The following is a 212,473-nucleotide window of genomic DNA, read 5'->3' on the forward strand; positions in this document are numbered from 1 at the left end:
TGTTGTTAATTGTACTCATTCTGACAGATATGAGGTGGTATCTCACTGTGGTTTTGATTTGTATTTCACTGATGATGAGTGATGTAGAGAATCTTGTTATATGTCTGTTAGCCATATGGATGTCTTCTCTAGAAAGATGTCTTCATGTCTTCTGTCCATTTCTTAACTGGATTATTTATTTTTGGGGTGTTGAGTGTGAAAAGTTCTTTGTAGATACTTTCATCCATTTTGGATTGACACTTTCATATGGTCTTAGACTGCAGTATGATGCTTTTCACACATGAAAAGATGACTTCAAGGTATTACATGGTGAGTTTTGACCGTTATTTGCTACCACTGAGGAGGAGGATGGAGCCTGGCCCACCATCGAGGTCCGCATTATGCTGTAGTTGTGAAGGAAACATTTATTTCCTTATCCTTGCTTCACATACTTTTCAGTCTTGCCAACCAAGTTTCAGATTTGGTGATGGTCTGCTCATAGAATACAGAAAGGTGTGGGGAGAGGTAGCCCACCCTCAGGATGAGAAGACCCCTGGATAGAGTGGTGGGCTGGCTGACACAGCAGCCGACTCCTACTTGAGCCAGCTTACCTGGGTTACCTTCGCCTCCCCAAACTCAAGGGTAGCCGTCCTTGTAAAAATCATGGTTAAGAATTTTATAATATATTTCATCAAACTGGAATGATGTCTGTCTTCAATATGCTTTCAGGACCATAGCACATGGAGGAGAGAGTACTCTGAAAAGGAAGTTGCTAGCTTATTGCCGTTTAAAAAATATCACAAAACAATACTTCTCATAATAAAAATACAGATAAAGGAAAATAATAACAATTAAAATCTTTTGTTCTACCTACTCAAGGATAAACATGGTTAATACTTTGCCATATGCCCTTCTAGAATACTGTCTGTGTGTATCCATACACACATACATAAAAACTTTTTTTGAGACATGAACTCATTTCATTTAGCAATATAACATTAACACCTTTTCAAATCAGTAAGTCTAGTGCATAATTTTAATGGTTCCTTTCCAATAGCTTTTATTTATTAAAAAAATGTTTAAGGTTTATTTATTGATTGTGAGAGAAAGAGAGAGCATGAGTGAGGGAGAGGCAGAGAGAGAAGGAGGGAGGGAATCCCAAGCAGGTTTCCTGCTGTCAGCGCAGAGCCTGACACAGGGCTCGATCTCACGAACTGTGAGATCATGACCTGAGCTGAAATCAAGAATGGGACAGTTAACCAACTGAGCTACCCAGGGGCCCCTCCAATAGCTTTGAAACATGCTCAAGATCCTTCTATCTTAAAAACCTTCTCTCATAATATACCACTAGGTATCATCCATGATGTTTAATAGCTACCAATTTTAACTATCTTCCCTTCAAAGAAAACTTGAAGAGATATCTACATTTCTTTCTTAGTTTTCAGTCTGTGGCAATCTTCAATCTGTGGCATAAGGTAGAGGTTGTCTACCCTCTATAGAAAATGTTTCCATGAAAGTCACCCTATTATCTCCTTACTGTCACATTCTATGAAAATACACTCTACTTACTTTCTGTCAGCATCTGCTACTGCTGTCCACTCTGCCCCTTTTGAAACTTTTTCTTTGGTTCTTGTGACTACTATTCTTTTGGGTTACCTTGTATCTCTGATCACTCCTGGTTGGTCTTTGGTGAGGGATCCTTATTGTTTGAATACTGCTTTTCTTCTGGGATCTGCCTAGGCAATTGTCTCACTCCTCATTCTCTCTGGAGAATTTCAAACATTCCCATGGCATCAGCTACATACATGTGGAAGATCCCCAAATATATCCTGGGGTGCAGACCTCTGTCCAGAGGAATGCATGCACACACACAACTGGCCTTTGGATGTACGACTAGCTGCAGATTTCACAAGCATTTCAACCATCTTTAAAATTTTTTTTAATGTTTATTTATTTTTGAGAGAGACACACACACAGAGTACAAGCAGGGGAGGGGCAGAGAGAGAGAGAGAGAGAGAGAGAGAGAGAGAGAGAGAGAGAGAGAGAATCCAAAGCAGGCTCCAGGCTCTGAGCTGTCAGCACAGAGTCTGACGCTGGGCTCAAACCCACAAACCGTGAGATCATGACCTGAGCTGAAGTTGGCCACTTAACTGACTGAGCTACTCAGGTCTCCCTCAAACTCATCTTTTAAAAGTAAACTACTGAAACCTGGAACCGCTGCAGCTTAAAAACCCCACCCCACCACACCTGGGGGCAACTTCCCTGACTCCTCTCTCTCTCTCCGAGTCACGGAACCTCGCCTGAGACCTTAGTTCCCAAATAAAGCCTTTGACTGCTAAAAAAATAAATAAATAAAGTAAACTACTGTCTCGTGTCCTGTCTGCCCGCAGTCTGCCCCTGCCCCTGTGGTCCCTATCTCAGTGAATGGTAGCATCATTTACCAGTCATCAAGTGGGAGCCTGGTTGGTTTGAAGCCATCCTGAGCTCCTCTTCATCTCCATTCAATTTTTTTAATGTTTGTTTTTGAGAGAGAAAGGGAGAGAGAGAGAGAGAGAGAGAGAGAGAGAGAGCCAGGGAGGGGCAGAGAGAGAGGAGACACAGAATCCAAAGCAGGCTCCAGGCTCTGAGCTGTCAGCACGGAGCCTGACATGGAGCTTGAACCCACAGACCGCGAGATCATGACCTGAACTGAAGTCGGACGCCTATTTTAGTCAAGACACTGTCATGTACTACTCTTATAGCTAATATGTATCTCCTAAACTGGAAACTTTTATACTTATAAAAGTAGTATCTGATGAACTTTCAAATAATGCAGGAGCATATAAAATGGAAAAATGGCAGTCCTCTGGAAAAGCCCAGGGTCAGAACTAGAACTTAATACAGTTCAGCAACACTGTCAGGACACTGGTTTACTCTGCTCTAGGGGGCAGACTTGAGCTGACATTTGGACAAGTAATGCTGGACATTGAGAAGCCTGTGTTTGATGGATGACAAAACCACTACCATTACTTTCAAATAGAAAGAAATGTAGCATTTATTATCAAAACTCTCAGAGGCTGGTTTAAACAAAATAAATAGTGGGTAATTTTCATGATTTATAATACATTTAAAGGTAAATGTACCTGAAGGAAGGTGACAAACTGGTTATATCCATGGGGCACAAAAGGAAAAAGAGGGCTTAAAATACTGTACAGATGATTTGCATTTGGTACAATGGTAAATTTTAAACTAGGGAAGAGGTGGACTATAAATTCAATTTTTCTCCATCTTTGGAATTTTAAACATCCTATTCTAACCTTGGATTATATATTTATGTTTTAGCCAAATTTCTGCTATAGTTTTGCACCCAGTTATCACATTAATTGGATGAGCACAGTTCTGCCCCATCTGCACATATGAGGAAAAAAACAATAGTGAATGGGAACCCTTGTGCATTATTGGTGGGAATGTAAATTGGTGTGGTCACTATGGAAAACAGTATGGAGATTACTCAAAAAATTAAAAATAAAACTACCATATGATCCAGCAGCTCTACTTCTGGGTATTTATCTAGAGGAAATAAAAACACTAACTGGAAAAGGTACCTGCACTCCTATGTTTATTGAAACATTCTTTATAATAGCCAAGATATAGAAGCAACTTGTGTCCATTAATGGATGAATGGATAAAAAAGATGTGGGGTATGTGTGTGTGTGTATTATATAATGGAGTATTATTTAGCCATAACAAGAAGGATATCTTGCCTTTGTGACAACATGAGTGGATCTTGAGGGGGTTATGCTACATGAAATAAATCAGAGAGAGAAAGACAAAAACAATATGATCTTATTTGTATATGGAATCTTAAAAAAATGAAAACAAAAAAATGTAAAGCCCCCAAACTAGTACATCAGAGACCAGGCTGGTGGTTGCCAGAGGTGTGGGATGGGGGGGGGGGTGGGCAAAATGGGTGAAGGTGGTCAAAAGGTACAAACTTCCAGTTACGGAATATGTAAATCATGGAGACATCATGCACAGCATGGTGACTATAGTCAGCAACATTGTATTGCATATTTGAAAGCGGCTAAAGAGTAGATCTTAAAAGTTCTCACCACAAGAAAAAAAATCGTAAGTATGGGTGGTGATGGATGTTAATTAAGAGGACTTACTATGGTGATCATTTACCAATATATACACATATTGAATAATTATGTCGCACACTTGAATCTAACATTGTGTTATATGTCAATCTTATCTCAGTAAACAACCAACCAAACAAAAAACAACAGTAACTGTGAAACCCCTCCATCTTACCTGTTCTCTTTCCCCCAGCCTACGCAGCCTTGTGTGCCCAGCAGCTGTTGAGTGGCTTAGACTCCAGAACATACTCACACCTTGCCTTGGCTCCTGATCGCTCAGTCTCTCATTTGCCTACTAATTGCTAGGATTTATTTGTTCATTAAACAAAAATATTTTGACTGCCTGAGCTGTTCTGGGGCTACACCATGAACAAAACAGATAAAACACCTGTCTTTCAGGCGCTCATATCCCAATGAAGAAGCCAGATAGTATACAAAAATCAACACATCACTTCCTCAGAGATAACTCTTAATAACACATGATTGTGTCAGTCTCTAGCTTCAAGACCTGCCCCTCATTATTAAATCAAAACCTTCTAGCATGGCATCAAACACTCCATCTAGCTGCTTTCGGGGTTTAATGAAGAAGACATTGTCTCAAACTCTTCTTACCTCCTTCCCTCTCACTTCTTCCCTCCTCAGTGTTCTGTGAGTTATACATCCTTCTTCACAGTACATGGTTTCATTGCCAGTATATAAATTGCCTTCAAATGTTTTGGTGGAGAGATAAGTGCAACTGATGAAACCTTTGTAATGACTATTGTGTCTTTTTGTTTGGATATTCTGTCTGGGATGGGCACTGGTTAGTCATTCATTAAGTGATAATAATAATGGTGTGCTGGTCATGAGCCATTTTAACATGATTTTGGAGCCAGCCAAGTACTTTCTCAGGAATTTCTCTTCTCATCTCTGAAATACATCCATCATCTGTGATTAGTTAATATGTGTTTAAAGGCTTCTCACTATGTTCTTATAAACAAGTGGCTTTATTTCTCACCCTTCAATTTGCAAACATAGTAAGATAATGACAAGTCACTATTCCCAGGGAAGTGTAGAAGCAAATAGAAAAAAAATAGAGGAGGAGGAATGAGAAAAACAAAATCAGATGACTTTTAAACATCATGTGATAAATAAGTTCTAGGGATGTAATTCACAACATGATGATTATAGTTACCACTGCTATGTGATATATATGAAAGCAGTTAAGGGAGTAAATCCTAATCTTGTATTGGGAAGAAAATTTTTCCCATTTCTTTTTATTGTATCTATATTCTATTTACTGAGATGATGGATGTTAGCTAAACTTATTGTGGTAATCATTTCACAACATGTGTTAAGTCAGATCTTTATGCTGAAACTTATCCAGTGATGTATGCTACTTACATATCAATAAAAGGGGGGAGGGGATAAAGATCATCTGATTCAAGACTGTCTCATCCAAATTCCTTCTTGAGTCAGGAACTCCCTTTGCAATGGGTCTGCCACATATGTTCCAGGCTTTTCTTAACGATTTCCAGGGCTGGGAAGGCAGCCTATTTCATTGTGTTAAGGCTCACAGTGTTGACACTGCTGTTATGGGTCACTCATCTTCTTACCACCAAAACAAAACAAAGCAAAACAAAATAAAACAAAACAAAACCAGATCCTTTCTCATCCTGACCCACAATCTCCCTTTGGTAAGAGCTCTGGCCACACAGAATCTGATCTTTTTCTTTCCCTCTAGTGCCCTATACCATAGGTCTAGTTCCTTCTCTGAAAGATAGCCCTACAGTTCCTAGAAGGGAGAGTTCAGGACTTTCTCTGCTTCCTTTGGGGCTTCCTCAGGCAAATATTCCTGTGCTATTCATCATCCCTCACAGAACCTGAGTTCCACAGCTCCCTCACCCTAAATGCCTTCCCTTGAGCCTCTCGAGTTTGTCAATTTTCTGTTTAAAATATGGCTTCCATAGTAATAAAAATGTAAATAAAAATAAGAAGCCATTTAAAATCATCAAATTTGCAAATGTTCTAAAAAATTAGTTCTCAGAGGGGTGCTTGGGTGGTTCAGTCAGTTAAGCGTCAGACTTGGGCTCAGGTCCTGATCTCACAGTTGACAGGTTTGAGCCCCGTGATGGGCTTTGTGCAGACAGCTCAGAGCCTGGAGCCTGCTTCAGATTCTGTGTCTCCTTCTCTCTGTCCCATCCCTCCTTGCATTCAGTCTCTCTCTCTCTCAAAAATAAACATTAAAAAAAAATAGTTCTCAGCTTGGGGAGGGTGAGATGTGATATTTAACAGTAACAATTTGTTCAACCTTTCTTGAAAGTAATTTGTGTCTCAAGAACATTAAAAATATCATTACTATTTGATCCAGTAAATTTACTTATAAAAATCTATTCTTTTTTGAAAATTTTTAAGTGTTTATTTATATTTGAGAGAGAGAGAGAGAGAGAGAGAGAGAGAGCAGGGAGGGACAGAGAGAGAGGGAGACACATAATCCGAAGCAGGCTCCAGGCTCTGAGCTGTCAGTGCAGAACCCAATGCAGGGCTTGACCTCACAATCTGTGAGATCATGACCTGAGCCTAAGTTGGACTTAACCAACTGAGCCACCCAGGTGTCCCTATAAGAATCTATTAAAAAATAATTGTGGGAGGTGAGTTCGAGGCCCGCGTGTTGGGCTCTGTGCTGTCAGTTCAGAGCAGGAAGCCTGCTTCGGATTCTGTGTCTCCCTCTCTCTCTGCCCCTCCCCCAATCACGCTCTGTCTCTCTCTATCAAAAAATGAATAAGTGTTAAAAAAAAAAAAAGAATCTGTGAATGGATTCTTTGGGAAAAAATTGTGGGATAAAATACTTCTGCCATAATGATATTTTGGATAGCATTATTTTATTTAAAAACATCATTTTAAAACAGCTTTATAAAGTTATAATGGGCATAAAATAAATACATATTTATATTTTACAATTTAATAATTGTTCTTTTTTATTATTAAATACACACAAAAGGTACCAATCTGATAAATATTGACACATGTATACACTTGTACCCTTTTGTAAATTCTCCTTTTCTCTTTCCCCTAACACTCCTACCCTGTCCTGGATCTATTTACTTTCTGCCACTAAAGATTAATTTGTGTTTTTTTAAAGAAATTTATATAAATGGAATCATACAGAAATTTTTGTCTGACTTATTTTACCCTGCCCAATTATTTTGAGATTCATCTACAGTGATTGTTGCTGAGTAGTATTGCATTATATGGAGGTACCACATCCAATTACTTATTGATGGACATTTGGGTTGTTTGTAAGTTTTGACTATTACAAATAAAGTAGTTATGCATCTATGTGCCAGTCTTTCTGTGGACCTAGGGTTTCATTTTTTTAGGGATGGGATTGCTGGGCCATAGGGTAAGTGTAGTTTAACTTTGGAAGAAACCGTCAAACTGTTCTCCACAGCAATTATGCTATTTTGTCCCCACTAGCTGTACATGGGAATTCTACTTGCTCCACAGCCTCACCACTTGGTGGGGCCAATCTTTTAATTCTAGCCATTCTAATGTTACCGGACAGAGGACTGGTTCTGAACTCAGGTTCTGCTGCTTGCTGCTTGAAAGTCAACATGGGAGAGACAAATATTGGTGGAAAAGGGAAGGTTGCTTTATTCAGGAAGCTAAAATAAGATGGTGGACTGATGTCCCAAAGACCAGCTTCCCAGTCTGGGTGTAGCAGGAAGCTTTTCAAGGGGGAAGCAGGGAAAATGGTCAGGGGGCACGTGTAGGCAAAGCTGGGGCTCAACCGTTGATCATTTGTCTTTGTAGGGCTTTCAGATTCCTCGCCTCTGCCAGACTCCCAGGTGTTTCAGTAGAAGCTGCACCTGTAGTCCATCAAGCCATGTCCTGGCAAGGCAGTACGGACTCCTGTCCCTGGACCCAGAATCTCTTACTGAGGACACCATGGTCAGTGGTGTCTGTTTTCGAGTGTGGTCAGGCCTTACCTTCCAGAAAATCTGGTCCTTTGTTCCTCAAGTCCAGCAGTTTGCAGTATGTCAAGCAGAACCTGCTACAAACTCTGGAGTTTTGGTCAGCAAGCAGAGTGCCTAAGCTGAAGCAGGTAAACCCTCAAGATCAGTCGGAGTGCTGTTACGCTAACAGGTATGTAATGGTATCTCACTGTGGTTCTAATTTTCCACTTCTCAAATGACTAATGAATGATATTGAACATCTTTGCAGGTGCTTATTTGCTATCAGTATTTTTTTTTATAAGATATGGTTACATATTTTGTCCATTTAAAAATACTGGGTAGTTTTTTTTTTAATTGCTTTGGTTTTTAAGGGTTTCTTATATGTTCTGGATACAAGTTCATATCAGGTATGATTTGCAAATATCTTCTTCCAATAGATAGCTTGTATTTTCATTCTTTTAATGGTGCTTTTCAAAGAGCAGAAGTTCTTAATTTTAATGAAGTTCAAATTCTCATTTCTTTTTTTTTTTAATGGATTGTGCTTTTGGTGTATTTTAGAAATCTTTACCTAACCCAAGGTTATAAAAGATTTTCTCCTATGTATTCTACAAGCTATATAGTTTTAATTTTACATTTAATCTATGATCAATTTTGAGCTAAATTTTGTATATGTTGCAGAGTATGGGCAGACATGGGTTTTGGAAAGATATTTTATTTATTTTTTGTACATGAATACCCAATTGTTTCAACAATTTGTTGAAAGCTCTATCCTTTCTCCATTGAATTTTTTTCACATCTTTGACAAATATCAATATACATGTGAATCGATTTGTGGACTTTTGTTCTGTTCCATTATTTTATTTTAAAAGTATAATGTACTATATGTTGAGTATTGAAAAAAGTGTAAAACAAACAAGTAGTAGATAAAAATGATTCAAAACCTAACTACCTAGACATCAGTGTGATTAATATTTTAGCAACATTTTCCAGTCCTTTCTAGACATATTTTTCATATTTATTTTTGGAAGAAGTTTTAAGTCTTTTATGAAGTTATATAATAAGTGGTCATATTTCTTTCCTACCTTCCTTCCTTCCTTCCTTCCTTCCTTCCCACATCCTTCCTCTCTCTCCTTCTCTTCCTTTCTTTCTTTCCTCCCTCCATGTCTTCCTTCTTTTCTTCCTTACTTTTTCTTCTCCTTCCATAAGGGGTAATTTAGTCAAAAGGCCACTTAGTAGTCTTTCTTCCTCCTCCTCTTCCCTTTCTCCTCCTTTTCTTTGTTCTTCTTCCTTTCTTCTTCTTTCTCCCTTCCTCAGGATTAAGGGTTAGACCTATAGTAGTTGGTTTATTTGCATGGTATGTTTATGTGTACTGGTTGGCATGTCTTAGGACTAAGGAATCTGCGGGTGAAGCTGGAAGGTTAGTTACATTCAGGGAGATTGAGTCTATAAGCAAATACATTGAGGTTCATGAAAGCCAACTATCTCACTGTCAGAGAAAGGAGGTTCAAATATGGAAAGTGCAAGAGTGTGTTGAATAAGCCCTATGGTATGGGTCTGAAACTGGGGTTTTAAATATATACAAATAGGTATGTATGTCTCTGTGTGTGTATATATATGTGAATACATATGGATAAATGCATATATGTGCATATATATACATAAATTTCTCTCTTTTATTGCAATTATTTTCTGAACCATTTGAGAGCAAGTGGCAGACATGAAACCTTATTTTTTAAAAATAAATGTTGAATTTTTTAATATTTTAGTTTGTTAATATACCCTATTACCTCTGGATAATTTAATGTGTACTTTTAAAAAATGATGAAATTCTCCTGCATGACATAGCATAATCATTAAGATCATGAAATTGACATTGATTAAATATTGCCCTAAGTATGATAATACAAAATATTACCATATATAATGATTATATTTTACACACACACACACACACACACACACACACACACACACTCCACTAAGAGGGCCTAGAAGCAATAACACAATAGCAGTGAGCACATCTAGCCCCTTTCTTGGTTTCTAAATACCATTGTCCACCCTAGGGAATCAGAGATACTTGGAGAAATAGTTGGCTCCAGGGTTGAGGCAGATAAAAAGACCAGTTGATCTGGGAACATCATATAGCAGAAAGTAAAGAAATAAACAAAGAATGCTGGCTATGTGTCAAAAGGATTCATGAGCTAAATTGAAGGGACTTCTACTTGCCAAGTCTGGGCCAATTTAAGACTCAAAATAAAAAATTTTACAACGTTACCCATTACAAAGTAGGAATCCATTAATCCATACAGATAAAATTTTTAAAAAAGCAAATAAATGGGGAAGAAGGAAAGGCTTATTTTACAGTAGAATGCCAACTAACAAATGTAGACACAGCTTCAAAGTATTTTCCCACAAAGTACTTCTTACTTATGTAAGAAGTACAATATGTATATAATTAACTTCATAGTAGAAAACCTGGCAGACATCATCTTACCAAAGGATAAAATTAATATCACCAGTAATAAGACAAATCAATATCATGTGCCTCCTGGTCTGATGGTATTGCTTCCAGAAATGCATAACTCATAAGGAGACATCTGGCAAATTCCAAATGAAGGAGGTCCTACAAAGTAACTGACCTGTACTCTTCAAAAGGAATCTAGGTCATGAAAGACAAGGAAACACTAAAAAACTGTTTAAGATTGAAGGAGAGTAGGGGCACCTGGGTGGCTCAGTTAAGCATCTGACCTGGCTCAGGTCATGATCTTGCGGTGCGGTTCATAGGTTTGAGGCTTGCATAGGGCTCTGTGCTGGCAGCTCAGAGCCTGGAGCCTGCTTTGGATTTTGTGTCTTTCTCTACCTCTGTCCCTCCCCCACTCACGCTCTGTCTCTCTCTCAAAAATAAATAAACAATCACATTTTTTAAAAAAGATTGAAGGAGAGCAAAGAAACGTGGCAAATGCACACATGGTCTTGTAACGGATCCTGACGTATAAAGTACATTATTGGAACAGTTGTTGAAACTTGACTTTTTGGATTAAATGCTAACATTGTATTTGTGTTCAATACAAATATTTATATGAGACAGAGACAGAGTGAACTCAAATTTGGTAGGAAAGTATTAATAATTGGAGAATCTGCATAAAGGAGGTACAGGAGTTCTTTGTACTGATCTTGATCTTTCTGTAATTTTGAAATTACTTAAAAATTAAAAGTTGAAAATATATAATGTAAGTATAGTCATTGAAATAAATCTACATTCTAGTATGTGCAGTAGAGAGTAAAAGTCATACCTAGTACCAATCTCCTGAGATAACATTTTTATACATTTATAAACAGACTTAAAATACCTGATATTCTACTTTAAAAAAAATATTTGGCAATATATTGTGAATATCTTTTCATATCATTATATATATATACATATATACATATACATATATACATATATACATATATATACATATACACATATACACATACATATACATATACACATACACATATACATATATATACATACATATATACATATACATATATATGTATATATATACATATATATACATGTATATATGTATGTATATATATATACATGTATATATATACACATATATATATGTATATATATATATACATGTATATATATATATATATATATATACATTGTTAAAATAAAAAGCAGAGACGAGCCTTGAAAATTCCCTGAGCAGAGAAAACCAGTTTAGTCGTATAAACAGAGCTTTATTTAGCTTACTTTGTAAGACTAACTTGACCTGATCCATTTCTTGTTTATGCCTCTGAAAGCCATAAGCAAAACTTAAAATGTTTCTCAGGGTTGATATGAAGTAACCCTTGAACAATTCCCTATCAGTTAAGAAAATTGCAATGCTGTAACCAATCACTCTGAAAAATAAACAGTCACTGCTTTCCCCTGATAGAAGCTGCTTTATAGCAATATGTCCCTGAACCTCATTCCGTGTTTTGGTTTGAGTCTCCTTTTTTTGCAAACTGGGTTGTTTTTCTTTTTCTTTTTTTTTTTTTTTTTTTTTGGTGTGTGCCCAATAAACTTTTACTAATTACTACTTCGGTGATTCATCACTTTTACTTTGGCTATATCTCAACTTTTGTCATTTATTTCATTTTTTAAAAAGTTTATTTATTTATTTTGAGGAGGGGGAGGGCAGAGACACAGAGGGAGAGAGAGAGAATTCAAAACAGGCTCCATACTACCAGTGCAGAGTCTGATATGGGCTTGAACTCGTGAACCGTGAGATCATGACCTGAGCTGAATGAAATTAAGAGCTGGACGCTCAACTGACTGAGCCATACAGTCACCCCTTCATTTCAAAATGTATGTATTTCTGACTTTATTATTTCCCTTTTTCTATTTTCTTTGGGTTTAATTTGTTCTTTTACCATATTCTTGATGCTTCAATCATTGGTTTTCTAGCCATTCTTGTATTTTCTTTTTTTTAATGTTTATTTATTTTTAGAGAGAGTGAGAGACAGAGTGTGAACAGGGGAGGGGCAGAGAGAGAGGGAGACACAGAATCAGAAGCAGGCTCTAGGCTCCAAACTGTAAACACAGAGCCTGACGTGGGGCTTAAATTCACAAGCGGCCAGATCATGCCCTGAGCTGAAGTCGGACGCTTAACCGACTGAGCCACCCAGGCACTCCCTGGTATTTTCTAATATGTATTTAATACTATCAAGTTTCAACTTTCCCTACATTCCAAAAGTTCTGATATGCTGTCAGTCAGCTGAGACATTTTCTTGTTCCCATTGTGATTGCATTGTGATTGCATTTTTGACCCATGGGTTATGTTGAAGTATATTTTTCCAAATTTCCAAATCATGGATATATTATATTTAGTTTCAGTTACTGATTTCTAGATTTATTTCATTGTAGTCAGAACACATATCTTGTATGACTTCAAAATCTTTGTAATTGTTGGTTTTTATTTCATGGACTAGTTTATAATCAACTTGTGTAAATGTTCGTGTGTGTTTGAAAAGAGTATGTATTATGCAGATGTTTGATATGGTTCTACGTACTCTATAAATGTCAAGTTGTTTGTTAATTGTGAGTTTAAAATTTTCTACACTTTTGGGGCGCCTGGGTGGCTCAGTCGGTTGGGCGTCCGACTTCAGCTCAGGTCATGATCTCACAGTCTGTGAGTTCGAGCCCCGCGTCGGGTTCTGTGCTGACAGCTCAGAGCCTGGAGCCTGCTTCATATTCTGTGTCTTCGCCTCTTTCTGCCCCTCCCCTGCTCATGCTCTGTCTCTCTCTGTCTCAAAAATAAATAAAAACATTAAAATTTTTTTTTAAATTTTCTACACTTTTAGAATTTTGTCTTGTCTATTTGTTTTATAAACCGCAGAGAGGGGTTATTAAAATATGCCATATTGGGGCTCCCGGGTGGCTCAGTTGGTTAAACATCAGACTTTGGTTCAGGTCATGATCTCATGGTTTGTGAGTTTGAGCCCCACATTGGGCTCTGTGCTGACAGCTTGGAGCCTGGAGCCTGATTGTGAATCTGTGTCTCCCTTTCTCTCTGTTTCTCCTCTGCTCATGCTCTCTCTCTCTCTCTCTCTCTCTTCTCTCTCTCTTCTCTCTCTCAAGAATATATAAACATTAACAAAATTAAAAAAAATATCCTGTATGATTGTGGATTTGTCCCTCTATTCTTGTAGTTCTGCCAGTTTTCGCTTTGTATAGTTTGCAGCTGTGTTACTGGGTGTATATAATAGAATGGTTATATCTTCCTGGTGCATTGAATCTTTTATCATTATGAAATATCTATTATTATTAATTTTTTGCAGTAAAGGCTATTCTGTTTGGTTATTAATATGATTTTTTTAGCTTTCTTTTGGTTAGTGTTCATATTTATAGATGCTTTTTTTTTGATAAATAGCATACAGCTCTGTGTGTGTGTGTGTGTGTGTGTGTGTGTGTGTGTGTGTGTTTGTCTACCCTGACAATACGTCTTTTGTTTGGTTTATTTATGTGTGATATAATTACTGATATATTGCTGCTTAAATCTACCATATTGCTAAGTGGTTTCTATTTGTCCCACCTGTTCTATGGTCCTCTTTTTTCTCCCTTATTGACTTTTAAAAAATTTAGTATTTTCTACTATTCCACTTCCCCCTTCTGTTTGCTTGGTAGATATAGCTGATGCCTCTGCTGCCTTATGTCACATCCCTTGACCCCACTTCAGATTTCTAATGCAGCTGTAGCAGATAATTCCCTGTGAGAAGTCTTACCTCAGGTGAACAGCATCTCACTTCAAACACTGAATGTGGATCTTTTCACTTTTGGCTTCAGACATCTAACCCTAACCCTAACCCTCAGATTGTTACTTTTCATGCCTTGGGATGAAGTATATATAAGTGGAAGAGGAAACACTAGACAATACCGCAGGGTCAGCACTTGAACTATATTAGAACAGATTTTATGAATTAGGGAGTTGTCAGGTTTTTGTTAATTGCTTCAAAAGCCTCAAAGAAGAGAATGACAGGCTCAATTCAGGCAACTATAAACTTGACCTAGGCTATGAAAGCAGAGAAGCCTCAAAGGCAGTGTTTAAAGAGAACTCCATCGCTGATAGGGATCAGCATATGGTGATGAAAATCAAGCCCAAGATTTAGTAGAAAACTTAGCAGACCTGCAAATAAAACTGAATAAGTAGCCTTGATATGTCTTCTATGCTACAACCAGAGCCCTGACCAAGCAGTGAGACTCTGACACCTGCAATAAAGATATTTGAATAGGTATTCTAGAATCTTGACCTCCTGATTTCCCTAAATCCTTGAGGTTGGCAAAAGCAGTTGCCTTTCTTTTGTTAGAGGACAGTGGTGTCACTTTGCCTGGTAGCCATGAAAGATCCCCTGAGGTGGCTGCTTCACAGGGCAGTGTTCCTTCTTCTTAGATTTGCCCCCTACACCTCACTGCCTCTAAACCAGTAGCCTAAGTGAAGAAATACACTTCTGTCACCAAGATGAAATACACTGCTTCCCCAAAGAATTGTGGGACCCAGCTATAATGAACTAGCAGGAACCAGTAAAAAAATACATGTGAACATTGGAGTACATAGGGTGAAATGTAAGACCAGATAGGAAGAAGTTTATAAACATGGTAACACTCTCCTGTGGTTGGCATTTGATGACCTGGCAAGGACACTTGCAGTCTGTCCTAGTAGCCTGCTGGAATGACTCAATGAAGCTTGGGCATGATAAAGATTTATAATAAAACAGTTGGAAATTCCAGAACTGCCTTGGCAGAGTACTGAAAAAGGGATCAGGGGGCTCAGGAATTGGGAATATTAGAGTGGATTTATTATATGAGACAAGAGGACCCACCCTTGATCATGTTTTCTAAGAGGGTCCAGGGGACATTCCATTCATAAGGTAATAAGGAATGCTCTAAAGACAAGGTGGGACACTTGGTGTCTTTGAGAAACTACCATGGGCTAGGGGTAATGATAGAAGATGCTATCATGGTGCTGGGCTTCATTGCTGAAGACAATGATGAGATTTCAGAATATGAGATTGCAGGTGAGACACCTAACCTCAGATACAAGGGTGGATTTAATGATTGAAGGCAAACAAGGTCAGGGTAACAACTATAGTGCCTTGACTGAGAGAGATCTGGGGTGATGGCTAATAGACCATGGTGCTTCTATCAAGGAATGTAAAGGTTATGAAGTTGTCCCCTCCATGTAAGCTAACATGTTAGTCTGTCACAGTGTCATGAATGATGAGAAAGGACATGAGATTTCTGGGTCAGAGTGGAAGGACAATTTACTATTCATAGTAATAACAGCAGCCACAGTGTCAGCATGTGGGCTGGTTCTCAGAACCTCAAATCCTATAGAATGAGAGACAGTTGATGCCTGAACATATAATGGGTTCCTGAGCTTAGAAAACCCTAATATTTTATAATGGGTTGCAAGCGAACCATTTCAACTCTGCCCTGGAAGGAGACATTTTCTTTATTATGCCCTCTGCTCTGGAAGGAGACGTTCTCTATTTTCCAGGGCTGATATATTGCTTAAACATTGCTTAAACATTGCTTAAACAAAATGCAAACATTCTTGAAAAGATAATCTGGAAGAAAGGCTGTCAGTACTTCTGCTTATAAGACAACCAGAAATGTTGTCTTATGGAAAATTGTCTTCAAACAATATGCATCTCTTGTTTCTTTATCATCATTACTTGGAGCATATTTTCCCACAAGTATGCCACTCCTTCAGCCAATCTGATTAATCTTTTGATTTACCTTGGATACCATTTAACTAAGGACAATAATTGGACAGCAGTATTTACCATTATTGCTAAATCATTTACCAGTATTGGATAACAATAATTACCATTATTGATGGTAATTTAATTACCATCAATAGGACTCCGAGCAGCGGGATTGACCTCAAACCTCCCTCCTTCTCTGCCCAAGGTTCTGGATTCACCAGCTAAACAGATCCCATAAACCATCAGGGTCAACCTTAGAAAACCAAATGTCTTTCTCTTTAAATTTCTGTTGATCTTTTCATTTGGCCCAAGGCATAACTCTAAATTCAGCAGGATATATTTATGATTGCACAAACTCTGCCTTGGCCCATAAGGAGACAGTCTATCATCCTTAATAATCCTGACCTGAATGCCTTTGAGGAACAAGATCAACTATAGTAAGAGGTAAATTTTGCACCATTTTTTTCTAATTAGATGACTCCCATTGTAGGGGGACATGAGAGTTCCACATGAGTAATGAGTCATTTATCCTTCTGGCAAGCATCTCCAAGTAACTAAGCATAGTCTTAGTTTTGAGAGATCTTCTCCTTGGTCTGAGAGGTACGTGATCTGCTGGTGGTATTTGTTTAAACACTTGTAGGTCTCTTGTGACAATTCTGAAGGTGCAATTCACTGTGTTTTGGGGAAGGAGGCAAGTTAGTGCCTGGCTTTCACTTCAAGAAGTACATTCTTAGGAATGCACATGGTGTCCCTTGAAAGACTAAGGTTGTTGACTATTGTTGGGAAGTCTCTGCTCAGGGGGGTCATTGGTGTGGGGAAGGGGGTATAGATTGACAGTGTCTCCGATGTAGCCCCCTGGTGAGTTGGTAAGCCTTAGGGTTCCTAGTTAAGTTAGAATAATTGAAGCTAGTCTGTGTTTTTTTTTTAATTTATTTTATTTTATTTTTTCAACGTTTATTTATTTTTGGGACAGAGAGAGACAGAGCATGAACGGGGGAGGGGCAGAGAGAGAGGGAGACACAGAATCGGAAACAGGCTCCAGGCTCTGAGCCATCAGCCCAGAGTATTTTATTTTTAAAGTTTATATTTTTTGAGAGAGAGAGAGAGACAGACAGACAGACAGACAGAGTGTGAGTGGGGGAGGGGCAGAGATAAAGACACACACAGAATCTGAAGCAGACTCCAGGCTCTGAGCTGTCAGCACAGAGCCTGACATGGGGCTTGAACTCATAGATCATGAGATCATGATATGAGCTGAAGTCAGACACTCAACTGACTGAGCCACCCAGGTGCCCCACTAGTCTCTGTTTTTAGAAAGACTACCCCAGGGTAGTCAGTCCAACCTGTCCTGTTTGTCTATGCTACTAACTCATAGGATGACTGTGAATGGGAGTGAAGAAACCATTCAGAGGTGTTGACAGGTATTGTGTCAGGGCATTACAGAAACTGGAGTCATCCCTTGTTTCCAGACTCTTTGGGAAGGTTAAATTGTGTTCTGGGATGTCTGAGGGCTGTCTGATAGGGTATGACATACCCGCAGTGTCATCTGAGATGCTTGCAACAGTTTGGGAGAAACTGGTATTTTCCTTGGGGAGAAAGCCCCTAGGGGCAGTTCTGAAACACAATTTATGATTAATGTTCCCATCCACTCCTCCCTGTGTTCCAGGGGTTATGGTGTCCCTCCTTAGGGCTGTTGCTCTCCCTGTGTCTCTACAAAATCAGTGTGTCCGTTCCAGTAACTATAACCTCACCTCTTTCCTAATCACACCCGCTTCACACCCACATCTTTTGTTCAGAGGGTCAGGTGCAAGAAAGACAAATGCAGTTTCAGGAAACTTACAGAGAGATCCTTTACGTCCTCCAGTTGTGCCTGCAGGGGTTTTTGTAGGAGGACTTAGCAGTGTACGCAATCAAGTGTTCGTTCTCCTTATGATCTAGGACCATGTCAATCCAACAAGAGGATGGAGGTGGCTGAGCCAGAATGAAATTTGAATCCTCTAGGCCCCCTTCTGGCCAGCCTGCACCTTATACCAACCTAGATGACCTAGTGTTGCCAGTAGGGGAAAGAATGAAACATCATGCCCAAGAATCGCCAAGGCAGAATTCTGAATTCTCAAAATACCTCTGTATAACCCTCCACCCCTTCCACCCAAACAGTACCCAGGAAGCGGCCAAGAGGACAGTGTCCCTTTCTGGAGATAACTGCATTTTTGCTCAGTGACCAAACTGTTTTACTAAGTTGACCAGGAGGAGGTGAGGGAGATAAAGTAAAAAATATTTTTTAAATTACACTTCTTATTTTGTGATAATTGCAGATGCACATACAGTTGTAAGAAATAACACAGAGACAGCTCATGCACCATTTAAGCAGTTTTCCTCAATGGTAACATTTTGCAAAATTATAGTACAATATCCCAACAACATGCCATGGATACAGTCAAGCTACAGAACATGCCCCTCACCACAGGATCCTTCAGGTTGCCCTTTCATAGCCACGCTCATTTCCCTCCTGCTCTCACCTGCTTAACTGTTGGCAATCATGAATCCAGTATCTGTTTCTATAATGTTGTCATTGTAAGGATGTTATATAAATATAGTCACAATGTATATATGAAAATGTATATATGTAAAAATGTATATATGAAATGTATATATGTATATATATGTATATATGTATATATATGTATATATGTATATATGAAAAAAACCCAGCCTTTTACATTAAGTGAATATTAACTGCAGTTTTTTTGTAGGACAAATTGTGACATTCCCCTCTATTCCTCTTCTAAGCATTTTTACAATACTGACACTTGTCAAATGTTTGTTATGCATCGATTGATGTTTGTGTGACTTTTTTTCTTTTGACTATTAATATCACAGATTACATTGATTGATTTTTGAATATTAAAAAAATGTAATGTTTTTATTCATTTTTTGGGAGACAGAGTATGAGCGGGGGAGGGGCAGAGAGAGAGAGGGAGACAGAGAATCTGAAGCAGGCTCCAGACTCTGAGCTGTCAGCACAGAGCCTGATGCAAGGTTCGAACTCACAAACTGCGAGATCATGACCTGGACAGAAATCGGGTGCTTAACCAACTGAGCTACCCAGGCGCCTCTGATTTTTGAATTTTAAGCAAGACTCCCATCCTTGGGGGAAAAAACCACTTGGTCATGGAGTATAATTATTTTTATATATTACTGAATTCTATTTGGTAATATTTTGTCAAGGATTTTTGAATTTATATTCATGAGGGAAAATGGTTTGTAGTTTTCTTTTTTGTGTTGTGTTTGTTTGGTTTTGTGTCACAGCAATACAGTCTTCACAACGTGACTGGAGAAAGGTTATCTCCTCTTTTATTTTATGGAAGAGATTGTATAGAATTGGTGTTAATTCTTCCTGAAACACTTGGTAGACTTCTTCAGTGAAACCATCTGGGCTTGGAGATTTCTTTTTTTGAAAATATTTGAACTATGAATTCAATTTCCTTAATAGTTTCAGGGCTATTCAAATGAGTTCATATTGGGTGAGTTGTGCTCATCTGTGTTTTTTAAGGAAACGGTCCATTATGTTTAAATCAAATTTGTATGTGTAGAGTTGTTTGTAGGATTCCTTTATCGTCTTTTTGATGCCTGTAAGGTCTGTAGTGAGATCCTCTGCTTTGTTTCTGACATTGGTAATTGTATCTTCTCTCATTTTTTTACTTTGTCCATCATGCTAGCAGTTTGTCCATTACATGGACCCTTTCAAAGAACTAGCCCTTTGTTTTCACCTTAGTATAACTTGGTAAGGGTAGAGGTCTAGGATTCTATTTGGCCTTTGCTGGTGGTATTTTGTTTTCTGTGGTATTTGGCTAGATTATAGCTGTTATTGTCCAAACATTTTTTTTCTGTTTTGTCTTTCTAGGCTTCCCCTTCCTGGTCCTTTGGCTAGAGAGAACAGGCTTTTGTTAGGCTCCAAGTCGGGGCCAGTGAGACAAAAAGAAAACCTGGGGAACTCACCATCATGGCATTCCTTGTGTCCCTAGATTATTAGCCTGTCTACCTTCTTCTTGCAACTTTTCAAAGTCTTTCTTTGTTTATTTATACAGACATACCTTGGAAATATTTCTGGTTTGGTTCCAGACCACTGCAATAAAGTGAATATTGCAATAAAGTGAGTCAAATGAATTTTTTTGGTTTTCCAGTGCATATAAAAGTTATAGTTACGCTACACTATAGTCTACTAAGTGTGCAATGGCATTATGTCTAAAAGATGATGTACATACCTTAATTAAAAAGTTCTTTGTTGCTAAAAACTGCTATCATCTGAGCTTTCAGCAAGTCATAATCACTGATCACCATAACAAATATAATAATAATGAAAAAGTTTGAAATATTGTAAGAATTATCAAAATGTGACACAGAGAAACAAAGTGAGTAAGTGCTGTTGGAAAATGGTGCCACTAGACTTGCTCAACAGAGGGTTGCCAAGACTTCAATTTGAAAAAAATTCAATTATCTGAGAAGCACAATAAAACAGGGTATGCCTGTGTATTAAGTCTGATTTCTAGTTGTACTAGCAGGGGAAATAGGGAAAATTATGTCTACTCCATCTTTTTGCAAGCAAAATTCCCCAGGAATGTTTGTTTGTTTATTTATTTATTTTATTTAAAACAAATGTTTATGTTTATTTATTTTTGAGAGAGACAGAGAGAGATACAGAGAGAGAGAGAGAGAGCGTGTGCAAGTTGGAGAGGGGCAGAGAGAGAGGGAGACACAGAATCTGAAGCAGGCTCCAAGCTCTGAGCTGTCAGCAGACAGCGTGACGTGAGGCTCAAACCCAAGAACTGTGAGATCATGACCTGAGCTGAAGTCGGACGCTTAACCGACTGAGCCACCCAGATGCCCCAGGCATCTTTTTTTTTTTAAGTAGTTTTTGAGGGAACTCTTCCAATGGTTAATAATATCAGCTGCCTGTCTGTGGTGATGAGTGTGGAAGATTGATCATGTATCTTGACTACACCATTGTGTAGCTTTTTTGATAAAAGGTGCCCCATTGTCAGATTATGAATGTTTCAGAAAGCCAAACTCATGATAACTTTCAATAGCCATCTTTTCTTTGTGGGTTTCCTTGACTGACAGAGGGATTGGATATTGTTAATCCACTCACATATTTTTTTACTTGGTGAACAAGGTCCTAAATTTTTGGAGCATTTGTGGAGGTGTGATCACATTATAATCAGGGCTACCTAGACTAAGGTGTCTGATTAGTCCACTGTGTCAGATTTTAAAGGCCCCCCATGATCTTCACCTCCTGGCTTTTAGGAACTGCAGAGACTAGGCACTAAGAAGTAAGGGCAGCTGCTAGCTGACATCCAGAAAGAAACTGGGAACTCAGCCCTATAGTTGCAAAGAAATGAATGCTACCAAGAACCTGAGGGAGTTCAGAAGCAGATTGTTTTCCGGTTGAGCCTACAGATGAGAATGCAGCCTGGCAGACACCTTGATTGCAGCCTTGAGAGACTTACGCAGGAAATCCAATTAAGCCATGCCTCAGCTTCTGACCCTTAGAAACTGTGCAATAATAAATGCGTGGTGTTCCAGGCTACTAAATCTGTGGTAATCCATTACATAGCAATAGATAGCAAATACAATAACCATGAGGACATCATCTGTGATGTAAAAGCTTTGGACATCAGAAGGTAGAGGCATGCACTCAACAAATTCTGACCTACCCACTCCCAGTAAATGGTAGGTAAGTCCATGATGGTAAGTATCCATGATGTAGTACCACAAACATAACCTGGAGACCTTGGTGCCATACTAGAACAGACTTCTCTGAATCTTGGTAGCTTCATCTGAAAATGGAGATAATTATAGCATCTACTTCACAAGATGGTTGTATGAATTATATATGATGTGGGTAAAGCTGTTTAGTACAAGGCCTGGAACCTTTCACGGTGGGTGGCCCAAATGAGTGTTGCTCTCGGCATCTTAATAGTTCAGTGAGGTCACATTTCTGTCATATCCTTACATTATAACAGCGATTGATTTGCAGACCACCCCTCCCCGCCCCAACTAATCAACGAACCAGTCAACGACCCTGCACAATTTCCCCAGGATCAAAGTATCATTTGGTACAGTTCCGGCTAAATTCTCACAGAATAAAGCAGTATTTCCCGTTTTTCTACGACTGCCACCACCCAACAAAAAACCCCACGGCAGCTAAGTCTTCCAAAGCACTCCCGTAAGTGGGCTTCTACGCAGAAACACTCACCTTTCTGGTTAATAAGGACTTCAATGAAGGATTCATTAACTCCACCCCCCCCCCCCCCCCCCCCCCCGACAGAAGGATACTATCGCCAAGGAACAAGCTCTTCAATTTTATCATTCGCTCCCTGGAGAAAGCGGGAGGAACGAAGTCCTCAGGCCTGGCCTGAACGCCCTTTAGGGGCGTGGGCATCCTGGGGCCCCAGTCCCTTCCACTCGGAAATGCAGGGGATTTAAGCCAACTTCGGCGCGCCTTAATTTCATCCCAAGAACAGACTGCAATCATTGTGTTTAAACAAACCAGCCTAAAGGCCTCAAAGCTTGAGCATAACGGAGGCCGGGGCCGGGGTAAGTCCTGGGTGCGCAGGACTCCCTAAGGACCCCAGCCCCTCCCGGGCCCCGCTGCCGCTGCTGAGTGCCACATCAGCGCCCGCGCTGCACTTCCAGGTTCCTCTCGAGGATGGAGCGAGCTAGCCCGGCGGGCGGGGGCGGGTCCAGGCCTGCGAGAGTGGCGGGCTGGTTGGCCAATAGGCAGCAAGCAGGGAGTCGCGGCCACCAATGAGCTGGAGCTTCGGGGTAGTTGGGCAGCCGAAGTTCGTGCCCCGGGCGGGGGGTGGCGGGGGGGTGGTGGCGGGGAGGGAGCCAGATGAGGCACATCTGGACAGCTGCGCCGAGGAGCTGTGCGGCCCCTTCGCGGGCCCGACGTCAGCTGAGCACGTCCCCCACGTCCTCTCCTGCTAGACACTTTTATTATTCATATTCCCAAAGAAGCAACCGAGGATCCAGGCTTAAAACTTTTTTTTTCCGCTAATTGAGACGGGGCCAGATCTCATCCCGCGCACAGTTTAATTTTCATGGGGCTCTGGGATCAAAAGAACAGAAACAGCAACAACAAAAGCCCAGCCGCTGTCTGATTTAAAACTGGCAAAGTGAGAAAAATAGTGTTGAGTAACCAGACCGAGTTGGGTAAGTTTTGGAGACGTGCTGGGTATCTGTTTCTCCCGCTGTGATCTCTCTCCTGCGTCTTTTTGCTGTTCTCATTATCTTCTCTTCGTCAGAGAGATGAAAATATCCCTCGCTGCCACAAACTGCACAGACCGTCGGCTTCCTTTTCTTCTGCTTTGCTAATAATTTAATTTTTGGTTACTTGTGTGTTATTTTAAAATTTCCCAGGGACAGAAATTTAACTGGTGTCCTGTTGTAAGCCTCTCCAGACCTCAAAGTTGAATCTGATAGATGTATTTTTCTATTTTCTTTCTGTGAGAACAAACTATACGTTTGTAAAGCCGAAATCTTTATCCACCCCTCATTCCCCTGACTGTTTTGACCGAAGATTGAGAAAGTTATCAGACTTACTCTGAATTCACAAAACCTTTGCTTCTGTTCATTGGATGTTTAATATTAAGTAACTTAAATTCTGAATTATGTGGGTAATTGCTGTTTCACTTACATGTGAATGTAGTTGTAACCCAAAAATATCTTTTCTGTGTTCATCCATCCATAGTGGGAGGTCCAAATTCCTTCAATACGTGACAGACAACTCTGTGCATCAGTAACTTTATAATTGTATGTTAATCCCATAATTCTATCAAAATAATATTTAGAGCGATTGCTAGATGTGTATGCTTGCAGACAGTTGTGGTACATATTTCAGGATTTAGCAATGTGAAATTATGGCAAATCTTGACCTAGGTGAATGACCTGAGGCCCATTCCATTCAAAACATCTATAATTTTGCTTAAGCAATGTTTTGGATTTGAGACTTTGTCATATGTTAGTTACTGTCATGGCAGATCTGACCAGAATTGATGTTTAATTTCTCGCTCAGAAAGCCTTTGGTGGGAATTTGGTGCCATAATTGCAAGTTGCAGAGTGTGTTTTTGAATCAGAGAGGCAGTGCATTCAGTGGGTGGAACAGTTGACGTGGTTTTCAGGGATGCAGAGTTAGAAGGGACAGTGTTACAGAGAAACAGTATAAAGAGCCCATTGGCCTAGTTCAATTTGCAACCCCACTGTTCGGACCTTGGACAAGTTACTCAGAGCATCTGTGCCTCAGTTTCCCCCTCTGTAATATGGAGATAGTGATAGGCCCTACCTCACGATATTGTCTCTAGGACTAAGTGAGTTAACACAGGTGAAACAATAGTTCTGAACATAGTAAGTCTTTGCTGTTGTGCTCACTCTTCATTTCCATCCTTCTTAGCTTCCTCTGCTGCATGTCATTTTCCCAGCTACCATTCTTACCTCCATATTAGTGGCTAGCATTTACTGAGTCCTGACCTCTTGTTAGTGATACACTAATATTAGGCTGTGAAGGAAAGAGAGTCTTGAGAGGAGAGGAGAATTTATCAGGTGCCAGAGAAAGAGCTAGGAGGTTCTGGGAGTGCAGAAGATGGAAAGAGGACTTCTTACTGTGGGATAGCTTCATAGAAGGGTTGGCTTTCTGGGAAGGGATTTTGCCCAACAATTTTGATGGAGAGGAAAAGGATCATGGAACAGCAGGTGGCAGGTATTGTAGGAGAAAAGAAAAGCAGGGGCAAAGCACTGAGGCTGGAAAATGTGTACCTATGCTTAGGGACAGTGGGTTGTGATGCAGGAAAATCTTTGGGAGGTTCGTGGGTGGAAAGGTTGGAAAGGTGGAAGAGGTAGGAGAGGACTGCACGGAGAGCCTGATGGGGAAGGGGAGGATTGGGATGTAGATGGGCGGGGGACAGCAAGCTGAAATGGCAGCAGTTATACGGTGAAGGTGTTTCTAGAACTATCTATCTCTGGGGTCCAGTCTCCACCTCCTGCCCAGCACACACTCCCCATCTACTCCACTGCTTCCGTGATGTCCCTTCAGGGCTTGCAGGCTGTGTGGTCAGGACTGAGCAGTGAGCCTTGGCCATATCTTTTTGACTGTTTGGTGTCTCTCTGGGAGCTCTGATGAAGTGGTCTGACATTCTGGGCTATTATCCCAGATACTTTGTAGAAACAGGCCTTGCCTTGAAGTCTGACATGGATGCAATTGTTCCACCTCTCCCCTACCCTTGTACATACACAGTGTCTGCAGAGTAGCTCTTTCTCCCCCTGCTAACACCTATTCAGGTGTTAATACTTGTAACATTGTAATTTCCAATTATGGAGTTAGATGGGACCTGCAATATATACCTAAGTGGAGAGCTAGTTTGGAGCTCTCCTCCTTTTTCTTCCTTGAGAGCATTGTGCTGTGGCAGAGCTCAGCTTCTCTCTGGTCCTGGCACTGCTGCTGACCAACTGTGTGACCTCAGGAAAGACATTGAGCCATTATGCGTTTCTTTGTGCCATCATCTGTAAAATTATTAAATTACCTCTGAGATTCTGAGATGATTTTTTTTTTCTTTTCTCTTCTTCGCTGGGACAGTCTGTTGCTTGCAGATGGCTCTTTGATATGTCTATGGCTGACATTTCGTGACTACTTAATACATGGTAAACATTATTCAGGGTGCTTAAACATGTCTTAGCTCATGTAGTCCTCTCACCAAACCTATGAGGGTTGGTACCTATTGACTGAGGAGACAGAGGCATAGGCATATTAAGAGACTTGCCCAAGGTCACACAGTGAACAAATGGCAGATGCCCATCTGGTCTAACTCTAGACCCCAAGCCTTAACCACAGGCTACACTGCCTTAGGCATGTAAAGCTGGGCTATTCTTCTTGTTTGCAGTTGTGTTGGTAATCAAGAAGTCCATGGGAGAAGGCTGATTGGAGGGGGAGAGCACATTTGAAGAACTGAGCTGGTAAAATTTCTTTGGAGGGGCTAGAATACCAACACGGGTCATGTCTATGGGATGTGTTGTGCCTGGAAACAGAAGACATTTTACATGTTTATAAGATGGGACTCATTGCAGGCAAGCACTCTGTCTTTTCATCCTGCTTGAACAAAACCCACGGAAGTACCTGGATATATAGTAGACATTTGATAAATGTCAGCTAGATGATTATCCTTTTTGAAAAAATGAAACTGTATAAGTCAGATGCAATGGTTTCCCCCTTTGTTTCCCTGCTTTCTTCTCAATCTGTTACTCTACCCAGAGAGAAGCTTTGTTACTGGTTTAGTCTAAAACCTTTCAGCCCTTCTGTAAGGATTCACTCACAGGTATAGATCTAAACAATTTGAAGATATGAATGGGACCACAATATTTTTTTAAATTGAAATATACTTCACATACAGTGTTATTGTAGTTTTAGGTGTACATTAATTAAACAATTCTATACATTACTCAGTGCTAATCACGTAAGTATACTCTTAATCTTCTTTCTCTATTTCATGCCTCCCCCTATCCACTTCCCCTCAGGCAACCGCCAATTTCTTCTCTATATGTAACAGTCTATTCTTTTGTTTGTCTCTTTTTATTTTGTTTGTTTTGTTGCTTAGATTCCATGTATGAGTGAAATTATATGGTATTTGTCTTTCTCAGTTTGACTTATTTCACTTAGCATTATATCCTTTATTTAGGTCCATCCATGTTGGTGCAAGTGGAAATATCTTTTTTTTCTTTTTCTTTTTTTTTTTTTACAGCTGAATAATATTCCATTGTGTATATATACCACATCTTTATTTATCTGTCGAAGAATACTTGGGTTGCTTCCATAATTTGGCTATTGTAAATAATGCTGCAATAACATAGGGGTGCATATATCTTTTCTAATTAGTATTTTCATTTTGCTTTGGGTAAATACCCAGTAGTAAAATTACTGGATCATGTGGTGATTCTATTTTAATTTTTTGAGGAGTCTCCATACTGTGTTCCCCAGTGGCTGCACTAATTTGCATTCCCATCAATAGTGCAGAGGGTTCCTTTTTCTCCACATCCTCACCAACACTCACCATTTTTTTTATTTTAGCCATTCTGACAAATGGAGGTGATATCTCATTGTGGTTTCAATTTACATTTCCCTGATGATTAGTGATGTTGAACATCTTCTTATGTGTCTGTTGGCCATCTGTACGTCTTCTTTGGAAAAATGTCTATTTGGGTCCTCTGCCCATTTTTTAATTGGATTATTTGGGGTTTTGGGGGTTCAGTTCTTTAAAATTCTTTATACATTTTGGATATTAAACCCTTATCAAACATGTCATTTGTAAACATCTTCTCCCATTCAGTAGGTTGCCTTTTCATTTTATTCATAGTTTCCTTTGCTGTGCAAAATCTATTTTGGTGTAGTCACAATAGTTTCATTTTGCTTTTGTTTCCCTTGCCTTAGGAGACAGATCCAGAAAAATGTTTCTATAGCCAATGTCAAAGAATTTACTCCCTGTGTTTTCTTCTAAGAGTTTTATGGTTTCAGGTCTCACATTTAGGTCTTTATTCTGTTTTTAGTTTAATATTGTGTATGGTATAAGAAAGTGGTCCAGTTTCATTCTTTTGCATGTAGCTGTCCAGTTTTGCCAGCATCATTTATTGAAGTCTGTCTTTTTCCCATTTAATAATCTTGCCTCCTTTATCATAGATTAATTGATCATACAAGTGTGGATTTATTTCTGGGGTCTCTATTCTGTTATTTTGATCTGTATATCTATTTTTGTGTCAGTACCATACTGTTTGATTACTACAGCTTAGTAGTATAGTTTTAAAACTGGAATTGTGATACCTCCAGCTTTGTTTTTTTCAAGATTTCTTTGGCTGTTCAAAATCTCATACAAATTTTAGGATTATTTGTTTTAGTTCTGTGAAAAATGCTGTTGGTATTTTGATAGAGATTGCATTAAATATGTAGATTACTTTGGGTAGAATGGATATTTTAACAATATTAATTCTTCCAATCCATGAACATGGAATATCTTTCCATTTGTTTGTGTCTTCTCCAACTTCTTTCACCAGTGTTTTATATTTTGGAATATAGATCTTTCACCTCTTTGGTTAAGTTTATGCCTAGGTATTTTATTATTTTTGGTGCAATGGTAAATAGGGTTGTTTTCTTAATTTCTCTTTCTGCTGCTTCATTATAGTATATAGAAATTCAACAGACTTCTGTATTTTATTTTGTATCCTGCAAATTTACTGAATTCATTTATGAGTTCTAGTAGTTTTTTGGTGGAGTTTTTAGGGTTTTCTATATAGAGTATCATGTCATCTGCAAATAGTGAAAGTTTTACTTCTTCCCTACCAATTTGGATGCCTTTTATTTCTTTTTCTTGTCTGACTGGTATGGCTGGAACTTCCAGTACTATTTTGAATAAAAGTAGCAAGGGTGGACAACCCTATCTTGTTCCTGAAAGTGGTGGAAAAGCTCTGTTTTTCATCATTGAAAATATTGTGGTTTGGAACAACAATATATTTATTTTTTTAAAAAATGGAGAAACTGAAATATTCCAAGTCTCGTGGAAAAATGAGGCAGGTGCCAGGTAAATATTCTACTTTTATTTCTTGGGCATCAAATTATATTGTTTTATTTCTGGTGATGCTATGGTTTTGGGATAAGAACGTCTCATGATGAAGCTTGATGTAGGATTATTTCAGGTGTCCCATTATTAATTATACCCAGTCTGGATTTTAAATCTTTTTGAGACTTCATTCTTTAAGTCTTTTATATATTGAATAAACTTTAAAATAATATTTGAAAAATATTTTAATTTGCTTTTTACTTCATTGGGTTAATGTAGTCACTCTTAAATATAGCACTCTGACTAAGCAAACAGACTTTGGAGTCAGACTGTGAGGGTTTCAATCCCAGGTCTGCTTCTTACTAGTGTACCCTGAGTAAGTTATTTTCTCTAGGAGGCTTTATTATATTGTATTTATTATTATAAAGTGGGGATATCAGTAGGCATCAAATGAGAAAATCCATGTGAAGAATTTAGCATAGTGTCTGGTTCATAGTAAAGCCTATACCTATAAGCAATTCATTTTTTATTATGGCAAATTAAACATAATAGAAAATTTGCCATTTTAACCATTTCTAAGTGTGTAGTTCAGTGACATTAGGTGCATTGACATTGTTGTGCAGAGATCACAGCTGTCCCTCTCCAGAGCCATTTCATCAAACTGAAACTCCATACTCATTCAACAATAACTCCCTGGCTCGCTGCTAGTAACCACATTCTACTGTCTCTATCAATTGGATTACTCTATGTACCTCATATAAATGGAATTATACAATCTTTTTCCTCTTATGACTGGCTTATTTCACTTAGCATAATATCTTCAAGGTCCATCGATACGATATCATGTGTAAGAATTTCATACTTTTTAAGGTTGAATAATATTCCATTGTATGTTTATACTGCATTTTGTTTATCCATTCATCTGTTGAGGAGCATTTAGGTTGTTTCCATCTGTGATGGCTAATTTTTTGTGTTAATTTTGCTAGACCACACTGACAAGATATTCAGTCAAAGCTTATTCTAGATGTTTCTGTGAAGGTATTTTTAACTTAACTTAATTTATTTAAAGTTTTTATTCATTTATTTTGAGGGGTGAGGAGGTGCAGAGAGAGAGACGGAGGGAGGAAGGGAGAGAAGAGAGAGAGAATTCTAAGCAGGCTTTGCACTGACAGATGTGGGGCTCAAACTCATAAACCTGAGATCATGACCTCAGCCAAAACCAAGAGCTAGACACTTAACCAACTGAGCCACCCAGACGCCCCTGAAAGTATTTTTTAGATGAGATTAACATTTAACTCAGTAGACTTGAGTAAAGCAGATAGCTCTCTGTTATTTGGATAGGCCTCATCTCATCAGTTGAAGACCTTTATAGAAAAATACCGACCAACAATGCAAAAGAGATCCTCTTTCTCTGCATCCTCCCCAACATCTGTTGTTGCCTGAGTTGTTAATGTTAGCCATTTTGACAGGTGTGAGGTGGTATCTCATTTTGGTTTTGATTTGTATTTCCCTGATAATGAGTGATGTTGAACATTTTTTCATGTGTCAGTTGGCCTTCTGGATGTCTTCTTTGGAGAAGTGTCTATTCATGTCTTTTGCCCATTTCTTCACTGGATTATTTGTTTTTTGGGTGTTGAGTTTGAGAAGTTCTTTATAGATTTTGGATAATAACTTTTTATCTGATATGTCATTTACAAATACCTTCTCCCGTTCTGCTGGTTGCCCTTTAGTTTTGCTGTTTCCTTCGTTGTGCAGAAGCTTTTTATTTTGATGAGGTCCCAATAGTTCATTTTTGATTTTGTTTCCCTTGTCTCCAGAGACGTTTTGAGTAAGAAATTGCTGCGGCCAAGATCAAAGAGGTTTTTGTGTGCTTTCTCCTTGAGGATTTTGATGGCTTGCTGTCTTACATTTAGGTCTTTCATCCATTTTGAGTTTATTTTTGTGTATGGTGTAAGAAAGTAGTCCAGGTTAATTCTTCTGCATGTCACTGTCCGGTTTTCCCAGCACCACTTGCTGAAGAGACTGTCTTTATTCCATTGGATATTCTTTCCTGCTTTGTCAAAGATTAGTTGGCCATATGTTTGTGGGTCCATTTCTGGGTTCTCTATTCTGTTCCATTGATCTGAATGTCTGTTCTTGTGCCAGTACCATACTGTCTTGATGGTTACAGCTTTGTAGTATAGCTTGAAGTCTGGGATTTTGATGCTTCCTGCTTTGGTTTTCTTTTTCAAGATTGCTTTGGCTATTTGGGGTCTTTTCTGGTCCCATACAAATTTTAGGATTATTTGTTGTAGCTCTGTGAAGAATGCTGGTGTTATTTTGATAGAGATTGCATTGAATATGTAGATTGCTTTGGGTAGTATCAACATTTTAACAATATTTGTTCTTCCTATCCAGGAGAATGGAATCTTTTTTTTTTTTCAATATATGAAATTTATTGTCAAATTGGTTTCCATACAACACCCAGTGCTCATCCCAAAAGATGCCCTCCTCAATACCCATCACCCACCCTCCATCAACCCTCAGTTTTTTCTCAGTTTTTAAGAGTTTCTTATGCTTTGGCTCTCTCCCACTCTAACCTCTTTTTTTTTTTTTCCTTCCCCTCCCCCATGGGAATGCAAGCTGGTGCAGCCACTCTGGAAAACAGTATGGAGCTTCCTCAAAAAACTAAAAATAGAACTACCCTATGACTCAGCAATTGCAGTACTAGGCATTTATCCACAGGATACAGGTGTACTGTTTCAAAGGGACACATGCACCCCCATGTTTATAGCAGCACTATCAACAATAGCCAAAGTATGGAAAGAGCCCAAATGTCCATCAATGGATGAATGGATAAAGAAGATATGGTATATATATATAATGGAGTATTACTCGGCAATCAAAAAGAATGAAATTTTGCCATCTGCAACTACGTGGATGGAACTGGAGGGTATTATACTAAGTGAAATTAGTCAGAGAAAGACAAAAATCATATGACTTCACTCATATGAGGACTTTAAGAGACAAAACAGGTGAACATAAGGGAAGGGAAACAAAAATAGTATAAAAACAGGGAGGGAGACAAAACAGAAGAGACTCATAAATATAGAGAACAAACTGAGGGTTACTGGAGGGGTTGTGGGAGGGGGGATGGGCTAGACTAAATGAGTAAGGGGCACTAAGGAATCTAGTCCTGAAATCATTGTTGCATTATATGCTAACTAATTTGGATGTAAATTAAAAAAAAAATTAAATTAAAAAATATAAAAATAAAAATAATAAAAAAGAAAAAAAAAAAGCAAAATACCGACCTCTCTGGAACAAGAGACAATTCTGCCAGCAAACTGCTTTTGGACTTAAACTGCAGTATCATCTCTCCCCTGAGTTTTGCCTGTTGGCTTACACTGAAGATTTTGGACATGCTAGCCTCCACAATCATGTTAGCCAATTCCTAAAATAAGTCTTTCTCTCTATATAATATATAGCTATAGATTTGGCTATGTATAGGTAGTAGATATAGACACGTAGATGTATAGATGTAGATAGATATAGATATACATATAGGTAGATATACTATTGGTTCTATTTCTTTGGAGAATCTTAACTAATATGCCATCCCTTAATTACTATGAATAATGCTGCTATGAACATTGGTGTACATTTATATGTTGGAGTTCCTGCTTTCAATTCTTTGGGGTAAATACCTAGAAGTGGAATTGTAGGATCAAAAAGTAATTCTTATTTTAAGTTTATTCATTTATTTTGAGAGAGACACAGCACGAATAAGGAAGGGCCGGAGAGAGAAGGAAAGAGAGGGAATTCCAAGCAGGCTGTACTCTGTCAGTGCAAAGCCCAACTTGGGGCTTTATTTTATGAACTGTGAGATCATGACCTGAGCTGAGATCAAGAGTGAGATTCTTAACTGACTGAGCCACCCAGGTGTTCCCAAAATAATTCTTATAGGAATAAAAAAATACCCAGTGCCCCAAAAGGTAAAATTCACAATGTCTGGCACTCAGAAATAGTGAAGCAGTTGTGTTGAAAATGGAAATAAATACACTAACCCTGACTGTCCTGGAGGTGTACTTACATGCACATTTTTGTACTATTAGTCAAATAGTTGAGGTCTTCACTATAATAACATTTTGTACATAACAAGACAGAGTCTGCCAAACCATGGTCTGTGTTGATTTTACTTTGGCTTCTGAGATAGAAGTTCTTCTTCAATGTATTACTGTTTTTTGAGATTCTTTTTCTGTGTTTGATAACCCCAACCTCCCATTGGACTATGGTGAGGTAAACTCGGCTAAGGGTTATACTGGCCAAATGCATCATGCCTCCGATGGATTGGAGCTAAGACTAGGGCATGATGGGTGGGAGATGGGGCGAGGCTAATGAGCGACTGAGCATCGAAGGCCTTATAGAGAGCAGCAAGGGCCAAAGCAGCGCTGCCAAGATCTGCTGACAGGCCCAAGAGGTCTGGCTAAGCCAGAGTCCAGAACCAGAAGCCTTTTAAACCCAACAGAGGCACGTGGGGAGTGAATTCAGCCAAGTCCAGTTGGGACTATGACTGAAGCTGAAGAAGCAGGGCTTGATTTCATTACCAGACGTAGGAGGCTGGGTCAGAGAGGGATGCCCTAGAGTCAGGCAAGGGCTTAAAGCTCGGGAGCCTCATACCAGGGTCCCAGACTTTGAGCCGGGACTGTCTGTTTTTCCTCTGAGAATCGGACAGTTTCTCTGTTTCTCTGCTCTGCTACTTCCCTGAAGTCCAGTCTGACCTGCTATCATCTAGACATCTCTACATAGATGCTTTGTTGCCAGAACAATCAAGTTTTCCTTTTTTTTTCCTTTTTCAATTTGAGTACAGTTGACATGCAGGGTCACATTAGTTTCAGGTGGACAAGTTAGTGATTTGACAAGTTTATAGAACAAATACGTTTTCTTCAGTTTGGGTGTTCTGAGCACCTTGGCATTCCTTTCCACTCTGCCTGTGCAGAAATACTGCTTTTTTTCCACACAACTAACACCTTTCTTGGATGCTGGAAAACTACTTCTTAAAATATTGTAGCCCAGATTAATTCTTGGGAAAGCTCCTACTTAAGATGACAACAAGATATTATTACTATCATTTGATAGAGGTTTTACTTTTTTTTTTTCTGAAATTTATTGACAAATTGGTTTCCATACAACACCCAGTGCTCATCCCAAAAGGTGCCCTCCTCAATACCCATCACCCACCCTCTCCTCCCTCCCACCCCCCATCAACCCTCAGTTTGTTCTCAGTTTTTTACAGTCTCTTATGCTTTGGCTCTCTCCCATTCTAACCTCTTCTTTTTTTTTTTTTTTCCTTCCCCTCCCCCATGGGTTCCTGTTAAGTTTCTCAGGATCCACATAAGAGTGAAACCATATGGTATCTGTCTTTCTCTGTATGGCTTATTTCACTTAGCATAACACTCTCCAGTTCCATCCACGTTGCTACAAAAGGCCATATTTCATTTTTTCTCATTGCCATGTAATATTCCATTGTGTATATAAACCACAATTTCTTTATCCATTCATCAGTTGATGGACATTTAGGCTCTTTCCATAATTTGGCTATTGTTGAGAGTGCTGCTATGAACATTGGTGTACAAGTGGCCCTATGCATCAGTGCTCCTGTATCCCTTGGATAAATTCCTAGCAGTGCTATTGCTGGGCCATAGGGTAGGTCTATTTTTAATTTTCTGAGGAACCTCCACACTGCTTTCCAGAGCGGCTGCACCAATTTGCATTCCCACCAACAGTGCAAGAGGGTTCCCGTTTCTCCACATCCTCTCCAGCATCTATAGTCTCCTGATTTGTTCATTTTGGCCACTCTGACTGGCGTGAGGTGATACCTGAGTGTGGTTTTGATTTGTATTTCCCTGATAAGGAGCGACGCTGAACATCTTTTCATGTGCCTGTTGGCCATACGGATGTCTTCTTTAGAGAAGTGTCTATTCATGTTTTCTGCCCATTTCTTCACTGGGTTATTTGTTTTTCGGGTGTGGAGTTTGGTGAGCTCTTGATAGATTTTGGATACTAGCCCTTTGTCCGATATGTCATTTGCGAATATCTTTTCCCATTCCGTTGGTTGCCTTTTAGTTTTGTTGGTTGTTTCCTTTGCTGTGCAGAAGCTTTTTATCTTCATAAGGTCCCAGTAATTCACTTTTGCTTTTAATTCCCTTGCCTTTGGGGATGTGTCGAGTAAGAGATTGCTACGGCTGAGGTCAGAGAGGTCTTTTCCTGCTTTCTCCTCTAAGGTTTTGATGGTTTCCTGTCTCACATTTAGGTCCTTTATCCATTTGAGTTTTTTTTTTGTGAATGGTGTGAGAAAGTGGTCTAGTTTCAACCTTCTGCATGTTGCTGTCCAGTTCTCCCAGCACCATCTGTTAAAGAGGCTGTCTTTTTTCCATTGGATGTTCTTTCCTGCTTTGTCAAAGATGAGTTGGCCATACGTTTGTGGGTCTAGTTCTGGGGTTTCTATTCTATTCCATTGGTCTATGTGTCTGTTTTGGTGCCAATACCATGCTGTCTTGATGATGACAGCTTTGTAGTAGAGGCTAAAGTCTGGGATTGTGATGCCTCCTGCTTTGGTCTTCTTGTTCAAAATTCCTTTGGCTATTCGGGGCCTTTTGTGGTTCCATATGAATTTTAGGATTGCTTGTTCTAGTTTCGAGAAGAATGCTGGTGCAATTTTGATTGGGATTGCATTGAATGTGTAGATAGCTTTGGGTAGTATTGACATTTTGACAATATTTATTTTTCCAATCCATGAGCAGGGAATGTCTTTCCATTTCTTTAAATCTTCTTCAATTTCCTTCATAAGCTTTCTATAGTTTTCAGCATACAGATCCTTTACATCTTTGGTTAGATTTATTCCTAGGTATTTTATGCTTCTTGGTGCAATTGTGAATGGGATCAGTTTCTTTATTTGTCTTTCTGTTGCTTCATTGTTAGTGTATCAGAATGCAACTGATTTCTGTACATTGATTTTGTATCCTGCAACTTTGCTGAATTCCTGTATCAGTTCTAGCAGACTTTTGGTGGAGTCTATCGGATTTTCCATGTATAATATCATGTCATCTGCAAAAAGCGAAAGCTTGACTTCATCTTTGCCAATTTTGATGCCTTTGATTTCCTTTTGTTGTCTGATTGCTGATGCTAGAACTTCCAGCACTATGTTAAACAGCAGCGGTGAGAGTGGGCATCCTTGTCGTGTTCCTGATCTCAGGGAAAAAGCTTTCAGTTTTTCCCCGTTGAGGATGATGTTAGCTGTGGGCTTTTCATAAATGGCTTTTATGATCTTTAAGTATGTTCCTTCTATCCCGACTTTCTCAAGGGTTTTTATTAAGAAAGGGTGCTGGGTTTTGTCGAAGGCCTTTTCTGCATCGATTGACAGGATCATATGGTTCTTCTCTCTTTTTTTGTTAATGTGATGTATCACGTTGATTGATTTGCGAATGTTGAACCAGCCCTGCATCCCAGGAATGAATCCCACTTGATCATGGTGAATACTTCTTTTTATATGCCGTTGAATTCGATTTGCTAGTATCTTATTGAGAATTTTTGCATCCATATTCATCAGGGATATTGGCCTGTAGTTCTCTTTTTTTACTGGGTCTCTGTCTGGTTTAGGAATCAAAGTAATACTGGCTTCATAGAATGAGTCTGGAAGTTTTCCTTCCCTTTCTATTTCTTGGAAGAGCTTGAGAAGGATAGGTATTATCTCTGCTTTAAACGTCTGGTAGAACTCCCCTGGGAAGCCATCTGGTCCTGGACTCTTATTAGTTGGGAGATTTTTGATAACCGATTCAATATCTTCGCTGGTTATGGGTCTGTTCAAGCTTTCTATTTCCTCCTGATTGAGTTTTGGAAGAGTGTGGGTGTTCAGGAATTTGTCCATTTCTTCCAGGTTGTCCAATTTGTTGGCATATAAGTTTTCATAGTATTCCCTGATAATTGTTTGTATCTCTGAGGGATTGGTTGTAATAATTCCATTTTCATTCATGATTTTATCTATTTGGGTCATCTCCCTTTTCTTTTTGAGAAGCCTGGCTAGAGGTTTGTCAATTTTGTTTATTTTTTCAAAAAACCAACTCTTGGTTTCGTTGATCTGCTCTACAGTTTTTTTAGTTTCTATATTGTTTATTTCTGCTCTGATCTTTATTATTTCTCTTCTTCTGCTGGGCTTAGGCTGCCTTTGCTGTTCTGCTTCTAGTTCCTTTAGGTGTGCTGTTAGATTTTGTATTTGGGATTTTTCTTGTTTCTTGAGATAGGCCTGGATTGCAATGTATTTTCCTCTCAGGACTGCCTTTGCTGCGTCCCAAAGCGTTTGGATTGTTGTATTTTCATTTTCGTTTGTTTCCATATATTTTTTAATTTCTTCTCTAATTGCCTGGTTGACCCACTCATTCGTTAGTAGGGTGTTCTTTAACCTCCATGCTTTTGGAGGTCTTCCAGACTTTTTTCTGTGGTTGATTTCAAGCTTCATGGCATTGTGGTCTGAAAGTAAGCATGGTATAATTTCAATTCTTGTAAACTGATGAAGGGCTGTTTTGTGACCCAGTATATGATCTATCTTGGAGAATGTTCCATGTGCACTCGAGAAGAAAGTATATTCTGTTGCTTTGGGATGCAGAGTTCTAAATATATCTGTCAAGTCCATCTGATCCAATGTCTCATTCAGGGCCCTTGTTTCTTTATTGACCGTGTGTCTAGATGATCTATCCATTTCTGTAAGTGGGGTGTTAAAGTCCCCTGCAATGACCACATTCTTATCAATAAGGTTGCTTATGTTTATGAGTAATTGTTTTATATATTTGGGGGCTCCGGTATTCGGCGCATAGACATTTATAATTGTTAGCTCTTCCTGATGGATAGACCCTGTAACTATTATATAATGTCCTTCTTCATCTCTTGTTACAGCCTTTAATTTAAAGTCTAGTTTGTCTGATATAAGTATGGCTACTCCAGCTTTCTTTTGGCTTCCAGTCGCATGATAAATAGTTCTCCATCCCCTCACTCTCAATCTAAAGGTGTCCTCAGGTCTAAAATGAGTCTCTTGTAGACAGCAAATAGATGGGTCTTGTTTTTTTATCCATTCTGATACCCTATGTCTTTTGGTTGGCGCATTTAATCCATTTACATTCAGTGTTATTATAGAAAGATACGGGTTTAGAGTCATTGTGATGTCTGTATGTTTTATGCTTATAGTGATGTCTCTGGGACTTTGTCTCACAGGGTCCCCCTTAGGATCTCTTGTAGGGCTGGTTTAGTGGTGACAAATTCCTTCAGTTTTTGTTTGTTTGGGAAGACCTTTATCTCTCCTTCTATTCTAAATGACAGACTTGCTGGATAAAGGATTCTTGGCTGCATATTTTTTCTGTCTAGCACCCTGAAAATCTCGTGCCAATTCTTTCTGGCCTGCCAAGTTTCAAAAGAGAGATCAGTCACGAGTCTTATAGGTCTCCCTTTATATGTGAGGGCACGTTTACCCCTTGCTGCTTTCAGAATTTTTTCTTTATCCTTGTATTTTGCCAGTTTCACTATGATATGTCGTGCAGAAGATCGATTCAAGTTACGTCTGAAGGGAGTTCTCTGTGCCTCTTGGATTTCAATGCCTTTTTCCTTCCCCAGTTCAGGGAAGTTCTCAGCTATGATTTCTTCAAGTACCCCTTCAGCACCTTTCCCTCTCTCTTCCTCCTCTGGGATACCAATTATGCGTATATTATTTCTTTTTAGTGTATCACTTAATTCTCTAATTTTCCCCTCATACTCCTGGATTTTTTTATCTCTCTTTTTCTCAGCTTCCTCTTTTTCCATAACTTTATCTTCTAGTTCACCTATTCTCTCCTCTGCCTCTTCAAGCCGAGCTGTGGTGGTTTCCATTTTGTTATGCATTTCGTTTAAAGCGTTTTTCAGCTCCTCGTGACTGTTCCTTAGTCCCTTGATCTCTGTAGCAAGAGATTCTCTGCTGTCCTGTATACTGTTTTCAAGCCCAGCGATTAATTTTATGACTATTATTCTAAATTCACTTTCTGTTATATTATTTAAATCCCTTTTGATCAGCTCATTAGCTGTTGTTATTTCCTGGAGATTCTTCTGAGGGGAGTTCTTCCGCTTGGTCATTTTGGATAGTCCCTGGCGTGGTGAGGACCTGCAGGGCACTTCCCCTGTGCTGTGGTGTATACCTGGAGTTGGTGGGCGGGGCCGCAGTCAGACCTGATGTCTGCCCCCAGCCCACCGCTGGGGCCACAGTCAGACTGGTGTGTGCCTTCTCTTCCCCTCTCCTAGGGGTGGGATTCACTGTGGGGTGGTGTGGCTCGTCTGGGCTACTTGCACCCTGCCAGGCTTGTGATGCTGGGGATCTGGCGTATTAGCTGGGGTGGGTAGGCAAGGTGCTCGGGGGCAGGAGGGGCAGGCTTAGATCGCTTCTCCTTAGGTGATCCACTTCAGGAGGGTCCCTGTGGCAGCGGGAGGGAGTCAGATCCGCTGCCGGAGGTTTGGCTCCGCAGAAGCGCAGAGTTGGGTGTTTGCGCGGAGCGAGCAAGTTCCCTGGCAGGAACCGGTTCCCTTTGGGATTTCGGCTGGGGGATGGGCGGGGGAGATGGCGCTGGCGAGCGCCTTTGTTCCCCACCAAACTGAGCTCTGTTGTCAGGGGGCTCAGCAGCTCTCCCTCCCTTTGTCCTCCAGCCTTCCCGCTTTCCGAGCAGAGCTGTTAACTTATGACCTCCCAGACGCTAAGTCGCGCTTGCTGTCGGAACACAGTCCGCCCGGCCCCTCCGCTTTTGCAAGCCAGACTCGGGGGCTCTGCTTGGCCGGCGAGCCGCCCCTCCGCCCCGGCTCCCTCCCGCCAGTCCGTGGAGCGCGCACCGCCTTGCCGCCCTTCCTACCCTCTTCCGTGGGCCTCTCGTCTGCGTTTGGCTCCGGCGACTCTGTTCTGCTAATCCTCTGGCGGTTTTCTGGGTTATTTAGGCAGGTGTAGATGGAATCTAAGTGATCAGCAGGACGTGCGGTGAGCCCAGCGTCCTCCTAAGCCGCCATCTTGCTGCAACCTCTAAAACTTAATTCGAGGTTTTACTTTTTTTGGTGGATAAGAAATAAATACTGAGTCTTTAGGAAAATTGGAAGTCGTTTTTTCTCTTAAAGGAGAGGTACTACAGTCACTTTTTCACCTGGAAAGAAAGCTTCTATCAGAAGTCTTGGAAAACTTTACTTTTATGCCAGTGATCTCCCTACTATGGGTTGGGATGTAGGAATGGATGCTGCTCAGTATTCTCATGTCACTATGACAGTTCTCATAACAGAAATGATTCATTTGCAGAATTTAGTAATAATAACAGAAGTAAGAACAGCCACACTAGATGATAGAGTAAATTTATCACTTTAATTTCCTCCAAATCAGCATTGTTTGAAGGAGGTTTTGTTCCTCTCTGGTGTTTTCCACTGAGAGAGAGATAGATGCAGGAAAGATTAAGAGAGCATGAGTGAGAGCCTTTTGCCTCTTTCTGATGAGCTCAGGACTCCCTTCTGTACTCCTGCATGTTTCAGGGGCCATCAGCCTATCCGAAAGGTGCAATTAAGGACAAAGATTATGGTTTCTGGAGAGAAATGTGCACAAAAAATTTAATAATACCTACTTGTTGCCTTAGTAATTGTGGTAAGAGTTGTTGGTTTTGCTTTGGAATTAGTTTTAGTTATTTGTGTTTCGTGGTGGTAATGAATAAGAGACAGTGGGGTGAATGGATGAAACTGGTTCTGCACCCTGATAGTGGTTACATTCTGATTGGTTCTAGGATCAGAATTGGTTTTTCCATAAGAGAATCAGATTGACTATGTGAAACCATTAAAAGGGACAGGAGCCTCTTATTTTGCCTCAGTCTCAGTCTCATTCCATTTCCCCACTTTCATCGCTGTCTTTTCCTCTCATTCCAGTTACCCCTAAACCCATGATTGCCCTGCTCTTAGCAACCATTTCCAGGACCTCTTTTACAGGGAAATTGCCAAGGATTCAGAAGAGGCTATGATGGGATGTTTCCCACCTCTTGTCTTTGGCTCTTATTTTTTTGGATCAGAAGTAGAATTTATATGCCACTCCAGTGATCTTTTTTTTCAATTTTCCTGAAATGAAGAAAACCCATTCTCCCCCCGCCCCCAATGTCTTGAAAGAAGAATTTTTGAAGATTTAGAAATAGGAAGAAGTCAACAGAGAGAATGTTTCGATTTTGATCTATCCTGACATTGGCATGAAATTAGTTCTTGTGAAAAAAGAGACTGAGGCTATCAAGAAAATGAATACAGGCACAAACAGAAAGCAGATTCAGAGCTGTAAATACAGAGAACAAACCATTGGTTGCCAAAGAAGAGAAGGTGGGAGGATGGGCAAAAGGGATGAAAGGGAGTGGGCAATACAGGGTTCCAGTTATGGAATGAGTAAGTCACAGGAATAAAAGGCATAGCATAGGGAATATGGTCAATGATATCGTAATTATGTTGCATGGTAACAGATTGTAGCTACACTTATATGGTGAGCCTAGCATAATGTATAAACTTGTCAAATAACTATGTTATACATCTGAAGCTAATGTAACTTTGTCAACTAAACTCAAATAAAAATATTTATTTATTTATTTATTTATTTATTTATTTATTTATTTATTCTCAAGTTAGCTAGCGTACTGTGTAATCTTGGCTTTATGAGTATATTCCCATGATTCATCACTTACATACAACACACAGTGCTCATCCCAACAAGTGCCCTCCTCAATGCCTATCGCCTATTTTCCCCATTCCTCCCAACCCCCACTCCCATCAAACCTCAGTTGAGGCTATCACTGAAAAAGCACCCACTCCTACCTTCAGATAGAACAGTGCTACATTTTAGGGAAGACAGCTTTGACTCTCACGCTGAGCCCCCTTAAGCTTCTGAATTTTCCTTCTGATACATTATCAATCACCAATTGTGCTGAATCGTAAAGCATATTGCCAGATCTGGAAATGGAGTATTGTTAATGAGGCACTTGGTACGGCCTGAAAAAGTAAACTTTAAGGAAAAGCTGTGGGCTCAAAGGGTATCTTCTTTCCTTCATTGTTTGGCACATCATCACTTGACTTTTCCAAGTTTCAGTTAACAAGTGATGTTTAAAAATGTCCTCTCTTCTGCTCTCTCCTTATCCTTTTATCTTTTTCATTTGGTTGTGATTTGAGAAGCAATTCATCAAGGGCAGTTCTGAGTTCATGTTGACTAAAAACACAGGACTGAAGGTGAACAGATATTTACTCTGGTGTTCGAAGTCCAGTTGAAGAAATGATGAGTAAGTTAGCTTACATTAGCTGAGTCTCTTATTCTTATCGAAAGGACCATTATTCTAGTGATTGGAGAAGGCAGTGGTTTACATGGCATCCTTTGAGGAAAGACTGTTTTAAATAAGCTTCTCCACTGGCCTCCTTGTGGGCTCACCTCCACCACCAGACCATCCGTCATCATTAACCACGTTTCTAAATTTAATTTATTAGAGGAACCATTTGGTTCACAGGATGAGTGGATTTTGATTGGGAGGTAGTGGTGGGTAGAAAGTGTAGGGCCTGCTGGTTATTTCACTGAAGCCCCAAATAGCATGAAGGAGGAAGGTCAGTTAAGAAACAGAAAGAGAAAAGAAGAAACAACTGAGCAAATCTTCTCAAAAATTTTGTTGGAAATTGGCTTGAAGTCTAATTTGCTCTCTTAGCCATAGAGTTGAGTCTTATATATTTTGTAATCAGTTCTTATAAAATTCAGCCATTACTAAGCTGATGACCAAAGAGCAGTCTTCCAACTTGACAGAATAGAGAAATGTCTTCTCCAGCCAAAATTATAGGAAATTTTCCGCCAGCAAGCATTCAGATTTCCTACTGGGTCCATTCCTGTAAGATTTATCTTTCCAGATAATCCAGTTGGTTAGGTTAATTGGGTCCAGTCAATCTTAAATAGATAAAAAATAATAAAAATACCAGTTACACAGTTAGAAAGCTTTTGAATCTTCCAGGGAACAGACATATTTATGACTTCTAGTTCAGGATTACGTCTTAAGGGAGAAATTACTCTTTTTCTCTCCAAGCAATACCAGCATGAAATGACCCTTCATGAGATCCTTGAGCTTCAAGGGCACTCTTCCCAGGATGAATGATGCCAGAGAGCATGTAATTCAGCCACAATTTCCCTCCAGGTCCCTTCAGTCACTTAGAGGACAAATTCTCTGTCTGCAGGGCCTGTTCTGTGGGTGTGCAACCTGTAGAGTTGCACAGGGCTCCAGTCTTAGAGGGGTCGTGTGCTTATTTTAATGCTCTGCTGTCACTGTTTTGAAATTCTCACAATTTATAAACAAGGGACTCCACATTTTCAGTTTGCTCTGGGCCCTGCCTCTATGCTTTCAGGGCTATTCAAATGTAACAAGAGTGAGAAAGTAAAATTAAGGGCCTGTTTTCATCACTTTCCTCCAACTTTAGGTGTCCAGATGAGCACCTAATGGAACTGCTACTCATTCGTTTGTCTTTATTGATCTCATGGTTAGTTTACCCTATTAACGGGTTTTCAGAGGATCTTGTCCCTTTTTAGAACAATTTCTCTACTAATTTAGAGCCTGTAGTTAAAAAGGTGAATCAGGTCTTGGCAACATATGGTACTTCTGTCTTTTGAAAAGAAGTGGCTTCTAAATCTCATTTGTTTACTTTGTGTTATGGCCTTGATGGCACAACCCCAATTTCATACGTGCACTCTACACACACTCCAGTAGGTCTCATTTTTATTTTTATTTATTTTTTTAAAAGTTTACTCATTTATTTTGACAGAGACAGAGAGAGTGCAAGGAGGGGTGTAGGGTGGAGAGAGAGGGAAAATCTCAAGCAGGTTCCACAGCAGTGCAGTCAATGCAGAGCCTGATGTGGGGCCCAAACTTAGGAAACTGTGAGACCATGATGTGAACCAAAATCAAGAGTCAGATGCTCAACTGAATGAACCACCCAGGTGCTCCAAGAGGTCTTATTTTTAAAGCAAGAACCAAGAAAGATTCTTATTGGCTGGTGGGTCCAAATGCTGAAGCCCACAGCAATGACTGTGAATATTCATTCCTGAGTTTTCTTAGTCTTCCTAGGGGCCCCTGGGTAGAAGTGGGTATGAGATAGTTGGCTTGGTAGGTTGGTTCAGGTAAGGGAAACAAAGTCAGGGGCGGGCCTGATCCGTGTGGGAGCCTTCTGCTTTAACTGTGCTTACACACTGAGCACCTGAGCTGGCTGGTTGAACAGTTTCATAGAAATGATTAATAAGGAGGCAAGCATGGTGAGAATGGGAATAAATGAGTATAAATACCTTGCAGGACTTGGAGAAACACTTGCTGACAGTGAATCAGTTAGTATTTCCCTGAGTGCAAAGGACAGTATTTTCTGGTATGTGTGAACATGCCCAGTAGTTTGACAATCAGACCTGCATGTCTGATGATATTAATTGCAGGGTGTTATGGGCCAGGTTTCTGTAAGTTGGGTGGAGGTGGAGGCCACTGGCATGATATACATTGCTTGGGAAGAAACATGAGTGGGAGGAAGAAAAGAGGTTTCTCTGGGGCTGTTGCAAGGCTGATGCTGGTGAAATATGTTTGTCTTTCTTGAGTGGTAAGCAGCATCTGCAAGGATTGTTAGCTGCTGAGCAGCACGTCTTCTGTACTTAAGACCCATGAGAGATTTGGGTGACGGTAGTAGTGAGGTAAGTTTTAATACTGTGTTTTTCTACTCCTTGTCTTTGGTGTGTACATGGGTGTGTGTATGTGTGTAAAACTGACGAAAAGGTGTCTGGTTGCAGCCTATTGATTTTTTTTTTTCATTCTGCTGGAAATCTTCAGCATTAATTAGGACACAAAAGCTCAGTTTCCACTTCTTTCTTACTCTTTTTGCCCAATTCGAAGATGTTTGTTATACTGAGGCTAAGTATGATGAAGGACTGACTAGGAAGGGAGAATTGATCTGAAACTGTTGAAAGTTAGTTCACCATTTCTAGAGTAACCTTGGTATGTAAAAAGGAAAAACTTTTTTTTTGATCAAAAAATGCTTATTTATTTTTGAGAGAGAGAGAGAGAGAGAGAGAGAGAGAGAGAGAGAGAGAGAGCACAGTGGTGGAGAGGCAGAGCCAGAGAAAGGGACAGAGGATCCTAAGCAAGTTCTGCACTGACAGCAGTGAGCCCCAGAGGGGCTTGACTTCATGAATCTTAAGATCATGACTTGAGCTGAAGTCGGACACTCAGCTGACTGAGCCACCCAAGTGCCCCATAAAGAGCAAGAACTTTTGATTCATATAGATCTAGTTTGAATCCTGACTCTTACTGTGTATTTGGGACATTGTGAAAATAACTTAACCTCTCTGAACTTCAGTTTCCTGATTTGTAAAATGGGGTAATAATACCAGCTTCTCAGTGTGGCAAGGATTTAATGAGGTAATGTTGGCCAAGAGCCTGGTGTCTTATCTGTTGTATGGTAGAAACTCCATAGAAAACTGGTACCTTTAGTTTATTAACTCTTTCTCTAGCCCCTTCCCAAGCATTGGAGTCATGGCCTGCCATTCTTGACTCTCGTAATCATCAGTGTTTCCCCAGCCAGTTTATTGTGAGCTATGGCTGATGGAGACAAAACTAAGACTAGCCTAATCCTAATGGATACTTCATTTCATTTTTATGTTATGATCTAACATTGCAGTTACATGGGCAGAGTGGCTGTGGGGAGATCTGTGTCTTAAATGCTGAATTCTCCTTGATTTGTGACATTTTCTCCCTCTGGGATCTTTAGGAATCTGGCAGCTGAAACACAAGTCCTGCCATCTACTCGTTTCATCCACCAATCCACCCATCCATTTATTCATCCATTTACACATCCATTCATCCACACAACCCTTATGTACTGAGCCACATACTATATGCCAGGAACAGTTCTGAGAGTCAGAAATTAAGCAGTAAAGAAAAATAGAAACAAGTCCTACATGAACATAGTTTTCACTCTAATTGCAATAAACAAAGTAAGTCAGTAAATTATGTAGTGTGTTAGAAGGGGATGTTTTATGGGGAATATAAAACAGGACAAGAGGATGGGGTCTTGATGCAGTTTGAAGTTTTAAATAGAGTGATCAGGGAAAGCCTTATTAGAAGGGTAATAAGGGAAAGCCTTATTAGAAGGTATTTGAGCAAAGGCTTAGAGGAGGTAAGGGGGAAGAGTATTTCAAGCAGGAGGAGCAGCAAGTACAAAGACCTGAAGGTGGAGCAGAGCCTGGTGTGTTTAACGAGAAGAAGGGAGGCCAGTGTGGCCAGTGAGGAGTAGACTGGAGAGGTGATGGGAACTAAATCATATGGAGCCATATAGGTCATTGTGAGGACCTCAGCCTAACTTACATTTCAACAGGATAATTCTGACTTCTGGGTTGAGAATAGTCTGAAAAGGGCAAAGGCAGAAGCAGAATCCAGTGAAGAAACCACTGTAATACCCTAGGCCTGTACCAGATAGTCTTAGGGGAGGTGGTGAGAAGAGGTCAGATCCTGGGCATACTTTGGAGATAGAGTCAACAGCATTCTCCAACAGATTGGATGTGGCAAGTGAGAGAAAGAGAGGCATCAAGGATGATTGTAAACTTTTTGGTGAAATTGGGAGGATGAAGTTGTCATTGAGTAGGGAAAACTGTAGGTAGGTGGATCTGGTCCAGGTATCAGGAGACCTGTTCTGGACAGTTTTGAATTTGAGATGTATATTGGACAGCTGGATGGGCAGTTGGATGTAAGGAGCTTAGGGTTCTGAGTAGAAGTATGGGCTATGGATAAAAATCTGGGAGTCATTGGCATGTGGCTTACTACTGAAGGCTGTGAAAAGAGGTTACTGAGAAGGTAGAAAAGAGTTCTAAAAACTGAGCCCTAGGACATTCTAAGTATTGTAATTAGGAGAAACTAGAACAGAAGGAAGGGCCAGTGAAGAAAAATAAGGGAAGAATATTTTCCAGGGAGCATGCTGTGATCAGCTGTGATCAGCATGCTGTGAAATTCTGCTAGTGGCTCAAGTAAGATGAAGACAGAATTGGCAGTTGAGTTTAGCAATGTGCAGTCTTTGGTGACCTTGACACGAAAGCTAGAATAATACAAGACTGGTAAAGAAGGGACAGAATGAGGTGGGAACAGTGACGTTAGAGCTCATTCATTTGTAGCCAATCCTTTTTCACTCCTAATCCACTGAATCGAAGCCCCTCAACTTCCCATGTTTCTCTTTCATCTTTATTTTATGTTGCCAATTTTTGTAAGCAACCTTAAATTATTTTAGAGTGGGCTAGCAAACAAGCACCATGGGATACTCCCCCGGATCCGTTCTCTTCAGCCTCTGTTGGGGAAAAGGGCCTGTTACTATTTCCCTTCACATCTGGTGGCAAAGATGGGGCTGCATGCTTGCTCCTGAGTGGGGGTTTCCCAGCATAGTTGTGCACGTTGCCTTTGCATGGAAACACAGGCCTTTATAGGAGGATGAATTTGGGGTATGATTGTGGGGAGCTGGTAAACCTTGTTTTTGTCTCCTCTTGGTAAGGCCCTCGCAGTTACTATGTTTCCACACTTGTTTTATTACAGGTGTAGAGCAGGTCAAATAGAACTTTTGAAATTGGGATAACCTAGAGGGATTTCAGAGGAGGGCAATAGATTGAGCAACACGATGGCAAAAGAGGAAAAAACTGAGGACAGGTGAAGAAGCTTCCCCAGCTGTGGCCATGGCCCCTTCAGGCTCTAATGATACTTAGAGGCCTGCAGAGGCTGACCTACATTTTGAAAGTGACTGTGGAGTTTGGCAGGTATTTCAGGGAGGCTTTTTCCTGGGCCAAGGCCAGAGGATGACTCAGCAGGTTGGGACATAGCTGGCTTCTGTTGAGGTACGGAGAGAGCTCCCCTGCAGTGTACTGGACACAATTTCCAGTCAGTAGGAATGCGTGCAGACTCCTCCACTCCCTCTTGTTGATCCACAGAGGCCTCACCAGCTTCAAGTCATGAAAACAAAAATTGTTTGGGAGGACAGAATGTGACTTTTGGCTTTTCCTTTGGGACTGGGTTAACATGCTGGTGGATGGTAGATGCTGGTAGATGACAGATACAGAATACATTTGTGGGTTCTCCCTTTTTGCTGCCCTTGCTGGTTTCTGGAAAGTGATGCTGTTTGCTCCATTGTTCATGTGACCTCATACATTGGGCATCTGCCTGCAGTGCCTGTTTTGAAAAACAGGTTTTTTTTTTAGAAGAGTTTTGCATTCACAGTAAAACTGAGCAGAACTTAGAGAGTTGCCATATAACCCTGACCTCGACCTCCACATGTGCACAGCCTTCGCCATCTGCATCTCTCAGCAGGGAGGTACATTCTGATGAACCTTCGTTGACACATTATTATCACTCAAAGTTCATAGTTTACATCATGGTTTACTTTTATTTATTTATTTATTCATTCATTCATTCATCCACTCGTTCATTCTAATGTCTATTTATTTTGAGATTGAGAGAGAGAGAGAGAGAGAGAGAGAGAGAGAGAGAGAAAGGAGGCAAAGGGCAGATAGAGAGAGAGAGAATCTCAAACAGGCTTCACGCTGTCAGTGCAGAGCCTGATCTGGGGCTCGATCTTACGAACTGTGAGATCATGACCTGAGCTGAAATCAAGAGGTGGAAGCCTAACCAACTGACCCACCCAGTGCCCCTGTGGTTTACTTTTAGTGTTGCACATTCTATGGGTTAACAAATGTATAATGACATGTATCTACCATTATAATAGCACATAGCGTAGTTTCATTGCCTTAAAAATCCTTGGTGCTTTGCCCATTCATCTCTCCCTTTTTCCTAACCTCTAGAAACCACTGATATTTGCCCTGTCTCCTTGGTTTTGACTTTTCTAGAATGTTATGTAATTGGAGTCATATAGTATTGTATCCTTTTCAGAGTGGCTTCTTTCACTTAGTAGTAAGCATTTAAGTTTCTTCCATGTCTACTGATTAATATTTCATTTTATGGATGTATTACATTTTATTTATCCATTCATCTACTGAAGGACATCTTGATTGCTACCAAGTTTTGGCAATTGTAAATAAAGTTGCTATGAACATCTGTATGCAGGTTTTTGTGTGCATATATGTTTTTAGCTTTGGGTAAATATCAAAGAATTTGATTGCTCAATCATATGGTAAGAATATGAGTAGTTTTGTGAGAAGCTGCCAAACTGTCTTCCAAAGTTGCTACACCATATTACAATCAGCAATGAATGAGAGTTCCTGTTGCTCCACATTGTCACAAGCATTTAGTTCTGTCAGTGTTCTGGATTTTTGCCATTCTATATGTGTGTAATAGTATCTCATTGTTTTAATTTACAACTCCCTAATGATAGCTGATACTTGGCATCTTTTCATATGCTTATTCGCAATATGTTTATCTTCTTTGGTGAGGTGTCTCTTCAGGCCTTTGGTCCACTTTTTAATTGGGCCAGTTGGTTGGTTGTTTTCTTTTCTACTGAGATATAATTGACATATATGTCATTTGACATTGTATTAATTTTAGGTATACAATATAATGATTTGTTATGTGTATATATCACATAATTATTACCACAGTAAGTCTAGTTAACATCCATCACTACATACAGTTACAATCTTTTGTGTGTGTGATGAGAATGTTGAAGAACTACTTTCTTAGCAATTTTTGAATATACAATACAGTATTACTAGTGATAGTTAACATGTTGAACATTACATCCTCAGGTCTTATTTATCTTATAACTGGAAGTTTGTACCTTTTGAACATTTGCTCCCATTTTATCCCTCCTCCTTCCCCCACCTCTGACAACCACTAGTCTGTTCTCTGTATCCATGAGTTTGGTTGTTGTTTTTTGTTTGTTTGTTTTTTAGATTCCACATATAAGTGAGATCATACACTACTTGTCTTTCTCTGTCTTATTTTGCTTAACATAATACCCTCAGGATCCATCCATATTGTTCCAAATGACAGAATTTCTTTCATACACACACACACACACACACACACACACACACACACACACTACATTTTCCTTATCCATTCATCTGTTGATAGACATTTAGGTTACTTCCATGTCTTGGCTTGTAAATAATGCTGCAATAAACATGAGGGTGCAGATATCTTTTTGAGATAGTGATTTTGTTTCCTTTAGAAAAATACCCAATAATGCAATTGTTGGATCATATGGTATGGTAATTCTATTTTCAATTTCTTGAGGAAACTTCATACTTTTTTCATAGTTTTCCATAGTGGCGGCACCAATTTCCATTCCCACCAACAATGTATGAGGGTTCACTTTTCTCTATATCCTTGGCAGTACTTGTTATTTCTTGTCTTTTTGTTAATAGCCATTTTAACAGGTATGAGGTGATATATCATTGTCGTTTTGACTTGCATTTCCCTGATGATTACTGATGTTGAAAATTTTTTATGTACCCATTGACTATTTGTATGTCTTTCTGGAAAAAATGTCTGTTCAATTTCTCTGCCCTTTTTAAAATTGGATTCTTAATTTTTTTGTTATTGAGTTGTATGAGTTATTTGTACATATTTTTTGGATGTTAACTCCTTATTAGATACATGATTTGCCAATATTTTCTCCGATTCTATAGGTTGCCTTTTCATTCTACTGATGGTTTCCTTTGTCTTATGGAAACAGTCCCACTTACTTTTGTACATTAATATTATATCTCAAAGTTTTGCTGCAATTGCTTATTAGTTCTAGTTTCTTGTCAGTTCTTTTGGATTTTCTGTATATATAGGTGAACAGGTCATCTGTGAACAAAGACAGTTTTATTTCTTCTTTCTTAATGTATACCTTTTATTTCACTTTCTTGTCTTATTGCATTTGCTAAAACTTCTAGTACAGTGGTGTCTATTCCTGATTTTAGAAGAAAGTTTCTGGTTTCTCACATTGAGTATGATATTAGCCGTAGATTTTTATAGATATTCTTTATTATTTCTTTTATAGATATTCTTTATTAAGTTGAGGAAGTTCCCCTTTACTCCTAGTTTGCTGAAAGGTTTTTAAAGAAATTAATTAAGTAATCATGAATGGGTGCTGCATTTTGCTTTTTCTGCACCTATTGGTATGATAATGTGATTTTTATTCTTTAGTCTATTGTTACAATAGATTAATTTACTTGATTTTTGAATGTTTAACCTTGCACACTGGGATAAGTCTCCTTGAATGTTTACTTGATTTTTGAATGTTTAACTTTGCACACTGGGATAAGTCTCCTTGCTTAAAATGTGTAATTATTTTTATGCATCATTGGATTTTATTTGCTAATGTTTTGCTGAGGAGTTTTGCTTGTATGTTGATGAGATATATTGGCCTATAGTTTTGTTTTCCTGTAATGTTTTTGTCTGGTTTCAGTGTTAGGGTAATACTGGCCTCTTAGAATAAGTTAAGAAGTATTCCCTTTGCTTCTGTCTTCTGGAAGAGATTATACAGAATTGAAATAACTTCTTCCTTAAATGTTTGGTAGAATTCACCAGTGAACCCATCTGAATCTGTTTCTTTATGATTTGGAAAGTCATTAATTACTTATTCAATTTCTTTAATAGATATAGGCCTATTCAGATTGTTTATATCTTTTCTTGTGTGTGTTTGGTAAATTATATCTTTCAAGGAATTGGTCCATTTCATCTATGTTATCCAATTTGTATAACTTTGTTTATAGTATATGAAGTTGTTTATAGTATTCTTTTATTATCCTTATTATGATCATGGGATCTGTAGTGATACCCCTTTTTCATTTCTGATGTTTGTAATTTGTGTCTCTCTCTCTTTTTTTTTAATCTTAGCCTGGCTAGAGGTTTATAAATTTTATTGATCTTTTCAAAGAACCAGCTTTTGATTTTGTTGATATTCTCCATTGATCTCATGTTTTCAATTTTATTAATTTCTGTCCTAATTGTTATTATTTTTTCCTTCTCTTATTTTGGTATTAATTTGCTCTTCTTCTAGTTTCCTAAGGTAGAAGCTTGGATTATTCATTTTAGATCTTTTCTGTTTCTTTTTTTAAAATTTATTTTAGAGAGGGAGACAACATGCATGTGAATGGGAGAGAGGGGCAGGGGAGACAGAAAGAGATTGAGAATCTGAAGCAGGGCCCATGATCAGCATGGAGCCCAATGTAGGGCTTGATCCCACAACCCTGGGATCATGGCCTGACCCAAAATCAAGAGTCAGACACTCAACTGACTGAGCCACCCAGGAGCCCCTCTTTTGTTCTTTTTTAATATATGCAATCAATATATTATAAACTTATTGAATTTAACATATGCATTCAATAAATTATAAATTTCCCACTAAATACTACTTTTGCTGCATCCCATAAATTTTGACAAGTTGTTTTTTTTTCATTTTTATTTAACTCAAAATATTTAAAAATTCCTCTTGAGATTTTTTTTCTTTTCTTGTGTGTTGTTTAATCTCCATGTATTTTGGGATTTCCTAGCTATCTTTCTGTTATTGATTTCTACTTAAATTTCAGTGTTGTCTAAGAGGATATATTGTATTGTTTCTATTATTTTAAATATGTTAAGGTGTGTTTTATGGCCCAGAAAGTGATCTACCTTAGTTACTATTTTTTTTCAGCTTGAGAAGAATGTGTATTCTGCTGTTGTTGGATCAAGTAGTTTATTGATGTCAATTGTATCCATTTGATTAATGGTGCTTTTGAGTTCAACTATGTCCTTACTGATTTTCTACCTGCTGTATATATCCATTTCTGATAGAGAGTGTTAAAGCCTCCAACTAGAATAATGGTTTATGTATTTCTCCTTGCCATTCTATCAGTTTTTGCCCCATATGTTTTGATGCTCTGCTGTTAGGCCCATACACATGAACAATTTTTACGTCTTCTTGGGGAATTGACCCCTTTATCATTATGCAATGCCCATCTTTATATTCCTAATAACTTTCCTTGCTCTGAAGTCTGCTCTGTCTGAAATTAATATATCTACTCTTGCTCTCTTTTGATTAGTGTTAGTATAATGTAAATTCTCCATTTCTTTACTTTTAATCTATATGTGCCTTGATATTTAAAGTGAGTTTCTTATAGACAACATACTGTTGGGTCTTTTTAAAAAATTATTTTAATGTTTATTTATTTTTGAGAGAGAGAGACAGAGACAGAGCATGAGTATGAGTGGGGGAGGGGCAGAGAGAGAAGGAGACACAGAATCTGAAACAGGCTCCGGGCTTTGAGACAGAGCACAGGGCTTGAACTCATGAACTGGGACATCATGACTTGAACCAAAGTTGGACGCTTAACTGACTGAGCCACCTAGGCGTCCCCCCACCATTTTTTCTTTTTGATCTACTCTGATAATCTTATCTTTTAATTGGTGCAGGTACACCATTTATGTTTAAAGTAATTATTAATTAGTTTAATATCCACTATATTGGTTACTGTTTTCTACTCGCTGTCCTTGTTCTCTGTTCCTATTTTTGTCTTCTGCTCTTTTTTGTTTTTGTGTGTGTACGTGGTTTTACCTGCAATGCCTTTTTAGGTAACTCTTTTCCCTCGCCCCGACCCTGCCCCCAAGACACACTCACTTACATGAACCTCCAACTCTGTGCAGCTTGATGTGAACCATGGTGGGGCTGGGCTTCTGGTTCCAGTATTCTTTTCTTGCATCTCATGGAGAAGCAAGCAGACAGAGTGTACCAACTTGGCTTCAACCCTTTGGATAACAACAGCCTCTGCCTTCATCATTTCCTGTCTCTAAGGGAGCAAGAGTATCTGATCACTAAGAAAGACATCTCATTTTTCCTGTCTTGGTCTAGGAAGTGGTAGAGTAAGAGGACGTAAAAAATTGAGATTATTATGGTGTCATTGCCAGGCTGGGACCTGGATGCTACTTTGAAGTGACAGAATGAGATTCACATCAAGGAGACTTCCTAATGCTTCTTTGGCCCATGGTGGATAAGTGAGTGAACATTTTATTAGCCTTCGAGAAGGAAGATGCTTGCTTTCTTGTCATTTCCAAATGTTGAATAACCCCTTTAGAAGCTGGAGCAAAATTCAGAGAGTGGAGCTCTGTAAAGGTCTTGGATGCCTTTTAATTTGGGATTTAGTAGAGACTAAATTCTTCTGGCATGTGCTCAGCTCCCCACTGGCAGTGTTGAACAGATGGAGTACAGGTGACATTTGCATTTCTGGTGGAGGTTGGTTGTGGTGGGGATTAATTTTAGTTTTCTCTCTTGGTGTCTGCCCCACCTTGGCAAGGCTTATTTAGATCTCAGATGTTAGCTTTTCCTTGGCTAGGGCTGTGAGGTGCCTCACTAGCTTCAGCACGTACACACATACCCTTGGGCTGTTTACTCCATATTACTTTGTGCCAGATGGGTCTGGTCTTCTCTAATCCACTCAGATCCACAGGTGGGTGATGTCAGTCAGAGCCATGCTGAGAGGTGGGTCTGGTGTGCCACCTGTTCAGAGTGAGAAGGGCCTCCTTGCCACATTCAGCTCTTGCCTTCCTCCTGTATCCTGGTCTTACTACAGCTCTAGGCCCATTTGCTGTGACTTGAAATATATTTCTGATCAGCTCAGTAGTGTGGTGAGAGTTCAGAAGAAGCCATGGTTTCCCAATACCTTTAATTGTCTTTTAGCTAGTATTGTGGTCCTCTGGTTATGTGACTGCCCAGCTGTATCCAACTCTGGGTTCAGATCTGTGCTTGAAAAGACAAGCAAACACTGGCAGGAGGCTAAATGTGGGGCATGGGGGTAATAAGCCCAGCTCCAATGACAATCACATCCTCTTCCCCCTCACTTTTCAGTTTGTCTATGAGGCTGTAATGATGGCATGAATGATAAATTACATGAGCATTTCTAATTTCTAAGGACTAATTTCTCCCTGGCTATACTCTGCCAGGAGGAGAGGTGGGGAGATGCCAGGCAGTGGTGGTAGGGCTGACTCTGGCCACTGTCCTTCTCCTCTCAATTAGGAAATATGGGCTACTGGGTGGGGGGGATGAAGTGTCACTCACCTTGATATGTTGGTTTTCTAGAGTGTGCCTTTATTGAGGACCTGGGCCTTATTCTTGTGGGTTATTGTTATTAGTTTACTTTCAGTGGTGCCATGAGCTAGTGTTCCAGCTTCCACCTGAATTCTCAGGAGCACCCGCTGGTTTTGGTCTGTACTTGCATTTGAGAGCTCACAATCCTGCAAGACTATTGGGCCAGATCCTGGCTACTGCATATCTAGTACACTCTACTCACTTGGCCCTGTCAAAATGAAATATTTTTAAAATTCCTAAGTCTCTGAAGCTTGCTCATTTACCTCCTATAGTCTAACTCTATACTTTCCAACATTTTTTCATGACAGAGTTTACATAGAACATGATACCATGCAGATGAGAGGGCTCATTCCTAGGCAATGGTCCAGCACTGGGGAGTAGGTTCTGGCTTCCATAAGCCTTGTTCCTACCTTACATTCACCTGGCTGTTCTGGGGACTGTGGGAATTTGTATTTTCCTCTGGCACAACTGTACCCCGTACACAAGTGTGCTGCATCAAAGTTTAGAAGCTCTGGCCCAACACCTACTACAGACCACAATCTCAGGTGCAGCCAAAAGTTCCATCTACAAACATCTTTCAAGGTATCCCCAGGGATAAAAATACTTGCCCAAGGTGTTGTGAGTTAGGAAGAACTAAGTTCCTACAGTTTGGCACTTTTCTCAGTGCAGTCTGCCACCATTTTCCCTTCTGAGGGATAGATGGATACCAACACTGCGTGTCCCCTGTCCCTCCAGGTTAGCATGCCTAGGCTCTTTGGCTCTCTGGCCACATTTTGATGCTTAGGATGCTTCTTCCTACCCACTACATCCCTAACTATTTCCCGACTTCCACATATCTCTAACCTCCCAGGAGCCAACAGTGGGGTAAGTCCCAATTTTGCTACATCTTCTGCATAGCTTAAAACATTGTTTCTTACGATATGGTTGAAGGCATCACTGGGTGCTCATCTGATGCCATCTGCTCTTGTTACTGTGACCCAGACCTTGATGACTGGCCGAGTGCAATGCAGGTATTGCAAGAGCACTCTAGTCCTCTTTAACTCTTTGGGCTGTGTGGTACCAGGTATTGCTTCTTGTACTTAAACAGGGCTATGAGCATGCTCATTGATCCATCCATTTCTTTATCTACTTGTTTAACGACCTATTCAACAAATGCTGGCCAATGGGGATATAAAGATCAAAGACATAGTTCTTGCTTTCTAGAAGTTCAGTCTAGTGAGGGAGACCTTAGAAGTATAATGATGGTTTGTATGAAAAATTCCACGTGAGTGCTTTGTGAACACAGAAACGGGGGACCTCACACTTGGAGAGTGGGCCATGGAGATTCCTTGCCTGAGATGAGATGACTGAAAAAATTGAGTCTTTTCCTTTTCTTCTTTCTTTTTTTCTTGAACTGAGTCATGTAGGATGCATGTTAACTGCGTAAAGGAGAAAGGTTCTAGGTAGCAGGAAACCTATGTAGAGCTAGGAAGCATGTTAGAGAGCTTGGCATATTTGGGGTACTGCAAATGCCACAATTTTGTTTGGTCATAGTGGTGTTCTAATGGAGAGCAGAAAATAGGATAAAGATTTCTCTAAAACATTTCTGGAGGAGAAAAAGGGAGACTGCCATGTTAGCCTGCCATGATCAGAGCACACTTTTGAAATGAGAGTGTCTGTAAGATTCAAAACAATATATAGGAGCGCTGGGATGTTTTATCTGGATGAAAGAGAGATTTAGATAACAGTCTGGGCTTGACTAAACTTGTTATGTACGACTTCTGTGAGTGCAGGCATCACAATTGGGAAAGGAAGATTGCATTCTGAATCTTGGTTCTTTCACTCAAAAGACAGCATAATCCTGGGCAAGTTACATGACATTTATAAACTGGTGTCACGTTAATAAAGATGGTTTTCATAATGTCTACCTCACCAGGGTTGATGTTAGAAATAAGTCATATAATTTATTGATGTATGAAAGAACCTAACGTAAAACACCTGACAAATGTTAGTTTCTCTGTCTTTTTTCCTCTCCCCATTTTTTTCCTTCTTTTTTCCCTTTCCACCTTCCCTTGCTCATGAATCTTACTTATTAAGTAAGTAATACAGGTCAAACACCTTGCAAGGATCTGTGTTATCCATTATGGTTGCGACTAGCTATACACGAATATGGAACACTTGATGTGTGTCTAGTCCCCATTGAGATGTGCTATGAGTGTAAAATACAGAAAGTAAAGACTTAGTACAAAGAAAAAAAAAAGGAATGTGAACTATCCCATCAATTTTTCAATAAATCACACATACTTAAATGATAACACTTTGGATATATTTGGTTAAGTAAAACATAGTCTTAAGATTAATTTCACCTGTTTCTTCTTACTGTAAAAGATGTGACTGCTGGAAATTTAAAATTACATATATGGCTTGCATTTTATCTCTATGGGACAGTGCTGTACTGGTTGTTGGGGACTCAGGGGTGAAAAGAAATGCTGATCTTGCAGAGCTTTTAGTGTAGTGGGGGAAGTTGGGAAACTACCACTGATGACAAAAACAACAAAAATAAATAAATGAAAAAACAACAAATATAAAATTCCACATTGTAATAAGTACCGTGAAGAAAGGTTTTCTATGGGCAGGAAAACTGGAGGACATAATTTTGGCTGACTGGTCATGGGAGCCTCTCTGAAGAAGAAACATTTTCGCTGGGCCTTCGGGAAGGCCTTCCTACATGAAGTTTCCAGGAAAAAGTGGAAACAGAGTTTCAGACAGAGGAAACAGACTGCCAGTTGATATTTGTTAAGTCTACCAAACACCTGGCCTGTGGTATGGAGCTGCCAGGAACAAGAAAGGTCCCTGTGTCTTCGGAGCTTGTGGTCTGGTGAGGAGACAGAAAAGGCAGGTTCCTGAGTGTGCAGGGCTGAGGCAACTACCAGCTGGTAGTGTTTCTCCTTCTCTCTTCACACTGCCTCAGACCATCACAGACCATAGCCTTGGCTGTGAAGCTCCTCTGGGCCAGTCAGTTCTTTCATCATGGGTAACACTTACATTTGTCCCTTTTCCTCTGTTCTCACTGCTCTGTTCCAACTCAGACTCGTCATCTCAGAAACAAGCGTCTGCAATAGCCTCTTAACCAGTTTCCTTGCCTCCAGCCTCTTGTTCCCTTTAATACCTTCTGTGCGTGGCTGTCAGATTAATCTTCCTGAAATACCATTTACACCACGTAACTTCTTTTCTTCAAAGCTTTTACTAGCTTCCTGATACTGGCAGGGGAGCCGTATGTCAGGTGCTCTGCACTTGTCTCAATTTTCACCCTTTCCTTTTCCTGTCGTGGATAATGACACTTCCCATCGAAGCTCAGTCTACAGCCGGAATGGCAGCTTCTTTGGCTGACATTGAGCAGCCTTTGAAGCCTCATCTCTAGCCATCTTCCCGTATTTCCACTTCGGCCCTACATTGCCTTCTGGGCCAGGCATGCTGGAGTCCTCATTGTCCTTGAAGCACACAGGGAGGGGCAAGGGCAGATTAGTAAGAGCATGGGTTCCAGAGTCACCCACACCAGCTTCAAATCCCAGCTCTGCCATTTACCTAGAACCCTTTCAGTAAGTTACTTATCTTTTCTAAGCCTTGGTTTCCTCCTTTGTTAATACCAGGAGGCTAGCAGTAATTTGTATCCTTTGAGAATAGGTGGGAGGATAAGGTAAGACACTGTAAGTAGAGTATTTTGCAGGTGCTTCCTCCATATTAAGCCCTAATCTATGCACACTGTTTAAGTAAATGGTAAACCATATATGTGCTGACTAACAATGCTGCCTCCAGAAATCTCTGGCCTTGCTTTCTTTTTTATTTTTTTTTGCAACCTCCTTATATCTGGTGATGGATTGTGATCTGACTTCTGTGTAGCTGCGATGCCAACCAGACACTGAATAGTGGTGTCAGGGAGCCAGATGGGGCCTCAAGAGACCATCCAGTGTAGGACCCTGAGGCCCCTCACTGTGTTCGAGTAGATTCTAAGGAGTTACTTGAAAAATCTTTTTAGCCCTTGTGGGGCTTATTATTTTTCTTGCACGGCAGTCTCTGGTTGGCTTTCCCTCCCCAAAGTCCTGTTATTGCTGGTTTATCACATGTTTTTGTCCGCTTTTAATTAGATGTCTTTTTTGACTTCTGTCAATGAGCAACAGTGAAAAAAAGGTTTGAAGCTGGGAATAGAGGAGACTGGCGGTTTAGTTACACCTCAGTTATGAATCTTCAGGTGAGTCGTCTTCTCCCCGCATTCCTGATCATACTTCATAACGTCCTTCATGGAATTAACCAGATCATGGGCTTGGACGTGTTAAAAGTCTCACACAGATTTAAGGTGCTGTCTTTCCTCACCTGTTTTGTTTTTGTTGGACTTGGTATAAGACTCATCGTTAAAAGGAGGAGGCAATGTGAGGTCTTCTCATAGGAAACATGTAGACAGTGCTATAGGTAGGCTTAAGGAAACTAGTCATAAGGAATTCTTGTTATTTTATTTTATTTTACTTTTGTTTTATTTTAAGGTTTATTTATTTTGAGAGAGAGAGAGCACATGTGAGGGAAAGTGGGGGAGGGGCATAGAGAGAGGGAGAGAGAATTCCAAGCAGGCTCTATGCTCAGTGCAGAGCCTGATGCAGCACTCGATCTCACCAACCGTGAGATCATGACTGGAGCCAATATCAAGAGTCAGATGCTTAGCCCACTGAGCGAACTAGGCAACTTGCATTTTAAATAAATAATGAAAAATATAATCACCAAAACAGTTCTAAATTTTTTTTCTCCCATCAGTTTTGGATTACAACAGGATAGGTTACAATTCAAACAAATTAAGTTACAAAGAACACATTGTGCTTCAGAGTCCTCTGAGTAATTAGGAGTCTTTTTTAAGGTAGGAAGCTCTAAGTGGAAGGAAATCTTTGGGTCAAGATTGACTTTTATATTTGCAGTCAAAGGCAGAAAGTGAGTAAATGTGGCTACAGTCATGTTTCTCAATTTTTTTTTAGACCAAGACATAAAAATCTCACATCATCTATTAGTATTTTAAAATAGGTATTTAAAATACATAAATATAATTTATGATATATATGATTTTGAGAGCATCATCTTCATCAGGAAACACTGAACAAGGGACTTCATCTTTCCTTGCATTTATCTCTTTGTAAAATGTAGTATGTAGTAGTTTGTCATCAAGAGCAGAATATAATACCTGGTTTAGGGTTAGTGCATCATAAATACTTTTGAAGTAAGGATAAGTGAAAATTAACAAAAAAGTAAATTTTGGGGGTGCCTGGGTGGCTCAGTCGGTTAAGCGTCCGACTTTGGCTCAAGTCATGATCTCGTGGTTTGTGAGTTCGAGCCTCGCATCGGGCTCTGTGCTGACAGCTCAGAGCCTGGAGCCTGTTTCAGATTCTGTGTCTCCCTCTCTCTCTGACCCTCCCCCCATTCATGCTCTGTCTCTCTCTCTCAAAAATAAATAAACATTAAAAAAAATTTAAAAATAAAGCAAATTTTTAACAACTCATTTATGGAGACCAAAATGTCTATAAATTACCCCATCTAAATTACTTTGGTATGTGACTATAGGAAAAGAAATAAAGTACCAACAGGAATTCAGAAGATATATTGTATTTGTTAAACCATTAAGGGAACAGCAAGATTAATATAGTGCCCATCATACTTGACCAACTTTATGTCCAGTCCTTCTTTTTTTTTCCTTCCAAATTTTTATTTAAATTCTATTTAGTTGACATATAGCGTAATATAGGTTTCAGGAGTAGAATTTACTGGTTCATTACTTAGATATAACATCCAATGCTCATCATAATAAGTACCCTCCTTAATACACATCACCCATTTAGCCCATCCCTCCTCCCACCTCTCCTCCATCAGCCCTCAGTTTGTTCTCTGTTGTTAAGAGTCTCTTATGGTTTGCTTCCCTCTCTCTCTCTCTCTTTTTCCCTTCCCATATGTTCATCTGTTTTGTTTCCTAAGTTCCACATATGAGTGAAATCATATGATATTAGTCTTTCTCTCACTGACTTATTTCACTTAGCATAATACATTCTAGTTCCATCCACACTGTCACAAATGGCAAAATTTAATTCTTTTTGATAGTTGAGTGATATTCCATTGTGTGTGTGTGTGTGTGTGTGTGTGTGTGTGTGTGTGAGTGTGTGTATGCCACATTTTCTTTATTTGTTCCTCTGTCAATGGACATTTGGCCTCTCTCCATAGTTTGGCTATTGTTGATAATGCTGCTATAAACATTGGGGTGCATGTACCTCTTCCAATCTGTATTTTTGTATAAATGAATAGTAATGCAATTTCTGGGTCATAGGGTAGTTCTATTTTTAACTTTTGGAGGAACCTTCACACTGTATTCCAAATGGCTGCATGGTTTGAATTCCTACCAACACTGTAACAGGGTTCCCCTTTTTTTGCATCATTACCAACGTCTGTTGTTTATGATCAGTCCTTCTAACTTTGAGCCCCACGACTCTTGTTCTACTTGTTCAGAACTGATTTTCAGAAGAACCAGCAAAGAACCAATTATTTGGTGGCTCTGATGCTAGGAATCATGAAGAGATTGGAAGAAACATTGAAAATCATCATTGATTAATACTTCCAACCTTAGCAAATAAGAGATTGACCCATTTTTTTGTATTAAATTTTTTTTAATGTTTATTTATTTTTGAGACAGGGAGAGACAGAGCATGAACAGGGGAGGGTCAGAGAGAGGGAGACACAGAATCCAAAACAGGCTCCAGGCTCTGAGCTGTCAGCACAGAGCCCGATGCAGGGCTCGAACTCACGGACTGCGAGATCATGACCTGGGCCAAAGTTGGCCGCTTAACTGACTGAGCCACCCAGGTGCCCCAAGATTGACCCATTTTTAATATCAGAGGACTTTTGGGATCCCTCCCTTCCCCATCCAACAATTGGGTTGTGGCTATACTTTTAGTATCTATTGACTGAGAAAAAAAAAAGACATATCAGTTCAGGTGGCCTCTTACAATGGCATCTTGATGCAGGGGTCTGTAGCTTACCTGATGATACCACTGTTTTAGATCAAATTCCTCATTTAACAAATGAAGCAATGGGACAGTTTTGATTAATAAATAGCCAGGATAGGGATGCCTGGGTGGCACAGTTGGTTGAGTGTCTGAGTCTTGATTTTGGCTCAGGGCATGATCCAAGGGTTCTGGGATTGAGCACTGTGTCAGGCTCCATGCTTAGTATGGATTCTCTCTCTTTCTCTCCTTCTACCCCTCTCCCTTACTCACTCTCTCTCTAAAAAGAAAAGAAAAATAAATAGCCAGGGTATAATTCAGAAAAGTACAGGATATTTATTTATTCATTTTTAATTTTTTTTTAATGTTTATTTTTTGAGAGAGAGATTGACATAGTGTGAGCATGGGAGGGGCAGAGAGAGAGAGAGGAAGACACAGAATCTGAAGCAGGCCCCAGGCTCTGAGCTGTCAGCACAGAGACCGACGTGGGGCTCGAACCCACAAACAGTGAGATCATGACCCTAGCTGAAGTTGGACACTTAACCGACTGAGCCACCCAGGCGCCCCCAGAAAAGTACAGGATGTTTAAATATAGATCTGGAAATATTCAAAAGTCATGGCCTGTGACTTTGTGGTGCAACGGTAGTATGTCTGACTCTAGAAGTCACAGCTAAATCAACTTGGGATCTCTTACTCAGAGAAACATGTCAGTCTCTTCTAATGAATTTCATGCTTGGAGAAACAGAAATATTATCTTTTCCCCCCAAGTTTATTTATTTATTTTGAGAGAGAAAGTGAGCACACAAACAGGGGAGGGGCAGAGAGAGGAGAGAAATATTTCTTTTTCAAGTTTATTTGAGAGAGAGAGAGAAAGAGAAAGGCAGAGAGAGAGGGTGAACAAGCAGGGGAGGGGCAGAAAGAAAGACAGAATCCCAAGGAGGCTCCACACCATCACCATCAGCACAGAGCCTGATGCAGGGCTGGAACCCGTGAACGGTGAGATCGTGACCTGAACTGAGATGGAGAATCAGATGCTTAACTGACTGAGCCACTCAGGCACCCTGAAACAGACATATTCTTGAATTCTTTCCTCTTATGTTCATGTGGCACTTCAGTGTCAAATTCTTCCCCAGCTTCATGGGTATGGCTTGAGAAATCTCTACCCTGAGCTGTTGCAATGTTCTTTACCCAATGGAAATCCTTTCATGGGATGCCAGATAAAACACAGGGCGCCCAGTGAAATTTGAATTTCAAATAACACATGAAACATATAGGACATATTTATGCTAAAAAAATTTGTTGCTTATCTAGAATTCAGATGTCACTGAGTATCCTATACTTTTGTTGTTGTTGTTGTTGCTGCTGCTGAATTTGGTTTACATCACATTGTCCAAAGTGGTACCAAGTGTTGAAGGGCAGGAACTGGAAATGTGGGTGACATTCTTGCATAGTTGTCAACACTGGTTATTGACATATTTTCTGGGGACCTTTAAGATCTCTGTCAAAGGCTATGAGGCTTGTGTATAGTTTTCTCACGAAGCCTTGCTGTTTTTCATGGACATGTAACTCAACTCAGACACTGGCAGCCCAGCCTAGAAAAATTTACTCTTTTTTCTTTATTCCCTATGTTCATTCTCATTTACCTTGAGGTTTGTCATGACCTTGTGCCCTGCCCTTCTGTAAGGTGGAGGCAGAAACAAAGGTGGATATTTCTTTAGGCTGAAGTAATGACTTTAAGGGTGAATCAAGGGACAGGGGATAGGGCAGGAGGGAAGGAGTCTTCAACTCACTCTGACCCCTCATTTTCTTGTATAGGAGTCAGAGCATTTTCCATGGAGTATAGCGAACTACAAAACTCTCCACTTTTTGTTGTCTGAATGTGAATTTAGAGGAGGCCAGAGTTTTTTTGTTTTTAATTTTTTTTAACATTGTATTTATTTTTGAGAGAGAGAGAGAAATAGAGAGAGACAGAGAATGAGCAGGGGAGGGTCAGAGAGAGAGTGAGACACAGAATCCTAAGCAGGTTCTGGGCTCCAGCTCTGAGCTATCAGTACAGAGCCCAAAGTGGGGCTTGAACCTCGAGATCATGACCTTAGTCAAAGTTGGCACTTAACTGACTGAGGCACCCAAGCGCCTCTAGAGGAGGCTAGAGTTAGATGCCTATCAGAGATGCCTATTTCTGTCTCTTCTTTTTTTTTTTTTCTTTTTTCTTTTCTTAGTTTCTCTCTCCTGTACACATTTGATTCAAAATAAAATCTGGCATTGGGCCAATTTTTTTTTCACTTATTTAATTTGTAAAATGGGATATTCTAGGATTTTCTTAACTCCAATTGTGAAATCAATGATTTTATTCCCAAACCATGCAGAATACAATGACAAAGCCAAAGAAAGAGCCCATTGGAATGAATATTCACATTGAAATTATGCCACCTCAGGGGCAAAGCTGGGTAAAAGAATGGCTCTCATAACAGATCCTACGAGTTAGAGAGCTTTTGCTTTTTAAGAAGTTGGAAAAAAAGCACTGCAAATTAGGCTACTTGTTGCATGGGATTTTGTTTCTTGCCCAGGAAATGGGGTTTTGAAGGTTAATTTTACAAAATTCTATGATGACGAATGCCAAAATTCACTCCCTTTGGTGGTGAGGGTGGACTATTTAGAACCAGAGCATGTGCAGAAATTACAAATAGAGCACTTAGTGGTAGGCTCTAACAATTAGAAGAAAATAAGAGCTAGAAAGCAGTAGCATGAGTTGGCTTAAGAGTAGGAATTGCTTAGGGGCGCTTGGGTGGCTCAGTTGGTTAAGCATCCTGATCTCATGGTTTGTGAATTTGGTTCCCACATCAGGCTCTGTGCTGACAGCTCAGAGCCTGGAGCCTGCTTCGGATTCTGCATCTCCCTCTTTCTCTGCTTCTCCGCCTCTCATGCTCTGTCTCTCTGTGTGTGTCTCTCTCTCAAAAATAAACTTAAAAAAAGTTTTTAAAAAAAGCATAGGCATTGCTTAGATTTATTGATCTAACATTTTTTAATGCAAGCTTGGTGCTTGAATGAGTAAGGAACTCCTGGTTAGTGAGAAGAGATTGAGAGTAAAAGTGCAAGAAAGTGCTGTGGTAAAGGGATGTGCAGGTACTGAGGGCCAGAGGAGGTGCAGTGTAAATTAGACTGGAAGTTCATGATCAAGAGAAGAGTCACCTCCAAGGCCAAGCCCTTCCAGCTTTCATTTCTCCTTTTTGAGTCTTGCAGTCACAGCCTTGGATTTAAATCAGGACAGCCTTGATTTCTAACATGCTGCTATGTTGTCAGGCTCAGTGACAGAAAAACTGGGTCTCTGCTTGACTTTTCCATTTATTTTCATCTTTCCCAAGTTTTCAAATGGAAAATTTCAAGAAGATCCTAAAGTAGAAGAAATAGTATAACATACTTGTTACCTAGTTTCAACAATCACTAACTCATAGCCAATTTTCTTTTATCTATTTCCTAATCCATATTTTTCCTCCCCCAAATCATTATTTTTGTGTTAGAATTCTCCAGAGAACAGAACCAGAAGGATGTATGTATATGTATATACAAATACATGGGGTTGGAGAAAGAGAGAGAGAGATTAGAGGAATTGACTCTTGCAATTATGGGGGCTGGCAAGTCTGAAATCTGAAGTCCTAAACCAGCAGGCTGGAGACCCAAGGAAGAGTTGATGTTGCAGTTTCTATTGGGAAAACAATCTGGAGGCCAGATTACTTCCTTTCTCTTAAAGCTTTCAAATGATTAGATGAACTCTCCACTGCCCCCCCTCCCCCCCCCCCCCCCCCCGGTGTGGAGGGTAATCTGCTTTATTCAATGTCTAAATATTGAATGTTGATTCTGTCTAAAAAATACCCTCACAGCAACATCTAGATGGTGTTTGACTAAAAATTGGGTATCATGAGCTTAGCAAGTTTAACACGAAATCAACCATTACAATTTTGAAACTAATTCAAGTCATATTGTTTGGTCCATAATATTTCAGTGTGTATCTCTAAAAAATAAAGATTCTTTAAAAAACTTAAACACAATGCTATTATTACCCCTGTGAAATTTAAAATCCTGAATTATTTTTATTTGAATTAAGACCTAAATATTGTCCATACATCACAATTGTAGATACCACTCAGAACTCTCTATTGGTATATGTGTTCTCCTTTTACCTCTGTTTTTCTTAAATTTATCTGTTGAAGAAACTAGTTTGTCCTGTATAATTTTGCATCATCTGGATTTTACTGTTGTATCCCTAAGATATCATTTGACATGCTTCTCTGCCCCTGAATGTCCTATCAATTGGTAATTATATAGAGAGGCTGAATCACACCGAAGCTATTTTTTTTTTTTTTTTTGCAAGAATACTTCAGGCACACCTTGTCAGGTTATCTCTCTGGGATGTCAACCATTTTTTTAAAAATTTAAATCCAAGTTAGTTAACATAGTGTAATAATGATTTCAGGAATAGAATTTAGTGATTCATCACTTATATACAACACCCAGTGCTCATCACATCAAGTGCCCTCCTTAATGCCCATCACCCATTTAACCCATGCCCTCACCCAACACCCCACCACAACCTCAGTTTGTTCTCTGTATTTAAGAGTCTGTAATGGTTTGTCTCCTTCTCTGTTTTTATTTTATTTTTCCTTCCCTTTCCCTATGTTCATCTGTTTTCTTTCTTAAATTCCACATGAGTGAAATCATATATTTGTCTTTCTCTGACTGACTTATTTTGCTTAACACAATACACTCTGGTTCCATCCACGTTGTTGCAAATGGCAAAATTTCATTCTTTTTGATCACCGAGTAATATTCCATTGTGTGTATATACCACATCTTCTTTATCCATTCATCAGTCGATGGACATTTGATCTCTTTCCATACTTTGGTTATTGTTCATAGTGTTGCTGTAAACATTGGGGTGCATGTGCCCTTCCGAATCAGCATTTTTGTATCCTTTGGATAAATACCTAATACTGCAATTTATGATTTATAGGGTAGTTCTATTTTTAATTTTTTGAGGAACCTCCATACTGTTTTCCAGAGTTGCTGCACCGGTTTGCATTCCCACCAGCAGTGCAAAAGGGTTCTTTCTCTGCGTCCTTGCCAATACTGTTGTTGCCTGAGTTGTTAATTGTAGCAATTCTGACAGGCGTGAGGTGGTATCTCATTGTGGTTTTGATTTGTATTTAGCCATCTTTGTTTATTAGTGGCTGAGTTTATTAATTCATTAGGGCTTGTGAATTCTAAATTCTATCACTTCTTCTGCATTTACTAGCTGAAATATTTATATAAAGAGGAATTTCCCCCCATTAACTATTGAGGTATAGTTCTTCCTAATTCTTTAAAAAATTTTTTTTGATGTTTATTTTTGAGAGAGAGAGAGAGAGAGAGCACACGGGGGAGAGGGGAAGAGAGAGAGAGAGGGAGACACAAAATCAGAAGCAGGTTCCAGGTTCCAGGCTGTCAGCACAGAGTCCAACACTAGGCTTGAACCCATGAACTGGGAGATCATGACCTGAGCCGAAGTCAGACTCTTAACCAACTGAGCCACCCAGGCACCCAGTTCTTCCTAATTCTTCATTCCAGCATTTTCCAAATTGGAGTTGATAATTCCTAGGCATCTGCCGACATGTTCTTGTGGGCAGAGAAAAAGGTCTATAAACTTTCTATTATAATAATCTAACTCTGCACTTTCATTTCAACAAGAACTGAGAAATATTATTAGCATCTCCTAGATCACCTGCATACACATCTTATATCGGAGTTCAACCAATGATATCTGTGCTGCAGCTTACATTTCTATTTAGGATTGTGACAGGCAAGAAGCACTGCTTTAATTATCAAGGGTTGATGCATAAAGAATATGGACTTAACATGCCAAACAGCCTTTCAGTGGAATTTAATTTGAATAGAAAATTGAGTCAACTGGGGGACAAAATAATATACATGTTCTGAACCAAAAAGAATATACCCTGGAGCTGTCACTGTGATAGTCATGCCATGAAAGTCCATTTATTTTAGCAGAAGTAATTATTATATTTTATTTGTTTATTTGGTTGTGTTGGTTTTATAGTTTTTCTTATATTTAATTTGTAAATTGGTTTATTTTTATAATTGTCCAAATATATATTTTTACTATGTAAGAAAGTTTATAATAAAAACAATTTAAGGCAACATAGTGGCTCTGGAAAGAAATTTTTTTTTTTTTTTTACTTTTAAAATGTTTGCATATTACGCGAGTTTGAGAAACACTGCTTTGTCCCATTGTGGCTTTCATAAGCTATTAGTGAATCTCACTTTCAGTGTAATTTGTCTTGTTAAGGAGTGACCCTTTTGCTGAGGGTATTTGGAATCCAACAGTGTGCATCTAGAGACCGACACCCTGGGAGACTCCAAGGAAAGACTTGTACTGGGGAAAGGGTGTTTTGGGGTCCTCTGCCCTTCCTGGCAGCATTGTAAACCACCAAATGCAGGCAGCTGCTTCCTTGTGTATTGTTCACTGGAGCCTTGTAAGGTCTGGTAAATGGAGAATCTTAGGCCGTGCCTACACATCACCAAAACACCTCTTTGGAAAGATAAAAAGCAGAATAAAAACCACCTAAAGCAGTCTTCTGCAACTTAAAAAAATTTTTTTAAGTGTTTATTTATTTTTGAGAGACAGAGCGTGAGTGGGGGAAAGGCAGAGAGAGAGGGAGACACAGAGTTCTAAGCAGACTCCAGGCTCTGAGCTGTCAGCACAGAGCCCGACCCGGCCCAAACCCACGAACTGTGAAGTCCTGAGCTGAGGTCAGATGTTTAAGGGACTGAGCCACCCAGTCATCCCAGTCTTCTCCAACTGTAATGCGATGATGAATTCCCCGGGGGATTTTTTTTTTAAATGCAGATTCTGACTCAGGTTGGGGGTGGGACCAGAGAAGCTGCATTTCTAACCCTCCCAAGTGGTGCTGCCCCTTACCCCGTATATTAACTATTTTGTTGATATGTCCCAGTCATCTTACTTGATTTTCCTTGGAGAATACATGTCAAGTTCTCAGTACAGTGTTTGAGACAGCCAGCATTCAGTGAACGATTCTTGTTATGGTTGTAACAATTAGCTTTTGAGGTGTGGAGGGCAGAAATGATGGAAGAGAGGGTGAGGATTAGAGGTGGACAGACTTGAGTCAAGATTCCGGTTTTTCCACTTACAAGCTTATGGACTTGGGAAGTGAGTTAACTTTTCAAGTCTCTGTCTGGTTAAATGATTCCTCTCATGGAATCGAGAGGACTTTATTTTGGCTCCTAGAGTGGTGGGTTCTCTAAAGGGTCATTTTTCTTCCATTGTCCCTTTTGGACATAGACTTGGGGTTGAGTCTTGGGTTCAGTCATGACACTATAATCACATTACAGTTCTTATGAAATGCACCTCTTTACTATTATCTCTAACACAGTGATAATAATTGTGGGATTAAATTCATTGGTGCGTGTCAGGTGTGTTGGCATAGAATAGGAATCCTGTCACCATGAGCCTTTCTCTCCACTTCACTTCACGTTGTGGTAGGTGAGGCTGACTAACCTTAGATGGCAGGTTTATGAGAAGGGCCCAGTGCTTTCAACTCTGGCTAACTAGAATCATCTGGAAAGCTTACAAAATGAAAAAGGAAAGAAAGAAAGAAAGAAAGAAAGAAAGAAAGAGGATTCCCAGGCCTCACCCTCAGACATTCTGATTTAATTGTTCTGCATGGGAACCAGAGGCTCTAAGTGTTTTTCTTGTTCTTGTTCTTTTTCTTGTTCTTTGTTCTTGTTCTTGTTCTTGTTCTTGGTTTTGCTGTGGTGGCTGTGTGGAGAACCACTGCTCTAGCAGACATTGAAACCCTGATCACCATCACCGGACCCTGAGCGTTCCTCCTAACTTGCATGGACCAATCACACCTCTTCCACCTCCACTCCAGCCTTTCTGGTTGTTTCTTCTTATTCACTTGTCTAATTTTTATGCATTCCTGCAACTCCACTCCTACTGCTGCCCCTCCCTTGGCACATTGGGGGAAGCACTTCCAGAGCCCATCACAGGAGGCTTGTGGTGCCTCCTGACCCCGCTCTTCACATCCTGGACATGCACAGAAATCACAGTGGGCACCAGCCTGAGGAGGAAGGATAGCCGTCTGGAGAGCTTTGAGACATTTATGCAGTACCTACTATGCGGCAGGAACTTTACTAGCATTAGGTCAGTTTATCCTCAGCTTTATAAAGTAGTTCTATTAATGGAATAATTCCCATTTTATAGAAGAAACTGAGGCAAAGTTAAATAATATGCTTCAGATCAAGCCTACAGAGGTGAATCTGGCCTTTGGATTCAAGTAGTCTGATTCCAGAATCTGAGTTATTAATCCCCTGGGGGGGGGGGGATTTTAAAATGCTGATGCCCAGGTTTACCCACACTAATTGAAGCAATTCTAGGAGTTGAGATCCAGGCATTGGTTGCTTTTTTTGTTAGGTCTTCAAGGGATTCTATGTATAGCCAGGATCAGAAGTAGACATCACTATGCTTTTGAGCCTCCCTCAGTGACATGGATCCTGTGAGTCTGTCGAAGCCTCCTTCTATTACTGTTCTCTTCTTCCCCTCTGTCAGTGATTTTTAAAAATGTTGTTTTTGTGATTGTCAGAAGCCCTTCTTGTGACTGGCATTCCTAAGGGGGTGTGGTCAGTTTTGGCCTCAAAGATGTTCATGCCCTAATCTCTAGAAACCCAGAAGATGTTACCTTACATGTATAAGGGTGGCAAAAGTTGACTTCTACCCGTGTTGGTTTTTTAGCTGGGACTCTTTAACAAAAAGACAGATAACAAGAAGAAAACAGTTTTTTAACCTGTGCAGTGCACATCACTCAGGAGAAACCTTAACAAAAAGTAACTCAAAGCAGCATCTTAGAATTCTGGCTTATGTACATCTTTAACAAAGAACAAGATAGAGAAAGGACAGGACAAAGTAAATCAGTTTTAAGCTTCCAAGGACAGAAAACCATGGGAAGATAAATATACGGGAGGGAACTAATGGAATAAGTTTTGTTTGCGGATTTCTCTGGTGCCATCTCTGGGCTGATAAGCATCTGTCTCCAGTGAAAGGGGAATTTATAACCTGTGTTTAGTCAGTAAAAGGGAGGATATAGAGAGTTTTCCCTGCATTCTTAATTGCCTTCAGCTCGAAATAATTTTTATGTCAAAGAGACATATTTTGGGGTGACACATTCTGGTTTCCTTCACATGGTAAAAGGTGTTTGGAAGATCTGATTAAATTAAGGATTTGGGGATGAGGAGATGACTATGGATTATTCAGGTTAAACCCAATGTAATCACAAGGGTTCTTATAACAGTAAGGCAGGAGAATCAGAATCAGGACAAGTGGCAACAGGAGAATGGGGTCAGCGTCAGTGAGAGAGAATGAGGTCTGAGTGAGACTCATTTCAGACTGTTGACCTCCAGAATTGTAAGATGTTGCAGTAATTTGTTAAAGCAACAACAGGAAACTAAAACAAGGTTATTATGGTGTTGCAGAAAGAAAACCGCCAATCTGTACCCCAGAGATTTGGGTTGCTTTTCTGCCTTGTACCACTTATTGGCTACAAACATTCAGGCAAGCTGCCAAATGTCTAAATGCCTCTTCTGCAAAATGGAACCAGTAAAAATGGATGTATTTGAGGGCAGGACTGGGCCAATGGTGTCATAAACTTTACATGTGTTCCCTACTGTAGCCTTGATCTTTGAGCTTAGCTCAGCCCAGCCTAGCTCAGAACTTCAGAAGTGGAACCACTGTCCCCACCGCCCCAAACTGAGCCTGAGCGCTCTTATTGCTTTGCGTTATTTTCTCAAGAGCTGAAATTACCCTGTTTCTTTCTTTACTTGTCAGAGGCACTTGCCAAAATCAGGAGTCATTATTTCCTATGTTGCGCCTATCTTTTTTGAGGGGGGGCTATTTTAAAAAAAATAGTAATTAAAATAAACAACGAGACATACATTTCCTGACACCAAGAGGCAAAGAAACAGAAGAGTTATTCTGCCGACATTTCCTCCCCTACATCAACAAAATTGTACAATGTTTAGGTGTCACCATACTGGTTTCAGCCTCTGCTTGTTTTATTCACTTATTTTTCCAATAGCTGGTTTTGAACATGACTTGTCCTCCCTCACCACCACTTCCATTATTTGAGGGTGGCATTATGCCCACATTATCCATCTTTTTCTTTTTTTTTTTTTTTATTGTAAATATTTCTTTATTCAGAGGTTTTCCTATGAAAAAATTCTCAATATATTTAGATGTACCTAATTTGTCTTCCTCTGTTTCTTTTTTTTTTTTTTCTAATGACCCATGGCTGTCTACCATAGGCCCTCCAAAGCCTAAAATAGAACTTGTTTGGAATTTTTCCAAAATGTGCAAATTTATATAAATATATAAAACTACCTGGTCACAACTAAGGGAAAAAAAAAAGAATCCAAAGGGTAAAAACGGTGAGAATAAGCATCCTCCTCAAACACTGCAGCCATGTGTTCCTATGCTTCCTCCTTTTTTTTTTTTTTTTTCTGAAATTTATTGACAAATTGGTTTCCATACAACACCCAGTGCTCATCCCAAAAGGTGCCCTCCTCAATACCCATCACCCACCCTCTCCTCCCTCCCACCCCCCATCAACCCTCAGTTTGTTCTCAGTTTTTTACAGTCTCTTATGCTTTGGCTCTCTCCCATTCTAACCTCTTTTTTTTTTTTTTTCCCTTCCCCTCCCCCATGGGTTCCTGCCAAGTTTCTCAGGATCCACATAAGAGTGAAACCATATGGTATCTGTCTTTCTCTGTATGGCTTATTTCACTTAGCATCACACTCTCCAGTTCCATCCACGTTGCTACAAAAGGCCATATTTCATTTTTTCTCATTGCCATGTAATATTCCATTGTGTATATAAACCACAATTTCTTTATCCATTCATCAGTTGATGGACATTTAGGCTCTTTCCATAATTTGGCTATTGTTGAGAGTGCTGCTATGAACATTGGTGTACAAGTGGCCCTATGCATCAGTGCTCCTGTATCCCTTGGATAAATTCCTAGCAGTGCTATTGCTGGGTCATAGGGTAGGTCTATTTTTAATTTTCTGAGGAACCTCCACACTGCTTTCCAGAGCGGCTGCACCAATTTGCATTCCCACCAACAGTGCAAGAGGGTTCCCGTTTCTCCACATCCTCTCCAGCATCTATAGTCTCCTGATTTGTTCATTTTGGCCACTCTGACTGGCGTGAGGTGATACCTGAGTGTGGTTTTGATTTGTATTTCCCTGATAAGGAGCGACGCTGAACATCTTTTCATGTGCCTGTTGGCCATCCGGATGTCTTCTTTAGAGAAGTGTCTATTCATGTTTTCTGCCCATTTCTTCACTGGGTTATTTGTTTTTCGGGTGTGGAGTTTGGTGAGCTCTTGATAGATTTTGGATACTAGCCCTTTGTCCGATATGTCATTTGCGAATATCTTTTCCCATTCCGTTGGTTGCCTTTTAGTTTTGTTGGTTGTTTCCTTTGCTGTGCAGAAGCTTTTTATCTTCATAAGGTCCCAGTAATTCACTTTTGCTTTTAATTCCCTTGCCTTTGGGGATGTGTCGAGTAAGAGATTGCTACGGCTGAGGTCAGAGAGGTCTTTTCCTGCTTTCTCCTCTAAGGTTTTGATGGTTTCCTGTCTCACATTTAGGTCCTTTATCCATTTGAGTTTTTTTTTGTGAATGGTGTGAGAAAGTGGTCTAGTTTCAACCTTCTGCATGTTGCTGTCCAGTTCTCCCAGCACCATTTGTTAAAGAGGCTGTCTTTTTTCCATTGGATGTTCTTTCCTGCTTTGTCAAAGATGAGTTGGCCATACGTTTGTGGGTCTAGTTCTGGGGTTTCTATTCTATTCCATTGGTCTATGTGTCTGTTTTGGTGCCAATACCATGCTGTCTTGATGATGACAGCTTTGTAGTAGAGGCTAAAGTCTGGGATTGTGATGCCTCCTGCTTTGGTCTTCTTGTTCAAAATTCCTTTGGCTATTCGGGGCCTTTTGTGGTTCCATATGAATTTTAGGATTGCTTGTTCTAGTTTCGAGAAGAATGCTGGTGCAATTTTGATTGGGATTGCATTGAATGTGTAGATAGCTTTGGGTAGTATTGACATTTTGACAATATTTATTTTTCCAATCCATGAGCAGGGAATGTCTTTCCATTTCTTTAAATCTTCTTCAATTTCCTTCATAAGCTTTCTATAGTTTTCAGCATACAGATCCTTTACATCTTTGGTTAGATTTATTCCTAGGTATTTTATGCTTCTTGGTGCAATTGTGAATGGGATCAGTTTCTTTATTTGTCTTTCTGTTGCTTCATTGTTAGTGTATAAGAATGCAACTGATTTCTGTACATTGATTTTGTATCCTGCAACTTTGCTGAATTCCTGTATCAGTTCTAGCAGACTTTTGGTGGAGTCTATCGGATTTTCCATGTATAATATCATGTCATCTGCAAAAAGCGAAAGCTTGACTTCATCTTTGCCAATTTTGATGCCTTTGATTTCCTTTTGTTGTCTGATTGCTGATGCTAGAACTTCCAGCACTATGTTAAACAGCAGCGGTGAGAGTGGGCATCCTTGTCGTGTTCCTGATCTCAGGGAAAAAGCTTTCAGTTTTTCCCCGTTGAGGATGATGTTAGCTGTGGGCTTTTCATAAATGGCTTTTATGATCTTTAAGTATGTTCCTTCTATCCCGACTTTCTCAAGGGTTTTTATTAAGAAAGGGTGCTGGATTTTGTCGAAGGCCTTTTCTGCATCGATTGACAGGATCATATGGTTCTTCTCTCTTTTTTTGTTAATGTGATGTATCACGTTGATTGATTTGCGAATGTTGAACCAGCCCTGCATCCCAGGAATGAATCCCACTTGATCATGGTGAATAATTCTTTTTATATGCCGTTGAATTCGATTTGCTAGTATCTTATTGAGAATTTTTGCATCCATATTCATCAGGGATATTGGCCTGTAGTTCTCTTTTTTTGACTGGGTCTCTGTCTGGTTTAGGAATCAAAGTAATACTGGCTTCATAGAATGAGTCTGGAAGTTTTCCTTCCCTTTCTATTTCTTGGAATAGCTTGAGAAGGATAGGTATTATCTCTGCTTTAAACGTCTGGTAGAACTCCCCTGGGAAGCCATCTGGTCCTGGACTCTTATTTGTTGGGAGATTTTTGATAACCGATTCAATTTCTTCGCTGGTTATGGGTCTGTTCAAGCTTTCTATTTCCTCCTGATTGAGTTTTGGAAGAGTGTGGGTGTTCAGGAATTTGTCCATTTCTTCCAGGTTGTCCAATTTGTTGGCATATAAGTTTTCATAGTATTCCCTGATAATTGTTTGTATCTCTGAGGGATTGGTTGTAATAATTCCATTTTCATTCATGATTTTATCTATTTGGGTCATCTCCCTTTTCTTTTTGAGAAGCCTGGCTAGAGGTTTGTCAATTTTGTTTATTTTTTCAAAAAACCAACTCTTGGTTTCGTTGATCTGCTCTACAGTTTTTTTAGTTTCTATATTGTTTATTTCTGCTCTGATCTTTATTATTTCTCTTCTTCTGCTGGGCTTAGGCTGCCTTTGCTGTTCTGCTTCTAGTTCCTTTAGGTGTGCTGTTAGATTTTGTATTTGGGATTTTTCTTGTTTCTTGAGATAGGCCTGGATTGCAATGTATTTTCCTCTCAGGACTGCCTTTGCTGCGTCCCAAAGCGTTTGGATTGTTGTATTTTCATTTTCGTTTGTTTCCATATATTTTTTAATTTCTTCTCTAATTGCCTGGTTGACCCACTCATTCGTTAGTAGGGTGTTCTTTAACCTCCATGCTTTTGGAGGTTTTCCAGACTTTTTTCTGTGGTTGATTTCAAGCTTCATGGCATTGTGGTCTGAAAGTAAGCATGGTATAATTTCAATTCTTGTAAACTTATGAAGGGCTGTTTTGTGACCCAGTATATGATCTATCTTGGAGAATGTTCCATGTGCACTCGAGAAGAAAGTATATTCTGTTGCTTTGGGATGCAGAGTTCTAAATATATCTGTCAAGTCCATCTGATCCAATGTCTCATTCAGGGCCCTTGTTTCTTTATTGACCGTGTGTCTAGATGATCTATCCATTTCTGTAAGTGGGGTGTTAAAGTCCCCTGCAATGACCACATTCTTATCAATAAGGTTGCTTATGTTTATGAGTAATTGTTTTATATATTTGGGGGCTCCGGTATTCGGCGCATAGACATTTATAATTGTTAGCTCTTCCTGATGGATAGACCCTGTAACTATTATATAATGTCCTTCTTCATCTCTTGTTACAGCCTTTAATTTAAAGTCTAGTTTGTCTGATATAAGTATGGCTACTCCAGCTTTCTTTTGGCTTCCAGTCGCATGATAAATAGTTCTCCATCCCCTCACTCTCAATCTAAAGGTGTCCTCAGGTCTAAAATGAGTCTCTTGTAGACAGCAAATAGATGGGTCTTGTTTTTTTATCCATTCTGATACCCTATGTCTTTTGGTTGGCGCATTTAATCCATTTACATTCAGTGTTATTATAGAAAGATACGGGTTTAGAGTCATTGTGATGTCTGTATGTTTTATGCTTATAGTGATGTCTCTGGGACTTTGTCTCACAGGGTCCCCCTTAGGATCTCTTGTAGGGCTGGTTTAGTGGTGACAAATTCCTTCAGTTTTTGTTTGTTTGGGAAGACCTTTATCTCTCCTTCTATTCTAAATGACAGACTTGCTGGATAAAGGATTCTTGGCTGCATATTTTTTCTGTCTAGCACCCTGAAAATCTCGTGCCAATTCTTTCTGGCCTGCCAAGTTTCAAAAGAGAGATCAGTCACGAGTCTTATAGGTCTCCCTTTATATGTGAGGGCACGTTTACCCCTTGCTGCTTTCAGAATTTTCTCTTTATCCTTGTATTTTGCCAGTTTCACTATGATATGTCGTGCAGAAGATCGATTCAAGTTACGTCTGAAGGGAGTTCTCTGTGCCTCTTGGATTTCAATGCCTTTTTCCTTCCCCAGTTCAGGGAAGTTCTCAGCTATGATTTCTTCAAGTACCCCTTCAGCACCTTTCCCTCTCTCTTCCTCCTCTGGGATACCAATTATGCGTATATTATTTCTTTTTAGTGTATCACTTAATTCTCTAATTTTCCCCTCATACTCCTGGATTTTTTTATCTCTCTTTTTCTCAGCTTCCTCTTTTTCCATAACTTTATCTTCTAGTTCACCTATTCTCTCCTCTGCCTCTTCAAGCCGAGCTGTGGTGGTTTCCATTTTGTTATGCATTTCGTTTAAAGCGTTTTTCAGCTCCTCGTGACTGTTCCTTAGTCCCTTGATCTCTGTAGCAAGAGATTCTCTGCTGTCCTGTATACTGTTTTCAAGCCCAGCGATTAATTTTATGACTATTATTCTAAATTCACTTTCTGTTATATTATTTAAATCCTTTTTGATCAGCTCATTAGCTGTTGTTATTTCCTGGAGATTCTTCTGAGGGGGTTCTTCCGCTTGGTCATTTTGGATAGTCCCTGGCGTGGTGAGGACCTGCAGGGCACTTCCCCTGTGCTGTGGTGTATACCTGGAGTTGGTGGGCGGGGCCGCAGTCAGACCTGATGTCTGCCCCCAGCCCACCGCTGGGGCCACAGTCAGACTGGTGTGTGCCTTCTCTTCCCCTCTCCTAGGGGCGGGATTCACTGTGGGGTGGTGTGGCTCGTCTGGGCTACTTGCACCCTGCCAGGCTTGTGATGCTGGGGATCTGGCGTATTAGCTGGGGTGGGTAGGCAAGGTGCTCGGGGGCAGGAGGGGCAGGCTTAGATCGCTTCTCCTTAGGTGATCCACTTCAGGAGGGGCCCTGTGGCAGCGGGAGGGAGTCAGATCCGCTGCCGGAGGTTTGGCTCCGCAGAAGCGCAGAGTTGGGTGTTTGCGCGGAGCGAGCAAGTTCCCTGGCAGGAACCAGTTCCCTTTGGGATTTCGGCTGGGGGATGGGCGGGGGAGATGGCGCTGGCGAGTGCCTTTGTTCCCCACCAAACTGAGCTCTGTTGTCAGGGGGCTCAGCAGCTCTCCCCCCCTTTGTCCTCCAGCCTTCCCGCTTTCTGAGCAGAGCTGTTAATTTATGACCTCCCAGACGCTAAGTCGCGCTTGCTGTCGGAACACAGTCCGCCCGGCCCCTCCGCTTTTGCAAGCCCGACTTGGGGGCTCTGCTTGGCCGGCGAGCCGCCCCTCCGCCCCGGCTCCCTCCCGCCAGTCCGTGGAGCGCGCACCGCCTCGCCGCCCTTCCTACCCTCTTCCGTGGGCCTCTCGTCTGCGTTTGGCTCCGGCGACTCTGTTCTGCTAATCCTCTGGCGGTTTTCTGGGTTATTTAGGCAGGTGTAGATGGAATCTAAGTGATCAGCAGGACGTGCGGTGAGCCCAGCGTCCTCCTAAGCCGCCATCTTGCCGCCGAATCTCTATCCATCTTTTTCAACATGGAAGGTGTTCTATATGGATCATAATTTGATTGCACCTGGTCCAAATATATAGTTGGCAGTGATGATATCCAATGCTAAGTCCTTGACCTCGTGTATGTCATATTTAATGTCAGGCCCTTCTTTTTCCTTAGTAGTAATATAGAAAACTTGGAAGATTTTTGCCTAAAAGGTCATGAGAATCTTGCAAACTGTATTTTTCCAAATGATGGTTGTTTTGTTTTATTAGTTGCAATAATGTGTACTTTATCTTTCTGAAAAAGGCACCCATAATCTTGGTTGGACTTATTTTGAGACAATATGTAACAGTTAAACTTGTTACATTTCTCTTTTTTTGCAATAGAAAAGAAAAAAAAATCATTTTCATGTTAAGGGGATTTGACCTAGGGTCTTCTAAACCAGTACTGCTTAATTGGGGAAAGGAATATGATTTTGCCCCTCAGGGGACTTTTATCAATGTCTGTAGATATTTTTGATGTCACAACGAGGGGAAAAATTCTGCCAGAATCTAGTAGGCAGAGGCCAGACATGTTGCTAAATAAATATCCTACACAGCAAAAGATGGCCCCACATAACAAAGAATTATCTGGCCTAGAATGTTAATAGTGCCACTGTTGAGAAATACTGCCTTAGACCAGTGTTTATCAAACTCTAATATGCATGTGAATCACCTGGGAATCTGACTAACATGAGGCCCTCAATGGATAGAGATGGACTGGGAACACTGTGGTTGTTTCATAAATATTAGTTGAAAGCATGGATCGATAGATGGAGAAATGAGGGAATGAATGGACAAGCAGGCAGCCAAGAGCACTAGTTATTATTTCCATACATATCTCTGAGCAACCTTAGAGGCACTCATTCCAAAGAAGAATGAATTTCTTTTCTACAAGGCCAGCAATTTGCCAAAAGCCTTTCCCAGGGTGCCACAGACTTCCTCAGATTAAAAACAGCTTCTTTTCTCTGATGTTTCACACTGTCCCTTCTGGCACAGGGTAAAGGTTCAATCGTTAGTTATTTGGGGTGGTTACTAAGGCTGGATGTGTATTGGATACAGTGGGAAAAAGCCAGGGGCCCAAACCCTTGCCCTGCACCTGAACCTGCCCCAGGGGAAAAAGATCCAGATGGAATCATATTCATGTGTGTGTAGGCAGCAGGGAGAAAGGAAGAAATGAATAACCAGAATAAGTTTTTAGAGGAAAATCTGGTTAGAATGAATTTCGTAGAATAGCCTGGTGGGGAAAGGACATCTACCAGTGGGCAACTTGTGGCAGAGACATGGAGAATGGCATGAGTGTGTACTGTGTAAGCCTGTGAACTTCAGGAACTCAGAGATCTGTTAACGCTAGTTGGCAAATCATTTCCTTTTTACATATTCGTGGCTTTCTGGGCTCCTATTGATTACCTTCTGTCTGCCACTCCTCCACACACACAAATACAAACAAAGCCAAAATTTGGAATCTGATCCAGAAGTGCCTCTCCTTCCCAAGATGGTTTCCATGCTGTTGACGGCTATTTGCTTGGAATCCGGACACATCACTGCTGGCCTCCTGAAAATTGGTTGTGGTAGGCAGACGGGAGAAAAGGAAGGGAAGAGCAGGATGTAGGAAGGTGGGTAAAGAAGAGGTGAGGCAGCCAAAGCCATGAGAATGTGGCCACAGGGTGTTCTCTGCAGGTAGGCCAAGGATTCATCCAGATGACCTTGTCAATAGAGCTCTTAACAATAGCAATTCTTCTGGTTTGATGCAAAGGAACATGTCAACATTGTTGATTCAGGTGTGGTCATTGCAGTTTGGTTATATATGCTTAATAGTGAGTCTAGGCCACCAGGTGCCTGTGCCTCTGCTCTGAACCACAGTGACAGAGCTTTCTTTTGTGGGTAGGGAGTGGATAGCAGAATACTGGGGTTGGAAGTCATGTCTTTGTTGAAGCAGTTCATCAAGATGGATGCATGTTCGTCATCCTCCTTGGGATTCCAAGAGATTCAAGTTTGCTATGATGCAGGTTTAGTAGGGAGTGCTATTTCTATTTCACCAGAAATGGTGGTGAAACTTTGAGTAGGATGATGAGTTTTGGTTTCTTGTATTTTAGGTTTTTTTGAGAGAGTCCGTGAGCAGGGGGTGGGGAGGGGCATAAAGAGAGGGAGAGAGAATACCAAGCAGGCTCTGCACTGTCAGCTCAAGGCCCAACACTGGCCTTGATCTCATAAACTGTGAGATCATGACCTGAGTCAAGATCAAAAGTTGGACACTTAACCAACTGAGCATGATGGGTTTTTAAATGCAACATCAAGTACACAATTTATGGAAGAAAATATGTATGTTAGATCACATGAAAATTAAAAACTCCGTTTCTGTGAAAGGCACTTTTAAGAAAAGGAAAAGACAAGTCATAGACTGAGAGAATATTTGCAAACCATACATCTGATGAAGAACTAATATATGAAATATACAAAGAACCCCTAAAGGTCAATAATGAGAAAACAATTAAAGAGTGAATGGAAGATCTGAACAGACACCTCAGAAAAGGAAATATCCAGATGGAAAATTATCATATGAAAAGCTCCTCAACATCATATATCATTAGGGAACTGCAAATTAAAACAACAATGAGATAGCACTACGTACCAATTAGAATGGCTAAAACCTAGAACACTGACAATAACAAATGCTAGAGACAATATGGAAAAATAAGAACTCTCTCATTTGTTGCTGGTAGAAATACAAAATGGTGTAGCCACTTTAGAAGACAACTTGCCAGTTTCTTACAAAGCTAAAAATAGTCTTACCGTATGATCCAGGATTGTGCTCCCAGGTATTTACTCAAATGAGTTGTGGCTACTCAACTTTCATCAGTTATATTTATTAAAAATATCTTCTATCTCTTTTATGTGTCTTTTAACTTTATTTATGGTACCATTGTGATAGAGGCATTATAGATCCAGGGCTAAGTATCAATGCCAGCTCCATATGTATCCCTTCCATGACCTTGGACATTTTAGTTCATTTCTAACTTTGCCTCAATTTCTTCATCTGTAAAATTTAGGGGTGAATTTTGCTGCATGTAAGTTATACTTCAGTGAAACTAATTGAAAGGAGAAACAGAGACTCCTTCTGCCCTTTCTTCTCTCCTGCAGCCTAGAACATGATTGTGATGGCTGGAGCTTTGGTAACTATCTTAGATTATGAGGATAAGGCCCATATTGAAGAGAAGGAGTAGGGAAACTGAAAGAGACTTTTATACATGATAGGATTTCATTTCCATATCACATAAAACAGTTATGAAAATAGAGTATTCAGGGATGGGATGGTGGATCTACAAAGTTGCCAGCAAAAAATATTTAAATCTATTTTATGTAACAAAAAATCTTAAAACTTGTAGATGTCAAAATAATAGCTAACATTTATTGATTGCTTTCTGTTTACCAATTACCCTTCAAGTAAGTACTTTGCATTTTAACTTATTTAATCTTCACAAGAAACCTCTGAAATACTTTTATCACTTTGATTTTATAGATGGAGAAATTTATTCAGAGATGTATCAGTTTGTTTGTGCATTCACTAGTTGGGCATTTAGGCTGTTTCTGGGTTTTGGTTATTATGAATAAAGCTACTGTGAGCATTCATGTACAAATCTTTGTGTGGGCATAATTTTAATTTCTCTGGGATAAATACCTAGGAGTGGAATTGCTGGGTCAAATGATAAGTGCACGTTTAACTTTATAAAAAGTGACAAACTGCTTTTGAATGAGGCTGTACAATTTTGCATTCCCACTGGCAGTGTATGAGAGATCCAGCTGGTCCACATCCTTCCTTGCCAGTGTCATTGTTATTGTCAGTCTTCTTAAATGTAGCCATTCTGGTGAATGAGGATTGGTATTTGTTATTTTAATTAGCATTTCCCAAATGATTAATGACGTTGGGCATCGTTTCCTGTGCTTCTTTGGCATTCATATATGCTTTTTGAAGAGGTCAAATGTATCAGCCCTCTCCTTCATTACTTTATGTATTTTGTTAAAAAAAAAAATCCTTTCTTATCCCAAGGCCATAAGGATATTTTCAAATGTTTTCTACTAAAAATTTTAACATTTTATTTTCACAATTAGGTCTTTAAACCACCTGGAATTTATTTTTGAATCTGGTGCAAGGTAGGGATCTAGTTTGATTTTTATTGATAACTAGAAGACTCAATTGTCAAAACACTATTAATTTTTTATTGTTGGTAATTTGTGTTGTCATTTTTGCCACTTACTAGCTTCCCATATGTGTAGGGGTTCCAGTTGTATTTTCTATTGTCTTCTACTCCCACGGTAAGAGTGACTTCACTATCGCCTGTAAGTTTCTGCCATTTCTTATGTCTAGAGTGCTCTTTCCTTTCAGCCCCACTTTCAAAATCCTACTCATTCTTCAAAGTTCAGCTCAAATGGTTCTTATAGTCTTACAGGATCTTGGCATAGGCCTGTCTCACTCCTGTAAATCAAATGAAAGGGCTCATCATACCCCTAGTGTTTTATTCCTTTACCCTAAATCTTGGCTCACCTCCTTGATATCACAGTCATGTGTGTTTTTTCTTCTTTGTTCTGCCAAACTGTAAACACGTATATGTTGCTGATGTAGACAGAATAATGTCCCCACCACATTCTGATTCATGGAACATGTGAATATATTACATGGCAAAAAGGATTTTGTGGAGGGGATAAAGTTAGTGACCTAGAGATGAGGAGATTATTCTGGCAGGCCCAGTCTAATCACCTGGGTTTTTAAAATTGGAGAACATTTGCCAGCTGAGTTGTAGCAGCCGTGAAAAATAGATATACTTGCTCACCATAGAGTCTCCTATAACCTGAAAAAGATTGTTAGATGTATGTGAAGTACTCAATCATTGTTCATTGACTTGAATTGTGAATAGAATGATTTCTTTAGGTTCTTACCACATCACTGATACTTATCTCTAGCATCTAGACCTTTGTCAAATGAAGTCATTGCAGACTACTCAGACCAGCTTTCCTTCTGGTTGGCATCCCTGTGCACTCTGACTCTGACTCCAATAGTGTTGAATATTCAGGCTATGTGCAAAGTTTCACTTCCTTTACATGTGCTGACAACTCAATGGTAGAAAGTCCCAGAAGGAGAAGCCCTTTCCTTATGGTGTTTAACCTAGTCACAGGTACTCAATGAGTACTGATGGGGTCATTTTGAAATCATTTCTAGTCTTTGCCTTTATGTAGGGGAACAGTATGAGATTTGGAATGAGATATATAAGGACCTTGGAATCCTGGCTCTGGCCTTTACTCCTTTATGACTTATAGTAGGTCAGTAAATCTCTTGGAATCTCAGTTTTCTCACACCTATGGTGGAAATAATAATACTTTCTTGAGTTGTCTCAAGGATAGAATAAACAGATGTGTGAGAAGATATTAGCACATAGTTGATGTTCTATGAATGCTAGCTTCCTTCCCATCTCAGGTGCACCACTACTAACAAAAATAGTCCAGGCTTCTATTTACTTGGAAGAGTTCATTACAGGCAGGTAATGCAACATGACATTTGTTCTTACTTTCTGTTTGTTGGTTTTATTTTTTAATGCATATGTATTTGGATTAGCTCACCCTAGGTCATTTTTTAAAATGTAGAGTTCTGTTTGACATTCTGGATTTTTGGTTAAGAATAGCCCATTTGACATGGGTGGGTTTGATATTTCAAGATTGACAGGGGTATGGGTGTAAAAGGCTGGGGTATAAAAGAGACCAAAATAAAATAAAATATCTTAATAATATATGATGACATAAAACAAAATAGAATGACAGCACCCTAGAATGGTTATTGTCTTCTCCTGGAGCCAGATTATCATTCTGGCCTTGGGAGCAGCTGTTGAGCCACCCACCTCTGTTCAATATGAAGCCTGATGTGAGCAAACACATTAGGGCTTATGACACTGATGGGAAACAAATGGCCCCTGGGGTATGGTTATAGGGAAGTCACATTTAAAATTTTTTTAATATTTATTTTTGAGATAGAGAGAGAGAAAGACAGAGCATGAGTGAGGGAGGGGCAGAGAGAGAGGAGACAGAGAATCTGAAGCAGGCTCCAGGCTCTGAGCTGTTAGCACAGAGCCTGATGTGGGACTCAAACTCATGAACTGCGAGATCATGACCTGAGCTGAAGTCGGATGCTTAACCAACAGAGCCACCTAGGCACTCTTGGGAAGTCACATTTAAATAGTGTCTTGGTGTTATTCTGCTTGTCTTCATGTACTCTAAGCCTTTGGTTCTCAAAACTCAAGAATACAAAAAGTTAACTGATGAGTGCTTATTAAAAATGGTCCACTCATGGTCCGCCCCCTGATGGTAGATTCAGTAAATCTGAAGTGGGTCCAAAGAATCTGCATTTAATTAACTACACTAGCTGTTTTTGATACTGGTTGCCACCCAGGTCAGTTTTTCAAGATGGTGGGGTTTCAAGCAGCAGCTCATCATTCATTGGCTATTTATTGAGTGCTAATTAGGTACAAAGCATTATAGAGGATATGGTCCTTGCTCACCATGGGTTTATCATTGAGAGAGTAAATGAGACTTGTATACAGGCAGGATAGCAGCTGCTGGCTCTTTAAAGTCAAACTGCTGCTTGCTTCTTCTTTGTTTCCATTTCACTTTATATAAGCCTCACATTGGCTTAGAATAATTTATACACTTGTCTCTCTACCAGTTTGTGTATTCCTTGAGGACAAGTGCACTGATGACCTATAGCAATTTTGTTCCATCATCTTTTCTTACTCTTTGATTATGACTCCAACCCTAGCTCATGTGACAATCTTTTGCTTGAGGCACTGCATGTTAAGAAATGGTTTATCTTCATAGGACTTATTGGACATGCTCTGTTATATTACTGCTACCATACCATTCTCCTTGTCTTCTGTCCATCCCGATGACCTGGAAGAGATAGCAAAGATCACACATGCTCCATTGGCTTTGGTTCTCACAGCAGGGGACACACATCTGAGGCTAGTGGTCATGTGGGTGTGTGGCAAGGTGAGTCTTATTGGGAACTACTCTATGACACAATGTTTGGACAGGAAGTAGGATTTCAAAGGGGTGTGGCCCCAAGATTTACATTTATGAAGGCATTGTGACATATTTTGAAGGTTTATCTGCTGCCTTCATGCTGGAAAACATAAACACATTGGTTTAGTGTCTAAGAAGGAAGAGTAATTAGGTTTAGACCAGTCAGTATCTGCTTTTCCTTCTTGAGGCTGGAACCACTATAAATTCTTGGGGGAAGAGAATTGAGCTGGACTTTACATTGAAGAAAGTGTAAAGGTAAGGATAATTTAACTAAGAAAACTCTTTTGAAATAGTTGAAATTTCATATGGAATTATAGAGAGTTTTAAAGCTACAAATGCTTGTATACACTTTGCTTTAAGTGTTAAAGCAAATGGTAAAGCAAAGTTAAGAAATAGTTTAAATTGGCTTAGTGTATTGGGATTTACAAATGTACCTTTAAATGAATCACTATTTAAGATTTAGGAATACTTTATTTTGCTGGTGGCTCAGGATGAAATTTTAGTTTTCCCCATGGTATTCATTTTATATTGAAGTTGGTATTTGGTTGAGATTCCTCTAAGAAAACTGTAGAATCTCATTCTGTGAGCTATTTTGAGTTCTGTGTGCAGGCTTGGTCTGTTTGGTTTATGGGGCTGTAACACAGGAATTAACATTGACAACAGAGTTAGATCTTGGGATTTGTCCAATATTATCTCTAAGTGCTAGAAATTAAAAATATTTCCCTTTAGGGTGGTAAGTGAGTGTGTAAGTTTGGGGCACAGTGAGAAAAAAAGAGGCCAAAAAGCATGTCAGGTGTCATTGCTTGTTATTAGCCCAGAGAATGATGTTTGGTTGTCATTAGGGACAGAGGGTTGCTTTTTGTTCTTTGTTTTTTTTTTTTTTTTTTGTTTTTTGTTTTTGTTTTTGTGTGTTTTTTTTTTTTTTGGATGGAGGAGAAGTATGGATTTTTAGGATGAATTGCAGCTGGGAACCAGTGATTGAATATTGCAGCCTACCATTTTAGGCCTGGGTGAACCACTTTCCCCATGGGATTATAAGTGGCAAGATCAGGCAGGGGGGATATTGAGGAAAGACCTTTTTGTTTCCTATTCTGGTGATTTCCCTGAGGTTTCTGCTGGTTGTCTGGTAAGTATGATTTGCTTTGCCAGTGAGAAAAGCCCTGTGTTTTCTTTTGAAGGGGGATGTGTCTGATCTTTGGATTTAAATTGAATCAAACTCTGGACTACTTGGGTTTCACAAGCAGTAAATTGCAACTTCAGGTAATAGTAGAGCAGGAAATAAAAGATAGATTTATGGATAATGGTGTTCTAGGAGATCACAGTGAAGTTATATTTGAGGATTTGAGCAGTTTTTTTCTCTCCACAATGGAAGTGAAGTAAAATGAGTACCATTGTCATTGACAGGAGCAACTTGGTCTGTTGGGTCCCTTAGCCAGGCAAATATAGCAAGCCTACTTTGACTTCTTTTTGTTTGAGGTTTTTTTTTAATGTTTATTTATTTAGAGAGAAAGAGTGTGAGTGGGGGAGGGGGAGAGATAGAGAGAGAGAAAGAGTGTGAGTGGGGGAGGGGGAGAGATAGAGAGAGAGAAAGAGAGAGAGGGGAAGGGAGAGAGAGAGAGAGAGAGAGAGAGAGAGAGAGAGAGAGAGAGAATCCTAAGCAGGCTTTGCATTGTCAGTGCAGATCGTGACATGGAGCTTGATGTGGGTCTTGATCTCATGAACTGTGAGATTATGACCTGAATCGAAATCTAGAATCAGACACTTAACTGAATGAGCTACCCAGGCACCCCTTGTTTGAATTTTTTTAAACAGAGAACCATTGAACCATCACATTGTTTCGAATTAAAAGGCTAAAGATACAGAAGTTCTATCACTGAGGAAGGAGCAATGCCTCATTTCTTTCCTAACCCTGACTACCTCATATCCCTCTTCAAAAACCTTCTACTCACCATTGCTGCCCTATCACATCCCAGTGACTGTGCTGAGTGAGATATATTGGTTTACTCAGCTTTGGGGGCAACAGGAACCTATTATAATGATGGTTATAAAGGTAAATCAGGAAGATTATTTGCCCAGAGCCACACATTGAGGAAGGTCCCCAAATTTAAAATTTCATGTGGCAATATATTTTGCATGTGTGTTGAAGATATTTATTAGGTAGCTCTAAACATTGAAAAGCAACCATGGTTTCTGTAACCCTGTTTTGGCATTTTCTTTCTTTCTTTCTTTCTTTCTTTCTTTTTTTAATTTTTTTTTCTTAGTGTTTATTTTCGAGACAGAGAGAGATAGAGCATGAGTGGCGGAGGGGCAGAGAGAGAGGGAGACACCGAATCCGAAGCAGGCTCCAGGCTGTGAGCTGTCAGCACAGAGCCTGACATGGGGCTTGAACTCACGAACTGTGAGATCATGACCTGAGCCGAAGATGGATGCTTAACCAACTGAGCCACCCAGGTGCCCCGTCATTTTCTTTCTTTTTAAATTTTTCAGGTTCAGAGCATCAAAAAATGGAAGGTAGCCCAAGCTCCTAACCTCTGAGAGGCCCCAGTTGCCTGCTAGACAGGCTCTCAATAGTGATGGACATAGAAGCTTATGAAGAGGACAGACTTTCCATAACTAATCACACAAAGAATTCATTTAAAATAAGAACTGGGTACCTTGAAAAGGTATAAGGGGACCCTCTCCTGTTTGGGCCATCAGGAGGTATTTCCCCAAGCAGATAAAATCAAAACAGCAAGAGGAGTCATCCAAATTTGGGGCAGGGGTCAGTTGATGCAAGACAGTAGAAGCAATAGGCCTTAATAACCTATTAGTTTTCAGAGACATAGGTGGGCTCTAGGATGGTTTTCATATTTTGAGTTTGGATAAGTGAGTGAATGGTGGTGGTATTAACAAAATAAGTGACTGATGGAAAATTATTTTCTGGTAGTGGGTGGATATATAAGGTGATTCGTTCAATTTGTGGGTATGTTGAGTATGAGGGAACTTTGAGAAATCAGAGTAGAGGTGTTTTATAAATATATGATCATATATTATAAAAAGGGCTTAGTTAGAACCTCATAGGGTATAAGATACTATCCAAATTTAGTGGGTGAGTAGAAAGAATATATTTTGGTACCTGCTTTCAAGAAGCTTATTCTTTAAATGCACTGAAGGAATTAAATAACCACAAAAGATTCCAGGAACCCTCTAAGACAGCAGCAGGAGAAATGTTATAAGCAGTACACAAATGATTTCCAAGAGAATTATATAGATGCTTTTTGCTTTGCAGCAGTTAGTTTCCAAGTAGAATTTCTCATTTGATTTTACTTTTGTTCTACTTTGGTAGTTTGAGCTAGGTTGAGGATTACATGATCTTGTTTAATACCACTGTGGATTATTTGTTTTGGAGTAACTCATTTTAATTTTAGGAGGTAGGTACTGTTATATTTGTCCCATTTTACAGAAGAGGAAACAGAGGTACTAAGAACTTAAATAACTTGCCCAAGTTACATAGCTAGTAAACAGTAAAGTTGGGATTCAGATATAGTCAGTCTGAATCCAAAGCCCCTTCTCTAGTTTTAAAAATGCTATTCTTTTCACTAAATATATCCCATATCACTTAAGTTATTTAAAAACTTTTAGTGGCTGCAAAAATTGTTTAATCATTCTCCTGATTTTAGACATATGTATGTTTTAAATGGTGCCTGTATCTTTAGGATAACTTCTTGAAATGGGTTTCCTGTACCAAGGAATATAAAACCTCTAAGGCGTCTTAAAACACAACAAATTCTTCTCCAGAGAAGTACAAGTAATTTACAGTCTGAATGTATTTTTCAAGCCCACATAAAATTATTTTTTTCAACCCTACATGACTGTATAAGCCAAGACAAACAGGAGAATTCAGTAATGCTGCTAAAGATGGTGTTTAGGATAATGAATCACAGAATGTTCAAGCAGAAAAGGAACTCCAGGTGTCATCTAGGACATCTCCTTCTTTTATTAAGAACCAAGGCTCAGAGAGGTTAAGAGACACTCACCAAACCACACCACTAATTAGAGTCAGAGTTAGGACAAGAACGGGCCATTAGCACTATGTGATATACAGTTGACGTTGAACAATGTGGGGGTTTGGGGTGCCACCCCCCTGTACGGTTGAAAATCCATTGACTCCCCCAAAACTGAACTACTAATAGCCTACTGTTGACCAGAAGCCTTACTGATAACATAAACAGTCAACTAACATATATTTTATGCCATATATATATATATATATATACACACTATATATATGTGTATATATATGCATATATATGTATATATATAAATACTATATATTATATTATTACAAAAGTCTAGAGGAAAGAAAGTGTTATTAGGAAAATCATAAGGGAGAGAAAATGCACTTAGACTACTGTACTGTAAAAAATCTGCATATAAATGGACCCAAGCTGTTCAACCCTGTGTGGTTCAAGAGTCAACTATATTGACTTAGAGTCTCTTAGATGGTTTGGCTGATTCAGGGGTGTGCAAAGTACCCATCTGGGGTCTTGACTGGAAATTTAAGAGACTCTTATTGTTTGAGTCAACTTCACAATTCCCCCTTGAAACTTCACAGTTGTGTCAGAAGGATGTGGAAGTAACCCAAAGTGTCCTCCCTGAACTGAGATGCCCAGTACCCACCCAAGGAGATAAAGCACTCTGTTGGGCCAAGGGAAACCTGAAATCTCCTTTTTTCAGTTCTCCTTCATCTGGCCTGCTGTCAGATTCATAAAGATGATTCTGAATTCTCTCTCTGTTATTCTGTTGTTGGTACAATGCGTTTGAAAAAAGGGCTACTTACATAATTCAAGACTGATTTTCTATAGCATTGACCAAAAACAGAGGATATTTCTTTTTATTATTTGCTGCATTATGTAACAATCATACAAAAAGAATTTACAATTTGATTTGGCTTAATATCCATCTGGATAGGCTGGGTTAAGCTATTAAATCTCAAAAGTTCAATAACTTAGCACAATTGGGGGTTGTATCTGGCAAAATCCGAAGCAGGCTTGTTGGCCATCCACTATGTTGCAGATAGGCCATACCAGGGTTGCCAAGGCAGGGGAAAGGAGACTTAAAGGCTCTTAACTCACTCAACCTGGAAATGACAAATGCCATAGTCCATTGACCAGAACTATAAGCATGGTTCTTTTTGTTTTTAATTAATTAATTTTATTTTTTTTTGGCAGATGCTGATTTTTATTTATTTTTTAAATTTTTATTTATTTATTTTTTGAATATAATTTATTGTCAATCAGCTTACATACATCACCCAGTGTTCATCCCAACAAGTGCCCTCCTCAATGCCCATCCCAAGGGATAGAAGCATGGTTTTGATTCAACTGGAGGAGAGGCTGGGAAAAGTATGTGGAGGAGCACATGGATATTTGATGAGCACTAATGGTCTCTTTCAAATACTTGGTGCTTGGTACTTTGAAATTATACACTTAAAAAAAATTATAGGCAATTTTATAAAATTTGAAGTTTTAAACATATAGGTAAAACATTCATATTACTTTCCTCTAAATATGCTTAAAGTGTAACTCTGTAGTGTAGCACATGTTTGTTTGTTTGGTTTAAGTTTATTTATTTATTTTGGGGGAGGGAGAGAAAGAGTCCCAAGCAGGCTCCGTGCTGTAAGCACAGAGCCCAATGTGGGGCTCAAACTCAGGAACTGTGATATCATGACCCGAGCCGAAATCAAGAGTTGAATGCTTTAACTGACTGAGCCATCCGGGCGCCCCACATGCTATCATTTTAAGAAATCCTTTTGAGTTTCCTATTAAAAACAGCAAAGCCCTTCCTTAATAGTTGTGGGATTTGGGCAAGTCACTTAACTCTGTAAATCTGTATCCCAGTTGAAAATGGGATAATAATCATCATTCGTGGTATGTTGTAAAAATTAGGGTAGAGATTGCATGCTAAACACTTGACACAGTGCCTAGCACAAAAGGTAAGTGCTCAGGGAGTATGAATTTTTCTTTTTACTCGCATTGTTGATATTGCAGTGAACCTACTACTGTTGACAGTAATGTTGAATTCTCTGACTCAGTGGTGTATCTATAATAATCTGAAAATCATGTATTTTATGAGAACAAGTGATGTTTTAGTCAAATTTTGGCAACAAAATGTCTTCATCTTCTATATGTTCTCATCTTGGTAGACATGGGGAGTTTCAGAGGTCATGCCCTCCCTGGAACCTTCTTCATTACCATGGGTATTTGGTGGACCATAAAGTGCACTCTGAAGTATGCCTGCAAAAAGCACAAACGGACTTCCTACCTTGGTTCCAAAGCATTATTCCATCGAATGGATATTGTGGAGGGAATTATAATAATTTGCATGGCTTTAACTGGTGAGTGGACCATTTCTGTGTTCTGTTTTTTTTTCCTTTTGGGTATTTGTACACACAAAGAGATAATTATCAAATCAAGAAATTGCTAAAATGAATTTTTTATTCAAAAATATCCCTGAATGCATATTCTGATTATAATTTGTATCTGATAAAATTTGTTAGAAGGGGACACTTCATGTTTATACAAAGGCCTATTCCTTAATGAGTTAGTCATAGTAATTAACTTGCCTGCCCACTCAAGGTGAGTTTCCCTTATAGAATTAGTTGGAACCTCTGAAATTATTTTATTTTATTTTATTTTATTTTATTTTATTTTATTTTATTTTATGAGAGAGAAAGAGAGAACAAGCAGGGGAAAGGGGCAGAGGGGGAGAGAGAGAGAGAGAGGGGGGGAGGGAGAGAATCTTACGCAGGCTCCACACTCAGCACAGAGCCTGATATAGGGCTCGATCCCACAACTCGGGTTATGACCTGAGCTGGAATCAAACCAGGTGCCCATGAAATGATTTTATATAATTTATTCTTATGCCTTAAAGAGTAATTTATCAGAAAATCAGAAACCATTTTTCAAAATGGCACCAAAATAATCAAGTGACTATGGGAAAGCTTCAATCATAAGTTGTTGCTGTTAGACTGTACAGAGATCAGGCTGAAGAAAACCTTGCTTCGTGCACTTTCATCCTTTTTTGTGTGGTTTCTAAATTGAAAAGGGAAGTTAGGCCAGATAAATTCTAAAGCCTTTCCGTTGACTGTAAGATTTTGTGAAAATTTTCTGTGTTTTTAGAATTCCACTGAAGCTTCTCCTTTGTGAAAGGCATAATGTTCTCATTTTCCTTTGTATTTCTTCATGCTTTATTCATGGCACTAGGTCTTTGCTATGGCCATCAAATTATAGAGCAACCATTTCCAACGGGAAGAATTGCCATGGCAAATTCCATAGGTTAATACACAACATAACATCTTTAAGAAAGTTTAACTATTTGTGTTACAGACTAGACCATGTGCTATAATCTGTCTGTGTTTTCTCAGTTATCCTTAATTGGGGAAAAGCTGAACTCTAGCATTTTTATTCTGAATCAAGCACAACTCCCCCCTTCATGGCAAGTCCCCAAGATGTAAGATGTATCAGAAGGAAGTAATAGGCCTTTGTAGGACTGAGCTCACAAATCCAAACCCCACATCGTTCAGGATTTATCTAGTCATTAGGTGACAATAGGAACTAAGACCATCAGTGGAACTGATCACAGAACTAAGTGGGAACTGAAATGATGGGCTTTGAAGATGTGAAATAAACAGCTGTTTGTCTAAATTGGTTATCTTTAACTACAAATTGATCATCCAAACCAGTATTTGAACCTCTAAAACCAGCCGTAGGCACCAGTGCTTAGCTGTTGGGAAAAAGCCAAGAAAGAAGAATCAGCATCATAAAAGGACACTCAACTTAACTAAGCTATGGGCTTAACCTCTCCTATCTTCCTGCTTTCTCTGTGAAGTTATGGAGAAGGTTGCTAAAACTGTGATATGTTCCTTTGCAGGCATGCTTGGAGAGCAGTTTGTTACTGAAGGGCCCCACTTGGCTTTATATAACTATAAAGAGGGCCAGTGGGTCCAACTCCTGAGCTGGCATCATTCCACCATGTATTTCTTCTTCGGGCTGGTGGGCGTGGCAAACATCTTAAGGTTTATCATCAATTCGTTTCCCATTTCCTTAATCAAATTGCTGTTGTCGAATGCCTTATTTGTTGAGGGTAAGTATAAGTGAGTACTTTCCTGTACCTTTCATTATCATTGGACACTTGTCTAGCCCTGTACAATAATATTCCTTTAGTGTCCTGGTGCCAGCTTGATCAACCAGGCCATCTGGGCCATGGTGAAATAGTCAGATGTCCTATGCAGGATGCCAAGGATTTTTCCTTCCTTACTGACTCATGTAGCACAATAGGACAAGCATGACCATTCAGTGTACTTTATTCACATTTTACATCATTCTTAAAGAACACCTACCATGGTTATTTATCTCTAGATTATCCTGGAGACTATCATTATTTCCATTTTTAACAAATGAAACTGAACTTAAGTAAAGCATGAATACCCTGAAGTGAGGGGACCACTCACAGCAACTTGCTAACCTACTAATTAGTGTTTTTCATATTGATATAGTAAAACTCCACCATTACATAATAAGTAGGGTCAAAAAATCAGTCACATGAAAATAAGGGGTCCTATTTTTGAGAAGTTAATGAAAAACATTTTTTGTTCAGTTGATGTCCCTGTTACTGTGTAGGGCAACAGCGAAAACAAGTGTTCAGTGATTTGTTTTCATTTGTTATATTTATAAGAAATAGATTGATTATAGGACTAAAAAAAATCCCCACATTATCGGGAAGCAATCATTTCCTAACTGTCCACCTTCCTTCCCACATCTGAAGATGAGGACTTTTGCTAACTCCTCTTTGAGAACAAAGGCTAATTAAAAGATGGGCATCAACAACCAACAGCATGATTCTCATTATCTCAGGGTGTTACCATATTTTGAGTGAACATCTCTTCCTCCTCATGAAGATAAAGCTGAAATCTGTTCATGGGATTAAAACATATAGGTAGTTACTGCTTCTTGGGAGTTTCCAGAGCATCTTGTCATACCCATCAAAATCCACTGTTATGATTTGTGTATTTATTTGTTTACTCCAATGGACTGAATTCCTTAAGGCAAGGATTTGTCTCATTCATCTGTGAATTCACCCTGACTCTTGCTCCCCTGCCCCCATCACACTTATTTTTCATCCTCCTGCATAGAAGATGCTTTGAAATATAGTTAGTTGAAAATGTCATGATATATTAGATGAGGAAATAAAGGTTAGTAAAGGGAAAAGGAGTGTTAGATTTCCATTCTTAAGAGTTAATTATGACTCCAAAAATGCTAGAGGGTTCCATTATTGTGGGAAACGGAGAGCACTTGTTATTTTGGACAGATTTGTGTGTGTGTGTGTGTGTGTGTGTGTGTGTGTGTGTGTACGCATGTACATGTGAGTGTGTAAAATTCTGTGTGTGGGGTCACTGAGAGAGAGAGAGACAGAGAGAGAGAGAGAGAAAGAGAAATGGTGGTGTCCCTTGGTTTCATTGAAAAAGGCAAACTGTTTTTTCCCTCTCTATCAGCTTTTATCTTGTACAACCACACTCATGGCCGAGAAATGCTGGACATCTTTGTGCACCAGCTGCTGGTCTTGGCTGTCTTTGTGGCAGCCCTGATAGGCTTCTTGGAGTTCTTTGTAAGGAACAATGTCATTGTGGAGCTTCTTCAGATGACCTTTATCCTGCTTCAGGGAAGCTGGTTCTGGCAGGTGAGTTGGGGCCTCCAGTTAATGTGCCTGGTGTTTCCATCTGTAATCTTTTGGTGGGATATTTTGCTTTATAACCTAGAGACTTCCTTCTGATGTGCTGACTGTAGAGAGAATGTGAGTCTTTGAGAGGTGATATTTCTTTGAGTAGCCCAGCGTTCTGGTGGGAGTGCTGATGGAGCAGAGGGGAAGGAAGTAGGATGTGTTCATCTTCATCACATACCTGAATATCTCTAAGGTAGGAATTCTGAGCCATTGCTTTTTGTTGGCAGCAGTTTCTAATCCTGAAGCTGCTTACAGTGTAATGGGTCATAAGCTTGAGAAATATATGAAAGGCAGGAAAGAGAGGAAACTATTACTTACTGAGAAACAACCATGAACCAGCCACTTTAGAGGACTTTTTACATACATATTATTTCATTTTGTCCTCAAAATGACCTGGAAGTTAGGTATTATCATCCTCAATTTACTGATATGACTCAGTGAGACCAAGTTACTATCCCAGGCTCATACAATAATGGAACAAAGATCTAAATGTGGGTCCTAGACTCTTTCCATTTTACTCTGTTGACTACCTAACCTTGGTGTGTTGTCAAAAACATGTATTCCAATCAGTGAGTGTATATTTTATAGAGACTGATACATCATACTCTAATATGCATATGTAGATGTAAAGAAAGTCTGGGATGAAAGGTGAATGTGGTTTAATTGGGGATGACTTCTTAGAGGAGATGTTTAGTTGCCAGAGAGCAGGAACTTGGGATGAGGTTGTTGCAGGGGTTTGCATTTGACATGAGGAGTGGTAAGAAAGTGGTGACAAGGAGACATCATGGTCAAAACGGGATAGGAAAGCTGTGATATTTAAGCATAGGTGAGCATGGAACGGTTGTGGGGAACAGAGGCTGGTAAAGAAAGGCTATATGCAAAGGGTATTTTGAAGGAAAAATGACATAGAGGAACAAATATCCTGTAATGTGATGAAACTGATGAATTTAACCAGTTTATAAATACAAGTCATTTTGTTAAATTATCAGTTGCTGAAAAGCTGAATAAAATGGTATGTAAAACACTATTATGAATTCTATATCTTCTGATTGGAATGTTTTACCATGTGCATGCATTGCCTATGCAAAAATAAACAAAATTTTAAAATTTTCAAAAAAGCTAATTTGTGGTCAGGATGACACAGTGAGTTTATATGTCAGTGTATCTCCTCTACTCCAGACACATAATAATGAAAGATGAAATTTAAAAAATACTATAAAAAAAGAAACTAAAAGAAGAAAAAATAAATAAAAAATAAGAAAATAACCTAGCTGCAATTGAACAACACAGACAGAAACAGGGCAAGCCACCTACCTTGTGGGCCAGACCAGAACAGCACTGTATAGTGGGAGTAGAGCTGAGTGGCAGGACTGTGGGCACCAGTGGAATCAAGAGCAAATAAAAGGGTTCCTCTCAAGGTGAGAGGTGAGACCAGGCTCTTGGAACTCTAATTGTACTGTGTATACTTTCTGTCTTCCTGTTTGCTTTTCGTCTTATTGATCTATTTCATAGCGGTCTGCTAAAGTTTCATATGATAGTTCTAGATTTGTCAATTTCTCCTTATTTTCAGTTTTTGCTTTAATGTTATAAGGCTGTATTCTGCTTATACTTTTCTAGTTTTTTTTTTTTTATTGAATGCTCACTTTGTTTCTGTCTTTCTTGTTTTAAAATAAATATATCTCCAGCTATAGATTTCCTTCTACATACTACTGTAGACATCTCCCATAGGATTTGATGTGTGGTAGTTTTCACTCTTGGGAAACTTTGAATATTGCATTTTCCATGTGCTTTCCTCTTTAATTTATGAGTTCACTAGGAGTGCGCCTTTAAGTTTCCAAAAATGTTATTTTTATTTTTATTGTTCATTTTCAATTTAATTGCTTTGTAGTCATAGAATGTGTTGACTCTGAAATGCGTTGTATTGAAACTTCCTTTGGAACAATGTCAGTGGTAGTAAATGTTCTATGTATTTGAAAGAAAGTATGTTCTATCTTCATTGAGTTCAGGATTCTCTATATATTTATTAAATCAAGTTTGATAAAGAGCTAACTAAGTAAAGAAAGTTGAAAGTAAGAACAAAAGAAGAAACACAAGGAAAGTAAAAAGTAAATAAAAGGAATAATAAAGATAAGAGCAGAATTAATGAAACTGATTAGTGTTCCATTAATCATTAATGACTCATTAAGGATTTGAGGGAGGAAGCATTGGCTGTCACAACTGAGAATAGACTGACCTAATGTTGTCCCTTTTGGCAGAGAAATAATGTTTTCATATTTTTCCAAAAGCTTTTCTAAGAAAGAGCTATGAGGTTAACATTTTGGGGTGTAAATCTGTGACTATTTAAAAACCTTTTCCATCTATCAGTATGTCTAGACTAGTTTCTTTTTTTTACCTGGTGGCCAGACTAAATAACGCTTAGAGGCTTAAAGAAAAATGAACATTTAATACCACTGCAAACACACAAACCGACAGGAAATGAAGGTTTAGCCATAGTATCTCTCTCTATCCTCAGATGATTCCAAAACAAAAATGTCTAGAGACTTAGGTGAATTTTTATGCTTTTATTTTGATGCTTTGTGTGGTGTTATGAAGGTTTATGGCCCAAATTGTCTTAAGCTAATCATATGACATTGTGATTTGCTTTTCACCATACTTTTTCTCTCTCTACTTCTCCATAGATGGGTAATACTAGAACATAAATAATAAATAGACACATTGTCACATGTAGACTCTTTGACCTGTAAGAAGATGTGAAATAAATGAGGCAAATGTTCAGATTGGCTGCTTTTTTTTTTTTATAACTCATACACGAATGATTGGGTGATAGGCAAACCTGGATGGAACGCCCTTCCCAACCTCTAAAAATGATTTCTTTCATGAATGTCATTCTAGTCAGATATGCTTTCTGAAAAACCTATCCATGTCATGCAATTTATTTTTTATTTTTTTTTTTAAATTTTTTTTTTTTCAATGTTTATTTATTTTTTGGGACAGAGAGAGACAGAGCATGAACGGGGGAGGGGCAGAGAGAGAGGGAGACACAGAATCGGAAACAGGCTCCAGGCTCTGAGCCATCAGCCCAGAGCCTGACGCGGGGCTCGAACTCATGGACCGCGAGATCGTGACCTGGCTGAAGTCGGAGGCTTAACCGACTGCGCCACCCAGGCGCCCCATGTCATGCAATTTAAAAAAGAAACAGATACCCTTCAAAGTCCATTCATTCCATGAATCATGATTTCTCTGAGACTCTTTGTGGGAGAGTATTTCTAAGGCTCACTTTTGCACTATGTCATTTCCAAGTTCCCTCACATCATTGTCAGAGCTGAGGCACAGAGACCATCAGGAATGAGGAAGACATTTCTGCTGTGTTTGCTTCCTATTACTTTGAACAGTTACTTCTATTTCATCACCCAGCTCCACTAATTGCCCCAAGGACTCCTCCCAAGACTTCCCAGATTACTGAGCCCAAAGTAAAACTCAGCTTTGTTTTGCCTTTAAGAAAGACAAAAGTTCATTCAAAGATATCAAAAAGACCCAACTAAAGCAGTAGTGGTCTGAAGTCTGATATAGTGGATCAAACACTTGCTTAAGGCTAATAGTGTTGAAAGAAGTGATTAGAGAATAAGATATAAAACAATAGGAAATTCGAACTCCAACCTATAGGAAATGGGCCTCTGGCTTGTTGTATATTAGAGAAGATAATTATTTACATTTTAAATGTGATATTAATGAAGCTTAAACTACTCAAAAACAGATGGTCAAGAGTGGCATAGAAGATACAGCAAGAAAAAATTCTTTTTAAGACCTATTTTTTTGTTATTGTTGAAATTTTACATTAGGAAGCAAATTAGAATATTAAATGAAAGAGTAATGGCTGATTCTATATTTAAAGGAAAATTTAATGAGTTGTGGCGTCTTTTGGCCTTTGTATTTCAGCTTTCCTAATTCACTTGCTTTTAGCCTGAAATGCCTTGGGAATGTTTCTATGGCTTTCACAATAATCACATCAGTTAACTGTACTCATAGGCTTCATGGTAGCTTTCAGTTTCAGGCTATAAGGGTCTCAATGAGATTGGCAGTGAGAGGCGCTCAAAGTCTCTCTTTAAGCATTTGACTGGTAGGATTGGTGATGACCAATGAAGGTGACTTAAAGAGATGTTTTATTTTGAGTGCTCCAAAAAGCAATTGTGAGTATGGCATGGAAGGAGAAGTCCATGAAACTCTAGGTCAGGCAGACCTGGACTTGAAGTCTGGTTCCACCATATTTATCTCATGAGTGTATACTGTATATTCTATGCCTTACCAGAAGGGAAAGTTGAGTTGGGATTTGAAGGATGGATGAAAAACCACTAATGTGTCCAGGCTTCAGGTTTAGGATAAGTGATTCTCCTTTGCTTATTTTGGTCTTAGCTCCTGTATTAGTTTCTTTCTCTTTTTTTTTAAGTTTATTTTTATTTTGAGAGAGATAGAGAGCAAGCAGGGGAGGAGCAGAGAGAGAAGGAGACAGAATCTCAAGCAGGCTCTGTGCTGTCAATGCAGACTCGACATGGGGCTTGAATTCACGAACTGTGAGATCATGACCTGAGCCGAGACCAAGAGTCGGACGCTCAACCAACTGAGCCACCCAGGCACTCCAGCTCCTATATTAGTTTCTTAGGGCTGCAAAAACAAAGTCCCAAAGACTGGATGACTTAAAGCAATGGAAAGTTATTCTTTCACTGTTCTGGAGGCCAGAAGTCCAAAAATCAAGGTGTCAGCATATTGGTTTCTTTTTGGGGACCCAAAGGGAGAATCTGTCCTATGCCACTATCCTAGAGAGTTGTCAGCAATCCTTGACATTCCTCAGCTTATGGCAGCATAACTGCAACCTCTGCCTCCATAGTCACACCTGTGTGTCTCTGTGTACGTGTGTCTTCACATAGCCTTCCATTATAAGGACACCAGTCATTGGATTTAGGGCCAATTCTAATCCAGTATGACCTCATCTTACCTTGATGACATCTGAAAAAACCTATTTCCAAATAAGGTCACATTCACAGACACCCAGTATTGGGACATCAACATGTCCTTTTGGAGGACACAGTTTAACCCACAACAGCTGCTAACCCTTACCTCTGGGAGCTATAGCAAATCACTCCCCAAGCAGAGATAGATGGATCATGGCACTGGAAGGACATTGGTGGGACAAATAGGAATTGTGGAACTTGTCCATAGTTCATTACACTCAACTGTCCTCTAAAAGACCCTTCCTTGACACAGAATTTCTCTATCACCTTCCATTAGTGGCTGCAAAAGGAGGGCATGAAAAGCAGGGGAATAATGATATCTTCTTCTTGGGGTTATTATGAGGACTGAAGATAATCATGAAGTTTACATGCATAAGTGAAGTTAAGGTGCCCCGCACATAATGGTACATCTACCAAGTGGTACAAATGGTAACTCTCTTTCCATCTAAAGGGAATTCTTTAAAATGGGAAATGGGAACAAGTGATTAAGGCCCAAATTTTGTTTTTTCCTGATTTACTCAGGCTATTTGAAATTTCATACAGAAATGGAATTAAAATTTCACTCAATGTTATGGATTAAATGCTTTTTTTGTTCCTGTAAGATTTCATTTATTAGATGTATAAATCTGGGCAAATTACAAAACCACCCAATTTTCTCATCTGGGTGATGAAGATAATAGTACATCAAAATGGGATAATAATACATCATTGCAGGGCCATTGTAAGGAAAACTCCCAAGCAGCATAACTGACATTTAGTTAGCCAATATACGGTGGATATTTGTCCAGTTATCCATGTAAGTATCTTGTTATTGTAATTTTTTAGCATCTGACAGATGTCCATCCCTCTATCCCCCCATCTGTCCATCATCTGTCCAAGTCTATCTATCTATCTATCTATCTATCTATCTATCATCATCATCATCATCTACCTATCTTCTCTATCATATTATTTTTTATTGGGATAAACTTTACATAACATAGAATTAACCATTTTAAAGTGTATAATTCAGTGCCATTTAAGTACATCCACAATATTGTGCAACTCTCACCTTTATGTAGTTCTAAAACATTTTCATCACTCCAGAAGGAAACCTTGGAATCATTCAGCAGCCATTCTCTTTCATTCTCCTCCTCGCCCCTGATAATCACTAATTTGCTTTTTCTTTCTATGGATTTACCTATTCTGGATATTTCATGTAAACAGAATCATACAATATGTGACTTTTTGTATCTGGATTCTTTCCCTTAAAATAATGTTTTCAAGATTAATCTATGTTGTATCATGTATTAGTGAATCATAACTTTTCATAGCTTAATATTCCATTGTATAGATATACCATATTTTGTTTAATTCATCATCAGTTGATGGGCATTTGGTTGTTTTCAACTGTTGACTATTATGAACATTTGTTTACAAGTTTTTGTTTGAATACTTCTTTTCAGTTCTTTTGGGTATATACTTAGGAATGGCATGTGATAATTAATTCTACACTTAGCTTTTCGAGAAATTGTCAAATTGTTTTCCACAATGACTACACCATTTTATATTCCTATCAGAAATTTATAAGGAATCCAATTTCTCCATATTTTTACTAACACTTGTCATTATTAGTGTTATTACCATCCTAGTGGGTGTGAAGGGGTATCTCATTGTGGTTTTGATTTGCATTTCTCTAATAACAATGTTCATCATTTTTTCCATGAGTTTATTGACAATTTGTATACCTATTTTTGGAGAAATGTCTCTTAAACTCCTTTGCCCATTTAAAAAATATATTTTTTTGTCTTTTAGTTGTTGAGTTTTAGGTCTTTATACATTCTAGATATTGACTTCTTTTAGGTATATGATTCAGCAGTATTTTATCCTATGCTATGGGCTGTCTTCTCATTTTCTTTCTTTTTTTTTTTTAAGTTAATTTATCCATTTTGAGAGACAGAGAGAATGAGCAGAGGAGGAACAGAGACAGAGGAAGAGAAATAATCCCAAGCAGGCTCCACACTATCAGCATCAAGCCTGATGTGGGACTGAAACCCATGAACCTTGAGATCATGACCTGAGCCAAAATCAAGAGTTGGACACTTAACTGACTGAACCACCCAGGGGCCCCTGTCTTTTCATTTTCTTGAAAGTGTCAATTGAAATACAAAAGTTTAATTTTGGTGAAGCTCAATTTATGTATTTTTTCTTTGGTTGATTGTACTTTTATTTAAAAAAATTTTTTAACGTTTATTTATTTTTGAAGGAGAGAGAGACAGAGTGTGAGTGGGGGAGGGGCAGAGAGACAGGAAGACACAGAATCTGAAGCAGGCTCCAGGCTCTGAGCTGTCAGCACAGAGCCCGACATGGGGCTCACAAACCGTGAGATCATGACCTGAGCCGAAGTCAGATGCCCAACCGACTGAGCCACCCAGGCACCCCAGGTTGATTGTACTTTTAGTGTAATACCTAAGAAGTCATCAGCAATCCCAGGTCATGAAGATTCCTCCTATGTTTTCTTCTAATAGTTTTATGGTTTTACTTCTTATATTTAGTCTTTGACCAATTTTGAATTAATTTTTGTATGTGGTGTGAGGTAAGGGTCCAAATTCTTCCTTTTGTATGTGGATATCCAGTTGTCCCAGCACCATTTGTTGAAGAGACGATTATTTACCCATTGAATGGCCTTGGCACTCCTATCAAAATGAATTTTCTACGGACATATAGATTTATTTCTGAACTCTCAATTCTATTTCATTGATCTATATTTCTATCATTATGTCAGTACCACCCTATTTTGATTATTGCAGTTTTTGTAGTAAGTCTTGAGATAAAAAAGCATAATTCTTACAACTTCGTAATTCTTACAACTTTTTCTTTTTTGAGGTTTTTTATGGGTTCCTGGAAATTCCATATGATTTTTAGGATCAGCTTTCCATATCTGTAACAACAACAACAACAACAAAAACCATTGGGATTTTGATAAGGATTGCATTGAGTTTATAGATTGCTTTGGGTGTTATTGACATCTTAATAATTTTAAATCATCCAGTCCATGAACATGGGATGTATTTCCATTTGTTTAGGCTTTAATTTCTCTCAACAATGTTTTATATAGTTTTCAATGTACAAGTCCTGAACCTCCTTGATTAAATTTATTCCTAAGTATTTTATTTTTTTCAATGCTATTATAAGTGGCATTGTTTTCTTTTTTTTCTTTTTTTTTTTTAACGTTTATTCATTTTTGAGACAGAGAGAAACAGAGCATGAATGGGAGGTCAGAGAGAGAGGGAGACACAGAATCTGAAACAGGCTCCAGGCTCTGAGCTGTCAGCACAGAGCCCGACACGGGGCTCGAACTCAGGGACCGCGAGATCATGATCTGAGCCGAAGTCGGACGCCCAACCGACTGAGCCACCCAGGCACCCGACATTGTTTTCTTAGCATCATTTTTGGGTTGTTCATTGCATGTGTATAGAAGTACAACTGAATTTGTGTGTTGATTTTGTGTCCTGCAAGTATGATGAATTCATTTATTAGCTCTAATAGTTCTTTTGTGTACGGATTCTTTAGGATTTTCTCTATATAAGATTATATCATCTGTGAATGTAGAAAGTTTTACTTCTTCCTTTAGAATCTGGATGCCCTTTATTTTTCGTGACTAATTTTTGGCTAAAAATTTTTAGTACAATGTTGAATGGAAGTGGTGAATCAGACACTCTCATCTTGTTGCTAATCTTAGGGGAAAAGCTTTCAGTCTTTTATCATTGAATATAATGTTATCTGTGAGCATTTATTTTAAAAACTTTTTGTATTCTAATTTTGAAATAACTGAGTGAAATTGCACAACTTAGAAACCTGGCACATTCTCTTAAAGTCCATAATCCACAGAGATGATTACTATCCACATTTTAAAAATTCATCTTCAAATGTCCTTAATGTTTTTTTTGAAATTATGACCTGGTAGATACTATCTGTATTACTTAAATAGGCAGTGAAACCTGATGACCTATCTGTAGCATCTCAGGTAATTAGAGTTGTCTTAGTTAAGATTGATCTTGGAACCAAACATTTTGAAATGTGCTATCATTGGGAATGTGATTGATTATTTTCAATATGTGCTTTTTGTTTTAAATTACAGATTGGTTTTGTCCTTTATCCCCCTAGTGGAGGTCCTGCATGGGATTCAATGGATCATGACAACATTATGTTTCTCAGCACCTGCTTTTGTTGGCATTACACATTACACATTGTCATTGTTGGAGTGATTTATGCCTTTGTTACTTGGTAAGTTAGTGACTTTTTTGTTCATGGAAGCTCTATTCCTTGGTATATGACCAACAAGACTCAAAAGTATTGAACTTAAGTTCAAAGGGGGACTTCATTCTTTAGTATTCCACAAGGCAGGGTAATGTAGCAGAAAATTATCTGCAAACCCAGAAATCCCCCCTTGAAAGAATAAATGCTGGTTTAAAGTTAGACTCGCTCAACAGTGTCTCAGCTGTCTCTCTGACCTATGACCTATGTGTCTCCCTTCAACACTTTTCTGTGCCTTTGTGTCTTTGCATATGCTGTTTCTTTTTCCAAATGGGCCTCTCCATACCTGCAGTGAGCCCTCCATTTGCCCATGTGTACATTAATGTTAGCAATTCACAAGCTTGGTGTCACATTTTGATCAACATTTATGTTTCCCATTAAATATGAGTATGTGATTAATTTGACATTTACTCTAATATTTCTAAAAGTAAGATTCAGTTGTTTTTAGAAAGACTCTGATTCAATGTTTCACAATGAACGAAGAGCAATATAACAGACAGATTGATAAAACACATATTCCTAGCTCTCCTACCTATCAACTGTATGACTTTGGGCAAATTATGTAACCACATTAAGTCTCAGTTTTGTTGTTTGCAAAATGGGAAAAATAATAGTACCTAAATAAGAAATGTGTGTAAATGTATGCATAGGACATAATGAAGGTGCAGTGGAGGTTATTCTTGTTGTTCTTATTCTTTTTGTGTTATTTTTCTTGTTCTCCTCCTCCTCCTTCTGTATCAAAAAATGCATAAAGTATAGACCCTATGGGGAGAAACAGACAATTTAGATACAGTGCAATTGGTGGAAATAGTAGAACAAAGCACTATTGGAGCCCAGAGGAGGCCTCCTCATATTTGAGAATTAAGCTTCATCTTGAAGAATAAGAAATAGAAAAAGTTGAACATGATTCCTATCTTTAAGGTAGCTAATACCAAATCACAATGGGTCTAGATGATCCCAACTATTAAGCATGCAGACTCTACACTTAATTCTGCAGACGTCAGCACTGATCTAAATGTTCTATATCTGCAGTTTTCATTTGGTAGCCATGAACTACTTGATTATGTGGTTATTGAACACTTGACATGTGCCTAGTGCCACATTAATTTAAATTAATTTAAATATCTGTATATGCATAGTGACTACCATATTGGACAGTATACATCTAGTAGGTTCTCTAGATAAATAAAATGCAGTAGCTGCTTCTAGGCCCAGTGTGGTCTCAGCATCTTCAAAAACTAGCTTTCTACTCTTCTTTCCCAGGTCACCCCTCCTTCTTTGTGCTTTTTTGAGCTTCACTGCTGAAGCAGCTTTGGTGCTGAGTCTCTTAGTAAGGGAACCATTTCCTTGTGTAACTCCCAGATGTCTCTGCTAGGCTCCTGGTCAGCTTACTTTGATCTGTAGTTACCTCCTTCTAGAGGTCTAAGTGCTTTTGGGTACTGGGAGATTCTAGCTTCTCATTGACTGATCTCTATTGGTCCTACATCATTCCCCCAAAGCATGCTGTTAAGACTGGCTCTGCCACTAAGTAAAACTTTGCTTCTTCCTGTTGTTCTAGGCTGACATCTGGGCCTCATCCCCTTAGGGGCTGGGCAGCCTCCAAGAATAAAGGCGACATTCAAGGAGCCTCTCTAGCTCATGTCAGCTCTCTTCCATGGCCAAAAGAAGACTACTGTCTCTTCCTGTTTCAAAAGGCTTCAGACCCCTCTTATCCACTTACAACTTTCTAGAAACCAGAAACTCCATGTTTATTTTCTCAACACTCCCCACCTCCAGACACCTTTATCTTTTGTGACCACTTAGTCCCCTCTACCTGGCATATCCAAATCAAACGCCATATCTTCTATGAAAACTTCTGTGATAATTCTAGCCCTCATTTCCCTTCATGAGTTTGGATAGTACTTGAGTCGCTACTACTTATTTTAACAATTGTGATCTATCTTTACTATTAGCCAGTCTTATCTGCTAGCTAGGTTGTATCACTTTAAGGAAAAGACCCTTTTCATGTTTTACATGGCTGTTGGCATGCCATCAAACATGCAGTAGGTATTCATTAAACACTTATTTGCAGTTTTTTTTTTTTTAATTTTTTTTTTTCAACGTTTATTTATTTTTGGGACAGAGAGAGACAGAGCATGAACGGGGGAGGGGCAGAGAGAGAGGGAGACACAGAATCGGAAACAGGCTCCAGGCTCTGAGCCATCAGCCCAGAGCCTGACGCGGGGCTCGAACTTGCAGACCGCGAGATCGTGACCTGGCTGAAGTCGGACGCTTAACCGACTGCGCCACCCAGGCGCCCCTGCAGTTTTAATAGATCTACTCAGTTACATGAGTATGGGCTTTATTTGTTTGGAAATCATGTTTCAGATGCTTTTCAGTTTTGCTCTGATATTGCTTTGGAAATATAAGACCAAGAGCTCATGTTATGAGGTATGTTGATATAAACTTAAGGAATAACTTACAAAATGTCATGAAGATTCAGTACTGACTTTCAGTGAGGTCACATGTAGGCTAATTCAGTCCTATAATCATAAGCAGTTTTGACAATCTATTTTTCAGAGTTTGAGTGTGAAGCTGTTTGTAATTCAGTCACAGGTGATGGATTTTCAGGGGACCCTCTGCTCTTTCTCTTGTTAATTGTAGAGTACATATGGGAACAAAAACTCAGACACATCCTGAACTTAGTATCCTGGACTTGTATCATTCTGGAAACTGGCAATTATTTGCACTTCTTCTTCACCCTTCCAGCTTTTAACCTGTCTGCACTGGCCATTTATGCATGTGCCAATACCTAGGGCTATAGGATACAGATAGAACCTGAACATGCGTCAGCTTGGTGGCTGTCACAACAGCAAATACAACCCACAAAGAAGGAGTGGGAAACAGGAGGAGTCACTAGGGTCTGTGTTAACAATTAATTTGTAATAAGTAGCCATGTCTTTGTTTTATTTTCCGTAAGAGCCATCAAGAATGAATCTAATTAATGAATTAACAATCCATTTCATTTACATGTATTGAGGTTGTGCAATGTAAAGATAACTATGTGAATTTAAAAAATGACACAAACATTTCCCAGACTTTAACTTATTTAAGACTATTAGTCTTTCATGAAAACAGTGCCTTGAAGAGCCTAGGACATTGGGAGCAACATCAATAGTCAGTTAAAAATCAAAGCAAATTATTTTGATTGGTTTCTTTGGCTCTTGATGAGTGAATAGTTTTTATTACTACTACTTGCTTGTTGTATTATTGGAGGAGTTAATGCTGAGTTGAAAGAGAATTAACCTCTACGAATAAGTGAGTGATATGAACTCCTAGCAGATTGTTCCAAAGGTCATTGATTCATCAAATGTGTGTTGAGCCACTGTTATGTACCAGACTCTGGCTAGCATTAGGGCACTAAATAAGGTGAAGTCTTTGCTTTTATGATGCTTATATTTTTGTGAGATCCAGAGAACAAGTAAAGTCATTACATGTTTATAGGGGCAGGCCAGACCTTCACTGGCAGAAGAAGACAGGCAGAAGAAAATAAGGGTAAAGATGCAGATAGGTTGGTGAAGTTTAACACAAAATTATAATGATTTTGATGATTTGGTGTATCAAATGTGTGTGTTCCCATGTATTTTTGGAACTGAACTATGTTTTATTGATATGGTCATAGTACAATGTCTTTACAAATAATCATGCACAGGGAAAGCTTTGCTTAGTCCTTATTACATCAGAGAAGTGGAGAGTCTGCCACAAAGAACCTTCATATCTCCCAATATCAAAAATTATTTTGCTGATTCCCCCAGACCCACAGATCTCTTAATCTATGAAAACAATCACAGTGGTGGAGGGTACTTCTTGCATCTTCTTAGTTAATCATGGATCACTACATGGACCATCACATGCAGTTGAGCATGCTGGCCTGCACAAGAGCACCCCTCTGAAGGCACAATTTGGGACAGACCTGACATGAGTTTTGACACAAGGAAGGAGATGTCTTCATGCACTTCCTTTATAGGAGAGGGCTCCTTTTTGTAATACATAGCAAGGTGTGGACTTGATGGAAAAGCTCTCAGCTGAGCTTGGTTTCTTCTGGGCTTGCTGAAGTCCAGAGATTCTCTTGTTTCTTTCAGAAATGATCAAAACTATGAATAATTAGGCATTTTCTGACAACGAACTCAACAATCATGTCATACATGATACAAGCTATATTGTATCTGTTTACTTATACACTGCTTTAGTCCACAAAAAGGTTTCATGTAGCTCCAAAGTCAAATAAAAGTGATTTTTTTGAGTTGCCTCTCCCATTTGTACAGATAATTTTCAGTTTGCTGTATTATAGATACACATTACTCTGGGTTTTTATTAGACAGCATAACATGAGATGCCTTTCATTCTCCTTAGGTTGGTTAAGTCTCGACTTAAGAGGTTCTGCTCCTCAGAAGTTGGACTCCTGAAAAATACTGAACGAGAACAAGAATCAGAAGAAGAGATGTGATTTTGAGGGCCATCTAGTCTTTCTGGATGAACTTTTCTTTTTTGGAATATTTTTGTTCATGGTTTTGTTTTTTGATCTTTTGCTTGGAGAACAGGTGGCTGAGGATGATTCCTGGTGTATTATTTGTATTTCCAATTTGCTTAAAGTATTTGAATTCAAATATTTTGTTTTTAGATTTGTAAGTACTTTGGATGATAAATGCATTTTGCACATAAGTCATGGTATTTGGGGCCTGGAGTGACTGTTTCCAGATGATTTTAAGTCTGATGCCCATGCTAAGAAGAATGTGTTATTTACCTTATAGATATGCTCAAGGTTCCTGGGCTTGCTATCATTTGTAATTCATTAAACATGGAATTACACTTGTTTATCTTGTTGTTGCAATGAGAAATAAAGGAATGCAGGAACCTTGGTTCAAACACCTCAAGTCTTTGTTTTTTTAATGCAACTATACCTCACCCTTGCATCACAAAGAAGGAGCTGTGTGACAAATTCTGGAACACCTGTGTTCTGCCCTGGGAAAAGTAAGCCAGAAGTCATCCTGAGTTGTGCAGTCTTTTAGGGAAGACAAGAAAAACGATCCCTAGGACACATGGATGCAAAGCCATGGAGACTGGGAAAAGGGAGTTATGATGTCATCTATAGAGTAAAATGTCATTAAACAGCATAGCATAGCCACCATACCGTCCCTTCTACTGAAATAGTGGAGGGGTTAAAATAAGGAAAAGCATTTTATGGAATACCCAGGTAAACAGTCAGAGCTCTTACCTAGTCTTGGACTAAGCAGCCCTTAGTGGGGAGTCAAGAAATCTCATTTCTAATTCTGACCTTACGACTAACCTGCCTCTAGGGCTTTAGAAATCACCATGTCCTCTTTAAAATTTTTTTTTTCAACGTTTATTTATTTTTGGGACAGAGAGAGACAGAGCATGAACAGGGGAGGGGCAGAGAGAGAGGGAGACACAGAATCGGAAACAGGCTCCAGGCTCCGAGCCATCAGCCCAGAGCCTGACGCGGGGCTTGAACTCCCGGACCGCGAGATCATGACCTGGCTGAAGTCGGACGCTTAACCGACTGCGCCACCCAGGCGCCCCACCATGTCCTCTTTAAAGTAAGGGAATTGAACTGGATGAGTCATGGGGCACTTTCTAGCTATCACATTTTATGAATCTACAATCTCTGAGACAAAGTGAAACCAGAGACAGATGATTTAGTAAGGACAATGTTAGTTGGAAAGGCCAGTCTCTTCCATGACAGAAAAGATAGAAAAGGTAAGGAGGCCTTCAGGGATCCTTGAGGACTGACTTGAATATGAAAGAAAGAGGCAGCCTCGTGGGCAGCTGGAGGTGAAACATGGGCGATGAAATCCTGAAGCTCCATGACATTCCAGAAAGCACTGACAAATCCAGATGCCTGCCCCATTTGCTATTTTCACAGTGACACTGGAGAGGGAGGTGAGTGGATTCTTTACGCCAAAGAACTGGACACTTCCATTTTTTTATGTGAAGGTTGAAAACAACTGATGTGGGTGCTTGAGGGCTTATTTTGAATGATACAATAAACCTGAGTGCATTTCTGGCATATGAAATGCCCACAGGCATGTGATGTCCTCACGTGATCATGGCATTCTGCATCACGCATATCCTCTATCTTTTCCAGTCCAGCAAGTTTCTGTAACTTTGGCAAGTTTGTTTCAAAAGAGCTGTCAGCTGCCATTCATGAAAATGATATTGCTGGTATTTAGGCCTGAGCAGGGACACTCGGAATACTTAGCCTAAACCAGATTAAAGCTGGAATATTGAAAACTGGTAAATGGGAATGTTCTAGCAGCCTTTATGAGAGAGCACAAATGTCTGTTCCTTCAGTCTTTGGACAGAGTGCAAGTGAGATGCAACTCCATGAGTTCTCAAGAAGAGTGGGGGGAGGGGGAGGCGGTAAGGGTAGGGAACATTTGGTTCAGCTCTAAACCCACGGTCTGGGGCTCTCTGCTTCCAGGGCCTGAAATGAACGATAATTGTTTTTTAATGTTTATTTATTTTTGAGAGAGAGACAGAGTGCGAGTGGGGGAGGGGCAGAGAGTGAGGGAGACACAGAATCCAAAGCAGGCTCCAGGCTCCAAGCTGTCAGCACAGAGTCCAATGTAGGGTTCAAATTCATGAACCATGAGATCTCATGAGTCGGGCGCTGAACCGACTGAGCCACTCAGGTGCCCCTATAAATTTGAATGCCATTATTGTAACTTCATGGAAGCCTTCATCAAGGAAGGGGTGGGAGAAAGTGCCTTCCTTTATTTTTATTTGTATTGTATCTCAACTCTTCCAAAACCCTGGGGTCTCAATTCCTGAGCTTTTGTCAAACGTCTTTTGTGGGTATCCCAAGCTTCATTTGCCATGAGTAAAGAAACTCCTTAAATAACTCAGCCCAATATCAACACTGTTGATGTGACACCAGCTCTTCAGTGATTTCTGTGACCTCCAATCTCCTTTGCTTGGGAAATGTTCAGTGCAGCCTCTGATTGCATTAACTTCCGGCTCATTGTTGAAATGGGAGATTGTGTCATGACTTTTGGTGTACTCCACATCATTTTATCACTACAGTGATCATCAGTTGAGGCTATATTGGTTGTATTTGGGATGTGGATTCATAAGGTGGTATAGGAGTCACTAGGGACTACAGGAACAATGAAAATAAAAGCTGAGAAGTAAGGAATTCTCCCAAAATACAAGGACTTGATAGATTAAAAACCATGAAAGAAAAGTTCGTACACGTGAAGAATCGATGCAGAAATTCTATATTCTGTCTAAGGTGAATTCCAGATAGAGAAGATTGAGAAAATAGAGAAGAAATAAAAGAATTTAAAGAATAGAGAAGAAATAAAAGAAATAAAAGAAAATAAGAGAATTTCCCCTATATAATGGCAATGAGGGGAGATTTTTGCTTTAAGCTTGGAAAGGTACTTTAAGAGATGTGCAGTGACTAGAATGATTAGGCTGCTGGACCAAACCAGTAAAGATGGGAAAACTTAATCCTTTTAAATATTTTAAGTTCAATTTATGAATATTATTATTTCTATTTTTGAATCCTGCAAATTTAAACCCTCAATTTTAGGCAGACTTTGATGTTAGGACACCATTTTACATTTAGATAATTAGATTTCTCTTTAGACATCTTAAACTCTGTTTATGAATTAAATATCTTTGATTTTCTTCTTAAGAAGGGTGCTTCAATTAACTGACAAATCTTCCCAAGTTGTTCAGTTATTCTTGCAAATCTAATGTATTAAACTTACAGATGTGGTGAAACTTAAGTGTTCTTAAATGCTCTGCTACAGTGTATAAACTTAGTGAGATTTCAACTTAAAATCATAAGCCTAAATCTGTTACTCAATTAAACATTTATAAATTGGATTTGCAAGACTATTCAGCATAGACAAAATTATTTTTAAAATTAGAAATACCTAAATGCTAAACATGTATAATTTCTTAACACAAAAATATCATGAGTTTGATTCTCTTCAACATTACTTTTTACCTTGACAAGGTCCCAGTAATTCATTTTTGTTTTCGTTTACTTTGCCTGCAGAGACATGTCTAGTAAGAAGTTGCTATGGCCGAGGTCAGAGAAGTTGCTATCTGTTTTCTCCTCTAGGATTTTGATGGTTTCCTGTCACATTTAGGTCTTTCATCCATTTTGAATTTATTTTTGTGTGTGGTGTAAGAAAGCGGTCGAGTTTCATTTTTCTGCATGTTGCTGTCCAGTTTTCCCAGCACCATTTGCTAAAGAGACTTTCTTTTTTCCATTGGCTACTCTTTCCTGCTTTGTTGATGATTAGAAATCCTGCCATTTGTAACAATGTGGATGGAACTAGCGTGTATCATGCTAAGTGAAATGAGTCAGAGAAAGACAAATATCATATGATTTCACTCAATATGTGGAATTTAAGAAACAAAACAGATGAACATAAGGGAAGGGAAGGAAAAATAAGATAAAAACAGAGAAGTAGGCAAACCATGAGAGTCTCTTGAATACAGAGAACAAACTGAGGGTTGCTAGAGGGGAGGTGGGTGGGCGTATAGGCTAGATCGGTGATGGGCATTAAGGAGGACACTTGTTGGGATGAGCACTGGGTATTATATGTAAGTGATGAATCACTGGGTTTTACATCTGAAACCAATACTACACTGTATGTTAACTGACTTAAATTTAAATAAATAAATTAGAAAGAAAAAAAAACACATAACTTAATTCTGAGTCTTTCCATGATAAAATAGGCTTACTGTTAAGGAAGTGATTTGTTTACAACAGGCAATGCTAGGAAATACCTAGTCTGCTAATTGAGCTTTTGGACCCAGATACTGAATGGAACAGGATTCTTGACAGTGATCCTATAGGCGCATGCTGAATTCTGTTATTTATGGTCACTCTATCAGACCCTCCACACAGGCTGTCTCACATTCTTTTAAAGCACAGGGAAGGCACCATCCTGAGCTGGAGTCATACTTAAAATTATCTGTCTTTTCCGCCTACTTATGAAAATCTGCCACCCCCGCCCAGGCTGTCGTGTCACTTGATGGAATTTCATTATTCTTTAGCTCTTAAGATATTTAAATATATTTCCTTCTAAGTATAAAGATTTCTGAACTTGATGTTATCTTGCACTTTGTTTTTCATATATTTCCTATTGGATAGGACTACTCAATTTTTAAAGATATTAAGGTGATAGCCTAATGAATTCTAGGCCACTCTCTTATTTTTATTTATTTTTAATTTTTTTTCTTTTTTGAGAGAGAGGGGGTGAAGGTCAGAGGGAGAGAGAGAGAGAGAGAGAGAGAGAGAATCTTAAGCAGACTCCACGCCTGATGAGGGACTTGATTCCCCCACTGTGAGATCATGACCTGAGCTGAAATCAAGAGTCAGATGCTTAACCAATTGAACCACCCAGGCACCCCTAGGTCACTGTCTTTTGAAGGTAATTCAACTCACAGCTCTGAGATTAGTTGCCAGTATATCTTAGCTTTTGCTGCTTTAAAGCAGAGACAACATTGTTCAGTGCATGTGTGCACCGTGGGAGGACTTACCATGACTGACACCAAATGTTAAAATGGAGACATGCACTTTTTACCTGGTTCCTCCCATGAACTTGGACTGTTTTGCCATTTTCAAATGGCCTGAGGGAGGATTAAAGAGTTTAAGAAGCTGGGGGTGGAACCCCAAATAATCCCTACCTAATGATTTGTGTCTGAAGCCAAAATACACACAGGTTCTAAAACATATAGACATAAGAAAGCCCAAGTAAACAAGGGGTCTAGCAATTTAGAACGGAACAACGCTCTCCTCTGATCAGAACCTGGCCTAGGTTCCTTTGCCTCTCAGATCCAGCCTAAGTTAATTAAGCATCACATTCAAATAAAATAAAATCACTTCATTTGAGTATAATTCACTCTGCAGTTATGCTGTCATACTGTCTAACAAAACCCTTGTACCGGTCAGGCTGACTTGTTTTCTGTTACCCAAAACATGCTTATTTTAATTTCTATACTGTGGCGTATTAACCACCCTACCTGCCCCGCCTCCTTGCAGCTTAACTTCTGGAAATTCTTTAAGGCCAAGTTAAAAACATTTCTTTTCATAGGGAAGAGCTATGAGCAGTAAAAGTCCTCAGTATGTGTGTATATGAGAATATTTCAGTGTTTTTCTTTTTTCTTTCTTTCTTTTTTTTTTGTTGAAATTAAAGGACATTATATGGTCACTTGAATCTGTACAAAGAAACAAAGGTAACTACATGGGTAAATACAAAAAAAAAAGATATGTGGTTTGCAAATTTTTTTTCTGTCTATATCTTATCTTCTTAATAAGGTCTTCTGCAGAATAAATTTTTAATTTTCCCAAGAAAACCCCACAACTTTTCTACTGCTTCCTACCACTCTCTGCCTATGAATCCCTACAGCACCAAGTCCAGGCTAGCATTGGATCATTCTCCATCCAGTCCTGTAATTATCTTTACATGTAAATTCTTCCTTCTTACTATCTTATAATCCCTTAATGACAGCCATAGTTCTTTTCTTTTTGTTTGCTTAAAAATATGAACATTTATTATTATAAAAACTAGTTTAATAAAAAAAGCATATTTAAAGATAATTTAATACGAATACATGTCAAAATAACTGCAAATTATGATTCTTTTGAGTGCAAAAAAAGTGGTTACCCAAAGAAGAAATAAAACCTCCTTAATAGTTGTAATAAAACCTACACCTGAAAAGTTAGAGGGTATTACACAGAAGTAATAAGTTCCTCTACTACTCCTCATACTTGTTTTTAAAGAATCAGGAGAATTTAAACAATATGAAAAAATAAGTCACGAATAAATATAAAAATATACCCATGCAAGATTTTTATTGAAGACATGATTATCATTGTATAAATGCCTAAATATCACACTATAAATAAAGTAAAATGTGGAAGAACTCTGTTGTCTCAATTTTAGAAAAAGGGAATTTTTTGAAAACAAATGTCTGAAGTCATTGGTGTCAACAAATTTTGATGAAATGAAAACCACTCTTTTTTTTTTTTTTTTTTTGGCAAAAATGCTCTCTGATAGGAAAAGCACAAACACGGCTTTCTAAATCACGAAAGTTCTGAAACAGAATGGTAAGGTGACAAAACCAGTATGAAATTAAGGAAGGTAAAAGTAGTCTTTTGGGGGTTTCTTTTTTACACAGCCATGCTTAGTCTAGGTGAATCTTCCACAGGCATGCTTTGTGTGAGCCTGCAGTTGGTTATGTTCCTCTGAGGGCCCTGATAAAGATGACACAGCTTCTGTGAAACTGCTTTCCTCTGCCCCTTCAACTTGTAGGTAGTGATAAAGATGAGCCTTTTTCTTGTAGAGCCTCATGAATCCTGCGGTTCCATGAAGGTAGGCCTTACACATGTGTGCTAGGGCTAATCATGGGAATGGTCCACATGAGGTACTGAACACAGGCTGCTTTTCCAGCCTTCTTGATTCCAGGAGACAAACTGTAGAGAAGGTTTTAATCTTTCAGTAGTTCTGCAAAAATCGGAAACCTGTACTTTCCTCTAACCATAAGGTAGAGACTATGTTTGCGGCCAGCCTGAATCAGCTGGTGATCTTTACTAAAGGAATCTGAAAACATCTGATCCAACTTTCAGGTAGGACTGTTAACATCTGCCAGTATACATAGAGGTATTAGGCTTGACACAAGATCATGCACTTAAGGAAAAGAAACTGAATTCATGATGATTTTTTTGAGGTCCATATTAAGGAATGCTTCAAACCTTGCAGAGCTTGTTAGGTTCAGCAGCAAATTTGCCACAGTGTTGTTCATTGCATCAAAAGACTTCTGGTCCCGTTTCTCAAAAGCCTCAGCACTTGAAGTAACCAGACTCTTTGGTTTTACAGTTGTACCCAACTTTGCAGAATTCACCATGAGAATTCACCAGTTTGCTAATGAGGTCAAATAAATATTGGACGTCAATGGGCAACACAGTCTGCATGCTCAGTAAGGCGAGATTATGACATCATCCTCACCAGAAGGATAAACTGAAGTCATGGATCTGTATACTTCTGGGAATTCACCCTCAAGCGCCTTTAGAAGAAATGTTCCAAGTCCAGATCATGTTCCACCTCCCATGGAATATATTGTAAAAAACAGTGCAAATGATCACAGGGCTCAGCCAACTTTCTGAGTTTCTCTAAAATCTGAGTTTCTGAGTTCTCGATAAAGACTGCCAAAAACTTAACGACCCACAGCCCAGTTATTCCCTGAGTCAGAAATATCAGTGATGAGCTGCTTGCTCTCAAACACATCTCTCAATGGTTCCTGCAGAATTTCATTTGCTACCCCTTCCTCCATGTCAATCAAGAGAGCTCATGCTTTCAAAGAACAAAGTTTCCCCTTGGAAAGAGTGCCACCATCACCAAGTTACTCTGGTACCCACATTTCTAAACAAGCTGCTTATTTCCTCATCATAATTCCTTTCTGTGGCTATGGCATGCTCCCTTAGTGCAGATCCCAGAAGCAGCAGAAAATCTTGCATCCACACTGGCCTATAAGACCATTTACTGGGTCACCACCAGCTGGAACACTTGTAAACCTGCGCTGGCTTTTGTACTCCTGACCTGGCCCTGCCCACCAGCGGCAACCATGATTCTTTTGTCTCTCTCTCTCTTTTTTTTTAATGTTTTTAATGTTTATTTATTTATTTTGAGAGAGAGAGAGAGAGACAGAGAGAGAGCATGCATGGTGTAGGGGCAGAGAGAGAGAGAGAGAGAGAGAGAATATCCCAGGCAGGCTCCACATTGTCAGCGCAGAGCCTGATGCAGGGCTTGACCCCATGAACTGTGAAATCATGACACGAGCCAAAATCAAGATCAGACCCAGGCACCCCGTGCTTAATTTTATACTCTTTTATTATTCTCTAATCCCTGCCTGAGTATAGTGCAGGCTCCTGCAGGCCAATTTCTTATTATCTTTTGTAGCTCCTACAGTGCCCAGGACAGTGCTGGATGTATAATAGGCACATAGTAAATCATGTTGAATTGAATCAGTGAAACTGAGTTTGTTTCTGCCCCCAGAAGAGGGGTGCTCTGAGCTTTGAGTGTCGCTACCATGTCACTGACCCCCTTTATCAGACGACTGGGCCTGGAGGCAGAGCTACAGGTAAGAAATCAAGTTTGCACCTTAGATGCAGATGGCTGGCTCTTAATTCTCTGCCTGTAGAGAACCTTCCTGGCATTATTCAAGGCAAAAACAAGTTTTTCTCTGCAGGTCATACCTAATGGTTTCCTGTCCTTTCTAGCAGTTTTATTAAGCAGGTAAACATAGGCAGGTAAATCAAGATTAGTGATTGACATGGCCACACAGAAATTGTTTTTTGGTCATATTATTTGCTTTGTGTTTGGAAAAATATTGTTGAAGTGCATACCACTGTTTTTACTATGGACTTGGACAGTAATTATTCTTACCTTTGCAAAGGAAGGTAAAATTTACAAAGCTTTTACATACACACACGTTTTCTCATTTTAGTTTTAAAGAAATGCTGTGGGGAGGTTTATAGGGAACGGGTATTTTTTTTTAAAAAGGGCTTAGTAAGGCCAAGCATCTTGTCCAGTGTTATCCTGTCCAGTCCATGGAAAGCCGGGCCTTTAATCCAGAAGTTCAGCTCTTTCGTTGTGTCCAACACAGACACTCCATAGTGTTAATTCCAGGCCTTTCCTTCCTCCAGATCATGTTTTGAATCCAACATTTAACTGTCCTGTCCAACTTAGTGTTACCTTCAGGTTGAGTAAGAATTCTCTTTGGTTCCTTCAAGTTAGTATTTATAAGTGATCCTGTTGATCTATGAAAAGACTAGAAAGAAATTTATTGAGTGTTCACAGTGTTATCTTGGGGTAGTGAGATTACAGATGGTTGTTACTGCTTTTTTAAGTTATAAACTTTTATCCATTTTAAAATATAACTACATTATGGAACGGCTAGGTGGTTCAGTCAGATAGGTGTCCGACTTTGGCTCGGGTCATGATCCCACGGCTCACGAGCCTGAGCCCTGCGTCAGGCTCTGTGCTGACAGCTCAGGCTCTGTGCTGACAGCTCAGGCTCTGTGCTGAAGCAGCCTGCTTCAGATTCTGTGTCTCTGTCTCTGCCCCTCCCCCACTGGCACGCGTGCGTTTTCTCTCTCTCTCTGTCTCTGTCTCTCTCAAAATTAAACAAACACCAAAAAAATTTTAAAAATAAAAGCATAAAATATAACTACATTAATGGTAATATGGAAAAGATAAGTAAAAATTACTTCTTAGTCCCATCTCTCTAAAACAATTATTAGCATTTGTGTACTTCCTTTTATCTCCTGCATATTTTCACATAATTGTAATCCTACTTTACATTGAATTTTGTATCTTAAACTAAGATACATATTAACATATAATTAACATATAATAATTCTTTTCTCCATGTTACCAAGTAGTCTTCACAATTTTCACTTAAAATTTTTCTTTTTGTAAAAATGTTTATTTATTTTTTTAAACTTTATTTTTTATTTTTTAAATTTACATACAAATTAGTTAGCATATAGTACAACGGTGATTTCAGAAGTAGATTCCTTAGTGCCCCTTACCCATTTAGCCCATCCCCCCTCCCACAAGCCTTCCCATAACTCTCAGTTTGTTCTCCATATTTATAAGTCTCTTCTGTTTTGTCCCCCTCTCTGTTTTTATATTCTTTTTGTTTCCCTTCCCTTATGTTCATCTGTTTTGTCTCTTAAAGTCTTCATATGAGTGAAGTCATATGATTTTTGTCTTTCTCTTACCGACTGATTTCACTTAGCATAATATCCTCCAGTTCCATCCACGTAGTTGCAAATGGCAAGATTTCATTCTTTTTGATTGCCGAGTAATACTCCATTGTGTGTGTGTGTGTGTGTGTGTGTGTGTGTATATATATATATATACCACATCTTCTTTATCCATTCATCCATCCATGGACATTTGGGCTCTTTCCATACTTTGGCTATTGTTGATGGTGCTGCTATAAACATGGGGGTGCATGTGTCCCTTTGAAACAGCACACCTGTATCCCTTGGATAGATGCCTAGTAGTGCAGTTGCTGGGTCGTAGGGTAGTTCTATTTTTAATTTTCTGAGGAAGCTCTGTACTGTTTTCCAGAGTGGCTGCACCAGCTTGCATTCCCATCTTTTGTCTCTATTGTAACTCCTAAGGAATCCTTCTCAGCCTGTAGCATTAGAAAGTGAGCTAAAGGAACATAATAAAGAGAGAAAAATCAAAGGAATATATTATTTAGAGAAAATAGGTCTCAAAACATTGTCTATATAGGTGAGGACTCTGAGACCAGAGAGTGATTTGTCCAAGATCATGCAATCAATTAGTGGCTGAGCCCATAATGGGATATGTCTCCTGACACCAAAAGAGTGTCAGGAGCTCTTTCCATTTTAGAGGTGACACTACTGCATAGTGAATGGCTCAATTCCTTCTTAGATGGGCCTACCTTATTCTAAAGACCACCTGTCCCCTATTTCTGTTCACATATCTGGTCAGACATTTTCTAAGTCAGTTTGGACTGATGTTACAGAGCACCATAGACTGGGTGGTTTTAACAACAAACATTTATTTCTTACAATTCTGGAGGGTGGGAAGTCCAAGATCAAGGCACCAGCGGATCTGGTGTTTGGTGAAGGCCTTCCTGGTGGGCAGAATGTCTTGTATCTTCATGTGGTTCAGAGACAGATTATCTCCCTCCAGTGTCTTCTTTATAAGGGCATTAATCCCATCATGATGGCCTCTCCCTGATTATCTAATTATCTTCTAGAAGGCCTCACTTCCAAACACAATCACACTGGGGATTAGATGGGATGAATGGTGAAGTACTGAATATGCTGTAAAAGAAATAGCAGAAAAGACAATAGCAATGATGCTACCCTCTAGTGGCAGAGCATAGCAACACAACTCATAAGTCAAAGTACCAGGTTCACATCCTAAAAAAACGAGTCAGACCACAAACATTGTTAGTGGTAAAGTTTGGGTTATTTTTTTAAATCTTAGATTTTAATTTATTAGTGCTATAACTCACTGTTCTGGATTGAATTATGTTCTCCCCAAATTCATATGTTGAAGTCCTAACTTCCAACACCTCAGAATGTGAGCTTGTTTGGAAATAGGGTTGTTTTAGATATAGTTTAGTTAGGATGAGGTTATACTGGAGTATGGTGGGCCCAATCCAGTGTGACTTGTGTCCTTAGGGAAAGTGGAAATTTGAACACAAAGATATACACACAGGGAGAATGCCTTGTGAACATGAAAGCATGGATTGGGGCAATGTGTCTGCAAGTTAAGGTATGTCAAGATGCCAGCAAATCACCAGAAGCTAAGAGAGATGGCTGGAACTGATTCTTCCCTAGCACTTTCCAAGGAAGCTTGACCCTACTGGTAACTTGATCTTGGACTTCATATCTCCAGAACTGTGTGACAATAAATTTCTCTAGATTAAGTCACTCAGTTTGTGGTACTTTGTTACAGCAGCCATAGAAAACTAATACATCCAGACCTTAACATTGGTTTTAAGCTTTATGTTTTAGACTTCAAAATAAGGCATTTATTTGAATTGGAAAATGTATGCTGAACATAATATGGCAAATGCCAGGGATGAAAATACTATCTTTCTCAAGTTGTATTACCAGCCATAAAATGTGTTTACCTTATTGAGAAACCTGCTGACAATGTGGCTTGGTTAATACATTTTTGCTGCTTTATGGCTTCATACAAGTGGCAAATTTCCTTAACTGGTCTGTCATTCATTCCAAGATTCTTCACGCAGGAATGTAGATTAAACACTTATGGAGTAAGTCATTTACCAACTAGTGACTTCTGCATTATCTTTGGTGTGCTTTATTTTCTTATATGCCTCTTCTCTAACTAGGTCACAACCTCCTTGAGTATCATACACTATTAAGTTTTCTGGGGATTATGGGTCTTATCTGGAAAATTCATGGTGCCTGATACAAGTGGACTCTATATTATGCAGGGTTTTCCAAAAACAAAATAAAAAATATAAAGTCCAAGGGGCACCTGCATGGCTCAATGGGTTAAGCGTCTGACTTTGGCTCAGGTCATGATCTCACGGTTCATGGGTTCAAGCCTACATTGGGCTCTGTGGTCATAGCGCAGAGCCTGAGTCCTGCTTAGATTCTGTGTCTCCCTCTCTCTTTGCTCTTCCCCTGTTCATGCTCTTTCTCTGTCTCTCAAAAATAAATAAATGTTAAAAAATATATAGGCAAATTAATAATTATTAATTAATAATTAAAACAATTATACTAAACTGAGATATTTAGGATCCAAAATATTATCTTGACAGATAAAAATAGTGGGATTTGGGGGCATCTGGGTGGCTCAGTCAGTTGAGTGTTTGACTCTTGATTTTGGTTTAGGTCATGATCCAGGGTTATGGGATCAAGTCCTGCATCAGGCTCTGTGCTGAGTGTGGAGCCTGCTAAATATTCTTTCTTTCTCTCTCTCTGTCCCTCTCCCTGTAGCATGAGATCTCTCTAAAATAAATTTTAAAAAATAGTAGGATTTTATGCAGGATATTGAAAATACCAACTCAGCTCAGTTAAGCTTATGATTTCATACTACTATTTTCAGAAGGACTAGTGTTCACATGGGACTAGTGTTTCTTGGTTGAAGCTCTTTTTTATTTACTGTAAATTTTGGGTCTGCATTTCACTTGAATGAGGCTTTTCAGAAGGAAAAAAAGAATATTACACTATTTCCTACATTATGCCTCTCAACCTAACCATAAGTGACCATTTCTCTCCTCTTTCCTTTTAACCTGTGGCTGACAGCTCATATTTGGGAGATATAAAAGGATAAATAAAAGAGGAGAAAGTGGGAAAGGAAAGATAAAGGAACAAGTTAGAAGAGATGGAGAGAAGAATTGAGACTGTCTAGAGGAGGATGCAGAGGTAAACTTTAAAAAAGAATTTGAGGGTTCATTTTCTTTCATCTTCTGGAGTACAGGAGTACTTCTGCTAGTGTTAGGTGAATTACTTTCACAAAATGATGCTGGTTTTTCCTCTATGGAGTAATGAGCCCTCAAGACCCTCAAGATCTAGAACACCTGGCTCTGGAGAGCATAGGAGACACCTGAAGAACAAAGACATCTAGAGCAGAAGAAAAGTGGGAAGGCGCAAAGAAAGGTCAGTGTCCTAGTAACTTCCTCTTGGCCCAGGAAAGCTTTCTTAGTACCTTTCTCCCTGCTCTCCATTGACCGCCAGAGAGAAACAGAGGTGGGCACGGTTATATGGATATGTAAACACGTGAATTCAAGGGTTTCTTTGTTAGTAGTGGCTCAGAGTTTTCACTAATGAAGGGGTGGCAAATACCATTGGGAAGTTTTCCAGGGGAGAAATTCAGAGGCTTATCTCTTAGGAATAACAGGTGGGGAAGTTGAGCTTGCCCTTTGTCATCAGTATCATGGGAGGTAAGGTAAGCAGTTTTCTGTGTACTTAACTCTCCACTGGGGTCACAGTCCAGATGGTTGGGAAATGAAAGATTTCAAACCTTCTTCATGCTTCAGGGTATTAACTCATTGAAAGTGTGGTTAAATAAATGAGTAAGATAAAATGAAGAATAGTGATTTCAAAGATGACAGAAATATTGTGAATTTGAACAGGCTTATATGAAAATCTGGCAGTCTTTAAAGCCATGAGATTTCCCATAAACATTACCAAAGGAATGTCCTATAACACAAAAGCCCATTTAATCTCTTGCCATTTGCTGGTTTACTGTGAACTTGATTCACTTTCTTTGGGAAAATTACTCTTGAACAGTGGTTACTAAACTTCAGTGGGCAATCAGGTTGGAGGACTAGTTAAAACAGATTGCTGGGCCCACCCTCAGAGTTTAAAATACAGTAATTTCCTATTTTATTTAATGGGTTATAATGTTTTAATATTATTTATTTTGATGCTCAAATTATCCCTCATTTGGTATCAGGCAGCCACTTCATGCTGGATTCTGTGTCCATTTGATATGTACCCATCATTTCTTGAACACTTCTTTCCTTTCTGGCATAAAGTATTCTAGGCTCATCTTTGACTTTCCCTGCCCCAGTCTTGAAATTAGCCAATTTTCCAAGGAGCTATGTTCCTTTTAGTGGAAAATTGTTTTAAGAAATCAAGATCTGGGCTCTATATATGCTTATGATTGGTGTGTATGTGTGTGTGCATGCATGCGTGACAGAGGTGTTAGGACAAAGCTATTCTCACTTCCAGAGCAAGAGAAAAGGGAGATAGACACTTCATTCTAGAAGTGTCTCATGTGGAGTGAAGAACTTTGGCCTTCAGTGTAGGCATTCCTATCCCCTTGGTGTGTGTTTTTTTTAAAGTTTATTTATTTATTTAGAGAGAGAGAATGCACACAAGCAGGGGAGGGGCAGAGAGAGAGAGAGAGAGAGAGAGAGAGAATCAGAGAGAGAGAGAATCCCAAGCAGGCTCTGCATTGTCAGCACAGAGCCCAACACAGGGCTCGATCTCAAGAACGATGATCTGATGCTTAACTGACTGAGCCACCCAGGTGCCCCTCCCTTGCCATATTTTCAATTATTTCTGGAGTCCCAGAAAGGGAGATGGGGCTGTCATTCACACAGAGAGTACCCAGGGATAGGTAGGGAGCTCTTACTATAGTCTTGTGTTAAACTAGAGCCAACAGAATCTGGTATACCAAAGAAAAGATTGCAGCCCTGCCACTGAACGCTTGGTGTTTGGCTGGCTGGGGCAAGCGCAGTAATGGCTGGCTAGCTTGCCTCCCTCCCCTGGCAGACTGAGAGGTCTTCATTCCAAAGAGCAGGCTGCTCACACATGCGCAGTATGCTCCAGGAGCTGGTCACAACAGAAAGCACCAATATCCAAGGACTACTGCAGGCCTGTCCTGAACACTGGATGCCTGGGTGGCTAAGTCGGTTAAGCGTCTGACTTAAGCTCAGGTCACGATGTTGTGGTCTGTGAGTTCTAACCCCGCGTTGGGCTCTGGGCTGATGGCTTGGAGCCTGCTTCCGATTCTGTGTCTCTTTCTCCGTCTTTGCCCCTCCCCCGTTCGTGCTCTGTCTCTCTCTGTCTCAAAAATAAAGGAACGTTAAAGAAAACTTTTTTTTCCCCAAACGCTGGAGCATCAGTCCTGAGCACTTACGGCTACACCTGAGTCACTCCTGCATCTATCCATCCATGGGAAAGGAAGGAAAAACAGCTCAAACCAGAAGCTTTCACTCTTTTTCTAAATGAAAAATGCTGGCTTTCCCCCCTATTTTTCTTTTTCTTTTCTTTTTTTTTTTTATTTTTTTTTCAACGTTTTTTATTTATTTTTGGGACAGAGAGAGACAGAGCATGAACGGGGGAGGGGCAGAGAGAGAGGGAGACACAGAATCGGAAACAGGCTCCAGGCTCTGAGCCATCAGCCCAGAGCCTGACGCGGGGCTCGAACTCCCGGACCGCGAGATCGTGACCTGGCTGAAGTCGGACGCTTAACCGACTGCGCCACCCAGGCGCCCCTCCCCCCCTATTTTTAGAAATTTTAATTCCAGTAGAGTTAACATGCAGTGTTACATTAGTTACAGGTGTACAATATGTGTGCTTAAAATTAGAGGGGGATGTTTTCATGGCCTATGAGTGGCCAGAACTAGAGAATATATGTATGTAAATGTATGATATATATCACAAACATACCCACATATAAATTTGTGTATATATACAGAGTTTTGCATCTATTTATCTACTATTAACATATGTTTATTAAGTATATATTGAAATATATATATAATCATGAGTTTGTATTGATACATAAATCCATTTCTAATTCAATACCATGTTTCTATTTTTTTAAAGACACACGGAAGTTATGTAGTTCAAATATTAGCAACAAGTAATATCACACCCCTTCCTTTGAAATACTTGACTTTGTTGCAGTCATCAGTTTTCCTCTTTTGGATAAGAAGTTCCTGACTGTATTCATGCATTTATCTAATAGCTGTTTCCCCTAAATGATATTGCTCCCTTCAGAATTAGTACCCTGTACCCTGTAGCTTTTCTTTCTCCATGTTTCTGATGACCTGTTTTGAAATTCTTATGGACTTCGGTTTCTCCTTTTCCAAATTTGTAACTCCCTTCTCCTAGAGTAAGGAACTTGGCTCTCATTATTCTTATATGTTTACCTGTTCGGTTGCTCATCCTGTATATAACTAATCTCTGATCTTCAGCCCTACCCTACCCATGTGTGGACACTCTTCTCTTTTTGCTTGGGCTCTGACTTCCTATTCTAGGCTGCCACTCCATGTGGACACCCTCCTCGCTCAACTCTGGCCCTGAATTCCCACACCAACCAGCCCCCACATGCTGCCCCTGTGATCCTTCTGGGTCTCTGAAGGAATGCCCTCCTCTCTCTGCTCTGGCTTTGATTTCTCACATTGGACTGTTTCTTGCCTAGAGGCCTTCCTCACCCGTTGGTTGTGACATTGCATGCCAGGCTGTTCCTCCTTATCGCAGGGATGCCTTATGCACTCTGTTTGGAATCTGACATCTCATGCTATCCTCTTTTTCACCCCTTGCCCAATAGGGCTCTGACATCTGCTCTGATCTACTGCTCCTCTCTACCCCCTCTATAGACACCTACCTTGTTCTTCCTCCACTAATGACGTTAGGATTGAAATTTTCAGGAAGGAAAAGCCTCAATTAGGTTGTTTGTAATATGGAAAAATGGAGGTTCAGATGCTTATGTGGCTTGTCCAGGGCCACAGAGCAAATTAGAGCTAATGTCAGTACAAATTCAGGTATTCCTGAGTGTAAGCTGTGTGAGGTCAGGGACCTTGCCTCTCTTGTTCACTGTATCATCTTCAGCATCTAGCATGACATCTGCATTGAGTGGAACAAATGAATAAATGAATTATTCCCTGTTTAGTTCTTTTCCTTTTTCTGTTCCTTTTCATTATCTTGATACATATAGGTGTGCGTATATAAAATTGATGTCTATATATTTGCCTATAACCAATAGAGATTCATGCCCTTATATAAATGTCAACATGTAAATTTCTGTGCCTAGGAATTACTTGCATTCCATAAATTTCTAGACTTTCTAACTGGAGAGTTGGCATATAAGTGAAAATATAAAAGTACTAAGAAGCTACGGCCATTTTAACTTCCCAGGATTCCAGCACTTCAATTGAGTGTGGGAAAGAAATATATGAGCATCACCAAAGTCAGTTTTTCAGTCACCATACTACAGCTCCTTCAAAATATTTGGAACACTACAAGAAAAAAATACCATCATCATATGACAAATACGGGTCCCCATGATCAGTCCCTTTAGTCATCTAAGACCTTCCTGTAGATGATCATGCAGGGGAGTGTTTCCAAAGCACATTCTGAAGATCGGTATCTCTTGAGAAATTCTTCTTGAGAAGAGGTTTCTGTGGTCAACACTGGGAACTTGACAATTCACAATGTATGTGAGCATATTAAAGACTTTAGGAAATTCTAGAGTTCAAGAAACCTATTACCTTTATGTAACCTCCTGTCACTCAAATTTCCTTAACCAGAGATCTCCTCTTTAGGATAATACCTGCCCAAGTCTCATTTCCTCATTCATGCAGTAGGCAAAAATATCTGTTACATGGGGTTATTGTACAGAATAAATGAGTTAAAGATACACAAAGTACACAGCATAGTGCTTGGTATATTCTAGGCATTTGGTAAGTGCTAATTCCTTTTCTTAGACTTATTTATTTAAAATTATTTCTTTTATTATTGAAAGAATAATAGAGGGGCGCCTGGGTGGCTCAGTCAGCTGAGTGTCCGACTTTGGCTTGGGTCATGATCTCATGGTTTGTGGGTTTGAGCCCTGCATTGGGCTCTGCACTGGCAGCTCAGAGCCTGGAGCCTGCTTTGGATTCTGTGTCTCCCTCTCTCTATGCCCCTCCCCTGCTTGCACTCTTTCTCACTCTCTCTCAAAAATAAACATTAAAAAAATAAAAATAAAAAAGAGAAAGAATAATAGATATGTTCATTATTATTATAATTGAGAAAATATTAAATGCATAAGGTAAAAACCTCAAATCATAAAAGGGGTACAAAATGAAAAATGAGTTTCTTAGATTTTTCAGATTCCCAAGAAGAATTTTTTATGTACCCTTCTAGACATTTGGTGTGCATAAATATGAAGACATCTCAGAAACATATTTTTAAAAATCTACTCACAGCAATAACAAGGGATTCACATTTGTTTTGTGCCATTGCAGCATTACCTGTAGTTCTTGCATCTTGGGTACATTGATGTGTTTTTCTGAAGTCCTTGGGTGGGGTAAAGGTTAGAGCCTATGTTCATATCCCGTGAAGCTGTATTTTGATAAAATGTTATAGAAAATAGGGGAAATATATAATTGTTTTGGGGGTCAAAAAGTCAGCTTAAATGTGTCTCTTTTGTAAAATCTTTTGTAATCCACCAAGAACAGGACTCTGGTTGAGGTGAGTATTCATTCATTCATTCATTCATTCATTCAGTTAATGATGGAGAAGGGATAGGGAAAAGAACATGGGCATGAGATGGTCAGAGCTGCTGCAGCAAAGATACCTGCTAACATTGACCCAGATGGTGAATTAGTTTGCTTAGGGCTGCTGGAAGCCAGAAGTCCAAAATCAAGGTGTCAGCAGTGTTCGGTCTTTCTGAAGGCTGGGAGGGAAGGATGTGTCCCAGGCCTCTTTCCTTGGCTTATGGACAGCCATCTTCTCCTAAACTCTTGCCTTTATGCATATCTCTGTGCAAATTTCCTCTTCTTATAAGGACACCAGTTATGTTAATTAGAGCCTGCTCTAATGACCTCATTTTAACTTGCTTACCTCTGTAATGACTCTATCTCCAAATAAGGTCACATTCTGAGGTACTAGGGGTTAGGACTTCCACATATGACTTTGTTTAAGTTTATTTATTTATTTTGAGAGAGAGCAGAGTGAGCAAGGGAGAGAGAGAACCCAAACAGGCTCCATGCTCAGAGCCCAACATGGGGTTTGAACTCACGAACCGTGAGATCATGACCTGAGCCAAAATCAAGAGTCGCATGCTTAACTGACTGAGCCACCGAGGTGCTCCAACACGTGAATTTTTAGGGCAACATAATTCGGCTGATAACAAGTAGGTTGTAATACCGGAATTTAGTGCTCTTCGAAATTCATCCTGTGCTAGTAAAGCCCACTGACCAACTGCAGCTATCAAAATGTGGGCTCCTTTAAAAAATGCAAATATTGGAATCATGTGTGTGTCATTGCTTAAACCACTTGTTGACAAGAGAATCTGTGTGGCCTGAAGCTCCTGTTAGTCTTCCTTTGCTAGATCCTTCTAAAGTGAAAGTGCAGGAAGATGACTTGGTTTTCTTTTTTCTGGCTCCCTTCCCCACCTTTTTGCTTGTATGGACATTTACACTTTGACCCTGTTAACTATTCCCTCCCTTTCTTCTTTATTATCCTGAGTTACCTTCTGTTCCCATAATTCCAATCACTTTTTTCTTGTTCTCATTCAGTGAAGGATGAGGAAGTTGCAATCAGAGCATGTACCTTTTATTAGGTGATTCAAACTGCCCCCCGCCTGATTAACCTCAAGAGTCCCAAAACATGAGGACTTCTGCCTGATAGATCACATAAAGGAGGAATTAAAAAAATTTTTTAGAATAGTTTCTGATTCAGCTTCTTGGCTCAAGAAGAAAGAAGCTAGCTGTTTTTCACCTAGGAGTGGTCTGACTTCTCCATGGCTTCCTGTCGTGTTTGTGACCTCAGGGTGCTGGTGGCCACTGTGTGTGGACTGCTGACGGCCATCGTTTTGGGACTGGGCATCTGGAGGATTGTGATTAGCGTTGAGACAGGTAATATCGTTTATGTTTAACTATGTTATGTTTATCTTTAACTGCTATGTTGAACTCAAATCAAGAGAAGTTGTTGAGCCTCTGTCTCTGCTACCTGACACACCAGTACTGCGAATAGCCATGTCTGGGCTAGGGTTGCCTGCCAAGGTGTCGTGTATGACATACAACACGCAAGGGTCAATTGATGGCTAGCATATGGTTGTACATGCATGAATATGAATATGTGTGTGTGGGCAGGGTGAGGAATTACAAAGTTGAATTACCCTCTTCTTGCTCTTTTAACACCTGACTGGAAAACAGAATAATCAAATCATTAATAACACATGTTTGGGTTTGTTTAGCTAAATTCGAGAAAGAGAAATAATTATGGACACACACACAAATATACAGACATACACACATAATCAAATATGCCCAGAATGGAATTTCATTTTCGGAATGTTCTCACTAGGATGGTAAATAAACTCTTAAGGTTTGTGCATAAAGTTCTCACTCTCTAAGTGTAAAAAACTACTTAAAAAATTAAGATTACTTAGAAAATGATTTTTTCAGGGGTGCCTAGGTGACTCAGCCAGGTTAGATTCTTAATTTTGGCTCAGGTCACGATCTCACACTGTGGTCTGTGAGTTTGAGCCCCATGTAGAGCTCTGTGCTGACAATATGGAGCCTGCTTAGGATTCTCTCTCTCCCTTTCTCCCTGTCTCTTCCATGCTCATGTTCTCTCTCTCTCTTAAAAATAAGTGCATAAACATTAAAAAAAAAAGAAAATGATTTTTCTGGTTACTCAACAAGTATCTGTTAGTAACTTTCTGTGTGCTAGAAATGACACTGGAAGGTGGGAGGGGGAGCCATGGGTGTAAAACAATGGTGTTAGAGGAAAACCCCCAGTAACTCACACTGAAGACTTTCTATAGTCCCAGTGCCTGTTCACTTGGGCTGCAGAGGTTCTCCATGAAGGGATTCAAAGCTGGATGTGCCAAACGCTCCTTTTGTAATAAACAGAGAAAGATTCTAATAAAACTGAGTAAATAACGGTAAATAAGACTAGTCTAGAGAGCAGAAGGAGGGGTGATCTGCTGTCTGAGAAGGTACCTGAGGAGGATGGAAGGTTGGGGGAGCCAGGAGAAGCACAATGCATGGCTGCAAAGATCCCATGCTGGAGAGAAAAGGAGTCAAATATATTCACTGTTGATGGAGTGACAGCTGAGATCTCATGGTCCTTCCTTCCCTGCCCCACAGAACATTATTTAGAAAATGTACTAACAGGATTTGTAGAATTAGCATGAGAAAATTTTCCAGAACAAAACCAATAACATTTAAACTTGAGAAAAATGTGTTTCCATTTGTTTTATTTATTTTTGTTTAAAGTTAAAAAATTATGAACTATAGATTTTTACCTCATTAAGGCTGCTAAATTTATAAGACCTTATTTAAAGAGTATACTTTTAAGAAATCTTTTTTCCTCCCTCCTTCCCTCCTTTCCTTCTTTCCTTTATAGGACATCTACTTTTAAAGGGAAATTTGTGGTGACTTATAATGGAGACAGGTATAATAGAACCATTAAAACAAGGACCAAAGTATTAAACACTATAAGGAAGAAAACAGCAGAAGTTGCTAAAAACAAATACAAAACATATCCCTGAGACATATCCCTGAACTTCCTGAGGGCCAAGACCCCAAACAAAGCATAATAAGCAACAAAAAAACCTTGTTTAACAGTAAAAGCATACCAGCTCCTCAAAGAACACAAATGTGTCCTTGCTCTGAATTTTTCTTAAAAAAGGTTTTATTTGATTGTAGTTGACACACGATATTACCTTAGTTTCAGGTGTACAACATACTTATCTCATTTAACCCTAACAGCTACCTTTGAAGCAGTTATTATTATATCCATGTTACATATGGGGAAACCCAGGCTCTAAGAATCTCTTCAAACTTATGTAGCTAGAAAGTGTTGGGTCTGGATTTGAATCTAGATTATTTTGACTTTAGTATCGATGCTCTTCACTCCTGCACTATTCTGCCTTCCTAGAGGGAAGACAATGGTAACCCAATCAATTAATTCACCTTCAGGTTTAAAAAAATTTTTTTTAGGCACCTATGCCTAAAAACCCAAATTCACAAAAAATATGCAGTAACTAGTAGAATGTTTTCTAGGCAAAGTTACGCACTTTGGTAAGTATGCTGTTTGTCTTCAAGTCAATGAGGTCTCCATTATTAATGGTGCTTCTAGAGCATAGATTAGTATGCTTCACCTTTAAGCTTTTCTGAGTCTTCAAATGGTGTTTATAGATTTTTGGCTGTGGAGTAACTGCCATAGCTTTGCCACATTCTTCCAGGTTTTGCCAAAGCACCTCCTTCAGCTTTGCAAAGTTCTAGGATTGTCCGCTGTTGATCTTCTAGTCTAGAACAGCAGAAGAAAGTACAGATTCAGACTGCATTGCCTGGAACATTGCCCATTTTCTAACAACATTCATCCTGGTGACTGCCTTTAATGTAAAGATTTCTCACATTCACATAAGCCCCAACATCTAATGGCCATCAAACAAGCTTATCTCTGTCTAATTGCTAAGTGTAATGAGTCATTAAAAAAACCCAAATTATTGGTTTAAATATCAAACAAATACCTCTAGAATGCCAATGATCTGTGTAGTATAGGAAAACTGTTAATTCTGCTCCTATTACTTAATAAGTCCTCTTGTAAAAGGTCATGGTAAGCTCCAGTCCAGATGAAGTTGACAGCATTTCATGGGAGTAGACAAGCATGGGAGTAGCAATTCTTTCAGAATTGCTAGAATAGTCTTTGGCATTTTTATGTGCTGCTGCTGAAAACATTAAATAATAATGACCTTTTTTTTCATCAAAGCATCACAATAAGATATATTGTCAAGTATAACACTTTTTCCATCTAGGCTTTCAGAAATAAGATATCCTAGGCTTTTGAAGTTCTGTTTGGTAAAGAAATTTTTCAAAACTTTTGATGACTCTTGGAAGGAGCTCAAGACTTGAAGTTCTTCTATGATGATATCTGTTTGCTGGAACATGTCACCCTGAGTTTCACACAGCCACCTCCCTTATGATTTAGGTCTTAGTTTCAATGTCACCACCTCAAAGAGACCTTTTCTATCCACTCAGTCCAAGGTTATCATTCTATTTGCTCTCTTTCACATGTATTTTGTTCATGGCTTTTATCACCTGGTAATTTCTTATTTGTTTGCTGTCTGTCTCCCCATTCCTAGAATGAAAGCTCTAAGAAATCAGGGACCTGACTTATCAATCTACCCTCTCTGTACCTATATGGGTACCTGGAATACAGTTGCTAGTACCTAGCTTATGAGTAAATGAAAGAATCATGTGAAAAGCAGAAACTGGACTGAAAGTTGTCAAATAGCTGTATTCAAGAAGTAAATAAATAAATATTAAAATGAATGTTATTATGGTTTTGTTTACATCAGTTAAGACAGACACCATTTTAGTTTTCTTCCTCTGCCCCAGGCCATGCAACACTCTGACCATTTCTAGAACTTCCGCTTCATTAGGGTCTCTCCTGTTGTGTATGATCTCTTCTGTTTAGCTGTATGATCAACAAAAGGATGCTTTTATGTTGGAGCAAATTGAAGTTTTGCCTGACCTCTAGCCTTTTCACATTAGGCCTTCTTTGTAGAATATCAAGTAATATGTGCCTCATCTGATGTGTTTTCAGAATGGACAACGTAAGGCATTCTATCTCTTTTGGACTTTTGCTCCCAATAGCAAGAACCTTGTGATACAAGAAGCAGTGCAGCTTTTTGGTCCAATCACACTTGATGAAAGTAAAATGAAACATAATTAAGTCTTATTATACATCTTTCCCTTGACATTTTTCAACTTGAGCAAGGCCTGGTGTAAACATAGACAGATGTCCATAATCATAATAGTAGGAGATTTTTTTCTTAACTCTTAGGGAGAATATCTTAACCTTATGACATATTACCATTGATGATTATGCCCTATTGAACCATATCCTATGTCTCTTCTAGATTATAAAACTTCCTCCTTTCTGCAAGCATGAGTGCCTTTCCCACTCTTTCCAGATACCCTGACCTTCATTTCCTATCATGGGCTCACTTAGGCCTCAGGCCAAGAAAAGACTTTACTAGGTTGCAATATTTCCAAACCCCAAGGTCAAACTTCATAGCATTGAAATTCTTGCACAGTAGGAAATATGGGTTGTGGGGAAAGGTCAAGGAGAGTTTATTGATTCTCAGAAAATAATTTGTACACAGATGCTTGACTTCCGTTTTACTCAACTACAGTACTTACTCAAGAGGCAAACTTGTTAATAAATCAAACTCATGGGACTGTTCCTGGAGGACAGATTGTATTTTAGGGTTCGACAAAAGGTCTAGTAAGTGGAGAGCTGTAGTGTTATTTAGTCTTAATCCTGCTGTTGTAAACCTCTCTTCTGTTGTTTTGCCAGTCTCCCTTCTTGCTTCCTCATATAACCATTCTCTAAATTAAGAAAACAATTGCTGTGAAAAGGAAGGGATTTTTTTTTTGGAGGAATAAATTTTGTTATGTAATTGGCTGAAGAGCATGAATTATTTTAACATCAGTATTAGTGATGTTTAAATTGCTGATCCCATTCTCAAAGTCACTTTCTCAAATTAAGAAATTTAACACAAGTGGGTTGACTTAGTAGATTTTTCCTTGATTTCCAGGTATTAGATATTTTTACTTAAAATACTGAATACAACCACCATCCATAGATCTTTTGATAGCATATTTTATTGAAGAACATCTAGTATAGAATGTGGTGATTAAGAGTTTGCACATGAGAGTCAGGGGGAAAAATGTACATAAACAGGGGCAAAAAAAAAAAAAAAACAAAAAACAAAACACCTCTGGAGCCAGACTGCCTTGTTGAAATGCCAATGCTACCACTTACTGAGTAAACTTGAGCAAATTACTCAACATTTCTGTGCTTCAGTTTTGCTATTTATGGGAATCATAATAAACCTATCTTTCAGGGCTGTCATTAAATGATTAAATGAGTTACTACATTTATGGGTTTAAGATGACATTTAGGACACTATAAGCACTCAATAAATATTAGCTGTTATTTTTAAAAAAAATTTTTTTTTCAACGTTTATTTATTTTTGGGACAGAGAGAGACAGAGCATGAACAGGGGAGGGGCAGAGAGAGAGGGAGGCACAGAATCGGAAACAGGCTCCAGGCTCTGAGCCATCAGCCCAGAGCCTGACGCGGGGCTCGAACTCACGGACCGTGAGATCGTGACCTGGCTGAAGTCGGACGCTTAACCGGCTGTGCCACCCAGGCGCCCCATTAGCTGTTATTTTTAATTTATGAATTTTTAGATCATTTAGTGCATAGTTTTCTCTGCTCCTTGAATTATACCTTGAATGCATGCCATTGACCTAGATGGGACCTTTGGATTGAAACTCACCTTATCAGACTGAAGGTCTACTACAGGCTTAATCATTAAGTTCCACTGATTAAAACAGAAACAGAAACATTTCTAAGAATTGTTATATCTTCCTGCATTAAAAAAATTATATTATGCTACACCATCAGGGAAAATTTTATTAAAATATTTAATCAGTTTATTGAAATATGTAACCAGGTATTTCATACAGAACAACTTCTACCTTAGGTAAAAACTAGGTATATTTTGTTTACATTTTTTAGGTTTCTTTTCACAGTAGAATAAACTTTCCTAAATATTGTCCTCTCATTTAAGAGGAATCTTTATTCTCATCTCAATATTTCAAATTCATGGTCTGGGACAAATGACAGATGCCAGGATTTTAAAACCCTAAAGAATTGGAGCCAGATACTAGAGTCTCCTGCTGGAATTTCTTTGACTAAGGAAGAGCATTTTTATTCCCACACTTAATTAAACTAGACTTTTCAGAACAGATTCTAATTTTGTTTAGTTTAGGAGAAGAAATGAAATTCATGTTTTCCATTTGGCATTTTTAATATTTTATGCTACTTTCTCAAGCAGCATGAAGTGTGTTACGTACGTTCTACATTTAATTTTCCATGATGTGTGGTAAAGATATTGAAAATAGGACTCGTATTTCTGGAAATACTGCTTATTATAATGTAAGAAAATGTAGAAAAATGTTAATATTATACTGGTGTTATAAAAGAAAAATAAATACTACTATTAAACACATGCCAGCGTATGAATCCTCAAGTTGAAGCTGATGCTCTCCATCCCTGTTTTCCCTGTGGTAAAGGCAGCACTTGTAGGGTGGAGCTGGAGCACTTGATTAGTAACCAAAAGATCTGAGTTAACTCCACTCAGCTGTCAACTAGTTATTGATCTGGAACAAGTTACCCTTTATGTAGAATATACTCTTTATGTAGAATGTACTCTTTATACAGAATGGGGATGTTGGGCTAATGAATAGCTAAGTGTCATTTTTATAAGTCCATAGGTTTAAAAACTAAATGAAACAAACAAAGCACTTAATCCTTCAGGGTCTGTCTTTCTTTACTTAAAATACAGAGGCTTAAAAATACCAATACTCCCTTTGCTATATTTTGTGGGTAATTTAGGCATTTCAGGGGACAGGGTCTTGAACTGGGGGGGCAAAAGGTGTTAAAGATGGGATTGTAACAGAGGAGTGGTAGCTCAGCTTGGGCTCGATATCCTCAACCAAATTGCAAACGCCAAAGAAGCCAGTCAGCAAACATTTGTTGTACTGTCTATGCATCTGTCATTAAGCTGGGCCTAGAGACAAAAGAAACAAAAATAAATAAATAGAAAAGAAAGTAAATTCTAAGGAAGGTTGTTTGGCAGTAATGAAAATAAGAACAAATTAATGGAATGGAAACAAAACAAGAATGGAGATCAACGAAACCAAAAGCTAGTTTTTTGAAAAGATGAATTTAAGACGATAAATATCCAGCGAGATTTGTCAAGACGAAAAGGTATATAAGCAACATGTGCAAAAGTAAAGCGGATCACAACACAGAGAAGCAGGATGATAGACAAGATTTAAGCAAAAGCCAAGACAGCACGCTGACCCAGAGCCCGCATCTCTCCTTCCGGGGTTTGCGTCTTGCATCCGGGTCCCCAACTCCCCTGCTGGGCTTGTAGGGAGATTTTGCTCACCTCACTTCGCCCCGGTGGTGGCAGTGCTTACCTGGCCCTGAGGGGTGGCTGTTGGCTCGGGTGTCGGTAGGTGGCAGCACAAGGCCTCCTTGGGCCTGGAACCCTACCAGGCATGAGGACAGAGTGGGGCGGGTGCATGTCACAGTCTGAAGTAGAACTCCAAGGAATGCACAGTTCCTAAATTCAGACCTGGACTTCCAGGTCCTTAGGAAGGTATGATTATCCTGGTATTAGAATCAAGCACGTAGACTTTATTTAGCAGTTTGTGAGCTTAATTTACAAGTTTTACATCTACTTTTATATAAATGGTATATGGGTTTTCATTGTACTTTGTTCCAGGCCCTGCATAGAGTTGCATTGCTGGTGAAAATACAAGTCAATACAACCCCTATAAGGGCAAGCTAGAAATAAATGTCAAAATGACAAAGGTGCACTCTTTGGCTCAGAATTGCACCTCTGGGAATTCATTCTCCATATGAATTTGTGCAATGTACAGTGCAATTTTGAAACAATTGAAAACAACATGTGTCCATCAATAAGGGGTCAGTTAGCTAAATCAGGGTTTATTATGATGGACTATAATGCAGCTGTAAAAGAAGAGGTGGAAGTTTTCTATGAACTGCTGTGGAAAGATTTTGGACATTCATTGTAAAGTGCAACAGCAAGCTACAGAAAAGAGGATGAAAATAAGTATAGATTCATATTTGCTTGTACTGAAAAAAGAAAGATTGGAAAAAATGAATAGAAATTATTTCTTGTGTATATTTATGGATGGGAGAAAGGTTATGTACTTTGTATGTTATTTTTATTTTCCAACTCTGTGAATGTATTACCTATTAAAATATATACTAAAGAAGTGATTAAAAAATCAATAAAGTCATAAGCAAATACCATGCAAATATTATCCTAGCTAATATAAAAACTTTGCCCAAGTAGAAATTTTCTAAAAAAATATAAATGACCAAATTTACCCCCAAAGGAAGGAAAAAAAACCTAAATCGAACTGTAACCATTAAAATAGTCTAATCAGGGAGCCTGGGTGGTTCAGGCATCTTCATTTTGGCTCAGGTCATGATTTCATGGTTCATGAGTTTGAGCCCTGTGTCAGGCTCTGAGCTGACAGTGCAGAGCCTGCTTGGGATTTTCTCTTTCCTTCTCTCTTTGTCCCTCCTCCCCCAAATAAAACAAATAAACTTAAAAAAAGTAGTTGAATCAATAGTAAAAACCAAAACAAAACAAAAAATGCAGCAAATGCTATGTATTGATTATCTTATATATAATAATAGTATAAAATATGATGTAAAAGATAAATGATAATTTCAATATAGTGTTAACCTCTGGGTATGGAGAGAAAGGAATGTTGATAGAAAGGAGTAGAAGGGGTTTCAACTCTTCCTGTAAAGTTTTATTACATATTTTTTAAAAAGTCTGAAGCAAATCTGAGAGAAAGTTCCTAGCTTTTAAAACTGGCTTTGGGGTAGTGGGGGATGTTTTATACTCTGTACTTTGTGTACTTGAACTATTCTACAATTTAAAAAGATTCACATAAGGGCACCTGGGTGGCTCAGTCAGTTAAGCATTGGGCTCTTGATATTAGTTCAGGTCGTCATATCACAGTTCATGGGTTCAAGCCCTGCACTGGGTTCTGCGCTGATGGCTGGAGCCTGCTTGGGAATCTCTCTCCCCCTCTCTCTCTGCTCCTCCCCCACTCTCATGCATTCACCCTCTCTCAAAATAAATAAACAATAAATAAATATTCACACATTTCCTTGGTTACACGGAGAAGTTTGTCATATAACAATTACAATTAAATCTCTCTTGGTAGATCTTAAGCTCTTTGAGATCTGGATCCATATCTTATATTTTTATACCAATGACTTGATTTTTTTTTTCAACGTTTATTTATTTTTGGGACAGAGAGAGACAGAGCATGAACGAGGGAGGGGCAGAGAGAGAGGGAGACACAGAATCAGAAACAGGCTCCAGGCTCTGAGCCATCAGCCCAGAGCCCGATGTGGGGCTCGAACTCGCGGACCGCGAGATCGTGACCTGGCTGAAGTCAGACGCTCAACCGACTGCGCCACCCAGGCGCCCCAGATTTTTAGAGAAGTTTCAGGCTACAGTAAAATTAAGCAGAAAATATAGAGTTCCTATTTATTCCCTCTTGCATCACTGCTTCCCCTCCATATCTTCCTTTATTATTAATATCTTACCCTAGTGGGTTGCTTTTGTTATATAATGAATGAACCAATATTGATACATTATTAATTAAAATGCATCTTACATTAGGGTTCATTCTTTGTGTATACAAATTTGGTGGATTTTGACAAATATAATGACATGTATCCACTGTTACAGTATCATACAGAATAGTTCACTTGCCTAAAATTCCCCTTTGCTTCACCTATTCATCCTTCTCTCCCTCTCCCAACCCGCCAGTCATTTTACTGTTTCTATAGTTTTGCCTTTCTAGAATGTCATATTTAAATTTTTTTAACGTTTATTTATTTTTGAGAGTGAGAGAGACAGAGAGCATGAGTGGGGGAGGGGCAGAGAGAGAGGGAGACACAGAATCCGAAGCTGGCTCCAGGCTCTGAGCTGTCAGCACAGAGTCCAATGAGGGACTTGAACTCATGAACTGTGAGATCATGACATGAGTTGAAGTTAGATGCTTAACTGACTGAGCCACCCAGGAGCCCCTCCAGAATATTATACTTAGAATCATATAGTGTGTAGCTCTTTCAGCCTGGCTTCTTTAACTTAGCTAAAAGTATTTAAGATTCCTCCATATCTTTTGGGGGCTTCATAGCTCATTTCTCTTTATGGCTGAATAATATTCCATTGTGTGGATATACCACAGCTTTTTAAAAAAATCCATTTACTTGGTGATGAGTGATGAGCATTTTTTCATGTGTCTGTTAACCATCTAGATGTATTCTTTTTTTTTTTTAATTTTTTTTTCAACGTTTATTTATTTTTGGGACAGAGAGAGACAGAGCGTGAACGGGGGAGGGTCAGAGAGAGAGGGAGACACAGAATCAGAAACAGGCTCCAGGCTCTGAGCCATCAGCCCAGAGCCTGACGCGGGGCTCGAACTCACAGACCGCAAGATCGTGACCTGGCTGAAGTCGGACGCTTAACCGACTGCGCCACCCAGGCGCCCCACCATCTAGATGTATTCTTTGGAAAAATGTCTGTTCATGTCTTTTGCCCATTTCTTCACTGGATTATTTGTGTTTTTTGGGGTGTTGAGTTTGGTAATTTCTTGATAGATTTTGGATACTAATCCTTTATCGAATATGTCATTTGCAAATATCATCTCCCATTCTGTCAGTTGCCTTTTAGTTTTGCTGATTGTTTCCTTTGCTGTGCAGAAGCTTTTTATCTTGATAAGGTCCCAATAGTTCATCTTTGCTTTACTTTCCCTTGCCTCTGGAAACATGTCAAGTAAGCAGTTGTTGTAGCTGAGGTCAAAGAGATTGTTGCCTGTATTCTCCTCTAGGATTTTGATGGCATCCTGTCTTATATTTAGGTCTTTCATCCATTTTGAGTTTATTTTTGTGTATGGTATAAGAAAGTAGTCCAGGCTCATTCTTCTGCATCATTCAGGGAAATACAAATCATACATCGTAACAAATTGGGATTTATTCCAGATATGCAAGGCTAGCTCAACATTTGAAAATCAATTAATGTAATTCATATCAACAGGCTAAAAAAGAAAAATCACACGATCATATCAATAAATACAGAAAAAGCATTCAACAAAATCCAACTACCATTCATGTTAAAAACTCTTAGCAAAGTGAAAATATAGGGGAACTGCATCAACTTGATACAGAACATCTACAAAAACCATAAACTCAATCTCATACTCAATGGTAAGAAATGAGATGCTTTCCCCTAAGATGAGAACATGTTATAAAGGAAGAGAAGGAGGATTGAGAATACTGTATTATGTTATAAATTTTTCTATACATTTTTGGGTTTGATTTGCTAATAATTTGTTGGAGGAGTTTTGACTTTACATTCATGAGAGATATTGATATGTAATTTTCCTTTTTTGTAATGTCTTTATCTAATTTTGGTATTAGAATAATGTTGGCCTCATAGAATGAGTTAGGAAGTGTTCCTTTTGCTTCTGTTTTCTAGAAGAGAGTGTAAAACATTGATACCAGTTTTTCCTCAAGTGTTTGGTAGGATTCAGCAGTAAATCCATCTGGGGCCTGATGCCTATTGTTCTGGAAGGTTATTGATTATTGATTCAGTTTCTTTATCAATATAGGCCTATTCAGATGATCTATTTCTCCTTGTGTGAGTTCAGTAGATTGTGTCCTTCAAGGCCTTGGTCCATTTCATCTAGCTTATCAAATTTGTGGGGCATAGACTATTCATAATATTTCTTTATTGTTCTTTTAATGTTCATGGGATCAGTAGTGATGACTCTTTTTCATGTCTGTTATTTGTGCCTTCTCTTTTTTTTATGGTTAGACTGTTTACAGGTTTATCAATTTGAATGATCTTTACAAATAATGAGCTTTGGTTTCATTGATTTTGCCTATTAATTTCCTGTTTTCAACTTCATTGATTTTTGCTCTGATTTTTAATTATTTCTTTAAAAAGAAAATGGACTTAGATTAGTTGTAAATGTATACTGCAACCTCTACAGTAACCACCAATTTATTTATTTATTTATTTTGAGAGAACAAGTAGGGGAGAGGGGCAGGGGCAGAGGAAGAGAGAGAAAGAATCCCAAGCAGGTTCCATACTCAGTGCAGAGCCAGACACAGGGCTCAATCCTGTGACCCTGGGATCATGACCTAAGCCAAAATCTGGTCAGACACTCAACTGACTGAGCCACCCAGGAGCCCCCCAAAATGTATCTTTTAAGTTTATCTATTTTGAGAGAGGGAGAAAGAGAGAGTGAATGGGGGAGGGGCAGAGAGAGACAGAGAATCCCAAGCAGGCTCCTTGGGAGCCTGACGAGGTGCTCAGTCTCACAAACCATGAGATCATGACTTGAGCCCAAATCTAGGGTTGGACACTCAACTGACTGAGCCACCCAGGTGTCCCTAATCTAAGTCCACTTTCTAATATCTCTGGGGTCTCATAAGTAGTGCCAGGACCTCATAATACAGTATTCCCAATTCCTCCTTCTCTTCCCTTACATTTTTTTCTGTCCTTTATTTCGTTTTTCCATAAGCTATAATCACCTCATATGTCATTGCTATTATTATTTTGAATAAACTTATCTGTTAGATCAATTAAGAATAAAAAAACTAGGGGTGCCTGGGTGGCTCAGTCGGTTAAGTGTCTTGACTTTGACTTAGGTCATGATCTCATGGTTTGTGAGTTCAAGCCTCACCTCGGGTTCTGTGCTGACAGCACAGAGCCTGGAGCCTGCTTCAGATTATGTGTCTCCCTCTCTCTCTCTGCCCCTCCCTGACTTGTACTCTGTCTCTCTCTCTCTCAAAAATAAACATTAAAATTTTTTTTAAAAATAAAAGATCTCTCTAGACTCTTGCAGGATAAATCTCCTTGGCTTGGTCTATAAACCCACTCATAATCCAGTCGATGTCCTGCTATTACTTCACATAGGACTAATATTCCTTATTTGTTAAACTTTGCTATGTTCCTTGGACACATCAGAACTTTCCATTTTGTGATTTTGCACTCTGTATCCCGCCTATTTGGGGCCATCCTTTTTTATCTGGCTTTTCTAGTTTTAGTCTTAAAATCTGACTCAAATACCACCTCTTCTGGAAAGTCATCGCTGGATAAATTGCCTCTGTCCTCAACATTTCTCTTCTGTGTTCTTAAAGCATGTAAAAATCTGCATGTTGACTTAGGTGCCTTATATGCCTGCCTATCTATCTATCTATCTATCTATCTATCTACTATCTATCTATCATCTATCTAATCTATATAATCGCCTGTTTCCCTCCATAGATTCTAATGTCCTTGTTCAAAGTATTATGTCTTTTAAATGTAGCTTTTTGGTATTCATAACCTGTCATAAGTATTGTATATCCTGTGTAAATTCTCAATATATATTTTTGTTGATGATGATGTTACAAAAAATACTTCTCCAGTGCTACTCAAGGTGATTGTTTTACATGTAGAAATTGAAGGCTACACATCCAAAAGGAGAAACTGATTAGCCAGTTTGTGAAGTATTCTATTATTTATTGGTTTTTTAGGAACATTAACCCCCACAGCAAACACCACAATAGAGTTCTGCAGGAATGGTGGAACCTGGGAAAATGGCAGATGTGTTTGTCCAGAAGAGTGGAGAGGATGGAGATGTACAATCCGTAAGTTACTTGGGATGGCACTAGGGTATGAGATTTAGGTGGCTCGTGTTAATAAGGACAACAGCAAAGTTTTTCAAATGCTTCTGTTAATGATTTAGTAACAATGGGTTTAATAATGATGGCTTTAACATGTGTTTGTAGCTTAATAGTAAAAGCTGAGTATTCTTTTTGGGCTATTTACTTGTATGTTCAATATACCTAGTATGTTTCCCAACTATCAAGTTTCTCTGTAAACTGACAGATGCTTTTCCTTCTAGTTGCACTGTCTACTTCAGGGCAATGGGTGATATGGTTTTCTCAGGTCCTTCTGGTTGGTGATATGCTATATTACCCCATTTCAAAGATCACAATTCTAATATATTTAACTTTTCTGAAACCAAGGGACATCTTCCTATCTAACTATATATGTAGATGAAATTTTTGTCTTTTCATCCTTTCTCTTGATGAGATGTTGTAAAATTAGTGGTTTTACTTCAGACAGTGCTCTCTCAGAATCAAAGTCAAAGCTACTTCTTTTTTTAATTGAAGTATTATTGACACACAATGTTACATTAGTTTCATGTGTACAACATAGTGATTCAACAACTCTACCCATTATGCTATGTTCACCACAAGTGTAGCTACCATCTGTCACCTAACAATGCTAGTTCAGTACCACTGACTTTATTCCCTGTGCTGTACCTTTCATCCCAGTGACTTATTTACTCCATAACTAGAAACCTGTATCTCCCACTTTCCTTCACTCATTTCGCCAATTCCCCCGGCAACCCCTCTGGCAACCACTCTGTATTTATGCATCTGTTTCTGTTTTTTGTTTATTCATTTCGTTTATTAGATTCTACATATAAGTGAAGTAATATGATATTTTTCCTTTTCTGTCTTACTTATTTTACTTACCCTCTAGGTCCATCCATGTTATTGCAAATGGCAAGGTCTCATTCTTTTTTATGATTAAGATATATATGAATATATATATATATATGAATATTCCCAGCAAATATATATATGTGTATATATATGTATATATATGTATACATATATATATATGTGTATATATATGTATATATGTGTGTGTGTGTGTGTGTATACACACACACACACACACACACACACATATATATATATGTATATATCTTTCTTTATCCATTCATCTACTGACAGATAGTTAACGTTGCTTTCTTGTCTTGGATATTGTACATAGTGTTTCAAAGCTACATCTTCATCTACAGTATGCTTTCCAATACTCTGTACACTTTGTGCTCCCTGCTTAGGATCCAGAGCCCTAGAAATGCATTCCTACCATTTCCTGCACTCCTACAAGCCAGTATATCTCACATGCTCCATGACTTTGGTCTTTTTGCTTTAACCCACATCCTCATGATGCCCTTTGGTAGTAAAGATAATAAAGATATAGGCTCTATATCTTTAATTTTCAAGATTGCAACTAATTTGATTATACTATCTTTTTTGATGTGTTAGTGATTACATCCTACCTCTACCAGGTTATATATTGTGTACATTTTAACTAGAAGACATTATCTAACATACTAATTTTTCTAATGGTATTAATATTAACTCAACCAGATAAAAAAGTATGAAATTCCTGGCGGGTCAGTGAGTCCTAAAGTTTTCTATTATCCTTCAAATTATACTGAATAGGTTTTGAACTTTGACTTTTATCTGGTTTGAAATTTTAAAAAGAAAATTATAATTTATGATAAAAAATATATTTTCTTTTCATCATAGCTTATTTCTGTGAAAGCAGTACCTCTGATGATTTAACTTTTGCCAGAATTCCAGTGGGAAAATATGGATCTTCCCAGGAAACATGTGGTGAGAACACTTTAAATGGTATGTGTTTCTTGTCTCCTCTGTGTAAGCATATTAATCGCTATGCTGGATCATACCTATCATTCCTCCAACCAGTATTAAGTTCCTGGAAGAGGCATCAAAGACGGCTTTGTGGAACAGTTTGCCTCCCTTTCATGATACCAGTGTTCCAAGTTTAGGATGCAATTTCACATAATTCTAATTCTCCTAAAAACTATAATATGGATCAGTTAAAAATTCCTTTTACTCCCTCTCCCATTGGTTTATTTCCCCAGTTTACTTTATGTCCTTGAATTTAATCATGTTAATATCTGCTTATGGAGTTTTATAACTTGTCTGAATATTAAACATTAGCTATAGATTTGTACCATATCTACTTTCAGACTTCATCTTTCTAGGTAGAGATGCTGTTAAGTTTGTCCACAGTTTGTAGTACTTCATCTCCTTGGTAATTTTAGTTAGCCATCTTGGAACATTCTCTAGATTCATCATACCTTTCTTAAAGCATGACAACCTTGTGTGCATAGAGACATTCCAAGAATAAAGGCAAAAATAACATTTTTAAAATGTCTATGCTCCCTGATGATATCCAGGATTTTTATGATTTATTTCAATGTTGCATTGGGTAATATCTTCTGAGAGTAGCCCTTAAAAATTCATAGGTTCCTTTCCTAACAGCTTAGAACCCATTATGCTGTATAATTTTCTCTCAGTGTTTTACCTGAACTTTGTTTGCATTGATTTTCCTTTGACCACTCCTCCTATCTCTCACATCTTCCTGCAGGATATCATCATTTCCTGCAGCACTGGATATCTGAATAACAGCCAATTCTAGATCATTTATGAAAATATTTGAGAGAACTTCAGTCAGTAATAACCCTGGGGAGAATTTCACATTTTATATAGATATTTATTTTTGTTTATGTCATGCTCTTTGAAATACTACAGTACTTATAGGTACTGGTCTTTCCCCTGTGTTTCTTTATCTTATTTATTCTAAGAGATTGTGTAAACCAGTATTCCATTTGCAGAGTCCAAATTGCCTTTGCCCACATATATCATGCCTACTCAAATATTCATGATCCTATTCTTTACATATGTCCTTATAAGGCTAGAGCCTCTTGATTAAAAGCTCAAAAGGTGAAAGACATGGGGCTTCGTGTATTGGTACTTACTTTTTATAATGTATGTCCATGGATACTTACCGTCTTAATTTTTATATGTTTTGTGTGTGTTAAATATTTCATTATAACTTGTAAAAGAGATACAACTACAAAAAATAACTATGTGCTACCCAATCTGGAACAGTAAAAATGTCAGTAACATATGCATCAAGGGACATCACTCTTGTTTGATTTTTTTTTTAAATGTTTTTGGGACAAGGGAATCACCATCTTTCATTTGGTTCTTTTATTTGGTTATTTTTATTTTCTGAGCAACTATTGTGAAAAGGTTTATTTTACTTACCTTTAAATTTCAGATTGAGCCCATAAAATAATTTTAAGGATATAGATCCCAACTATTGGCAAATGTGCGTTTAGTTTTATATTAAGAATTACTTCTGAATTATTCACTTTTATACAACAAATGACCAAGATATTTTCAATGATTTTGTGTAGGTAGATTCATACTTGTAGGAGGTGATTTTATCTGTTAACAGCTTCTTAAGCTTTGTTCACAGGAGAACACTGAATTAGGGAGGCTCAGTGATAATTATAAGAAATAAACCTAATGATTCCTAAGTATTGAAAGCCAACCAAGTATCAAATAGGTACTACAATATAGTAGAACTCTTTGCATTTCAGTTTACTCAGATTTGGATAAAGAAGGAAAGATCAATATGTAATTCATTATCTAGTAGGAATTTTTCATAGTTTCCTATCTCTTCAACCCTCATCACATCCAATTCAAAGCCCTATGTCCCTAGTTGCTGGAAGGCAAATCTTCCTTGCAGACTTCAAAGGAAGGAAATAGTTTTGAATTCCAGATTTAAAAATTAAGACAAGTGATATCTGCCTTTAAGATTCCTGTAGTAACTGGCCGATTCACTTTTCCATTCCTGTATATCAAACTACCCCAAATTTCGTGGCTTAAAAGAATTAATGATTTAGATTTTTCATAGTTCTGTGGGTTGATTGTGGCAGCTGGAGTCCTAAATGGCAAGACTGAAGGGCCTCAGTTCTCTTCCACATAGTCTCTTATTCTCTAGTAGATTGGAGCTGCTTCCTTATGCAACAGTCTCAGGACAGTGTTCCAAGGGGGTGAAGGCTGAAACTTCATCTTCTTGAGGCCAGGTTCTGGAGCTCTCACAGAACATTCTCTTGGTCAACACCAGTTGTAAGTCCAGGCTCAATTCAGGAAAAGGAGGAATAGACTCCACCTTTTGGCGGGAGAAGCAGCTAAATCACATTGAGATGGAGGTGTGTATAGGGGCAGATTGTTGCTAGTGGCCATGTTTGCAAACACTGTTTTGTTTTGTTTTTTTGCTTCTTTTTATTGAAGTGGGCTATCCAATAGCTACTCGGATGTGCAATATTTCTATATATGGAGAAATAGTATTAGAAAATGTGATAAAAGGAAATTGCGATGAAAATCTGAAAACCCTGGAAAATAAGGTATGCCCTATGGTCCATGTTCTGGGTAACTGGAAAAAGTTTGGATTCTGTATACTCTCTGTTCTTTAGATACCTGATGGTCAGATCTATGCTTTTTAAACATTTTTAAAAATTTTATTGTTATTATTTTTAATGTTTTTTTTTTGTTTTTTTGTTTTTTGTTTTTACTTTTGAGAGAGAGATTGCAAGCAGGGGAGGGGCAGAGAGATAGACTGAGAGAGAAAGGGAGACACAGAATCTGAAGCAGGCTCCAGGCTCTGAGCTGTCAGGACAGAGCCCGATGTAGGGCTTGAACTCATGAACCGTGAGATCATGACCTGAGCCGAAGTTGGACACTTAACTGACTGAGCCACTCAGGAGCCCCTGAATCAATGCTTTTAAAACTGTCAAATTAGAAATAGCAAAAACTGGGGTACCTGGGTGGCTCAGTCAGTTAAGACTTCAGCTCAGGTCATGATCTCAAGGCTCGTGAGTTGGAGCCCTGCATTGGGCTCTGTACTGTGACAACTCAGAACTGGAGCCTGCTTCTGATTCTGTGTCTCCCTCTCTCTCTCTGCCCCTCTCCTGCTTGCACTCTGTCTCTCTCAAAATTAAGAAACATAGAAAAAAGAAGTAACAAAAACTGGTAATTAAAGCCACTCTTTTTTTTTTTTTTTGAAGATGACATCTGTTTGTGAGAAAGAACAGTTGGACATGGGTTCAGCAAATTTTAGTGAATGACAATCTGTAACATATTTTAAATGGCCTCATCTTTTTAGATCAGTGGTAAAGTATTGACTGAAAATAGATCACTGGTATCTGAAACCAAAAGGAAGGTATTTTGATGGTCAACTTTATTAGAATAAAGAGAAAAAAGAAGAAAAAAAAAACTATGATCAAACACCTTTTGAGACAGGAAACCCCAGACCCTAATGCTGGTCTCAGGGCTGTACCCATGAGCAGGTGAGGTGGGAATTACATAGACTAGATGTTTTATTCATGAAGATTAAATTATTTTGACCTAATATATACCTAAATGCAATTGCATGGGATTGCTAATACCTGCGGCCAAGAAAGGAGAGAAAGAGGAAACTTTAAGTGGTCCAAGTGCAGGGTATGTAACATACATTATCTCATTTAGTCCTTATGGAACCTCTGTGAGTTAGATGTTATTCTCATAGATAATTATAGTGATTATACTAATTCTTGATCACTTACTGTGTAGCGAATATTGCACTAACATTTTACATATGTTTTTAAATCACATTTAATTCTTATAACAACTATATAAATAGTTATGAATGTACCTATTTTATAGATGAGGAGACAGTGTCTTTGAGAGGTGCAGTGAACCACAGCCAAAAAATGATGGAGCTGCTTCTTATTTTAAAGTCCACACTGTCCCACACTGGCCCCCTAACTGTAGATGGGCAGGGTTGAAGGTAAAGATGGGGATGGAAGTGGAATGTGGAGATGGCTGCCAGCCACATAGTTTGTGTCAACTACACAGGCTGGGGAAAGACTTCATGTTCCAGAGTTTGACTAGCCAGTTTTTGGCTCTCAGCTCTGACATTTTAAGCTGCATGGACTTTGGGTGAACTCCTTTCCCTCTTCAGACTTTTAAACAGGGAGAAGGATGCCCTACTCACAGTGTTGTTTTGTGCGTTAAGTGTGATAACATCTATAAAAACATCCAGCAAAATGCCTGCACAGAGCAGGGACCTAGCTATTGAATGAGAGCTTTCTTTGTTTTGTCTACTGATTGGATATTATTTTCAACTGTTCCCAAAGTATGAATGGCCTGTGACCTTGGTTTGATTTTTGAAATGATGCTGCCATCTAGTGAAAACTAACATACATGCTCACATTAACACCTGGCTCTACCAAAGACAATATGGATTAACATGTTTTATAGTCTCACAACACCAGAGCCAGGAGACTGATTGGTACCTGGAGATATGGTCAAGGTCAGTGTCTCCCAAACTGTCTTTGCTGAAAAGCTAGTTAAAAAAATTTTTTTTACATTTACTTATTTTTTGAGAGACATAGAGAGACAGAGCACAAGTTGGGAGGGGCAGAGAAAGTTGGGGACACAGAATCCGAAGCAGGCTGCAGGCTCCAAGCTGTCAGCACAGAGCCCGATGCAGGGCTTGAACTCACAAACCGTGAGATCATGACCTAAGCCAAAGTTGGATGCCCAACTGACTGAGCCACCCAGGCACCCCTTGGAAAGTAGTTTTAAAAATTTCCAACTCCTTGCTGACCAATAATTTTGTAAAATGTAATAAAAATGAATTACTAGGAAAATTGGATAAAAAAGATATGAAAAATACAGATTATTTTTTCTCTTCTAAAAGAGTTTTAAATTATTTCTTTACTTATATTTTATTGAAGTGTAATTGACAGACAGTGTTACATTCGTTTCAGGTGTACAACATAGTGATTAGAACAAGTCTCTATGTTATGCTATGCTCATGCAAGTGTGGCTCCCATCTGAATACAAATCATTGAAAAAAATCATTAGATTCAATAACATGCAATTGTTGTAGAAGTTTCTGACCAGTAACTCTCAGTTTCTGTGCTTACCTTCCCTATGGATCCTATAAAAAACAGTGAACCATTTGGTTCATGGTTCCCACCTTGAGTAGCATTGCTTTCCCTAAGGCAGCCTGTCTTAGTTCATTAATCCTGGCAGATAGTAAAGGCTGGAAAAACCACCAGCCTGCGTGTACTTTGTCCTTTTCACAAGTAGAGAAACAAACATGAAGAACCAAGTGGATGTGATATTCAGGAGATTGAGGGTCAGGTGAATTCCAGTTTATTCACCTGCAATTGCTTGCAAAGTTTGCACATAGTTGTATAAATCTGGCTGTTTTGTTTTGTTTTGTTTTGTTTTGTTTTGTTTTGTTTTGTTTTGTTCTTAACAGATAGACGATATGGGAGCACAGTTAGAGAACATTTCTAGTGAAACTCAGATTTTAACATCTAATGTCAGTAAAATGACTCCTGAGAACATCACTTCTGCTGCTAGAGTGGTCGGACAGATCTTCAACACATCCAGAAAAGCTTCCTTTGAGGTAAAACTCACAAGGTTTTAAAAGGGGGGAGGGGAAGAAAAAAAAAAGACATGGAAAGACAGACAAAACTAGAAATCCCTTTACTTAGTTCAATAGTAAGTATAATTATACTAAGTATCGTGGGCTGTGATGTTTCCATAGTCAGAACCCTGCACTCTTATTTTGTTTCTGCTTCTGGATCCAAGCATCTGCTTTTGTGTTCTCGGGGTGGGGTAGAGTTTCTGTGAAAGACCTTGCTTTGGGGGGAAATTCAGAAGCCTAAGCTTCCCAATTGACTCAATTTAAATTTCCATCATGCTTTATATTTATTCTCTCTGCCATCTAAAACTAAACCTTCAATTTTGAAAAACACTTGCCTCTGGATTACCATACCAGTGGTGCCACATGATTCTGCAATAATTCATGATAATGATGATGTATGATGTATGTCTTCTATGATGATGGTTTGGTCCCTTGTTCCTGGCAGGCAAAAGACACTGCTGTATCTACAGTGAGTCAACTTCTAAGTGTCAGTGAAGATGTTTTTCAAAAAACTCCGGGTGTTCCTAATAATGATGACGCTTTCACAACGTAAGCACAATTCCAATTGGGAAAGAAAACATTACAAAGTGCTGTGTACCATTAAGACAGGTATTTTTGTTTCTCTCATGGATGCACTAACTAGATGATTCCTAGAGAATGAAGACTGAAGCCTTGGCTTTCCACCTGATCTTCATGTACTAGACAGGGTGGTATATGTTAACTCTTGGTTCCAGGGGTGTCCCTGGCCTAGGATATAGAGAGCAACTAGGATGATTTAGATTAGACTTCTTTTCCCGGCCTTAGCTGGGCATGGCCAAGGGTCAACCTGCATGCGCAATAGGAGCTCTTCCAACTCTTTTCTCAGCATAGAGCTGAAAGGAACAACATAACTTTGCGGGACAAAGCTCCCTACCCACAACTCAGCTATCCTTGAGATACTGGTGTGTTTTGGTTAAGCTTTCTTAAGCTTTCCCAAGACTACATTGAAAAAAAAAAAAGAATCCAACTCTACCTACTTTTTCTATTTTTGATTCCAGTGGGTTGGCATAGTTTTGGTTGTTTATTTATAATAAAACTCATGTACTTTATTATAAAGTTCCCTCACTATGATTCATTATGGTTTTATCTTATACACAGTTTTTTTTGAGTTTTAAAAAATTTAAGTAAATATGCATGCTCATTGTAGAAAAATAAGAAAATATATAGATGAGCAAAATTTTATTTTATTTTATTTTTACTTAAAATTTTTTTTAATATCCACTTATTTTTGAGAGAGAGAGAGAGAGAGAGAGAGAGAAAGAGAGAGAGCAGGGGAGGAACAGAGAGAGAGGGAGACACAGAATCTGAAGCAGGCTCCAGGCTTCAAGCTGACTGTCAGCACAGAGCCCAACATGGGGCTCGAACCCATGAACTGTGAGATCATGACCTGAGCTGAAATCGGATGCTTAACCAACTGGGTCTGAGCCACCCAGACACCCCTAGATGAGCAAAATTCCAAAAATTGTCCCACCTTTATTAACTTGAGAGTATGTATTCTTCCAGATGTTTTCCTCTGTATGTGTGTATGTTTGTATCATATTACATACTTTACAGATTTATAGCCTGTTTTTGTCATTTAATACTCCATGAATATCTTTTTAATATAAGTATCTCTACATTTATATCATAAATTTTTATTTTATTATTTTTATTTTTGAGACAGCATGCACAAATGGGGAAGAAGGGCACAGAGACTGAGAGAGAGAGAGAGAGAGAGAGAGAGAGAGAGAGAGAGAGAGAGAAACTTAAGCAGACTCCATGTTGCTCATTCTCATGAACCATGAGATCATGACCTGAGCAAAAATCAAGAGTCAGATGTTCAACTGACTGAGTCTCCCAGGTGCCCCTGCATCATAAATTTTAGATACTGCAAAATATGAGTGAACTTTAAGCAATTCCTGCTGAGGGACATTTTGATTACTTCAAGTCTTTTAAAACTTTGAGCAATCAACATTCTTATACACAATCTTTGTTTGCAAGGCCCATTATTTTTTTTTAGGAGAAAGTCCTGGAAGAACTTACCAGTTTTCTAATTTTTACAGTGTTGAGCCCTCAAAGCAGAAAAAGTACAAAAGCATGAAATGCATAGTACATTCACAAGTTATAATTCTGAGACCTGGTTGTCATTTCAGCAGTTCAACTGGTGTATTTTATGACTTCAAATTTCAGTAGGAGTCTAGGCCCTTCCGACTGGGAGTGTGGAGATTCCCATTTTTCCTGAAGTTGGAGAAGAAAGTGGCCATAGCACTCAGAGTCTATGTTGAGTGACCATGGATCCAAGAGCTGGAGCGGGCTCCCTCCAGACCTGGAGGCTCTGCGTTTGCAGTCTTGCTAGGCAGAGAGGAGAAGAGTGGATGTTTCTGGTGAGAAAGTTGAGGAGACAGCAACTATGAGATTTGGCTGAGAAAGTCATACATCATGATACAGATGAAAGTACTGTCCTGACAATAAGTAATTATGAATTTTACTGGCTTAAGACATGGAGAATCAATTGTGTGTATTTATGTGTAATATCCAAATGGCTTCAGAGGAGGTGGTTAGAGGATAAAAATTTTAAATATGGGACACACTGAAACATGAAATGTAACCATACTCATAGTAACTCTTCCCATTCTGCATTTCTAGTCTACTTACTTTTTCTAATCCCATTGTGAAAGCTGACCCTCTCCCATGTGATCTTATATATAAGCCCTTGTGGACTCAGGTCCTTATTCACTCAGATAAGGCTGTTGCCTCAGCCTCCAGGCCCCAGCCTCCCACACTTATTACTCCTCAAGAGCTGCCAACAGAGGTGACCTCTAATACTCTCTCTGGGGAAGGAAACTAATTCCTTCCAAACTCTGTCCCCTCAACCTGGGCCTACACACAGGGTCTCCTGACAGATACCAGGCTTCAGTTACTCATCTCCCTTTGACTTCTACCTTCTTTCACTTACAGTTTCTGGTTTGCATCCCTAAGCTACTGGACTCCCCTTCTCAACTTATGGAGAGAAGCGGACAGTGTGAGACTAAAACTCCTTAAGTGGAGAAGGGGAGACTGGTGAAGTTCTCTAACATCCATTCATCCATTCTCTTGGTCTGAGTTGGGAGGAGCCTGGACAAAGTCTCTGCTGTTAAGGGCACCCTGCTACAATCAGTGAATCTAAGACTTCATTTTTCCATTTTGACCACGTGCTGCAAAGACTGACCCATAACCCTGGAACTCTGCCCTCAAATTCAAGCCCATAATTGTCCTTGTTTACCTATTTTTGGGAATGGAAAACTGCTTCCCTAATACTGACCACTTTGTACATTTACATTTCACATTTTTATTTGTAATCTTGTTCCAACCAGCCTTCTTTGGTTAAAAGATCCTCACTTAGATTATTTTGACCAGAGATTTATTGTAAAGAAGCTTATGGAATCTCTTGGGAACCTAAGAACAGTACCATAATATGGCAGGACTTTATGGATCCTGGAGTAAGGGGGTGGCAGGGCATCCAAGGCAGTTTTGAAGGTCCCATTAAAGGAGTTTGTGGGCCTTCCTTCTGGGAGAATATAATGGTTATGGCGACAGACTTTGGAGTCAAATAGTCCTGGGTTCAATCTTAGCATTGTTATTTAGTAGGTCCATGATTTTGGCCAAATTCATATCTTTTGGAAAAGCCTCAGATTCTTCAGTATAATATGGGAGTAACTGTGGGACTCACTTCAGTAAGATTCTTGTGAGGCTTAACTGAGATAATATATGTAAATAACTAGCACAATACCTGACTTATACACATTAAGTCTTGAAAAAAAAAACAAAAAACATTGGCAGTTGTCTTTATAATTAATATGACTCAGTAAACATGTATGTTTCACTTTTACTTCTAGTTTCTGCTCTGTCATAAATTGACCCTGTTGTTCATAACATTGGGGAAATAGTTTAAAACAGAATCTTTTCCCAACCCAGAAATGCTCTCCACAAGGACAGTAGAGAAAGAAAACACTCTTTATTGCATAAGCATTAAAGCAGAATGTGATGTGTATCATAGGCAAACACTAAGAGATTGCAGATAGAAAGGAGTCTCACTGCTTTATATAGCCAACCAGATATATCCCATTACATACCAGTTTTCAGGTAATCAATAACTAATCCTCAATTAAGAGAACTTAACAGCACTATTTGTCACACATAGTTCATCCTAGGTTAACCTGGTAATTGAGGTGACCATTTGTATTAGCTAACTGACTTTATTCAGAGGAAGAACAAACTTCACATATCTTTATGACAGGAGGTAGCTTTGCAACTTGGAGCAAGGTACCCACCCACTAAAATTAGGCTCCTACCCTCCACAGAAACTGGAAAATAGGGGCGCTAACTCCCTTGATGTTTACATTTCAAAAAGACGGCTTCCATGTCCTTGCAAAAGACATTCCTAGGTCATAAATTGACAAAATGCCCATCTAGCTTTCTTCTTTTCTTTTTTTTAAATTTTTAATGTTTATTTATTTTTGAGAGAAAGAGAGTGAGAGAGACAGAGTATGAGCAGGGGAGGGACAGAAAGAGAGGGAGACACAGAATCTGAAGCAGGCTTTAGGCTCTGAACCATCATCACAGAGCAAGATGCAGGGCTTGAACCCACAAACTGTGAGATTATGACCTGAGCTGAAGTCTGATGCTTAGCCGACTGAGCCACCCAGACGCCCTGCCATCTAGCTTACAAAAGAATTTATATTTCAAAGAGAGGAGAAAGTACTTACAAAGTACTTTACAAAGTAAATGCTCATAGGAAAAGGAAGAGAGAGAAATTTCTTCTCTTATTTTCAACAGGAAAGTTAAGTCTCTTATTTTTAATTTGTATTTGTCTTTACAATGACAGAATGACCTCTCTGGTCCCCTCTAAACCATGGTTGTCCTGATATGACTATGACACTAACTTGAAAATTCCTGGGTGAAAGAATCTGATTGCTTCTTCTAGTCATTTGTGCTGGTTTTGGTCAGCCTCTGCGTTGGGTACCCTGAGGCAGAGCATGCATCTCTAATATAATCAGCGATGGCAAGAGGAGGGAAGAATCACATGGAAGAAAAATACAGCCTTGAAAGTGGCTGTGACTAGAGCAACGCTTGAAAAGTGGTTATGGACCCTGCAGTCACTGCCATATATCTAGTACATTGTTCCCTTTAGCCTTCAAATGCCTGAGGGAGCACCTCTTGCTATCTCCAGTGTTTCACAGGGTACTGACCTCTTATTAGGTGCTCAACAGATATTGTTTGGTTGACAAATGTACAAAATATGTTCTTAGAAGATTAGAATTTTGTTAGGCATTCCTTCTGTTGAAAGCAGCTCTGGAGTATGACTGTTATTCTTTACATGGAGTATGGTTGTTATTCTTTATTCTTTAGTGTGAATTGCTAAAAATTCATAAAATGGAGTTATGAATAGAAAACATTTAAAACAGAGAAAGCAACTCAAATGGTTCCATATGAATGATTGTCACATTCTATTTATAAAAACAATATTTAATTATTTTAAAGTTTATTTCTTTATTATGTCACTTGGGGAAGGGAAAAATACTTTAGTGGACAAAATAAAAATTTAGAATATGGAACAACTACATTTTAATGAAATCCCTTCTTTCTAGGAAAACTAGATTGAACCATTTATCTTAGATATAGAGATTTTGTTTTGTCAAGTACAGAAATAGTACAAATATTTCTTAAAGCAAACAAGGAAAAGAAAAGGTCTTATGACTTTTCTTGGAGAACACCAAATTGACAGGTTCTCCCCACTCCCTCCAACCTTCTATCTAATCTGTCTTTGAAGTTATCCAAAGTAGAAAAGAATATAGTGGAAACCTGCAATGTTTAGTTAATAACTGAGGCTGTGAGCTCAAAGATGTACTCTTACATGGTTCCAAATGAATTGTTGCCTCTGGAACCACCAACTCACAAGAGATGCTTGAGACCTGAAGGGGTTCATGTGAGAGAAGAGAAGGGAGTTGAATAAGTGGAAATTGATTCTCACCACTGTAGAAGCAAGAAGCACATGTCCGGTCAATGATGGGTAGCAACACCACCCTTTTGTGAAGAGCAGCACAATAAAGATTATTTCTATGGGGAAATTTGTCTTTCTTGAGTTCCAGCTGTCTGGAATCTATATACAGGGTATCTTTCAGGGGAGAGAGTCCACCAGAACTTTAGAAAAATTATATGTAACAAAGAAAGACTCTGGTGAAGAAAATAAATTATTTTAAGTTGGTTGTGCCATTGTGTGATCACATGAGTTCTGTGGTCATGCCTTTTTACTGGAATGTGGGAGAGAACACATACCACTGATTTTTATGACAAATCTATAGAATATTATGTTGTTATGTTTTATTCTATACAGGCTTATTCAACAAATGGAGAGTTATTCCTTGTCTTTGAATAACAATTCAGTGGTGAAACCTAATGTAGCAGTACAGAATGTTTTATTCTCTACAAAAAACACTGTGCTCTTCTCTGTGAAGAAAGGTGAGGTGTTTATCTCATGTACTTATGATAGCAGAGAGCATTCTGCTATCAACCATGAACAATGCCCTATTTGTGAAAATGTTGACTTAAAATTCTACTTTTCTCCCTCTCACAGGAGATAGTGATTCTCTCATTTCTGGTTCCATAACTGTGGACACAAATGTGAGCAACCCTAATCCAGATGCAGAGACTGAACTTCAAATTTTGCTCAATACCTCAAAAAGTAGGTCTCAAACTTTGTTTCAGTAAAAAATACCCTCAAATTTATGGAATTAGTAACTTAAAATCCACTGAGTGAAAAATAATGTTTAATTAGTTTCATACTAAGTAATTTGCATTTGAGTTCATTTGAGCTCTGACAAATTATGGTAATCTCTACTATTCTGGATGATAGAGATGATTTCTTTCTCTCTTTTTTTTTTTCTTCAAAAGCCTTGGAGCAGAGTTGAAATACTCTGATCATGGACACAGATCTTTTTTTCTAACAAAAATCTAGCTAATGCAGGTCTGTTTTACACTTAAAAATACATTTAAAAATATTCGGTCACAAATTCTGCCCATATTTACTAGTGGCATGGCATTTACAGGCATGGATTCATCCTATGGGCCTGCCTCAGGATATTTTATGTAACTGACACAGTCACCTTCTTGTGGCAACAGATTTTAGCTATCTCCACTACTATGGTACTTACCCTATCATCTTGCATACGGCCCTTCAGGAATTTTTATGTCTAACGTGAAATGTTGGTACTTTTCAAAGTCTAAAAAAAGTGATTATTTTGACAATAACAATAAGCAAAATAGGCACACACATTGCTTTATTCTCTCCCCAAATAAAAAAAAATCTGATACTAGAAAGTATACATTTTAGAATTAATAATGGCATTACTAAAGAAGAAGCGGGTATTGTTCGTGTGTCTGGCATGCTGTGGAATTTTACTTCCATTTGCTTTGGATACATTCTTTGTGAAGGAGAGACTAAATCTAAGTCTTTTTTGTTCTTTCTGTGTTTTTCTTTTAATTAAAGAATATTTCATTCATATAGAAAAGTACAGAAAATAATGTAAGCACACCTATGTACCCACCAACAAGGCAAACTGATGTCAAATTTTGCTATGTTTGCTTCAGACCCCCTAAAAAAAAAGAAGATATTACAGCTGCACCTGAAGTTCTGTGCCCTACCTTTTCCCATCTCTCCTCCCCAGAAATAACATCTATCTGAAGTTGGTATGCTTCATTTTTATGTTTGTCTTTAAACTTGTGCTACATATTTATATATCCATACATAAAATAGTCTATTTTGCAGGTGTTTAAAATATTTACATAAGTGGTATCATGTTGTATGGAACTTGCTTTTTTAAATTTTAATTTAATTAATTTTTTGGGGGAACTTGCTTTTTTTGAAAACTAAACATCTCTTTTTGGAGATTTATTCATATGTTATCTTAACTTTTGCCTATCTGATAAATATGTTACGAGTATTTTTATATTCCTTTTGCAGTTTTGAAGTTCAATGATACGTTAGATTTTTTTCCTTCCTTTACTTGAACATCTTTTCATGTGTTATTAGACATTCTGATTTTCTACTCTGTGACTTGCCTATTCAAACACTATGATCATTTCTCTACTGGCTTTTTGTTTGTCTTTTTCTTATTGGTCATTAGAAGTTCTTTGTGTACTCTGAACACAAAGTTATATATTTGTTATATATAAGTCACAAATATCTTTCCTCCAGTCTGTAGCAATGACATGGATGGAACTAGAGTGTATTATGCTAAGCAAAATAAGTCAGTCAGAGAAAGACAAATGCCATATGATGTCACTCATATGTGGAATTTAAGAAACAAAACATAGAGGAAGGGAATAAAAAAAGAGAGAGAGGGAGGCAAACCATAAGAGAGTCTTAACTATAGAGAACAATCTGAGAGTCAATGGAGGTGAGGTGGGTGGAGGGATGGGCTAAATGGGTATTAAGGAGGGCATTTGTTATGATAAGCACTGGCTGTTATACGTAACTGATGAATTACTAAATTCTACTCCTGAAACCAATATTACATTATATGTTAACTAACTAGATTTTAAATAAAAACTTGAAAGAAAAAACTGTCAAGAAGGTATATCCAGAAATACAGATATTTAAAAAAATTATAGGTAAATAGAATTTCTTCTAGTGAATCTGAAGATCTAGTTGAAAGTGATTGTTTTCTAATAAATGAGCAAAATACTGTAGGAATGAGGAGAGGGGTAAGCAAGAATTTTCATTTTTTAATTTATATATTTATATAGATTTGACCTTTAAATCAACCATGTCATTCTTTTATAAAAAACAATAATAATGAAAAGAAGCCTTACTAGATTTTTAGGTTTAACTTTGTTATCTAGTGTTGAGAAGGAACAATTTGGTAAGGTCAATGTGCCATGTAAAAACTCTGTAAAGCAACGTCTTTATTTCTGGGTAGAGGATAGAACAACATGGCTGGCTGTGGAGGACATTTTAGGAGTTGTCAGGACATTGTCTGCCTATATATGCAATCACACTGAATATGCTGGCTCACTGCCAGGGTTTTAGTTTTCCCGATATCACTAGTAAAAGCAGAGGTTAGAAAATTATTTCAGTCTAAAATGTGTAATTATTTTTGTTGCTTCTGTTTTAAATATGACAACAGTTGTACAAAGTGTTAAGAGGCATTCCTCAGGTTGTTCTGTTTGACCACTGCCATGGCCAGCCTCCATACAAAAACCCTCTGCTGTGGCCATGCTTTTCTAGGGCCTCTGAGGAATAGCTGACCGCTTTTTCCAGCCCCCTTAAGAAATATGTCACAATAGCCTTTCAGCCTCGGGAAAGACCTGTGATCATCATGAAGTAGTCAATAGTTCAAGAGATGATGGAAAGTATCTGGCTCCACTGAAACAGTCCCTAATAGGTGCAATGTGAGCTCCTGGCTCTGTGGCTGAATAGACTGGTTTCTGCTCAGTCCCTTTTAACAGGACACAGAACTCACAGACCACTTTTCTAGGCACAGCTGCCTCCATATTCGCTCACTGTTTCTGGTCTGATGTCTTAACAGTGGGTAAAGAGACATGGCTTTAGGCTACCTGAGTGTCATGTTCACTCTTGCTGCATAGAAAGCAAGATGTTATTTTTATACATGCGATCCTCACAATACCTCCTTGAGGTGGATTAGGTAGAAACTTTTGTCCCTATTTAGAAGGTAAGGAATCTGAAACTCAGGAAAAAAAATTAACGTGAGTGGAATGGCAAGCCACGGGTTATATATGTTAATTACATATTGCAATTGAAGAAAGATTCAGCCAGCAAACCATTTTTACTGTGTTTTACTCAAAGATAAGCAGCCATGCAGTTGAACAATGACATGGGACTTTGTTTTTTGTTTGCCCTTAGGTTCATTTGTTGATTTTAGTTTTCATTTATTTTTTTTCTTCACAGGTAACACAACATGTGGCTTTATAGTGTATCAAAACAGCAAGTTTTTCCGATCAAAAATTTTTAAAACTAAATCAAATTTTAGTCAAAAAATTATCTCAGGCAAAACTGATGAAACAAAAAAAGATCAGAGAACTTCTGTTGAAATTGTCTTTAACCCAAGGGTGAGTTTTCCCACTAACAACAAAAAAAAATCTGTCCACTTTTGATTACAAAAGCAGGGTTGGTTGGGCAAAAGAAATCTACAGAAAAACCCTTTATTTTTTTAAGTTTTTGTTTAAATTCCTGTTAGTTAACATACAGTGTAACATTAGTTTCATGCGTATAATATAGTTATTTCACAGGAAAATTCTGTGAAAGATTCTTTGAAAATATTCATTTATACCTTCTCCCACCTATGTTTTTGTCAGACTAGCTAAATGCAAAATGAACTAATTTGAATTTCATATCCTTTTCCCTCCTCCCTAATCTATAATGAAGATGTTACACTTAGTACATACCTAATTGATTTCTAATATGCTTATTTTCTTCTATTTGATTTTTTTCTACCTGGTTAAGTATTTAAAAAGAAATTAATTGTAATTTTTTCAATTTACAGTATGATCCAAAAACGTTCCAAATTCATTCCTATGCCTGTGTCTATTGGAATTTTATAAAAAAGGATTGGGACACAAATGGCTGTCACAAACGGAGGGGCACTGATGAATTCTTGTACTGCCACTGCAACCATACTACGAATTTTGCTGTATTAATGGTAAGGATGTACATAGTAATCTCTTTCGGGCCAAGAATTTTCCTTATACACAGCTCTGGTATATACTAAGTTGGAGATACCTTTGGGGCTTATTTTGCATAGAAATTCAACCTAGATTACACGGAAAAACAGGGAATGGAGTGATGACTTAAAAAGGAAGTTCTGGTAAAAGCAAGTAAATAGAGCTTTTCACAGTATGGTCTCAGGGTGGGTGAGTTCAGCACTGTGCATTTATTAGTGAGAAGGGAGCCCATATGCAAAAGAGGAGCTGACAGACTCCATTCAACTAACTCACATGTGAAACTTGAAGTTGTTATAGCCAGAGGTAAGGCTGTATAGTCTGTGTCGAGGGTGGGTTTAATGCATACTTGACTATGGGTGGACAGTTTAAATAAGTTACTCAAAGCTTTTTCCACTGGAATAATCTACATTGCTAAGTTTATGCTAGAAGATAAAAGAGGAAAAACTCTTGAATTTATCCAATTTGTTCCATAGTTCCTTTATGTATTTCTTAAAGCTTAAAAGCAATTTTTTAAAAATATGAATATAGTTGACACACAATGTTACATTAGTTTCAGGTGTACAGCATAGTGATTCGACACGTTTCTACATTAGACTGTGCTCACCACAAGTGGAGCTATCATCTGTCACCTTTCAATGCTACCACAGTACCACTGACTATATTCCTTATGCTTTTCCTTTTATTCCTGTAATTATTTATTCCATAACTGAAAGTCTGTATTTCTCACTCCCTTCACTCATTTTGTTCTCCTCCATTCTCTGCCCTCTGGCAACATCAGTTTATTCTCTGTATTTACAGGTCTGATTATGCTTTTTGTTTGTTTATTCAAGTGTTTTTGTTTTTAGATTTCACATGAGTGAAATGATATGGTATTTTTCTTTCTCAGTCTGACTTATGTCCCTTAGCATAATACCCTCGAAGTCCACCCATGTTGTTGCAAATGGCACAATCTCATCCTTTTTTATGACTTCATAATATTTCATCATACAAACATACCACATCTTCCTTATCCATTCATCTATTAATGTATTCCTTATATCTTTTAGCTCCAAAGCTACCCTGTGTGATAACTGATAACACTTAGCTCTGATGTTCAGCTAAAAATGCACCTTTGAAAGTTCTTGGGTTGACTCTTTTAAGAGAGAAACTTCTGTTTGTTCTATTTTCAGAAATGTATTATTCTGGTAAAACCAAAAATGTTAGTTTTTACACTTGATGGAATGCTTTTATATGTAATGTAATGGGGAAGGATGTAGTGTCTTACACTTATTGATACTATGAATCTTCCTGAGACAAGCAGATGTTTCCATTCTCCACTAAATGTGATGTAGCTATATTTGGGAAGCCAATAGAGATCAGAACATACTGGCACAACATAGGATATCAAATGTTGGAAACTTTCTTATAAAAAAAATTATTGCATACATTTTTATTTATTTTTTTAAATTTTATTTAAATCCAAGTTAGTTAACATATAGTGTAATAATGGTTTCAGAAGTAGAATTTAGTGATTCATCCCTTACATATAACACCCAGTACTCATCCCAACAAGTGTCTTTCTTAATATCCATCACGCATTTAGCCCATTCCCTCACCCACCTCCCCTCCAGCAGCTCTCAGCTTATTCTCTGTATTTAAAAGTCTCTCATGGTTTGCCCCCCTCTCTGTTTTTGTCTTATTTTTCCTTCCCTTCCCCTTTGTTCATCTGTTTTGTTTCTTAAATTCCAATTATGAATAAAATTTTATGATATTTGTCTTTTTCTGACTGACTGACTTATTTTACTTAGCATAATACATTCTAGTTCCATCCATGTTGTTGCAAAAGGCAAGATTTCATTCTCTTTGATCACAGAGTAATATTCATATATGTATATGTGTGTGTGTGTGCATATATATATATATATATGCCATTTCTTCTTTATCCATTCGTCAGTCAATGGATATTTGGGTTCTTGCCATAATTTGGCTATTGTTGATAGTGCTGCTATAAATATTGGGGTGCATGTGACCCTTCAAATCAGCATTTTGGTATCATTTGGATAAATACCTAATAGTGCAATTGCTGGGTCATCCGATAGTTCTATTTTTAATTATTTGAGGAACCTCCACGCTGTTCTTTAGAGGTGGCTGCACCAGTTTGCATTCCCAGCAGCAGTGCAAAAGGGTTCCCCTTTCTCTACATCCTTGCCAACATCTGTGATATCCTGAGTTGTTAGGTGTGAGGTGGTATCTCTGACAGGTGTGAGGTGGTATCTCATTGTGATTTTCATTTGTATTTCCCTGATGATGGGTGAAGTTGAGCATTTTTTCATGTGTCTGTTAGCCATCTAGATGTACTCTTTAGAAAAGTGTCCATGTTTTTTGCCCGTTTCTTCACTGGATTATTTGATTTTTGGATGTTGAGTTTGGTAACTTCTTTATAGATTTTGGATACTAACCCTTTATCTGATATGTCGTTTGCAAATATCTTTTCCCATTCCATCAGTTGCCTTTTAGTTTTGATTGTTTCCTTCACTGTGCAGAAGCTTTTTATCTTGAAGAAGTTCCAATAGTTCATTTTTTGTTTTGTTTCCCTTGCCTCTAGGCAAGTAAGAAGTTGCTATGGATGAGGTTAGAGGTTGTTGCCTGTTTTCTCCTCAAGGATTTTAATGGTTTCCTGTCTCACAATTGGGTCTTTCATCCATTTTGAGTTTTGTGTGTGTGTGTAGTGTAAGAAAGTAATCCAGGTTTATTTTTCTGCATGTTTCTGTCCAATTTTCCCAACATGATTTGCTGAAAAGACTGCCTTTTCTATTGGACATTCTTTCTTGCTTTGTCAGAGATTAGTTGACCATATGTTTGTGGGTCCATTTCTGGGGTCTCTATTCTGTCCATTGATCTATGTGTCTGTTTTGTGCCAGTACCATACTGTCTTGATGATTACAGCTTTGTAACAAAGCTTGAGGCCCAGAATTGTGATGTCTCCAGCTTTGGTTTTATTTTTCAAGATTACTTTGGGGTCTTTTCTGATTCCATACGAATTTTTGAATTTTGTGCTCTAGCTCTGAAGAATGCTGTTTATTTTGATAGGGATTGTGTTGAATGTGTAGATTCAACAATTGTTGAATTGTATTTGTACAACAATTGTAATTGTGTATTTTAACAATATTTGTTCTAATACATGAGCATGGAATGTTTTTCCATTTCTTTATGTCTTCTTCAATTTCTTTCATAACTTTTGTAGAATTTTCAGTGTACAGATATTTCTTTGGTTAGGTTTATTCCTAGGTATTTTACAGCTTTTGGTGTAACTGTAAATGGAATATATTCCTTGATTTCTCTTTTGCTTCTTCAATATTGGTGTATAGAAGTGCAACCAATTTCTGTACATTGATTTTCTAACCTGCAACTTTGCTGAATTCATGGATCAGTTCTAGAAGTTTTTTGGTAGTGTCTTTCAGGTTTTCCATGTAAAGTAGCATGTCATCTGTGAAGAGTAAAAGTTTGACTTCTTCCTTACTGATTTTGATGCATTTTATTTCTTTTTGTTGTCTGATTGCTTAAGCTAGGACTTCCAACACTGTGTTGAACAACCATGGTGAAAGTGGACATCCCTGTCATGTTCCCGACATTAGGGGGAAAGCTCTCAGTTTTTCCCCATCGAGGATGATATTAGCTGTGGGTCTTTTGTATATAGCCTTTATGATCTTGAGGTATGTTCCTTCTATCCCTACTTTCTTGAGGGTTGTTATTAAGAAAGGGTGCTGTATTTTATCAAATGCTTTTTCTACATCTATTGAGAGGATCATGTGGTTCTTATCCTTTCTTTTATTGATGTGATGTATCTCACTGATTGACTTGCAGATATTGAACCACTCCTGCAGCCCAGGAATAAATCTCACTTGATTGTGATGAATAATTCCTTTAATGTATTGTTGGATTTGGTTTGCTATTATCTGGCTGAGAATTTTTGCATCCATGTTCATCAGGGAGATTGTCTGTAATTCTCCTTTTTAGTGGGGTCTTTGTCTGGTTTTGAAATCAAGGTAATGCTGGCTTTGTAGAATGAGTTTGGAATTTTTCCTTCCATTTCTATTTTTTGTAACAGCCTCAAAAGAACAGATATTAATGCTTCTTCAAATGTTTAGTAGAATTCCCCTGGGAAGCCATTTGGCCCTGGGATCTTGTTTTTTGGGAAATTTTTTATTACTGATTCAATTTCTTTATGGTTATGGGTCTGTGTAAATTTTCTATTTCTCCCTGTTTTAGTTTGGTAGTTTATATGCTTTTAAGAATTTGTGCATTTCCTTCAGATTGCCCAATTTGTTGGCATATAATTGCTTATAATATTCTCTTATAATTGTTTGTATTTCTGTGGTTTTAATTGTGGTCTCTCCCCTTTCATTCATGATTTTATTTATTTGGGTCCTTTCTTTTTTCTTCTTGATAAGTCTGGTTAGGGGGTTATCAATTTGTTAATTCTTTCAAAGAACCAAATCCTGGTTTTGTTGATCTGTTATACTCTTGATACACACACACACACACACACACACACACACACATATATATACACATATATGTATATATAGATAGGCTATTGTTGATATATATATATGTATATATGTGTGTGTGTGTATATATATATATATATATATATATATATATATATAATTGATTTCTGCTGTAATCTTTATTATTGCCTTTCTGCTGTTTGGGGGCTTTATTTACTGTTCTTTTTCCAGTTCCTTTAGGTGTAAGGTTAGGTTGTGTATCTGAGATATTTTTTCCTTCTTTAGGAAGGCCTGGATTGCTATATACTTCCCTTTCATGATTGCCTTTGCTTCTCCCAGGGGTTTTGTTTTTATTTTCATTGGCTTCCATGTACTTTTGCATTTCCTTTTTAATTTATTGGTTAGATTATTCTTTCTTTAGTAGGGTGTTCTTTAATTTCCACATATTCGTGGTCTTTCCAAATTTTTTCCTGTGGTTGATTTCAAGTTTCATAGCATTGTTGTCTGAAAATGTGCATGGCGTGATATCTATCTTTTTGTACTTGTTCAGGGCTGATTTGTGACCCAGTATGTGATCTATTCTGGAAAATGTTCCATGTGGACTCAAGAAGGATGTGTATTATGCTGCTTTAGGATGAAATGTTCTGAATATATCTGTTAAGTCCATCCAGTACAGTGTGTAATTGAGAGCCATTGTTTACTTTGTTGATTTTCTGCTTAGATGACCTATCCATTTATATAAGTGGGGTGTTGAAGTCCCCTACTATTATGATATTATTATCTATGTGTTTCTTTATGTTTGTGATTAATTGATGTATTTATTTGGATGTTTCAATTTGGGGGCATAAATATTTATAATTGTTAGCTCTTCTTGGTGGACAGTCCCCCTAACTATGATATAATGCCCTTCATCTTCATTTCTTGTTATAATCTTTGTTTTAAAATCTAGTTTGTCTTATATGGGGCACCTGGGTGGCTCAGTTGGTTGAGTGTCTGACTTTGGCTCAGGTCATGATGTCACAGCTCTTGAGTTTGAGCCCTGAGTCAGGCTCTGTGCTGACAGCCCAGAGCCTGAAGCCTGGTTCAGATTCTGTGTCTCCCTCTCTCTCTACCCCTCCCCTGCTCACACTCTGTCTCTCTCTCAAAAATAAATAAACATTAAAAAAATTAAAAAAAATCTAGTTTGTCTGATATAAGTATGGGTACTCCAGCTTTCTTTTAATGTCCATTAGCATGACAGATGGCTTCCATCCTCTTACTTTCAATCTGCAGGTATCTTCAGTCTAAAATGAGCCTCTTGTAGGAAGCATATGGATGGGTTTTGTTTTCTTATCCATTTTGATATCCTATGTATTTTGATTGGAGCATGTAGTCCACTTACATTTAGTGTGATTATTGAAAGATATAAATTTAGTGTCATTGTGCTGCCTGTAGAGTTGGTGTTTCTGGGGATGTTCTTTGGTCCTTCCTAGTCTTTGTTGCTTTTGGTCTTTTTTTTTTCTTTGTTTTTCTCCACTCAAGGAGTCCCCCTTAAAGTTTCTTGCAGGGTTCATTTAGTGGTCATGAACTCCTTTAGTTTTTGTTTGTCTGGGAAACTCTTTATCTCCTCCTCTTTTGACTGACAGCCTTGCTGGATAAAGAATTTTTAGCTGCATATTTTTCTGATTATGCACATTGAATATATCCTGCCACTTCTTTCTGGTCTGCCAAGTTTCTGTGGACAGGTCTGCTGTGAACCTGATCTGTCTTCCCTAGTAGGTTAAGGGCTTTTTTTTTACACTTTCATAATTCTTTCCTTGTCTGTGTATTTTGTGAATTTGACTATGATATGCCTTGGTGGTGGTCAGTTTTGTTGAATCTAATGGGAGTTCTCTGTGCTTCTTGGATTTTGATGTCTGTATGTTTCCCCAGATTAGGAAGGTTTTCAGCTATAATTTCCTCACATAAACCTTCTGCTCCTTTTTCTCTCTCTTCTTTTTCTGGGACTGCAATGATTCGAAAATTATTCCTCTTTAATAAGTCACTGAGTTCTCCAAGTCTTGTATCATGACTTTTTGCCTTTGTTTCCCTCTTTTTTTCTGCTTCATTATTTTCAATAATTTTATCTTCTATATCACTGATTTTCTGCTCTGCTTTGTCCATCCTTACATTATGGCATGAATTTGAGATTGTATTTTTAATTTTGGCCTGACTAGATTTTAGTTCTTTTGTCTCTGTAGAAAGGGATTCTCTGGTATCTTCTATCCTTTTCAACCCTAGGTAGCATTCTTATAATTGTGGTTTTAAATTCTCGTTCAGACATCTTAATTATATCTGTGTTGATCAAATCCCTGGCTGTCATTTCTTCCTGTTTTTTCTTTTGAGTTGAATTCCTCCATCTTGTCATTTTGGAGGAAGAAAAAGATTAATAAAATAAAAAATAAAAATTAAAAACAAAATAAAACAAAATCAAATAAAGGAAGCTAGATCTTAGGCATGTTTTGGTTTGCTTGTTGAGAGAAACTTGATAAAATAGAGAAAAAAGAGAAAGGAAAAAAGTTAAATTTTTTAAAAAAAATTTTAAATAATAAAATGGAATAAAATAAAATAAAGAAAATAAAATAGAATAAAAAAATAAAAAAGAATTTGCTCTTTCTGTGTCTAGGAAACAAAAAGAAAGAAAAAAGAAAAGAACCTAAGCAAAAACACTATAGAAAATGAGCAAATAAAAGAACCAGCAAACAGAATAAAACCTGAATGAAGTTACATCCAGTATCCCCTAGAACAGAATCTTTGCAGCATATTATAGTCGTAGACTAATAAGCAGGTGGAAGGGATTTGTGCTGGTCTTCTGGGGGATGTGCCTGGAGGGTTCAGTTGAGCAGGGTTTGGTGTAATGGCTCCGTTCTCCACCTGGTGGCACTGCTTAGCTTACTAGGGTCGATTTGTGTGTGTGCATGCACACACATGCACACATGTGCTTTAGAAGTGAAAATGACTTTACCCACCTTTGACACAGGAGCCTGTAGCCTCATGACTTGCTATCAAGCACCCTCCTTTGTCATAGGCTTCCATCCACTCCCCACCTGTACCTTGTACCTGTCCAAGCTGTCCACTTGCCAGGTGGCACCTCCCTCCAGAGTTTTATCTCAGATAGGGCTGTGTTTCAAAACCCCACACTTCAGACACCCCTTTGACTTGGACCTGTGCCAACTCTCTGCAGGAGGGTCTCACCATACAATGGCCAGGAGCTGGCTTGCCCCAGAAAATGTTCCTGTGATCACACAGTGGCAGAGGCCACTGTGGGCAAATCACATCACACAGCCTGCACTAGGTTTCCCTGCACTCTGGGGTCTTTGTTCTAATATCAATAAACGTGACCACTCTCCAAGGTCCACTGAGACTTTCGCCTGTGGGGAGCCCATATGGCCTCTACCAAATGCACTCCAATCTGGGGAACCACTTCTCCCTATGTGGTACACGGATTCCTCAGACCACACTACTTCCTCCTGGAAAATTCTGGGGATTTTTCCCTACTTCCTCACCAGAACACTGAGCTCTGAAACTTCCGACTTTGGACTTCACTGTTTATAGAATCCTGGCAGTATTGAAACCCTCTCCTTTTCTCCCCCTCAGAGAACAGGTGTTGATTGTTTTCAGTCCCTGCGGGTATTTTCACTCTTTCTCTCTTTCTCTCCAGCTACTTATAGGGGGAGTGCTTTTCTTGTGTGATTTCAATGTGCTGCATTCTCCCCCTTTGTCTTTCTTTCCTCTCTTTGTGAAAACAGCTCTGTACCCTCTATGGCTCCGTGGCTTTTCTCTCCCCCACTTCACCTCTCCACACCCCATACCTGCCAAGTTCTCTGTTTCCAATTATGCAGATTGTTGCATTAATCCTCAGATCAGTTTCCTAGGTGTTTAAAACGGTTTGATGCTGATCTAGCTGCATTTCAGGGATGAGACAAGCTCAGGCTCCCTATACTACTCTGCCATCTTAACTCCTCTGTACTTGATTTACAAAAGTTTTTGAAATAACTATAGATTTCTTATTTATTTATTTATTTATTTATTTATTTATTTATTTATTTATATTTTACAGTCTTTATGTCACTTTTTAAAGTTTATTTATTTTTGAGAGGAAGTGAGAGGGAAAGAGAGAGTACACACGTGCATGTGTGCCAGGGGCAAAGGGAGAGAGAATCCCAAGCAGGCTCTACGTTTTCAGTACAGAGCCCAACTTGGGGCTTGATCTCACGGTTCATGAGATCTCGACCTGAGCCAAATCAAGAGTCTGACACTTAACTAACTCAGCCACCCAGGCACCCCCATTTATTTCTTTTTCTTACTTTACTGTACTGGACTTAACTTTCAGTACAATTTTTTTTTATATCAAGTTTTAATTTACATTCTAGTTACTTAACACATGGTTTAATATTAGTTTTAGGAGTAGAATCCAGTGATTCATCACTTACATATAACACCCAGTGCTCATCACAAGTGCCCTCCTTAATACCCATCACCAATTTAGACCATCCCTCCCCCCACTTTCCCTCCTTTAACTCTGTTTGTTCACTGTAGTTTAGAGTCTCTTATGGTTTTCCTCCCTCTTTTTTCCCCCTTCCCCTATGTTCATCTGTTTTGTTTCTTAGATTTCATATATGAGTGAAATAATATGGTATTTGTCTTTCTCTGACTGACTTATTTTGCTTAGCATAATACACTCTAGCTCCATCCATGTCATTGTAAATGGCAAGATTTCATTCTTTTTGATGTCTGAGTAATATTCCATTGTGTGTATGTGTGACACACAGCACATCTTCTTCATATCACATCTTCTTTATCCATTCCTCAGTTGATGGACATTTGTGCTTTTTCCATAATTTGGCTATTGTGGATAATGCTGCTATAAACATTGGGGTTTATGTGCCCCTTCAAGTCAGCATTTTTGTATCCTTTGGGTAAATACCTAGTAGTTTAATTGCTGGGTCAAAGGGTAGTTCTATTTTTAACTTTTTGAAGACCTCTATACTGTTTTCCAGAATGGCTGCACCAGTTTGCATTCCCACCAGCACTGTAAGAGGTTTCCCCTTTCTCCACATCCTCACAAACGTGTTATTTCCGGAGTTGTTAATTTTAGCCATTCTCACAGGTGTGAAATTATAGTTTTCTTATTTTAACTATCAAACCTTTATTATTTTAATTGACCTTGATTATTTTCTAACGTATTGCAGAAAGATCTGCTTTCTTAATTAGAAAATAGTAAAGATAAAAATTAACTTTTTTGATACCTTTAAGATCATTACTATCATTTGCTAGATGTGTAAAGCTTGGGTTGCTATATATATTAAATGATACGTAATACATTGTCACAGTTATTTTTCTTCTTTTCTGAGGTCAGGCTTTCAGCTATTTCTTCTCACTAATGTCTGAATCTGCCTCAATGCCTACCACTCACATTTGTAATTAGTTTGGGTTGCCAAATTTTTTTAAAGTTTGATTAGAACTTTAAAATATCTAAATAAATAAATAAAATATCTAAATAAAATAAATATGTATCTAAAATAGGAACAGATAGGCTCTAAGTGAATAGATGATTTCTAAGCTTGAAGGTTTATGTATATTCTATGATTCTTTGGTATCTAGTCAGTATACTGTACACAGGAAGTAACATGAAGTCTTTGTTTTATAATTTTTAAAAATGAAAATTATTTTACTTTTGTTTTCTTCCTATAAAAGCAATACATATTTATTGCATAAGGTATGAAAGTTTATCTATTAAGCAGAAATATATTTATTCAAGAGACGTGGGTAATATTTGTAAGTACATTAAAAAAGTAAGATCTGGAGAAGAGATATGATTTCAAGAGGAAGGGTGGTGTGATGTGGGGTAGCCGGCAGTTAGGAGAAATCTGTATTTTTTAATGTTTCTACATTAATTTCATGTTATATAAATATTACTTTCTATTTTTTAACTATTAAAATAAAGGCAGGCAAAAATATTATATATATCCTACCCACCAAGTGACCACCATTATTACCTCTCTGTAGAATATACTTATCTATGAATATGTATTAAAATACTGGGCTAGATATAGATATATCGGACAACAATAAGACTACCGTTTAAAAAAAAATTAGCAGGATCACATGAACATCTTTCCATGTCCAAAAAACATTTCTGCAACTTTATTTTTAGTACATTAGCTCAGATATGCATATTTCCTCTTGGATGATAGTTACACACAAAAATAACGTGAGGGATAAGTTTTAGATTTTAGACATTGAGGTAAAGTATATATGTTTTCTTTAACTGAATTGGTTAGATAACTGTTCTCAACACTCTAATTCATATAAACTGCTTAGAGAAAAGGGGTTAATTTATTTCTTTTTAAAATATATTAACAGTTTTATAAAAAGACATATCTGGCAACTATCTGGTTATTTTGACCAATGTAACTTTTTATGATGTTGACTTTCATAGACATTTCAGGAATGGTTAGTAAAAAATATGAGTCTTAACTTGTTTTTTAGAGTTTCGAAAAGAAATATAAATATCCTGCATCACTAGACATATTATCCAATGTTGGATGTGCGCTGTCCATTACTGGTCTGGCCCTTACAATTGTATTTCAGATTGTCACCAGGTAAGAAGTGAAACAGGCTCCTTTTATAAGAAAAATTGCTATCTTGATATTATTTCCTCTGCACATATTCTCATCATAATATGGTCTCTTGGAGATAAAAGGGAAATCAGAATTAGTTCAACAAGTTCATCTTACAGAAGAGCACACTCAGTTCTGAAGAGGCTAAGAAATACATACAAATAAGTTTATAATTAAAACTGTGGTAAATGCTTTGAAGAAAAATTACATACCATGTGATTATAAGTTTGTCATGTAAAAATAGTGTGGTCCCATAGCTCATTAATGCTATATAGTTCCTTTGTGTTGAATAGAACCATACCTACCAATTTGCATTTATAAAAGAACAAAACATTGCTAAACAATATTTTTGAAAATTAAACTAATTTAAAATACATATTAAGTTTTCAAATGGTCAAACTTTTAAAAAGTCTTTGAATTCCATAGTTCAAAAAAAATCTAACTTAAGGGGCACCTGGGTGGCTAAGTCAGTTAAGTGTCCGACTTTGGCTCCGGTCATGATCTCACAGATTTTGGGTTCATGCCCCACATGGAGCTCTCTGCTGTTAGCATAACACCCGCTTTGCCTCCTCTGTCTCCCTCTCTCTCTGTTACTCCCAGCTTGTGCTCTCTCTCTTAAAAATAAATAATTTTTAAGAAATCTAACTTTAAAAATTACCTATAAACACATATTTCTTTCCACCTTGACCTCCTCACTAAAGGTCCAATTTTATATAGCACTTGTTATTTTTTTCAAATGCTACATTTTTATCAATCTGTAAATATAAGTTTGTTATTTATTAGTTTACCTGGGTACTCTCTGTTTTCCCCATCAGCATGAAAATCAATGAGAACAGTGACTTTTTCTGATTTTGTTGTTTCTATTGTTGTTTGTTTTGTTTTGATTAGTGTATCCCCAAGACTGAGCACAGTACCTGGCCCTTAGTAGAGGAATATCTGTAGAATAAGTGGGACTATTGAGTATTCCTACGTGGTCCTCCTCACAAACTCAAGATATCCCAAGATGAATTCATCTTTCTTTCAGAATTATTTCTCCCTACTAAATTCTCTCGTAAGTGTTTTCTCAGATGTGTAGGCTCAGAACTTTTTATTTTGAAAGCATTGCTGTTTAAAATATTTCCTGAAATTTTATTTAAAAAGTTGAAAACCTATAGAAATTTGCTAAATTTTCAAGCATTTCCTAAGAACACAGGTATTCTCTTCTACGGTATAATACCATTATTCTCACTCAGGAAATTCAACTCAACCAATTTACCATTAATATAATGTTACTGTGTTAATATACAATCCATATTCAAATTTCTTCAGTTGTTCCATTAATATCCGTTATAGCTGAGTGGTCCCCCCCCCCAATTCATTTAGTTGCTATGTTTCTTAAATTTTTTTAATGTTTATTTATTTTTGAGAAAGAGACAGCACGAGTTGGGGAGGGGTAGAGAGAGAGAGAGACACAGAATCTGAAGCAGGCTCCAGGCTCTGAGCTGTCAGCATAGAACCTGATGTGGTGCTTGAACTCACAAACTGTGAGATCATGACCTGAGCCGAAGTTGGACACTTAACCAACTGAGCCACCCAGGAACCCCAGTTTTCATGGTTCTTAGTCTCATTTAGCCTAAAATAATTCCTCTGCTTTTCTGTTTGTTTTGGTATTTGGGTACATTAAATCTTTTGAAATGTTGGTGTCAGTTATATTGTAGAAAGTAGAATATTCAACAGTTTAGGATTTGTCTGAAATGTTCCTCATGATTAGATAGGGGTTAAATATTTTTGATGAGAATACTACATCATTAAGTCTTTTTCAGTGTGGTATAGCAAGAAGCATGTGATGTCAGTCTGTCCCATTATTGGTTGTATTAAGTTGGATTCCTTGTTTACAGTGGTGTCTACTGGAATTCTACACCCTAAAGGTTAATATTTTCCCCTTTGTAAGCAATAAGTAATCTGTGGATGATACTTTAAAATTGTGTGACTATTCTGTCCCCCAACTTTTACTCAATGGTTCTTATTGGAATATGTTATTACCTTGATGGTTGAAAATGATTCTTTCTCTTTATTTACTCTGTTCCTTTGTAAAGAAGTGTACTCTTGAATGTAACCAGAGGGAGTCTCTTCCTATTGTTTTGGCATGTCCCTAGCAGTCTTTAAGCACTTTTTAATTTCAGGTACAGCAAGATGACCCAGGCACATTTTTCACTTTCTCTGCTCATATTCAGAAAAAGCCATTTGTTCAAAGAGCCAGAACTCCTTTTGATTCCTCTTCTTTATCTATCACACTTAATGAATCTCTTGCCATTCACTCAAAGTTTTTATAATGAGTGCTAATTATGGGCCAAGCACCACATACAAACTGAATACCAAACTATGAACAGCAAGTAAGCTCTCATTTCTCATGATATTTATATTCTTTGGCAAAGACAGATGTTATACAGATATATACAGAATTAAATATATGATTACAAATAGTGGTAAGCGCCTTGAACGAACATTGCATGCCATGTAGTTACAGGTTTGTTATGTAAAATGAAATGGCTCTTATATTTGTCCTTTTATTTGTATTTCTTTTTTTAAAATGTCTATCTTTGAGAGAGAGCAAGTGGGGTAGGGGCAGAGATAGGGGGACAGAGGAACTGAAATGGGCTCTATGCTAGCACAGAGAGCATAATGAGGGGCCCGAACTCAAGAACTGCAAATTGCAAGATCATGACCTAAGCTGAAGTTGGACGCATTCCACCTGAGCTACCAGGGCCCCCTTTTATTTGTCTTTCTATCGTAATCATACTTGAACAGTTTTTGAACCCATTTGAATAGGTTGTGGTAGGTACATAACTAGTGTCTTTGCCTAAAATTTCAGTACTTCTAGTGGTTTTCAGATTTTTTTTTCATTATCTATCGACATGTTTCTTAGCACAGTTATGCTGCCATGTATGTCACTAAAAATTCATCAGGAAACAAAAACAAAAATTAAAAAATGGTATTGACTTCTAAATGTGAATCAAATAGTTTTCTTTGTTCATGGACAGGGTCCCCCATAATTATATATAAATTACATATAATATGTATAATTAAATAGTAAATTATAAATAATTTAGATACATAAGATATATAAGCTACATAATATATGTTATAACACATTATATAATTATATATATTATATAGAAAAATAACATAATATTAATGTACAGAATATAGAAATGTACAGAAGAGCCAGGCTATTTGAAAATAGCCTGTTCTTCCTGTGGATTACAATTTCTGTTTGAAACTGGAAAAAAATTAGAAGCTAACTTTGCTTTTATATAAAAGGAATCTTTTGAGTACTTTTTGCAGTTCTGGTCATTAAAACTTTCAAAAGACTGAATTAAATTTTGAATTATTCAGAAAATCTCAACTAAAACATCAAGAGGACGAGCAGAGTTCTGTTTAAATATACACTTTTTATGCATTGTAGAAATCCAAAGACTGAGAAGGTTCATGATGGAATGTTATAAAATCATAAAGGATATGTAATTAGTAAGCAGACTTATTCATCAGATTCTGAGATATTAAAAATGGGTACTTGGAGATGTTAGAACTTTAAGCACAGTAATAAACTTAGGGAAATAGTTATTTGAAGAGGCCTTGTATTCTGAAAAACCCAGAAAGGCTTAGATGGTAGTGAATGGAAATTCTGTAACTTTCATTAATATAAGACTGCATACCATAGTATACAGAGAACTATAATATGTCATTAAAGGGGCCTTATGGATATATCTGCCTTTAACCATTAAGGCAAACAATACATGCACAGTAAAGACAATATGAAACCTCACATTTGAGATCAACTCTTATTTAGGGAAACCTTGAATTCTCTGCCAATCTGAAAATACACAGGTAGGCCACCACAGAACACACATGTGAGCATAAGCACACACACCCATTCTCATTTTCTCTCTCTCTCCCTCCCACTGCCTTTTAAAGACTCCTGGTAAACAATGCCAGCTTGCAGACAAAATGAGAAAAGGCTCTTCTTTTCTAGCAAAGATCTTAGGTAAAGGTGAGAAGGTAACAAACCCAAAAGTTTTAAAGAATCCTTGGTTCTACCCCCCAGAAATTATGTCTTCAAACAAAGGAACAGTCTTCAAGCATGGTTTACATTATAAGGATCATCCAGAGCATCTTGGCCATTTGACTGTCAGCAAGTATTTCCTAAAATATGTTTCTTGGACACAGGTGAAATTTTGTTGAGTATAAGCCTTTCAGAGGGATAGTAATCATCAGTCTACTCAAATTATGAAGAATGTCATTAGTAGCAATAGACCATGAAACACATTTTAAATATTTTTACTTAACTTAAAATGTTTATGAAAACCTTACTCTTTAAATGTAATATAAGCTAAACTTATACCATTTTGTTTTAAACTTATAAAAGTAGTTCAAAATTATATTTGGCCTTATTTTTTTTAATACAAAATTTATCATCAAATTGGTTTCCATATAACACCTAGTGCTCATCCCAATGGGTGCCCACTCTTATGTGGATCCTGAGAAACTTAACAGAAGACCATGGGGGAGATGAAGGGGGGAAAAAAGTTAGAGAGGGAGGGAGGCAAACTATAAGAGACTCTTAAAAACTGGCCTTCTTTTAAAATCCATACTTGATTTTTTTTTATATAAAAGACTTTATTTATTTATTTATTTATTTATTTATTTATTTATTTATTTATTAAATGTTTATTTGTTTTGAGAGAGAGAATGTGTGTGTGTATGCCAGGGTGGGGGAGGGACAGAGAGACTAGGAGAGAGGGAGAATCCCAAGCAGGCTCCTGCTCTCAGCATAGAGCCCCACATGGGGCTCGAACCCACAAACCATGAGATCATGACCTGAGCCAAAATCAAGAGGCAGATACTTAACTGACTGAGTCACCCAGGCGCCCTTATATAAAATACTTTTTAAAGTACAAGAGACTTTTTCTCCACATTTGAACATATGTTCACTTACTAATGTGGAATTTTTTCCTATTTTGAAATTAAAAAAAAATCCATTTGGAGTCTTTCTATAGCTGGCCTTTGTATATGTTTGCAAATCTGGAGTGGAACCTATTGTCTATTATAGTAGAAGAAACTGCCCTAAAAGTTAGTGGCTTAAAACATTAATTTGTTATGTCTAAGGACTTAATTTGAGCTCAAGTGGCTTGATGGGGCTCAGCTGTGATTCTTCCATTGGTCTCCCTTTGGTCTCCTGTGAGGAGTCAGATGGTGGGTGGAGTTGGGCTAATCTGGGGCTCATCTGGTATGCTGGGAGAGATGGGTCTTTCTCCCTCTCCACATAGTCCCAGAGCATTCCTATGCAGTTTCTTCAATAGGTTAGCTAGACTTTTTACCTGGTGGCTCAAAACTTCCAGAAGCATGAAGGGGAAAGAAAGCTTGTTTTGAGTTTCATGGGCAGAGTGCCTTTATGGAGTCTTTCCTCCATTAAAAAAAAAAAATCAGAAAATGTTTCACCACTGTATAGGTATAAAGGTGAATATATTAATATTATATGTTCATATTTATTCTTTGACCTATAATAGTTAATTATTTTCCCTTTTGGTTTTAAAAGGAGTTAAAACTTTGCTGTGGGCCATAAAACTATCATTGGTCCTAAGCACTACTTTGGTGAATAAGTTGGCCCTGGCTTCCAGGCCTTCTGGCGCATTTCATTAGGGAGATCAAGTCACAGGTTGGCCCTGGGAGAGGATTACACAGCATATAGATACCAGAAAGTAGAATCCAGTGGGAGTCCTCTCTGCTGAATAGCAGTTACCTTTTATTATAACAGTTTCAAGAAAGGATGTATCGGGGGCACCTGTGTGTCTTAGTTAGTTAAGCATCCGACTCTTGGTTTTGGCTCAGGTCATGATCTCATGGTTTGAGCCCCACATTGGGCTCCAAGCTGACAGCATGGAGCCTGCTTGGGATTCTCTCTCTCTCTCTCTCTCTCTCTCTCTCTCTCTCTCTCTCTCCCTCTCTCCTCCCTCCCCTGCTCTCTTTTTCTCTCTCAATAAATAAATAAACTTAAAAAAAAAAGAAAAGATGTATTGACCTATTTTCTCTAACTCACTTCTCTGTGGAAATGAGAGGACAGTGAGCTCTTCTGGTGCAGTTGGAAAGGTAGGTTTACCAGCTGGCCCATGGGCTATGAGCTGGATTTACATCGAGTAATAATATTTCTTTTTCACTCACAATTTCACTAGAGTTTATTTTTTGCAGATGTTCTATTTGTTCAATTATATTTACTTGTTTTTAGGAACGTCAGAAAAACCTCAGTAACCTGGGTGTTCGTCAGCCTGTGCACATCAATGTTGATTTTTAACCTCCTCTTTGTGTTTGGAATCGAAAACTCCAATAAAAACTTAGTGAAACGTGATAATGACACCAATAAGATGGATTCTGATAAAAATGAAATACCCACGCAAGATACTGTTGTCATCTTGAATCCCACCTGCACTGTGATGGCTGTCTTGCTCCACTATTTCCTGTTAGTGACATTTACCTGGACTGGAATCAGTGCTGCCCAACTCTATTTCCTGCTAATTAGGACCATGAAGCCTCTTCCTCAACATTTCATTGTGTTCATCTCTTTAATAGGATGGGGCAAGTGTTTGCTTTTCCACTTAGTCATACATTAATTTTCTTGAAATAACTTAAACAAATACCTACTTAAGGCCTAATAGCCCAAGTCCTTTAGGTAGAGGTGATGGAAAGCCAGCACCACCAGGAGTGCCTTCTGCCTGGTTGTTCACACTCCTGGGAAGGAGACACGTGTGATCAGGCAGCTGTACTAGTCACATCATAAGCTAAACTCAAATGTTAATTTCCTTTAACATCTCTAGTAGTTTGATTTGAAATTTAGACCACATATAATGTGTTTCCTAGCTACTTTAAAAGAAATATTTCAAGAATACCAGAGTGACTCTAAGAAAAATAATTTCAAAAATTTTCAAGTTCCAGAAAAGAATTGTGTTCGTGGTATCTAAATTTAAATTTCTTCAAGTGAAAGAGGAATTAAGCCATTTAAGAATGGAAATTGTGGTAAGTGTTACAAAGGAATCAGAAATAGTATCAGGTTATTATGTACAGCCAACAATAAAAGACAGAGGCAAAGAGTTACAGAAAAATTATGTCCACCATTGACCTACATCTGTAGGTCATTTAGTACATTGTCTAGAGTAGAAAGAATAACATAGTCTTGAAAAGGGTCAGACGTATAATTCATTTGTGTTCTTTTATAATTAATTTCAGTTTGGGGTAAATTATTAATTTGGTGCCTCTCTTTTGCCACATAGGAGTCCCAGCTATCGTGGTGGCTCTGACAGTGGGAATTATTTTTTGTCAGAATAGTAATGATCTACAATGGGAGTTAGAGTACCGGCAAGAGGAAATGTGAGTTTATATTTTTAAGAAATGTTCATTTATTTGATATAAGAGTGTAACTGTTCAGTGATATTGAATGTAAGTATCAATGTACATATGAATCTCACTTTATAACTGTCATATTATAAGTGGGTATTTCAAATTCTCAAAGAACACATTATATTTTAAATATAGTGACATGAAAGTTTCCTATGATAAATCCTTTTGTAAAACAAGTAATTACCTTCTAAATTTATAATCTGAACTTCTTATATTAGATTTGTGTTCTTTTATTAAGCCTGAAAATCATAGGACACAATATGTGTGATCCTTAGTAACCCTTTATCTTAGTTTTTTTAATATAGAAAATGGGAATAACAATGATAGTAATACCCACTCTGAGATCATGGTGAGGGGTCAAGCGAGTGTGAAAATATTTCATAACTTGAAAAGCACTATCCATGCTTTTTACCAGTTCTATATTGATAAGATTATTATGAATACTTGATGATGATTTATCACACATTACAAATTCTTTCTGTGATTATAGTGTGAATAATTAACTCTTACTAATGGAAATACCTGACTGTATGGTGTTTGCTTTTTATGTGAGGTGGGAGAGAAGAAAACTGAGCTGAACTCTTTACATGTGTGTCTGCTGCCAAACAGCAACTGCTCTTTAATTTATCCTCCCTTCTCCTTTTATAAACCAGCCATTCTCATCCCCAGATCCACCTTAGGTCCCAAAGCAACTTAAAAAAACAACAACAGAATTCTAGGAAATGTGCCAGTACACCCAAGGAAAGTCTGCGTAGTCAGTGTGCATATCTAGTTCCAGGGCTGACCATGCCCAATTGTAGACTAGGAAGCTATCTTCCTGGCTTGATTTTAGGGGCCAAATACTCCAGGTACTATTTCCTCTGTTTAATTAGGGTTAAATATCTTTTAATTAGTTAAAAAATGTTTTAATTCCACAATTACAGAACAGGGGTAAGATGCAAATATCTCACGGGACGGGTAATTCACTTCATATAGCATCACTGATTTCCTTCCCTAACCCTGGGACAGGGCTAGACATACTACTGTCAAGGCCTTCAGGAGAAAGAAGCCTACCATCTTAGATATATTCACATTGAGCTACAAATAATTAAGAGCAGATTCTTTCCTGAGCACACTGTAGGTGTTAAGGAAGACACTAAGCAACTGATAATAGAAGTTGGGAAGAGAGGAAGGATGCTTAACATGAATATCTGCCTCATCTTGGACTCATCCCCCACCTTTCACCCTATACACATGCATCAATGGTCACATTTTTTCAGGATGTATGTGGAAAGAGAAGGGAGTATTTTTTGGTTTCTTGAGTTACCCTCCCAGCAATTATACCACCATATCCTGCACTCTCCCCCACTGCTCCCAGCTCTGCCAGTCACACGTGAAACCCCTAACCCAGTTCTCCTCATGTACGGCTATCTCTGCAAGGAACCAGTTAAGGGGTGACTGCAGGGAAGGACACACTCCTCTTTAATGCTCCATCCCCTGATTGTCAGTGCTGCCATCATATAGGCTGTTTCATACTTTCCTGAAGGATTGAGATAACATGGAAAATTATAATGCCCGAGAGGGAAATTCTTTTCAGGTGAATGCTGCATATGATATGATATGAAGAGTTGTCTTCATGGTATGTTTCCTGGAAAAATCACCATGGAATTAAACAGTTCATCTGAGGTCCACTTGTGATGCTCTCCAGACCTCAGGTCCATAGCTATTTGTCATATCAGCCTCCATTGTGTGCTCTCCAATCTTAATTCTAGAAATTCCACTCCATACCTAAAAGGGTTAGTCTGACTGTAGGAACCATCCTCTCTTAGCCTATTTCTCAAATCTGAGTTATTAAACCCAGAATAACAATAGGAAAGGCTATTATTATGAGAAGAGATTAAGTACGACTCTCTCTCCAGGAAGGACAAAGGAAAGAGGGGGTGAGGAGTCCTGTCTTAGTGCACACTTCCTGACGACCATGGGTATCTAAGCCTATTTCCCTTCCAGGTCTCCCCAGTGGTATGAGGTGGCTGAGAAGTCCTGCGTACATTTATAGGCACACACGCACGCACACACATTCACACACACACACACACACACACACACACAGATCTATAGTATAAATAGTAATCCTCAGAAATTGTATTGTCAAAAGTAGAAACAACTCAAGACTCAGGTAAGGAAAAAAATATATATGTATATATATTTGTATATGTATATATATTTGTCAAATTGTTTCATAATTAACAAGTCTGCTTTTATCCAATAGATGTGTATTGTTCATTTTCTTTCTCTATCCGTTCTTCCCCTCTTAAGCTGTGTTTCTCTAGACTGCCTAGATAAGAAGTGTGTTCATCTTTTTCACTTAAAACTTTTGATAGCCACTTGCAGTGTGCCTGGGTGGCTCAGCCAGTTAAGTGCCCAACTTTGTCTCAGGTCATGATCTCACAGCTCGTGAGTTTGAGCCCTGCATTGGGCTCTGTGCTGACAGCTCACTCTCTCTCTCTCTCAAAAATAAATAAATGTTAAAAAATATTTTTAAAAAATAAAACTTTTGATAGCCGCTTGCTTTGTCACCAAGTTGCTTCTAGAGATTTGAAATCCTTCCTCTCAGAAGGATTCCATTAAATTCTCAGCCAAGTGCTCTCCTGTTTCTTCTGTGAATGGCAGGAGGGTTGGCCTCCAGTTACACATGAAAGGAAAGCCTAAAATCCTGAAGATAAACTTGCTCACTCTCACCATTTTATTTAAGGATAGACCTATTCTATCTGTTAATGGATGAAGGCACTCCTTTTTATTTTTTAATTCATTACAGAGATTTGAACATCTTCCCAGTTTCCTTCTAGGTCATTTGGATTAGAAATAAGTTTCTAATAATTTAAAATATAACAAATTACAATGCAAAACAGTTTAGAAATCCCCTGACATGTATAATAATGGTGTTTTGCCCGCAGGGGAAAGAAAATATACATTAACTAAATGCCAGGGAGTCTTAAATTATTTTGTTAATAATAATGCCCACCTGGGGCGCCTGGGTGGCTCAGTCGGTTAAACATCTGACTTTGGCTCAGGTCATGATCTCACGGTTTTGAGTTGGAGCCCCGCATCAGGCTCTGTGCTGACAACTCAGAGCCTGGAGCCTGCTTCAGATTCTGTCTCCCCTCTCTCTGCCCCTCCCCCACTTGCACTCTGTCTTCTCTCTCTCTCTCTCTCTCTCTCTCTCTGTCAAAAATAAACATTAAAAAAATAATAGCGCCCACCTGACACCTCCACTTGGGTGTCTAATGGGATGTCTTCTGGTCTTCACTCCCTAACCTGCTCTTTTTATCATTTTCCTCATCTCACTAATGGTAAACTCCATCCTTCTAGGTACTCAGGCCAAAGAACTTGGAATCACTCTTAATTCTCCTACATCTCACATCCAACCTGTAAATAAATCCTTTGCTTTATTTTAAATATATTGGGAATCAGACTCTTTCCTAACATCTCCTCTCCTGGTCCAAGTCACCAGATTATTGTAATAGACTCCTAGGTGATTTCCTACTCTTGTGTATCCTCTTCTATTATCCCTGCATCTACCTAGAGTAATACTTCCAGATCTCAAGACAGATCATGTCAGGTTTCTCCTTCTCATCAAGAGTACATGCAACAACTGATAAAGCCATAACATAATTTGCATCTTTTCACTAATGCCATCTACATAGTATGTCTAGCTGCACTAGATTCTTTGCTATTCCTTCAGTTCTCAAATCAGGGTCTTTGCACTTGCTGTTCCCTCTGCCTAGAACACCCCCCCCTATCTACTTCAGATCTTTGCTGAAAGAAATATCACTTTTTTCCATAATGCTTTTTCTGACAACTCTATTTAAATTGAAACCCTCCCCCCCAACATATATACATATACATACACATAGTAATACCTACTCTCATTACCTGCTTTATTTTTCTCCATAGCACTGGTAACCATCTGACACAGTATATATTTTATTTGTTAGTTTTATGTATTCCTCTCCTTCAAAATCACTAAAAAAAGGAATTTTTATTTTTTTAATTTTTTTCATCATGGTAAGTGTGCTCTTTAATCCCCATCACCTATTTCACCCATCCTCCCCCCCCCACCTCCCCTCTTGTAATCATCAGTTTGTTCTTTGTAGTTAAGAGTCTGTTTCTTGGTTTGTCTCTCTCTCTCTTTTTCCTTTGCTCATTTGTTTCATTTCTTAAATTCCACATATGAGTGAGATCATATGGTATTTGTTTTTGTCTGACTTATTTTCCTTAGCATTATACTATCTCCATCCATTGTTGCAAATGGCAAGATTTCATTCTTTTTTATGGCTGAATAATATTCCATTGTGTGTGTGTGTGTGTGTGTGTGTGTGTGTGACATCTTTATCCATTCATCTGTCGATGGACCCTTGGGCTGCTTCCATAGTTTGCTATTGTAAATAATGCTTCAATAGACATGGATATACATGTATCTTTTTGAATTAGTCATTTTGTATTTTTTGGGTAAATACCCAGTGGTGCAATTGCTGGGATTGTAGGGAAGTTCTATTTTTATTTTTTTGAGGAACCCCCGTATTGTTTTCCATAGTGGCTGTTCCAGCTTGCATTCCTGGTTCTTTAAATTTAACGAAGAGGGTTCCTTTTTCTCCGTACCCTTGCCTGTACACTTGCCAACACTTGCTGTTTCTTGTGTTTTGTTTTTAGCCATTCTGACAGGCATGAGGTGGTATCTCATTGTAGTTTTGATTTGCAATTCCCTCATGATGAGTGATATTGAACATCTTTCGTGTGTCTGTTGGCCATCTGCATGTCTTCTTTGGAGAAATGTCTTTTCATGTCTTCTGACCATTTTTAATTGGATTATTTGTTTTACAGATATTGAGTTGTATCAGTTCTTTACATATTTTGGATAGTAACCCTTTATCGGATACGTCATTTGCAAATATCTTCTCCCATTCAGTAGGTTGCCTTATAGTTGTGTTGATTGTTTCCATTACTGTGCAGAAATTTTTGCTTTGGTATAGTCCTAACAGTTTATTTTTGCTTTTATTTTCATAGCCTAAGGAGATATATGTAGGGAAATGTGTCTGTCGCCAATGTTAGAGACATTACTGCCTGTGCTCTCTTCAAGGGTTATTAAATTTTAGCCGTCACATATCGGTCTTTCATCCATTTTGAGTTTGTTTTTGTGCATGGTAAGATACAATGGTCCAGTTTCATTCTTTTGCATGTAACTGTCCAGTTTTCCTAACATCATTTATTAAAGATACTGTCTTTCTCCCATTGTATATTCATTCCTTCTTTGTTGAAGATTAATTTACCATATAATTGTGGGTTTATTTCTGGGCTTTCTAGTCTATTTAATTGATCTGTGTGTCTGTTTTTATGCCAGTACTATACTGTTTTAAAGTACCACTTTATAATATAACTTGATGTCTGGAATTGTGATACCTCCAGTTTTGTTTTTCTTTTCAAATTTGCTTTGGCTATTTGAGGTCTTTTGTGGTTCCATACAAATTTTAGGATTGTTTTAGTTCTATGAAAAATGCTATTAGTATTTGTTGTAGACTCTAAGCCTAAAGTTCTCTCTTGTTCAGCAAGAGAGTGGATGCAGGATTAAAAGTGAGAGAGATGGCTAATGTCTGGGAAAAGACAAGAGCTCCGAATAAGAGTGCTTGCCCCGTATTTATTAAGATCAGAAGACTTACAAATGTGATGGACATGTACAAAGAGACAATGAATTTGTGAACATTAACGCATGGGCATGAGGGAAAGGGGGTTTTGAAGATATACAGTGTTAGGAGTTTGGGTCAATATAAAACAAAATCCTGGTGCCGGGCAGATGGGCAGGAGGTTGTTAACAGCAGACATGAGGCACCGTGTCTGTTTATCTTAACCAGTGTAGGGGATAAAACAGAGCAAGTAACCTCAGGGTTAACAAGGCACCTTTTCTTTTGCTAATCAGCTCCACTCTGAGCAGCTTCACCCACATCAGGTCTATAGCCCTAGGTACCTGTTTACCTGATTTGGTCCTTTCTTTCTGTGAAAGCAGCTTTCTCTTCCCAGTTATAGTACTAAATTGGGGGGCATTTTTGCCCTGAATACCTAACCTTGCTTACCAGATATACCTTTGTATGGGGGCCTTTGCCCCCCCAATTCTGGTGGCTTTGCCCCCCCTACTCTATTTTGGGGGCCTTAGCCCCCCTTCTCTATCCTTATTCACCTAATCTTATTTACCCAAACTTGGGTGTGAGCATCCTATGGCTTTGTAATTCTTTATGCCTTGTTAACCCATTGGTGCAAGCCCAGGGAGTTTCTAAGCTTATTTCCCACAGTATTTTGATAGGGATTGCATTAAATCTGAAGATTGCTTTGAGTAGTATAGACATTTTAATAATATTTTTTTTTTCCAATCCATGAGCATAGAATGTCTTTCCATCTCTTTGTGTCATTTGAATTTCTTTCATCAGTGTTTTATAGTTTTTGGAGTACAGGTCTTTCACCTCTTTGGTTAAGTTTATTCCTAGACATTTTCTTGTTTTTGGTGCAATTGTAAATGACATTGTTTTCTTAGTTTCACTTTCTGCTGCTTAATTATTAGGGTATAGGAATGCAACAGATTTCTGTACATTGATTTCATTTCCTGCAACTTGACTGAATTCATTTATCAGTTCTTTTGGTGGAGTTTTTAGAGTTTTCTATATATAGTATCATGTCATACAGAAAGAATATTTGGATTATTTTGTGGTTCACTTCTAATATCTGATATCTAGAACAATGTCTGCCACATAGCATGTGTTCTATAAATACTTATTAAATAAATGAATTCATTCTTACAACAATGCCAGGAAGTGATTACTATACTTCATAGATGAGAAAAAACATCACCAAAACCACCATCACTAATTGTAACAGTAACAAAAAAACCAAAACAAAACAGATGCAGTAAGGTTAAATAACTATTAAAATATTTTTATAAAGTAAGAAACTATGTAAATAATTTATGGTATAACAAAATAATGGAGCAGTATGTAGCTATAAAAAGTAATGAGAACAATCTTTATAATCTCATCTGGAGTTATCTCCAAGAGATGTTGTTAAGTAAGGTATAGAAGTATCATATATTATGATTTGTTTAAAAATCAGAAAAAATGATGGTTTATGCATAGCCTAAATCTGGAAGAATACACAAGAAACATTGATTAACACTGGAGATAGAAACTAGGTGAGAAGGGATAGTTGTAGGAGGGATGGTTGTAGGGGTAGTTGTCTTTCTCTGATTATTTGTACCTTTAAAATTTTGAACCATTCGATCTCCTACATGTTCAAGAATGAAATAAAACAATAACTTCCCTGAAGTCAGACATCTAGTAAGTGATAGAGCGACATGTAAATTTGGTCTGCCTGACTGAAAAGCCATTTTCTTTCCACTAGCCCATACATCAAGAAATACAGCAGAACTAATCCGTTTCATTTTTTTTTCTAGTGGTTGAATTCTTGAAAGTCATTTCAAATATATGGAATGCGAAGCAATATTGGCTTTTAGCAGTTCTTTCAGTAAAATGAATGTCAGTAACGTTAATAACATAGAGAACCAGTATGTATAGCTTTTGTAGTCTACTAAAATTATTATTTTTTCTCTCCATAGCTGCTGGCTGGCAGTTCCAGATAAAAAAGATCTTATAACTAGTCCATTTTTATGGTCATTCGTCTTACCTGTGACTATTATCCTCATCAACAATATTGTTATATTTATTATCATCATAGTCAAAGTGATATGGAAGAATAATCGCAATCTGACAAGGTAAGATTACCAATTATGGGAAACTTCAGGCATGACTCATCTGATACATAATACAGCACTTTAATATGCCCACAGTTCCCCAAAGAGTTTTCAGACTCTGGTACAATGGCAAGGATATGTGGTTTGCAAGGCAGATTTTCTTTTAAACTTTGTCTCAGAAAGTAAATCTTCTCCTCATCTTCCAACAATGTATTACATAACACACTTGTGTGCTATATGAGCCCAACTAAAAACTAAACCCAAAGACTTCAAGAAAAAAAAATTTTCTCTCCCAGTCTCAAATATTCAAGAAATAAGATTTGGATAATTAAAGAAGTTGGAAGATTGTGAGGAGATGCTGGTAACTAGAGCTACAGGCTATATTTTACATGTGTTTCTTGAATCTGAGTATGGCTTTGTTTTTAAAATTCATTTAAAACATATAAAATTGGGAGATTTCACTTAAAAATTGTATTTTCTCTTGAAAATATTGGAGCATCTGGAAACATTGTGTCCACATTTCCTGCAGGGGGGACATATGCTCCCTGGATTCTCTGGATTATCAATTCCCATGTATACTGCTTCTCTCCTTTCTATAACCTTTCTGGCTCCAATAAGCTTTTTCATTGTCATCCCTGGTAAACAAAACAGCTTTCAGTTGGAGAGACAAATAACAGAAACTGTTAAACAAATATACTGTCCATCCCCACCTCCCAACAATGCAGATTGGTTAGAACACAGTGCTAATGAAGCCATGAACCCAGCAGGTTTAATTTTATAAGACTGTGTTTATCACCAGTACATTTACTATAAGCACATCTGTGAGTTTTGTTGGTCACTGAGTGGATCCATTTGGTATGCACATATGGGTGAAAACTGTCATTAGTGGGAATATCATCTTAAATATGTGCTTTATTGATCAAGAGTAAGTATCATCTTTCCTATATGAATGATAGTCCACATTGAGAGGAAATGTGGGGGGAAAAGACTATCACTGATAATCTTTCAAATCTATATTTTACTGGTAATGAAGAAAAATCTTGGTAAAATCTTCTTAGTCTAATTGCGTATTAGTTATATTTGCTTTGTACAAAGCAGTATCATTTTGGCCATGGACAGCAACAAATGTGTATCTCTAATTTTGACTGGTAGATCATTGTTCTTAAGTTGGCTTAGTTACAGTGAAAATCAGGTCACAGTTTAATTGCTTAACAAACTATCTTTCATTGTATCCGTTAGCTTTTGCTGCATAACAAACCACCCCAAACTTAGTGGCTTAGAGTGACAAATATTTACTATTTGTCATAAATTTGAATGTTGATCAGGTGGTTTTTCTGGTCTTGGATGGCTTGAATATGGATGGATGATCTAAGATGACTTATTTTTATGCCTGATGGTGTTTGGTTGGTTGGTTTTGAGTGAGAGCTGCTCAGCTGGGAAAACTAAGCTTTGCTCCATGTGGTCTCTCATCATCAATTAGGCCAGTCTATGCTTCTTGACATAGTGAAGTTAGGATTCCAAAGAGCAATAAAAAAAGGCCGGCTCTACTGAGCAAAATGCATTCAAGCTTCTGCTTGTGGAACAATTGCTAACATCCCACTAGTAAGTCATATGGCTGAGCCCAGATTCCTACATTTCTACATTGTAATAACCTGTCATTCCCGTATCAACCTGCATCATGGGAAAGTCCCAGATGTTCAGAAAAGGATTGCTCACTGGCTGATCCACAAAGTAATTACCAAAATAAAATTCCTTTACAAAGAAAACATTGATATTTTTGTGTGTGAAATTTCACACACAGTAGTACTGTGTGTGACTGCAGTAGTATTTAAGGGACTGTTTACACCTGAACTTTTAAGCAGGTATCACGTTCTTTACAAATAAAGCTTGCTAAATCATATTTTATCTGGACATAGGTCTAATATGCTTTTTCCACCTAATGCATAATATTGTTAAATAGTGTGTATGGACAGCTGAATATGTATTCTCAATTAGAGGGTAACCATGATATTAATAAATAAAATTATATTAGTAAGTAAAAATCTCATATTTTCTTTCTTGCTTTCTCTTACCTAGCACAAAAAAGGTTTCATCCCTAAAGAAGATTCTTAGTATGTTATCAATTGCAGTTGTTTTTGGAATTACCTGGATTCTGGCATACCTTATGCTAATTGATAATGATGTCATCAGGACTGTCTTCAGCTACATGTTCTGCCTTTTCAACACTACTCAGGTATGGTGTGGGTTAGTCTGAAAGTAGCACACCATGCAGTGGTGGAGATGACATCACCCTGGACTAAACTGAAGTTTTCTTCTTTTGAAACCCCTGAAGGTCATTGTTTATTACATTTTAGGAGACTCTATTTTTAGTACATTTTGAAGGAAGAGGAAAGAAATCTCTTTATGACCTACCTACTGTGTCCTTTCCTGGATGGAGTTTATAGAATATAATTATAGTAGGGTTGGACCACGTTATTTTCTCTTCTCTAAGCAGAAGAAATTTTGTACAGCAATTGGCTTGGCAAACACTTCCTGATTCCTGTCTCCCATGCAATAGGTTCACGACAGCTCCTCACCATGGTTGACAAGGACAATGTTACAGTTATTGCTGGAGCTTAGATCCCTGTGGGATTGGCTGAATTTTTTCTTTCTCTCTGTTTTCTAACAATTTTATAAGATTATGTGTCTTATCTTAAAAAAAAAAACCTTTATTGTGGAATAATTGGGAATAATTGACAGATATAATTGCATTTATTTATTTATTTATTTATTTATTTATTTATTTATTTATTTTAAATATAATTTATTGTCAAGTTAGCTAACATACAGTGTATACAGTGTGCTCTTGGTTTTGGGGGGTATTTTCCTGTGGTTCATTGCTTACATACAACACCTAGTGCTCATCCCAACAAGTGCCCTCCTCAGTGCCCATCACCCATTTTCCCCTTTCCCCCACTCCCTCATCAACCCTCAGATTGTTCTCTGTATTTAAGAGTGTCTTAGGGTTTGCCCCCTTCCCTCTCTGTGACTATTTTTTTTCACCTTCCCTTTCCCCATGGTCTTCTGTTAAGTTTCTCGAGATTCACATGTGAGTGAAAACATATAATATCTCTCTTTCTCTGACTGGCTTATTTCACTCAGCATAATACCTTCCAGTTCCATCCACGATGCTGCAAATAGCATGATTTCATTGCCAAGTAGTATTCCATTGTATATATAAGTCACATCTTCTTTATCCATTCATCAGTTGATGGACATTTAGGCTCTTTCCTTAATTTGGCTATTGTTGAAAGTGCTGCTATAAACATTAGGTACATGTGCCCGTATGAATCAGCACTCCAATATCTTTTGGATAAATTTCTAGTAGTGCTATTGCTGGGTTGTAGGGTAGTTCTATTTTTAATTTTTTGAGGAACCTCCACACTGTTTTCCAGAGTGGCTACACCAGTATGCATTCCCACCAACATTGCAAGAGGGTTCCCTTTTCTCCATATCTTTGCCGTTGTTTCCTGAGTTGTTAATTTTAGCAACTCTGACCGGTGTGAGGTGGTATCTCAGTGTGGTTTTGATTGTATTTCCCTGATGATGAGTGATATTGAGCATCTTTTCATGTGTCTGTTGGCCATCTGGATGTGTTCTTTGGAAAAGTGTCTATTCATGTCTTCTGCCCATTTCTTCACTGGATTATTTGTTTTTTGGGTGTTGAGTTTGGTAAGTTCTTTATAGATTTTGGATACTAACTCTTTATCTGGTATGTCATTTGCAAATATCTTTTCCCATTATGTGGGTTACCTTTTAGTTTTGCTGATTGTTTCCTTTGTAGTGCAGAAGCTTTTTATCTTGAATAGGTCCCAATAGTTCATTGTTATAATTGTATATATTTAAAGTGTATAACATGATTTGATATACATTATTGAATGATTGCCAAGATCAAAATAATTAAAACATCTATCACCTCCCATAGTTGTTGAGGATTTTGGCATCTATGTTCATCAAGGATATTGGCCTGCAATTTTCTTTCCAGCAGTGTCCTTGTCTGGCTTAGTATCAGGATAATGTTGACCTTGTTAAATGAGTTTGGAGGTATTCTATCCTCTTCAGCTTTTTGGAAGAGTTTAGGAGGAATTAATATTAATTATTTTTTAAATGTGTGGTGGAATTCATCTGTGAGGTAATCAGGTCCTGGACTTTTCTTTATTAGGAAGCTTTTGATTACTTATTCAATATTCTTGCTTGCTATTGGTCTATTTAGTTTTTCTGTTATTTCATTATTCAGTCTTGGTAAGTTCTGTGTGAATTTTTTATTTCATTTCTTTTAAATTTATTGATGATGGTTTTATGGGCATAAATTGCTATATCTTGATAAAACATTTACCCTTGAAAGGAATGTGCATTGTGTAGTTGGGTGTAGTGTTCTAAAAATGTCAGTAGGGTTAAGATGATTTTAGTATTGTACAGATTTTCTATCCTTACCAATATTTTTTCCTGTTTTTCTCAATTGCTGAAAGAGGTGCATTAAAATCTCTGTGATTGTGGATTTGTCTATTTTGCCTTTAATTCTGTCAATATGCTTCACATATTTTAAAGTTCTGCTATTAGATGCATATACATTTATTATTGTGATGTCTTCTGAGGGAATCGACTGTCCTTTGGAAATGTCCATCTATAACTCTGAAAGTACTCTTTGTTGTGACATCTACTTTATCTGATATTCAGCCTTCTTGTATATATTGGATTAATGGGGTATATATATTTTTAATATATTCACTTTCAACCTATCTGTGCTTTTACATTAAAAGTATGTATCTTGTAGATAGCAAATAGGCAGGTATTACCCTTTTGTTCATCCTGACAATCTCTGTCTTTTAAGTAATATTTAGTCTATTTAGAGCTGATGTAATTATTAATATGGGTGAATTTATATGTACCATTTTGCCATTTGTTTTCTGTTGCCATTTTAAGTGTTTATTCTTCTGTTTGCCTTCATTTTTGAAGGATACTATCATTGAATATGGAATTATGGGTTGAAAAATTTTTTCACTTTTATGAAGTATTATGAAGAAGTCATTTCACAAACCTGCTCTAGTTTCTAATGGGACACACTCAGTGTTTCATATTCCCGCCCCCCCCCCACCCCCCATCTATGTAACGCTTTATTTTCCTCTGGTTGCTTTCAGGATTCTCTTTACCTTTGATTTTCAGCATTTTCACTAGGATATGCCCAGGTATTATTTTCTTTGCATTCATTCTGCTTGGGATTGCTGAGTTCCTGGAATCTGTTTATTTAGATCTTTCACCAAACTTGAGGAATTTTTGAACTTTATTTTTTCAAATACTTTTTCTACCCTGTTATTTTACTTTTCTCTTTTTTGGGAGTTTAATCATATATGTTAGACCATCTGATATTGTTCCACAGGTTCCTGAGCTGTTTATTCTTTATCATTCTTTATTCTTGCTGTTCATCAGATAGGATTACCTTAGTGATCCATCTTCAAGGACATTGATTTTATCTTTAATCATTTCCAGTCTTCTGTTAACTCTATTTAGTGATTTTTATTTCAGATACTGTATTTTTTTCATTTCAGAATTTTTATCTTATAATTTTTAATAGGTTTTATTTTGATGATTTTCTTAATTTTTGGCTCATAATTCAGTACATTTTCTTTTACAACTTTACGTGTATTATCATAACACTTTAAAATCTTTGTCTGCTAACTCTAACATCTGGGTCATTTTAGTCAATCCCTACTGATTATCTTTTTGTTTACTATGAGCCTTGTTTTCCTGTTTCTTTATATGTCTAGTAATTTTGGTTGTTTCCTGGACATTATAAATAATACACTGCAGCAACTCTGCATTCTGTTTTATTCCTACCAAGAATGGACTTAGCATATAATTAACTTAGCTGGACTAAAACTGAAAACTATCTCTCTTAGGGTGGACAACAGCTGAAATCTCTATGTAGTCTTTTTTAGCCATAGACAGACTTCTTAGTGTTTACTCTATGCATTTACAGTTTATAGGTAATTAAAGATTTGGGTAGAATTTATAAACAGAATCTGGAGCTCCCCTTCTCTGTTTCCTCCTGGCTATTCTGAGTATTCTTCCTTGTTTTTCAGATGTTGTAGTTGCCCTAAATCCTGTCCTCCAATTCTTCAACCTAATAAGACTGCCTATTTTAACCCCTCATTTAGTCATCCTGTGTGGGGCTGATCAGAGTGTGCTTTCTGGCAGAAAGATATTAAAAAACCACACACAACAGGAATCCTACCCAGTTATAGTCCCTTTTTTCTTAAATGTAGATTCTCCTTCCAGTTTCAAACTGCTTTTATTTGTGCTTCAGTGTCTTCAGGTAGGTTTTAAAAAATATTTTGTTCAGAGTTTGTAGTTTTTATCTTCATGAGGGTTGATTTAATAAAAGAAGAACCTTATGAAGTTGTTTTTGTGACATAATTATACATAAGACTAAAGGTGCTTTTATTCCTTGAGTCTTATCTCAAGTATATATTTAATTATAAATCTTTTAAAAAACATTGCATTTATATTTTGTATTAAAATCGGAGATGAAGATTTATATTCTTTTTCTTTTTTATAAGGCATTCTATTAGTATTTTGGGAGAATCTACTGTAAGAAGGATTATGGTGATCTTTTGATTTTTATCATGATAAAAATAGTGACATAAATGAACAAAAATGTTAGATTAAAAATGAAGATAATTCTGCTTGACCTTAGAGGATTTTTGTTTGTGTGTATGCATGCAGAATGTCAAACTCTAAGATAAAACAAGTATGCATTACTGAAAGACCTATCTTAAAAATTTTTGTAATGTTTATTTGTTTTGAGAGAGAGAGAGAGAGATAGAGAGCAAGCAGGGGAGGGACAGAGAGAGGGAGACAAGGAATCCTAAGCAGGCTGTGCACTGTCAGTGCAGAGCCTGGTGCAGGGCTTGAACTCATGACCCATGAGATCATGACCTGAGCTGAAATCAAGAGTTGGATGCTTAACCAACTGAGCCACCCAGGCACCCCTGAAAGACTTATCTTGAAATCAGAATTTCTCTCTGTGTGTCTTAACTGTATGCCTTCTTTCATAGTGAACAATGACTTTTACTCTGATAAAAAATACTACCAGGACTTTTCCCTCTGTATATGAAATCTTGCTATTTGTATTTATACAATTTAATGCTGTATTTCATGTTCCTAGAAATTTATGGATGTTGTATATTTCTGGTGCATTATATCTTTCATTGATATAACAAGGCACTCTCGGTCCCATTTTGTCTTGAAGTATGATTTTCTATGTATTAATGTAGCAACTTCTAATTTGTTTTTATTTGATCTTATCTACTTATAGTTTTAATCTTTAAGCTTTCTATGTCACTTTGGTTTTGACTTACCTCATTTTAAATTCCATATATTTAGGGACACCTGGGTGTCTCAGTTGGGTAAGCGTCCATCCGACTTCAGTTCAGGTCATGATCTCACAGTTTGTGGATTTCATCGGGCCCTGCGAAGACAGCTTAGAGCCTGCAACCTGCTTCAGATTCTGTGTCTCCCTCTCTCTCTGTCTTTTCCCACTTGCATGTGCTCTCTCTTACTCAAAAATAAAGATTTAAAAATTTTATAGATCCCATATATTTAGATTTGTGTTTTTTAAAATAATTTTCTCATTGTTTTTCCATTTTATTAAAAAAGTTAGTCTTTTACCTATTTAGCTAAATGTTAGCCATCAAAACTAATATGTTTGATTTTATTCTGTCTTATTTTCTTTTTTCACATCTATCCATTTCTTCCTATGTTTTATATTTACTGTGCTATATAAATTATGTATTCTTTTACTTAATCTCTAATTATTAGAATATTTTCCCTCTGTTAATTGTTATCTTTGTTTATTAAACATTACAATTTTGTAAGATATAATTTTCAATTTGCAGAATAAAACAATATGTATTGATTTCTTCCTTTTTAAGGTAATAACATTAATACAGTGTAGCTGCTTCCTGTCTCATGGTTTTATTGGTACAATTTAAAATTTACTCCGCAATTATTATTGTTAAATTATAGCATCTACATTATTTTCTTTCATGAGCTATTTACAATGCTTGGATTATATTTGATAATGATCTCAACTGTATTTTCTTTTCTTTAAAAATATTTTTTATTGAGGTATAGTTGACATACTCAACTACATTTTCTTATACTTACATCGTTTCAATGCCTTTTGCTAGTCATTTTATATTGGAATGTCCTAATATTTAACTTTTAAATCTTTATGAATATCTCATTAATAGTATTATATTTTTGAGTAACTGTTTAATGGGTAGTTAGTAAATATATTTTTTTAATGTTTATTTTATTATTGAGAGAGAGAGACAGAGCATGAGCAGGGGAGGGGCAGAGAGAGAGGGAGACACAGAATCTGAAGCAGGCCTCAGGCTCTGAGCTGTCAGCACAAAGCCTGACGTGGGGCTTGAACTCACGAACCACAAGATCATGACCTGAGCCGAAGTTGGACCCTCAACCAACTGAGCCACCCAGGTGCCCCAGGTAGTTAGTAAATATTAATGAGGACTTTGCTAACTGATACTTTTTCTTTAGGTACCATGACACATGAACTACAAATTGGCTTGGCATTTAATTCTTGGCAGTAATCTTTTTTTTTTTATTTGAAATTCTGTAGACTTACTAAAATTTTATGTTGTGCAAAAAGGTTAAAATTCTTTCTTTTCCTTCTTCTTCTTCTTTTTGGTTCTTCCCATTCTTATGCAATTCCTTAAAATTAAAAAAAAATTTTTTGGACCCCTAGGAAGTTACAAAAATCATACAGAGAGTTCCTATGTGCCCTTTATCCAGCTATGCCAATGACAACATCTTATACAACTATAATACATCAAACCCAATAAATTGACATTGGTATAATCCACATAAATTATTTGCTTATAGGCTTTAAACTCTTAAAGTGATGACTTTAATTCTAGCTTTACTAATTTATTAAATAAATAATATATAATTTATCAAATTAAATAGAATTATTGTAGTTTTGTAAGTTCATTTGTCCTCTTTCTTCTTGTACTCAGCAATGAACTTTTTATGTATACAAGTTTCATCTCCTTAACTAGGTTTTCAGTTCTCTCATGCAAGAAACATGCTTGTGTATCTTTCATAGTAGGTAACATCTTGCTTAATATCAGTATGGGCTATACTTGTCTAATATTTTGTGAAGACGCTGCAGTGTTTGATGATTGTCTCATCACTGAAAGTAGTAACCACTGTGTGAAGTTGCCATCATGTTGGTTGTTTCTGGCCCTGGTCAAATATCGCTGAGGAGGCAAGTCTTTGATACAAAATGGAAACTGTTGGAAAAGTATTAGATAAACTTGCCTGGACCACAAATGATAAAGTCTGTATAATGCACTGTGAGAGCTGCTTGGATGTTTAAACTGCTACCACCATGTTTAATGTTTGTAAGCACCTCACCCTCTATCTGGTAGCCCTCTAGAGTGCCTTTTTATTAGTGCCTCAAGCACTGGATGTGTGCCTGCCACTAAATCTAAATGGATATAAGGTAGTTTTTCATTGTTGTCAACACCCAGTGGAAATTCCTCAAGGGAAATAAATAGGATAAACTCAGTCGGTCTGGATTACCAATTGCCTCATGAGCTTGTTGCCTAGAGTGATGAGGAATTTAGAAAAGTACCAGAAAGAAGGTATAGTCAAGGATATTCTCTTCTCTGTGATATGAATGGCACATTACAACTAGAGGCTCATTACAAAATGTTAATAATGTCTAGTAAAACTGAGGGTGGCCATATGGCAAGAGCACTGAGCTTAAAGGAGAGTCAGGCTGTCTTCCAGCTTTACCATTAATGATTCATATGATTTTAGGAAAATCATACAACCTTTCTGAGTGACATATGTAAGATATAAAATGGAGGAGGGTGTTAAAATTGATACTATGTTTTTCAAAGTGTGTCTGAATATTGCTTAGGTCAGAATTTACATAGTATGTTAAAATGCTTATTCCTGGGCCTCATCCCTTACCTAGTCAATCAGAATCTACAAGGTAAGAACTAGAAATCTTCACTTTAAACAAGGGTTTGACTTTTATGTACACTAAAGTGAGTTGTTTATATGTAAGCCTCCCTCTAGATTTAGAATGCTATAATTCTAATGGACATTTACTATGTGCTATAAATATTACTTAAAAAACACAATTTGATCTTTGTGCTAGTGAGAATTAGTTTGGTCCATGCATTTTGTCTTTTTCAATAACACCTTTGGGATTTGGGGAGTATAGAAATATTGGGATGCTACTCAGACAGAGTTTCACAGGATGGTGTCTTTATGACTTTTCCATGGTCTAGATCTTTTCCTCATTGTTGCATAACAAGAGATTCTATCCAGTCTTGTCTTTACCTTAGAATTTAAAGATGAAATAGTGTACTCCACAAAGAGGACCAGTTTTCTCATGTCTTCAAAATAAATCTCTCTTCCTTGAACAATCAGGATGGTCAGTGAACACTTTTGTTCTTCTGAAACCTGTGTCCCTATGCATACTTCCTTGTGTCATCAAGGCCTGGCCCAGATAAGTAGGTACCACCTGTTGGATAACCATCAAGTGAACCTTCCTGCTTTTGGCCAGAGAACTGGTCTGTCTCTTGCCGATATGTATTGATTTTATTAGTTAACCTCTCAGAGTCTTTGGGTTATCTTACCACAGTACCAGAAGTCTCCTACCACAGTATTCACAGGATATGATTCTAGAAATAAATCCTAATAAGACTTGGGCTCTAGAGATGCCAATCTGGAGACATGATGGATTTTTAAAAATAACTTTTAATTTTGAAATAGTGTAAAACAAGAAGTTGCAAAATAGTATAGCGTTCCCACGTACTCTTTTCCCAGCTTTCACTAGTGATATCTTATATAACCCTGGTACGTTGTCAAAATCAAAAAGTGAACATTGGCACAATACTATTACTCAACTATAGATATTATTTAAACTGTTATTTCCACAAAGGATATTAATGAGAAATTAACACGGGACTCTTAGATGCTATCATATACTTTATAATATCTTTCTATTGTAGTTACTAGAAAGAGGTTGAGTAGTATATTGGATAGAAGAATTTTGGAACCAAATGGAGTTGAGTTAAACTCCAGACTCTACTGACTAGTGGTTGGGTAATGTTAGGCAAGTTACTTAGTTTATCTGAGCTATAGTTTTCTCACTTAATATAAGGATAGTAAGGAGAGTAAGGCTCATTTCATAGGGTTGGTGTTAGGATTAGATAATGAGGATTAAAAGAAAAGCAGTATCTGATACCAATAGGACTTCGTGAAGTGGTAGTTTTATTTTAAAAATGTACAGAAAATAGTACTCAGTCTTTTATGGACAAATTTCTCATGCACATCTGATCTTTATATGTAAAGGACAGAAAAGCAATGAATAGAAGTGCTTAATTTTTTTTTTTTTTTTAGAACTGGAAGAATTAGGTAACCCGTAGTCAATCTACCTCCTTCAGAAATAAAAAACCAAACAGGTTAGGAAAAGAATGAAATTACTCTGGTACACTCAAACATAAAATATTTGGTCTTTGTCCTCAGTTCCTGACACACAGTTCCTAAAATCCTTGGAATCTTGGAGTGATATGAGTTTCTTTTGTTTGCTAATGAATGACTGGTGGTCAGGGTCCCTAGAAAGCTTTAGGCTGGAGGCTTATTGCCAGAAAGACCAAACCTTGATTTGAAGCTTGGAACTTTCAGCCCCACCCCTCAACCTCCAGGAAAGGTAGAAGGGCAGGAGATTGAGTTGGTCACCAATGGCTAATGATTGAATTACCAGACCTGTGTAATGGAACCTCCATAATAAGCCCTAAATTAAGGGGTTTAGAGAGCTTCTGGGTTGGTGAACATATTGAAGTACTGGGAGGGTGGTGCACCTGGACAGAGAATGGAAGTGGAAGTTCCATGCCCCTCCCTCCACACCTTGTTCTATGATCTCTTCTATTTGGCTGCTCCTGGGTTGTATCCTTTATAATAAACAGGTAATAGTAAGTAAAGAGCTCTCCTGAGTTCTGTGAATATTTCTAGAAAATTATCAAACCTGAAGTGGGGAGGTGGGTTATGGGAACCCCTGTCATGGTAGTCAAGTCAGACAGAAGTGTGGGTAATATGGGGACCCAATATTTGCTATTAGCATCTGAAGTGAAAGCAGTCATGGGACTGAGCCTTAACCTGTGGAATCTGACACTAACTCTGGGTTGTTAGTGTCAGAATTCAGTTGAATTGTAGGACTCCCAGTTGGTGTCAGGAAGAGAAAGAGCTTCTCGGTTACACAGCCAACATGTGGTAAACTGGGACCTGAATTCAAGTCTTCCAGTTCTCCTGCCTACATGTAGCATTTCATATATGAGAAGAACATCTTTTCAACAAAGTGCACAACAGCTTGCAGATATAATCACTCAAGTTGGGGAGTTGTTGAGCATGATGAGAAGGGTGTCTGGTAGAGTAAAATAAATTGTTTCCCTGATTCTGTTATCTCAACACTGATCTAACATTAAACTTTTATTCTATCTCCAGGGATTGCAAATTTTTGTCCTCTACACTGTCAGAACAAAAATCTTCCAGGATGAAGCTTCCAAAGTGTTGAAGTTGCTGTCACTATCCACTGGGAGAAAGAAGTCACTGCCATCAGTGACCTCACTGAGGCTGCGTGTGAGGATGTATAACATGCTCAGGTCATTTCCAGCCCTAAATGAACACTTTAGGCTGCTGGAACCATCTGTAATTACAGAAGAAACTACACTCTCTGAAAGTGACCAAGCAAACCCAAGCATCTAGACAGTAAAACTATTACTTTTTGTAATCCTCTTTTTATTCAACTCATTTTAAGTTTTGCTTATTCTGTTTCTTTTGTTTATTACTCAGTCCTCCCAGAAAGTCTCCCTCAGCATACTTTGCTCAAGGGTGAGAATCAGATAAAACCTGTCGTTTATTATCATCAGGGATAATAGATTTGGAAGTTTTTCTATTATTCAATAGATTCTTACCTGTATGAGGTGAAGAATTCTACCCAGCATTCAAGAGAATCTAAGATTATAATTGCTACTTATATCATAAAGTCTATGTGACAAACTTTGGTAAAACAAATTATTTTACAATTTAATGAAAAGGACATGAGAAGAAGAGTGCCTAGGTAGCTCAGTTGGTTAAGCTTCTGACTCCTGGTTTCTGTCATGATCTCATAGCTTTGTGAGTTTGAGCCCCACATAAGACTCTGCACTAGCAGCATGAGCCTGCATAGGATTCTCTCTTTCCCTCTCTCTCTGCCCCTCCCCCACTTTCTCTCTCTCTCTCTCTCAAAATAAATAAATAAAACAAAAAACAAAATGACTCCTAATAAACACTGTATGGAATTGCTTGTATATATATAATACTTTTGATTTGTGAATATTTTAATTTATACTTTTATTCTTATACTTTTATTTCTACTTAATAATTTGGTACCAGTTTAATCTCTGGAAAAGGATATTTTTTTCTGTTTTGAAAAGGGATGTTTTTTTCAAAAGAGAGTATGTTATGTGACCAGAGGAAGTGGCTGTATAAGAAATGGGCAGTGAGGGGTGCCTGGGTGGCTCAGTTGGTTAAGCATCCAACTTCATGCTAAGTCATGATCTTGGCACTCCCGAGTTCAAGCCCCGTGTCGGGCTCTGTGCTGACAGCTCAGAGCCTGGAACCTCTTTCAGATTCTGTGTCTCCCTGTCTCTCTCTCTTTCTCTCTCTCTCTCTCTCTCTCTGCCCTGCCCCCACTCATGCTCTGTCTCTGTCTCTGTCTCAAAAATAAATAAACATTAAAAAAATAAAAAAGAGAAAAGGAATGGGCATTGAGACACAAAAATAAGAGCTTGTTACTAAAGTCTCTGTATATTTCCTTCTGGTTCTTGATACATCTATGTTTTTTATTGATGAAGAGACACTGAGACTCCAAAGATGAGAAGTTAGTCACAATCATCACTTACAGCTTTTCAAAGATTTAGCTGCTCCTGGAATTTCAAACACTTGAATTATGAAAGGCTTCCTGAATAAAAAAATGAACTCCACTAGGATGGGGAGCACTCCCACTGAACTTAGGAGATGCAGTCTTTGAATTGTGGTGTTCTGTTGTGTCATAAACTAGGCAACTGCGATGAGTGCACTGAACTAAGGGACTAACAAATGTCATGTGAGCTGTGACATACCCTTCTCATCACACCCTAGAGAACATGTGATTTTTTATAAAAATGGTTTTAAATGACTGTTGAACTCCTAGACTAGCTGAGAGCCTATCTCATCTGCAGAATAACTGAGACCTTACAGGGTAATGGGAAAAAGTAAAGGGAAGAGGATAAAGAAGAAAAGCAGTTCTCAGAAGTGAGTATTTTTAGTGCTGCTATAGTTTTATCTCTAGATAGGGCCTGAACACTGGGAAAATTGAAAGATGTGGGTGACTGATTCTATATCCCCAAATTTATATTCAAATGAAAGTAAACCTTAAGTGAGGGCCACTTTAAAGTGAAAAAAAAAAATCACCAAAGAGCCTCATTTAGCCTCAGAGTGGAGTATGTGTGTTCTGTTGGAAATTTTGGTTTTCTTTTCACTTTTTCAGTCTCCTTGGGAGTATAGCAAACAAAATTCATGTAATCTTCCTGGAATGGCTGTACCAAAAAATGTGCAAACTTTACTTAAGTATTGTAGAGGATAACTTTACATACATATTGTGGAGAATAAGTTAGGCAGACATCGACGTTCATCCATCTACCCTGAAATCCTACCACTTGTAAATAATTCTACTGATTTAAACCTTTACCTCATGCAGTGGTCAGGAAGTTTAGTGGTAGAGACCAACTAAAAGTAGGTTAAGGGTCAAAGAGAATTTTATGACTCAATTAATTATAAAGTCCAAGGACTGAGTTGGTTTTAGGTGGGGTGACTATAAGCTCTACTTTGCCTGAGTCAGTCCTAATTTGTACCTGTTGTCCTGACTTATGTATTACTAGCAGCCCCTTTTCCTCTCAAGTGTCCTGGTTTAGAGAACAAAATATATGATGATACTAACTTTAGGTCTAGAGTTCAAAAGCAAGGAGTTCAAAGAATGTGTTAGGATTCTTTTTCTCTCCCTGTTTCCTGCATCTTTGTCCTTCTGTGCTTGACTCCATCCTCCAATTGGATTACATGGCTGAAAATTGGCCTTTAGCATCCCCTTTTTCCTGCCCTGCAACTTCCTGTCAGTGAAGACTAGCTGAGCCAGAGACCTGTGGGGCTCGGTTCCTATGATCCAGAGTAAAGCAGGGGCAGGAAGAGAAAAGGAGCCAAGAACCGGCTTACCTTCCTTGGCCACGTGCCCACAGACACTTGTACTCGGGGAGTACTGGGCCAGACTGAGTCCCATACCCACTGTGAGGTAGAGGGATGAGGGATGACCTGGTTGACAGGATATCCTGGAGTGGAGAGTGAACAGTTACACTGAGGATGGGCTCATCAATCATTTCCCTTACTCTGAATGAACCTGTTAGAGCCTTGTCCGAACAGAGTTTGAATGCAGTGGATAAGGAAAGCAAGAATTAATTAGTTGGTGCTTTGGAAGTTGAAGAGCAAGTACACGGACTGTAGGAGCCAAATGGTGACCTACCTTGAAAAGAAAATTTCACAGGGCACCTGGGTGGCTCAGTCAGGTAAATGCCCCACTCTCAATTTTGGCTCAGGTCATGATCTCATGGTTGGTGAGACTGAGCCCCATGTTGGGCTCTGTGCTGACAGTGTGTGGAACCTGCTTGGTTTTCTCTCTCTCCCTCTCTCTCTGCCCCTCCCCTGCTCGTGCACACCTGCTCTCTCTCTCTCTCTCTCTCAAAATAAACAAATAAAATTAAAAAGAAAAAGGAACTTTCAGGAAAGGGAGACTCAGAGTACTGTTTTTCATGATATTACATGGAGCCAGTTTTCCATGTTTCTGATTTATTTTGCATGGTAACAGTCCTGTAGCCTTTTTGCTTATGGTAGCACATGTAGTTTCTTTAGGGAGCAAACTATCCAGACGTTTGGATTTCGTTTGCTGGGTCTAAACTGATAGTTTGGATGGAGCTCATTGTTTAATTGTTGGGGTTTTGGATTGCTCTTTCTCTTACCCTTCCCGTTTTGAAATGTATCTTAGGTCTTTTTTTTTTTTCCTGTTACCAACAAAAGGAGATTATTTTCAAGCTCATTGCCTCATTCAAAAGAACTTGGCATTCTGTGCAAATGTTTGGGAACCTGGGCCAAAATGCTGATTGTATCATACCAACCTGTCATCCACTGGAGCTCTCTGGCTCAGTGGAACCCCCTTAATGTCACCCTGGGACCTCTAGTACCTGGCTCCTCAGATGAGGTCCAAGCCAGAGACACCAAAATTATGTTCCATTCAAGCATGGGGGGCAGGCAGTTACTAAGAGAGGAAATGACTTCCTATTTCCTATATATGTTTTGAAAGTTTTAGAAGATATTTACAAAGTATATCTTTCAAAAAAGCAAAATTCATAATTCTCTAACCTATCAAAGATGTCTGTTTTTCCATGTTCTCTTATGCGCTTTGAATACATCAGAATTTAAATAACTGTAATTACAGTAAATGAAATTTTATCCTGATTTTCATTTAAATTACCCAGCAATGTAGTCCTTACAATAATTGATTGAATAATATAGCACAAGTTATTAAGTTCTATTGGATTTCCATCTTATTTCAATTTTTAATATTGTTGTAACACATAATTAATAAACTGATATATGTGAAGATATATATGTGTGTGTGTGTGTATATATATATATATATATATTTCCTTTCTTTTTAATTATTTCCCTAATATAAACTTTAAGCATTAGGATAAATGTGTCAAAAGTTATGGAAATTTGTTTAGATTCCTTGTATGTATTATTATATTGCCTTGAAAACATTGCACTAATTTATAATGTCACCAACATTTGAAGTGCCATAAACATTTTTTATATACTTGTTTACTTTGGTACTTCATTTTTTAGTGGTTTGTGTTGTCCATTTATCAATTGAACTATTGTTTATTTCCTCATAAATTTGTATGAATTCCTTTTATTATAGTTGTTAGCCTTTTAATGATTAAATTTGGTGAAAATAGGGGCGCCTGGGTGGCGCAGTCGGTTAAGCGTCCGACTTCAACCAGGTCACGATCTCATGGTCCGTCAGTTCGAGCCCCACGTCAGGCTCTGGGCTGATGGCTCCGAGCCTGGAGCCTGCTTCCGATTCTGTGTCTCCCTCTCTGCCCCTCCCCCGTTCATGCTCTGTCTCTCTCTGTCCCAAAAATAAATAAACGTTGAAAAAAAAAACATTAAAAAAAATTTGGTGAAAATATTTTCCCTTAGTTTTTTGTTTTCCGCTCTTTTTAATACAATGAAATGCTCAGTCTGCATTTGATTCAAAAGATGCAAAAGATTTATGGAGAATTTAGCATGTTTTTGAGTTTATATGTCCTCATAGTGGCAGAATATTTGTCATTTTGTTTTAAGGAGTATGTTAGGGACAACGTAGAAACTTTTAAAACAAAGAACAGAGACATAAGTGTGCCAACCAAGCCCATGGCATCTTTTTTTTTTAAAAAAATACTTATTTACTTTTGAGGGAGAGAGAGAGCAAGCAGGGAGGGGAAGAGAGAGAGGAGAGACAATCCCAAGCAGGATCCGTGCTGTCAGCACAGAGCTCGATGCAGGGCTTGAACTCATGAACTGTGAGATCATGACCTGAGCTGAGATCATGAGTCAGACGCTTAACTGACTGAGCCACCCAAGCACCCCCATGATGTCTTTAGTTTTTCATTATATTGTATAGCAAGTAGGTGGGGGTCTATGGCATTATTTTTTCCTCTCAAATACGTTTTCTGTGTCTGTGTCCATTCACCTTTTCTTAAAAATAAAACCCCAAATCTTAGAAAAGGAGAAGTTTTATTAGCAATTATGTAGTAAAGCACACATACAAAACTCAAAGTAGTGTTACAGGTGCATCATCTATGACTTCATTTACATATATGTAACCTATTAAGTGTGTTAATTTGAAAAAATATATATATAAGCTGCTGAAAAACTGATTAAGGAAATCAGGAGGAAGGGAAAATAATCATAGGGGCAGAAAGAAATACCCAAGAAACATTTCATATGGTCTTGTATTTTTGCTAGGTGTGGGCCTCGAATTAGACCATAAGTTTCCTGGCACACAACATAAATAGGGAAACATGAACACACCAGTCACATATCTCTGAACAATTAAACCAATAAACATACCTTGGCAAAAACACTGCTATTTGACTACTTGAAATTCACATTAAGTTTTCTTCAAAGTGTCCACCTGGGTATATTACCAAATGAGAGGGCATACTACTTGGAATGAACAAAATATTCACATCCATGCCAGTTTGCTAAGTACATACACTAAACAGTCATGTGTAATGTTCAATGTTATTCCACACTTATACATTACTATGTATATACAAAGACACACTGTGCCCACAGGAAACTTCAGTATCACAAGTAGGTCACTGAAGACTTCTGTTTTTGTTGTTGTTGTTTTGTGGGGTTTTTTTTGTTTTGTTTTAATATTAAAGCAGTTTTCCTTAATTTTGGCAATTGGAATTAGTTTCCTATTTTATTTGTTTGCTTTGGTAGGGGGCTTGCTTTGTTTGTTTGTTTTGTTCTTTTTTAACCTTTTAGATTAACATCATCGAGTAGCGCCTGGGTGGCTCAGTGGATTAAGCATCCGTCTCTTGATTTCAGCTCAGGCCATGATCTCATGGTTCACAAGGTTCCAGCACCACTTTGGGCTCTATGCTGACAGTGTGGAACGTGCTTGGGATTCATTCTCTCTTTCCCTCTGTCTCTGCTCCTCCCCCACTTGCTCACTCTCTCAAAATAAATAAACATTTTAAAAAAACTAACTTCATTGATAATTTACATGCAATAAAATGCACCCATTTAAAGTGTAAATCAGGTATTTTAGCAAATGTATGCCCTTAGGGTAGTAAAACCACTACCCTAAGCAAAATTAACAACTTTTTCATCACCCTATAACATTTTCTCCTGCTCTTCCCCAGTTAAATCCTCTGCCATCCTCAGCCCCGGGAAACTACTGACCTGCTTTCCATTATCATGCATTAGTTTTGCATGTTCTAGTATGCCATAAACGGAATCATGTTCTCTTTTGAGACTGGCTTCTTTCAGTCACCATAGTATTTTTGAGATTCATTCATGTTATGTGTATCAGTGCTTTTTGCCTCTTTTTATTGCAGTAATACTCAATTTTTTTTTTGATAAATCACATTTTGTTTATGCTCTCACCAGTTGATAGGCATTTGGTCATTTGCAAGTTTTTAAAACTAGGAATAAAACCGATATAAAACTCTTATATAAAGTCTCTGTGTTTTCTCTTGAAATACCTAGTAGTGGAATTGCTGAGTCATAGAGTAAGTGTATATTTAACTTTACAAGAAACTGGCAAACAGTTTTCCAAGGTGGTTGTACCATTTTATACTCCCAAAAGCAATATATGAACTTGGGGATTCATTTTTAAAGTCGTTATTTGTGATTTATTTCAAAAGTAGAAATAGGTTATCTTTTTTGCAAGCTATTGATCATATTTCTGAAAAATCCCACTGCTTAATATGTTAGCCCTTTATTTTAACAAGAAAAAAATTAAAAGCAAAGCGGAGTGCTATGATTTAATGCTGTTATCATGTACAAACTCCATTTCCCAGAGAACTATAGTCCAATTCTTATCTTCTTCCAGTATAGCTTTGTTACACGTGGAAGTATGACATTGATAATTTGCTGAACTTTGTTATAAGCTGCTACGAAACTATGTTGTAACAATTGAGACCTTGCGGACCTTTGCACTAACACAAAAAGAAGACCGTTTCTTCTGGCCACAGTACTTACCATGCAGTTGCAGATTAGGAAGCATTCCAGACTGGGAGTTGCGGTGCCAACTACAATTGACATGGCAAAACACAACACTTGCCTCTCTGGGCAAAGGCCTGAGGCTCTACCGTTTTAAAGGTATGGGCAGGACCAGGTGAACTCTAAATTCCCCACCAGCTCCAAAATTTTGTGACTCTAAATGTGGGCTGAAACTATTTTTAAATTGACTTAAAATATTTTCCTACCTAGGCAGCACATGAGTATATTTTCTATAAGAAAAACTAAAATAGAGCATGCCAGATAGAGCCAAAGCGCTTTTTGTCTAATTTCTACCAAATCCAGGCCCCTCTTTTCTTCCTTCCCTGTCTCCTGTAAGAAGGAGTTATTACCTTATGTTAATCACTGTAATAAGTTTGCTGTGTACCTTCCAGATTTTGAGAAATGTGTATACATAAAATTATATACCCACAGAAATTCAAAGTCTTTTGCTTCTTTTTCCTTATTTTATATAAATGGTATAGAGAAATAATTCAGTAGTCCCAAGGCCACGCCCAGGTTCATTGATTCACTAGGAACACTCATATGATTCAGCATAGAATTGTATTCATGGCTATGATTTATTATAACAGAACACTATATAGCAAAATTGGCAAAGAATAAAGTCACATGGGCTGAATTCTGGAGGACACCAGGCACAAGCTTCCAAAAAGATCTCTTCCGTGCAGTCACATGGGGTGCACTTAGTGCCTCCACAATGAATTGGAACAACACGTGTGAAATGTTGTCTACCAGGGCTCATTAGAGAGTCAGTGCCCAGGGTTTTTGTTCAGGGCTGGTCACAAGGTGCTCTCTGCCTGGCATATCCTGAAATTCCAGACTCCCAGAAAGCAAGCAGGTGTTCAGCATAAACCACATTGGTTGTACAGTTCAGGTTCAATGCACAATTCTTATCAATGAATAGCAGGAATGCTCCTGAAATCCAAGTTCCCAGACACTAGCCATAGGCCAAATCATGCAAGCAGTTCTTTCTAAGGATAGCCGTTTTGGTTCGTATGTTAACTCTTTCCTGCAAAGTAACATAACTTCCTGAAACTTGCTTTTTCTCATTTAATAAAATGTTCTTGAGATCTAACTGTATGTGTGTATTTCTTTTAATTGCTGTATAGTCTTTTACTTGAAAATAACACATCAGTGGTATCTGTGTTCTCATGTGCAGGGGTTTCTCTGGTACCCAAGAAATCTAATTGCCGGGTCAGATAGGATTGGCTATTTTAGATGTTGATAAATACTACCATACCACCCTTTAAATAGTTTACATCATTTTATAATGATACAAATATATAATAAAGTATGAATATATTGCCATACCCTTTTCTATGAAGTGTTATGAAACTTTAAGAAAATCAAACTAATAGGTGAACACTGGCATTGTTTTACTTTTCACTTTTTATTATGAGTTTTTCTTCATTGAAAAGGCTTTTTAAAAATGCCCTAATTTTGCATTTATATGGAGGAACTAAAAGCAAGATTGTTGGCATAAATGTTAGATTATAGATGTGAGAGCCTTTCAGTACCCAGACTGTGATTTGACCTGCATGATTTCTAGAATCTGACATCTGGGTTTCTTAAAAGAGATGAAAATAAGATACTCTTCATCAAATGAAAAGTTGTGAGATCTTCTTGTACATCTTATGACATCAGTCTTTCAACCAAAGCTGATGGACTGCATAGATGTAACTCCGCACTGTCTCCACGAGACATAAAGGAAGAAAAGTGAACAATTTCAAGTTACTCAGAGAAAAACTCCTATACTTCTAGGGACCTAGGAACTCACCAGTGATGGTTGCTCCCTGTTTCTGGAGACTTGCCCACTAAAATGGTGAGGAACTTAGTGTTGTTTCATTCAATAAATATATACTGAATACCTCAGAGGTGCCAGCCTCTACGTATACAAAATCTAGGAAGAATGGCCTACAAGGAGCAATTTCTCTAAACAGGGGCTGGATATAGAGCCCCATGGTAAGGAGAAATCATTTTAGGGTCTCAGTGGATGTGCAGCTAGTAGGGCAGACTGAAGGATGTCGCTTAGCTAGTGCTATGAATGACTCCCTCAAAGTTACAGAGTAAAAATATTCTTTTCTCCTTCATTATCTCTGCATGGAGTGGCAGCTTCATTTGTTTACACAAATAGACCTTTATGTTTGGCCAATGGAAGGGAGGCTGACTTGACCACCTGAATCCTGTTTGGTCCTCATGAGTTTCCCTTTCTGTTTGGAATTCTCTGTATTTAGCAACTGCTGCCACAACAGGGCTGATTCTCAGGGAGGGACATAACTTCTCCTTGAAATTCTCACCCAAGGAGGAACTTAGATCCCTTCTTTTATTCCCCTGAGGGTAGAAGAGATGATTGAAATTTTCAAAATGATTTATACTGACTACTAAAGGAGGACATGATGAAATAGGTTTTATTCAACTTGCTACAAGTCTCATAGTCTTTGTCCCATTTCCCATACTGTCTGAGAATATACCTTTTTGATTCTTAGGATCTTCCTCTTCTATTTGAAGTATTCTAGCCACACAGACTTTCAGGGAGAAAGAGGAGGTGAGAGGTAAGTGAGTTGACTGCCTCTCTCAAAACCACATCTCAAATCTAACCCTTCTTTAGATGTCGGTGAAAAAGGAAAGTAACCTTTGAACTAGTACCTCAATTCTCCCTTTGCTACAGGTAAGTCAAAAGTATTTCCCTACACTGATTCACCTTTATTCACATGTTTCCAACTTTAACATTTCTAATTCAAGACTATTCTTCGTGTTCTTTTAAAATCAGATTCACCTGCATATAGGTGACCAGGTGAGCATGAAGTTCAATCTTCTCTGAGCACATTTCTAAACTCCACACAAAAAAAGAGGGTAAGATGTTTTCTAACAGCATTTTAAAAGTGTAATTACTTACAGAATTCCTAGGACAATCTTCTTAATAGTTTGATTGATGTTTATCCCAATAAATGTGATCATAAGCGTTTAAAAAGTGATAATTATATATGCTAACAGCCTTTTTGGCTTCATTAATGAAAGGCAGCAGTATCTAAAATTAGCATCTACACATACAGTGGGAGAAACCATGTTCTTGGTAAAGGTGGTAACTAGTTCAATTCAGGTTATCATTCCCTGGCCAGTTATCATCCACATGTTTGGGGAGCCTAAGTACACAGACTTGTATCATCAGCAACTGTGGACACATTACAGAAACAGTAATAACTTTTCATTGACTCAACAGTTACTCATTGAGTGCCTATTATTCACTCACAGAACCAGTGCCAGATGCTGGGAAGGATAGAAAGAATATAATCACAGCCTTGAATTCAAGTTGGGTGGGGGTGAACCAGATACTCAAAGACAGAATTATAAGTAAGGATACAGAACAATTACATGTCAAATGTTTGCACAAAAAGTCAGGGTTATAATGTAATCTTTATAGTCTTCAATAAGACTGCAAAATGATACCACTTACACTCCCTACCCCCCCCACCCCAAAGTCTTAGTGGTGATGCCGAGAGTTGGCATTTTCTTATACAACTAAATATTTGCATAATCTACTATTCAGTAACCCACGTATTAGCAGGTAACAAGAGATACTCTTGAACAAGAGACATACAAAAGTATGTTCATAAAGGCACACAGCAGAAACTGGAAACAATCTACACTTTGATAGGACAAATTTTAAAAATTTGTGGTATACTCCCCCAAAGGAATATTATTCGGCAATGAAAATAAATGAATTTCAGCTACATGAAGCAATATGGATATATCTTGGTAGCATAATATTGAGTGCAAAAATTGTTCCAGAAAACTAAGAGATGACACTCTATATAATGCCAATGAAGAAGTAAAATTGAGCAATATATCACATAGGCATATATATCTATATCCACACATATATGTATGTATGTATATAGATATATATGTGATTAAATTACATAGAACATTTAAAAACAAAAACAAAACACCACACAAGGGAATGTTAAATGCAAAATTCAGGAAAGAGGCATGGGACCCCCTCTGGTAGAAGCACATAGGGAGGCATTATTGGTAATCTTCTAATCAATCCTTGGGTAAGGTAACGAGTTCCAGCTGTTCATTATGCTCTTAATTTTTAAAATGTAATTGTTATATAGGATCAGGAAGAAAGGTCACTGAAGTTTTTGTGGACTATTTATTATTAAGCTGAAACAAGAAAATGAACAGGATATGGTTTGGGTTATTAAGCAATTTGACACACACAGATGATAATTTCGTATGCTTCTCTATATCGGCTCTATAAAATACAAATAAACCCAAATCTCCTTGATTTCATGCTTAACCACCTTGTAAGCCTGCATCTGAGATAGCAGGAGGCAAAATCTTTCATAAAGTTCTTCATTAGAAATTTAAAAATGTGTATTTCTGGAGAATCTTGGGTAAATGTTTTAATGTTGCATAGACATCCTTCTTGCCTCATGTCACTTGAATCTCTGATCTGGCTTCCAAATGATGCTTTACTCTCTTATTTCTCACTTCTTGCCTTGGGCAGGTCCTACTTCCGCTTTGACCTGAGGAATCATCACTACCTCGTCTCTTAACTTCCATAGTGGTAGCTGGGAACAGGTTTTAACATTAAACAAGACTTCCACTAATTGTTTGGGGATGAAACATGAAGGAATTACAACATAGAGAAGCTCAAGCTGCTTTCGGAGTGCAAATGTTCCAGCCCCTCCAACAGACCACCCTATGGGTGTCTCTCTTCTAGCTTCCAGCTGGTCCCAAGGTAACAAGGACCAATGTACTTTTCAATGGCAGGACTCCAGTGAGTGTCCCTTTCATGGGAGCCTAAAGAGAGGAAAATTGTTTCCCTTTATTCCAGGCCGAGGCTCAGTTCCTTATATCCTGCCCCAGGATCTACCTCCTTTTAGGAAAATTGTGGTATAATTCACTTCCTTCAGGGAATATTTTACCTCTGCTCATAT

At 38.2% G+C, this 212,473-nt stretch overlaps 2 protein-coding genes and 1 pseudogene across 10 annotated transcripts; 2 read left to right on the forward strand and 1 right to left on the reverse strand.

Moving 5' to 3' along the window:
- Positions 1-23,138: 23,138 nt before the first annotated feature.
- TMEM45A (transmembrane protein 45A) lies at positions 23,139-109,502 on the forward strand. 9 transcript variants are annotated; one of them, XM_043593975.1, is made up of 6 exons: positions 23,139-23,500; positions 91,713-91,904; positions 93,440-93,652; positions 95,061-95,245; positions 104,414-104,559; positions 108,982-109,502. In XM_043593975.1, the coding sequence occupies exons 2-6, from the start codon at positions 91,715-91,717 to the stop codon at positions 109,073-109,075; spliced, it is 828 nt and encodes a 275-aa protein (XP_043449910.1). In that variant the 5' UTR covers positions 23,139-23,500; positions 91,713-91,714; the 3' UTR covers positions 109,076-109,502. The 9 variants fall into 9 exon arrangements, with proteins under 9 accessions (XP_043449910.1, XP_043449903.1, XP_043449907.1 ...); XM_043593968.1 differs by lacking the exon at positions 108,982-109,502 and adding an exon at positions 106,148-106,525 and having other exon boundaries at positions 23,163-23,500; XM_043593972.1 differs by lacking the exon at positions 23,139-23,500 and adding an exon at positions 44,481-44,617.
- Positions 109,503-115,786: 6,284 nt separating this feature from the next.
- LOC122490963 lies at positions 115,787-117,947 on the reverse strand (annotated as a pseudogene).
- Positions 117,948-128,947: 11,000 nt separating this feature from the next.
- ADGRG7 (adhesion G protein-coupled receptor G7) lies at positions 128,948-200,804 on the forward strand. Its single transcript, XM_043593976.1, has 16 exons — positions 128,948-129,498; positions 142,824-142,937; positions 144,684-144,788; positions 147,270-147,382; positions 150,289-150,438; positions 150,905-151,008; positions 156,851-156,975; positions 157,091-157,198; positions 160,424-160,584; positions 161,019-161,174; positions 172,197-172,309; positions 178,590-178,936; positions 179,629-179,725; positions 187,389-187,544; positions 189,600-189,756; positions 200,106-200,804. Exons 1-16 carry the CDS (start codon positions 129,384-129,386, stop codon positions 200,364-200,366), a joined length of 2,382 nt encoding a protein of 793 aa, XP_043449911.1. The 5' UTR covers positions 128,948-129,383; the 3' UTR covers positions 200,367-200,804.
- Positions 200,805-212,473: the final 11,669 nt, after the last annotated feature.

This window comes from Prionailurus bengalensis, chromosome C2 (genome assembly GCF_016509475.1).
Source record: "Prionailurus bengalensis isolate Pbe53 chromosome C2, Fcat_Pben_1.1_paternal_pri, whole genome shotgun sequence".
Classification (NCBI taxonomy): Eukaryota; Metazoa; Chordata; class Mammalia; order Carnivora; family Felidae; genus Prionailurus; species Prionailurus bengalensis.

Excerpts from the sequence above, each read along its gene's own strand:
- TMEM45A (XM_043593968.1), top strand. The coding sequence starts at position 91,715 with ATGGGGAGTTTCAGAGGTCATGCCCTCCCTGGAACCTTCTTCATTACC. Across the intron at positions 91,905-93,439 it reads AATTTGCATGGCTTTAACTG|GCATGCTTGGAGAGCAGTTT; the intron begins GTGAGTGGACCA and ends GTTCCTTTGCAG. Across the intron at positions 95,246-104,413 it reads AGGGAAGCTGGTTCTGGCAG|ATTGGTTTTGTCCTTTATCC; the intron begins GTGAGTTGGGGC and ends TTTAAATTACAG.
- ADGRG7 (XM_043593976.1), top strand. The coding sequence starts at position 129,384 with ATGGCTTCCTGTCGTGTTTGTGACCTCAGGGTGCTGGTGGCCACTGTG. Across the intron at positions 147,383-150,288 it reads TGAAAACCCTGGAAAATAAG|ATAGACGATATGGGAGCACA; the intron begins GTATGCCCTATG and ends TGTTCTTAACAG. Across the intron at positions 160,585-161,018 it reads AAATTGTCTTTAACCCAAGG|TATGATCCAAAAACGTTCCA; the intron begins GTGAGTTTTCCC and ends TTCAATTTACAG.